Source organism: Lontra canadensis, unplaced genomic scaffold (genome assembly GCF_010015895.1).
Source record: "Lontra canadensis isolate GAN:19392208 unplaced genomic scaffold, GSC_riverotter_1.0 scaffold25, whole genome shotgun sequence".
Lineage (NCBI taxonomy): Eukaryota > Metazoa > Chordata > Mammalia > Carnivora > Mustelidae > Lontra > Lontra canadensis.
In genome coordinates, this window is record NW_022631019.1 from 16,412,704 (window position 1) to 16,690,834 (window position 278,131).

The window sequence follows — 278,131 nt, forward strand, 5'->3', positions numbered from 1 at the left end:
CCCCTCCTGGGCCCCCGTGTCTTCAGCTGTTGGAGCAGGATGGACTATTTGTAAAGAGTTAACATTTCCATCTGGAAATTTCATTCAATTTCCATCTCTAGAATTTGGGGTTCCCACTAAAGCCATTCTTCATTCGTAATTTCCAAAGATTGGAAACAACCCAAATGTCCCTGAACTGGTGAATGGATAGACAAACTCTGTTACATCTTTGCAATGGAACACTTAGCAGCAGTGTCAAGGAACAAGCTACTGATACACCCAGTAACGTGAATGAATCTCAAATGCATTCTGATAAGTGAAATAAGCCAGACTCAAAAAGCCACAGTCTGTATAATTCCATTTTCATAACATTCTGTAAAAGGCAGAACTGTAGGGACAGAAAACCACTCGGTGGCCATCTGGGCATAGGAATGGGGTAGATTACAGAGGAGCAGAAAGGACTGTGGGAGGTGACCGAACCATCCTATATCCAGATCGTGGTCACAGGATTAGGTGCATTTGTCAAAACTCATAGAACTGTACCCCAGAAGAGTGACTCTTGAATGCACATAAACTATACCTCCATTTTTTTAAATGAACCCACTAAAGAGCCCAAGAGCGTTAGGATGTCTCCCCACCTAGGTGTCAGAGGGGTGACATCAGATGCAAGACGGGGCTTCAGGCACGAGGAGTGGATGGCAGTGTTCTCCGACATTGTTTGTGTGGGAGGGAAGTTGGAAGGGGCTTCCCTTTGAGTATGAGCACAAGACCCCTGGGGCAGGGCCAGGGAGGGACCCCTGGAGGGAACCCCAACAGGCCTCTGTCACAGGGGCCAGAAGATGGGCGTTTCATTTCCAAGTGCAGAACAAAATTCAGAGACTTTAAATCACTCACTGAAGTCATGGACAGCACATGACCTAGTGAGACTCAAGCTCCGTGCTCTGCAGCACCCCACCCTACCTCATCATGTGACCGGGCTCACTGCACTCCTGATCCACAGCCCTCCTCTGGGGCCCAATCTCATCTCATGCCTGTCTCCAGCCTCAGGATTTATTCCAAGGGACCCAAAGGCGGAGTCAGTATTTCACCTCTAAGCTGCTCACCAGCTGCTCACATGCTGACTTGCAGTAGCCACTAGGAATCTCTCCCCTCTCTCTTCCCGGCTGGAACATCCTGGCAAGGGGAGGGTTCAGGAAGAGTCTGACTTCCCCCAAATCCCACCCCTTGCCAGCTCCTTCCCAAGGCAGTCTACAGTCCCAAGACACTCACCTCCGTTCTCCTTCTCACTGCCCACTCTGGTATAACCCTCCTTGTCCAGTCATTCATCCAGAATACAGTCCCCAGGGGTCAGCTGTGTGTTGGGCACAGTGCTACAGAGCGTTTGGCCAACATCTGTTCCCCATGGAGCCAGCAGGATAGGGGAGTGGCCACACAGAAAGGCTTTGGGGTCAGGTGAAGCAAGACTCGACACTGGCTCTGCCCTTACTGGCCTTGGACTTTACCTCTCTGAGTCTCCGTTTGTTTGTGTGCTGGGAATGACCATCATTCCTACACCTCATAGAAGTTAGATGTGGGCAAATGACATAATGCATGCAAAGCCCCTAGAAAGCTGTCCGCTAATTGGTGCTAGTGCAGAAATTTCTCTGGGAGGGAGATGTAAACAGAACATGAGCAGACAGCTCTTGGGCCTCCGAGGAACCCATGAACTCAGCCTCTGGGTGGGAGGGGGAGGAAATCTTCACTGAGCAGGTAGTGGGGATGAATCGGGGGCACTCCTGCCAGGGGCCTGGGGATATGAGAAGGAAGGGCAGTGATTTCTGGTTGGTTTTGAGAATTCAGTGGGTGGGTACATGTAAACTACTTGAAACCGTTCCTGGCCTACGGCGCAAACCATGGGAGAAATGTTAGTGAGGACAATGAAGGTGATGTGGAGTGATTTACGCACTGTTTGAAGCAAGCCTTGGTGGGGCTCTCTCTCACCTGGGTCTTCATTCTCTCCACAGCGTGAAAGACTCCAGCTCCTTGAGGATTCTGGTCTACAGCCCCAGAGACCCTGTGAGTGGAAAACTGAGAGGAATAAAGGCCAAGAGAGGTCCTGGAGTCTGGGAAAGAGAGGAGGGGACAGAAATGTGAGAAGGAGATGGGAGGGGGGGTGGGGTGTGATGAGGATGGGATGGGATGGGATGGGATGGGATGGGCGAAGCACCCGCCCCCCCCCCATGAAGCTCCACTTCCAAGGCAAGGGGAACCACCTCAGAAAACCTGCGAGCTTGACCAGCTGTGCAGGTCTGCCCAGCTCTGTCATGATTTTAGCACTGAAAGTTCCAGATCCCTCCGTCCTGGGAAAATCAAGTCAGCTGGTTATCCTCCTGGCCCTGCCTCCCCTTCCAGCCTCAGAAACAACCCTATCTGACCCCCAGGTCCTTAGCCCCAACTCACCCTTTTCTGGAAGGCTCAGGAAGGACAGGGCAACTCTGGCCCGGCCATGGCTGGCCAGGGCCTCCATGAGTCCCCATGGTCCAGGGGACAGGAATGGCGTCCTGGGCTCCGAGATGCAGACTTCACCCAGGCTCCACAGGAGCTGGCAGATGTAGTGTGGATTACCCCAGCATTAATCCCTCCACGTGCCCCCCACCATTAGGATTAGTTCCAGGGGTCCGTGAGCAGCAGGAAGGGGGGCACATCTGTCAGGGAGCCTGGGCAGCACCACGTGATCCAAGATGCTCCAGGCTGGCGGGCAAGGGAATGCTCTCTCCGGAAGGAGTGTCTGCCAAGCCCAGTGTGCCAGAGAGATGATCCACAGGCCACCCAGACCCATCTGTGCCCCCACACCAGCTCCTCAGCTGCCTCTGAGGCACCTGGGGTTCCAATGAACATAGTTTGAAGACCACCAGGGGTCAACCCAATTGTTAAATATTCAGATAACCTGTTCTGTCACTGCTCCTATAGACCTTTTTATTTCTTCATCTATAAAATGGGGATAATCCTATCTTGGTAACCGGGAGGATTAAATGGCAGCATGCTGTTGAAGCAGGTAGCCTAGGACCTGCCACTGAGTAAAGACCCCATAAAGGCCAGCTTCTCGGGACCACATAGCTTTGTGGTGCAATTCTACCCAGCCCCCGTGTCAGACATCAGATGCTTCTCGGTGAACACTCTAGAAAGTTACTATCCCGTTGGGTTTCCTTGACACAAAAAGTGTAAATATATTTGCTTTCCTGCCCCTAGACATGGCTTCACATTGGAATCACCTGGAGAGCTTCGAACCCACTGGTATCTGGGTTCTACACCTAGAGATGCTCTGGGATGTGGCCCCAGTGATGCCACTATGTGGTCAAGGTTAGGAAGCACTGCCCTAGAGCAGTATGTCTCCAATTCACTTTAAATGTCTGTAGGAACAGACTGGGGTCAAGTCAAACTGCTGGCTCTGAGTCAGGGGGTCGGAGCAGGACACAAGATTTTGCACCTCTAAGCAGCTCCCAGGTGAGGTCGAGGCTGGGCCGTGGACCACATTTTGAAGAGCATGTCTCCTCTACAGTTCGTGGACCACACCAGCTTCCATACCCTTATCTCACTAGGGTCCCAAAGTTGTCTCCCAGCCACCCCGTGGTTGACAGGACTGGAACGATTCTCCCCACTTTGTTGATGCTTAGGGTCCCCTTTGTGAAGGGGTGGAGGCAGGCCTTCTGGATCTCAGTCTGCATCCCCTGTGGCCAAAAATCCGGGCTGGCCCAGAATAAAGACTTACTAAATTAGAACAAGAAGAGGGCTCAGTGGTTTTGCCCCAACTCCAAGTTGTAGGGCTGGTGAAACCAGCTCTGAGAGAGGAGGTGATTTCCCAGAGTCACATAGCAAGCTTAGGGACAGCGGCGGGGCGGGAACCCATGTCTTCTGTACCCGGCCACTTGGTCAGTTTTTGCCGGGCAGCCTGCTGCTGGGTCACAGATTGTGTGCCGACACTGTTTCCTGAATATTGGGGCGACTCCCATGTTGTCTCCCATGTTGTCTCCTCAAGGGTGAGGGCCACATCTCACTCTGGTTTGTCTCCATACCGGGGCCGAACACTCACATCAGTCCATATCAGGGTTCCACACCTCTACTGACAAAGACCCTCACCCCCAGGACACCAGCTGCTTCCAGAGCTTCACCCTCCCCAAAGCATCCTCCTGTCATCAACCCAGCCCAGTTTTGCCCCTTCTGAAGTTAAGCCAGGGAGAATCCGCAGCATATCATACAGCAAAGCGGCCACATGGTGGCAGCAGAGGCCCGTATGTAGAACCCTTGGGCCCAGGAGCGCTTCCCTTCCTCTAGGCGTTTGTCCAGGGCTTTCTAAAAGTGCTTGAGCAAAGATAATCCCCACAGCAGCCCCCGGAGGGAGGAGTCGTTGTCCTCTTTATACAGAAGACATCATATCCGTCCTTTACTTAAATAACCTTCCATGCCTGCCTACTGCTTTTTGAAAGAATCAAAATTCAACCCTTGAGTCAGACTGAGGGGGTTCGAATCCTAGCTCCACCACCGACTACGAGCCCTTGGTTGGATTTCTTGGTCTTCTGTTGGACCCCCGTGTGTTGATCGGTAAAGAGAACAATAAAATAGAGCCTGCCCCCTTAGGGTGAGCGTGTGAATTGCACTAGCTAAGCACATGCGAGCCCCTGTGATGACCAATGTCCCATTAAGTCTCCTCCCAGTGCTCCCCACTCATGCCCCTGGCCACTGGTCTCTTCCCCTTTCTTCATCCCTGTTCTGCCCACCTTCCCCTTCTCCCCCTCCTCCCCTTCCCATCCTTTCCACCCTCTTCTCTCCATCATTCTCCCTCTAGTTTCAGAACTCGCTCCAGTTGTCCCAACACTTCCTGGAGGTGTTTCCTCATGTCTCTTCTCTGAAGACCATGCTCGGGTTTTTAGAACTAGGAGCAGGACTTGTAACACAGAGGGGGAGAAGGGGCTCCCGAGTTCAAGTGGACTGTGGGCTTGAGGGACTCTTGCTAGCTTCCTCTGTCTGTCCCCGTCCTGAAACTCTCTCCGGAGGTCCCCGTGGCTTGCTGCCCAGATTGTTTTGAGGTTGCTCTCTTGTCCCAAATCCCAAATCCACTCCAGAACATTCCCAGAGAGAGAAAATGACTGTACCTACCCTCAGCATCAGGATTGTTTGGAATGGAGAAAGGGGCTGAAAAGATGTCAAGGACAAACTAAACTTGAAAAAGGAAAGTATCTTTCCCAGAGGATCTGGGAAGATACTTAGCATTTTTCCCTGGTCAGGCTCATATTGATTAATTGATCCATCTGTCCGCTCACTTTTCTTTCTTTTTTTTTTTTTTTAAAGATTTTATTTATTTATTTGACAGAGATCACAAGTAGGCAGAGAGGCAGGCAGAGATAGAGGAAGGAAAGCAGGCTCCCTGCTGAGCAGAGAGCCTGATGCAGGGCTTGATCCCAGGACCCTGAGATCATGACCTGAGCCAAAGGCAGAGGCTTTAACCCACTGAGCCATCCAGGCACCCCTGTCCACTCACTTTTCCACTGAGTCACCCAACAAACACTTACCAAGGATCTACCATTTGCCAGATCTTACGCTTGGATCTAGGGGTGGACATAGGGCAAGGCAGAGGTAGCAACAAGCACTCATTGTCAACACATGTGTATTTTTAAAAATTTATATATGTAAGTAATCTATACACCCCACATGGGGCTTGAACTCATGACCCAAGACCAAGCGTTACAGGCTCTTCTGACTGAGCAAGCCAGGCACCCCAGCATGTAGTTGTTCAGCACCTACTAAGTGCTGGACCCTGTTCCAGGTGCTTGAACTATCTCCGTGAACAAGACAGGTCCCTGATCTTGTAGAACTTCCATTCTAGCAGAAGCAGCCGAGCAAGTAAGTAGCACATTAGACCGTGTTGCAGACTATGCAAAGTAAGCAGAGCTGGAGGTGGGGGTTCTAGGGTTACAGTGGGAGGTCAGGATGGCCTCCCTGAGAAAGAAACATCCAGCAAACCACCCAAAGGAGGTAAGGGAGTTGGGTATATGGCCAGGAGAGGAGGAGTCCCTGGTCGGGGGAACATCCAATGCAAAGGCTTCTTGGAGGGTGAGAATGTGCCCAGTGTGCCAAAGGAAGAAGGAAGGAGATGGGAGTCTGGAGTAGCCTGGGGGCGGGGCAGTCAGCCAGGTGGGGAAGGTAATGGGCGACCGGGTCATGGGAAACCTCGTGGGCTGTGGGAAGGGTGTTGGTTGTCACTCTGAGTGATATGGGAGCCCTTGCAGGGTGCGGAGCAGAGGAGTGGCAGGACTTAACTCACATTTTTAAAGGACCACTCAGGCTTGTGTGTGGAGGGCCAGGGTAGGGGCGTGGAGGCCAGGGCTCTGTTCAGAAGCAGCCATGGAGGCTCCTAGAGTCCCAGACTCTTGATATGCTTCAAAGTTGGACCCCATAGGACTCGCTGGTGAATTAAAGCCAAACAGGAGAGAAGAAGACTCAGGAAGGGCCCCAGAGGTTTTGGCCTAAGCCAGCAGAAGGGGGAAGCCTGTGTGTGGGAGGGGTTTGGGGCAAAGGGACAGTGTTCAGGACTGTCATTAATTCTGAGCCGAGTGAAAGCACAGAAGTAGGCGATGGGCCATTTGAATCTGGAACTTAGAGGTCTGTATCAAAGATATAATTTAGAAAATCACTGACATTAGAAAATAGAGAATATTTAAAGCTATCACCAGGGAGTGAAATGAAGTGAAGGAGGGTCTGAGCCCTGAGCCCTGAGGTCGAGGAGCTGTGAGTGTGGGATGGAGGCAAAGACCACGAAGTCATGCATCGTGGGTGCGAATTGGGCTTTACCAGGGGACCCAGATGCGGCGGGTCAGCAGTTAATGAGGTGCTGGTGCATTATGCAGTCTCTCATCATCTTATGGAGAGAGGTTCAAGGGTCAGGGCATAGACGGAAACATCCTGGCATATGCTCCAGAAGATTCCACCACCCCACCCCAAAACCCCCCCACCCCCCCACCCCTGCCACACTACTCTACTGTATAGACCGAGTGAGGTCAACCTTGCAAGTAAAAGAAAAGCTGGTCTGAACTCAGGCACCAGGGAAATTGCTTACTTGGCTGAGGTCCCTGAAGGCCCTGAGGGAAAGGGAGACCTTGTGCAGTGGTTTCTGCTTTGGGGAAGGGAGCCCCCGCCTGGAGCCCACCTGCTGTCATCTCATTGCTGGAACCTGGAGTGAGCCCCCAGGGTCTTCCCATACAATCCAGATTTTTCCAAGGTCTATCCCCTGACCTAGGGCTCATCAGCATCAGCCTGTCCACTAGGGATGGAGCTCAGTAAGAGTGTAACAAACAACGGGGGTAGAAATCAGCTGGGCTCCTAAGAGGATTTCCAGCTGTTGTTGGCCATGGGGGGTGGGGAGACACCGGAGGGGGAAGGAAGAGCCTGGAGTGATGGTACAAAGTCCACGATGGCCATGCAGTCCACACCAGATACAAGGAACTATCCATCCCTCTGAGCGAGGGATGGAAACATGGTTGTGGAGGCCCAAGACACAGCTGTTGGTGGCTGTGGCCAGCGAGGAACAATGTCCTTGCCATTGTCAGAGAGTGAGTTGCTGGTAAGTCTCCTATAGCTCGGGATGGTGCGGGGGGGGGGTGGTTGGTCAGTGTGGTGGTATGTTCAACACTGTGATAGGTCCACGCCGTGGGTTCTGGCCTGAGCAGCTGCTAGAGGCCCTTCAGTGTTGCCTGGCCCACTCTGGAAAAGAAGGCAAGTTTATTTAGCCCTCCACCCTGGTCTGTTTCCTCAGATCTCTGGCGTATGTTTCTGACGGATCATCACCTGTGGGCTGTCATGAGCCTGGGATGAGCCAGATCATTTGTCCTTTCCAGAGCCTTGCTCTCCACAGAAACCCAGAAGTCAGCATTCTGCCTGACACATCAGGTGTACCCTTCCCTTTCTTAGCTGCCCACAGAAGATGAGGGAGTGCTGATCTAATGGCACCTTGAACAAGCCATACCAAATCTCCCTTGTACCCACCATCTGCAGGGGGCAAGTGTGGAAGAGCAAGAGAATTCCGTATTGACGGGCCCACAACTGGGCGGCAGCGGCTATAAACAGAGTTCCATTGTTAGATTGTGTCATATCGGGAAATCTTAGTGTTGGGTCCACTGAGGAACAATAGAAATGACCACCTGGCCAGCCATCTTCCAAGCCCCCTCCCCGCCCTTTCCTTAACCCTTGACTCTCCTGCCAAAAGGATGTATGCCCAGGTCACATCACCATAGGTAAGCCGATACCTATGCAGGGAACAGAAGTAACAGGACCCCCCACCCCATACCCTCCGATCACCAAATACACTACCATATATGGATGTGAGCCCATGCCCTGCCTTGGCCCGATAAAAGACCCCCCACCAACTCCCTCCCAGTGCGACTATCCCCCACCTCCCTTTCCAGAGTTGAGGAACCTCTCCCGAGGAACCTCGCCTGAGGGTGCCCACCTCCTCCCTGCACAACTTTCCTGGCTCCCCTTCTCCTGAGCCCTTGAAACTTTGCTGGAGAGCACCTTTAATAAATCTTGCCTTGTGCCTACCTCGCCTGGTGTTGTATTTATCTCGCCTATAAAACCTTACACTTAGCATATGACAAAGGTGCTCATCAGAACCTTAGGAATCCATCTGGTTGAAGAGAATAGCTACCCCATATCCTAAATCAGGTCTATGGCAGTCAGAATCCACTGCCACCAATTTGGCTATTATGAACTGGTCAGATGCCCAAGTTCTTGAGATAGACCTTGAGCCACAGGTCAGCATTTCTTGCAAGTGAGTCATACTGTGTGAGTACGAGTGCTTCATGGGTCAAGTGGACCTTCACTGGGCCACCTCGGACCTCCATGATGGTTTTGTTATTGGTAGGTCCAGGGAAGGATTTAGTGTCCAGTGTTTTACTGTGAGCTCGTTCACCTATCACCTACCTCTGGACTTTGTGGCCAAATTGCTTTATCTGTTTCCACAACAGAGATGCTCCTGATGGTCCAGTTCTAGGTGGTCCAATGACCTGGCCATACAACAAGACCTTAGCAATGGCCCACGAAGCTATGTGAAAGGGACTGTTGACAAAGGTGTGAGAAGCATCTAAAGAAGAGTGCAGTCCCCCTGGACTGGAAAACTCGGGGGAATGCACCTCTCCCCAGCTCCAAAGGGAACCTGGAAGAAGAAGGTCCTGTTGAGAGAGCCTCCCTGAGAGGAGTGACCCTCTGTGAAGGAACCCAGCCAGCCCTAAAGCAGCCTGATGCAACCCCAGAGTGGAGAGTGGACTTGGAGAGAGACAAGGAGAAGGTAACTGACCCACAAGGGAGGCTTGTGGTTTTAGGTAGGGAGGTCATGGGAAGACAGGCCTGAGGGCGTGTGGTAACTCACCAAATCCTCACAACACACAAGGAGGGTGATAGTGCTACTCTCCCCATTTGACAGTTGAGCAAACTGAGGTACAGCGAGAACGAACAATTAGAATTGTCTGAGAGCACACAGCCGGGAGTGGATAGAGGTGGGACTTAAAGCCAGGCTGTGAGGCTCCAGAGATCCTGCTCTTAAAAAAAAAATAGGTTATAGGAGAGTCATCATAAAAGGAGGGCGCAGAAAACCCATAAGACTGTGATCAACCATCAGAGATGCTATTTAGGAAGCACTGACTGTATACCAGTACCAGTGTTGGGTCCTGTGGGGGGCCAGTAGACAGAGGAACAAGATGCCGTCCTTACCCCCAGAGAGTTTATAATCTAGTTGGAGGATGGGGAGGGAATCCAGAAATGTGCGCAAATCAAATCCCAGCAGATCGTGATACTTTCTACTGCCAAACTGAAGATAAGATGCTGGGAGCTCACCAAGGACAGACACTATTCCCAGCTGGGTTAGGGAAGCTCTCCAGAGGTGTAGTTTAGGAACTACTAAAGAAGTTTAATAGTTGAAAGAGGAAGATAGGGGTGCCTGGGGGGCTCAGTTGGTTGGGTGTCTGCCTTTGGCTCAGGTCATGGTCTCGGGGTTTTCAGGATCCTGGGATCGAGCCCCACATCAAGCTCCCTGCTCAGCGGGAAGCCTGCTTCTCCGTCTCCCACTCCCCCTGCTTGTGTTCCCTCTCTTGCTGTGTCTCTCTGTCAAATAAATAAAATCTTTTTTAAAAAAGGGGGAAAGATAAGGAATTCCAGGGGAAGAAATCATGCAAGCAAAGATGTGGATGCATTTGGGGGATGACCAGCCATCTGGTTTGATTAGAGATGCTTTTACGTGGGGCCCCAACAAGGCACTAAGCCACACCAGATCCCATGGTGAGGTAGTGATTTCCTTCTAGTTCTCCTTATGGAGAAAAGTCTTAGCTTGGTGCTAACATATCTCTCCAACACTAATAGTTACTAATCTCTCTCTGTCTCTCTCTCTGTCTCTCTTTAAACTAATTTCTCTTTTTAACCCCAACTTCCCAGGCTCAGACTTTTCCAGTGGGCAACCAAGCTCTGGTTGGAACTTTAGTAACATGGTTCTGTCTTCACTGTCTGCTGCTTCTTTTTTTTTTTTTTTGACAGTTATGTTCTATTTTAGCCAAACAACACAGCTTTTTAATGTATAGTTAGTTATGTTTATTAGGACTTTTCTTTCACAGGTGCATTTATTTAAGGAAACGAGTCCATTTAAAGGGACGATATTGAGTTAAACATTCAGGTGGTTCGTGGCTCTGGCAAAAATCACAAAGGGGGTACCCAATGACTGAAGTTTAGGATATTCCAGCACAAGGTATAAAGCACATGACAGAGAGTAAGGGGATGGGGGGCAAGCCTGGAAAAGGGGTCAGATCATGGAGGGTCTGAACACCACGGTAAGGAGTGTGGCCTTTCTTCTGTCAACCACAGCAGGTGTAGGCTCAAGAACAGGCAGTGAACTTGCCCACTTGGCAGAGCTTGGCTCTGGCCTCTGAGCAGAGGGGAAGGGAAAGGGGAAGACTGGGAGCTGCAGCAGCCCAGGAGAGGCCATTATAAGACTCAAGGTGAACAGGGACAGGGCCCTGGACTAGGTTAATGGGGTCAGCCAAAAGAGAGGAGGAGCCGGGTTCTGGAGCCCCCTCAGGCTGTTCTTAGAGCGTAACACAGCTGACCGAGTGAGGATGGCTTTCTCTCCCAAAGGCGATTGGACTTTCAGCCTCCAATCCTGCGCTCCAGTGTGATTTACTAAGAAAATTCAATAGTCTCTGACTGGGTTTTACTGAGTAAAGGTAACATCCGAAGAGGCCAGCCCACCCCAGTCTGTCTGACCTCTTTAGGGGGAATTTGAAGTGCAGTCAGAGATGATGGAGAAAACTGAGTCATGTCTCCTTACTCTGTGTTTCCTCATGGGGAAAGTCCGCTGCCGGCTCGACCTCTTGTGATGACTCATTCTATTCCATACGATGAACATCTGATTTTCTAAGACCTTCAGCTTCATTTCACTGAACATAAGCCGTTCAAGGACCTTGTCCTGGAGGGCAAAGCAGGCGTGCAATCTCTCGACTTCTTTCGTGTTCAAGACGTGGCTGTTGGGTTTGACTTCAGGAGGCTTTGGTTTCTCTGCCTCTTCCTAGACTCCCCACACCCCAAAAAAGGAAACGTTGGTTAATAGTGATTTACAAACAGCCCGTTAATCAGTCCACACAAGCAGCCTTCAAGGAGAGCTTCTTTGCCACATCTTGTGGGTGAGAGAGTTGGGGTCCAGTGAGGAAAGGTCCTCTTCTCAGTTTGGGAGCCCCTGAACTCCTAGGACCCATACTTGCCTTTGGTTCCTAGGAATAAATGAAATGGTCTGCTCATCTGTACCCACAGGGGACAGAAAGCACTTAACCAAGATATAGCTGTCTCCTGGAGAGTGTGTTTCTCCCAGTGTGCCTGAGACTGTTGTCAGGCCTCATAAAAATCACCACCTGCCAACTTTTCCTGTGGTCTCAGGACACTCTCTGATCTCTGTAATCCTCATCTTTCTCTATGCCATTAATAATACTTTTTTTTTTTCCGTTTTGGAATCAGCTACAAGTTCCTCATCGTTAAAACCATTTTAAATATTTCAGGCATGCAGGGGCACTTGGGTGGCTCAGTTAGTTAAGCATCTGCCTTCAGCTCAGGTCGTCCTGGGATCGAGTCCCGCATCAGGCTCCCTGCTCGGCGGGGAGCCTGCTTCTCCCTCCCCCTCTGCCTGCCGCTACCCCTGCTTGTGTGCAGTCTCTCTCTGTGTGTGTCAAATAAATAAATAAAAATCTTAAAAAAATTAATTTCAGGGGCACCTGGGTGGCTCAGTGGGTGAAGCCTCTGCCTTCAGCTCTGGTCATGGTCTCGGGGTCCTGGGATCAAGTCCCGAGTGGGGCTCTCTGCTCAGCGGGGAGCCTGCTTCCCCCACCCTCTCTGCCTGCCTCTCTGCCTACTTGTGATCTCTCTCTCTCTGTCAAATAAATAAAAATTAAAAATCTTTAAATAAATTAATTTCAGACATGCAAAAAAAGGTGACTATTACAGCAAATACCCACATTCCCATACCAGTATGAGAAATAAAATATGACAAATGTAACTGGAGTCCCCTGTGGGTCCTTCTCATAGAGTTCCCTCTCTCTCTGAACCTCATCTCAACGGCAATCCCGAACTCAGAAGTTATTTTTCCCATATATTTCTTTACAATAGTTGTTCTCAGTAGGAGGCTCTTTTGCCTCCCCCACTGGACATTTGGCAATGTCTGACATTGTTGGTTGTCACAATAGGGGGGCCGGGAGGTGCTCTTAGCATCTGTGGGTAGAAGCTAAGGATGTCACTAAACATGGTATAATCCACAGGACAGGCCCTCACAATCAAGAATTATCTCACTCAAAATATCAAACGCCTAGAGGTGGAGAAATCCAACCTTTATCTATTTTCCCTATGCACAGGCATCCACAGACAAGGCGGTGTATGGTCTCATGTGCTTTTTTAACTTTCCATAAAAGGTGTACCAATCTGCGTACATTTCCATGGTCTTCCTTAAGCCATTCTAGAGATGCATCTATGTTCCGCAGGTATCTTTAGTTCATCCATTTAAAATTTTTCCACTTTAAAGTAATGGTTACTGTTGCCAAACCATGTTGACGTCAGACATGAAGTAGGAGAGTCTGGGATGGTCCCCCATTTTTTTAACAAGTTTTTTTCTCTTTGTTTTCTTTCTATTGAAGTATGACTAGTATACAGTGTATACTAATTGTTGTATACTCGGGTATACAACATGGTGATTCTATGACTGTATAAATACATTTTTCAGTGCTCATCAAGATAAGTGTACTCTTAACCCCCTTTACATATTTCATTCATTTCCCACCTACCTCCCCCCTGGCAACCACCAGTTCTTTGTTTTGTTTTGCTTTTCATCTAGGGATGGTCTCTGTTTCACAGCCCAGGCAACTGACGCCTTGTAAAAAAAAAAGTGATTTGTCCTCCATCCCCCAAGTGGGAGTTGTAGAACAGGGGCTTAGACCCAGAGCTGTGGATATTTCAGTCCTGCCCCCATTATCCTGACATCTTCCCTGTCCCCCATCCCCCCAGTCTAGCTGTAAATATCCCATCATCCTTAGCTGAAGCTAAGGCCCCTTTTGCTCACCTTCGGGGGCTCTGGGGGAGTGGGCTTGAGTTCATGCTTGACCATCCAGTTGCTAAGCAACAGCAGAAGGAATAGGAAGCCAAACAAGGCTGGCTTATAGCCTATCAGCCAAGCCACCAGTGCTCCTACGGTGCCTGAGGAAGCAAGTATCCCATGGAGATACCTAAAAAGAGACATTATTTCCCCCAGCATTATGGTTTGGAGGCACCCAGGCCCCAAGACCCTGCCTTGGTGACCCCTCTAGGACAGTTGCCCTCCATGACAGGAGCTGTGGCTGCTCCCTCCTCTGAGTCATAACCAGCCGCCCTGCTGCCGCGTAATAATAATATTAACTACTCCTTTGTCTTAAGCAGCCACTATGTGCCAGACTTTGACAGGCAGTTTGTAAGCAACATCTCATGATGTCCTCATAACAGCCAGGTGATGTCGGCTAGAGTGATACCTCATTTATTCAACAGTACTTCTGGGCCTCGCCCCTGGGAATAAAATGGTCAGCAGCCCAGAGCCTTTACCCTCATTGTGAGGGAGACTATGAAGAAAAACTACCCAAGATCTGGAAATAAGACGAAGAGATTACTCCAAGCCTGTCTATGCAGTCATATTAGAATATTGTCCAGTTGGTCCTCTGATGCTTTAGGGGAAGGTAACTTTGACAGTACTGTTTAATATTGGATAGAGTCCTGACTCTGTGAAGTCAGATGTTACCTTTGTAAAAGTTGGATAAGTCGCTCTAGCAATTACACTTCGGGATATAGATCTAAAATAATTGAAAGCTGGATCTTTTTATTTTCTTTTCTTTTTTTTAAGATTTTACATTTTATTTGACAGAGAGTGAGCACAAGTGGGGGTGGGGGTGGTGAGGAAGAGGGAGATGTGGTCTCTCTGCTGAACAGAGAATCCAATATGGGGCTTAATCCCAAGACCCTGGGATCATGACCTGAGCCAAAGGCAGAGGCCTAACCCACTGAGCCACCCAGGCACCCCAAAAGCTGGATCTTAAAGAGCTATTTGCACACCCATGTTCATAACAGCATTGTTCACAATAGCTAGAAGGTAGAAGCAACCCCAAAATCCAACAACAGATGAATGGATAAACAAAATGTGTGTGCACAGACGATGAAATTGTTCATCCTTAAAAAGGAAGGAAATTCAGAAAACCCTGAGGATGTTGCCATGTTCTCTTCTCCCATCCACCGTCCAACGTAGAACTGCTGCCTAGATGCAGATTTTCATGAAAACCCTTATGGGAAAGACCATCACTCTCGAGGCTGAACCCTCAAATACAATAGAAAATACAAAGGCCGGGGGGCACCTGGGTGGTTCAGTGGTTAAAGCCTCTGCCTTCGGCTCAGGTCATGATCTCAGGATCCTGGGATCGAGTCCCACATCGGGCTCTCTGCTCAGCAGGGAGCCTGCTTCCCTCTCCCTCTCTCTCTGCCTGCCTCTCTGCCTACTTGTGATCTGTCAAATTAAAAAAAAAAAAAAAGAAAGAAAGAAAGAAAATACAAAGGCCGAGAACCAGGTGAAGGAAGGAATTCTTCCCGATCCGCAGAGGCTGGTTCTCACTGGGAAGCACCTGGAAGGTGGACATACTATGTCTGACTACGATGTTCGAAAGGAGTCCACTCTTCATCTTGTGTTGAGACTTTGTGGTGGGACAAAGAAAACACAGAAGTCTTAGACCACGCCCAAGAAGAATAAGCATAAGAGAAAGAAGATTAAGCCAGCCATCCTGAAATACTATCTCTGAGGTAAATGAGAAGGGCTACATCCGTCACCTTTGCTGGGTGTGCCCTTCAAATGAATGGGACGCTGGTGTTCTTATGGCTAGCACTTTAACAGATGTTATTGTAGCAAATGTCTGACCTACCGCTTCGACAGACCAGAGTACACGTAATTGTGTACGGGTTGAAAAAAAGACATGAACTAACATTAAAAAAAAAAAAAAAAGAGGAAGATCGCCTGGGTGGCTCAGTGGGTGAAGCCTCTGCCTTCGGCTCAGGTCGTGATCCCAGAGTCTTGGGATCAAGCCCCGCATAGGGCTCTCCGCTCAGCGGGGAGCTTGCTTCCCCTTCTCTCTCTGCCTGCCTCTCTGCCTACTTGTGATCTCTCCCTCTCTGTCAAATAAATACATAAAATCTTTAAAAAAAAAAAAAAAGAAGGAAAGTCTGACACATGCTACAACATGGGTTAACTTTGAGGCGATTATGCTCAGTGAAAGCAGCCAGTCACAAAAACACAAAAGTCATCTGACTCCGCTTAAGTGAGATACCCAGAGTAGTTAAAGTTATAGAGACAGAAAGTAGCATGGTGTTTGCCAGGAGCTAGGAGGCAGGGAGAAATGATGAGTCATGGTTTAATGGGCACAGACTTTTATTATAAGATGAGAGTTCTGGAGATTGTACAACCATGAGAATGTAATTAACTGCAGTGAACTATACACTTAAAAATGGTTAAGGTGATAAATTTTATATTATATTTCTTTTACCACAAAAATTTTAAAATGGGTTAAGTTGCAAATGATTTGTTGTTGTTGTTGTTGTTGTTTTTGGAAATAGAGGCAAATGAGTTGTGTCTGATAGAAAGATAACCTCAAACTCTACAGTTTTATGTCCTTGGAAGACATTGAAACCATTTGTTTCTTATTTAACTTTGCAATTTTATTCCAGCATTGTTTTCCACTGACTAGTGACTATATATCAGATTTTCATGTTTTCCTTTGAACCAGAATTGTCATCTTTCTGATTTTCTCAATAATGAGTTAAATAAATCTTTGACATATGCTCACTATTTTGTATGAGAGTTCTTCATGTTGAAGTGTCAATTTTAATGGCTATGATATTCTAATATATTCAATTAGTGGCCATTGTTGGGCCTTTAAGTTAATTCTTCTTTATTGCTATTATATATAATTTGAGGTAAACAGTACTAAAGTTAAATCTTTGTACACATACTTAAATAGTTTCCTAGAATATCCTCTGGAAAGTGGAATTGCTGGATTAAAAGATGTACATATTTTAAAAATCTAATCTTAAGTTTTATCAAATTTTTAAATGCACAATCAGATCTACAGGGTTTGAAACAAACAATCTTTGCTCTCTATCTGTCCCTTTCCATCCTCAAGTTATATGACCCAGACAACTCATTCCAGCTTTTTAATTGTTTCTTCTGGTATTTATCTTGATATATCTAAATTGTATGCTTGTACTGTTAGCTCTTGATTTTTCAATTTTGATGTTATATATTATCTTTTTATGATGGAAGATGAGAATTTAGCTCCCATGCAGAATCTCCCCCATTCCCATTTCGTCTCTGATTCTGTAAACCCCTCTCATTCCTCTCCTCCACACACCTTCTCTTTCCCCCATCCTCTCAGTATAATTCTATCGATTTGGTTAAAACAATATTAATCTTTATGTTATTATGGCTATGTCAGTGTAGTTCATAGTGAGCCATATGTTGACTATGATTACATTTTTTTTCTTGCACAGCTTCTAGATTTCCTGGACTTAATTGTCTCCTTTTTCCTTTTTGCCTAGTATAAAAAAAAATCAACTTAATTGACATAAAATTGGCATAAAGTAAAAATATGAAAATATTTTACGTGTACAGTACAGTGAATTTTGACTAACATGTACACCACCTAATCAAGATTTAAAAAAAAAAATTTCCATCAACCCCAGCAAATTCCCTCCTGTTTTGCAGTCAGCCCTCACTCTCATCCCAAGTGATCACTGATTGGGGATTCTATCACTAGAGATTAGTTTTACCAGTTCTTGAAGTTCATGTAAATGGGATAATTTTTTGCAAAATTACAGTTTGAAGGGGTGCCTGGGTGGTTCAGCCAGGAAAGCATGTGACTCTTGAGTTCGACCCCACGTTGGGTGTAGAGATTACTTAAAAAAAAAAACAACAACCCTTTTTTAAAAAAGAGAATTATAGCTTGAAGAGAGAGATATATACAAAAGCAATTATAGTTGTGTGTAATAAGTAGAAACAAGCTTGAAGAACACAAGTTGTTCCAGTGTTGGGTCACTAAAGGAGTCTTGGAGGAATTAAAAAAACAAACCACCATCACCATCTGCAGCACTAGGAAGAATTAACCTGGAATAGAAAGACGTGTTATGTATGGAAGACAGGGAGTGCTAATGGGAAGGAGGTCCAGACAGAAAGAAGCGCAGGAACACGGCCCCGGAGGCAACAGCAATCCAGTTCGGACTCAAGCGTGGATTCCTAACTTCTGTCCATTTTATTACCACGAAATGCATTTGCTCTCCAAGATTTCCCCAGTGCAAGCAGGACAATTATGAAACAATAAGATGACGTCCCAGTTACGGTTCAATGTTTTCCACTCACTAAACTGTAAACTCTTTGAAAGAAAAACTTCATAATTAAACCCTTGTCACTTAGTAAGCATTAATATTGGTCGAACTGACGAATGAATGAAAGAACGAACGAACGAATTCACGGGTGTATGCAAGTCCCTGGAAGAAATGGTCGCCTTCGGAGGTACAATATGGCCCAGAAGCCCCAGGACCGGGAAGGTGCTGCGGCCGACTCCAAAGGCCAAGGCGACGCTCTAGGAGAGCATTGTGCTCCGTGCGGTGGTGTCGCTCTAGCCGCGAGGGCGCCGCTCTATGGCAGCCGGGGAAGGCGGGGCGGTGGGCGTCCCGGGCCTTTTTGTCCCGACGCGGCTGGAGCGCGCTCAGCGCGTGCGTACACGGCGGCGGTTGGCAGCGAGCTCCCGTGTGAAGTGAGGCAAGGCGAGGCGCCTCCGGACCCACGGACCGACAGACCGAGCGGCCCCTCCGGCCGTCGGCGGCCAGGCGGCCAGAGATGTTGTCTGGGAAGAAGGCCGCGGCGGCGGCGGCGGCGGCGGCAGCCGCGGCGGCGGCCGGGACTGAGGCCGGCCCCGGGGCAGCGGGCGGCGCGGAGAACGGCTCCGAGGTGGCCGCGCCGCCCGCGGGCCTGTCGGGCCCTGCCGAGGCCGGCCCGGGGGTGGCCGGGGAGCGCACTCCCCGCAAGAAAGAGCCTCCGCGGGCCTCGCCCCCCGGGGGCCTGGCGGAGCCGCCGGGGTCCGCCGGGCCTCAAGCCGGGCCTACCGTCGTGCCTGGATCTGCGACCCCCATGGAAACGGGAATCGCGGAGACTCCGGAGGGGCGACGGACCAGCCGGCGCAAGCGAGCGAAGGTGAGCGGCGACCCCGTACCGCGCGCCTTAGCCCCGGGTGCCCGGCTCCCTCGAGGTTGCCAGCCCCGGCCACCCACACCTCCCCAGCCCGTCGGGTCTCCACCGCACCTCCGCACCAGCTGGGTGGGTGGGTGTGTGGGGTGAGGGAGGCGGAGGGCTCGCGCCGGCTGAATGCGCTCTTTGTGCGGGGACCCGGGCGTCTCGGGAAAGGGGCGCCGATGGGAGGGGTGGGAGACTCCTTACATCTGTACACCTTTTCTTCTCTGGGCTGGGAAACATGGCTCCCTGACGTGGAGTTCTGGCTGGCGTCGCTGGAGACAGGCACGGCTTGTTTGTCCGCAGATGTGTCTGGAGGCCCCCGGGCAGTGTTTAAGGAGTTTTCGGCTGGGCGCGCGTTGAGGCTGTGGGGTAATGCTAAAGAGATGACTTTAGCTATGGAGACGGAAAATATTTTTTTTTTTTTAAAGGCCTGCTGTGCGCTAGTTTTCCTCTTTTTATTCTCTCAACGATCTTTTGACATAGAATATTTACAGATTGAGGAAGCTGATGAAGAGAGCTAATGCCCGCTAGTGAAGGTGCAAAAAGATATGGAAAGAAAAAGACTTGTCACTCGAACAGCGTATACAGACAACAGCTGCCTCACATCTCCCGGCGCCAGATGCTGTGTTCAGGGCGTCACTAACATTTTATTTTTGCCAAACACCAGTGGGCAGGTATTGTTAGCCCCGCTTTAGGAAGTGAGGAAGCAGAGGCACACGGTGGAAGCAACTTGCCCAAAGTCGCAGAACGAAGTCAGTGGTGGAACTGGAATCTAGGCTTAAGTTGTGAGAAGGTAGCCTCGGCCTCAGACAAAGGACCACATGGAACACCAGCTGTGCAGGGCCCTAAGGCAGAACTAGGGCATGGACTTTTTAGACTTGGGTGTTTTCTGGAGATTTATACTTTTAAAATAAATACTGAACATCATGCAATTCATATCGCTTATGCATATAACAAGCTTTCTGTCTGTATGTAATTTTTAAATGGATATGTCAAGTCTGTGTGCGAAGCACTTCGTGAGAAGAGCATTAGCCAGACTGAGCCCTCAGATTCAACTGCCCACTGGAGACATCTCTCCAGGAATAAAAACCCTTTGCTAAAAAAAGGAAAGGCTCTGGGGGGCTTTTATCAACGCATGGGTTAGAAAAGACAGGTTGGAGACTCCCAACTCTCAGAAATGAAATAGAGGGCAGAAACCCAAGGGTTTTCTTTTCCATTCTTTTTTTTTTCTTTTTTCTTTTTTTTAAGATTTTATTTATTTATTTGACAAAGAGAGAGAGATCACAAGTACACAGAGAGGGAGGGGGAAGGAGGCTCCCTGCTGAGCAGAGAGCCAATGCTTGATCCCAGGACCCTGAGATCACGACAGGAGCCAAAGACAGAGGTTTAACCCACTGAGCCACCCATGAAAAGGGTTTTCATTTTACTATTTTTTTAAAGATTTTATTTATTTATTTGACAGACAGAGATCACAAGTAGGCAGAGAGGCAGGCAGAAAGAGAGGAAGCAGGCTCCCTGCCAAGCAGAGAGCCCAATGTGGGGCTCGAACCCAGGACCCTGGGATCATGACCTGAGCCGAAGGCAGAGGCTTTAACCCACTGAGCCACCCAGGCACCCTCATTTTATATTTTAATAGGAAATATGGCCAGAAACCATGTGATAAGATTTTTCTTTTTCTTTTTCTTTTTTTTTTTTTTTTTGTGAATGATTTTTTTAAAGATTTTATTTATTTACAAGGAGGCAGAGGGAGGGGAAGGGAAGCAGACTCCCTGCTGAGCAGACAGGATGTGGGGCTCGATCCCAGGACCCCGGGACCATGCCTGAGCCCAGGGCAGAGGCTTTAACCCACTGAGCCACCCAGGCACCCCTTTTTTGTTGTTTTTTGTTTATTTATTTGACAGAGATCACAAGTAGGCAGAGAGAGAAGGGGAAGCAGGCTCCCCGCCAAGCAGAGAGCCTGATGCGGGGCTCCATCCCAGGACCCCGGGACCATGACCTGAGCTGAAGGCAGAGGCTTTAACCCACTGAGCCGCCCAGGCGCCCCTATCATGTGCCCTCTTTAATGCCCGTCACCCAGTTATCCTGTCCCCCACCCTTTTTAAAAAAAGATTTTATTTGTTTGAGAGAGAGAGAAAGAGCATGGGAGGGCCCTAGGGAGAGGGATAAGTAGCCTCCCTGCTGAGCAGGGATCCTGGTGGAGGGTTGGATCCCAGAACCCCAGGATTATGACCTGAGCTGAAAGCAGATGCTTAACGACTGAGCCACCCAGGCGCCCTGATACTTTTTTATTATAGCCATTCTAGTGGATATGAAGTGGTATCTCATGATGGTTTTGATATGCATTTCCCTAATGACTGATGATACTGAACATCTTTTCTTATGCTTATTGGTCATTAGTTGTATATCTGTGATGAAATGTCTGTTCAGATCCTTGGCTTGTTTTTAAATTGGGTTGTATTTTTATATGGTGATTATGAAAGCTTTTTATTTTGATGTCCAGTTTATTTATTTTTCTTTTGTTCCTTTTGCTTCCGGGGTTATATCCAAGAAACCATTGTTTAATCTCATGTCATGAAGATCTGCTTCCATGTTTTCTCCTAAGAGTTTAGGTTTATGGATCTATGATCATTTTGGAATTAATTTTTGTATATGGTATGAAGTAGGAGTTCAACTGCATTCTTTTTCATGTGGATATCCCCTTGTCCCAGCACATTTTATTGAAGACTTTTCTCTCCCCCTTTGAATGGTTGGCACCCTCATTGGTTGGCCATAAATGTAAAGGTTTATTTCTGGACCATCATTGCTGTCCCATTGATCTGTATTTTTGTTCTTATGCCAGTACCACATTGTCCTGATTACTGTGACTTTGTGTAATAAGTTTTTTGTGTGTGTGTGTGAAATAGTAAGTTTTTTCTTTGTGAAATCAGGAAGTTTGATTTCTTCAACTTTGCTCTTTTTTCAAGATTATTTTTTATATTCTGTGACCCTTATATTTCCACATGTATTTTAGAATCCGTTTATCAGTTTCTGAAAAAAAGGCAACTGATACTCTGATTGGGATTGCCTTGAATCTGTAGATCAATTTGGGACATAGCATAAGATTTCTGTCTTTATAATTTTCCTGTGTTTAATTCCTGTTACACTGTTTTTCCATTGTGATTAGCTCTGAAACTCTAAAGAGAAAAGTGGGTTACCTGTTTATTTGGGGGAGCAACTAGGAAGTTAGGTACTAGGGAAACTGATCTATTCCTGGCCTCTCTTGGGAGCCAGAGGAAACAGACCTCAAGGAATAGAGTATGCATTAAAAGAGGAAAAAGCAAGCTGAGTCCAGTATAGACTGGCCTTGCCTCAAGAGTTCTGAGGTATATGCAGGGGGGGTTTATCTGTACGTAGAAATGTAGATTCAATAGGGGACATAGATACAGATGTTATATATATAGTTTTGTAACTAAAACAAGGTTCAGGGTATTGGAAGGGGTCCATGCAGTTGGGAGGTCCCTAAAGGTTAAGTTTCATTAGTCCAGCATATAGTCATCTCTGACTGTGTATGCTAGTATTATGGCAAATATTTAAGGTTTGGATTTGTTAAGTTGGGTTGGGATTTTAGTTAGGAACTTTAGGGTTGGGACTTCAGGAATGGTGGCCTTCAACTGGGCCTTGAAAAAGCACAGAGTTTAGAAAAATATTCGGAAAAGGAGTTAATTTTTCTCCTTATGATTCATTTTCCTCAGGGAAGTAAACTGTACCTTGTAAGGTTTTTAGGTTTAGATATAATGTAAACAAAGCACTTATTATGGTGTCTGGCTTAGAGTAAGATGCCCAGTAATTAAGTACTACCAGTGGAGAAAGGTCGTGAAACATGCTTAATATATTCTGTGGTTTGAGAAGCAGCAGGGAGTCCAGAATGGACAGTTGAACATTGGGAACAAGGGGCAAATGAATTTAATTGAAAATGACATTTTTCTAGGAGCAAGATAAACTGGAGGGATCAGTAGTATTAGGTTGTAGAGTCATGTCCAGGTTATAGAGAGAGCCAATCACTAAACCTGTGCTAGTCAATTTGGTAACCAGTAGCCCATGTTACTAGTATGACTGAGGAAACGGAGTTTTTCTTTTAAACTTGAATCACATGGCTAAGTGCTCAATAGCCACATGTGGCTGCTGCTGCCATATTGGAGGCACAGATCCAAACGTTGCCATTATCACAGAAAATGGTATCAGACAGCACCGTGCTAGGCTGAGAAGCGCAGACCTTAAGTGCTGTGACAGTTCAGAGAAAGAAAAGATAGTATTTGCAAGTTTGGAATAGTTAGGAAATAATTTGCAGAGGGGATGAGCTTTGAATTCTGGCATTGGATTAACAGAAGCAGGTGGGAATCCATAGAACAACATTGAGGACTTTTTGACTAGTGTGTTAGAAAATGGCTAAAAGTAAGTTCATCTGGTTAGAGCCAGAAAGTTTCTATGCTGGTTCGAAAAATTTGGCATTCACCTTTAAACTATCTAAAAATATCACATGTTTGGGAAATCAGTATGGCAGTTGTGCCCTAGGTGACTTAAAAGGAAGAAAGATTAAAAAGACTGGAGCCTTAAGATGATTGGAAAGTGAATGAAGCATTGTGGCAAGGGTGAGGAAGAGAAGGGAGAGACTAGAAGTGTAAATTTCAGAGTCCTCTGACTTACATCTGCCTGTCGGACATCTTTATGTCCTTGGTTGTAAGTAGTTGTAGAACCTCCAAAGTCTTCGAGGATTTTACTTAGGGATGAGAGGGCCTCAGTACTTTGTGAGTATTGCTTTTCTCAGGGGAATAGTTTTTAATTTTTTAGAGTTTGTAAGATTCTTTCAGATGGTTTTTTATTAAGTAGAGAAACTCTTTTTTTTTTTTTTTTTACAAAATAAAACTTTATCCAAAATCAAGTAGTATTTGCCTGTTTTATATTAAGAAGTTTTTTAAAATTTAATTTAATTTTTATTTATTTTTTTTAAAGATTTTATTTATTTGACAGAGAGAGTGAGAGAGCACAAGCAGGGTGAGCAGCAGCAGGAGAAGGAGAAGCAGACTCCCTGCTTGGTGGGGAGTCTGATGCAGGGCTCCATCCCAGGACCCTGGGATTATAACCTGAGTCGAAGGCAGATGCTTAATCAACTGGGCCACCCAGACACCCCTATATTAAGAAGTTTAATTTTATAACCTTTATTTTAGTTGTCAGTCTTTGAGAAAATGAGGCTTTTCTTATATATAGAGAGATCCCCAAATTTGACAATGGAGATTAAGCATTATTGTTGCCGTCTTATTTTGGTCTCAGAATCCAGTTTTATTATTTCAGTTGTTTATGAAGTATTGTGAAGACCCAGTGCTTGATAAGATCCCATGATTGATAAGTAGTGCAAATGGTTGTTTTTTTAGCTTGTCTTGTCATCTCCGGACACTGTCTTGGTCGAACAGATTTGCAGAAGAAATTTCACTGTTAGGTCTACCCCAGATTTGTTACCCAGGCATTACGAGTTCCTGTGTTTATTGTTGGTCCCCAAAGGATTATGGTTTGGTGTAACACATATGAATGTGTATTTAAATGAAATCCTGAAGAGTCCGAGGGTTCTGTGAAACACAGATTTTTTTTCCTTGTTACTGCTGTTTTTAAATACTACTATAGATATTTTTGCTCCTACTTCCCTACTTCTAGGTGTTTTTCTGATCTCTTTCTTTGCCTGAAAACTAAGAACTCTGTATTCCTTCTTAGCAGCTACTACTTCACGAAAAGGTTGGGGTAAACAATGTTAAAAAGAGTGTTTTTGCTGCACAACTTTAATAGCTTTAATAGCTTTTTCAGTAGCTTTAATGGGCATTGTGATTGTCCGAGAGGGGTCCTGCAGTGTTTCCCAGACTTGATCGTGGGTTTTCCTTCAAAGGGTATACAGTCCTGTGGAACCTCCTTTGGAAAGAGCTGAACTACTGCAGTAGAAAGGATCTTACATTATTTCAGAATTTGCACATTGCCCAGTTCCACGATAGGCATTTGTTAAGTGATTATTGATTAAATGGATGAGATTGATGAACAGAGGCTTAAAGGGCCAAATCTTTGGGGGTAGGGAAGGGGTCAAGCACTGTTGAGGGCTAAAAGAAGGGAAACTGCATACTCATGTAACATGTATTACATTTTCTGACCCCTCTCCCTCTTTGAAACTTTTCCCTCCTTGCAGCTTTTTTGCCTGTTGTCCTGAGGTGTGTTCTTACAGTGTATCTCAGTCAAGTAGGGTGAAGTTTAGTATCGAATTTCTAGAGGTTTTATTGTAAAGTCTCTCGATTTACCTGATAAGGACCAATAGTTTTTAACTAGAATTTCAGCTTATTAAGGGCACGGAGACTTTCATTCATAATTGTTTTCTCTGTTATGGCCATGTACTCAGTGTTCTGTATTTGATAGATGAAACTATTATTCATGTGTTATAAATAAGAATCTTAGAGAATGGATCAGAACTGTTTAACTGTTTAATTTATCCTTAATTTTTTGTTTCCATTTCTGACACAATCCGTGTTACCACCCCTAGCCACCCACTCCCCTGCCTGACTGTATTCATGTCATTGAAAGAAAGAAAGTAAGGAGGGAGGGAGGGAAGAAAGAAAGAAAAGAAAAGAAAGAGGCAAATATAAAAGCCGGCCATATGGAGCTATTTCAAAGATATTTCAAAAATTAAAGTAGATTACACTTGTAATCTGCGGGACTATTAATTTCAGAAACCAAGTAAATTAGGTACATTACATGTGGAAACCATAATGTCTTTGCTCTGTCTCCAGATCGAATGAACTTTTATTTCATTCATTTTATTGTTTCATTGAATCTGAAATAGAGAGTGGTTGTTGCTCTGGCTTCCTGGAATCTTTCTAGGGTAGGAGTTACAGTGACAGTTAGTGTTCTAAGGTTGATGACTATTTGTCATACCATATTATACATTCAGGTCCATTATAATCTTCCCTATCTTAAGTTGCTTTATCCCCAATAAGACAATCGCCAAGATTGTTTCCTCTTTATACTTATTACCTAGTTCTCTCCTTTTATAATCAGAGTGTGAATTAGTAGTAAGACCTGTGGTCTCCATTTCTGCTTCACTTAATTTGTTGTAGTAAAGATTCTTTGCTTTCATCATTCAACTCTCTTAGGTCACCAGTTATTTTTTAAGCAAATGTACTTTTTCGTAGTTTTAATTTGGCTGCTGCCATTTGCAGTTTTTATTAACTGCCATTTCTCCCCATTTGGTTTCAGGGATTTTGCTGTTCTACCATTCAGTAGTAGAAGTACAGGCCTGGCCTGCCTGACAGTCTTTTGTTATTTTGGTTAACTGTTTTTTTTTTGTTTTTTTTTTTTAAGATTTTATTTATTTATTTGACAGAGATCACAAGTAGGCAGGGGGAACCAGGCTTCCTGCTGAGCAGAGAGCCTGATGCAGGGCTCGATCCCAGGACCCTGAGATCATGACCTCAGCTGAAGGCAGAGGCTTTAACCCACTGAGCCACCCAGGCACCCCTAGTTAACTGTATTTTTATCTCAGGGTTATTTTAGTCTTTGTAGAAACTTCAGTATGTGAATATGATGTATACATACATGCGAATACATAAGCACATACAAACATACCTGTATATACACACACATATTTTAAAGAGTTCTCAGGAGTTGTAGAGAGCCTCAGATTCATCTAAATGTCAGTACTGTGATGTAAAATTGATAGATTAAGCTAAATCTGAACTAACACGAGATTGTTTCATGAGAGATTTTAGGGATTTGGCTTTGTTTTGTTAGGTTTGTTTATTTATTTATTTATGTAATCTCTACACCCAGCATGGGCTACTCACGAACTCATGACCCTAAGATCAGGAGTCATGTGCTCTTGCGACTGAGCCAGCCAGGTACTCCCGAGATTCTGTTTTAATAGCTACCTATTATGAACTAGCTTGTTCCTTGTTATATGCTTATTTCCCTTAAAATTTGAAGTTAAAAGGCAGTTCACATTCACTGATGGCTCCAAATTGAGTCCCTGGGTTTAGATCTTCACTGTATTTAGCTTTCCCTGGTGTAATCTCCATATAGGTAGAGTACAGAGAGATGGATGAAAGCTTGGCCAACCTCTCAGAAGATGAGTATTATTCAGAAGAAGAGAGAAATGCTAAAGCAGAGAAAGAAAAGAAGCTTCCCCCACCACCCCCTCAAGCCCCACCTGAGGAAGAAAACGAAAGTGAGCCTGAAGAACCATCTGGTGAGTTACAGTAACCAACTAGTTTTGTTTTATCTTGGAAATAAGAATAAACGGATTAATTCCTATTCTGCAGCGTTGTTTATGTCTTTATCTTCGGTTTATAGTCTGTTGACCGTGTGTGTCTGTAGTGTATGTATGTGTGTATTTTTACACCTACAGTTGCATACATATACAGTGGTACTGACATTTTGTGTGTGTGTACACATGTAGAAGGAAAGTAAAAGATGGGGATGGAAGGATAGTGACAGTATAAGGCACTTGGAAGTTGGAGAAATAAACAATTCGAGAAAACATACAGAAAGCCAATCTAAAGACCAAACCCCTCAGATTTATCTCTGATTCAGAATTTGTAGATTATTCTGGTCAAGTTATGCATTTACCACATAGTTAGATACTTTCTGATAAAACCTTCAGAGTGGGGATCAGTTTTGAGAACAATTTCCTGGTGAACAAATGTTAAAATACATTATAAAAAAATAAAATACATTATAAAGTCGAGAAGAAAAGGACTAAGTGGCTTTTCAAGTGGCCATTCAAAGGAAAGGTAGAAGAAAAAGTTATGAAGAGATTCTAAACTGAGTCTTCCTATGACAGTGGAAGGATTCTTGGAGACTGTGGTACTGGTTTTAGAGCTTCAAACATCTTCGAAGAATTCTCACTAACATCCCCCGAGACTGAGTCCTACTGAGGATACCCAGACCAAGTAGGGGTGGTACCCTTCTGGTTTGGAGAGACCAAGCAAAAGCAGAATCTTTTTTTTTTTTTTTTTTAAATAAACATATAATATATTTTTATCCCCAGGGGTACAGGTCTGTGAATCGCCAGGTTTACACACTTCACAGCACTCACCATAGCACATACCCTCCCCAATGTCCATAACCCCACCCCCCTTCTCCCAACCACAAAAGCAGAATCTTAATTAATTTTTCATATCTTCTGTCCTTAATGGCATTTCATTAACTTCTTGATTTTGAATTTTTACTGAGTTCTTCTCCTTAACATTCTTTTTGTATTTCTAATAGCTCCAGGCTCATTTATCTCTCTAATTCTTCTAGTCCTGCATCTTTTAAAAACAAAATGTTTGTTTCAGATCCTGTCTGCTGTGTCTTGCATGACTTTCATAGGTACCCAAATAGAGACATATTTAATTTGAGAAATTTTATCTTTTGTTTTAGTTTTTGGGGGGGCAGTTCTCCCCTGTGATGTCATATAAATCACCAGATGTTATTATTTTTTAAAAAAAAGGATTCTTACTGATGTATCACTTGAGAGAATTGCAGGTCAGGTGTTAATTTATATTCAGATTTACAACTTACCAAACAGATTCTGGCCGAAACTCTCAAAAATTAAAATTTATAATTTCAGTAATTATTGTAAAATGTAATAAAAACATGGTTTGAAAACATTTAAACAAGATGATTAGATTCTGCGTTCAATTTATCTCAGGAATCAAGGGTTTTCTAAGAATAGTTTCCCTAAAACTTTGTTAAAACGACTTCTTGGGGAATTACTGGCAGTGATCTGTTACCTCTGGGACAAATGTCCCTGAGGCAAATGTAGTCTTCACACTGCAAAACACCACCTCTCTTTTTGTTGATTTTTTTTTTCTTTCTAGTCTTATATTTAGCTCTCATCCCTTCTTTCTGTCCTTGCCTTCAACTTCTCCCTTGATTCTCTATTCCTCTTTCTTCTGTATTCTGTGATTCTTGCCTTTCTCTTCTTCTTCTTTGCTGTGGACTTACTGATGAATAAGGTATATGGGGATAAGCCTTGATATCTGTCATAGTTCAAGAGGCTTCTGATTTCTTGGCTCTGAGTGTTCTTCAGTATGTGATCGGATAGTTTAGATGCTGCTCACCTTCTTGGTGTGTGGGTAGTTGTCAGTGTCCAGTGAACAACTAACTGACTTACACTTTCTTGTTCCTCTCAACTTTTTAAACCTGGTGTTGATACTTTCTTTTCCATGAAAAAGAAAAAGGTTTTTTATATATTTTTTTATATGTTTGTTTTTCTATTAATGTGGAATGTAGCGCTGTTGCTACAAGAAGTATCTTATTAAAGAGATTTAGGATTTGGGGAACCATCTTTATGCTATTATGTTGTTAAATTTTCATCCAGTGGTTTAAATAAGTTATCTTAGTATTTTGGGGGAAAGTTGAAGTTTAGACTATTTTCAGTGCTCAGAGATGTGTTGATAACAGCCAGAACTTGCAATATATTATTCGTGATTATGAAAATAAAGTTATTTTTCCTTTAAAACAATTTGAAATTTAAAAAAAGATTTCCAGGGTGAATTAGGGAAGTATTTTCCTCAGATAAGTCGTGGCAACCTACTGGCCTATTTAATTTAGAAATAAATTGGGCCCTATTAGTGAATCATAAAATACTGTCAAGTAAGTTCAGGTGTTTAAAAGCTGTCCAGGGTTTCTAAATCTCTTGTCTTATCAGAACCAGCTCTTTCACTTGAGCTTTCATTCAAAGATTGAATAGAACCATTGTCATATGGGTATCTTAAAATCTTTGAGAGAAGAGGTGGGTCTCATTCTTTTCCAAATATTTTTATCTTAATCATTTTAGGTAATAACGAGAAAGTTACTTTTTATATAAGTATAAAGATATAAAACCTTATGTAAGTAAGGTTTGAATACATTGCATTTTTACCAGTTTTTAAGTTTGCTTAGAAAATTTTGCTTGGCTTTCCACAATGTTATTCCTAAGAATAAAATTTTTTTTTTAGCGCTAGGTATTCTAAAGTCTGTTGGGTTAGACAGTATTATTACTGGGGAAGATTCCTTTAGGAGAATTCTGAGAGGAGGCCAGAAAGGAAGGTTGGAGCCTTTGTTACCAGGCTAAGGAATTTGAACTGTGTGTCCTTTAAACACTGGGAGGATCTGCTGGGGTAGCACTGAGGTATTTTGAGTGAGAGGCATTGTACCAAAATACTTTTTTGGAAAAAATGAATCTGATGTGGTCCCTAAGAGTGAACTAAAGGAGTAAAGAGACTGGCTTGGAGAGATGATTTAGGTTGTTTTGATAATCAAGTTTAGTGAATTCTGGTCAATGGAAAAATGTTCTCAGTATGAAAGTTGAATTTTTATGGTAACAAGATGTTTGGGTTTTTTGTTTGTTTGGATTTATGTAATTGGGAAGAAGTTTTGTTGTGGCTTAAAAATTATTTTTAGATTTATCTGTTTTTGATGATAACTGGATGTGGCCTGTAGTCTGTGGTAGTTATATGAGTAAATAATGTATTTTTCATACTAAGTATTGCTGCTTATATTTAAAATTAAAATGATTTGTTTTCCTTAACATTTCTGTGTATTTTTACATTTACTGTACACATCCAAATGTATTTGTTTTAACAAATGATGCATTTATTTGGTTTCCTAGTACTTCTTCTATTAAGATAAAAAGATAAAATTTTCTTAAAGTCATGCCAACTAAACCTGAAAAGTTTTTGGAATTGAGTGGTTATTAGTAGTGTCACAGAGTAGTGGGGCATATATAAAACAGAGTAAAAATCTCTGTTGGGTTTTACTGGTTTAGAATAATACCCCTGTTACAGTAACCTTCTGTTAGGGAATTGCTTTTTTTCCTTTCTTGGTTCAGTTGGTACCCTGTGTGCCATTGAGTCTTCAAAGAGGTTTTACATGTTAATGGTTTGCTAGCACTTAGCTTTTTTATTTTCATACAAAAACATTTTTTTTTCCCCACTCCGTTGCCTTACAATAGTTGAACATTTTCAGAAAAGTCTTAGTAGTTTCTGAATTTAAATTTTGTGTAGGATAGCTGTTTAGGAACTCTGGTTTGGAAAGATATCTGGGGTTAGAAGTAGCTTAATTGTGTAAAGCTTAAGACTTATGGAAACTTAGGGACGCCTGGGTGGCTCAATGGGTTAAGCCTCTGCCTTCCTCTCAGGTCATGATCTCAGGGTCCTGGGATTAAGCATGCAGAGCTCCCATTGGGCTCTCTGCTCAGCAGGGAGCTTGCTTCCCTCTCTCTTTCTGCCTGCCTCTCTATCTACTTGTGATCTCTTTCTGTCAGATAAATAAAATACTTAAAAAAAAAAAGACTTATGGAAACTTGCTTTAAAATAATAAAATGAAATTTGAAATGGGCTATTCAGATTCTTTTCTCAAGATTTCTTCAAGTTAATGAATTTCAGAGATATTTCAATTCAAGTTAATGAATTTCAGAGATATCAGAAGTATGTTTAAAAATACATACGTAAAAGCAGGTGCATGTGTCTCATGTACCATTTTTCTTTTTCTTTTTTTTTTTTAAGATTTTTATTTATTTATTTGACAGAGATCACAAGTAGGCAGAGAGGCAGGCAGAGAGAGAGGAGGAAGCAGGCTCCCTGTGAGCAGATCCCAGGATCCTGGGATCATGATCTGAGCCGAAGGCAGAGGCTTTAACCCACTGAGCCACTCAGGCGCCGCTCATGTACCATTTTTCTAAATCGGTGATGTGCTCTTTACTGTAATGATGCTCCATCAAATCATTGGTTAATTTTGTTAGATATGGTTATAGCTGATTGATGACAGCTCTGTATAATAATCTATTTTATTGATTCTATTGAATGATTGTAGGAAGAATCACTTCATCTCCTTGTTTATATTCTTTTAAGAATATATAAGAATTTTTTTTTTTTTTAAGATCTTATTTATTTATTTGACAGACAGGCAGGCGGGGGGGGGGGGGAAGCAGACTCCCTGCTGAGCAGATCCCAGGACCCTGAGATCATGACCTGAGTTGAAGGCAGAGGCTTAATCCACTGAGCCTGACCCCAAGAATATATAGGAATTCTTATAAGAATGTAAACAAAGGAAAGTACCTGGTCTCTGTTATGCATGGTAATTATGGATGTGTGTATGTGGTATGTGTGTTTGAAAGAGATGTAGACTGTTAGATTATAAAAATCGTTGATGTGAGAGATTGGCATGACCAAAAAAAATGGTGGTTTTTAATAATTTTGGGACCCTGTTCATGTAATACTTATACTGTAGGTTGAAAGAATATTTAAAAGCACATGAAAGGAGATGCAACATGAATTAGTAAAAGTCCAAATAACAGAAAATATACAAAATACGTGTGTATGGATAGAAGAATTTAGTTTAAAATGCAATTGAATTTGATCACAAATACTATTATAGTGAAAATACTTATGACAAAAGATTGATGACTAAATACTTTATGAATTGATTATTCAGTATAGCAAAAATCTAAAAGGCAGAATCTTTTGGACTAGTCTTTAGAACTTAGTATAATAGAATTTGACCAGAGAAGAGTTGAAGATGAATTTCCTTACTTTAAAAGAAAAGAAAATCAGTGGTCCTAATATTTGTGTAATGGCCCTTATATTTTTATATATTTTTTTTTGTTTTTTGTTCTTAGGATCCTGTTTGAGGCAGTTGTACTGATAATAATAGAAGTCCTGGGTTTGATTGGCAGCATGGATAGTTATGGTCAGTGTTCAGTGAATAATTTAATTTATCGTGCCATAACTATTTTCAGGTGGCTTCTCCCAGGCTTTCTCTTGGTTTCCTTTGCCATGCCTTCAAGTACAGTCAGATAGCAGGAATAGCTTTCAGATTTCATGAGAATGGATTCAGATGACCTCCACGGAGAGGATTATAGAGTTCTGTTATATCCCTATACCCAGCAGGAGACCCTCTTTTGTAGATTTACTAGAAGTTGGTAGAAATTCATTCCTAACAGAGTTGTTTATGTTGCCATTTTGTCCTGCTTGTGTCAAGTAAGTGCCTGAAAATCATGTGAGTTCTCATTGCATGAAGTATGGTGCATACATTTAGAAAGCAGACCTAGGAGTGATTTTCTTGCATAGCATCATTTCAGTGTTCTGATTTGGAACTATGCCCCAGAATAATTTACTGGAGAGCTAAGTATAAAAGTCACAGGCTGAAAAGGTGTAATCTAGGTTAATTCAAAATTTTTATATTTTGAGAGGTAACTAAAAATGGGTCAAGATAGGGGCGCCTGGGTGGCTCAGTGGGTTAAAGCCTCTGCCTTCAGCTGAGGTCATGATCTCAGGGTCCTGGGATCGAGCCCCGCATCGGGCTCTCTGCTCAGCAGGGAGCCTGCTTCCCCTTCTCTCTTTGCCTGCCTCTCTGCCTACTTGTGATCTCTCTCTGTCAAATAAATAAATAAAAATCTTAAAAAAAAATGGGTCAAGATATATATCACTGTGCAACACATGGTCCCCACTCACAGATAATTTATGGCCTAGTATGAGTTATAAATGCATACATAAATCCAATAGAAGGTGAAATAACTCTTAAATATCACATTTTAGTATAAACATTTGGAGGGACTTACAGGCAGAAAGAGTGGAAGGGAAGTAAGTCTTCCTAAATCCATGGCTTAATGGAAGAATTTTTTAAGAAGTAGTGTGGAAGGAATTTTTTTTTTTTAAAGATTTTATTTTTAAGTAATCTGTACACCCAGCGCGGGGCTTGAACTCAGAGCCTCCAGATTGAGAGTCAGGAAATGGAAAAAAAAAAGAGAGAGAGAGACATTTTCTACACAAAGTAAAATTGCCCCAAATTTGGCAGTTCCTCATTTACTTTATTCTACACATTAATTGTAAAACTACAGTGCTTTGTTCCAGGTGTGGTGCTGGGTTCTGAGAGTTCAGAGCTGAAGACTGGGTCTTCCTGCAAAGAATTCATCATAGTCCACTTTAGGTTTACGGGTTTAATATTTGGCTACAATGAAGAAAGATCTGTACAGTAAACGTGTATTCAAAGTATGGTGACAATCCAGAAGTAGTTTTTAAATGTTTGTCCTAAAATTGGATTTTGGAAGTTTTATATTAAACATGAAAGAATTCAATTAGGCCCTTATGAAGCAGTTACTATCCTTGATTTTTAACTGTTTACTGCTTTTGGATGATAACCATTGAATCAGATGCTACCAGTTTTATGTTCTGTCTTTAACAGATTGAGCTGCTTTTCTTAATGATTCCATTTCACTCATTGTTTTGTTTTTTATTAAGACAAAATGGTAGTTTGGTTAGCTGACAACTTTGTATAATTTCCTTGAGTTCTTTTTGCTACCATCCTTTATTTGGTATGGTCGTGGTGTACTAGAAGAATAGGGTACTTGGTCTGTGAGGACTTGCTCATCTCCAAAATGGGGCTTGTTATGGGGGTCAGAAGAGAATTCCACCTTTGTGTACTTATTAAACAGAGTTGAACTAGGAATAGCCTGGATTGATGTCTTATTCAGGAAAAAATGAGGGTTGGTTGACACCTTATCGCTTTTGGAACCTGCAAAGTTTTTGTGGTAACCCATTTTCAGTAACGTGTCACTTGCAAAATCATTTAAGCTTTTGTATGTTAAATCATAGGAAGAATAGCAAATCTTGGTACTTTCCTAATATAAATTTTCTCTCCTCAGAGTAACCTAATCAAAATCCATATATCAAATATTGAGATAAGCTAATGTTAACATTTTTGCATTATTTCCTAATCACAGAGGTCTTAAACATTTGAAGATAAGAGTGTTTTTCCTTTTGTTTTTGTTTTTGTTTTTTTTGCATCTTCTGATATGTGAAAGTAGAAGAACATATGTGATTAATAAATGCCTAAGAAGTTGTATCTTCCTCGTAGCAGTGTAGACTCAAATCATATTGAGGATGGGAAGAGCCCCTAATCATGATCTGAGAAGATGTAGAGATAGCTAGCATTCTGAAAAACTTACTTGAGCAGGAAAAGGGATTCTTTTGTTGGAATTCTTTCGTGGTTATCATCAGTTATGAAAAGTTACTATGGTTCTTTTAATAGGTCCAGGGTAAACTTCAGTATTGACCTTTTTAGAAACAGGTGAAGACTGCCTGGCTGGCTCAGTCAGAAGAGTGTGCGACTCTTGATCTCTGAGTTGTGAATTTGAGCCCCTTGTGGGTGTAGAGATTACATACGATATGTAAACAAACTTTAAAAAAAAGGAAGCTTTGTTCTTAATTACTCAAACTCACTTTAAGCTTGGTAGTTAAGCATGTAAATTGTAGACTTTGGAACATTTTGAAAAGTGAACTACAAACCAAGATTTGACAACAAAATAGGTGAGGAAAATCCTGCTACGGAATGTGGAAGGAAACAGTATGTTAAAAAAGTTAATTTTTCCCATTGGCTTCTAAAATCTTTGTTTTCCTCTTTGGCTTATAGGGCTTTTACTTTGTATAGGGTTTCTGCTACTGAGTTTCTCGCTTATGCCCCATTGTTGTCTTTTGGTGCAAATCAGCAGAACTACTGCTCCTCTTGGGGGCAAAATGAGAAAATTTTAGGCCTGCTTCTCCCTCAAGCAACACCCATTTTCTTGCATTCTAGACCTTATTGACAGTGTAACCTTAAGATTGCTGTTTTAGTTGGAATCCTTAGATTCCATTCATTCTGGATATTTTGTTGGAAAGTATTGATCAGTGTTAGCTGTGTTAAAATCCCTAAAACATGAAGGAACGCCTGAGGCTTTTCCTTCAGGCTAGTTTTATCTATTTCTGTGAGCCCAGTACATTTCCCTTTGCATTTCTGAACTGCTGTAGATCATTTATTCTGTCCAGATTCATAGTCAAAAAGTTAGGAAGGAGATACATTAAGAGCAGTATACTTGAGGATGTTTTTATTTTATTTTATTTTATTTTATTTTATTTTATTTTAAAAGATTTTATTTATTTGACAGACAGTGATCCCAAGTAGGCGGGGGGGGGTGGTGGTGAGGAGGTGGGTAAGCAGGCTCCCTGCTGAGTAGAGAGCCCGGAATAGAGAGCCCATAGAGAGCCCGATATATGATGCGGGCCTGGATCCCAGGACTCTGGGATCATGACCTGAGCCAAAGGCAGAGGCTTAACCCACTGAGCCACCCAGGCACCTTGAGGAGTTTTTAAAGCCACCTTTCACTACACAGAGGGCTAGAAGGCAGCCTGAAGTGGAGACAGTCACCAATAACTCACTACCTTTCAATTATTTTAACTTTTTCTTATTATTTGTCTATGTTGACCAGTTCCTCTTTGAAGCTGTGACTTTCCTTTTGAGATTAGTCCTACATTTACAACTGATTCAAACTCTCTGAGCCTATTACTATTTTTTATTTTTATTTTTGTTTGTCAGAAAGAGAGCATGAGAACACAAGCAGGGGGAGCAGCAGGCAGAGGGAGAAGCAGGGTCCCTGCTAAGCAAGGAGCCTGATGTGGGACTCCATCCCAGGACCCTGGGATCATGACCTGAGCCGAAGGCAGACAATTGACTGAGCCACCCAGGCATCCTTCTCTGACCGTATTATTATCTCCATGTTATTTTAAAGTTTTGACCCCATCCTAACTTTGGAGTTCTAGTCTTTTTTTTTTTTTTTTAAGATTTATTTTATTTATTTGGCGGGGTGGGGGGAGGAGAAGAGAGAGAGAAACCTCTGAGCCTGACATAGGACTTGATCTCAGAACCCTGAGATCATAACCTGAGCCAAAATCAAGAGTCAGCTGCTTAACCCAACTGTGCCACCCAGGTGCCCCTGGAGTCTAGTCTTCAATTACTTTAAAGACTAAGTAATTAAGTAAAGAGTATTTCTTTTTAATTTAGTTTGCCTAAATTTTTCCTAAATTTCCCGTTTTGTCCATTGTATTGCCATTCTTGAACTTTTAAAACCTTGGAGTCATCTTGATTGTCCCTTACAAGTGTGTTTTAAAGTCCTGTATGTCCCCGTGAACAGCTTCTTTGACTTGCTATGCCTTATCCATTTTCATTGTTAGCTTTTTATTCTGGTGAATTTCACTTCATATCTAAATTATTTAAACAGCCTTTCAGTTGGCTCTCCTTTATCCAGGTCACCTTTTCCCTGTGGCCCATCTGGTACAAAGTGACCACAGTAGATTCATTAAAATATCGCTTGTTTTGCTGCTTTTTCCTGTGACAGATCATACAGTTCTGCCCCTTTACTGTTAAGATCAAGTTTAGGTTTTGGCACTGAAAATGGGCCATTTTGCCTGTCCTGCTCTTCCACATCTGCAAGTACTGTGCGCCTCTCTATACGTTCCCTGTCTGTGCTTATCTCCTTGCTTTTGTAAGTGTTCCGGGCCGTGCTGGTGGTTTTTGCCAAATCTCTGGATTTGTTCAGAAAAGCTTTCTTGATTCCTCAAGTCTGTGTTTGCTTCTTGGTTCCCTAAAACATGAAGTTTCTTTCTGGATATTTTTCATCTTCCCCCAATTAGATTTATAAGCCCTTTGAAAATAGGTGCTTAATGTGTTCAACTTTCTACTTGTGCTCAACTGTTTTGGACTAGGTATTTGGTGAGCACTGAATTAGTGAGATTATTTAAAATATAAACTAAACTGAAGTGTTTATAGAGTGGAAACTTATGTGTTCACAGATGATTTAAACTTTCAAGGTTTTGTTTTTTTTTTTTTTCTCTCTGCTAATTTGTCAGGTTTAATTGAAACCATTAGCTTGGCAGTCACTTTTAGTCTATAAATTTGTACAATTTTGATTAAATTTTGATAAGTTGATTTTCTGTTTAAAAATCATTGCTTCCCAGAAGACTTAGAAGTTTCTCAGATTGTCTACAAAAGTTACTGATTTGAGTGTGATTTCAACAAACTGAAGTCAAAATGTGAATCTGTCGGTCAGTGTGTTCCTGGGAACAGCACATCAGTGGTCCTGTCCTTCATGATTGTCGGATGAAAAGATGTGAAAGACATCATAGATTTCATTTTAAGATATTGGAAGAGTGATCTGCTAGGGATTTGAATCAAGATGAGAAAGCATCCAGTAGTGTGACTGTAACTAAAATATTTCACTATTCTTCAATAATGATCTACCAGGTCTGTGGGAGGTTTATTAGAGAGCAGCTGAAAGGCTGCTATGTAAGCTAAACCAAAGATTTTATTTTCAACTTGTAGAAGATATGCGCAAATACAGGTGTTAAGGGTCTGTACTTCAAACTTGAGGAGTGTGTGTGTATGTGGTGGGAATGAAAACAAAAGTTCTCCTGCGCAGTACCAAAATCAAGGTGATATGAAAGAGTTGCTTTTGTATATTTTCATTTTCTATCTTGAATTTGAACTCATGTAGGATAATAACTATACTTGCCTGCTGTTCCTTGTCCTTGTGCCACTGTCAGAAGCAGAGTCCCAGGCCAGAAGGACCCAAAGAACAAGTGAATATGGCATTTTATATGTTCTAATCAGAGGCAATCCTGGATGGAAAGTTAGCTGCAAACATTTATTTGTATGTGTGTTGTTTTTAAGAACATGATGGAAGAATTGGTCTGGAATACCACTAATAAAGATGATGCTATTATCGGTCTTTGGAGAAGTAGGTACTCTCCAAATACTGGAGTATTATGATTAGAAAGTAGTGATCTTATCTCTAAACGTTCATCAAGTTAAGAGACACGTTGTTTCTACTTAATTATAAGCACTTTTTGTTTTGTTTCTCATCATTTCTTGCATGTTTATATCACCTATTTGGTTTTCTCCTATTTCTCTGTTTATGCAGTACTTTGGAGTTTCATTTCTATTTTGACTTTCTGCTGTTAAAAGGGATCCCTTTAAAAAAAACCATTGCAGGGTATTGAATATTTTTCATATTATTCTTACATATTTTTATCGAAGAACAGTATCTGAGTTTTGTTCCTTTTTTCAAAAGCAGAAGTCAAAAAAGACCTCCCTATCTTGTAAAAGAGCAACGTTGTTAAGTTTTTAAGCACAGAAGTCAGGCTTAAGAAATCTACATTTGTATGGAATTTTTGTCTAAAGGCTGTGACAGTAAACAGTCAGCCAAGGGCTACCTGTAGGTTAAAATAAATTATTTTAGCATATTCTATGACATATAGTGGGGGAAGAAAGCAAATGAGAGAAATAAGAAGGATAAAATAATTCAGGACTTAATGACTAGCTTGAAAGTGGTGTTTGTTTTTATTTTTAGAAATGGTGAGATGCCTTCCTGACAGGAGACTGTAGCTTTCATTCTTTGCCAGCTGGGCTACATAATTTGAGAGAGTCAGGAGCTATATTGTTCATAGTGCTTAAATGTTATTCTTGGAAACTGTATTTATTTCATTGTTCTGAGCCTCTCTCTCCCTGCCCGCATAAAGATTTTATTTGAGAATGAGGGAGCAAGAGAGAGCACAAGCAGCGGGGAAGGGCAGAGGGGAGGGAGGAGACTCCCCATGAGCAGGAAGCTGGGTGTGGGACTTGATCCCAGGACTCTTAACCGACTGAGCCACCCAGGCGCCCACCTCTCCCCCTTTTTAAAATACGATTCAACTTTTGGTCTAGGGTGGTTCTGTTTGGAATCAAACAGAACAGTGACAGCTTCTAAAAAAATAAAAATCTGTAAGATTTTTTTTTATGAATAAATCTAGAAGTTAAGAAGGAATATTTTTATTTAAACTTTAAAAAAAAATTTCTTTATTTGAGAGAGATTGATCGAGAGAACAGAGGCAGAGGGAAAGCAGACTTCCCACTGAGCAGAGAGCCCAATGTGGGTCTCCATCCCAGGACCCTGGGATCATTACCTGAGCTGAAGGCAGATGCTCAATTGACTGAGCCACTCAGGCATCCCTTATTTAAATTTTAAAAGTAAAATTTAAAATGGAGGGCCTGCATTTTCAAGATGTTTGCAGACTGGATTTTGTAAGGGGTCATCTCCTTATAATTATATGCCCTTTTCCAAAGACCGTAAACAAATCCTGTATCTTGAGCCATTTCTGAGAGCCATACCCTTCTAAAACCTCAAAGGTCATTAAGACAGGAGCACAGTGAAATAATTTTAGAATGAGATTCTGTCCTATCCTCAGAACATATACCTTCTAGTAACACATTCTAATGTCAGAAATCATTTCTATCTAAATACCTTCAAATATGTGAGGATAGAGTGTCATTTTTACTTTCTTGCTCCCTTTTAATTCAAATAGTGGTTAATCAGTCTGCTTTCTCATTGAGATTCTTCTAAAATAAACTTTTTAGTGATGCTTGTCTAGTTTTAGATCATTGGAGAATATTTTCCTATCTTTCAAAGATGATGCTGTAGTTTTCTCATAGTGTACTAGGTATCTAGAACCTTAAGAAGATCATAGCATCTGTCTTGGTGATAGATTTTGAAAGAGTCTGGAAGATGATCTATTTGGACTTCGTCAGATTGAACTTTCAAGCTGTGATACCTTTCTTGAAGTTATTTCTACATATTAGTCAATGAGGACAATCTCTTAGCTGGCTTATTACGTAGCTTGAGGTAGAAGCTCCCCCATATCTTGCCTTCCCCCAGCCCCTCCTGTGTGTGTCTCTCTACATTACTTGGCATATGACTGCAGGGTGTCTTGTGGTGTGTTCGAAAGTTTTACTAAGGAAACACTGGCGTATTCAGATCTGGTGCTGTCTGGCATGCATAGTAAATGAAATTTGTTTTGGAGCTGAATCTTTACAGTCCCTGCTTTGAAGTCAAAGGGAGAATTTTCCATTAAAACTATGTCTTTTGCCTGCTACTTAAGTATATTCTCTGTGGATAGAAAGGTAAAGATAAAGGGAGATTGAGCAGATGCTGAATTGTTGCAGCTCTAGACCCTAGAGCCCATGTGACACCTAACTCAGTCTAGCAACAAGTAGTAAAAGACGTTTGGAATTCGTTTCTTCCCCCCATCCAACCTTGATTAAATAAGAACGACAGCAAGGGTTTAGTGATTAGAAATATTGTGTACTTTGTTCTGCTATCTTTCAACAAGAATCAGTGTGTAAAGTTGAAATTTTCTGACCAGAATTTGGAAGACTATGATGTGATTCCCTGGGCCTGATTCGAGAAGAAGGAGCTCTCTCAATACGGTTTTACTAGTTGGTGGTGAATTTGTGAGTCGCCAACTATTAGGCCTTTATGTCCAGATATTATCTTAATTTATGGAGTAAGGTCCCTGAGTTCTCCTCTTTCCTTCCACAGGGCAAGCAGGAGGACTTCAAGACGACAGTTCTGGAGGGTATGGAGACGGCCAAGCATCAGGTGAGGGTGGCATTAGATGCTTGCCACTTAGGAGCAAGAGCCGCCAAGTCAGGGATTGATGCTTGCAAGTGTTTTTGGCTGTGGTTTCCACATTTTAGCCAGAAGCGCAGGGCAAATAGAACCTTCAGGACAGAGGAGTAGAGTAGGGGAGCTTGTAGCCAGAGCAAAGGCAAGCAAAACCTTTTGAAGTCCTCAGGCCGATCTCAGCCCTCCACTCTTCATGTGTTTGAGGAGATGGCGGGTCCTTTTCTTCCTGGCAGCTTTTACAGTACTAGGAAACATGATATAGAACATAGGTTTAGGAATCATGGGACCTTTAAAAAGAAATACAGCTATATACACAGAGAGGAGAAGCCATAGGCTGAAAGCCTTCAAAAAAAAAAAAAAAAAAAGGAAGGACAGAAAGTCATTCCAGGACTAGTCAGAGGAATTATTCAGGCAAGGGACTCTTCAGAGGTGGTTGTTAGATAGTGTTGGATACAGTTTTTCAATTAACATTATATAGTTAATTATTTTGTAGTTTAAACATTTGTCATGTGAAAATTGTTTGCTTTTTTTTTTAAGTTGAAATGCTGTTTCTTTTCAGATCGAACTATGATATTTTTACTTCTAGGAAGAAGTAAAGGGTTAAATGAGTGATAGGGCCCATCTAGAGCTATTAAAGCTTGTTCCAGGAATCCAAAGCGATACGGCTGGATTTCATCCTTTGCCCTGGATGTTTTTCTGTGGTTCAGTGCTCAAAGCTGACTGATACATACATTTTGAAAGAACTGGAATAGGTATTACTTCACTTTTGGAGTTTGTCACTTTTCAACTGTTATGTCTACTTCAAAATTGTTTGTCTTTTGCAGTTGTGTACAGCGGGTCTGGGAAATATTTGTATTTTACTCTTGGGTCAAAGTTCACTGTTAGTGCAGAAATTAGTATATAGGGGATCCAGAATGTTAGAAGTAAACTTGTTTAAATGCTGTCCCAAGGATTGGAGGTTGACAATCAGTACATGGTTCTCTTAGAGGAGTTAAAATCCTCGTTCAGAGTCTCTGTGGCAGATAAACGTTCAAGAATGCTACTCATCACATGATGCACGATTGGCTCTTCCAGGAACTGTTGGGGATCAAGGGATAGCCTTTAGAGCTTGAATCTTGAAGAAATAAACTGAGTTTTCTTACTGCTTTTTGTTTTAACGTGATTAAATTTTACTCTTTTGCTTTAGTAAACAATGTGTTGTATTGCTGAAAGTAAAAACAGGCTTCCATATAGAACTGTGGTGCTTCTGACTTACTGTTCAGTAGAACATGAGGTGTTTTGTTTTGTTTTGTTTTGTTTTTTTAAGTGTTTCCAGGAATGGTGGGGACTATTCTTAACCCTTCAGGATTTCTCTTCAGATCTTTGCCATGTTCAGAAGCATTTGTGAGATGATTAGTTAGAAGGATGTGCTTATAAGCAATCAACATTCTGTTTTTAATAAACCAAATGACCGTCATGAGTATCTTGGGACCAGGATCATATCTTAACTTCTATAAATCCACATCAAGCTGGTGTATTCATCCTACATCTTAAAAGTTAGAAGGGAACTTAAGGTCATTTTCTCTAGCTTCCTGCTGTCAAACAGATAATATTGCATCCATCCCTGTTTTATGTATTAGGACCCAAAATACAATTAAAATGATATGACGGAGGATACACCCAACAATTTGGAGGAGTGAGAACCCAGGGGTCTTCTCTTATGCATAGACTAGTCCTTATACCCTCCCTCAGAATCATTTAAAGTGTATGTTTACCCTAGAAATAAAAGATGTAAAGCATAAGAAATTACATGATTCTCTTTTTTTTTCTCTTTTTCTCTCTTTTCCCTCTGTTCTTTATTCTGTTTGTCTTTTTAAACTATTATAGGACTGGATATGGTGTATCTGTAGGTACTAATTTGAAGTCATCTTATACGTAGATTCTTGTCAAGCTTTTATTTTTACTCATCAACTAGAAATCTAGTTTTTCTAGTTAATTTATTTACTTCATGAAAAAAAAAAAAGGCAAGTAAGTTTCATGGAGGCCTTCTTTCCTGTTGATTTTTATATCTCTGTTCCTCACTCTACTCAAGATGCTACCTATATCATCAGAATCAGGGAGGAAGTGGTTTCATGGAATAGAGGAGTTCTGTCCTTCCCATCCCCTGCTCCTTATCTGCGTCTCTAATCTATCAAAAAAGGTCTTTGTGGTCCCTTAAATATTTTATAACTTTTACTGTGTTTTCAGAGAAAGTGTGAGCTGGTCAGACCATTAGAAAGGGCATTTCTGGTTTAGCATGACTGCATTTTGAAGGATGATGCTGGAATTTCCTATGTGAAGTGTAGGGAAAAAGGAATTGAACAGAGGGGGCAAGAGAGATATATAGGCAGCCTTGGGGCTTTGAAAAAATTAAGGTTACCTCTTTGAAACATTATCAATTTCCAGAATACCAGACTGTGTTAAATCCACACAAACAGCAAGTATAAATTATTTTTGAATGAAATGTACTACTAGTACTTCCCTTGTAATAAGGATATTATTAAAGTTAATTGTATTCTTTAAGGTTTTTCCCTCTAAAGGAGATACTTATGAGTTCTGTTGTCCAAGAATGGCCTATTAGTTCATTTTGGAAATATCCTATTAAGAGAGTGCATTGATTGAGCTTCTGAATAGCTTGGGTTCCAAGTTAACATATTTTGTTCCTTTGATAAAGGTTAGACCTTTTCTTACAGTTTTCACCTTTATATTGATAATGGTCTTCCTTCCTTGAAATAATAGTCTTCAAACCTAAAAACCAAAAGGGAAAAAATAATAATTGAGTTTTTAGAAACTTTTTCATTCTTAAAAATTGACAAGTATTTAAGAATAGGTGTTTTTGGATATTATCTGGAAGATAGAGATGGATAAGATTATTATTCTGCACATACATTAGTGTCACAATATTTGGCTTCTTTAATTCCTTTTGGTAATCTTTTGTTATTTGATTTAAAGATCCTCTTAAAACTGCCACATGACTTATGTAGATCACATTTCTTAATTGTTACATAGTCTCAAGATTCCAAAAGTTAGCCAACTAATTTAGAGTGATTTTTGGAGCACTTGGAATGAGGAGCCAAATATAATTCAAAATTTAGTGTCTTTCCCTACATGTTTGTTTTTTTTTTACTGTCATTGGCAGTATTTTGCAGTAGGATTGATGACTTAATAAGCATGTAGAAGGTATAGCTAAGAAAACTACCCCTGTTTGGGGGAGGGAGGAGTCCAGTTTATAAAGTAAATTGATTTTCATGTTAATAGTATACACTTACAAAGGTAACCTATTTTAAGAAATCTGTTCTGAGTACTTGGGATATGTAGATAATTGTTCTTGTGATGTGACATGATTTTGTTCTTGGTTTTATTTTTTGTTTGTTTATTTGATTGGGGGTAGGGGACTAGGGACATCAAAGCTATGTGCACTTTTAGAAAATTTCACATTACTGAAATAACCTACCCCTGTTGCCAGCATTTCTTCTCTCCTTGCCTTAATTTCATGTTCCACTCCCAATAATATGGCTCTTACTGACTTTGTTTTTTCTTAGGGAATAATTAATTGTCCTGACAGTCTTTAATTTTAGGTTGAGATTCACTGAATGAGAGAATTGCTGATTTGATTTTGTAATGTGAATAGAGTACATGTGCCTTCATTATCTACTGTGAGTGGATAGATTTTTTCCCTTCTCTCTCAAAAATATTGTTTCTTAATGTGCCACCCATATTAGCATTAGGTATTTTTGCTTGACCTCTTGTTAACCACTTTTGTCTGAGTTATTGCTTATAAATGTCTTTGTGGAGACAGCTCCTTAATAACTTAGCTATCATTTTCTAAGTTATATCTTTACCTGCCTTGTTCTTTTTATTTTCTTAATCTTACTTTGCCTTTCCTTTAATTTTGTTTCCATTATCAGTGTTTCTAACTTCTTGTTTTATGTGCTTTAAATGATTAAATATGGATATCTGGTGCCTATTTCGTTACTTATATATAACTATTTCAGTGATACTGAATTTTGAAACTTTGTCTTGATATTTTCATAAGCTAGTGGTTAAATATGTCTTTTATAAAGTGATCTTAGAAATACAGGTAGAATACATGTAAATGTGTTTCTAAGGACATCTTATGAAGATGTACTTAACTATCAGCTTATAAAAAAGAACAGATTTAATACCCAATTTTAAAAGTTTCAAAAAATATATATTTTACTTGCATAGAGAATATTTATACATTGTATGTATATGTAGTGTAGAGTAAATACAGTGACATACTTGTGTAGTATAGTAAAGGGTTGCTAATGTTTTTGCTGGGAAAGGTAAATTCCTTGCTTTCTTCTGTGTCCTCATTGTAGTCTGCCTAACTTATCTCACTGTTTGCCAGCATTGCGTTGTGGGAACTAATGGATGGTACCACTGACCAGATAATCATGCGTTTCTTACTGTTAGTGATTAAATCTTAAAGTCTCTCCATGTTCCCTGCTGTAATCTTGAAAGAAGGCATGTGGTTGTGTTTTTCATTCTGTAGTCTCTTTTGCTTTCCTTTTAGTATGTTTTCCTTTATTCTGGTTCCCTAGTTTTCAGATTTTGGGAACACCGTCAGTGATGCTAATTTTAATTAGATTATCTTCCAGTATTATAAAGCTCTTTTGTGGATGAAGAAAATATGCTGCATGCTCTGTTCTGTTTTCAGAGCTACATTGTTCTGGTCATTGGTAGACTGTAATTTTGGGGAACATTATGCTCAAGAGTAAAGTAAATTCTAAAGATGTTTCGGCTTTTGAGCAAAATAAAAGATTTTTAAAGGAGGTGAGATTGCTCTGTGAATGAGGCAGAGCTTTACAGAGGTTCTTCAGGCTAAAAAGGAGTTTCATTATCCCTGGTTTTGTATTCACTTGCACTTTTCCCAGAAGTCCTTTGCTTTCTTTGCTAGGTGTGGAGGGTGCAGCTTTCCAGAGTAGACTTCCTCATGACCGGATGACTTCTCAAGAAGCAGCCTGTTTTCCAGATATCATCAGTGGACCGCAGCAGACTCAGAAGGTTTTTCTGTTCATTCGAAACCGCACAGTAAGTTTCCATGTCAGCCTTTTTTCTGTTTGGATTATTAAAAAGCGCATATTACTTTTATGGACAAAAATGGCAAAAAAAGAAAGGGAAGAATTACAAAATTAGCTATAACATGTACCATTACCCAGAGATAACCATTGTTAAAAAAATTATTTTTTCCCTTCAGTTATTATTATTACTATTTTTTAAGATTTTATTTATTTTGACAGACAGAGATCACAAGTAGGCAGAGAGGCAGGCAGAGAGAGAGGAAGGGAAGCAGGCTCCCTGCTGAGCAGAGAGCCCGATGCAGGGCTCGATCCCAGGACCCTGGGATCATGACCTGAGCCGAAGGCAGAGGCTTTAACCCATTGAGCCACCCAGGCGCCGCCAGTTATTTTTTTAAATATGTATTTAATTTTTGTTTTTAAAAATTGAAATGCTGTTTCCATAAATCCTTTGGATCCTTTTCGTTTTTCATAACCTCATAAACCCAAAGAATCTTCATTTAAACTTTTAATTTTTTAAGTAAACCAGGCCACACGTGGGGCTCAAACTCACAACCCTGAGATCAAGAGTTTCGTGCTCTACTGACTGAGCCAGCCAGGTGCCCTGAAACCTTTTTTTTTTTTTTTTTTTTTTAGAAAGCAGCGGAAGGGCAGAGGGAGGAGGAGAGAAAGAATCTTAAGCAGGCTCCACACCCAGCACAGAGCCAGATGCAGGGCTCAGTCTCACAACCCTGAGAGCCTGACCTGAGCTGAAATCAAGAGTCAGATGCTTAATTGACGGAGCCACCCAGGTGACTCCCCACACCCTGCCTTCCCCCCCCCCTTACAATTTCATTATTCTAGAGAGAGCATGAATTGGGGGAGGAGCAGAGGAGAGAGGGGAGGAAAAGAATGTCAAGCAGACTCTGCACTGAGCCCATTGTGGGACTTAATCCATGACCCTGAGATCAGATCCTGAGCTAAAACCAAGAGTTGAGTGCTCAGTGACTGAACTGGTCAGGTGCCACCCCCTCCCCCCATGTTTTTCAAATTTTTAATAATCATTTTGTCTGTCTTTCCCAGGATAAGTCAAACTCTTATTCTGTTCTGCTCCTCTGCTTCAACCTCCTCCTCTGGCTAAGTGCTTGATTTTAATGTCTGCATTATATTTTGTCTGACAGTTGGGTCATACTATACGTTAGGCATTTATATGTCCATTTGTGCTTTATTAAGCTCTGAATAGCTTTATACATTCTTGACTATCTCTAGTTATTATTTCCTTATGACACACACACACACACACACGTATATATGTACATATATGTATAAAAACCCGAATACAATATATACATATATATCAATTGATATAGATAAATGATAGATAGATGATAGATGGTTATGGTCACATTGCTTCCCAAAGAGACTGAATTAGTCAGTATCCCTGTTGCTCTGCCCGTACTTTGGTTGTTAAAACAATGATAATTTGTGCTGCTGTAATAGACTAAAAGTTTTTCATTTCTTTTCCATTTCCAAAAGACTGATTTTTTTTCCACATTTATTAGTCATTTTTTATTTCTTTGAGTTTTTCTTTCATGGCCTTTATTCATCAGAAATTTTTAAGCCACAGAGTAGAGGAGGGCAAGATAGTATTCAGAACATACTCAGTGTATGATGCACAGTAAAAGAAATTTATGTTGTAATTTCAGCTACTTTGAGTATAGCTCAGAGATGTCATTTTAGCATGTGTGCTTTTAGCTACCACTAACTTTTTTACTGTGGCTATTAGTTTGCAAAACCCCTGCTGAATTTAGATTATTAGCTAGAGTGGGTTGTGGGTTATACTGGGTTTTCATAGTACAGAATAAAGGGATTTTTGAATGAAGAAAAAACAGGGTGATTTTTAAAAAAGTAAATGGAAAATTTTTAATGTATATTTCTGACGCTTACTTGTCTTAGAATCAGCTTCTGTGTATAACATCAATATTTGTTTGATCTGAATGGATTTTTTAGGGGCAGCTGGCTGGCTCAGTCAGTAGAGCATGCAACTCTTGATCTCAGGATTATGAGTTCAAGTCCCATGTTAGTATAGCGCTTACTTAAAATTGATTAATTAAATTCTTTTAGAAGTGTACTTGTTTAGATAAGGTCATTTTTTGTTTCATCTGAGGAAAGTTTTCATTCTTTACTTGAATTTGAGTGGTGGATTTACAGTGATGTCTGTTTTCTCTGATTTACATTCTGTGACCAAAATCTAGATTGGGAGAAGGAAGGACTTGCCCAGGTTAGAGTTGTGGGCCTCTGGCTGTAAAACTGAACATAAATCATTCTCTTACAAGAATTGTGTCCGTTCTTTTGCTTCCAGATTTTGAAACCACAACTTTAGGATTATTGAGCTAAAAACTATGACCTGAGCTTTATTGTTTTTATTATTTTTTTATAGAGCAGAGGAAGAAGGCTTGTATTGAGGGGTGAGGAGCTTGGGCCTGGTGTGTACTTGAGGAATTCCATTTTGCCCTGACGGTGGCCATGGAGAAAAGTAGAGGGTGCTTGTGAATTTGGTCATGTCTTTTTGTAATTGGGTTTATTTACACACAGCCACATGTCTTTGTTGACACTTGTCTATGGAGCAGTTAATTTTTAGCTAGGACTTAAATATAGTGGCATTCAGTTAGTCTGGCCTATTCCGTTTGAAGAGCATTTGTGTTAGAGCCTGTTGATTGTACCATAATATTTTTCATTCCTTATCTTAATGCTTTCTCAGCAGTATTTGAAATAACTGACTACTTCTTTCTTCTTAAACTCTTAACTACCCTTCCCTTAGCTTAAGATGGTATTCTTATTCTTCTGCCTCCCTGGTTGTTGTCTTCTCTGAAAGCTTTGTAGGCTTATCTCTATTTTTTTTTAAGATTTTATTTATTTGACAGAAAGTGAGGGAGCATAAGCAGGGGGAGTGGCAGGCAGAGAGAACGGGAGAAGCAGGCTCCCTGCAGGGAGCCCAATGTGGAGCTCGATCCCAGGACCCTGAGATCATGACCTAAGCCGAAGGCAAACGCTTACCCAGCTGAGCCACCCAGGCGCCCCGGGCATTATGTGAACTGATTGGAGTTCCTTAAGGCTCCTTATGGTCTTTTCCTCCCTCTGCTGTGTATTCTCCCAAGGAGGCCTCTTCTGCACTTTGGCTTCAGTTATCACCCATAAGCAAATGGCTCCAGACTTTTTTTTTTCCCCTCAGAACCCTAGCTCTGTATCCAGATGCCAATCTTGTATCTCTTGGTTTTCTTGAAACTAAACCTACCTCTTCTTTCAGTGACCCTCATTTAGTGAATAGCATACCAACTCATTTAGTTGTGTAGGCTAGAAACTGGAGTTATCCTTGGTACCTCTTACCTCCCTTCCATCTTCGCGTATCTAACTGATCATTTGATTTCGTGGATTGTTATCTACTCAGTATCTCTGGAGTCAAGTAACCCAGTTTAAATCCTAGTTGGTCCCTACCAGCTGTATGATACTGGCAAGTTACTAGGGTTTTTTGGGTTTTGTTTTAGGCTGAGTATCTTCCAGCTTCTTCAGTTATTTACTCATTTGACATGGTTTTGTGTTTCATCAGTTTGTCAGGAGTATAACCCTGTGTTTCAATGAAAGGAAAACCTGTAGTTGAGGCCTTAAAGTTGAAAAGATATTTTAAAGTGGTCATGTGGTCTACATCTACTTGTGTAAAAAAAATTTATCATTTAAATACAGTTGCAGTTGTGGTTGGATAATCCAAAGATTCAGCTGACCTTTGAGGCTACTCTTCAGCAATTAGAAGCGCCTTACAACAGTAAGTAGTGTTTTCCGTGGGACTGGTTTTGGCTCATGGTTCATTGATAATGAATTTTTTCAGTTCATATTATCATCTTACTTTACCTTGTGCTATCCAGAAATAAGCCTTGTAAAAAACTGTTATGTGTCTTTGTAATTATTTTCTTGGTTTTTAAATTGTGAGTTCAGGAGATTGCTAATAATTTTACCAGGACTGTGTTCCAGCTTTAATCCCCGGAGTACTTTGTTGACATTTAGCTGGCTGGCTGGCTTTCTCATTTTCCACTTAACCACCCACAAAGTCTTGAAAAGTTTTTGCCAAAGTAACGATTATAATACTACTTTAAAAAGTGTTGGTTTTATCCTTTATTTCATCTGTAATGGAATGTCATTCTTTAAAACTCCAATTGGCATTTGGGACTACATCACGGACTAAAAGTTTTAGGAATCACCTTTCTAAAGGAGTCACATGATCTGAAGCTTATGGAAAATATGTATAGAATAATTTCATGATGGCAAAACAGAGTTAAGGAGCTTTCTGTTTAAATTGCTAGAAATATGAACATGTTTTAAAATTCATCTGTTCTGTAGGTGATACTGTGCTTGTCCACCGAGTTCACAGTTACCTAGAGCGTCACGGTCTGATCAACTTCGGCATCTATAAGAGGATAAAACCCCTACCAAGTAAGGACCTGGCAGATGGACTTCACAGTTTTTAACTTAGAGTTCTAGCACTCTCTTTTATTTTAAGGAGGCTCGTAGCATTTTATTTTGATTTCTAAGTCTAAATTTGGAGTCTGATACTCGCAAGCTTATCTCATATGTCAGATTTAAAGTAAAATCTCTTCGTAAATATGCATTGCCTGTAATTTCTGGTTTGATAAGTGTACTTTAGTAAAAGATACTGAATTTCCAATATAAGAAAAATTAGTCAGAAGACAAAATTTGTTAAAAACGAGAGAAGTCTGTTATGAAAGCAGAGATTTGAAGTTTTCTTTCATTGACCAGTTCTTTATCCTGCGAGGAATCCAGGAGTTAGGGGTATTTTGAGAAGTAGCACTTATATTTGTTTTTAATTTATTTTTGATGCTTTAATAATTTTAATAGTTCTTCAGAAAGGGATAGTAAGGACAGCAGAAGTAGAGCTTAAAGAAAATGGCTTTAAGAATAATATGGCTGTCAGGTTGTCCTAGTATAACTATGAGATAAATGAAGCAGACTGTTCATAATAAACTAACCAGTCACAGATACCAAAGCACATGACCGCAGTGTAATGAGAAAGTAAATCTTTAAAGATAAAGGATTTCATTTATAGGTTTTTAACATTGAATTAAATTTTGTAAGTTTCAGTTACATGCTAATTTGTATTTAGTAGTTTCTCTATTTGGAAAATAAGTGAGCTGTTTACTTTGTAAGACATCATGACACATTGAGAACCTAGAGGTTTCCATGATGTAAAAAATGGTAAAACAAACTCTTAAAACCTACAACAAAATACTGTAATTTTTGTTCATTTTTTACTTTTAGCTAAAAAGACAGGAAAGGTAATTATCATAGGCTCTGGGGTCTCAGGCCTGGCGGCAGCTCGTCAACTACAAAGTTTCGGAATGGATGTCACACTTCTGGAAGCCAGGGTAAGAAGTTTATATTGTATTTAGAAGCCAGACCTAGTGGAAATAGGTATTTATCAATGCAATAAGAAATTCTCTATTGCAAATTAATGAATCCTACGGCTTGAAATAAACCAAACTGATTTGTATACTACTCAGAGTATTTTAGATAATGTTACTTATATTGGATAAAGCATTTTTGACAGTGAAACTTTGGAAGGTGCTCAGTGAGTATTAAGAGTTTGTAAATGATCCATATAGCCCTTTGATGGATATTTTCAGGTTACTGCTTCTTGCAGTTAACTTTCAAATTTGGGGCCTTCACTGACATGCCCTTTGTAGGTGGCACTTATTTTTAGTGGTGGAAGAGTGGATTGTATTCTCCTTTTGATAGTGAAAGAAAAGGAGTGGTCTCAGGCAGCCGCTGGTTTTTTGTTTTTTTTTTTTTAAAGATTTTATTTATTTATTTGACAGAGAAAGAGATCACAAGTAGGCAGAGAGGAAGGCAGAGAGAGAGGGGGAAGCAGGCTCCCCGCTGAGCAGAGAGCCCGATTCGGGGCTCGATCCCAGGACCCTGAGACCATGACCTGAGCCGAAGGCAGAGGCTTAACCCACTGAGCCACCCAGGCGCCCCTAGCCATTTCTTAGTGCCTGATGCAGCCAAGATATGTTGGTTCCGTTATCATCAGTCCTTGAAAGAGAAAGGGAAATTAAAGGAGGAAAAGGATGATGGCACAGAGTGGGAAAAAAAGAACATCATGTTAAGTTGGTACTATTCAAATTATTTTCATGAGTGATTTTTGACATTTTGTATTCTTCCAGTGACTTATAGGCTTCCGTGGACTTAACAATATTTAAAAAACAACACTTCTCAGATGACCTAAACAATCTAAAAATTTTAGAGGCTTTCAGAATGTTTTGTGCAGTACTTCTAAGTTGCTTTTTTATAAATTGTAAATTTTTAAAATATTTTTTCAAATAAAGTATGGGAAATCAAAATAATTTTTAATATAATCTTGCTAAAAATATTTCATAGGTAATTTAGGAAACATGTGTGTTCTCTTACTCTGTGTACTAGCAATACAGTAATGAATAATGGGACCATTATGATTCCTACCCATGCGACTCAATCTAGCTTCCAGGTTTTTAGTTTTGTTTTGCTTCATTTATTTGGAGGTTAGAGTAGTCTCAAAATATTCATGACTGAAGTGTCACTACAGCTCAGTAATTTTTCCCCATATTTGAAAATCCCTAGTCAGCACAGATAAACTTGGGCCTGTTGAGGAATGAGAGATATTGTCAAAAGTTTATGCTCCGTACACACTCTGCTCCTGGGCATGGAGCTGCACTAGAGGACCATTTGTCAAGAAATCATCTGTCATTCACAGGTGACTTTGGGGACTGGGGGCAAAAGTCAGAACATGGTGATAGAAAGATGGCACTAAGTATTGCAATTTGTGAGCTGATATTTTCTGTATGAGTGGCCCTTGCTCAAGCCTGTACAGTAAATGGTATTAGAGACAGCTGAGTAGAGAGATAATAGTACCTGTGGCTAAATATGTCTGGTTGCCAAATTGTTTCCTATCTCCTGTCACTTAATTCTGTGTCATTCATTACGCTACCACTCTCTCAAATAGTTAAACTTCGCTGGCTCCTTGTTCCCACACTGCACACCATATATACTCTAAGCTATACTTTTCTTTTTAAATTATAAGAGACAGAGGCCTGGGGTGGTACCATATCAGGTTCTTATGGTTGAAATAGAATTGATGATTTTAGCCATTTAATTTTTAAAAAACAGGATCGAGTGGGTGGACGAGTTGCTACATTTCGCAAAGGAAACTATGTAGCTGATCTTGGAGCTATGGTAGTGACAGGTCTTGGTAAGTAGTCCTTAGTTTTGTGCCATTATATAAGATCATGATTAAGCTAATGTTTTAAAGCCATCAATGTGGTTTTAAAATATTTTGGTTTAAGATACTGTTCTTAGTAAGAGGTGAATTGACAAATACTGTCTTCCTGAAAAGATATATCAATATGTGCAAAATTTAAATTGTACATATGTTTTTGACTTCTAGGAAATTATCCTTAGAAAATAGACAAGGTGGACCATGTTGTATGGAGCTTTTAATTTTTTTAATTTTATTTATTTTTTGTTAAAAGATTTTATTTGAGAGAGCACATGCAGGGATGCCTACATGTGCACAAATGGGGAGGGGCAGAGGGGAGAGAGAATCTTAGGCAGACTCCGAGTTGAGCACAAAGTTCATCTCCAGGCTTGATCTCTTAACCTGGAGATCACTACCTGAGCCGAAACCAAGAGCCTGACGCTTACCAACTGAGCCACCCAGGTGCCCTTGGAGCTTTTTAACTGTGGCATGTAGCGAAACATTAGAACCCATGGTTCCAGTGATTATATTGTTATACAAAGGGAACCATACAGCCACTAAAAATTATGTAGCTTTATATTAACATGAAATGATGGCCACAGTTTATTGCTAAGTTGAAAAAAGATGACAAGACAATACATGCATTATGATCCTTTTGTGTGTGTGTGTCTGTCTATAATTTTATGCCTGTAAAATCTAGAAGGATCTATGATAAAATGTTTTGTTTTTTAAGATTGATTTGAGAGCGAGCGAGATAACAAGAAAAGCATGAGCAGAGTAGAGAGATAATAGTACCAATAGTACCAATAGTACCAATAGTACCTGCATTGAGCAGGGAGGAGGAGAAGCAGGCTCCCCACTGAGCAGGAATCCCAACATGGGGGTCAGTCCCAGGACCCCTGGGATCATGACCTAGCCAAAGGCAGATGCCCAACTGACTGAGTCACCCATGTTCCCCTAGAATCTATAATAAAATGTTAACATGTGGGGTTATAGGTAATTTTTTGCTTCTTTATGCTTGTCTTACATATTTCATATATTACATATTATTTTACTAAGCATTTTTTTTACCTATAATTCACATACCCTAAGCTTTGAGTATTTTAAATTTTGAGTAAAAATATTTTTGCATTGATGTGTTCTCTTTTCATAGATATGTTGAATTTAATAGTTTGAGTTTTTTTTAGGAGGGAATCCCATGGCTGTGGTCAGCAAACAAGTAAATATGGAATTGGCCAAGATCAAGCAAAAATGCCCACTTTATGAAGCCAATGGACAAGCTGTAAGTTGAGGACAAACAGAACTTTTCAAAATTTATTTGGTTCAGTTGAAACAGCAATTTGGGGAAAATGTGTGGATGAATATATATACATATCAGTAAGAACTGAGGGTAGAAATTATGTGAAGAGATTATTATTGCATATATGCAAATTTACATGCCTGTTTAGGCATTTATCTTCAGACACTTAATGAAGGCTAGCTAGACGGTTGATTTTTTTTTTTTTTTAATGTGGCTGTGGCCGCCTACTCGAAGAGACCTGTGGAATTGACACCTGATTCTTCATTTCTTTGTATTGTGCTTCCCATCCTGTGCTTTAGCTCTGTGTGCTCTTTATGACTTCAGTTTTGTGTGTGTAGGTTCAAGATTTTGATGAGCCAATAGCCAGATGATAATACTGAACTCAGATGCTTAGGTAGATGAAAGTATTTGTTGACCAGAGGCAGAGAAGTTTCCCATACTTAGTAGGCAGTAGCATGGCAGTGATGTTTGCTGTGGGAGAGTAAGAGTAGTTTAACAACAGCTATGTTGAGAGGCTTAGACTATGCAAGTCAGTCCTAATTTTGGGGGGGTGGGTGCAATTCAAAAGGGCATATTCAGAATTTTACCAGCCTCCCCCTATCAGCAAGTTTACCATTCTCAGGATATAGGCATGTTACCATCTTTAATTTTGAGGAAGGAAAGATTCAAGATGCATATGACAGTTTAGCTATTATTGCTAAAAGTGGTAAGATCCCAGCTCTTGAATTTAGTCTGCTCTGTCCGATGGACATCCTCACTAAAGCCCTTAGGCTTTGTGGGGTTCATACCAGAGGAGGACAGACCTATGGGAATGCTTTGGCTCTTATCCTCCCCATTCTGGATTCAGATTCCTCTCAGGGCTTGCTTTGGGGGTGGGACATCCTTCTGTCAGAGTAAACAAAATAGAATGAACAAGAGAAAAAGGAGGAAGTAGAGCTTAACTCAACAATTCAATAAACTTTTGTTACTCTGCAAAGATCTGTAAAGGCCATAGAGATGAGTAAGACAGTCCTTGCCATAGGAGACCCCAGTCTAGTGGGACTCGTACATAGATAATTGTTTCCCAACTTTTTGTTACTGAAATTTTTAAATCTATACAAAAGTAGAAAGAATAGTATAATAATGGACTTTGATTTATTCTAGTCTTGTTGCATCTATTCAGTCCCTTTGGGGTGTTTTTGGTCTGGAGTATTTTAAAGCAAATCACAGTCAACCAGCAAGTATTTATTAAATATGTGCCAAAATATAGGCCTTGTTCTCAGCAGTAACTATGTACTCCCTGCTCTCAAGGGTCTTAAATTCTAGTGACTCTAGATAGCTTATGAACCCAAGAAGGTCAGGAATTACAGGATCATTAAATTCTGTGGTACACCCCCTACCCTAAGAAAACACACCCCAACCAGAAACCTACTACTCATCCATATACCAGAACACAAGGCAGATTTGCTGAGGGTTAGATAAAAGGATAAATTGCATTGGAAGAACCAGCGGGCCGGGGAGAGACAAAGAGTCAAGGTCTCTGAAAGTGGGAGGGGCAAGAGCAAGGAGAGATTTGGAGGGAAAGAGCATTTGTGAAGGTGGCTTAGGACTTAATGTGGTTGTGGAGGAAGGTTTAAGACTTGAGAGAAGTCTGTGAAGGAGGGTGGGGTGAGAGTGGTGGGACTGAGATGCAAACTGCAGTGGAGGGTGAAGGATGTTGCTCACTGCGCTGACGCGTAGGCTGGGACCTCAGAGGGCTGAGAGCAAGAGAAGTAACTTGACCAGATGGGTGTTTCAGGTAGGCAGGCGGTACTGTACAGAACTGCACTGGCACAAGGCCTCTGAAGTGGGTATCACGGTAGTCCTCAAGAAGTAACGGAATCTAAGCCAAAGGGTATCACTGATCATTGAGACACTGTCTTTTTCTTCAGACTTTCCTGAATACAGAACAGCTTTATTTAGTCTAACAGTAAAAAGTTCTTTTCTAATAGAAATATCCAGAGAAATGGTCTCTTCCTTTCTTGGTATTAGAGGAACTTTTAACACATTTTTAAAACGTTCATTTCTAAATAATATACCAGTATTCTCCTCAAGTCTAGCCTGCAACCAGCTGCTAATTCATGAACTAACTGCTGGTTACCAGTACGGGATGAGATAAATACCTAGTTTGTGCCAGAAGGTAAAATTAACTACATCATTAATCACTGCTAGTTCAAATGATGACTTGGGGAAGTGGGGATGCGTAGCACGACTTGAGTAAAAGAAGTGATCCTCCAGTTATGATCTGGCATAAGCTCCTCTCACCAGGACCAGCCCTTTGAGTGGCACTGTAGGAAACCTCTGTTGAGGTGGTGTGTGGTTTTCAGCATTTTATATACACAGGAGTGTTTTTCCAGGTGAAATTTGCAGTTGTCCCTCAACTCTGATCTTTATAAGAGGAGGTCTCTAAGTCAGTTTGTTTGTATTTGGTGCCGTAGACAAGTGGTGAGGAGGATTCTTCAAGCACTCTCAAATTTAGGAGAAGATTTGTCGCAGCTTTGAGTTCTTTTTACCTTAAGTTAATCAAACAGAAGAAGTCATGTTAATGTTTCTGTAGTCTAGTTCAGAGTAGAAATGGACAACTCTTAACCAGTAGATTGGGTTTTGGCTTATAGGACAAGAACTAAAAGCTTGCAGTTCCATTAATTTTGTTTATAATTACAAATATGTCTCTTGACTTTGGAAACCTAAGGAGTAAGTACATAGGTCAGTTGTTTCATTCTCTCATTTCGCAGGGGAAGCATCTAGAGCTCAGACATGGTCACTCTAGTCAGTAATTTGTAGAGCCCGGAATACATTGCCTGCTAGCCCAGATCGGGTTTCCTGACAGACCCATGTTTTATTGTGCTTTGCTTTATTGCATTTTGCAGAAATTGGTCCCTGCCTTTTTATACAAATGGAAGATCTATGGCAGCCCTGCATAGAGCCAAGTTTCTCGGCACCATTTTTCCAAGAGTATTTGCTCACTTAGTGTCTCTGTGTCACATTTTGGTAATTGTCACAATATTTCAGATTTTTTCATTATTACTTACTATGGTGATAGGTCATCAGTGATTACAACTTACTGCGAGCTTGGCTGATGGTCAGCGTTTTTTACTTTACTTCAGGCTTGTACATTGTTTTTTAGACATGGTCCTGTTGCACACTTAGACTACAGTACAGTGTAAACATAACTTCTGTATGCACCGGAAAACCAGAAAATTCATTTGACTGACTTTATTACGGTGTTCTGGAACCAGACCTGCAGTATCTCTGAGGTGTGCCTGCCCTTGTGCTGCTTGTCTGGCTGACATTTCAGAGAAGATGGGGACTGGACTCCGCGCATTTAGTCCGGCTGCCCCACCCCCGCCCTGTCCCCCCAGAGTGGACGTTCACTCAGTCAACTGTTGAATGAAATGGGATTATCTTCCTCCATTCTTCGTGCACGGCCTCGGTGCAGAAGAGGGTGATTCGATGGTTCTGTTGTTAGTACACAGAAATCAGTTCCCTCATCCTGCACAAAGTCAGCCGTTAAACCAGGGTGACAAATGTCATTTGTAATATTGTCTTTAGGACCTGTCACCAAACCTAGTCATTCGGCTGGTACACACACAAAAATGGCACAGCAAGTGGTTTTTGTTCTGTTACCTTGTTACTGTTTTAAACACAATCACAAGAATCCCTGGAAGAGTTCCCTTCCTTACTCTCTCCAGCCCTGCGCTGGCAGGTAGAATGTTGAGCTTCTGTGTTTGTTTTTGACAGAAGCTGCTTTTATGGCTCCAGATGACTAGAACAAGGGCTTTCTTATTTGGTTCTAATATAGGACGTCCCTGTAAATAGAAGTTATCTTCTAAACCTGTAAAATCAGAGCTAATACGGCAGCTGCCCTCAGACTGACTAATGCTGGAGTTATACTCTGAACTCTGCAGCGATCAGCTTTAACTGGAAATGGAGATAGTTGGGAAATAGGCTAATTCATATTTCAGGAATATTTTGGGAGTCATCAGTGAGGAGACTGAAACATGGATTGGCGGGGAGATGGGGTAAATGTTTTCAGCGTATCTCCTAGACAACTAGTAACTCAGGGGTTTTATTTTTTTATTTTTTATTATTATTATTTTTTAAGACTTTATTTATTTGCCAGAGAGAGAGAGAGAGCAAGCTAGTACACACAAGCAGGCAGAGAGGCAGGCAGAAGCAGCGAGAGAAGCAGGTTCCCTGCCGAGCAAGGAGCCCGATGCGGGACTCGATCCCAGGACCCTGGGATCATGACCTGAGCCGAAGGCAGCGGCTTAACCCACTGAGCCACCCAGGCGTCCCTAACTCAGGGGTTTTAAATCCTAGTTTTGTTTTGGCTTTTTTGAGTAATGAAATAGCATCTTAATCAAATTACTTCAGTCCTATAGTATTTTGCATTATAAAATCTCTGGTCTCCATTGAGGGGAGGGAGTTGGGTTTTTTGTTTTTTGGGGGTTTTTTGTAGTCTTTGTTTTGTTTTGTTTTGTTTTACCAAATGAGGCCCAAAGACTCAGTAACAACTTGGAGAAAACAGATCTTGATTTTCTTCTTGGGAATAGCTCATCTGTTATGAGGAAGAAAGAACATTTGAAAGGTAAAGAGTGCCTTTCAATTAATCGGCCTTTTACGAAGGCCATTAATTGGGTATACGCCATACCTACCTCAATTCAACAAGTTGTCATTTGCACTTATATGGAGCGATGGTTAGGTTAGTTATACTTTTGACACAGGCCTGCTGGCCTTTTCAGTTTTTCTGTTCCTTTGTGGAAACAGTTTTGGTGTTTTTTTTTTTTTTAAGATTTTATTTATTTATTTGAGTGCTAGAGTGTATGAGCTGTGGTGGGGGGAGGGAGAGGGAGAAGCAGACGCCCCGCTGAGTAGGGACCCCCCCCCCCCATGTGAGGCTTCATCCCAGGACCCTGAGATCATGACCTGAATCAAAGGCAGAAGCTTAACCTACTGAGCCACCCACGCACCCTGAGTTTTGGTATTTTAAAGGTGGTTTTTCTCTACCTTTTAAAATCTTCCAATCCCTGCTCTTTATAAACGTAAAAATACTGCGCCTTCAGTGTTCCTGAAGTTGCAAAATAGTTACTTTCCTCTCAAATATATTTATAATACTGACTTTGCTTTCTGGGCACCTTTGGGTGCCCAGAACCTAGCTGCACCTAACTCCCTAATTTATTCATTCATAAGAATTTACAGAGCACCTCTGCCGTGAGCTAGAAACTGCTAGAGTGAACTCCTTGCACATGCGTGTGCCGTCTCCACGCAGCGTAGTTAGTGCTTTAGAGAACTCTGTTATTTATATCCCCTAAAAGATTCTAATGAAATGAGAAAGTGGGGGTGGACAACTGTCTCCATTTATAAAATCACAATGAATTTTATTTGGATTAAGGATATACCTGTTGTCCTTTTTCTGCCTTTAAGGATAATCGCCTATCTCATTTCCTTTATTTGGGAATCTGAATTAGAGACTTCAGATGTAAATTTTTCTTCCAGGTTTTACCAAAGGAACTAATTTTTTTTTTTTTTTTTAAGATTTTACTTATTTATTTGACAGAGATAGAAAGCACACAAGCAGGGGGAGTGGCAGGCAGAGAGAGGGAGAAGGAGAAGCAGACTTCCCACTGAGTAGGGAGTCTGATGTGGGGCTTGATCGCAGGACCCTGGGATTGTGACCTGAGCTGAAGGCAGATGCTTAACAACTGAGCTACCCAGGCGCCCCCTCAAAGGAACTAATCTTAATCTTTTGTTTTATCATAATTCTAGAAGTGCATGGGAGTGGGAGAGAGAGATTTATTATAGCTTCTGGTGGCCACATTTGGCCAGTACAGCTATTTTTCATTGTGTAACTCTTCCTGAGGCTTTCTGGCTAAATCTCCAACCTTCGGGTGCCCAGAACCTAGCTGCACCTAACTCCCTTTTGCTGTGCTGCTGGAGAGCTTATGCACACAGGAAGCAAGAGAAATGGACAGGGTTTTGAAAACTTAAAGGGTTTGTGATGATAGAATGTAACCAGAGGTAGAACTGAGGAGAGCTGTCCTTTCTCTGAGATGACTTCCTGCAGGATTAGGACCCTGTCCAGAAAATCACTTGGCTCTCCCTAAATTTATTCTGCATGGGCTACATACCCAGGCTGCTGTTCCCCGCCCATGCTCAGGGATGCTCCATGTCATCTCTAGAGGACCAGAGCACTTAGCCTTGTACCTGTTTAGAGCAGTGGGACACGCCAGATTCTTAGTTTGAAGGAACTGTTCGGAGTCTTTCATAGAGATATAAGTGGCTCTGAAAAGTCATAATCAAAATTTATTTCAAAAAAGGTCTGTTTCAGTGATATCCTTTTTGTGAGTCTTTGCTAGAGAACAACATTAAAGATACTTTCCCTTCTTAGTTTGCTGTTCTGTTCTCAGGGTGCAGTTTGAGAAGCTAGCATAGAATAGTCAGGTAAAAGTGAAAATTTGCGACTTGTGTTTAAAGATTGCCAATATTTCGGCTCCTTCCCATAATTATTTATGGAACTAACAGTTCAGGGGTTCTCACCAAGGGGAGGGCAGTGACCTGAAACAGGTACTTAAGAAGTGCTCAGGGGCTAGTCAGTTGCTAAACTTGTTTTCATTGTGTGAGTATGTCAAATAGAGCATACCTGACTAGCTTGATTTTAGAAACAGATTCAAGATTTAAATATACCAAAAATACATTTTGGTTTTTTCCCCAGTGTTGGTTTCCTAATGGACAACTATTTGCTATTTTCCAAATATTTTAATTTCAAGGTGGGATTCTAAAGTTAGTGGGATTAAAATCCAGGTTTGAAAGCTATCCCTGGTCTCTTTGGCAACAGTCCTAAAATTTGCTTAACTAGGTGGAAAATGGGTGTGGCCTCAGTACTCTTCTCTCATATTCTGGAGAGTGGAGTCTCCAGTTAGAGCAGGGGACCCGGTCAGCCGGCCAGAGATGCAGCCTGCCGTCCTGGTGTCAGTCAGATGAGGCAGTCATCTTTTAGTTTGGTTTTTGTTTGTTTTTGTTGTTGTTCCTGTTACTGTTCTGTGTTTTTCCTTTTCTCTTTTCTTGAGTTTTGCTTTATTCCTCACTGCTTTCTGACACCATCTCCCTTTACCACCCTCACACCCCACCCTGCAAACTGCCTTTCTTTTGCCCATTTCTGTGCCTTGACTTTCCCATTTCGGTTTCTATACAGTTTGTTCTTGTTTCTCTGGTGGTTGCAGCTTCCGAGCTAACAGAATGCTTCTGTCATGCTGTGTGTTTAAAGCCTTGATTTTACTGCTGTCATACGAAACTAAATTTGACGTGGCTGTTGGGCTGTTATTTACAGTTTATTTCTCTCTCTGCTGCACTGGTTAAAAGGACACTGTCAAGGTATTTTTTTTTTTATAATTTTTCAAATCATTTTCTTCACTGTTTACAATAACCCATTAAAAGCTCGAAACTTAGATCTTTCCCTTCCAAAGATCCTCTCCATCATACATTCACACTGGTTTGTTGTTGTAGAGTTGCGCCTATATGTTGGGCTGGTGCCATTTGAGTTTTTGTCATTGAAAGCGCATGTAAAAAGGTTTTTTGTGGGGTGGGGTGTGGGTGGACTAAAGGGGAAAGTGTTATGAATCAAGTGGGCTGCTCAGCAAACAGAGGGAAGAAACAAAAGGTCAAATTTGGTCCCTCTAACCTTGACAGTGTCCCTTTAAATGTTTCTCTACCACACACCCTGGACCCCAGTTACTGAGCCTGAGTGCTGTGTACTTTTTCAGTATGAACTTCCCTATGTGACTGTCAGCCTAGCTACAAAGATTAAAGCTTATCTGAAGCAAGCCATCCATTTGACACTGGGAGAGCTTTAATCTGTACCATTTGCACCCTGTGTATTGGCACATTCTGCCTTATTGCAGAGGCGCATGTGATCTGGTCCCTCTTGCTTCTGTAGCATCCTCTTGCTAGGCTTTTTTGAAGCCACACATAGAAATAGCGCTATTTTGTACTCTAGGAAAAGCAGTCATGCACACTGCATCTGGGATCAGTTCAGATCTCATAACTATATAGCTCTCATGTTAAAAATGTAATTGTTTCCTTTTTAAAAGAAACACCAAATTTAGAGTTTCTGGAACCGTCTTTGGTAACATCATTGCAGGAATCACACTGAGCAAAATTTCAGCATTGCTGTGAGCTGCTCTGTATATGACCCATCACATCAGTGAGGAAAAGCAGCTGACAAGAATGTAAATGAAATTCCTGACAGGAGGGTCTCTTCCATCAGCTGTGATAGCTGTGTAATCAGAACAATTAGGGATGTCACCAGGAGCTCCTTCCTTTGGCCATGGAGCTGAATGGATCGGTCGGATGTGTTTGATTCACCAAGTGTCAGGTACTGCTCGTATAGAAAGTGCACCATGCATCCCAAGTCCGATTCTCTGCCTTATTTCTCAACCAGAAGATTCTGAGGGATTTATATTTCTTAGGCCAAGGGGGATTCTCTAATTCATAAAGATTTCCTAATCACTCCCATCTTTGGCCTTTTAGAATTTGATGCTTTAGAATGTGATTCTAATTGGGTCAGTTATGGTGTTGTATACAGCTCCAAAAGAGAGTTGCAGTTCTTTTCCCTTTCTTTTTTTGGGTGCAGATTATACTTCTTATCATATTCTTTTGCCACATCATGGCTCATCATGTAGAGATACTCGTGTGACCACCCCTCAGTGAAGGGGCAGAGACTAGGTCCTTAAAAGTCGTCTGTTTAATTAGAAAGGGCAAAAACGCAGGCATTTCAAAGGAGAGGTAGATACGTCTTACTGTGGTGATCTTATCCACAAGTTACCCCTGATTGTAAAACATCACTCCTCCTTGGCCTTAGTGTTTATTAGAATGTTCTTTAATGCTGTCTTATTACCAATTTTGGGTTGGCTGTAAAGTGAAATTCCATATTTTGAATCCCATTTCCCAGTTGATGCCCAGTTTATTCTAGCAAGAGATGCTTGCTTTAGACATACTTGCTTTGGATATGCTTTTTCCTTCTTGCTACTGCTGTGAATTCCGCAGTAAAATTGCAGATGCAGTTTCCTTTAGGACTGAATTAAGCAGTAGCAGCGGGATTTGTGTCAACCAGCTGGTGGTATCAACAGGCACGGGCAACAGAAGGGACTAGGAATGTGGTCTTGCAGCTTAATGATCTGCTTTGCAGTCTGCTCTCTTCCTGCACAGTAATGAGCCAGACCTGGTACCTCAGTCACGCATAGTCTCAGCACTTTGAACATTCAGCTCTGAACTTAATTGGTGCCATAAAACACGCTGTTACTCTGCAAAAGCATGAAGGTGCTATTGTGTTCTTACTCATCGTCGTGAGTTTCACTTCTCTCTTCCTACTCCCACCCGAAATTCATCTTGAGGGAAAGGCAATACCTTGGGCTTCTTATTTTTCCATCCTGCCCTTTTTCTGGAAGGTCCTCAGGTGTGTTGACATGGTTTTTGTTCTTTGAGACTTTTCCAGTGTGTCGTTTGCATGTCGGCCCAGCTTCTCTCAGTGCATGTCAGCGCTAGGACTCCTTGTGCCCCATGTGACTTCAGTTAGCACCAGCCAGCACCAGTGTGAGTCCTGTGGCCATTAATGGAGGTGGAGTCCCAGCTCGGAGGCCAAAATTGGGAGCATAGAAAATATCAGGACCAAACATTTCATACCTCATTTAATGGAGTTGACCACTTCATAGAAAAGAAAGTTGGCATCATTGTCCTCAAAGGTTCCCCCTTTGAGGTGCATATTTTGACCTTTGAAACTGTGGAACATTTGTGTTTTCATGGATGATTATGTTCAGTCTTATTATAAGGACCAACTCTGCTATACTTCGGATTTTCAGGTTCCTAAAGAAAAAGATGAAATGGTAGAGCAAGAGTTTAACCGGTTGCTAGAAGCTACGTCTTACCTTAGTCATCAGCTAGACTTCAATGTCCTCAATAATAAGCCTGTGTCCCTTGGCCAGGCACTGGAAGTCGTCATTCAGTAAGTACTTTGATACTGCTTATTGTATAACGAATTCCACTTAGAGATTTGCTGTTTATGCTTTGATGTTTTCAGCAAGCCTTATTTGAGCTAGTTTTCACGTATTTTCATGTGAATTAATGAAGTCTCGAAGTAAAACCATTTTTTAAAATGATCCTTAAGACCCCTCTCAGTTCTAAAATTCACAGCTTTTATGGTATTGAACTATATAGCCTAGAAAATAATTTGCCACCTGCCAACTTTCTTGTTCCAGAGTATTAGAAATTTCAGTGGGCTTTGATGTCCTTGAATGTTTTTGATGCATTCCTGTCTTGGGCTGCAAAGCCGGCTGTGTGCCCAGGCCGTATGTATTGTCTCTTTTAGGTTACAAGAAAAGCATGTCAAAGATGAACAAATTGAGCATTGGAAGAAGATAGTGAAGACTCAAGAGGAGTTGAAAGAACTTCTTAATAAGGTGAGATTTTATATGTTCTTCATAGCTGAAGATCTATTAGTGCGGGTTGGGGGGGGCTTGAGAAATTTTCCAGTTTTGTTTTTTTTCCTCTGCAGGGAGAGAAGGTCCACGCAGCTGGGACTCATTATTCTTAAAAAAAAAAAAAAAAAAAGTGACTAACAAAAGACATGGTTTTATCGGTCTTTCAGTATGGTATTATTGGCAAGTTGTTGCCAGGGGAAGTAGATCTTTCCTGTGTCAGGTTCCCTTTGGCAAAGCTAACCCAGTGCCCTCTGCTGGCTTCTGTGATGAGAGGGAGATCAGCTGTGCAGGGGTCGAATTCCCACTGAGGATGACGACAAGTCTGCATCCGGGACCATAATTCATTGCCATAATTATTTCGCTGGAGGTGCCAGTTATGGGGATAGTCCTCAGTGGTGTGTCTGCTGAGGGCTCTTCTTTCCCACCACTTCGCAGAGGCCTGGTTCCAGCCTGGGAAACCACTTGGTTCTTTCCTGATCCTGCCAGCTGAGAATGTAGTATCAGCTTGGGAGAAAACATTAAGTGGGATGGACCTTGGGGGGAGCTTTTTAATGCAAAATCTGGGTGCATCTTGTGACCATACTCTTGCCTCACTCTCTCACTGTGCTTTGTTTCTTCCTTCCTCCTGTCCAGTGAGAAGAGGTCTGTGCCCACCTTCTTCATGGATTGTGTGTGGCACATGTGAATTGAACATAGGCTGGAGGACAACCAGCTGGCAGGATAGCTGTGGGGCCCAGTACCATCAGAAAACTGAGAGGCTAACATTAGGAATGGCTCTGGAAGGTTCTGTGTGGTGGTATAGCCTTTACATAATTTAGAAAACAAATCATGACAATTTGTTCCCCAAAACAATAAGTTTAAGTGGTGCTTTGTCCTGGAATTTGATTTATATATATATATATATATATATATTTTCTTAAATTAATGGAACACTCCTGGTTCTCTGTTTGTTTTAGAAGGCAGAGATGATCTTGCTTCTCTGATAATGGTGTGATTCCTGTGTGTTGAACTGTATAGGACTTTTTTCCTGTTCTAAAATGTCATGATGTAGAAGAGGTATTGAAGAGTTTCAAGACCTTGCGTTGTAACCTGTTTTCGTATACTAGCAGTTTAGGGGGGACCGACACATGTGATTTGGAGATGGATTACATCACTATCCGAAATGGTAAATATGTGTTTTTCCCTCTTAGATGGTAAATTTGAAAGAGAAAATTAAAGAACTCCATCAGCAGTACAAAGAAGCATCTGAGGTCAAGCCACCCAGAGACATCACTGCTGAGTTCTTAGTGAAAAGCAAACACAGAGATCTGACTGCTCTGTGCAAGGTGCGGTATTCATACATGCCTGGACGGTTTTCCTTGGAATCCTAAGAAAGAGTATAGATCTGGGAAACTTTGGAAAAGGGAGAGCCACTGACCAATCACGGGTGCCTGTGGTAGGAAGAAGAGGATTTAATACATAGGAACCAAGGGGACTGAATGGGTTAGTGTGGCTTGAGATATGCTTTTTCTGCAGAATTTCTACTTCGTTTTCACAGTCTTGTGCTTTAACTTACATCTCAGTGTAGCTCCCTGTCATAGTTTGTCCCTGTCAGCTTAGAATAGCACCATAGACTGCACTCATTTGATATCGGAACTCTCTGGTCGAAATCCCTTAGTATCTCTCAGCCGTGGGATCTTAGATTCCGTAATCACCTCATCTGGGACACAGTGTTAATACTTCTCCTTTGTAAGAGATCTAAAATGCTTTATCCTGTGCTAGGGACATGGGAAATGCACAGGAAGTTGTAGTTGCTGGTCTTTTTCACTCTTTCTTTGTAGCGCACTAGTGTGCTAGTCTTCCTTTGTCTCCTCCTCCTGCATGCCTTCTCCCTCCTCTGCGTCCTGCCTTCATTCCAGGCTCACATTGTAACTGGTCTCCAAGAACAACCATCCCTGAGCCCTGATCCAGCTTTAAGCCGAGGCACACTCGCAGATGTGACCTGGACAGGGAGGTGGTCCAGGCCTTACACTTTGAGGTATAAATGAGATTGGTCTCTGACCCATTAAGATCAACCCAGTTCTCTTAATTTTACCAGGAATATGATGAATTAGCTGAAACACAAGGAAAGCTAGAAGAAAAACTTCAAGAATTGGAAGCCAATCCCCCAAGGTGAGGAAAACACACAAATGTTTGGAAGAATAGCTTTTGCTGTTCTCCTCTGTCATATTTAGAGGGAAAGTTACAAAGCACTGTGGGCTTTTATTTACATCCAACGAATGGATTGTGATTTTAATGGGTAGGAGTGTCTTATTTAAATACATTTGTTTTTTAAAAGATAAGCTTTCTCCATAAGATATGGTATTTGAGTGAAATATACCGTCTTCCTGTGAGTGGAATAGAAGGTGGTATTGCTTTAAATTCCCCTAATTCTGAGGGCTAGGAAAGTATTCTACTTTGTTTCCATTGGATTTTTGATTGTGAGAACTTATATGCTGGCACTGTCTGTGCTCCATGGTGCATCTGGCCTCCAGTATTTCTGCTCTCTTCTGGAGCTGGGGATGCTAGCCACTCTTGCTCTGAAAAGAAAAAAAAATTTTTTTTTTTTTGCTTTATTTATAAAACAAATAAGCTTTTATAATGCCAGGTACTGATAGGAAGAAGTTTTTTCTTTTTAAGATTTTTAATTATTTATTTAACAGAGTGAGAGAGCGAGCAAGCACAAGCAGGGGGAGAGGGAGAAGGAGAGGCAGACTGTCCACCAAGCAGGGAGCCCGACATGGGACTCAGTCCCAGGACCTGGGATCAGGACGGAGCCAAAGGCAGATGCTTAATTGACTGAGCCCCTCAGACGCCCTGTCTCCACCACCGCCGCACCCCCAGGCAAATGAAGCCTGATAGTAATTTGCTTTATGTAGTGCACTTGGCACTGCTCTCGGCACCAGTAATAAAGGAGTTTATGAGACAGATAAGGTCCTACTTTTTGACTTGTAATTTCTTTGTATAAGCACGCAGTACCAGGCTTAGGTTTCCTGTTACTGAGATGGTCCCCATCCGCCCACTGAGGATAGTAGTCCTTTAGTGACCTGTGCCTCTCTGTTTTCATGTTGCAGTGATGTGTATCTCTCCTCAAGAGACCGACAGATACTTGATTGGCATTTTGCAAATCTTGAATTTGCTAATGCTACGCCTCTCTCTACACTCTCCCTTAAACACTGGGATCAGGTAAAATTCCTTTATCATTTATTTTGTTGCACATGTCTTTGAGAGGAGTCTTACGAGATACTTAATTTGTATGTGTGTGTGTTTAAACAACTTAGTTAAGAGAGGATTTACATTACATACAGTTTACCTATTTTAAGCAAACAAGTTCAAGTTTTGCCAAATGTACATAGTCTTAAATCACCACCATAATCAAGATACAGAACATTTCCATCCTGGAAGGTTCTCCCTTGCCTCTTTGCAGTCAGTCCCCAGCCCTCCCACTCCTGGCCCAAGATGGCCCCTGATTTCCTTTCTGTCACTGTAGTTTTAATTTTCCTTGAATTGCCTATACGTTGAACCATATGGCATATGACCATAGAGAATGTAGCCTTGTGTGTCTGAGTTCTTTCACTTAGCAGAGTTGCCGAGATTCACGTGTGTTGTTGGCGTATCAGTGGTTGGTTCCTTTTCATCATTTCATCACAGATCTGTCGTGTGGTGCGCCGGAGATGGCTTGTCCGTACGCTGGTGCGCTGGTGGGCACTCGGATTGCTTCCAGGCTTTTTGGGTATAAGTGACTGGAGCTGCTGTGAACAGTCACATCTTTCTTTTGGGTATATGTCTAGGAGTGAGACTGCTGGGTCTTAAATGTAGATTTTTAACTTTATAAGAAACTCCAAACTATTCCGAATTGCATTCCCACCAGCAGTGTAGGAAAGTTCTAGTTGTTCCACATCCACATGGACACTGGTACTGGCAGTTTTTAAAAAATTCAGCCATTCTAATGGGTGTATATATATAGTACCTTTCATTGTGGTGGTAATTTGCATTTCCCGAATGATGGGTGATGTGAAACACCTTTTCTTGTACTTACTGGCCATTTGTGTGTCAGTTCTTTGATGAAGAGTCTGTTTAGATCTTTTGCCCATTATTTTATTTTATTTTATTTTTTAAAAGATAGATTTGTTTATTTATTTATTTGACAGAGATCACAAGTAGGCAGAGAAGCAGGTGGAGAGAGAGGAAGGGAAGCAGGCTCCCCATTGAGCAGAGAGCCCGATGCGGGGCTCAATCTCAGGACCCAGAGGCCCTACCCCCTGAGCTACCCAGGCACCCCTGATCTTTTGCCCATTATTTTAAAATCTAGTTGTCTTCTCATTAAATTGTGTAAGAGTTCATTATGTTCCTTTGATCCTTGATATAATTCCTTTGTCAGATTTTTGTTTTGTAAATATTTTCTTCTGGTCCTCCCCGCCCCCATTTTCTAAATGGTATCTTTCACAGAGCGAAACTTTTTAATTTTAGGAACTTCGTATTTCCTCAGCTCTCTTTTATAAGCTTTGTGCTTTTTGTATCCTGAAAAATCTTAGTCTAAACCTTAGATCACTATATTTTCTCTTGTATTCTTCCTGAAGTTTTATGGACTTAGCCCTAATGTTAGGTCTGTGATTCATTTTGAGTTAATTTTTGTGTACAATGAGATATGAGAGTAGGGTTCATATTTTTCCATATGGTTTTCTAATTATTCTAGCACCATCCTTTCTCTTCACTTGTCTTGGCACCTTTTTTGAAAATCGGTGACCATGTGTGAGACTGTTCATGGTGACTCCTATTCACTCATTTGTCCACATGCCGCTGTCATATGGTCTTAATTACTGTTCCTTTATGGTATGTCTTGAAATTAGGTAGTGTAAGTTCTCCAGCTTTTTTTTTTTTTAATCTTTTTTCTACTTTAGGTCTCCTCTATTTCCATAAAAATTTTAGAATCAGCTTATCAGTTTCTATTAAAAAATGCCTTCTGGGATTTTGATTGGTATTGGTATATCTCCATTTATTTAGGTTTTCTTTAATATTTTTCAGCCATGTTTTACAGTTCTCAGTGTACAGGTTTTACACTAGTCTTTCGTCAAATTACTGTAAAGTATTGCAAGTGTGAGTTACTCTTGAACTGGTGAGAAGTCATAGGGCTTCTTAGAAATTATATGGCTCAATCTCTAAATCTGAGACTTTGACCAGACCTAAGACTACAGAAGTAAATATTAGACTTTTACTCACGTATTTTCATTTCCATTGTACATTTTGCTCATAAAATTGGTTCGAATTCTTAATCTCTAGGTTATACTTCCGTATTCTTTAGTGTTTGACTTAGAGTGAGCATTGGACCTATTAGTGGTAAAAATCTTACAGAATTCCAGTTACAGAATAGACAATTACAGTTGTTGCTGTTGTTTTTCCATGTATTACTAAATTAGACCCTCATCACTGATTTATCATTTGAAGTTTCAATATATATCCATTCGTCATCTTATTAAAGTCCGTGTGTTGGTGAATTGAACTGATCAGTATGGGAAGCAGATGAATCAGTCACTAAGTAGTGAGAGTTCTGCCAACCCAAAATTTTTATCTAATTCAAAAGAATCATGCTTGTTTTCTCCCAGAAATTTCATGAGATTAGAAAATACTGACTAGCCTTCAAAATTTTCTCTATAGAGAAAATTTTTCAGTAACTTCAAAGAAGTAAGATCATTTTGGGACTCCTTCCAGGCCAAATGCTGACTTCTTTACTATAGGGAGCCTCTTGGGCCAGTCTTTATAATCCCAGATCGTTTTTATCTAGTTTGACCAACTTTAGTTTTGGAAGCCTTCCTCATCCTTCACGTCTGTAAGTTTAAGAAATAAAAACTGATTTTGCTCTCAGGTAAAAGAAAACGTAATTAGGGTGGTGAATCTGATATTCTGCCAAATCTGTAGTGCATTCAAAAGCCAAACATCTGAATTTATTGAATCCTCTTTCTCTGAGAGATCCCACCCCCCCACCCCAGGTAGTCCGGACTGAGGGGTTGGGTGTGAGACTGTGAGGAGAAAACTCAGTCTAGGGAAGAGCAAACTGCCCTAATGTTACTGCCCAGAGATGGCCATTAGGGACACGTAAGCATTTTGTCTTCTCCCTCTAGTTTCCTGGGACAGCTGTCACCGAATACTGAATGGTGGTTCTTTGATTTCTGCCTTAGAATACTGTTTTCCACAAACAGTTGTTTTTCAGTGTTAATCTTACAGAATTCAGCAGGATGTATGGCATAAATTAAGGAAATATGGATGGACTTTTCTGTCCTCTTTAGGATGATGACTTTGAGTTTACTGGCAGCCACCTGACAGTGAGGAATGGCTACTCGTGTGTCCCTGTGGCTTTAGCGGAAGGCCTAGACATTAAACTGAACACAGCGGTGCGGCAGGTTCGCTACACGGCTTCGGGTATGTCCCTGCTTCACTGGGGTGATAAGTCTCTTACTCTGAAACATGGTACCAATCTTTTGTTGAGTTTGACCTACAGAAAAAAACATTAGGTACATTTCCTGATAAAATGTCATATCATATAAACTATGACTCGTAATTTTAAAAATTTGTAATGACAAAAGGATTGAGCCTGTAGAGCCTTTGGGCAGTTTGATCCATCGTTACGTATATCAAAAAATTGAGGCAAGTTTCCAATTTGTGTGTGAATTACTTTGATATCATAACAACTTGCATTGAGTTTGGATTTTTTTTTTTTTAAGATTCATTTATTCGTGAGAGAGAGCAAGCACAAGGCAGGGGTGTTGGGGAGAGGGAGAAGCAGACTCTGCTGAGCAGGACCCCCACATGGGCTCGATTCCAGGACCCCGGGATCACAGCCTGAGCCAAAGGCGGATGCTTAACTGACTGAGCCACCCAGGTGCCCCACAAAGTGTATTCTCGAAGACTGGGATTGGGGCCTCTGGGCACAGTGGGACCCACTCCTTGTATTTTACCGTCTGGGTCTTCCTCTTTGGATCCATTCTAGCCTTTCCCGTTCAGAGGGGCTAACCGCTCAGGTTGGTTTCTGATACTGGGATCATCACACTTCAGAGATGGCGTTACCCTGATCCCCACAGGCAGAAGGCTCAGTGCTCACTGTTGCTGGTTTCAGGGCACATTTAATGCGGAGCACAGAGAACCTGCTGTCCACCCACCTCTGGAATCCGTAGTCGAGAATCTTGATGAAAGCAGATCACCACACTCCCCTGCCCCCAGGGCCCTCATGGCAAGTGGCGGTGTGGCCATCAACCTTGCTTGCCCTTCATGGCCGCTCTTCTAGAATTGCAGAGATGACCACAGATGTTCTTATTTTTACAGCCCCCGAGACCTTTTTCCATTTGATTCCCCTCATTTGAAGCTTCGAGCTGATGTTGAGGCCTATAGCCTTTAAATAGCCTTTTGCAGGCAGGTGAGGAATAGTGGGAAAGGGAACATGAACTGAGCTTTTCTACCAGTTTTGAGCTGTTTATGTATTTTTGAAATCTTCTGAAGTAAATGGGTGCTTACTGAAGAAGAAAACACAAATGAGGAAAAGGCACTCTTTTCAGTGCCTTTGCTGTGGTCCACTCTGAGCTTTCTGCAGACTCTGGCAAGCGAGGCCTCCCGGTGTCATCTCCGGAAGAGCACGCCCTGCGCGCCGGTGGCGTCCGTCGGTCTGCACCGCGGTCTTCTGGGGTCGTTCCTCTCGGTCCTTAGCAAGCACCTAGCCACCGTGGGGCGGCACTGCTTTCACGGTTACAGACCTTTATTCTTCACTTTGGTCACAATGTACTTAACCCTTGGTAACTAATAAGGCTGTTAGCCTGGAAGATGACCAGTGTATGAGGAAGGGCAGACAAGTTACGGGGGTGGGGAGCCGGGACTCCGGAGCTGACTGTTAGCGTTTGAGTCCTGGCGGTTCGTGCCCGCAGGGCCCTGTCTAGTCACTTCGCCGCCACCTTGGTTTTCTTGTATTAAAAAGTGAAGAGAACAGGATATTAATGGGATCGTATGTAGATGCTCCCACGCTTGGAATGTTCTGTACCATCCTTATCGCCAGTAAAGTCTTTTCCCTCCAACGTCTCTAGGGTGTGAGGTGATAGCTGTGAACACCCGCTCCACGAGCCAGACGTTCATCTACAAGTGCGACGCCGTTCTGTGCACGCTGCCCCTGGGGGTGCTGAAGCAGCAGCCCCCCGCCGTCCAGTTTGTGCCGCCCCTTCCCGAGTGGAAGACGTCCGCCGTCCAGAGGATGGGATTCGGCAACCTGAACAAGGTACAGGCCCTGGGCACTCTCCACGTGCCCATGGTGCGGTCAGCGAGGATCATCGAGGTTTGCATTTCTGCATATTTTGCTGTGCTCTCGGCTCTGAGAGATGAGGGTGAGAGGCCTGTCAGTTCGCTCATTTCCGTTCATTTCAGTGCCTGATTTTTTTTAAATAAATACACACACACACAGATAGAGAGATAGATGAGGACTGAGTCTTCTGGGATCATTTTGCAGACCTAAGCCCACAAAAACAGCTCTAAATGTTGTCTTCAGGAATACATTCATGACAGGGATTTCTGGGCTTATGCGGAGAGTAGATGAGAGGAAACTTTGGTAAGGTCTGAGAAGCGGTAGTTCCTGTCGAGGCACAGCTCTGCTCCAAGCCATGCTCTCTGAGCCCTGTCATCCGTTCACGGGCTCCTTTTTTACAACAGGTGGTGCTGTGTTTTGACCGTGTGTTCTGGGATCCAAGTGTCAATTTGTTCGGGCACGTTGGCAGCACAACAGCTAGCAGGGGTGAGCTCTTCCTCTTCTGGAACCTCTATAAAGGTAACTGCTTCCTGGTTTTAATTTTTTTCATATTCTTATAGGAATAGAGAATTAGGAATATTCTGGGTTTTCTCAAATACATATTGTATTGCTTTTTTTCACTGATTCAACCAGCAATCCCAAAAACCAAAATCAAAGAGCTCACATCCTAGTGGGAAGTACACTAAGGAGGTGAGCCTTCTAGGAACAGGGCTGTAAGTAGAGGCCCAGGGCACTGCATAAGGAACATAAAAAGAAGAAGAAAACCCAGCCAGGAGGCACAGAAACAGGGAAGCTTCCATAGGGGAAACTTTATTCCTAATTCTCAGACTTTTGTATCTGACTGGCCCCTGAATCTTTTGACTACTTCCTTTAGAACGTATGTATCAAACCCCTGCCTCCTATTTTAATTTCTAATATAACTGGATTGCTCTTCTCTGTGGGTGCTTAAAAACATTTGTGTGTGTATACACAAGTGGATCTCCTGTTTTCTACCTCAGGGCGTCTGCGTGTACTGTGTGGTCTAGGCCTGCGGAGATTTTTTTTTTCCTTCTCTTTCTCCCCAGCTTGGCATACTCTGCCCAGCCTTTCTGGCCTTGACCTGCCGCGCTTTCAGAGAGGCCTTCCAGGACACATACTTCTGCTGCCTCAAACTAAATTAAGTCCCTGTATTCTTTTCTCTGTATATTTTGTTTTTCTACATTTGCTTTTATCAGTTCATAATTACAGCTGTGTGATAGATCTCTATTGATCCGTGGGGTTGTTCAGTCCAGTTCCTAGCTTTTGTGTCCCAGCATCTCGTCCTGTGCCTGTTACACAAGTCTGTTGCCTAAATAGTCTCTGAATGAGTGGGTGAAGGTGGTGATGGGCTTAGAGGGGTTTGGAGTAGTTAAAAGGATGTAGCTCTTGTCATGGAGCGAACTAAGAGTGGTCAGGGTGAAGGACTCTATGCCTAAAATACAGGATTACCTTTTGGGGTTTTTTTAGCAGAGTCTGAAGTTATGTCTTCAAGATTTCTGTGTTCTGCAAAATTATAAGCGGTTCAGTACATGAGCTACACTCCACTGACTAGAGTTTGCCAGCTGCCTTCTAAGGGATAGATTTTGAGTTGCAATTTCAGAAACCTAACTTGTCTCTTGCAAGAGTGTTGCGTGTCTGTGGGTCCTCCTGTTTCCGGGTGCCCAGAATAATGTAGGGCCGGATAAAGAAGTTCTTGAGAAAAGTCTGTAGGAAAACCCTGGAATTGTTCTTTCTGTTTCTCTAGCTCCAATACTACTGGCGCTGGTGGCCGGAGAAGCTGCCGGCATCATGGAAAACATAAGCGATGACGTGATTGTTGGCCGGTGCCTGGCCATCCTCAAAGGCATTTTCGGCAGCAGCGCGGTGCCGCAGGTGAGTGCGTGCGAAGGGCCACGTGGGGATCGAGGTTCACACTAGAGCAGGGTTTGACACAGCAGTTTCAGGGCAGTTTCCACCGGAATTGAGGGGTGCACTGGGTTTCCATGAATGCGAGTGTTGGGAGTCTGTGTGTAAATGTGGGATTCAGGAAAGCCCCCCGCCCGGTCCCTGGGCTGGGGACTGAGAAGGGTTTGCTGCATATCCCTGCTGGCCCCATCCGTCGCACCTGCTTGTGGAGTCCTGCCACCCCTGCCGCCCCTGCCGCCCCTGCCACTCCTGCCTTTGAGTCAGAAGGGCCAGACTCCCTCATGGAGGAGTAGCCTGGTACTTTGTTGTGTTCTGTTCTTTAGGCGCAACGAAAGAAGGCGCATTGATGCTTCATGGGGATTAATGAGAAAATAAAGGTCAAGTCCCGGGTAGATGTATAGACTTCCTAGGCAGGGGAACGCGGATGCTTAGTTGGAAGCCATTTGTGTGTTTGAAAGCGGAAGCCTCAAGCCCTCGGCTAACTCATGTCTCCTGCCTCTTTGCCTTTGCTGCTCTGTCGTATCCCCCCCCCCCCACCCCAGCTTTCCCACCTTTCAGAGAGGACTGGTTTGTCCTCTGCCCTGTAGTAACTTCTGCTCCTGCTTTTTTCTTCAGCCCAAGGAAACTGTGGTATCTCGCTGGCGTGCTGATCCCTGGGCCCGGGGCTCCTATTCATATGTAGCTGCAGGATCTTCTGGAAATGACTATGATTTAATGGCTCAGCCAATCACTCCTGGCCCCTCAATTCCAGGTGCTCCACAGGTAAGAAACTGGCAAACTACCTGGGCTTATTTGGGAAAAGGCCAGTATCCCAGGATTTCAGGGTAAACAACATGCCACAGGGGTTTTTTTTTGCCGGCAGGGGTTGGGGAGGCAGGGGGAGGTTCTGGTGCCGGTGGTTAGATTTTAGTTGTTCTCTCCTTGGACCCTTTCAAATAACCAAGAGCAACATCAAAGGGAGGACCAATATTCTTGTGTCTGATTCCTCACATTCAGGCTCTGTAATCTGGGCAGTCCATATTCAGAATGGAAGAATCCATAGGATAAGCCAATTACTTTTCCCTTATTCAAACTTTTTCCCCTTAAAAAAAAAAACATTTTTAGTTGCCCCCCGTTTTGTAATGGCTCACAGGATTGTTGCAGGGTGTCCGTCACTAGGGACATGTCAGTCTCTAGGACATGCCCCTGAGGGGTCCTTGTTTCAGTGCCAGACCCAGCTCCAGAGCTCAGGACCCTGTGAGCCCGCTCCAGAGCTGAGAAGCAGGGGTGTTCCTGAGTTAGACGCTGGGTTCTGTGGCAGAGTAATCAGGAACCCCTGTGCCCCAGGAGGTACTGTAGGAGGCAAAGGAAGCTCTGGAACTGGGTGTCCCCCAGCATCCAGTGATAAGTAAGAACAGGTCCAGTCCTGCTTTACCCTAGGACTAAGGCTGGCTTGGCTGAGTTTTACTGTTGCATTTCTACTTTGGTCATTTCTAGAATACTCGCTGATGAGGGAGATCCTTTTTGGTAGAATGATGGTCTGTGACTGACAGGGCAGCCTTCGAAGGCCGATAGGAATTTGGCAGTTCAAACACAACAAAAAAGGTCCTGTTCGCAACCGGCTGATCCTTCTCTCCATTTGTTTTCCTGCAATAGCCAATTCCACGACTTTTCTTTGCCGGAGAGCATACGATCCGGAATTACCCAGCCACCGTCCACGGCGCTCTGCTGAGTGGGCTGCGAGAAGCAGGAAGGATTGCAGACCAGTTCCTGGGGGCCATGTACACTTTGCCTCGCCAGGCCACACCGGGCGTCCCCGCACAGCAGTCCCCGAGCATGTGAGACTGATGGGTTCTGAGGGAAGCAGACACTGTGAGTCTTCTGCCGTGTGAGCAGAGCTCTTGGAGCAATACTGGATCCCACTGAGGAACTCATGATGCCAGGTGGCCAAGGTGGTGGCCTCCTTTGAGTGACTTAGAGCTAGAGGGGCAGTTGTCCGTTAGTGTGGAAGTCGGTGTTCTTCCTCGAGACTGAGGTAAGCAAGCGTCGTGAGAGGACATCGTAGTCTATTGGTGTGTGGTGGTTTTTTATATTTTAAAAATAAAGCTTCATATAAAATTCTTTCTCGTTGTTTCCCCTTTAGATTTGTATAACGGGTGCTGTGCCTTTAGAAATGCCCGTTTTCTCCATGTTTAAATACGGAGCATGTTTTATATAAAGGCAACAGATGGTTTGGCCTGGTCTGAAGGCAGGGTTGAGGGGAGCCCCGCAGGAGCAAAGGGCTTTGTGACCCTTGGAACTAGGGCGTTCCGCATTGGGGCTGTGGGGGTCACTGTGCCAAGAGCGTGAAGCTACAGGTCAAGCCTAAGGAATCAGAGGAGACTCTGAATTTTTAAAATAAAACAGGGCACAGAGTTTGGATCTTTGAGAGACCATTCCGGCTTTACTCCCCAGGTTCCCTCCACGGGTCTGTGCTAACTTTCCACTCTCGTCCAACACACTGGCATAGAAGTTTTAGGACGTGTTACGCAAGGAGATCCAGGGTTTAGGTGACTTAGCTATCATTGTCCGTCCCCTGTCGCTGCTGTTAGCAGAGACCACAGCAGGCGCTGAGGAAAGATTCCATTTCCTTGCCTTTTTAGCTTCTTTGCGGCCCCTTCCTCCCTCCTTCAGAGCACATCACTGCAGCTCTGCTTCGCTTGTTCCACAGTCCTGTCTCCCTCGTACAAGGATACCTGATTTCACTTAAGGCCCACCCAGATCATCTCCGCATTGCAAAATCCTTACTCATGTCTGCGAAGTCCCTTTTGTCCTACAAGGGAACAGTAACTGTTCCTTCTCGAGGGCTCCTAACACTGTTACTACAAACGCGCGTACGTTATCCGTTTGCTTTTACTTGTGTCCGTCAGTTCTTCCTTATACTTAGCCTAAATGAGGTTTATTCTTAGTAGGATTTGAGGGTGGTTACACGGGTGGGTTAACGATAGGATAAAGATGGGGCTAAAGGGGGCTTCCCCTCGTCTTCGAGTGACAGCGGCAGAGGAATCTGTACTCCAGGACCGGGGCGAGTGGTGGAAAGTGTACGGACTTGGACCTACGACCTGTGTTTAAAACAAGGCACAGCTCTGCCACTCATACTGTTACCTCAGGTGGGTGGTCCAGTGTTAGGTGCTTTAAAACCTTTGTTTTTTAAATAAATGGCATAGGCACCTTGAGACAGAGGACCGTCAAGCCTAAAACTAAGAATCCCAGCAGCTGTTGGCTATGTGTCAGGCCATTACGTGGGTGCTAGGCGCGTCCTCTTCCAAGCCCCAGCATGTCGCCTGTCCTTGCAGCATCACTGATTAGTTTTATCAAATACAGTGAGCTACACCAGCTGTGCCAATGCCCAGACAACAGCTGCACTCAGGTGACGACAAAAATGGCACCAGGGACTCACACACGAGCACATGGAAACTAGGGAGCTTTATTGGTTACATATTGTGCCGCAGAGCCAACAGCAGAGCCAGCAGCCAGCATTCGAGCCCGAGGATACGTGCAGACAGGCAGCTTCCACTATACACATGCACCCAAGGCGCCCTGAGTCCCTGCTCATGGCTTCGTCCTGGTTTCCAGCAACAGGGTCCGGCCTCCTTGGTCCCAGGCTTGGAGCAGGAATGTAGAAGCTGGTGCATCTAGACTCCAAGGGGCAGGGCTGAGGCCAGAGCGCCTGCCGGAACGAGCAGAGGGACTCGTGGACTGAGAGACGGGGCCCCCCCCCCCCCCGCAGAGGGGTCTCTGATGCATCGACAGTTTTGTGAGGGCTACTCGCCCAGCCCTCCCAATCTTTAAAATACAAAAAAATAGACTTTATTCTCTTAAAAATACATTCCTTTCAGTACATGTTCTGAGCTGTGAAGCAGCAGGAAAATAGGGCCCCTTTCCTATGATCTTGGCTGTGAGGCTTCGAGGAGAACCCTGGGCCCCACCGGGGGTTGTCAAAAGATAATCCCTAAAAGCAGCTCTTCCCAAGCACTCCTGTCAGAGTAACAACAAATCCCACATCCACAGAGGCTCTGGGTCCCTGTTCCTTACGGGGCAGGGGTAGCACTTGCCACTGACCCACCACACGTAGAGCACTAATGCTGCCCCAGGATCCCAGGTCCTAGACAACAGAGGAGGGGGAGGATTTATGCGCGGACTTGCCGGTGACGGAGGCCGGAGTGGCGGGCCCCGCTGCAGATCCCCTTTAGCCCGCGCTGGCTCACGGTCAGGCTAAAGCAGAAACAGCCATGGCTTCCTCACCTGCCACCCCTACAGCTTCCTCAGGTGGTGTTAGTGCCAGAGTGGTGAGAGCTCGGCCTCCGGCGTCCAGCCACCTCGCATACTTTCTCTAACCGCACAGCTCTGAGCACAGGCGCCCCGGGACCCCTCCCGCAGCCAGCCGCCGGCCGGCGAGAGCTGCAGTTAGAGGCGCGCTGCGGCGGCGGCTTGTCCTGCAAGTGGGCCTGTCGGCCGGGACAGCAGGGATGTTCGGTTGACCGGACAGCTATTTAATTACTGGGTCTCCCCTATTTGGTGAAAGTTTCCTCCAGGACCCCTGACCGTGAGGTCCAGATGGTCACACACAGGTTGGTTTTCCGAAAGGGGCCTTCGAACTTTGGAATTTGAGAGCCAGCCTTGCCAGCCACTTGAAACCCAGAGGAACCGAGCCTCCAGCCTTCGTTTGCTATTATAAATGGTATCGTCTGCAATGCTGAGGACACTTAAAAATAAAATCTATTTCATAACGGTTCTAGAAAGTATGCAGAGTAAGGAAACACAATATTTATCCTGAAATAATCGTTACAATCAAACCCTATTGCACTCAGATTTTTAAGACAGCAGCCCCCAGCAAGAGGGCAGCACGGCTGTCCCTCTTCCACAGAGCACTCTGGGGAGTGGCCGGTGCTGATGCTGCTGCAATGTGGAAAGATCCAGACTTTGGCACCAGGAGCTACAGCACCAGAATCCAGGGCTCCAACGCCCAAAGACGAGAATTATTGGCGACATCTCTGTAGGCATGGCTTGGCACCCTTTTGTTTCCACCAGCAGAGAAAGGCCGCAGAATTCGTTTCCTGTAACCTCCGCTGACCACCGCAGAGGCCCGTCTCCTTTGGACTCTCAAGGTTGCCAGCCAGTGAAGAGAATAACGGCAGGGAGGCTGCAGGTGAGAGGTTGCAACCTCGGGTAAGCTAGTTTCTAGCCAGTGACCCAGGAGCAGCAGCAGGAAGAGGTTCTAAAAAGAGCATCTTGAACTGAGCGTGTGAGGCAGCACAGTGGAGGGAGAAGCTACACGGCAGTGCCCTTCGGCTGGCAACTCCAGAAAACGGAAGTCGGCACACAACTTTCCTGCCTCCGAAAGGAAGCTAGGTGTGCCCCGCGCCGTCGCCAGGGTCACCAGGGTTGCCAGGTCTGATGGCAGACACGGGCGTGATGAGCGCTGGTTCCCACCGAGTACAGGCTGGGAAGACGCTCGCAAAGCCAGCAACACGAGATGGCCGACGGGGGTCCCGAAAGCCAGGGAGCGCTGGGAGCCGCGTAGGCACAGAAGCCATCTGATCCCATCTGATCCAGACCTCCGCTCACAGACCAGAAGAACGAGGCCAGCGGAGCTTCGCGGAGTCCATCCGCATGATGCTAAAACGCGGAATAAAACGCGGAAAGAACAAGGCCCACGAAAACGTGGCAGGAGAGAAGACACCTTCCCTGAACCCATCTGGATCTACCTTCCAGAAGCAGAGTGAGCCCCACGGGACAGTGTAAACAGAATCATCTCAGAATGCCAGACTTAGGACCCTTAGAGACCATTTCAGAGATTTCATTTTACAGATAAGGAAACTGAGGCCCCAAGAGGACAGTGACTTGCCCAAAATCACACAGCAACACAGTACAAAGCCATGAAGAAAACTCAGCTTTCCTGACTCCTAGCTATGCTCTTTCCCTAGGAACAGTGTCTGCATCATTACAAGCAGCCTTCGAAAAGGGATCCCTTCGAACTGAGCGTTACACAAAAAGCCGTGCCAAGAATATATGGTTCTTTGTAACTGCCGCCCCCCCCCACGCCCCCGTGACTGGTATAAGAAAACTAGTCAATTGTTCATTTGTGTGGCCTCCTCAAAGCTTTGCTGCATTTTGCACTGCACAAACCTGGGGCCCTCGATAGGCATTAGTATGACCTGTCCTCCAGTGAAGTCCTAATGAGTTTGCAGAAGCCAAGGGCCCGCGCTTCTGCAGGAATGCCTCGGCCTGGTAAAGTGCAACACCTCCTCCCCGGGGCGCGAAGGAAGAGGAACGAGTCCATGCCGCTCATGGAAATATTGCTTTGTGGAGTGACGGGAGACGCTTCTCCCTGCCCACGTTCCCCCTTGCTGGGCACATCTAGAAGGCAGAGTACGCTGGGTCAGGCCCAGTTTAGTTCCGGAATATTCTGAAGGGTGGAAATGACGGAGTTGGCCTGAAGTCTCCAGCCGCGGGAGAGGGGCGGGCAGTGCCAGCAGCATTATTGGTGCCCAGGAAAGGAGATGCGTGAGGCTCGTGCGCTTCCAGGTGCCTTTGGAAGGGGAGCAGAGAGCCGGGGGAGGGGGAGGGATGACATCATTCCGATAGGTGGGTACCCGTGTGTTCCACCCCGGGGGGGCCGAGTCCGAGAAGCGTCAGCCTGAAGGTTGCTCCCACAGTCCCTTAGAGGCAGCACAGGCCTCTTCTGCCGTCCAAGTCTGAGGAACGCCGAAGGGGAGAGGAGCGGGTGTCCCCCCGCCCATGGAGCCGACGGCTGCGGAGTCTCAGCGGGTACTCGGGCCCCGAGAGCAGACAAGGAGTGAACGGGGTGCGGTGAGGAGACTGAGAAACTAGCCGCGCTGAAGGGGCGCCCTCTGCCCCACGGAGGAGCGGGGAAGGGCCTTCGGCCGCTGTTGCGTGGTGAGGATACGAGGGCTTTCTATAGCTTTCCCCATCTGGGGGCCAGCGGGGCCTACGCGACCTGGGGACAGGGACGAGGAGAGAGGACTCATGCATCGGGGAAGGCTGGGCCTGCGCGACACAGGTCCGGCTTGTAGTTTCGGAGCCCCTCCGGCCAGCTAGCAGAACGACCTGAGCCACAGCCGGGCCTGGCGTCCCTCGGAGGGCAGGAAGGCAGGAGGGTGGAGAAGCGGGAGCCCAGGGGACAGCAGACCTCACCCAGCCGGCTCAGTTGTCCTCGGCGCAGGGCCGGGCTGGCCGTAAGCGCTCCTCGGCCCGGGCTCGCCCCGACTCTGACGGCCCCGGCTTCGCAGGCAGCTCACACCGCTCCAGGGGGTTGTGCGGTCGCCTGTGGACACCGGGTGTGCAGCCGTCTCCGTCCTCCTGTGCCAAAAAGGACAGAAGTGAGCTGTGGAGGACAACAGCAAGTGACAAGACACGCTCATTCCCTACCCCAGGGGTCCTCTCCAGCCCGGCAGAGTGTAGACAGGCCACAGTTGCTTGGAAACGAGGAGAGACCACCCCCAGGCTGCTGGGGCTTGTCGGGTAGGACAGGGCCTGGGATCGGGGCACGGGGCCAGCCCCAGAAGCAGGGGCCCGGCACTCCTTGCGTTCTGCATGTGCAGGCTGCGTGCTTCTGGGGGTGAGCCATTTCCCTGCTTGGGGAGCAAGGAAGTACACTGGAAAGGAAGCCAGGCCAGGCTCCTCCTACTTCCCACCTATAAACTACCAAAAAGCCAGGGCCCTTCCCTTTCAGGTCCTGTACATATCCCTCATCCTCGCTCAGACAGCCAAAGCTTCGGGGACCTAAACACACCGCCCCCGCCTCCCCTTCACTCCTCTTGTACCAAAATTCTGCCTTTTCAATGTTCTCATTGGTCCTTCGAGCAAATGCAGATCGAAGAACTCAAGTATGAGTGAGCAAGTTTCAAGCTGGCGGGGTAGAAAGTGCGTGATTCAGAAACAGGAATCTTCGAGTCACATCTTAGCTCTTCCAGTAGTTCACTCAGGCGGCCTTAGGCGAGGCACTTTGGGTCTCTGACCCTCCATTTCTAGATCTAAAAAACGGGGCTAATACCTGCCCACAGAGCTCCTGGAGAGACGGAGACGGTGGGGAAGTGCGCCGGCAGACGCCGAGTGCCCTGTGAGGACTCACGGGGCATTTCGAGTTAACGCGCCATCACGTGCCTTCTAAAAAGGAAACAACATCTGCGTCCAAAACGTCCTGCATCCTCGCAGGCTCCGCATCAAGACACTCGCAGAGGCCGCCCCTGTGCTGCCCTGGCGCTCCGACCTCGCATGAGGAGGCGGTTGTGATTTCTCGCTCCTGGAATGAGCCTACTCTATCAGCCCTGCCCTCAAGACGAGGATACGATGACTTAGACGAGTGTCTGGGGCAAAAGAGAGCGACCCGTGGGCACAAGGCGTGTCAGCGGGGCCCGGGAAAAGCCCTCGCTCTCGTGCCCCGCGTGCCAGCAGCCGGCCGAGCTCTGCTGGGGAGACCCTCTCCCCGGCTCTCCTCTCGGGCTGCGGCTTCCTGGGCTTCTAGGTGCTGCTCTGTGGGGCTTTAAGGGGAGTTCCTTTGGCTACTCTGGCAAACCCAGGGGATGGAGGCCAGATCTCTTCCTTTTGTGTGGCCTTCATATACAGAAGAGACAAACTGGGAAAGGGGTTTGGGAAACTCAAGCTGCTCCCTGCCGAAATACCACCTTCAACGTACTTCCTCCTCCTTCAAGGCCAGACCCACCCGATTCTCAGCAGTTCTCTGAGCAACCCAGCTCTCCCCGGTACTTCCCAGCCCCATAATCCTGAGTCACACTGGCCAGAGAAAAGGAAAGTGCAAGGAGGGGAGGGAGGGGGAAGGCGGGGGGCTCACCGCGCCTGCCGCGTGGTTCCAGGCTGCCCCGGCGGCGGCATCTCCCACCCGATTCCGACGACTGAGCACCTCGGACACGGTGAGGCTACTCTGGGTCCTTCTGGAGGCGAGCTCGGGGGCGTCCCCTGAATTTCCTGCCCTTTGAGTGCCCTGCTCCCAGACGTACGACCTGGGCTGTCCGAGGTCCGAGCAGTCCGTGGCGGCCCTCTGGGTGTAGGCATTGGCAGCTTCCGCGTTTCTCCCTACTCGGGCTGGGGAGTCCTCTGAGGAGTTCAAGTCCCGCCTGCTCTTCCAGGCGTTGCGCAGCGTGACGTGTCTGGCGTCCGCAGAGCCCACTTCGGAAGGGGCGCTATGGCTTTTCCACCTGATCGTCTCCGCTGGGGGTGCGTGGCTGTTTCTCTCCGAGGGATCCGACGGCCTGATTATAATGCTGCTCCGAGACACCACGGTTTCCAGCCTGTTCTTCGGGGGCCCATCTGCCGTCCCTTCAGCTTCCGTGAACTGCAGGGCGATGTCATGTTTGTGAATGGAGAGCTCGAAGGGGGAGCTGACGTGGTTGCTGACCGCCGTGAGCTCTGCCGGCCCAACCTGGATGTTGCTGGTGGACGTGTGCCTCTCCCGGGGGGGCCTCGCCCGGGCTGGATCGAGGGCTGCTGCCGTCAGAGGGGTAAATAGTGATGCTGCTCGTCACCTTGTTGGGGCCTGGTTTGGAGGTGGATTTCTGCTTCTCCGTGGCGGCCTCGGTTCCAGATCCTCCCATAATTTTTTTCACATCCTTATCAATGATGACGGGTTTGATGATGGCTCTGGACCGCAAGGCCTCTCTGGGGCTGAAGGGCCGTTGGCTTTTGACCCCAGCACCATTGGCATCTGGGAACTCGACGGCATTGCTGGAGGCTCTGACAGCCTTCCCAGATTCATTTTCTGTCCCGACATCTTTATCATTCTCAAACAGGGAGGTTCTAAGTCCTCCTCGCGATTTGGCTTTTTCCCTCGAGCTGGGCTGGTGTTTGGGCTCCGGCTCCGGAGTGATGGTTGTGTTTACCAACTTGGCAGTAACCAGAGAGGCCGCATCCCCATCATCATCGGAGTCCGCCTTCTCTCGGCCACCGGATTTGAGGACTCGGCACCTCAGGGCCTCGTGCTGACTGCTGTCTTCCATCGCAACGGCTACGGGTTGATCGATGCCTTCTTTATTTGGGGTTGAAAAGCTCTGAAGGATGCTCTCTTGGCTTCTGGAGCTATAGGGATATTTTGATAAGAGTGGAGGCTTAGAATGTGGGAAACTGCTATCAGCCTCTGGGCCACCGGCAGCCTTTTTGCCCTTGCAGAGCCCTTCTGAGGAAGATCTCCGAGACGAGGCCAGGGATCCAATCCCCTTAGGACTGCCGCAGTCTGCAGCCTGATTTAACGGACTTCCGTTGCCGGGTACATGCCCCCTCTTGCCAAAGGGGGCCTCCGCGGAGGTGTCAGAAGCCTTGTCACCTCGACCCGGTACGTCACTGGGAACAGACCCATGGGTGGGATGGTCACTAAACGTTCGTGTTGTCTTCTCCACTTTTCCCTTCGACCCACTCTCCGCTGCTGGCTTGGGAGCGCCCTTCCAAACCTTGCTGTGCTCCTGCGCCGCGGGCGGGTAGCGGCTCAGCACCGACGGCTGCTCCCTGGCCTTCCTGCCTTCACTCTGAGAAGAGCCTGACGCGTATCGCTCTTCTGTCCTCCTCGTTTCCTGAGCCCCACAGTCCGCAGCCGCCCCCGCGCCGGAAGCTTTGGCGGCCCTCCTGTTGGCGAAACTAGGAGAGGAGACCTGCCTGTTGCCCAGAGAATAGTTGTCGCTGTTGAGAGCAAACTCCCTGTTGCGATGCCTCTCCCGCTTGTGCTGAGGGGACAGTTCCCGGGCCGTGTGCTTGGACACAGGTGCCTCAGTCCCGTGGCCTCTCAACTTAGTCCTCTCGCGCCTGCCTTTGCCAGACAGGAAAGCCTCGTCCCCTTCCACCTCCCCGTTCTCTACCTCTTTCTGTTTCTTGATTTGTAGCTTTATCTCCTCCAGCTGGCTGGCCAAGAGTTTGTTCTTATTTTGTTCACTTAGGTAATTATCCTGAAGATCATTATTTCTGGCCCTCATTTTCTTAAGCTCTTCTTCCAAAAATTCAAAATGTTTGATCTGTGTCTTAAGTTTCTCAATCTCTTGGTTAAGGTCTTTCACTTTGTTGTCTTCCTGATTTCGGTTCTTCTCGTTTTCGGATTTGTTTCTGGTTTCGTTCTCTACCTGCTTCAGATAGTCCAGAGCGCCCTTCCTCCTTGATTCTTTGCACGGCAGCGTGGAGCAGATCCCGTCCTCAATCCGCAGGTCGTTCCTTTCCAGAAGATTAGAAGCGTTCCTGGTATAATCTCGGTTCATTTTTTTGTTCTGCTCCAGTTTCTGCGTGAGCTCTCTGATCAGCTTCTCGTTTTCCTTCTCCTTTTCATTCAAGTATTTTCTCTCACTCACAAAGCTCAGAGTCAACGACTTCAGCTTTTCTAACTCTGACACTAAACTCTGCTCCGTTTTATCCAGGCGGTCCTCGGAACATTCCAGTTCTTTCACTTTGACCCTGAGCATTTCCAGCTCGGAGGAGATCTTCTTGGTCACGTTCCTCTCCTCATTCAGACTCAGACAGAGCTGGGTGCAGTCGTTCTTGCTCCTGCCGAAGGCCTCCTCCAGCTTCTCCAGCTCGGCCATTCGTTTCTGAAGCCGCTCGATCTCAGACTTCAGCTCCCGGGTGAGGTTTTCTTCCTCTTCCAGCTTCTCCTTCATCAGCCGACACAGGTCCTCCGCTCTCTTGATTTCCTCATCTTTGCCCTCGATTCTCAGCACTCGCTGGCGCAGCACTTCGATCTCCGCCAGCATGCTGGAGTTGCTGCCTTCCGCCTGAATCACCTTGTCCTGGAGGTCCAGGAGCTCATCCTCTGCTTTCTGGAGGTTTTTTGTGGCTTCCTCCAGCTCATCGAGACGGCGGCCTAGACTCTGTAGCTTAAACCGCAGGTGGCGGCTGGAGGCGGTGTCCTTGCAGCTTGTAAGTTCCGCCATGCCTGCCGCCAGGGGCTGCGCGCTCCGAGAGGCATCCAGTTCCACTCGAGGGGACGAGAAATGGTTACCTTTCTCTCGGTGTCCACAGCCTTCTTTGGCAGCTGAAGACCATTATCAGTCTACAGAAGGAAAAGCAGAAAGCATGTCAGGCAGCAGATCGAACATCTGTACTTCAGCCCCCCGTTGTTTTAATTCTTGTACCTAGAACATAGCAGGTGCTCAAATGTGCTGAATGAATTTTAATAATCCTGCAGGAATGACTACTACTGAGTGATTATCTAGTTTAATCCTAATGAAGAATGTTACCCGTGGCCGCATGGCAAAAATACAGAGGGATGCCTTATTTCTCATCTTTACCGTGTGCCACCTACATAATCCCAGGACTGTCCTTACGTTTCTGCAAATCACTAAGTAAACAGCTTCAGTTTTACTGAGTTGTAAAATGGGCATAATGATCCTTACCATATCTCTCCCCATTACTGTTCCGAGATAATGTGTAGAAACCTCTTGGTAATAAAGCAGTAAATAATCGTAAGATTATCAAGAACTATGACAGCTTCAGGGAACAAATAGATTAGTGAATGGGGCGCCTGGGAGGCTCAGTGGGTTAAGCCTCTGCCTTTGGCTCGGGTCATGATCTCAGAGATCAAGCCCCGCATCGGGGTCTCTGCTCTGCAGGGAGCCTGCTTCCCCCTCTCTCTCTGCCTGCCTCTCTGCCTACTTGTGATCTCTCTGTCAAATAAATAAAATCTTAAAAAAGAAAAAATAGATTAGTGAAAAAGAAAATCACTTCACTGACATTAGGGAGATAATAGGACCTAGGCTCTGGGAGGGGGAGAAAGAAAGGGTTGTATCCCTAGAGAATTTATAATTTGGGGCGTGCCTTCACTTGAGTTCTGAGTTCAAATTTAGACTGCCTTGAGTGGTCTGGTGTCAACTTGTCCTTGCTGACAATCTAACCTAAAATGCTCTCAGCCTGGTAAAATCCCTGGGAAACCTACCAGAGGTAAAAAGAAATACTCTGGAGAGATACACTCTCTACCCAGGTCACACAAGAGTTCCACAGATAAAGTCCTGCTGAACCCTGGGTTTACAAGTCTAAATTACAAAGACGGGCACCTGGGTGGCTCAGTCAGTTAATCATCTGCCTTTGGCTCAGGTCATGATCCCAGGGACTCTGGGTCCTGGGATCAAGCCTAGCATCACATTCCCTGCTCAGTGAGGAGCCTGCTTCTCCCTCTCTCTCTGCACCCCACTTATGCTCTCGCTCTCTCTCTCTCTAGTGCTTTCTCTCAAATAAACATCTTTTAAAAACCCACAAAAAAACATAAGGACCGCTCTTCTACTATGACTGAACATTGTTGGTATATATTTATACCAATAAGAACAAAAGTTCGTAAGATAGAGACCCTAAATTAAGTATATTCCAGTGTTTACAGTAAAAAGAAAAAAAAAATAGAAGGAATCCAAACCAGATTAGAAAGAGATGGCATTAACTAAGATCAGAAGATTTTAAAATTAACCAAAAAGAATCACTAGAAATGGAAAGAAAAATGGCAAATTCAATGCAAATCAAGAGAGTACAGTGGTTGAGAAGAGATACAAGATTACAAAGGGCAGCATAAACTTAAAAAGATTTTGTGAAAGAAAGTCTCATGTGGAACCTGGGTGGCTCAGTTGGTTAAGCACCTGACTCTTGATTTCAGCTCAGGTCTTGATCTCAGCTTCATGAGTTCAAGCCCCCTATTCGGCTCCATGCTGGGCATTAAGCCTACTTGAAGAAGAAAGGAAGGAAAGACAAGAAAGGAAGGTTAATAGGTGGGGAATAAAATAAAGATGTCTAAAAATGAGGAAGTTTTTAATGTGCGACCCAAAAGGAAGGAATAGAGAGAATTAAGGTGATGTAATATTTGAAGAACTACCAGTATTTTCAAGAGTTGATGAAAGATAGGAAGCCGGGGCGCCTGGGTGGCTCAGTGGGTTAAAGCCTCTGCCTTCAGCTCGGGTCATGGTCTCAGGGTCCTGGGATCGAGCCCCGCGTCGGGTTCTCTGTTCAGCGGGGAGCCTGCCTCTCTGCCTACTTGTGCTTTGTCTGTCAAATAAATAAATAAAATCTTTAAAATAAAAAAAAAAAAAAGAAGGAAGCCTTACATTTAAGAAGTAAAGTCCCAACCAAGCAGGGTAGTAAAGTTAAATCTGCACCTAGACACGTAAGTAAGGATACAGCAGGATACCACCAAGAGAAGAGAAGTAACAAAAAGGAAAATAATCGTAACCTAGAAGAAAATACCCAGGGAAAGTATGAAAGAAGATACAATTAGAAACCCTTTCAGAACCAAAAAAAAAAAAAAAAAAAAAGGGAAAATAAAAACCTAAGTGTTTATTATTAATAGACCTTCACTGAAAAAGCTATTTATGGATGTACTTCAGAGTATAAAAACTGGGGCACCTGGGCGGCTCAGTCAATTAAGTGTCATGTCGGACTCTTTATTTTGGCTCAGGTCGTGGGATCAAGCCCCACTTTGGGTGCCATGCTCCAACGGGGAGTCTGCTTCTCCCTCTCTCTCAGCCCCTCCCCCTGCTCTTGGACATGTCCTCTCAAAAAAAAATCTAAAAAAAAAAAGTGAATATAGAAATTGATCACTTAAGGCAGGCATGATATGCAAGAAGGAATGGAAAGCCAAGAGTTTTTTTAAGATTTTATTTGAGAGAGACAGCACATGAGAGTGAGCGGTGGGGGGTGGGGGGAGTCAGAGGGGAAGAAGCAGACATCCATGCTGAGCAAGGAGTCCGACCCAGGGCTGGATCCCAGGACCCTGAGATCGTGACCTGGGCTGAAGACAGACACTTAACCAAATGAGCCACCCAGGCGCTCCAGGAAAGCAAAGAAATTAACCCACACAAGCACTGGTTCAGTTAAACAGTAAACAAAAATAAACTGGGGATAGGAGGGGGTAGGGCAGGATAAAACCAAAGTGGAACTGAACTAAAATGCCGGGTAATAACATGTAATTCATAAAGAAAGAAATCAGGATTCAAGCGTTCTTAAAAAGTTGTAGTTCGAGGGAAGAGGACAGAGTAATTATAACTAAATTTAGAACTTGTTAAGAGTAACTATTAATCAGATGCCTGATAAGGCATTAGTAAGCAGAATATATATAAAGAACTCCTACAACTTAACAAAAAACAAGTAACGTGATTTAAAGATGGGCAAAGGACTTGAAAAGACATTGCTCCAGAGATAATATGGCCTACAAGCATATGAAAAATTACTCAACCTCACTGACATGAGGGAAATGCAAATCAAAATCACAATGGGAGATCACTTCATACCCATCAGGACAGCTACTACCCAAAAAACCAGTGTTGGTGAGAATATGAAGAAACTGGAATCCTTGTACACTGTTGGTGCAAAAATAAAATGGTAAAACTTCTTGGAAAACAGCATGGCAGCTCCTCAAAAGATTAAAAAAAGAATTACCATATGACCCAGCAATTTCACTTCTGGGTAGAAGTACAAAACAATTTCAAAACAGGATCTTCAAGAGATATCTGAATGCCTGTGTTCATGAAAGCACTATTTACAATGGCGAAGAAGTGGAAGCAACCCAAAGTGTCCATCAGAGGATGGATGGAAACACAAAATGTAGCATATGCTACAGTGAAATAATTCGTCTTAAAAAAGGCGTTTCTGTCACCTGGTACAACCTGGATCAAGCTTGAGGACACTGTGCTAAGTGAAACAATTCAATCACAAAAGACAAATACTGTATGATTTCACTCATGATGTACCTAGAATATTCCAGTTCACATAAACGCAGCAGAATGGTAATTGCCATAGGCTGGGGGAGGTGAAAATGGGACTGTTACTTAACGAGTATGGAATTTCAGTCATGCAAAATAAAAAATGTTCCGGAGATTGGTCTGTACAACAATGTGAATACATACTTAACACTACTGAACTATAAATGGTGAATATGATAGATTTTATGTTATGCATTTTTGCCACAATTAAAAAAAAAAAAACATCTTAAGGCAGTAAAAAGCATAGAGAAGGTAGGGCAGACCTCCAGTTTCTAGCCCAGCATGTAAGGAAGTCATCACTGCGTCTTAACATATAAAAAGTGGAACAGACTGAAAATTCACAACTCTTCTTAGATCCATGAGAGAAATGAGGTCACAAAAACCACTGGTCCAAAACTTAGACAAGCAGACGCAGGGAGTCATAATTTAACACAAGAGAAATTCACGAGTGCCCACGGGAACTGGCACAAGAGCTGGCAAACCTAAACTACAACTGACAACTTGCTGGAAGCTCAGTGAGGACAGCTCCGCAAGCTAAGAGCAAGACGGAGTCTCAGTCTTGAGGGGAATGCAGCACAGCCCACGTTATGAGCTTTACCTCCAGAAGCCGTACAAGGCTCTCACAGTGAGGATGAGAGAAAACTCCCTTGTGCACCCAGCAGGGGAGGATTAAAACAAATATTTTGAAACTAGAGCCTGGGCAAAAGGAAATACCCAACTCCAGAAATACCCAACTCCGGCTCCCTCTAGCCATCCTGTACCACCTACGGGGCATAAGAGTTTGAGGGGAGAAGGGGAGAGGACCATCAGTAAAGGCCTACTTACCTCAGTCATTTTTATCCAGGACCTCATGTCCTGCTTTCATCAAAAAATTACAAGGCATACTAAAAGGCAAAAAACAGGGTTTGAAGAAACACAGCAAGCATGAGAACCAGACTCAGATATGGCAGAGATTTTGGAATTACCAAAAATTTAAAACAATGATTAATACACCAAGGGCTCTAATGGAAAAAGTAGACCTCATACAAGAACAGAAATGGAAATTCTAGGAATCAAAAAAATATATTAGAAATAAAAAACACTGTAACAAATGCAGAATGCCTTTGATTATCTCATTAGTACAATAACAGAGCTGGGTAAAGAACCTCTGGGCTTGAGGGTATGTCAATAGAAACTTCCAAACCTGTAAAGTAAAGAGAAAAATTACTTAAAAAAAAAAACAAAAACCAGGGGCGCCTGAGTGGCTCAGTGGGTTAAAGCCTCTGCCTTCGGCTCAGGTCATGATCCCAGGGTCCTGGGATCGAGCCCCGCATTGGGCTCTCTGCTCAGTGGGGAGCCTGCTTCCTCCCTCTCTCTCTGCCTGCTTCTCTGCCTACTTGTGATCTCTGTCTGTCAAATAAATTAAAAAAAAAAAATTAAGTAAAAACAAAAAAACAAAAACAAAAAACAACAAAAACCAGAACATCCAATAAGTGTAGGACAACTACAAAATTTATAACATTTAATGGGAAGAAGAAAAAATTTGAGGCAGTAATGACTGAGAATTTCCAAATAACACCAAGCAGGATAAATGTCAAAAAGAAAAACAAAAATCAACACCTAGACATAGCAAATTCACAATGCATAATATCAAAGACAAAGGAAAAATCTTGAAATAAGCCAAGGGGGAAAAACCACCTTATCTATAGAGGAACAAAGACTAGCATTACATCTGACTTCTCAGAAGTCATGGAAGCCAGAAGAGAGTGGAGTGAAATACAATGTTGAGAGAGGAAAAGAACACCACCAATCTACAATTCTGTACCCTACAAATGTGGGAAAAAAATCTGTATACCACTTCAAAGATGAAGAAAAAAATAAAGACCTCACACAAATAAAAATTGAGATCTGCTGCCTGTAGACCTGCCTTGCCAGAAATGTTAAAAGCGTTCTTCAGTTAAATTAAAATTTTAGATCACATAAAGAAAGGAAGAACATTAAAGTGAAAGTAAAATAGCACTTTTAATTTTTCTTACTCTTAATTGATCTAACAGGTAACAGTTTGTAGAAAATAAGAGCAACCATGAGGGCACCTGGTTTGCTCAGTCGGTTAAGCATCTGCCTTCAGCTTAGGTCATGATCCCAGGGTCCTGGGATCAAGCCCCACATGGGGCTCCCTGCTTCTCCCTCTACCTCTGCTGTTCCCCCTGCTTGTGTGCTCTTTTTCTGTCTCTCTCATAAATAAATAAAATCTTAAAAAAAAAAAAATAACAGCAACAATGTATTCAATGGTTACAGCTTATGTATAAATAAAATTTATAAAGCAGTGAAAGGGACCCAAGATGAAGTAGAAATAATTATAAGATATTTGTACTACTTATAAATGCACATTGCAAACTGAAGGTCAAACACTAAAAAAAATGTTTAATTGATATGCTAAGGACAGAAACTGGATCCATAAAAATGCTCAACTAAAGCCACAAAAGGCAGGAAAAAAGACAAAAAGGAACAAAAACAAAGAGCATATAATCACTTTAAACATCAACAGTCGAAATATACCAATTATAAAAGGGTCCTGGGATCGAGCCCCACGTCGGGCTCTCTGCTTGCCAGGGAACCTGTTTCCTTCTCTCCCTCTGCCTACCTCTCTGCCTACTTGTGATCTCTGTCAAACAAATAAAAAAATCTTAAGAAAAAAAAAAAAATTGGTCAGAGTAGATAAAAAAAATCAGGACCCAACTATACATTTACAAAAACCTACTTTAAATTTTTTTAAAAGATTTTATCTCCAAGTAATCTCAGCACCTAAGGTGGGACTCTAACTCACAACCCCAAGATAAACAATAGTCATGCATTCCACCAACTGAGCCACCCAGGTGCCCCAATAATTTCTTTTAATTCCAGTATAATTAGTGTACAGCATTATATTAGTTTCAAATGTATGATACAGTGATTTGACAATACTCTGCCCTACTCAGTGCTTATCCACTTAAAATTTTAATAAAGATACATAATGACTAGGGGCTGCTGGGTTGCTCAGTAGGTTAAGCATGTATGTGACTCTTGATTTCAGCTCAGTTCATAATCTCAGGGTCTCTAAAATAAACTAATCTTTTTTAAAAAATCATGCTTAAAGTATTGATTGTAATTGATTAATTGAACTTACAGAATTGCAAAGAGAAACAGATGAATCCACAACAGATGAATGAAACAAAGGAGAGCCTTTGGCACTCCCCTGTCAGAAATGGACAGACCCGGCAGGCAGAAGATCAGCAGGGACAGAGCTGAAGTCAACACCACCATCAATCAACTGGATATGATACACGTGTGTAGACTATTTCCTCCAACAACAGCAGAGTACACATTCTCAAGTTCAGATGGAACATTCACCAAGAGAGACCACATTCTGGGCCATTTTAACACAATTAACAACTTGAACAGAACAGAAATGATATCCTGTGTACTATCAGACCACAGTGGAATTAAACTAGAAATCAGTACCAGAAAGACAGCTGAAAAATACCCAAATATTTGCAGATTAAACAATACATTTCTAAATAATACATGGGTCAAAGAAGAAATCTTGAGAAATTTTAAATATTTTGAACCGAACGAAAATACAACTTTTATCAAGATTTGTGCGGTATACCGAAAGCAATGCTTAGAGCCATGCATATATCAGGAAAGAAAAAAGATCTACAAGCAATAAGTTAAGCTTCCATCCTCAGCAAACAGAAAAAGAAAAGCAAATTAAAACCAAAGTAAATGGAAGAGTGGGGTGCGTGGGTGGCTCAGTCAGTTAAGCACCTGCCTTTGGCTCAGATCATGATTCTGGGGTCCTGGAATCAAGCCCCACGTTGGGCTCCTTGCTCAGTGAGGAGTCTGCTTCTCCTTTTCCTATTCCCCATGCTTGTATTCCCTCTCTCACTGTCTCTGTCAAATAAATAAAATCTATTAAAAAAAAAAAAAAAAGTAGGAACGCCTGGGTGGCTCAGTCTGTTGAGTGTCTGCCTTCAGCTCAGGTCATGATCCCAGGATCCTGGGATCAAGTCCCACATCGGGCTCCTTGCTCAGCCGGGAGCCTGCTTCTCCCTCTGCCTGCTCTGCCTGCCACTTCCCCTGCTTGTGCATGCCGCTTTCTCTCTGACAAGTAAATAAATAAGATCTTTAAAAAAAGAAAAAAAAAGTAAACTAAAGAAAAGTCAAATTGAAGCAGTAATCAAATGATTCTTTGAAGAGATCAACAAAATCAGTAAGCCTCTAGCCAAGTTAATGAAGGAAAAAAAAGAAAACACCAGAAATTATTAATACCAGCAGTTAAAGAGGGGACAGCACTACAGATCCCATGGATAGTAAAAGGATAATAAAGGATTATGAACGACTGTATACCCACAAATGTTATAACCTAGATGAAATGGACCAATTGCTTGAAAGATATAATATCCCAGAATTCACACGAGAAGGAAACAGATGATCTGAATACGACCATATACCTTGTAGGCCCCAGGGAGGACTCTGATTTCTCATCTATGATATGGAGACCCGTCCATCTTCTGAGCAGAAGAGTAACATATTCTGACGCGGCTTTAAAGTGATTAATCTGGACTATATCGTTTCACTTACACGTAGTTGAAAAACAGGCAAAAACGAATCCATGGTGATTGTGGCTACCTCTGGAGACCATGACTAGAAGGGTCATTAGGGATGGCAGGTTCCTGTCATTGAGCTATATAACTGAAGGTCTGTAGATCCTATGTTACACCTCAATAACAAAAAACAGAGATAGATGACCTGTGAAACAAGATACAGATCGACATGACTGCTGTGCTCAAAACAGATCACAGCGGTTAAGGTGAGAACAGTAATCTAGGCAAAAGGCAGCTGTGGCCTGGCCCAGGACGGAGCAGCCACATGGTAAGAAGTGGTCCAACTCCGGTCAGTTTAAAGGAAAGGAGAATCACAGCACCTGCTCCTAGGCTGCACGTGAGGTGTGAGACAAGGGGATTAAGAATGACTCGGAGGGCCCGTGCCTGGGGCGGGGTGGGGAGAGCGTGCGGTCAGTTGAGCACCCAACTCCAGGTTTCAGTCAGTTCGGGTCATGACCTCAAGGTTGTGAGCTCGAGCCTCGAGCCAGGCTCCGCGCTCCGCCCCTCCTGCTCACGCTCTCTCTAAATAAATAATTAAGTCTTAAAAATAGAATAAAAGCTCTTAAAAAAAAAAAAAAAGAATGAGACTCCGAGGGTTTTAGTCTGATTTTGTAGGGCTGAGTCGTTAGCAATTCAAGCAGGGATGACTGGATGGAGCAGTCTGAGAAGGAAGATGAGGAACTTGGTTTGGGACGTATTATTTCTGAAATATGAATTAGTCATCCAAATGGAGACATTCAGAGGCTGCTGGGATATACAGGGCTGGATTTCAGGAGAGAACGGGGTGACTGTATCAATCTGTGAGCCAAGAATGCATGGATGGCTGAGAAAGCCGTGATCTGGTGGACAGTCAAGGAATGAGTGAACACAGAGAAATCAAGACGTCAGAAGTCTTAGCCCCAAGGTGGCCAGTATTTTTTACGGGTGGAAATGTAGAGAAAGCAGCAAAGACCCAGGACAAAGCTGTGAGGTGAAGGAACACAGGGAGAGAGTACAGGACCACGGAGGCCCAGCAAAGGAAGCCTTTCGAGGAAGAAGCGTGCTCAGTTCTGTCGAGTGAAGCTAAGGCTCAAGTGAAAAGAAGCCACGACCAGACCAGAATTTCCCAACTTGGAAGTCCCCCTGCCAAGAGCAGCACTGTGAAGCGATGAAAGCGAAAGTTCTATCAGAACGAGCGTAAGAGACACAATAAGGTGATGAATTAGAGAAAACAAGTATTAGATGATTTCTGAATTCTGTTAAAAGCAGAGCAAGTAAAAATAAAAATGAATACGTAAATAAATAAGCAGAGCAAATAGGCAGGGAGGCCGCTGACAGAAAAAGTGGTATTTAGGTTTTTTTTTTTTTTTTTTTTTAAAGATGGAACAAAAAGTATGTTGGCATATTGATAAAGAGTATGATCCAGGAAAAAAGAGAAAGTTGGACAAGTTCTGAAAGACAGGGGAAACATTCTAGAGCAACGTTCTTGGGTAGGACAGAGCAAACGGGGCCGCGGCATTAGGTACCAGCAGCAGCGCGGGAGAACAGCGCATGCGCGCTGACAGGCAGGAAGGCCAAGGACGCGCGCGTGTGCTCGTGGGCAGGTGGGAAGGCGGGTGTGGTGGCAGGAGTCCAGCCAGGTTCTCTGCAGGTGGTTGTGTGTCTTCACTGATGAAGAAAGCAAGGTCATCACCTCAAAGTGGCAGTGGGAGAAGAAGCATCACCAGTTTCAGATCTGGTCAGCCAGGTGAGCGGGAAACAGTGCATGACGGCCAGGCAGCCTTACGGGCCCACTTAAATTCACGGTTAGGATTTAAAGTGAATCCCATCGGCAAGGCTGTATTTCCGTATCTTACTCAGCCGACCAGAGGAAGGCACAGAGGAGACCGAGCTGGACGGACCCTGCCGGAGCTCCATGAAGATAACAAAGCAAGAGAAGGCTACAGAATTGCAGGCACGGGCAAGAGAACGCATGCTCATTCAGTAGAGAGGGACGAGAACACATGAACAGTGAAAATGCCATCGGACCAGATGAACTAAACGTACCAACAAAGGGCGGAAGGACCACTGGAGTCGGGGTACTAGCAGCAGTGACCTTGAAAGACAGGAGACGGTCGTCAGAGAGGGAGCTACCTCTAGGAGCTGAAATTACCAAGGGGTTGCAGTAATGGAGAATGCCAAAAACCAAGGCAGGAATAGGTGGCAAGGGATGTTTAGGGCAGTGACACGGTAATGGTGGACACATATTATGCATGTGTCCGAACCCACTGGATGTGCTCCAGCAAGAGCGACCTGTAACACAACTAGACTCGGGGGGGGTTACAGCGTGTGAGTGTAGGTTTGTCGGTCGTAACATACACTGCTCTGGTGAGGAATACTGGTAACGGGGAAGGCAGACGGGCAGAAGCATATGGGAAATCTCATTCCATCAATTCTTCTGTGAACCAAAAAATACTCTAAAATAGCCTTTTTCCTTTTTAAAAATATTGTTTTTGTAAGTAATCTCTATGCCCACATGGGGCTCCATCTTGCAACCTCAAGAGTTGCATGCTTCACCAACTAAGCCATCCAGGTGCCCCCCAAGATAGCCTTTTCTTTTTTAAGATTTATTTGAGAAAAAGCATGCACAAGCAAGGGGAAGTGGCAGGCAGGGGGAAAGGGAGAAGCACCTGACAGGGGGCTTGATCCCGGACTGGGCTGAAAGCAGATGCTTAACCAACTGAGCCACCCAGGCACCAGCCAAAAGAGTTTTAATAAAAAACCAATAATTAAAATCCTACAGTTTTTGGTCATAGATGACCATGATCATGGGACTGCTGGGAACAGGGATGGGCTAGGAAGATCCCTGGAAGAGAGAAATAACCGAGAGGCAAAGGCACTGCAAAGACAACAGAACTGTACCACAAATTAACAGGACCAGAGCTAGAAAGAGTGACATTAAATAAAAAGCTAAAGTCACTGAGAATTCAGAGGCACTTCACGGGCTGGGGCGTCAGAAGGCGAGAGCAGCACTAAGGGTGTGTGTGGGGTGATGGTCTGATGAGATTAGATTTAAAACTAGGCAGAAGGCGAGAGGGAACACGGCCTGAGCTGTAACAGAAAAGCAGCTACCACACAGAAGTTTTCTTGTGATCCCACAAGAAAACCCAGGACCAAAGAGAAAGACTTGAGGGAATGCCAAAAGCCACTTGTATCCCACCCCAAGATCCTGCTCCCTGGCCGCACAGTAAGCTACCAGCCACCAGATGGAGCCCATGCACAGTCCTTAAAAAACCTGGCAAGGCAGGGAAGGTGCTAGAGGTACAGGGCCTCCCTGCCTCTGTCCCCCGGCTCCGCCTCAGGGACCCTGCCATCCCCCTGGCTGGTTCTCCCTCTCCACCACTCTGCTTCCTGGGTCCATATTTCCTTGCTCCTTCTTCTCTCTGCTTCTTTTGGTCTCCTTTCTCTTTCTAGTTTATATGCTTCCTCACTCTCAAAAATGGAACTTTTAAAAAAATTTATATATTTTTATATTTATACATATTTTTCTAAGAATTATTTTTTAATATTTTTTAATTTTTAATATATTTTTATATTTTTATTTATATATTTTTATAAGAAAAAAAAAATTCTTCCCTTCTTCCCATCTACTTTTCCTACTTCAAGCGCCACTTGTTTTTGGCCTTTTGCCTAGAAGTCCAGTAAAAACACAAAACAAAACACCTGACCAGTGTACACACAAGGTGAAGGAAATGGGAGCTGAATAAATAAGGGCCATACTGATTTTTAAAAGGTTCTGTACTGGCATAACTTACTAGAAAACAAATGATACATGATGTTTCTACTAAGTACGTTGAATCAGCTCATCCTCATAAATATGCTAGAAAGCCATTAAATTGTACACTTTAAAGAGATGAACTTTGATATGTAAATTAGATCTCAATAAAGCTGTTTAAAAAACAAAACAGGGGCACCTGGGTGGCTCAGTGGGTTAAAGCCTCTGCCTTCGGCTCAGGTCATGATCCCAGGGTTCTGGGATCAAGCCTCGCATGGGACTCTCTGCTCAGGAGGGACCCTGCTTCCCCCTCTCTCTCTGCCAGCCTCTCTGCCTACTTGTGATCTCTGTCAAATGAATAAATAAAATCTTTTTAAAAAATAAAATAATTTTAAAAATAAATAACAAAACAAAAAAACAGCTTACCCCAAACTAAAACATCTCCCTCAGCAACTCTCACTTACACTATAAGTTTTCATAAACAAATTTTCTTTTCCAGAAGAGAGAAATGTTACTTTTAGTGCAGCCCGTCTACAAATTCTAATTATGAATTAGCAGAATCCAGGAATACTATTGCTTGTTTATTCATTTCGCTTTTGTTCCAGTTTTACATGTTCTGGTCAAAACTCGGACAGACACCAGCCAGCACAGCACAAGAACTGAAAACAATAAGCCCAATAACTATCGAGAAAATACTTACTGGCAATGCGAAAAGGAGCTCTTACACATCGTGACTCAAAACCCTTTCAAGGTCCTTGCTGCTCTCGGGATAAAGACCAAAGTCCCCAAGGAAGCCTGGGAAGCCCCGAAGGCTCTGGCCCTGCGCCTCCTCTCCTTCCTCTCCAAAGGTCCTGCGGCTCCTGCAGCTCACAAACCTCGCCCTCCCTCCCTTTCAGTCCTTTACTAGCTTGACTGGCCATCTCTCTCATGTCTCCAAATCCCACCTCAGACAATTACCTCCTCCTGGAAGCTCCTGGAGCACCTCCCTCCCCAAATCACAGGCTTGATCGGGCCTCTCAGGCCTCTCCTCCTCGCTCTTCCAGTGAGTGCCTTGTACTGGTCCCATCACAGCACACAATGCGGTATTCAAGTGGTATCGACCCTTCTGTCTCTCCAACTTGTTCCTTATTCAAATGGTATCCTGAGTACCCAGCAGGAAGCCTAGCACATAATTAATGCCTAAAATTTGATGAATGAATGGCTGAAGGAGCCCCCCCCCAATTATTAAATGACAGCCCTTTGCCACTAACCATTAACACAAAATAATAAAAATGATGTCAACAGGCTACTCATGGATTACAAAGGCAAAAACAATTGCCAAGAGCAGATACAGCCGCAGGGGTATCAGGTCCTGCGGTGATGCTCTGAATGACCTCATCCCAAGCCCGGGGCCACCTGCCGTGTCTCCCTCCGGGGGGCTTTTCCCTGCTCGAACTCTGCCCCTTCTGGCTTTCAGGTCTATGCATGGAAATGGGGCCTAAATACCAAAAAACCCACATCATTCATAGGCTTTCTAGCTCTAGTTATTGGACCACATGTTAGAAAGAAGGGGAAAAAGAAAATCTGGATCTTCTTCCACTCCTTTGAAGGGGATTTCAGAGCCAAAATATAGTTCAAAGATCATTTAGTCCACTGGTTTTCCAACGAGACTCCGCGAATCCCCTCAGAGGTCATCCAGGGCAAAGACAACAGGGAGATGATCTGAGCGGCCAAGCTTCAGGCTCGAAGCTTCATTCACTTCCTCAACCAAAGCAACTCCTATTCGTTTCTTAACGCACTGGGTTCCCCCATATGACAATAAAGAGTTCCACTGCTTGGATTTATAATAAAACCACCCATTTGGCCCAATCCCCTTATTTTAAAAATGAGCAAACTGAGACTCAGAGGTAAATACTGTGGTTTCTCTAGCAACTCAGTAAAGGTAAGGACTTGATTCTCCGGACTGTCTCTTCAGGATTCTTCCCATTGTGTAGAATCACCTTCCCGAAAACGCTTAAGCATTTTTACAAAGTGAGGAGTTCTGATTATACACAGACCAGTAACAAAAAGATGCAGAGGACAACCCCAGTGGAGCATTACTGTACTACAGACAATATATTAAATAATAATGTATATAACATACATGCTTTCTCTAAGAATCCCAGATCTACCACTTACTTTTTCTTTTTTTTTTTTTTTAAGATTTATTTATTTATTTGACAGAGCGATCACAAGCAGGCAGAGAGGCAGGCAGAGAGAGAGGAGGAAGCAGGCTCCCCGCAGAGCAGAGAGCCCGATGCAGGGCTCGATCCCAGGACCCTGAGATCATGACCAGAGCCTAAGGCAGCGGCTTAAGCCACTGAGCCACCCAGGAGCCCCACCACTTACTTTTTCTTAAAACAAATCACCTCTCTGAGACTTTCTCTTCCATAAACTATGGTAATCCCAGGAGATATAAGGGGCTTAGCAGAATGCCCTGTGCATAAGTCACAACTAACAGTAGCTATCACTACTATTCTACTCAGCCCTCACAATAACATTATGGGATTGGGACCTCTGACCTCTGAAGGTCACACGGCTAGCAAGGAGGACAGCCAGATGTTGAACCCAAGTCTACTTCCATAATCCGTATTCTTTTAAGAATGTTACCCTGTTGGCCAAATCAGTGATCTCTGTGCTCCAACCTTCCTCTGAGCAAATAAAATTCCAACCTGACCTACCTCACAGCAAAAAACAAAAAACAGTCAGCTAAAGAATTCTGAAAAGTCCTGTGCAGACCTAAGGTTAAGTTTCATCTGGAAAATCCTCCTAGAAATAGCCTCTCACCAAAATCAGCCCTTCTTCACCCAGGGAAAACAAGAATATTGACTGAAAATGGGGTCAGAATGTCACTTTTCTCTGATCTTTTGGCCCTAAGCATAACCGGAGTTAGAAATGCTTTGCTACCTCCAACACCATCCAAAAAGGAAGCGGTAGATGCCTCTCTTCCCAGTGCCTCCCATATGCCCTAGTTCATCCAGGTAAAATTCATTTATTTAAGTAGACATCCATGGAACATCTGTGATGCACCTAGTATTTTGCCAAGTGCTAGACAGATTATCATGACCTGACCCTTGCCTGGACCTTGGACAAAAGAGAACCAATCATAAAACAAGAACAAAGCAGCCTCCTGGACAGTCCTAGACCAACCACACAGTGCCGATCCTCCTGCTTCCTGTCCTCCTACTGTGCACAGTCTACCACTTGATACATGCTGCACTGGAAGCCGGAAGAACTGACTGATTGTGCCCAAGGGTGGTTTCTGGGAAGGAAATGATTGACAGTAAACCTCAGGAATCATAGGAAAGTGAAGAGAGGGAAGGGTAGACCCATCCTTTAATGCCAACATGCCGCCCACCAGCGTCTAACTCAGTTCCAATTCACACTAGAAGGATCCAGCGCCAATTCCCGCTCACTCAGGGTTCCTTTCTGCCAAAGCTCTTGAACCCGGTTTCCAATGGCTCTATCCAGCACCTCGGAGGCTGGCTCTTCTTCTGACCAGCAAAGTCTGAAATAGAACATAATCAAACCTGCCCTGCCCTTTCCCCCAACACAGCTACCATGATTCACACTTCCTCTTCCCAACAGTCCCTGAAAGGAAGGGGTCAGCAAGCTCCGTCTTCAGAGTCTGCCAGGACCGACCGTGGGGAGCACGGAGTAGAAGGGCGGAGCCGATACGCTGTACACCTGAAACTAACACTGTGCTGCGTGTTAACTATACTTCAACTTTGGAAAGTATGATAGTATCCACAGAAGTAGACAACTTAGTTTAATAGTAAATAGTTTAGGTTTTGTAAGACCTAAGTTAGGGTCTGTCCCGACTACTCAATTCTGCCACTATAGCATGAAGCAGCCGTACCCAATGTGTAAGTGCCCGACATCGCTGTTTTCAACGATGTAAATCGTTGTAAATTTCTAATCGTTGTAAATTTGTAATCAATTTGATTTACAACAACAGGCAGTGGGCCTGTGGACTACCGTTTGCCAACCCCTGATCGAAAGGAAAATGGGAAGACTATGTTTAAGCAGCTTCCTCCCAACCACTTCTGGTCACCTGTCTTAGGCCCTTGGGCTGTCCACATCTCCACTTCTTCCTCAGGGCTTCTATGTCATGACTGGGCTTCGATTATTTTTCCCAGAAGCACAAATTCGTGTCTTTTCAATATGCAAACCTCAAGCGTTAGGAGCCGACCTAGCACAGAAAGATTCTCCAGGTGGGAAAGGACTGAGAGAACCTGTGATCCAACCTCCCGCTCTCTGCAGAAAGTACCTTCCGAGTAGCCACTCCACTCCTGTTCAAACACTTGTAACAACAGGCAGGACACGTCTTTCTTCCCCAGGCAATCATTCCATCTTTGGACAGCTCCTTTTCTTTCTTTCTTTCTTTCTAAGCACACTTAACCACTTGGTTACTGCCTGACCCTTTCTACTAGAATGTAGACTCCAGGACGCCAGAAACCCAGGTTTTCATTTGCAGATGCTTTTTACTGCTGTCTCTTCAAACTCTGAACGGTGTCTGGAGGCGTAAAGGGTATAAAATAACGGTTTTTGGAAGGAAAGAAAGAAGGAGGGAGGGAGGGGAGAAGGAGAGAGGGACAACACATTGCTGCATCTGGGAAGCTTCCCCCACAGGACGGAGTGGAGAGGCATGAGGAGGAGAAGAGAGTGGTAACTGGTGAGGCTGGAGGGCGGACGGCGCAACGCAGGGACCCTCGCGACCCGCCAGCAGGCACAGAGGCTCAGATGGCCGTGTCTGAGGAACAAGTCTATGAGTACGCTCTCAGCTTCTCCCCTTCCTTCAAGTGGCCTCCACCTCGCCCCCGTGAAACCATCACTCACGGTCCTCTCACACCTCTTCAGACAGCGCCCCCCCCTCCCCCCGTAACACAGTGCGGCGCCCTAAGCCGCGTGGGAGCTCCTGCCGTCGTGCCCACCGCGCTCCCTTGCTCGATGCTTGTACTCCTCTCCTGGGCTCGGGGCTCCGAGACCACTGACTGTGTCATCCTTATTTTCCCTTCATGGGCACGCAACACTGATGGAGCAGGCAAGGAACCTTATGAATGTTTGGAAAAATCAATGAAGCTACTGGTCCGACTGTGTCCTGTACTGACCAAACTACAACTAAGGAATTGTCTCCAGATCTGGCAACCGCATTCAAGGAAAGAAACCCAGACTTTATGCCAGAGGTTACAAATGCAAATGTCAAAGAGATCAGGCCAGTAATGTCAATGAGTGACGGGGCCTGGCAGGATACTGGCTAAAAGGGGAGATCATGCTCTACTTATATCTCAATCTCTTAAATGGGGCCAACTAATTCAAAAAGGAAATAAAAAGTCCACCACTGTACAGACTCGCCTCAACACATCCTACATGTCTACAAATGGCCATGGGAAGCAACATGCTCGGGACAAAAGGACTCCAGCAAGGGAGCCAAACAATGAAAGCTGCATTTGTGGGGAACCTGGGGGGAGGTCCCTTAAGCATCCAACTCTTGGTTTTGGCTCAGGTCGTGATCTCACCGTCATGAGACGGAGCCCCACACTGGACTCCATGCAGTTTCTCTCTCCCTCTGCCCCTGCTCCTCCCCACACCACGAGCTCACTCTCTCTCTCTCTCTCTAATAAATAAATAAATCTAAAACAAAACAAACCAAAAAAGAGCTGCATTTGTGAAAGATCAGTCTGACAAGATAAACTAGGTAGCTATTGTAATAGTCAAGGCAAGAGACAGAATAAGGCCTGAACTAAGGCAGTACCAGTGGAGTAAAGGGGTGGGGGAGGATTTGAAAGATGACCTGGTTAATCCAGTTTTAATAATGAACCTAAGACTGCATGAGCTAATCTGGCAGCCACACTACCAGTTTGTAGGTTCATACTGAATTTTTTTTTAAATATGTTATTTATTTATTTGACAGAGATCACAAGTAGGCAGAGGGGCAGGCAGAGGGAGAGAGAGAAGCAGGCTCCCCACTGAGCAGAGAGCCTGATGCGGGGCTCGATCCCAGTACCCTGGGATCATGACCCGAGCCAAAGGCAAAGGCTTTAACCCACTGAGCCACCCAGGTGCCCCTATGCTGAATTTTAAAAAAAAAATAAACTGCTATTAAGTCTAATTAATTTTAATAACCTAAATATAGGACTTATTTCTTATATCTTTTATAGGCAGTATGGTACAAGGATTAAAGATTACAGACACTGGAGCTAGACAGCCTAAATTCAAACTCTTATTTTGCCGCTTACTAGCTGTGTGATCTCAGATAAGTTACTTGACTTCTCTGTGCTTCAATACCTACCTTTGAGGGTTACTGAAAGTGCAAATGAGTTAATACATGACGTGCTTAGACTAGTACCCCATCCATCTTAAGTGCCATATCAGTTATAGCTTAATTTATTAACCATTTTTCACATTTCAACCACTTGAAAGATAGCGTCAATCAATAGTTTCAATTCTCTAAATACTTCTACACATTCCGGCTTGCAAATATTCACTGCAAATATGACAGGCATATCTTTTCTGTATCTGATGCTTATGTCCAAACTGTTAAAATGTAACGAAGAACAGCTGTCCAGAACGCCACTGAAAACAGCCCCTCTTGGTAAACATTGATCCATTATTAATACTTATATAATACCTACTAGGTAAGCCAGCCCAAATTTCTGTCTTGGGATCACATGAGAAAGTGTTAAATACCTAACTGTAGTACTAACACCACAGTATCTCCGTAGCATATTCCGGACCATCTAGCCTAGATTCCTTGCAAAAATGAATTGTCCTGATATACATCAAAACGTTATATGTAGTAATCATCTATGGATGGTTTGGTTTTTTTCCTATTATTTATCTTTATTTTCTATATTTCTACAACTTGTACTGATGCTATAGCTTAAATAAAAACAAGGCACAGCATGGGCGTCAGGGTGGCTCAGTTGGTTAAACAACTGTCTTCAGCTCAGGTAATGATCCCAGTGTCCTAGGATCAAGTCCCATGTTGGGTTCCCTGCTCTGAGGGGCGTCTGCTTCTCCCTCTGCCCCTCCCCAGCTCATTCTCTCAATCTCTCTCTCCCAAATAAATAAATAAAACCTTAAAAAAAAAAAAAAAAAAAGACAAGGCAGAACTTAAAGAAAACGAACTGTTAGCAGTTAGCATGATTTACTTAGGGAACACAAGTGGCTTCTAGGGGACACTGTGTTCTCATCCTCTGCTCAGTCAGTTTTAGAATTTCACCAGGGATTACTGTCAAGTGTCCGCTGATGCCCTCAAACTCATGCGACCTAAAGGTTAAGTCCAAAGAAATCAAACATTTCGACAGGGAGAATCAGAATTTGACTCTACCTTCAAAATACGTCCAGAATCCATTGCTTTCTGGCTATACACCCTAGGACCCTAATCCAAGCCATCATCCCTCTCCTAGACTGTACTGATCAGGGCAAGACCTTCCTAACCGGTCTGTCTTCACACCGCCTGCCTTGCCCTCCCCTTCCCTCCGACGCCCCCACCCCAGCCCCGCCAGTCTATTCTCCCACAGCCATCAGACAAAGCCTTTCAAAAGAGAAGTCAGCTCATTCACCCCCTCGCTCTGACCCTCCAGTGCGTCCCCCATCTCACTTAGAATAAAACACGCTCCAGGGGTCCTACCTGGGCTCTGAGAGTCTCCCTGACCTGGGCCCCACTGCTTCCCTGCTCTTCCTCCGACTACTCTTTCCCTCCCAATCCACTCCAGCCACACAGGCCTCCTTGTCAAGGCCAAGTTACACTCATACCTTGGGGCTCTTAAACCTGCTGTTCCTCTGCCTAGGATGCTTTTCTCCCAGATAGCCCTGGCTAGATCCCTCACCTCTTTCAGACCCTGGCTGAAACTATCACCTCATCAGAGGCCATCCCTGATCTCCTTGCGTCAAGGAGCAGCCCCCAGGCTCCCTTATCCCTTGGCCACCTTATCCCGCTTTTGTCCTTCTGAGCACATATCACCTAGCGGACACTATTTCTCTACTCACCTGTTTGTTTCTATCTAGTTATTTATTTTCTTTTTTCATGTTTCTACCCTTCAGTATAGAATCCTTGAGAGCAAGGACTTTTCCTGGTTTGTTTAGTGCTACATTATTGTTTTGTTTAGAGCTGTTTAGCTCTAAGAATTGTGCTAGGCATGGAGTAAGTGGTCATTGTGTATCACTAGAACATAAGCCCAGGCCATAACAAAGTACTCTATGAACAATAGGAAGGTGGATTAAGTTTTGTAAAAGAAAATGATTACCTGCCTTGTCAAATTCAGCAAGTATATTAAAAACCACAGGTGCTTTTTTTTTTTAAGATTTTATTTATTTGACAGAGAGAGATCATAAGTAGACAGAGTGGCAGGCAGAGAGAGAGAGAGAAGGAAGCAGTCTCCCCGCTGAGCAGAGAGCCTGATGCGGGGCTCGAACCCAGGACCCTGAGATCATGACCCGAGTCGAAGACAGCTGCTTAACCCACTGAGCCACCCAGGCGCCCCCACCACTGGTGCTTCTTAACTACAGAGAACAAACTGCTGCTGGAGGGGAGGTGGGCGGGGGATGGGCAGTAAGGAGGGCACTTGTGGTGAGCACTGGGTGTTGTATGTAAGTGATGAATCACTAAATTCTACCCCTGAAACTAATATTATACTATATATTAACAAAGTAGAATCTACCTAAAAACTTGAAACATAAAAACACACGTACAAACAAAACCACAAGACACTGATGCTCCAATAAAAAGAGACTAGGATACCATCAGAAAGATCAACGAACAATGAATGCCGGCCACCACACCACCCAACCAGAATGAGTTTCCTAACCCAGTCCCTTGAGGTAGGAAAAATGCTCTAGGGAAACGAATAGAACAGGAATCCTGCCTGAACCAATTTTTTTAAACATTTTTATTTATTTATTTGGGAGAGAGCACAAGCAGAGGGGAGAGTCAGAGCGAGAGGGAGAAGCAGGCTCCCCACTGAGCATGTTGCCTGACACGGGACTTAATCCCAGGACCCAGAGATCATGACCTGAGCCAAAGGCAGACACTTGCTTAACCGAGCCACCCAGGCACGCCAAGAATCGTGAGCCAAGTAACAGGACAAGAGTTTGCCTCAAAGTTTCCCACCCCCTTAATAAGAGCCTGAGCTATGTGTGATGTACCCCCTTTCCTGGGAGGGGTCACCCTGGGAGTGAGAGGTCTTGCTGAGATTCCTTTCCTACATCCTGTCCTGTCACTGCTCTGTCTAGAACCAGGTCCCAGACTCAGTCTGTGGCCTCCCCATGGCTTTCCCTTTCCAGAGAACCTTCTTCTAGCCATTCTCCAGCTACCACTGACGACCTAGACCCCTCCTTTGGCCACGCAAGTGGGAACTCCTTCTACTTCCACACTGCACTCCACCTTGGGCAGCACAAACCAATAAAATAAAAATAAATAAATAAATAACCAATTAAATAACTAGCGTGCAGAACCCAGAAGGGCCAGGAAAAGGAGCTAGCTGTCAACCAAAAGGGGTGTTTGTTTATTTTGCTTTGCTTTTTATTTTTTTTTTAAGATTTTATTTATTTATTTGACAGAGAGAGATCACAAGTAGGCAGAGAGAGAGAGAACGGGGAGGAAGCAACTCCCTGCCGAGCAGAGAGCACGATGCGGGACTGGATCCCAGGACCCTGAGATCGTGACCTAAGCCGAAGGCAGAGGCTTTAACCCACTGAGCCACCCAGGCGCCCTTTGCTTTGCTTTTTAAAGATTAAGTCAGTCACTGTCTCAACCAAAAAAAAGTAACTTTCTCAAAAAAGAAACATTCCAGTACAATGAGAAGAACCCAGGGTGAAATCCAGTCCTCTCCTTCACTCCCTGTGTGAAATTTAAAGAAAAGCTCTTACCTGTAGCATCAGTGTAGATACTAAGGTAGATAATGCAAGTCAAACAGGATTGTGCCTGGCGTACAGTAAGTATTCAGAAAGTGCTAGCCAGGCCTATTTCTGAAAGTTGTTGACTAACTGCAAGGATTTTTTTACCTTGGGTAGCTTGGCTGGTTGGCTGATTACATTAGAAAACACATGAAGGGGGCCGTCTGGGTGGCAGAGTCAGCTAAAGTGTCTGCCTCCAGCTCAGGTCATGATCTCAGGGTCCTGGGATGGAGCCCCATGTCAGGCTCCCTGCTCAGCACAGAGTCTGCTTGTCCCTCTCCCTCTGCACCTCCCCCCAACTTGGGCTCTCTCTCCCTCAAATGAGCAAATAAAATCTAAAAAAAAAAAAAAAAAAAAAAAAAAAATTAAGTACTTAGCACAGTGTTTAGTTCATCAACAAGTATTAACTTTCCTCCGTCTCCTGCAGCAGTGCAGGAATTACGGAGACTTCGGACACCATGCGATTCCATTGGGATGGCCAGGCTTCGCTGTACCATATACTTACCATTTAGGTAATTTAAGCTTTTCTGTTAATGCCTCTGGTGGCTCCCCTGGTGCTTGCTGTCTTGGAAACAGGCACTCGCTATCTTTCAATGGCAGCTGCCTCTTGACCTGGGCAGAATATAAACAGAAAGCAAGACAACGGTAAAGCGGGAACTGTACCAAGACCGAGCAGAAGGGAGGGGTGATTTCCCTTTTCCTTTCAGATGGTCTCAAGGCAGGCCGCACTTTCTTAAGTAACTTAAGTGGGCTGCCTCCACAGTCCCCAAAAGTCTAAAACTCATGACATCTTACAGCTTGGGAGGGATCTCAGAAATCAACTAGTTAAATACCCTCAATTTAAGGAAAAAAACTGAAATTTGGAAAGGGTGAGTCACACAACTGCTTAGAGCTAAAGCCAGGATTCCACTAAAAATACGATGTTCTAGAAGATGGGTAAGGAAAAAAACCCAAACATCTGTAGAGTACCTACCACACCCTAAGCAATATGTTTTATATTTTATACAAGACAATAATACAATAATATCACCCCCCAAGAAAGAATCTAAATTTCAAGAAGTCAGTGATTTGTCCAAGGTCTTACAGCTTGCTAATAAATGGCCATCAGGATTTAAACTGACACCTGTCTGACAAAAAAGCCCCTTCACCAGGCTGACTCTCGTCGGGCTGCCTTCTAGACGTGGTCCTTCAAGAGGCCCTTGAACCACCCAGTATCAATTAGAACCAAGTAGAGCTTCTCTGTCCGCAAATTACCCTCTGGTTTTAAAACGAGCGTACTGCCAGAGACCCGAAAGATCTATTAACCCACTGAGTATTACCCCTAAAGTTTCAGAAGAATTTCTGGAGGTAGAAGATCTGGGGCAAACTTCTGTCTGTCCTTATCTTGCCAAAGAAAGGAAAGATACCTTCTACACTGGAAGTAAAGCTTTTATACTTGGATCTTAAACACAAACTAGGTCTGCACATCCCACAGACTACCTTGTGACCTCTTTCCAAGGCTGCTGGTTCCTTTAGTCTGACTCCCACACCTCCACTACCAACCCCATAACACACGGCAAGAATCCATCCCTGCCTCTGTGCTCCTAGAGAGTGAGAAGGCTGAAAATAGATAACTGAGTGATAGCTTTTTCAAATGGCTTTAAAAGAAACATGAGGGGGCCACCTGCGTGGCTCAGTCGATTGAGCATCCAAGTCTTGGTTTCGGCTTAGATCATAATCTCAGGGTTGTGAGATCGAGTCCCCCATCAGGCTCCTCATTGATCCTTTCTCTCCCTCTGCCCCTCCCCACCCTTCCACATGCTCGCTCTCTCAAATAAATAAAAAAGTAAATCTTTAAAAGAAAGATGAGAGCCTGAAGCCTCAAGCCAGTAAGACCATAACAAAAAAGAATGAGTGACACGCAACAAAAATAGAAAAGCAGGAAAAAGGATCTACACCAGGGTCAGCACCCAAGGGATGGCCTGAGTGGATGTGGGATAAGTTTTAGCCTCCTCCCCCCACATTTTTTAAAAAGTCAGTCTAAGTACACCATGTATAATTGCTATTTCAATCTGCTTCGTCTCCACGCGGCCCAACAATGACAGCAGCACCACTGCTGAGAGCTGCTGTCCCCACCGCCTCCTGCCACATTTCCCGGCAAGCTACTAAGGCCCAGGGGGCTATTCCTTTCAAAACAGGATAGAATGCACTGCCCAGAATCAAACAAACAGGAACTCCCGATGATATGGATTTATTTTCAACTGTCTACATTCTCTCCTTATTTCTAAGGGATGAAAGCAAGCAGCAAACAAGTTCTTTCCTTTGCTTCTGAATGTCACTTATTTCTTGCATCCTTGGCGTACTGGCCTTCTGTCCCCAGAACAAGACGATGACTGTAGACTCCTCAGACTCTGCGGTGGTACAAATTCAGAGCTCTTCCCACCACGCGAGACCCGCCCATACCACTTCCCTCTGGTACCCCTTCTGCTGTTTCTTGTCGTTCACTCTTGCTAAAGACAGTGGTGGCAGTCTGTGTGTGTGGGTAGTGTCTGTCTGTGTCTTGTCTGTCTAGAAGCAGAGATGAAGGGACCCTTACAGTTCATGGGGAGTCCAGCTGCCTCATGTGCCAGAGGAGAAAGTGAGTCCCGCTTCTCTAAGTGAGAAGAGACTTGGCCAAAGTTGCGAAGCAAGTAAAAATGAATACGGCTGGGCACCTGGGTGGCTCAGTGGGTTAAGCCTCTGCCTTCAGCTCAGGTCATGAGCTCAGTGTCCTGGGATCGAGCCCCACATGGGGCTCTCTGCTCAGCGGGGAGCCTGCTTCCTCCTCTCTCTCTGCCTGCCTCTCTGCCTACTTGTGATCTCTGTCTGTCAAATAAATAAATAAATAAATAAAAACCTTAAAAAAAAAAAAAAAAAAACCGGCTGAGTTCACCTGAGCTCATATGCTGCACTGAACAAAATGCGACCAATCACCCTTATCTGACTGCTGCAGACTGAAAGTCTCTTAAATATGTATCGCATTTGTTCCCCAAACACTTTGATAATGGATAAAAATGCTATTAGATAATTCTGGCTCCAGTATGATCCTCCAACAGATAACAACGATAAACTCTGGATAAAATGTAAAAAACTATGTGAAGTGAACAAAGGCTGGCAGATCGAGGAGAGGAGTCAAAAACTGGGAGAAGGGGCTGGGATGGGACAGTTCCCTGGGTTCGGAGCTTTCATCAGAGGGCTGACCGGCGGCAGAGCTAATCAAAAAACAAACCCCAGGCTTTCTCTCTGGAGGAACCACAGACAGAGTCCAGAGCAGCCACAGGTAAGAGGAAATAAGAAAGAAGAGGGCCAGAGAAGCAAAGTCCCAGGCGCTCTGTGTGAACCCCATCCAAACCTCTAGCTGAGCCTGGAACCGTGCACACGCAGGGCAGAACCCCAGCACCTCAGCCAAGGACAGAAGCACTGGACTAAGGTTTGAGCGCACACCTCCCTCCCCACAGGGGAGACAGACCCTGCAGACGTAACTGTCTGCTAAAACAAAAACATCACCAGAAATCAGGGTCTCCCCAGCATAACATCCACATGCATTCCTGTTCGGGCTACAGACCCAGATCACATGAAGAACTAGAGAAACTACATCCATTGCAAGGAAAAAGATCATTAGCAGAGGGCAACTCCAAGATGATCCAAATACGGGAATTACCAGACAAGGATATTAAAGCAGCAATTACAGCTAAGCAGAGGAAGTGAAAACATTTTTATTTGAAATGTGGCGATTTCAGGGGCGCCTGAGTGGCTCAGTGGGTTAAGCCTCTGCCTTTAGCTCGGGACATGATCTCAGGGTCCTGGGATCGAGTCCCACGTCGGGCTCTCTGCTCAGCGGGGAGCCTGCTTCCCCCCCCTCTCTCTGCCTGCCTGTCTACTTGTGATCTCCTTCTCTCTGTCAAAAAAATTAAAAAAAAAAAAAAAAGAAAGAAAGAAATGTGGCAATTTCAGAACAGAAATGTAGTACCTGAAACAGCCACACAAAATCCTTGAATGGGCTTAAGAACGGGTTGGTGATGGCAGAGAAAAGAGTCCATGATATTTGCAGATCAAGAGAAATTATCCAAACTGAAAAACTCTGGGTTATCCACAGTCTCTAGAAGAAACACCCCTCAGCCCTTCACCAGAGTGTACACAGTGACACCTTGACTTTCTGTCACCAGAGAGAACCAGACTAAGGATCACGCAGACACTATGACCCAGCAATTCTGCTGCAGCAGGTCACCCTCTTACCAACACAATAACTTTTTGAGGTCTTCCGAATGTGAGCCAGGAACCAAGCTGAAGGTGGAAAATGAGAGGGCGGGATAAAAATTTAAACCACAGAGCGCCATACTATCCCAAGTCCTAGGAGTCCAATCTGGTGACCCGTTGTGCCTGCTGAGAAGCAGAAAGCAAGGAGACAATCATTTTTTCCGCTAGAATTGTTGAGGGAGCATTCTCAGGAGTGTTCGGGAAAAAAGCGAGGAGGGATTTTATGTTTTTTCTGCCCTTTGCAATCTCTTCATCAAAGAGCCAACCCGTAAACAGGCTGACGGCAGGACGGAGTGAGCTCTGTCACTGGGTCTGGGGCTGAAAAGTGGCAGCAGCTTGGGGAGAGCCAACCTAGTGCCACCCACGTTGGTAGAAGCTGCTCAACCTGAACGCCATCCCTGACCAGCATCCCACACTCAAGTCACTTCATGCTGGAGTTCAAGACTAGGGGAAAAACACAGGCTGCAGAAGACAGGTCTGAAAGCCCTGCTTTTTTCTCAATGCCCCCTCTGCCCCATCCCACCTGCCCACGAGGGGGCAGGGGGCAGAATCCGGAGCAAGTGGGAAACTGGGGAAAGGGTGAGGAGCCTGGAATAGGGAGTTCACAGCCACCTGACACACTGTCAAGTTCACCCAAGTCTTTTATACTCATCTGGGTCTCCGTTTCATCAGCCGAACAAAACACTCGAGACAAAATGATATTTAAGGGCCTTTCCAATAACAACATGTATGAATCTTTAACATGCTATCTTCATGTGTCCTTGAAGAAATTATAAATAGGTCCCAAAGGCAAAAGTGGTGACATTCCAAGTCACATGACTTATTAGAATACCTCAGGGTTATACGATTTTTCATTTTTAAAGAATAAATTAACAGTCTTGTTATTAATTCTTAAATTTCACATTAATAACAGAGATCAATACCTACCTATGATGGAGGTCTGCTAAAATAATGTTCAATTTGGGCCCCCTGGGTGGTGCAGTCGGTCAAGCGTCTGACTCTTGGTTTCGGCTCAGGTACATGATCTCAGGGTCATGAGATCGAGCCCTGTGTCAGGCTCCACGCTCAGCACAGAGCCTGCTCGACTTTCTCTCTCCATCTCCCTCTGCCCCTCTCCACCACTCACATATTCTTTCTCAAATAAATAAATAAATAAACATTTGAAATAATAATAATAATGTCTGACTCTCCCAGGATAACTCTTTTATCCATGTAACTCTTGGGACGAGAAAGCAGATACTCTTATCCTGCACATGACAGATGAGCAAACAGATTAAGACCTGGGACTCTTTGATCATAACAGAGGACTAGAATCCAGTAATCCCATTTCCAAGCTTCACCAAAGAAACCAAAGCAAGCTTACCAGAGAAACTTCACCTAACAAAGAACCAAGAGTATAAACGAGATTAAAATTAGAAAGAAAGGATTTAAGAACTTCCAAACACTTTGGAACCACTTATTAATAAACAATTGATAAGACCAGCTTGTGATTAGGACATCAATTTAGAAGCGGGCCTTCAAGGACCGCCACCTGCCCGCCGTTTCCTTTTCCAACAAGTAGGCTATAATTGAGACCAGGCTTTCTTGCAATTAGCCCGTGTCTGTGGGGCTTAGCAATAGAACCACATGTCTAAAATTGTTGGGTTTAGACCTGCTTTAGAAAGCTGGATGAATCAGAAGAGCACGCTGGCTCCTTTTCACTCCTAGGAGTCTTTAATTAGGCTATCAAGGGGCCACAAGGATTAGGGCAGGTAATCGCAAATGTAAACAGAGTCACAACCCCAGCCTAAGGAGTAAGAAACCAAGAAAGTGCTTTTATTACCCAATTTAATCTTCACAGGAGCCCCCTCAGGTGAATACCACCATGATTATTTTATAAATGAGGAAGAAATAAAGAGTCGAAGTCACGTAGCTGGTATGTGGACTCTCAGCTAGGTATTTCTGACCCACAATTTGCTTTCTTCTCTGCATTAAACCACCTCCCCAAGGACTCTCTGAGCTCTGACCCTCAAGGAAGCCAGTCCTGATCCACATCCCAAATATCACAAACGGAAAAGAGGCCGACGGGTAGCTTGTGCATTTGTACTCACACAGATGCTGACTGGCTACGGGGCTACGGGGCATCAAGCTCTGAGGTGAGCACCGGGGATAAAACGGGGAGGGGGAGTAGGCGGGCTCTCTGCTCAGCAGGGAGCCTGCTTCCCCCTCTCTCTCTGCCTGCCTCTCTGCCTACTTGTGATCTCTGTCTGTCAAATAAATAAAATCTTAAAAAAAAAAAAAAACGGGGAGTAGGAACAGAACTGTCTTCACGCCGTTTACTGGACAGTGCAGCGGGGAAACGCTGATTAAAGAATCACACGAGTAAATTAACAGAAGGTGACCCATTCACAGAGAGGTCTGAGAGGCTGCCACGAGTTGTCAGGACATTTCTAAGTAGAAGAGGGAGCACAGGGAACCCCAGGAGCTAACTGGATGACGACGAAGGGGGGACAAGCACACGCATGACCGGAGACGAGGATGGGGAGACACATGGAGAGCCACACAAGGCATTTGGAGACCAAATCACGGATTTGGGTCCTGATCCAGAGCTACAGAAAGTCATTTAAGTGCTAAGTAGGGGTAAAGTGTGTACATTCCAAAAAGGTCATTTCAGCTTCAGTATGGACCACAGATGGAAGGAGAGAAGAATGGTGCCAAGATGCAGAGGGAGGCCAGCTCCCAGGCCAGGAGGCACAGTGGCGGTAAGAGCTAACCACACTCGGGGGTACACAGCACCTACTATGCCCCAGGCCCCATTCTGGGCACTTTGCAGGAACTCACTAAATCCTTACAACAGCTCTATGAAACATACTATTATCCCCATCTTATAAAAGAGAAGTTAAGTAATTTAATGGTATTACTTACCCCCGTCATGTGCTCACTTCCCTCATAATCAGTCCCTTGCAAACATCTTTCATTCACTTGCCCGCACCGTAGTATTCAACTAATTAAACTTCTTCTCACTAAACCAAACTAACCACTTCTCCAGGCCCACACCAAAGCAGCTAAGTTACCAACTAAGCTGTGTCTCTAGAGAAAATGCCAACTACTGACTGGCATCAACTTAAAAAAAAAATTTAAATAGGCTCCATGCCCATCGTGGGGCTTGAACCCATGACCCTAAGATCAAGAGTTGCATTCTCTACCAACCGAGCCAGCCAGGTGCCCGCCTTTTAAATTTATCACCACAAATCTCAAACAAAACCCTCCACACTGCCAGCAATCCTACGACATTTCCCTTGCTAGGTTCACTCTGCGACTCCCCCAAAATAACTCTTGCACATCTTTTTCTTTCTCAATAAACCTCCAGCCCCTATCAGCTAAATAATTTTGTCCCCAAGAGGCAACAAAACTCAGACCAGTCATCTCCTAACTCCAAGTCTAACTATACACCAGCATTCTGCTTTCCCTATTGTTACAATGAAAAGGCTTTGCTGATACAGGACATACAACTTTTCATGCGTACGATGGATCAGATTCCCTCTTATCTTCAGAAGCAATGTCCTCCGCTAGCTTAGTTCATTTTTCTCCCGTGCAGACTCTCAAATGCCCCTACCCAACAAGCACGCGGTACACAGGCCAGCCCTGGCCCGCAGAGTCCTACCAGTGGGAATACGGAACTGAGACAGGCACCTGGCATCTGGGAAGCAAGCTGACCTGGCAGTGACACCCAAGCACAGGCGCCCAGGACCTCTCCGACGGGGTCTGGACCAGTGAGGGTCTGATCAACTCACACAGTGCATCGCACGGGGAGCGAGTTACAGACAAAATGCACACAGTAGCCCCACATGTAGGTCCCAGATTGGAAAAAATTAACTGGCCCTGCAGCACCTATGGCTTGAGAAGCCACACTCTAGAACAGTGCTTCTCAAACTTGAAAGTGCACCCAAATCAGCTGGGGGTCGCCCTGAAGTGCAGACGTGGACTCTGTAGGTCTGGGGTGGGGCCCGAGGGTCCGTATTTCTAACAGGTTCCCAGATTAATCCAGAGGCCACATTTGGAAAGCGAGATTCTAGAATTTCTCATCTTAAATGAAACAAGATGGGATCGGGAGGGAGAAAAACCATAAGACACTCTTAATCTCACAAAACAAACTGAGAGTTGCTGGGGGGAGGGAGGGTGTCGAGAAGGTGGCTGGGTGATGATGGACACTGGGGAGGGTATGTGCTATGGTGAGTGCTGGGAAGTATGTAAACCTGATGATTCACAGACCTGTATCCCGGGGCAACTAATACATTATATGTTAATAAAAATAATTAAAAAAAACAGAAACTGGGGCACCTGGGTGGCTCAGTGGGTTAAAGCCTCTGCCTTCGGGTCCTGGGATCGAGCCCGGCATAGGGCTCTCTGCTCAGCAGCGAGCCTGCTTCCCCCTCGTATCTGCCTGCCTCTCTGCCTACTTGTGATTTCTGTCAAATAAATAAATAAAATATTTTTTAAAAAAAAGAAAAAAACAGAAACAATAAACTCTCCCTTGATCTCACACCTCCTTCCAGCTGGGATAGCTCCAGTGTCTCTGCTTCTTCTCACAGCAAAATCAAGTGGTCTCTGCTCTCCACTTCCACACCCCTTATTCTCAGTTCACGCCAATCAGCCTCCTGTCCTCAACGCTCCTCAAAAAATGCTCATTAGGGCCAAAGCCCTCAACACTGCCAAATTCTATGTGGTCTCTTCCTTACCCACCAAATGGCATTTAACACAAATAACCACTCTTTCTCCATCGAAACCCTTCCTTCCTTCCTTGGTACCAGAATATCACACTTTCTTGATCTTCCTAGTCCACAGGTCAGCCTCAGTCCACCCTGCCTTCTCTTCTACTTGGCCAGAGATAGTCCCGGGGCCTCTCTTCTTTACCTGTACCCTCCCTTCTTTGGGCAATCTCCTCCAATCCCATGATTTTTAATATCAATGACCTCCAAATTTTTATCTCCAGCAATGACCTCCCTGAATTCCAGAAGCATATCGGACAGCTTTCCTGAATTGTCTACCTGGATGTGTAAACGATATCCCATGTCCATATCTTCTCAGACTCTGGATGTTATTTACCCCTCACCCTCCTTTCCCCAAACTCATTCCTCTTTACATCTTCCCCCAATTCACAATACCGCCATTCACCCAACTGCCCAGGCCAAACACCCCATCATGCCAGGTGTCTCTTTCCCTAACATCCCACCTGCAAACCATCAGCAGGTCCTATCAAGTCCACTTCCAAATTTTCTTGAACCTATCCCCCTGCTTTCTACATCCCCTATTAGGCACCCTGGTCCAAGCTACTGGACTTGCACCCTACCTACTGCAACAGCTTCGTTAAGTCTCCCTGCTACCAACTCTCCCCTATATATACGGCACTCTCCAGATAGCGGCAAATTAAATTTATAAACATTTAATCAGAGTCTTGATCTGATATACACTATATCTGATATAGTCAAGACTCTATTCTGCTTAAAAACAACATAACAAAACACCTCTCACAGCTTTCCCTTTCACATAGAATAATCTAAAATCCTCACCAGAGTCTACTAGGTCCTGTGGGACATGGCCCTTACCCACCTCTCTGACCTCATCTCCTACCAGGTCCCCTCCCCACTTCCCACTTCTCGCACCCAGTGTTCATTCCAGCCTTGGGGACTTTGCATGAGCTGTTCCCTCTTCCCTCTGTAGAGCTGGCTCCTTTTGGTCACTGAAGGGTCAGCTTAAATTCTGCCACCTCTGTGAAGACTTGACCAGACAATGTAAGGTAGCTCTCCACCTGTAACATATCACACGGGTTCATGTGCACCTGTAGCACTTAAATTTATCTGGTATTTTGTTTACTCTCTTATTGTTCCTCTCTTTCTCCCTGCCCCTACCCTCACCTTCTATCTCATCACTATATCCCCCGGAGTTTTCCATCCTAGAACCCGGCCTGGCTGACAATAACTAGATGGGTCTGGAGCTCAGGGGAGCAATCCAGGCTCCAATACATAAACTTATGAGTCACGTCCAGAGGTGTGGTTACTAAAGCCGATGGGACGGATGAGATCACCGAGGCAGAGTGTCTACTATGAGCAGAGAGCCTGGGACAGTAGAATACTTCATAGCTGTAGAATGGATGAGCCTACAAACACAGCCCAGAAGTAGGAGGAAGAATAGGACAGTGTTACGTCACCGGAGCCAAGACAAGAGAGTGTTTCTGGAAGGAAGGCGTGGTCAACAGCATCAACTTCACTGAGAAAATGACCAAAAAAAAAACAAAAAAAATCTTTTGAATTCGGCCTCACAGAGGTCATGAGTGACCTTACTGAGAGGTGTACAATGAAGTGACAGAAAGCTCCCTGGGACGGGCTAGGTGGAGGGCGGCAGTGAATCAGACCGCTGTTCAGAGAACTTCCGCTATTTCAAGTGAAGATGACGGATTCAAGAGAATGCGGGGTGGAGGACACCTGGTTTCATCTGTTTCTGCTTAAAGGGGGCTCTTGCCTCATGTACGAGAGGCAAGTAAGTCCTGGTGGCTGCAAGTCACCCAAAGGCTTCGAGCCTTTTTCCTCAGCTTAGAATTCCACTCGCCTTGGACTGGTTCCCAAATGTGCAGAGTAACAATCTGGAAGCCCTTTTTCTCACGTATATCTCATCTTCCTCACTACACCAGGAGATAAAAATGCCCTTCTCTACACTTTCCCTTGGTGTATCAGGAACAGAACACGTGGCTGCTTATTACTGGAGGGTCTGGGTTTAGGTTTGCTCTGCCCTTTTAATGTCAAGGTACAATTTGGGGGAGTCATCATTATTTCTACCCCCAGCAAGAAATTTCTTTCCATATATATAGATAGATAGATAGATAGATAGATAGATAGATATAGTCTCTGGAGAGCTTCCCTTTGTCTCTATTGCACACTCCTCCTCTGCCTTACCTGCCGCCCAGGCAACACACTATAATGGAAAGAGTCCACATGGTCTCGGAAGCCAGGCCACCTCGGTCCCCCTACAATCCAGTCACACAGCACTTGAGGTGATTCCACTTCCCGATCTCAGGTTCCTCGAGTGTACACAGAAATTATAATATCTAAACTTCACGGGGCTGATGTCGGGATTTTAGGAAAATACACCTTGACTGTACACACATGAGGCCTGGCAGAAAGTGTATTCTACAAATGTGAATCCGATTTTCTTCTCATCACATTCTGATAAAGCATTACATCCCCTGCACATTTTTATTTAGTTTCTCTTTCCCTCCAAGTGTACCACGAAGCCCTAAGGAAAGGAACCTTGAGAAATTCATTAGCCCAGTTCCAGCAGAAATAATTTTAAAGAAGTATTAAGAGAGGCGGGCAGGGCCAGAGGCGTCACCGGGCAGCATCTGAAAGGGCAGCGAGGACGCCCCTGTCAAAAGACCTCAGCCACCCTCCTGCCCGGTTCTCTGTGTCTCCCCACAACCCCTGGTCCAAGTTTCCATCTTGTAGCCCTGCATGTGTCTCTTTATCTTGTCCTCTTCGTAAGTCCTCCCTGCCAGCAAGTCTCAAGTCAGCATCTTCAGTATTACACCCTGAACAAAGCGTGCACACCGAGAGCACACGTGTACTGAGCGGTATGCTGGGCAATGAAATCCTGAAAACCATCCGTTCCATGTACTGGCTCTGTGACCCTTGTGGGTTATTATAATTCTCTTTCCTCATTTGTAAAACAGAAATGACCAATATATCTGGACTACATAAAATTGTAAGGATGAAATGAAATAACATATGTCGAAGTACTTTGGTCCGTATAAAACATGGTTATTGTTATATTACAGGTACACAAGACAGCTGCACAGTCTACCTTTGGCCAGTTTAGGTGTGTTACTAAGAAAGTCCTCAGTCCTGGGACGCCTGGGTGGCTCAGTCCGTTAAGTGCCTGTCTTCAGCTTGGGTCAGGATCCCAGAGTCCTGGGATCAAGTCCCACATCGGGATCCTTGCTCAGCAGGGAGCCTACTTCTCCCTCTGGCTGCCCCTCCCCCTGCTTGTACCCTTTCTGACAAATAAATAAATGTTTAAAAAAAAATTAAAGAAAAGAAAGAAAGAAAAAGAAAGAAGTAAGGGAAGTCCTCAGTTCTGGAGTAGTCTGTTTCCTGATCTATGGCTACCTGTTTCTACTTCAAGTTTTCCTATCCCTGGCAGCTGAAAAATTCAAATTCTTTCTAATTTCACTTGATTCTCTTTTCTTAGCAAAGATTCTTTAACTTCTCTGACTAAATGGCTCCATGTCCCCAGAATGGTAAAGACCACTGGCCTTGATGCTCTCTAAGGGCCCTTTGTGGCTCTAACATTCTAAGCCTCTCTATCCTTTGCTCCCAGAGTACTTTGGCCATCTTACTTGCACAATTTCCAGTCTACTTTGCATTATAGATTTATTTTATACCATCTCCTAAGGAGAGAGCAGAAGGTTGTCTGAGTTTTATGTTCCCCATAGCACTTAACATGGAACTTTGTACACAGAGCTCTGAGCTCCAAAAATATTGGCTGATTGACTCAATGCTAATTTCTAATTTTTTGTGCTTATTGTCCATACCAAACAATAATTATAGACTACCCTCTTATTCTTTTATGCTTTTTTGGTACCTCTACAGGCCTGGCACAGTGTGAAACACATTGTCAATATTTTTTTTAAAGACTGGTGACTGGTTTATTTCTTGGCCAAGGTGAAAAAGCCCTATCAACCTATCCTACCTACGATTTTTAACAGCTTGCTCTGGTTACTGACAAATATAAACATGACATTTATCACTGTCACAGAAGGAAACTGAATAACAGAGTTATGCACAGAGTTATTACACAGATAGAAGCAAATGAAATCCACAGGTTGAGGGGTCTTGTTGTCCCCAGTGGCATCAAAAATATGGTAAAGGGGCACCTAAGTGGCTCAGTGGGTTAAGCCTCTGCCTTCAGCTCAGGTCATGATCCCAGGGCCGTGGGATCAAGCCCCACACTGGGCTCTCTGCTCAGCGGGGAGCCTGCTTCCCCTTCCTCTCCCTCTCCCTGCCCCTCTGCCTACTTGTGATCTCTGTCAAATAAATAAAATCTTTTTAAAAAATGGTAAAAAGGCAAATATATCGATAGTCAGCAGACCTGGACTCCAGAGTTTATCTCTAGAAGATGGGCAGTCTCTCTCTTTTTTTTTTTTTTTTAAGACTTTATCTATTTGACAGACAGAGATCACAAGTAGGCAGAGAGGCAGGCAGAGGGAAAGAGGGAAGCAGGCTCCCTGACCAGCAGAGAGCCCGATGTGGGGCTCGATCCCAGGACCTTGGGATCATGACCTGAGCTGAAGGCAGAGGATTAACCCACTAAGCCACCCAGGCGCCGCCCCCCACCCCACTTTTTAAAGTTGGCTTTTATTTATTTATTTATTTATTTGAGAGCAAGAGAGAGCATGAGAAGGGACAGGTTCAGAGGGAGAAGCAGACTCCTGGCAGAGCAGGGAGCCTGATTCGGGGCTTGATCCTGGGACTCCAGGATCATGACCTGAGACAAAGGCAGTCGCTTAACCACCTGAGCCACCAGGTGCCCAGATGGGCAGTCTCCTAAAATGGCTCCCAATGATCTCCACCTGCTAGTGTCCATGTTCTATGTGGGCCCCTCCCCCTTGAGATTGGTCTAGGCCTCATGACTGACTTCTAACGACAAGAACGTGGCAAGAATTATGAGATGTCATTTCCAAGACTAGGTTATAAAAGACTGAATTCCTTCTTGCTGGCACTTTCTCTCTTTCACCATCTCTTGCTTCGATGAAACTAGCTGCTATGGAGAGGCCCTGATGGCAAGGAACTGAAGATGGCCTCCATCTATCAAGCAGCAAGAGTTTGAGGCCCTCAATCCAACCACAAGGACCCGAATCCTGCCAACCACCTCTGAGTGAACTTGAAGCTGGCCCTTCCTCAGTCACACCTTGATGGCTGACGTCTTGATCATAGCCTGTGCGAGACCTTAAAGCAGGCGATCCAGCTAAAACCATGCCTGCCTTCCTAACCTACAGAAACTAATAAATGTGTATTGTTTTATGCTGTAACATATAACTAACATACCCTGTATATTAAGGGGGGGGCACCTGGGAGTATATTAAGATCCAACTCTTGGTTTCACCTTGGGTCATGGTCTCCAGGTTACAGGATCTAGCCCTGCATCAAGCTCTGCGCTGGGCATGGAGTGTGCTTGAAATTCTTTTCCTCTCTCTCCGCCCCTCCTCTAGCTAGCACTTTTTTTTTTTCAAAGATTTTATTTATTTATTTGAGAGGACTTGAGAGGAAGATAATGAGAGAGAGAGAGCACAAAGGGGAAAAGTCAGAGGGAGAAGCAGACTCATTGTCGAGCAGGGAGCCTAATGCAGGACTGGATCCTAGGACTCCAGAATCATGACCTGAGCTGAAGGCAGTCGCTTAACCAACTGAGCCACCCAGGCACCCCAGCTAGCACTTTCTCTCTTTAAAATAAATAACTAAAATCTTTAAAAAGAATTTTTTTTTTTAATAAAAAAGGGAGGGGATGTGGAGAGAGAACATATGGATTAAAAGATTCTTTAAAAAGACATACAGACCTGGGGCACCTGGGTGGCTCAGTGGGTTAAAGCCTCTGCCTTTGGCTCAGGTCATGATCCCAGGGTCCTGGGGTCGAGCCCCGCATCAGGCTCTCTGCTCAGCAGGGAGCCTGCTTCCCCCTCTCATTCTCTCTGCCTACCTCTCTGCCTGCTTGTGATCTCTGTCACATGAATAAATTAAAAAAAAAAATCTAAAAAAAAAAAAAGAAAAAAGACATACAGACCAATCACAATGCACGGATCTTAACTGGGTCCTGATTCAGACCAAACCATAAAAAACAAATGAGAATCATTGATGAGAAAACAAAAATCTGAGTGACTGGGTATTTGATGATATTAAAGAATTCTTAAGTTTTTTTATGTGATTATTAAAATTGTAGGGGTTTTTTTAAATTATTTTAAGAAGCCCTTAACTTCTAAAGATATGTAATGAAACGCTTACAGATAAAATGATACAATGTCTGGAATTTGCTTCAGAACAATACAGAATGGGGTTAAGTGGATAAGGATATGGATGAAACAAGATTGGGCATGAGCTCCTAACTGTTGAAACTGGGGGGCTGGTCCATGGAAGTCCCATTATGAAGTCTCCTTTTGTATAAATTTGAAATTTTCTCTAACAGAAAAACCTAAGAAAGGGGAGGGGTTGGGCAGAATCCAAGAGCCCAAGGAAGGGCCTTCTAGTTATGACAATCTAGGATTAGGTACTAATCCCAAAGTACCTCAAAGCCTTCGATACAGCCACTCTGACGTTCCGCAGGTTTCCTACACTGGATATGCCAGTCCATGCCAGTGACCAGCATTAACAACTTTCCCACAAAAACCGTGTTGAGCACTTAGAGCTGATGAATTACTTAAGATTATTAGCACAATTTGGCCCAGATAGGTAAAGAGGATGGAGTGATACAGTGGCTAATTGCTAGAAGATGCCTGGCACAAACTAGAAGGAATCACCCTACGTCTTCCTGGTATGGGAAACCATCCCTGCTGTGATTCATTGTGGCCTGCCTTGGGACACTCAAGCCTCCCACCTACGCGGGTGTTTTAACATTTCCTCCACGTGCTATGTATAGACTTAATTTCTTTCCCTTAAAGTTTTCTTTCAATTGCCATGAATGACCTATTTTCCAACTTCCAATTGTGTTCAGCTAATTAAAAAAGAGCAACAGGGCGCCTGGGTGGCTCAGTGGGTTAAGCCGCTGCCTTCGGCTCAGGTCATGATCTCAGGTTCCTGGGATCGAGTCCCGCATCGGGCTCTCTGCTCAGCAGGGAGCCTGCTTCCCTCTCTCTCTCTCTCTCTGCCTGCCTCTCTACTTGTGATCTCTCTCTGTCAAATAAATAAATAAAATCTTTAAAAAAAAAAAAAAAAAGAGCAACAAAAAAAAACCCCTCATGATCAACAGTTCTACAAGAAAAGAACTTCAACAGGGAAGACATAATTTCTTCTTTTTCATGTCAGAGTCTCTGATTCTTAGGTTAGAGAATCAACCTTTGAAATTTCTACTAAAGAAGAAGATTCATAGCACAAAGTAAAATCAGGACAGAGAAATGAGAACTTCATGACTATATTCTAGCCCCTAAGCCTTCACTTCTCCCTAAAAGAACAGTCCTGAGATTTATACTCTGACAGGTTTTCAACCTTGGCTAATTATTAGAAAAACCTAGGAGCTTTTAAAAATATCATTACTGTCTGGCAACCGACTCAATTTCTACAATGAGTCAATGATATTAAAAAGGGGGATCAGAAGAAGAAGGAATCTACAAACAAAGAAACTTAGGAAACATAATACTGTGTGGCTGATCAGAGCCTTACCCTAACTGCAAAGACGTTTTTCAAGACTATCAAGGAAATCTGATTATGATCTTATCTAGATATTATTAAGCACCTGTTAATTTCATTAAATGTGATAATGGCATTATGGTTATGTAAGAAAATGTCCATATTTAAAGATGTACATAGGGACACCTGGGTGGCTCAGTGGGTTAAAGCCTCTGCCTTCGGCTCAGGTCATGATCCCAGGGTCCTGGGATCCAGCCCTGCATCAGGCTCTCTGCTCAGCAGGGAACCTGCTTAGCCCTCTCTTTCTCCGCCTACCTCTCTGCATACTTGTGATTTCTGTCTGTCAAATAAATAAATAAAAATCTTTAAAGATGTATATAAAAGTGTGTAGGGGTGAGGCACCTGGGTGGCTCAGCTGGTTAAGTGTCCAACTCTTCTGCTCAAATCACGATATCAGGGTTGTGAGATCAAGCCCTGTGTCCACGCAGTCTGCTTGTCCCTCTCCCTCCCTCTTCTGCCCCTCCCCAAACATGCGTTCTCTCTAATAAATAAAATAAATAAAATCTTTTTTTTTTTTAAAGTGTGTAGGGGTAAAATGACATGATTTCTGGGATTTGCTTTAAAATTCTTTAACACATTAAAAAGAACAAATGAAACAAATGTAACAAAATCTTGAAAATTACTGAATATAGATTTATGTAGGTTCACTATATTAGCCTCCCTCCTTTTATGAATGTTTGAAATTTCTCATAATAAAAAAAAATTGGGGGGTCCTGGGTGGCTCAGTCATTAAGCATCTGCCTTTGGCTCAGGTCATGATCCCAGTGTCCTGGGATGGAGCCCAACATCAGGCTCCCTGCTCCGAGGGAAGCCTGCTTCTCCCTCTCCTGCTTCCCCTGCTTGTATTCCCTCTCGCACTCTCTGTGTCAAATAAATAAATAAAAATTTTTAAAAAGTTTTAATTAATTAATTAGTTTATTAAATCGAGGTGCACCTGGGTGGCTCAGTCTGTTAACCATTTGACTCTTGATCTCAGCTCAAGTCTGGATCTTGGCTAGGGGCTTGATCTCAGGGTTATGAGTTCAAGTTCTACACTGAGTTCCATACTGGGCATGGAGCCTACTTTAAAAAAAAAAAAAAAATTGAATGCTAACATCTAGTACAATCAAACTCTTTAACAATATCTACCAGAGCTGACATATGACCCAGAATTTTATTCCTAGGTATACACCCAAGAGAGATGAGTGCATACATCCACCAAAAGACTTCCAGTATCCATGGCAACTTTGTCATAGAGCCCAAACTGTTAAGATCCCAAACGTCTGGGGCGCCTGGATGGCTCAGTCAGTTAAGCATCTGCTTTCAGCTCAGATGTGATCCCCGGGTCCTGGGACTGAACTCCAGGTTGAGCTCAGCAGGGAGCCTGCTTCTCCTTCTCCCTCTACCCCTCCCCTCAGCTCCTGTTCGCTCTCGCTCACTCTCGCTCTATCTCAAATAAATAAATAAAATCTTAAAAAAGAAAAAATCCCAAATGCCCATCAACAGTAGAATAATCATTGTGGCACATCCAAACAATAAAACATTACATACTCCCACATACAACATGGATGGATATCCAACACCCAGACACAATGTTGAGCAAAAAAACCCCAAAGAGTGCATACTGATTCTATTTATATTCTATTACGTGAAACTCAAGAATACACAGAACTAATCAATGGAGATAGAAGTCACAATAAGTGGTTACTTGGGCAGCCAGTACCCATGAGGAAGAAACACAAGGAAAGTTTCTGAAGTTCTGAAAATATTCTCTATCTTGACCTGATGCATATCTTGACATGAGCAGCCTTTCCATGACAGTATCCTTATATAAAAATCCACTGAGTATTGGGACACCTGGGTGGTTCAGTCAGTGAAGCATCTGACTCCTGATTTTGGCCCAGGTCATGATCTCGGGATTGTGAGACTGAGCTGCTGGGCATGGAGCCTGCTTAAGATTCTCTCTCTCCCTCTCTCCCTCGCCCCACTCATGCATACACTCTCTCTTTAAATAAATAAAATCTTTAAAAAAAAATTTTTTTTTAAAGATTTTATTTATGTATTTGACAGAGAGAGATCACAAGCAGACAGAGAGGCAGGCAGAGAGAGAGGAGGAAGCAGGCTCCCCGCTGAGCAGAGAGCCCGATGCGGGGCTCGATCCCAGGACCCCGAGATCATGACCTGAGCCTAAGGCAGTGGCTTAACCCACTGAGCCACCCAGGCGCCCCTAAAAAATTTTTTTTAAATGAGTCTGCTTCTAGAAGCTTGGCAACAACAGAGGTTTCAAACTTTCTTGAGCTACTGCAGACTGGGACAAGTTCAGTGACCTGAGAAATTATGAGAAAAAAAAAAAAAAGTAATCTTATGTCTTCTGAGAAAGAGATAATTTCTAACTCGTGTATTTATTCCCTTTATGGAACATTAAGCTAAAATAATCTCAATGATGAGCAAACAAATCTGGGAGTAAAAATCAGAATCCTAGGTATCAGTATTTTATAAAAGCTCTGTAACCAATTCTAATGTGCCGCCCAAGTAAGGACCATTCTTCTACCTCAGCTAGCTCAAACTTAAGACTCCCAAGGCTTCCTCTTTTCATTTCAGTAGAACTGTGAGACAAGGTAGTAAGAACAGAAGCTTGAAAAGATAGTGGAGCAGAGAGGACATACAGAGTTACCTCTTTGAGAAGAGGAGGGATCTAGGGCAAGGAAGGAAAAATGGAGGTCAGTGTGAATGGAACTAAGAACAAAGCTGTTGGAGAATGAATTTCACAATTCCTATTTCAGTTCTAGCTTCACTACCAGCTGGCTATGGGTATGACCTTAGGCAAACTGCTTCATCTCTCCAGGCCTCCCTATGATTTCGTACAGCTTTTAAACAAAGTCTGGAGAGGAGGGTGAGAGGAATCAAGTAAGAACAGGCCCCTTTGGAAGACGGTAGGATTGCCTCCTACGTAGATAGCACTTACCATCCTATATTGTAATTATCTATTTGTTTATCTTCCCCCACCAAACTGTGAGCTCTTAAAAAGCCAAGATTATAGTATTTCATCTCCAAATCCAAGCACATGCATAGAACTTGGCACATAGGAATAGTTCAGGAACTGCTCAATGGCTAAATAGTTGAACACTACGAGAAATGCCTATATTTATTTTCTTACAAGCACAGGTGTATTTACATAAGGAAGAACAATTCATCTCCCACATGTAACACTGAGTAATAACATTGAATATTATTTTCTTTATTAACACCAACTAAAGGAAGTCCAGATTCTAGGATGCCCAGAATCATCAGAAAGGCTCCCTGAGATGTCCTGCCAGAGGCCTCAAAAGCCCATGCTTCTTCCTCCCTAAAAAATAATGTCTACTAACACTAATACCTAATGCTTATACCTTATTTCGTAGTTCAAAGCACTTTCATTCCCATATACCCAAATAATTCTCACAACTCTATGAGGCGGTATTATCAAACCCATTTTATGCGTGAGGAAACAGGTTCATAATTTAAATAATTTGCTAACCTAAAGCAAGCTGAAAGCTTCTAAAGGAAGGCTTTCATAGGCAGCCCCTGTCTTCAGTGCCCAGAATGAGAAACAGGAACATCATCAATTCCACTTCTCCAGTCTCCCCAATAGATCAGTCTACTATCAGCTTTGCTTTATTAAGCTAAAATATAGTTATCTCTTAAGTCTTCCTTATCCCCATGAGAATCAGTTATACAGATTTTTTTTTTAATTTTTTTTGGGGGGGGGATAGGAGGAGGGACAGTGGGAGAAAATCTTAAGCGGTCTCCACCACCAGTAGGGAGCCCCACAAGGAATTTGATCCTGATGTCATGACCTGAACAGAAACCAAGAATTAGACACTTCATCAACTGAGTAACCCAGGGGCCCCTACAGATTCCTTATATCATGTTTTAAGCAAAAAAATAAGGCCAGCCCAGGGAGAAAAATCCCAAGACTACAAACAGCCACACTTTCTTGTCAAAGCTGCTGGCTAACCTCCCTGTGTATAAAGCTAAAGAAATCAGAGCAAAATTTGCTCCAATGGAAGCTCTAAACCCTGCTGACCCGAGAGCCCTGCCGCGTATCCGCCAGCCATGCACTCCTGATTCAGTCTGTACTTGCTCCAGTATTTTCTCACTAACTCGGACTGTTACGTTTTCTCCACACCACTGAGAATTCTCACAGAGCAAAGGTCATGTCTTCCAGTTAGGAAGGTCCCGCTTCTCTAAATGAGCACATAGTACCCAAAATCAGACCACTAAACATGTTTTTGTGTCCCAGTAATTGACATAAACTGCCTTTCCCAAAATTAAAAATTAAACTACTTTAAGTAATGAACAGGCTGACCTTTTTCAACAGAACACATATAGAATCTAGATTCTCGAAGAAGCAAAGATCAAAGGACACTCAGCACTACAATAATGCCAGGCACACATTTTAGAGGTGCTGAATAAAAGTATGCTAAATAAATGATAACTTAAAGCCCATTACAAAATCACTTAAGACAGAATAAAATAACTAAGGACCAAGAAAGATGGGCACAGAACGCCAAGTTAACTGGAAAAAAAGCAAATCAGATTCTAAGGCAGTTCCACCCAAGGTCATGCTTGGGGTCCCACAAGGGATTGCTCTAAATTTAAGCACCACATTACATCTTCACAGAGACCTACAGCCCCAGTTCGTGCGGGGGAGGGGGGGGGGGGGGGGCAGCGGCTAGCATATAGGTTCTCTCGCCTAGAGCAGCATCTCAATCAGCAACAGCTCTCCCCCTCCCTCCAGTTACTCCCTACTCACATGCCCTGAGGTCCAGCCACAGGACTAGAGAGTTAATAAGCCAGGCAGAGCTAAACACAGGAGGAAATTAGCATGCCACCTGACACTTCTCTGGCACAGCCTAAACTGATTAATTTAAGTTACAAACATGACCAAAGATTCTACTATGCTGGTGAAACTACTCTTATTCTGCAAACTAAAAATAGCTTATGTATCAAACAGGAGCATTCCTCAAGTGCTTTTGCCCTGTCACCCACGCAAAGTTCCATTTCCTCAAATCCCTCACCTAAAGTGTTTTCTCGGAGCCCCATCTGCCCACCTCTCCATCTGCCCCACTCCTCACCCTAATCCCCTGCACAGAGCAAGAGACCTAAACTCCTTCACCTGAACTCAAGCTTTTAAAGTTTGTTTCCAGTTCCAAGCATGTACAAAGCTTGGAGGCTACTGCCTTGTGTTAAGCCCCAACCGATGGGCTCCGCTGCAGCAAATAATGAAAAGCAAAGAAAAAAATGAAGGACAAGACAAGGCATGAGCAGGAAGTCAGCTAAACGCTTTTCATTCAAGCAGGACTGGAGGGAAACCCACCCACTGGGAAGGAGAAAGCACGAGGTGAATGGTTTCCAGTATAGAGTCAGACTGTATCTGGCTTGAGGTCCTTACAACACAACCATCAAGCCTGCTCTGGGGACAGACTCATCCCCAAGGAGCTCTGAGTACTCTACAAGAATCATCAAGCTGTCCTCGGGTTGACGTGACATATTTAAGGGGAACAAACTCTATAATTTAAGCTGAACAAGCCAAGCTTAAGCCACAGATTTTCTAGAGCTGAGGGAGGGGCTCAAATCATTTCACTAGGAAGTGGGAGCTCAGACAGAAGCTAAAAATCCTGTCCACGGTAGCTCTCCTTCCCGCTGCGCCCTGAGGTAAGCTGGCACGCCTCTTCCAAAGGTGGAAACTAACTGTGGACTTTGAACTTCCTTATAGCCCCTTGTTCTCTGCAATAGCATCAGAAGAATGCCACAGTACTATGCCACCCTGCATGGTCTGAACAAAGCATTGGCTAGTCAAGAACAGTTACTTGGGATAAACATTAATATACTCCCCACAGATCCAACTTCGAAGTCTTGTTTCACTCCTGGTTTAACCTTTTACATTCTCTCTAAAAACAAAAAACAAAAACAAAACTGGCTTATCTAGAAAACCCACACTCTCAGAAACATTCCTACTGGGGGGGGGGATTTAGCTTGAGACACCCCCCGCATACACTATGGTAAAGTTCCTATACAGAATCTATGCCCTGTGTCAAAGCAAACTGTAAGTTGTGGCCCTTCATAGACCAGCGTCAGAACCTTCCAGGATTCATGAAATCAAAGAATAGCAGTGCTAAAAAGATCTTTGAGGATCAATTACCCAGCCTTCCATTTTAAGGACAGGGGAAATAAGGTGCAAAGAGGAAAATGGAGGCTTGGAGCAAAACCGGACCTAAAAGCTAGGTGTCCAGCATCCCAACTTAAACCCCTTAAGCCACCCCCATACCTCTTCCTAAGACTGAGTTTATGGGAGTCAAGTGGCTAAGGAAAGAGAGGGCAAAGCAAGCAAATCTATGGCTCTAATCAAAGAGAACAGCTCCGTGAACTCTCCTCTCTTCTGCTGCTTTGTGGTGAGATTCAGGGCCAGTTTCTCCACACGCCTTAATTTCAAGAGCTTGTCTCTTAAACATGACATAATTTTTACTAAGAAGCAAGATATAAATTCCCACATACACCTTCCCTGGGCCTCCCAATCACTGGCCAGGCAAAGTCAAAAACAACCAACCGCTACAATGGAAGGGCTACAAGAACCCCGAAGCAGAACGGGAACAGCCCTCGAAGGAAGGGACACATTTAAAAAGATGACTCAACTGGGTGGCCCTACTGAAGGGAACTACATTACCAGACTTCATATTCTAGTACCCAGTCTCTAGGCCTTGGAGAAATTTTGATTCTCTGAATCTTGGTTTAACAGGAAGATAAAAAAAATACAGACTTTCATTCATTCGAAGTCCCTTTCAAGCTCTAGAAGGCTCCACCTCTGTACAAGAGGCCCCTGCCACAGAAAGACTGTAACCACTATAGTACCCAAGAAGCAAGGTACAAAAGTCTTAAGCTGGGCCACCAGCCTGGAGATGGGCCCTGCAGAGGCTTGAAGCTAGCCTTCCCACAACCTGACAGTAAACACCAAGGGCGCCACTAAAATTCAACATGGTGGAACAGTGCATACTTTCTTCAACAGTGTGCCCACTAGAATGTTGGCTGTGATGCCTTCAAGGATCTGGTTTGACCATCTTCAGATGGTTTAAATTTGCCCCTGCTGATTGCTTCCAGCCCCTCCAGTAAAATGAAACTGAGTATTTATTGAGTGTCTACCACTAAATATATTAAATACTTTCCCAATATCCTCATTCTCTATGTTCCCTTTGATGGAGCAGTTACATGTTAAAGACCTATGAAAAAATGTAAAACGCTTAATCACAAGTAAATAACTAGAAATTTCAATTAACAGAAAACAAAACAAGACAAAACGTCTGCGCATCAGCAGGCTTTTTCCTACAGCATCTCCGTCACACAGCCACGCCAGCACTCCCCTTTCAGAGACCTCGCCTTCCCAGGGGTAAGGCTGGTGCTGAAAACGCCAAATAATGTAAGCAAAGAGGACCAGGTCGGTTTTCTGCTGGCTCATCAACAAGACTTCTTAATACAGAGGCTACAGTGTATCAGAGATTAAAGCCAACAACTGAATCAATGTGAAAGGAAATGCAAGCTCAATGTAAATTATGAAAAGTAAAGAATCTTAAATAAACAAGTACTTGCCTGCCCACCCACTTAGCCTTGGATAAAGACGATTTCTATCAACAAGATTACACAGTAATTTTCAAACCTCAGTATGGATATGGACTTACTTGTTAAAAATGCAGATTCCCTGGGACCATTCTCCAATATTCTCACTAATTGGATCTGTTGTAAAGCCCATAGATTAGCATTTGTATTTTGAGACAGAAGGTCCAAAGACTATGCTTTTTCAAATACTGTGAGGAAGAATGACATTGTTAGCTCTCCTGGACACCTAAATGTACATTTTCTGGGAGGTGTAACCTACATTGTGTGTTCCGAGGACACCCAAGTGATTTTCAACAGTACCAGACCTACTCCCTCCCCTACTGAGAATCAATATGGGCTGATTTTAAGCACTTTAATAAGGTAATCCCCCTTCCACCTCCTAAAGCAACTTCCAAAGCCAGTGCCACCTCCACTCCTCATACCAAAGACCCTTCTAAAGGATTACTGAGACACACCATTAGGGCTCCTTTTCTTGGGTCACTCACTGGCTTCATTCTCGACTGTGTTACTTCTCAGAAAAGTCTTCCATTCCATCCTATCTAAAGTGAGATCCTCTCTAAAAATCAGCATCCCGTCTCTAACTTGGTCCTTGCTTCTTCTGTTCTATTTCTCTTCATGGTACTTAGCATTACCAGAGATTCATTGTATTTTACATTTTATTTACACTCTCCCTTACTAAATCATAAGCTCTACTAGAAAAAGGGCATTCCCCACGACCACCACTGTATTCCCAGCACCCAGAATAGTACCTGACATAGAGTAGGTGCTCAATAAATGTTTACAAATGAATAAAACACCATTTCAGAAATCAAAATAAGTTACTGGTCTTTCAAACCATTCAGTTTGCCTTCCATAAGCACTGCCAGCAGTGTCACCCTTGAGATGGATACCTCGCTCAGGAAGCTGAATCTGGTGACAGCCCAGAAGGGCAGCCTGCCACACGACTTTCACCGCCCTATGGTAATGTGAGATTCCCCCCCGCCCGCCCCCCGCCAACTGAACAGCAACAGAGGTTTAAAGGTCCAGCCTACAGATGTTTCCAAATGACTTATATTCCATAGGAATGACTTGGCTTTTACTATGTAAGAAGTCAAATGCAATGTTGGCAAACACCAGTGTGAGAGATGCATGTTTCAACAAAAGAAGAACATGGTATGTTGGCAGCCAAACATACTTTACCCGATTCTGCATTAGGTCAGCCAAACACTTGCTGTCAAGACGCAGCTATCTCTCACCACACACATTTGCCTCTTCTTTTGTTTAAAGGCCATAATGACTTATTAAAGACAGACTATACCAAGTGGTTCATATACATTACCGTAATCCTCAGAACAATCCTACAAAAAAGGTATTATTATCCCCATTTTATACATTAGCAACTTGAAGTTCCAAGGAGTTAAACAATTTAAAAGTAATGAAAAAGTAGCCGGGGGGGCCTGCGTGGCTCAGTGGATTAAGTGTCTTGTCTTTGGCTCAGGTCATGAGTCCAGGGTCCTGGGATCAAGCCCTGGGTCAAGCTTAGCAGAGAGTCCGCTTCTCCCTCTCTCTCTGGCCCCCATTCATGCTCTCTTGCTTGCTCACTCACTGTCTCCCACCACCAAATAAATAAAGTATTTAAAATAATAAAATAGTAGCAGGTTAGGTTCTGAATTCAAGTCTACTTGACTTTAAATTCTTGCTTTTTTCCTTTTAACACTTTCATCCCTCAGGCTCCCCGCATCATCTCCCACCCCCCTGCACTAAGCCTGGCATATAGAATACATTTGATAAAAGTTTGCTGAATTCTGCCTAAGATCAAATTCTTCAGTCCAACTTTGGTTAAAAAAAAAAAAAAGAATCATGTTCATTCAACTCCCTTTGAATAAGTAATGGAAAACATAGTTTTTTCAGTTATTCCAAAATGGAACCTATCAAAACATAATTCATTACTATGGAAATCTGGATATAAAGCAAGTGAAATCATAAAAGCGATGTCGTTTAGTACATTCCGAGCAGACATGAAGTAAAATAGGAGTTCAAGTTTCAGCTGTTTCAGCTATAAAATAGTGATAAATCCTCTTGTCTCCCCACCCAACAGTAGTGCCCTAAAATCTAAGTGTGATAATGTTTATAAAAACACTTCATAAACTGTAAGGCGTTACACAGAGATAACTATTACTGTGATCTGAACCTTGACAGCAGAATAAAAATCTGATATGACTCAACCTATAAGGCTAGCGTTAAAGTTCTACCACGTGTGGAAGCAATGTAAGAGGTAAATGTCCTAAACTCCAACTAGTCCTAAACTTTCCTAAAGAAAGGATGTGACCTAAAGAGTACTATGTTAAGTAAAATAAGTCAGATAAAGACAAATACCATGTGATTTCACTTACACATGGAATCTAAAAAACAAATGAACAAACAACAAAAAGAGAGTATTGTTGTAAATACTAACAATTAAACTAGTGATTGCCAGAGGGGACGGGGTGGAGAAATAGGTGAATTTATAAAATAAGTAAATTTCCAGTTATAAAATAAATCATGGGGATAAAAAGTACAACATAGGGACTATAATAAAAAAGAAAAAAAAGGAAAGGATGTGAAGTCCTACTTTTCCAGCTGTACCATTAAGTCTCTCAACGGCAAAGAACTGGGACATAAACATCAATATATTGTTTTGTTTTGTGTAGAAGGACCATGAATGATCTCACCACAATGTACAGAGGGGAGAGGGATGGGGAGCCTGGGTTCCTCTGTATCCAAATAATTCCTTCCTTTCATGCTAAGGCACTTATCTATTCAGATAAATCATATCTATAAACCAGAGTAATTAAAACAAGAGTCTAGATGATTTCTTCTAGCTTATAAAAGCGATGACTCTTAGGGACAGCCAATAAACACTATCACAGCATAAGTCTATATACTGGCTTAGTCCTCCATTATCTAAAGAGAAAATAAGCAGAATACAGAAAAAGATTTCAATAATCTTAAATATCTTAATCTTAAATAAAAGACTATATAGTTTTAGTCCTAGTTAATGTCATAAAGTACATTTATCAGTGACATGGCTGAAATTGGTAAGAAATGATAAAATCCTTCTTAAACCAGTGGGGTTTGGTAGGTGAGACAGAGAGTGAGTTAGTTAATTAGTTAAGGAGCTATCTGGATTGTATGTGGTTGTATTTTTTTTTAAGATTTATTTCTTGTAGAGGTGGGGGAGGGGCAAAGGGAGAAAGAGTGTCTCAAGCAGATGCACAGCCCAAAGGGGGCTCAGTATCAAGACCCTGAGATCAGGACCTGAGCCAGGACCAAGAGTCAGAAGCTTAACCAACTGTGCCCCCAAGAGACCCCCAGACGGCTGTATTTTTAAATAATGATCAAGATAAGAAAATCTCACCCTTGGGCTCACATTCTCTTATTTTTGGCCCTCAAACATAAAAGTAACCACTGCCTTATCAAAATCTAAATTATAAAGATGACAATGAGATTTGGAATCTTGCAAACTTGGAATTTTAACATCGGCATAGCCTTTCTTACAGTTTCAACACTTCCCCCAATCCATCTCTCAGCAACAAAATCCTCCAACTACTCAGCACCTACTAGGGATACAAATCCCACCCCACCAAACTGTCCCAAGGAAGTAAGACCACTTAAAAGAATTTTATTCCCTAGCTCATTGATTTTCTGCATCTGTTTCTGTATCTACATACAAACCATGTGCCAGAATCACAATTTTACATCTGCAAGTGATCAAGGCTGTTAGAATTTCAAAGAATACAACGCACATCATAGCAATAAGTATTAGTTGATTAACAGATTCAGAGTACAGGGCACTAATGCACAAATAAGATTTCCGAGGAGCACCCATTACAGCTGAAAAATGAAGCCTAAATTCCTACCTGTCACTTGAGGCCCTGGCACGCCAGTCATTCTCTTTTCCTTTTCCCTGCACAGACTGATCTACTCATAATTTCCTGAGGACAAATTCCTTCATGTTATACCTTTGCCTGGACATCTCCCCTGCCCAGAATGGCCACCATCTCCTCTTCCATCTCATTAAATCTGTTCAAGAAACAATTCAATGCCATGTCCTCTTCGGTGGAACTCTCCCATATGCTACTCATTAATTCTTCCCTTTCTGAGCACCTACTGTTGTCTAGCATATAAGCATATAGTACCATGATAGAGGTATCATTCTCTTATAATACACTTATGTGTGGTGTGTGTGTGTGTGTGTGTGTGCGCGCGCATGCGCACGCACATAAAGATTTTACTTATTTGAGAGAAAGAGGGAGCATGAGTGGGGGCGGGCAGAGGGAGAAGGAGAAGCAGACTCCCCACTGAGCAGGGTGCTCCACGCGGGGCTCAATCCCAAGACCCTAGGATCACAGACTGAGCTGAAAGCAGACGCTTAACCATCTGGGCCACCCGGGTGCCCCTTTCTGTGTGTTTATACCACATCACTCCCAACTATTATGCAAAAGTCCTCCAGGTTAGTATACACTTGTCATTCCTTTATACTCCCACCAGTACGATGTTACAAATGTAACAGTCATTCAGTAAAGATCCCTTTAAGGAAAAAGAGTATTTCCTCTCATCTAATACTGTGAAGTTCCCCACAAGAGCATGAATATCATTTTTCTACTTCTTTATCTCCTGCAAACACCTAACGGACACTAAATGCACTGAAATAAATGCTCAATTATAGTCTTCTGGCACATGCTTCCAATTACATCTTCAATTAAGTCAACAAACACTCGTTAAGTACCTACTATGAGCCACGCACTAGGCTAGACATCATTCTCATTTTCAATTTGTAATGTTCACGGACATGCTGGAAGGTCCAACACTTGACCATAATAAGCTAAAGAAGCCCTGAACCTCCTCCCCTGCAATCAGATGACCTCATTTTATTGACCAATGAAATCCAACTTTTGCAGCTACCTGCAGGGCACCACACAAACTTGTGGTCATTTTTCTGTCAGAGACTACATAGAGCACTTCACTGCTCAATTATAGGTCAATCTCCCATCAATTACTGTTCTTCAAGAGAATATTTCTCAAACAACAGCTATGAAAGACAACCTTGAGATATCTGGAAACATCAGAATATGAACTGATGTTATATATTAGAAACATACTTTTGTCAGGTGTGATGGCAGCATAGTGGTTATGTAATAGAGTATCCTTATTCTAGGGAGTTAAACATCTGCAGTTATCAAATAGTTATCAAATACAGTTATCAGTTATCAAATACAAAAAATATCTGTATATACAAACATGTATTACATAAGTACGATAAGGCAAACAGTTAACAATTATTGAATCCAGCTAAAAAGTATAAGTATTTTTTAGATTATCAGCTTTCTCTATAAATTCAAAATTTTTCATAAGAAGGTAGTGAGGAGGGGCGCCTGGGTGGCTCAGTGGGTTAAAGCCTCTGCTTTCGGCTCAGGTCATGATCCCAGGGTCCTGGGATCAAGCCCCACATCGGGCTCTCTGCTCAGCGGGGGAGCCTGCTTCCTCCTCTCTCTCTGTCTGCTTCTCTGCCTACTTGTGATCTCCCTCTGTCAAATAAATAAATAAAATCTTAAAAAAAAAAAAAAAGGTAGTGAGGAAAAATGTTCCTCTTAAAAAATTTTTTTTCTAAGTTGTAACTACTTGGGTTTTGGCACAAGCTTTAACGTATAACTAGACAAAAATTGATCAAGACAGTACTATAGGATCCACAAATGGAACTACTAAACACGTGAAATACTGACAAGAGGTAAGGAAGCGGAAAAACTAGCCATGGCAGAGACAATTTTCAGTGAAGACTAGACCAGGTCCTTCCTTAAGCAGCCTTGGGCTCAGAAGAAGATACTATATTTTAGAACCCTGCTTCTAGAAAGCAGCTATTCAGTACAACATGTGCAGACCCAATCCTTCAGCCTCACCCTCCTGGGGAGACAGTCTGTGATGGGAAACGAAACCACAGAATCACAGTAACAATATACATATATTAATAGGGCTTTCTAAATAAGCTCACGAGTACTATTCTGAAAATACAATTTGTTTTTTATTGCTATTGTTACTTAAGCAGATGTTAAGAACTATAATCACAACCACCAATGTAATAACCGACTCAGAAAAGGACCATTAGTGAAAGCTAAAACCATTGGGTAGGAGAAAAAGATATTCACAATGTCTCAAAGTCACCCCCCTGATTACTTACAAAAGGGAGGTAAGTACCTTTTAATGAAGAGGTCAAATTTACCATCAACTATAACGAAGCAGAGTAACATTATGTGCCTCCCAATATGATATAAAGGGAACCTCACAACATCGTCTATGTACTATTTCTTACCAAAATGTGCACCCTGCATCTCAGCATGAGAAAACAATCAGACAAATCCAACTTATGGGATATTTTAACTGGCCTGGACTCTTCAAAAGAGAAAGTGTTATTAAAGACACACACCAAAGTTAAGAGTGGAGATTTTCTAGATCAGGGTCTTCAAACTAAACTTTTACCAGAGTACAGCCATGCCTATTCATTTACATATTATCTATGGGTGCTTTTCTCTTCAAGAGATAGTATGGCCCACAAAGCCAAAAAGTTTTACTATCTGGTCCTTCATAGAAAAAGTTTGCCAACCCCCACTTCAGATTAAAATGGACATGAGGACCAAATGTAACAAGAAATCCTTGAAGTGGAGGAGCAGGGGCCAAGAGGGCAGAGAAGTAGCAGACTGAAATGACGTCAGGTCCCAGGAGTTCAGCTAGATAGTTATCAAACCATTCCGAACACCTACAAACTCAACAGGAGATAGAAGAGAAGAACAGCAATTGTAGGAACAGAAAATTGACCACTTTCTGAAAGTTAGGACGTGTGGAAAAGTAAATCCGAAGTGACGGGAAGATAGACCACGGTGGGAGTGGGGGGGTGGGAGGCCTGTCTCCCAGCAAGCAGTAGAGCAGCAGAGCACAAAATCAGAACTTTTAGAAGTCTGCTCCACTGAGGGACATCGCTCCAGATGCTAAATGGGGGTGGAGCCTTCAAGGGGACAGTGTGGTCTCAGGTCCTGCAGGGTCACAGAAAGATCAGGGGTGTCTGAGGGTGACAGAGCTGCCAGGTACTGGAGCGGGGAAGCCAGCGGCAGAGACAGAGCCGAGGAGTGAGCTTTCAGATCGGGTTTACCTTAAACCGTGATCCAAGGCACAGTCATACCACTGCTCTTTGAGCAGGGACCCCACAAGTGGCAGATCCTGAGAGGCCCCCTCCTTCCTCGTCCAGGAGGAAGGGCACAGGAACGTGCAGCAGGAATCTGCTGGGCTTGGAGACTTTCAATGGGGCTGTGCACCAGAGACAGAAATGCTTGCTCACAGTCCAGGTGAGCACAGAGTGCGGCCAGAGGCCAGAGAGATGGGAGGGATTGACTGCTTTTTTCTGAAGGTGCACTGAGGAGCGGGGCCCTGAGCTCTCGGCTCCTCCAGGCTGGAGCTCCTCCAGGCCACCATCTTCATTTCCATCCTCCAAAGCTCTATGGAAAGTGTTCAGGGAACAAAAGCTGCCTAGAGAGAACCCAAGCAGATTACTTGGCCTGGCCCCTGGCAAGGGTGGTGCAATTCCACCTCAGACAAAGACACCTGAGAATCACTGCCACAGGCCCCTCCCCGAGAAGATCAGCAAGAACATCCAGCCAAGATCAAGATCACCAATCAAGGAGAACAGCTGAACTCCAGAGTTAGGATAAAATGACAAGGCGGAAAAACTCACCACACACACACACACAAAAAAAAAGGAACAAAAGGCAGTACCAATGGCTAGGGACCTAATCAATATTGACATTGGTAATATGTCAGATCTAGAGTTTAGAACGATTCTCAAGGTGCTAGCTAGGCTCAAAAAAGGTATGGAAGATATTAGAGAAACGCTTGTCTGGAGAAATAAAAGCCCTTTCTGGAGAAATAAAAGAATTAAAATCTAACGAAGTTGAAATAAAGCTATAATGAGGTGCAATAAAAAATGGAGGCTCTTACTGCTAGAATAAATGAGGCAGAAGAGAAAATGAGTGATATAGAAGACCAAATGACGGAGAATAAAGAAGCTGAGCAAAAGACAGACAAACAGCTACTGGACCATGAGGGGAGAATGAGAGATAAGTGATACCAAAAGATGAAACAATATTAGAATAATCAGGATTCCAGAAAGAAGGGGGGGGGCGAAAAAGGTATATTGGAGCAAATTATAGTAGAGAATTTCCCTAATATGGCAAAGGGAACAAGCATCAAAATGCACCAGGCACAGAGAACTCCCCTCAAAATCAATAAAAATAGGTCTACACCCCATCATCTAATAGTAAAACTTACAAGTCTTAATGACAAAGAGAAAATCATGAAAGTAGCCAGGACAAGAAGTCTGTAACATACAATGGTAGAAATATTAGACTGGCAGCAGACTTATTCACAGAGACCTGGCAGGGCAGAAAGAACTGGCATGATATATTCAGAACACTAAATGGAAAAATATGTAGTCAAGAATACTATATCCAGGGGCGCCTGGGTGGCTCAGTGGGTTAAGCCGCTGCCTTCGGCTCAGGTCATGATCTCAGAGTCCTGGGATCGAGCCCCGCATCGGGCTCTCTGCTCAGCAGGGAGCCTGCTTCCTCCTCTCTCTCTGCCTGCCTCTCTGCCTGCTTGTGATCTCTCTCTGTCAAATAAATAAATAAAATCTTTAAAAAAAAAAAAAAAGAATACTATATCCAGCTAGGCTATCATTGAAAATGGAAGGAGAGATAAAAAGCTTCCAGGACAAACAAAAATTAAAAGAATTTGCAAACACCAAACCACCCCTACAGGAAATATTGAGAGGGGTCCTCTAAGCAAAGAGAGAGTCTAAAAGTAGTAGACCAGGAAGGTACAGAGACATTATACAGTAACAGCCACCTTACAGGCAATACAATGACACTAAATTCCTATCTTTCAATAGTCAGCCTGAATATAAATGGGCTAAATGCACCAATCAAAAGACAAAGAATGGAAAAAAAGCAAGACCCATCTATATGCTGTCTATATGAAACTCATTTTAGACCCAAAGACACCTCCAGATTTAAAGTGAGGGGGTGGAAAACAATTTACCATGCTAATGGACATCAAAAGAGAGCTGGGGTGACAATCCTTGTATCAGATAAATTAGATTTTTAAGCCAAAGACTATAATAAGAAATGAGGAAGGACACTATATCATACTTAAAGGGTCTGGCCAACAAGAAGATCTAACAATTTTAAGTATCTCTTCCCCTAACACGGGAACAGCCAACTCTATAAACCAATTAATAATAAAATCAAAGAAAGACATCAACAATAATACAATAATAGTAGGGGATTTTAACACCTCCCTCACTAAAATAGATCATCCAAGCAAAAGATCAACAAGGAAATAAAGGCCTTAAATGACACACTGGACCAGATGGACATCACAGATATATTCAGAACATTCCATCCCAAAGCAACAGAATACACATTCTTCTCTAGTGCACATGGAACATTCTCCAGAATAGATCATCCTGAGTCACAAATCAGATCTCAACCCATACCAAAAGACTGAGATCACTCCCTGCGTATTTTCAGACCACAATGCTCTGAAGCTAGAACTCAATCACAAGAGGAAAGTTGGAAAGAACCCAAATACATGGAGGCTAAAGACCATTCTACTACAGAATGAATGGGTCAACCAGGAAATTAAAGAATTTTTAAAATTCATGAAAACAAATGAAAATGAAAACACAACTGTTCAAAATCTGTGGGACACAGCAAAGGCGGTCCTGAGAGGAAAGTACACAGCGATACAAGCCTTTCTCAAGAAACAAGAAAGGTCTCAAGTACACAACCTAACCCTACACCTAAAGGAGCTGGAGAAAGAACAGCAAAGAAAGCCTAAACCCAGCAGAAGAAGAGAAATAATAAAGATCAGAGCAGCAACCAATGAAACAGAAACCAAAAGAACGGTAGAACAAATCAGCAAAAGAGATGGCTCTTTGAAAGAATAAATAAAATTGATAAACCCCTCGCCAGACTTATCAAAAAGAAAAGAGAAAGGACCCAAATAAATAAAATCATGGAGGAAAGAGATCACAACCAACACCAAAGAAATACAAACAATTATAAGAACACATTATGAGCAACTATACGCCAGCAAATTTGACAATCTGGAAGAAATGGATGCATTCCTAGAGACGTATAAACTATGAAAACTGAACCAAGAAGAAATAGAAAACCTGAACAGACCCATAACCAGTAAGGAGATTGAAACAGTCATCAAAAATCTCCCAACAAACAAGAGCCCAGGGCCAGACAGCTTCCCAGGGTAATTCTACCAAATGTTTAAAAGAGAATTAATACCCAGTCTCCTGAAACTGTTACAAAAAATAGAAATGGAAGGAAAACATCCAAACTCATTTCATGAGGCCAGCATTACCTTGATCCCAAAACCTGACAAAGACCCCATCAAAAAGGAGAATTACAGACCAATAACCTTGATGAACACAGACTCGAAAATTCTCACCAAAATACTAGCCAACAGGATCCAAGAGTACATTAAAAGGATTATTCACCATGACCAAGTGGGATTTATTCCTGGGCTGCAAGGCTGGTTTAACATCTGCAAATCAATCAATGTGATACAATACATTAATAAAAGAAAGAACAAAAAAAGAAAAGAAAGAACAAGAGCTGTATGATACTCTCAGTAGATGCTGAAAAAGCATTTGACAAAGTATAGCATCCTTTCTTGATCAAAACTCTTCAAAGTGTAGGGATAGAGGGTACATACCTCAATACCATCAAAGTCATCTATGAAAAACCCACAGTGAGTATCATTCTCAATAGGGAAAACCTGAGAGCTTTACCCCTAAGGTCAGGAACATGGCAGGGATGCCCACTATCACCACTGCTATTCAACATAGTACTAGAAGTCCCAGCCTCAGCAATCAAACAACAAAAAGAAATAAAAGGCATACAAATCAGCAAAGAAGAAGTCAAACTCTCACTCTTTGCAGATGATACAATACTTTATGTAGAAAACCCAAAAGACTCCACTCCAATACTGCTAGAACTCCTACAGGAATTCAATAAAGTGTCAGGATATAAAATCAATGCACAGAAATCAGTTGCATTTCTGTACACCAACAGCAAAGCAGAAGAAAGAGAAATTAAGGAGTCAATCCTATTTACAATTGCACCCAAAACCGTAAGATACCTAGGAATAAACCCAACCAAAGAGGCAAAGAATCTGTACTCAGAAAACTATAAAGTACTCACGAAAGAAATTGAGGAAGACACAAAGAAATGGAAAAACGTTCCATGCTCATGGATTGGAAGAACAAATATTGTGAAAATGTCTACGATACTGAAAGCAATCTACACATTTAATGCAATCCCCATCAAAATACCATCCATTTTTTTCAAAGAAATGGAACAAATAATCCTAAAATTTATATGGAACAGAAAAGACCCCGAATAGTCAGAGGAATGTTGAAAACTGTAAGCCAAAAGTTGGTGGGATCACAATTTCAGACTTCAAGCTCTATCACAAAGCTGTAATCATCAAGACAGTATGGTACTGGCACAAAAACAGACACTAGATCAATGGAACAGAATAGAGAGCCCAGAAATAGACCCTCAACTCTATGGTCAACTAATCTTCAACAAAGCAGGAAAGAATGTCCAATGGTAAAAAGACAGTCTCTTCAACAAATGGTGTTGGGAAAATTGGACAGCCACATGCAGAAGAATGAAACTGGACCATTGCTTCATACCACACACAGAAATAGACTGAAAATGGATGAAAGACCTCAATGTGAGACAAGAATCCATTAAAATCCCTGAGAACACAGGCAGCAGCCTCTTCCACCTCAGCCGCAGCAACTTCTTCCTAGAAACATCACCAAAGGCAGGGGAAGCAAGGGCAAAAATGAACTGTTGGGACTTCATCAAGATCAAAAGCTTCTGCACAGCAAAGGAACAGTCAACAAAACCAAAAGACAACTGACAGAATGGGAGAAGATATTTGCAAATAATACATCAGATAAAGGGCTAGTATCCAAAATCTATAAAGAACTTATCAAACAACACCCAAAGAACAAATAATCCAATCAAGAAATGGGCAGAGGACAGGAACAGACATTTCTGCAAAGAAGACATCCAGATGGCCAACAGACACATGAAAAAGTGCTCCACATCACTCGGCATCAGGGAAATACAAATCAAAACCACAATGAGATAACATCTCACACCAGTCAGAATGGCTAAAATTAACAAGTCAGGAAACGACAGATGTTGGCAAGGATGCAGAGAAAGGGGAACCCTCCTACACTGTTGGTGGGAATGCAAGCTGGTGCAGCCACTCTGGAAAACAGCATGGAGGTTCCTCAAAAAGTTGAAAATAGAGCTACCCTACGACCCAGGAATCACACTACTGGGTATTTACCCTAAAGATACAAATGTAGTGATCCGAAGGGGCACGTGTACCCGAATGTTTATAGCAGCAATGTCCACAATAGCCAAACTATGGGAAGAACCTAGATGTCCATCAGCAGATGAATGGATAAAGAAGATGTGGTATATATACACAATAGAATACTATGCAACCATCAAAAGAAATGAAATCTTGCTATTTCCAATGACATGGATGGAACTAGAGGGTATTATGCTGAGCGAAATAAGTCAATCAGAGAAAGACAATTATCATATGATCTCTCTGATATGAGGAATTTTAGAAGCAAGGTGGGTAGAGAAGGAAAAAATAAAACAAGATGGGATCAGGAGGGAGACAAACCATAAGAGACTCTTAATCTCACTAAACAGACTGAGGGCTGCTGGGGGGTAGAGGGGTATAGAGACGGTGGCTGGGTTATGGACATTGGGGAGGGTATGTGATATGGTGAGTGCTGTGAAATGTGTAAGCCTTAAAAGTCACAAACCTGTGCCCCTGGGGCAAATAAATATTATATGTTAATAAAAATAATTTTTTAAAAAAAGAAAAAAACAGAAATCCTTGGAGTCTAAAGGGGAGGGGAAGCAATAAAGAATATTTATCGAACAACTGGGATATCTGAATATGAACATTAGACAATATTGTATCAAAACTGAATGCAGAATTATTTAGTGGTTACAGGCTATGATGTATGCAACTTGCTTTCAAATGTTTCAGAAAAAGACAAACAGAAAAAAGCAATTATGACTAAAAAGTAACAATCATGAATCTAGATTAGCAGTTCTCAAAGTTTTGATCTCAGGACTCCTTTGCTCTCTTAAAAATTCCTGAAGACCCCAAAGGGCTTTTGTTTATATGAATCTAGATTTGCCATATAAAAAATTAAAACTGAGAAAATTTTAAAACAGGTATTAATTTTCAAATTACAATAAACTCATTATATATTACCATAAGTAACATTTTTATGAAAAGTAATTTTCCAAAATCAAAAAAATTAGTGAGAAGAGTGGCATTGGTTTTGCACTTCTGCAAATCTCTTTAACCTCTGTTGCAATATCACACCTATTTCTACATCATGCTTATAATATGGCATTTGGTTGTATGAGAAGAAAATAATAACTTCACATACTATGTACTTGAAAAAAGAGTGCCTTGACAGCCTTTTGAGATGATGAGAGAGACATTCTTCTATAATACTACACCATAACTTGACAAGCAGTAGTTTCTCGCAGGTTAGTTGTAATATGGAATCTGAAGCATATCCATAGGAACTTTTCATATGTTGTTACATTAAAATCCATTGGTCTTTCTTGCACTTCGAATGTATCTTTTAATAAAATCATACCTTGGGGTGCCTGGGTGGCTCAGTGGGTTAAAGCCTCTGCCTTCAGCTCAGGTCATGATCCCAGGGTCCTGGGATTCAGCCCCACATCGGGCTCTCTACTCAGTGGGGAGCCTGCTTCCTCCTCTCTCTCTCTGCCTGCCTCTCTGCCTACTTGTGATCTGTCTGTCAAATAAATAAATAAAATCTTTAAAAAAAAATCATACCTTGATCATTTCGAGCGTTCTACTCGAAATCGATATCGATTTGGGCAGAACACTCATGAGAATTGGCCGGAAAACCCCCGGCAAACTCGCTTCCTGCGACACACGTCTGCAGGGTCTCCTCCTGGGCCTGGCCTGGGATCCGGAGTTGTCCCGGCTCCAACCCTGCCAGAAAGCCCTCAGTGAGTCAGGCGCATTCGAGGTCAACACCTCCTGCTACTCAGCCTCCTGGGGTAGCCTCCCTGGCGCTAGCAGATGGGGCCTGCTGTGCCCCTAAGCCCGGGCCCTAACCCTTGCTTGGTTTTTCAGTCTTCCTTTCCCAGGGCCCTGTCCCTCAAGCCCTCAACTGGGGGAACCCTGAAACATGCCCCATGAGTCCTCCTGCCACCTAAGTGGAAACCGTGCCTTTTGGAGCTGCAGAAAACCCTCAGCGCGGGAGAAACCTGCATGCCCCCGCCACGAGGCCATCCCCCACCATCAGTGCCACACTGGGCTGAAACCTTGGAGGCTGACGCCCAGCCACAACCCCTCCCTCAAATCTCCCAAATCGGTATCGATTTGGGCAGAACGCTCGTGAGAATTGGCCGGCGCTGGGCGGCGATTCAGAAAGCACTGCCCCCGTGGGCTAGAGCGATTTCTCGCTCGGTGCTGGTCGCAGCCATCAGGAAAACCGGCCAAGACTACGCTGCCCATCCGAGGGCCCCTGCACAGGGGAGCTTTCCCAGAGCAGTTGAGGGAGGGGTTGTGGCTGGGCGTCAGCCTCCGACTTTTCCGCCGCTGTGGCACGGAATTTGGGGATGGCCTCAGTGGGGGCATGAAGGTTTCTCTTGCTCTGAGGGTTTTCCGCAGCTCCAAAAGGCACGGTTTCCTCCTGGGTGGACTCATGGTGTGTGACTCAGGCTTCCCCAGTTGGAGGGCTTGAGGGACAGGCCCCGGGGGAAGGAACACTGAAAACACAACCGAGGGTTAGGTGTGACCAGTGAATACTGGTTCACTAAGTTGAGATATGCAGATCTTAAAATGTTGACACATTTCATTGTACAGTGTCGAAAAATCACTATTGTTAATAAACTACCAATTCCATCAAAAAAGACTAAGTATTAGGAAGCTGAAAAGCTCACAGTGACAGATATAGGTTACAAAATTCTAATTTTTGCTTGAAATCTAAAATTTTATCATTGGCCACAGGTACTTTTGGTTGTCTTCCTTGAAGTGGCAAACTTCATCTCACTCATTTCCAAAAATCACCCAAATACCCAAATTTGAGTAACTTTCAGTTTGTCACTCATTCTTTCAAGTAAAAATGTTTCATGAAAGAAGAGGTTTAGCTTGCAACTCAAACAACCAACTCTTCAAATAAACACTATATCCTGATATGCAGAAGTATTTCACCCCATTTCAACACATGGAATAAATAAAAAGATGTGTACTCAGAAGTCAAACTTGAATAAAATTAGTAATTTTTACTGCTTCATCAAGAACATTTTTTGAAAGATTTTATTTATTTGACAGAGACAGAGAAAGAGAGAGAGAGAGAGAGCACAAGCAGGGGGAGCGGCAGGCAGAGGGAGAGGGAGATACAGGCTCCCGACTGAGCAGGAAGCCTGATGGATGGCTCCCAGGACCCTGGGATCATGACCTGAGCTGAAGGCAGAAGCTTAATTGACTGAGCCACCCAAGCACCCCAAGAACATTCTTAAATCAAACGGATATTTGTTATTTTACTCCAAGTGTGTCACAAGCGTAATTATTACTAATACAATTTGATACCACTACCTTGATTTGTGCTAAGGCACCAACAGTTTTATCCACCATTGATTGCTTTGGCATCATCAGTACAAGTATCACCACAGTGAAAAAGGCAAATGATGTCTTAGTATTATTATGAAAACAGTTCTGACCTTGCAGATCCCCTTAAGCGGTCTTGGGGACCCCCAGGGATCTGTAAATCACAATTTGAGAACCACTGATATAGGTGAAAGTTCATAATACTATCCACTCTATTGTTCAGTAAGTTTAGAAATTTTCAAAAAAAAATTGGAGGAAAAAAAAAAACATAAAACTTTTATTTATTTATTTTATATATTTATATTTTTTAAGATTTTATTTATTTATTTGACAGGCAGAGATCACAAGTAAGCAGAAAGGCAGGCAGAGAGAGGGGGGTAAACAGGCTCGCTGCTAAGCAGAGAGCCCGAAGCAGGGCTTAATCCCAGCACCCTGGGATCAGGGCCTGAGCCAAGGCAGAGGCTTTAACCCACTGAGCCACACAGGCGCTCTGAAACCATAAAACTTTTAAAGAGTAAGAGAAAACTCCTTCAGCAATACTAATGAATAGGAGGCACAGCAATGTCCTTTTGAAAAACAAAGAAAAGTAGTGGAAATTAACTGCCCAATAAAGGCCCAGTTCAAAAATTCACCCCCCTTGGGGTTTATTTCAAGAAGAATCCACATGGGGCACCTGGGTGGCTCAGTGGGTTAAAGCCTCTGCCTTCAGCTCAGGTCATGATCCCAGGGTCGTAGGATCGAGCCCCGCACCAGGCTCTCCACTCAGTGGGAAGCCTGCTTCTCTTCCTCTCTCTCTCTGCCCACTTGTGATCTCTGTCAAATAAATAAATAAAGTCTTAAAAAAAAAAAAAAGAAGAAGCATCCACATAACAAGGAACTACCAACAACAAAACAAATACAGATCTACAGTCCCTTGTTTAGGGCTAAATATATTTTGGAATTCAGGATTTTTTAGATTTTGGAAAGATAATGTAATAGGGATCAGGGCAATATGCTATAGGCAAACACATCAGTATTTCCACAGCTTAAATATATGAATAATCCTCGGGCACCTGGCTGGCTCAGTCAGTAGAGCATGCCTCTCTTGATCTCGGGGTTGTGAGGCTGAGATCCCACACTGGGGGTAGAGTTTATTTAAAAAAAAACTGTGTGTGTGTGTGTGTGTGTGTGTGTGTGTGTGTGTGTTCGTATATATATATGAATACTCATACACTAAGTGGGATAAATAAACATCATAAATAGCCTCACTTTAGGGGCACCTGGGTGTGGCTCAGTCATTAAGTCTCTGCCTTCAGCTCAGGTCATGAACCCAGGGTCCTGGGATCAAGCCCCACATCGGGCTCCCTGCTCAGCCAGGAAGCATGCTCCTCCCTCTCCCACTTACCCTGCTTATGTTCCCTTTCTCATTGTGTCTCTGTCAAATAAATAAAATCTTAAAAAAAAAAAAAAGCCTCACTTTAGTTTAGGTCAGATTTTGCTATCAACTGAATCAGGTTTTTCATTTAAGTGCTTTCTGAGTTTTGACACTGCACATAGGTAACTGCAGGCTCCTTGGGAATACGCTATGCTCCCACTCAAATAATTCCACCAGCCCACACTAGTACCTATTTATGGGGCAAGGTTAGTTAGGTAGAGGCTTGAGATTTTTCAAGAGAACTGTATTTGTGATTCCAGTGACGTTGCATATTCCACTGAAGAACTGGAAAGCCCACATTAACAGGAACAGGTGGTTAGGACCAGGCACAATTCCAATATAAATCCTTTCCATCAGGGGCGCCTGGGTGGCTCAGTTGGTTAAGCGACTGCCTTTCGGCTCAGGTCATGTCCAAGATCGAGTACCGCATCAGGCTCCCTGCTCATCTGCTTCTCCCTCTGACCCTTCCCCCATCTCATGCTCTCTCGCTCTCTCTCTCAAATAAATAAATAAATAATCTTAAAAACCAATCGATCAATCAATCATTTTCATCAAGAGTCAGTGACCAGAGACACCATGGGCAGGGACAGTATAACACCAACAGTGTTGGACTGGAATTGTTATAATAAAATCACAGGCAGCCAACGGGGGACCTTAGAGCTACATATAATTCTCTAAGGCTGAAAATAGGTCCTTGAACAAAAAAATAATTAAAAATTAAAACTATCCATCAACTTATACCTAAAATATGTAAAAAATATATGTCAATCCCACTTAATGCCACAAATTAATTAAAGATCAGAATTTGGAGGCAAGTTATTATAACCCTTAGCTAAAACACTGGCAAATTCCTGATACTACTCTTAACCAGACTGTAATTTAGTAATCCATGGCAAAGTGGTGTACTAGAAATACCAAACAGAGTCCAGAAGATCTCTGTTCTCATCTCAATTCTGCCACCAACTAGTTATACAGCCTGAACCAGGTTCGTAGCACACACTCAGCAAATGTGATATTAAATCAACAGCCCTAACTATTCTATGCCTCTAATTCATCACTTGTAATAAAGAATACTGGGTTTAAAAGAATTTTAAGGGTCTCTTTTAGCTATAAATTCTTTAATAAAAATCCAAGTTTATTTATATGACTGGAGCTGGTCAGAATTTACTATAAGTTTTAAAGAAAGACAGGGTTGTTTTTTCTTTTAAACCTCTAAAATCGGAGATTTTATTTATTTGATAGAGAGAGATCACAAGAAGGCAGAGAGGCAGGCAGAGAGAGAGGAGGGGAAGCAGGCTCCCTGTGAGCTGAGAGCCTGATGCGGGGTTCAATCCCAGGACACTGGGATCGTGACCTGAGTCAAAGGCAGAGGCCCAACCCACTGAGCCACCCAGGTGCCCCAAAAGACAGGGTTCTTGATTGAAGAGAAGAAAATAAATTTTCTAGCAAAAGTAACAGCATGCATGAGAGTTCTGTATTAAGAACAAATGAGACAGTCTAATTTGACCTATAACACATGTCCCCAAGGACCTTATCAACTCAAACAACTTTAGTGATGACTTTAAGACTACCTAGTCCAAATCGTTCACTTTACAGGTAAGGAAACTGAGAAATACAATATATGCCCAAGGTCAAACTATCTGGCTATAGCAACACTAGGACTAAAACCCAAATTTTCCTAATTCCCAGTCAAATGCTATCTTTCTTACACCCAAGGCCTCTACAATGCAGAAATCCAGTGCTACCTGTAGTACAGCAATTCCTTTACTCAACATATGCTTTTTTAGGAACTCTAGTTCTCTTATATCATGTAGACATAGGAGGTAGGCAATGAATTTTAGGCAAATAGATCCAAAAATTCAGGGGTGCCTGAGTGGCTCAGTCAGTTAAGCATCACCTTTGGCTCAAGGTCATGATCCAAGGGTCCTGGGATCAAGCCTGGAATCAGGCTCTCTGCTCAGCGGGGAGCCTGCTACTCCCTCTCGTTCTGCCTGCCACTCAGCCTACTTGTGCACTCTCTCTCTCTCTCTGTCAAATAAATAAATAATCTTTAAAAAAAAAAAAAAAAGAGGGGCATCTGGGTGGCTCAGTGGGTTAAGTGTCTGCCTTCGGCTCGGGCCCTGGAATCGAGCCCCTCATTGGGCTCCCTGCTCAGCCGGGAGCTTAGTTCTCTCTTCTGCCCCTCTCCCCAACTCATGCTCGCTTGCTCTCTCTCTCTCTCTGTGTCTCTCTGAAATAAATAAATAAAATCTTAAAAAAAAAAAAAAAAAGAATTTATTTTAAAAAAAGATCCAAAAACTCAGAGAAAAATCTGCAAATCACTTATGTGATGAGACTAGTATCCAAAATATACAGAAACTCTCATAATTCAACAATAAAAAGACAATTTTTAAAATGGCAAAGGATTTGCATAGGCATTTCTCCAAAGAAATATATACCAATGGCCTTATAATAAGCACATGAAAAGCACATGAAATCTTTTTTTTTTTAGATTTTGTTTATTTATTTGACACAGAGAGAGAGATCACAAGTAGGCAGAGAGGCAGGCAGAGAGGGGGAAGCAGGCTCCCCGCCGAGCAGAGAGTCTGATGTGGCACTCGATTCCAGGACCCTGAGATCATGACCCAAGCCGAAGGTAGAGGCTTAACCCACTGAGTCACCCAGGCACCCCAAAATCTTTTTTTTTTAACAAAAAAATTCTAAAGATCTATTTTTTAGAACACAAGCAGGGGGAAAAAAAGATTTATCCATAAGTAAATTTTATCCATAAATAAATTATTTTATTTATCCATAAATAAATTTTATCCATAAAATAAATATTTATTTATTTTAGCGAGAGACTGCGCACAAGCTGGGGCAGAGGAGGGGCAAAGGGAGAGGGAGAGAATCTCAAGCAGACTCCTCCTGAGCACAGAGCCCCATACGGGGCTTGATCTCAAAACCCTGAGATCGTGACCTGAGCTGAAATCAAGAGTCAGTCGCTTAATGAACTAAGCTACCCACGCACCCCTGTTGGTTTTATTTTAAAATACACAGAGACACGAAAGTGAACGTCTCACTCATGCCCTTCTGTGTTGGAAAAAGAAAATACCAACACAAGATTAATGCATCAAAGTCTCAATTCATTACTTACTGAACCAGGCATGTGCTGTAAAATGGGAATACAGAGAAAATACTCTGTTCTTATGATATTCATAGTTCATTATAAGCAGACAAAAGCAAATAATTGTAACAACGTGGTAAAGGCAGCGTTTCACAAGATGTACAACAACAAAAATACAGAAGGAATGGACTGATAGAGTTAGGAAAGGTTTCACAGAAGAGACCCAAATGAGACTTTAAGAAGGAATAGAATCTCTCCAGGCAGATCAGGAGAGCAAAACCACTATGAATCAGTCCATGCTAAGCATCACAATGGCATTTAGAAGTAGGACAAATCATTTCTCTGAACTGATCTACAAGAGCTTCATGGTAAAATTCAAGCTAATCTTTGAGAATGAGTAGAACACGATTATGTGTAAAAAAGAAGGGATTGAATCACGGGCAAAATACAATTGGAAATGCACATATTTAGCTCAGCACAGCAAGAGTAACACAGATTGCTGAAATTCACAGGTTGCCGGTGCTGGTACGACTCAGGTACTACTTTCACTTGTCTCTTCCAAAGAAATATTGCCTCTAGCATTTCAGTTGCTCCGGTTCTTTTCTGCACATGTAAAATCTGCATGCCGGCTAGCTAGCGAACTCGCTCCATTCTCATTTCATCTTTACAACAAACCTGAGCTAAGTACTAAAATCCCAATTTTAACAAGGAACTCAATCAACTGCAGAAAGGTTAGTAACATTTCACAGTTCTGTTTCTTGCATTCTGTTTGGTGTCATCAATTTATTCTCTCAATTAATCCTTAAAACAATCCTAAAAATTAGTTATTATTAGTACTTCTAGTCTATAGATGAGAAAACTGAGATTCAGGAAAGTTAAACAAATTTGCCCAGACTCACACTGGGAATAAAAGGCAGAACTGGGAATTCAGTCCAAGTCTCCATGACGTCTTCTCCTGGATATATCATTTTATCTATCCTTAATCATTATTCAGTCTAATTCAACTTGCTTCGGTTTTTATATTCTGCATTCCCAGTGACTAGCAGGAGTAGTCTCTTGCATGGCAGCTCCGATATACTTTTGCTGAAGACGTTGTTCCTGTGTGTCAGAGCTAAGGGAAAGCTAACAGCCATTAGCTGGAGTAATCCTGGCAAAAAGAAACCCAAAACAAGGTCACTTCTCAAAAACTCTTTTTCATTTTTTCCAAAGAGTAGGGGAGAGCCTCCAATGCTACAGCAGACTAGCCGGAGGGAGAGATGCAAAGAAATCTTTTCATCAAAGAGATGGAAAGGCAAGTCTTCCCAGGATCTGGTTACAGCAATGCAGAGACCATGCAGTTCACACTGCAGCAAAATCCCGTGCTGACAGCTAAGCTAGATCAGGCCACATGAAGCTGTTTAAAAAAAAAAAACAAACAACAACAAAAAAAACCCAGAAGCACTTAAATCCTAAACATGCCTCTAAACAACCACAGGAAACTGACACAGGACAAAAGAGTGGGATTCAGTTAAAGCAGTTTAAGAGTTAAATCCATAGAACAACTCACAAGACAGCACAGCTCATACGGGCAGCTCACGCCTCCCACTCGGTTTACCTTTTTTCCACATAGAAAAGGTAAGCTGTTTTCTCAGTTCCCAGAGAATCGGATACCCTTCAAATGTTGTTTCTCAGCCTGCTAGATGGCTACACCAGGACATAAGAATGACGCAGCAACAACCCCCTCTAACAGCAGGAAGGGAATCAGGGACTAGAAAAAGAAATGAGTAGCTGGGAATGATCTTCCTTCCCGGTCCGAACACCACAGGCTTGTCCTACTTATACAAGCAAGAGAAGTGACTATGCCATGACACTCATCCCAAACCTTTTTTTCCTCTTTCAGACCAGGGTTAACTAAGCTTTTAAATTTAATTCCATTTAATTTTGCTCTTGTGTCCTTCAGACAAGTTGCTTCATGGATTTCTCATTTGTAAAATGGGACTAAATATGCAAAATTCTAGACTCTACCTCTCACACAGGAATGTTATTTGAAGGAAATGGTATTGAAGGTACTTGCAAAAGTTAAAAACATAACAATAGGGGCGCCTAGGTGGCTCAGTGGTAAAAGCCTTTGCCTTTGGCTCAGGTCATGGTCTCAGGGTCCTGGGATCGAGTCCCACATCGGGCTCTCTGCTCAGCGGGGAGCCTGCCTCCTCCTCCTCTCTCTCTCTGCCTCTCTGCCTACTTGTGATCTGTCTGTCAAATAAATAAAAAAAAAAATCTTAAAAAAAAAATAAAATAACAATAGCCAACATTTATTGTATGTTTACTTCATGTCATTCTAAGCCCTCTGCATCAACTCCCTTACTTCTCACAACACTAGGAGGCAGATACTATTAACCCCATTTTTCAGATGAGTAAACTGAGGCACAAAGAGGTAGAGTTTCCTGAGTTTACACAAAAATCACATGGTAGAGCTGGAATTCAAACCCAGGTCACATTAGTCAGTAAATGTGAGTGGTATTACTAAACTAAAAAAACTGTAATGTATAATGAAAATTATGTTAGAACAGGATAGCACATAGCTTAAAGAAGCAAACACAATAACCTAGTCAAACATCGATATCCAAATTCTACTTTGTTCTCAGCACCATATACCTTCATTTGTACACACTCTGAACTCAGCATGTAACAGATACATGTATGTGGCACAGAGGCTCTGGAGTCAAACAGACCTAGTCACATATGTGACAGCATGTCGCTAGCAGTATGGGCAAATTACTCAACTGTGTTTCAGTGTCCTCACTGGTAAAACAGGGATAATAGGTACCACGTAGAATTATTTAAAGAAGGACTAAATGCATTATAAAATCATCTGAGGATAGCAGCTGGCAAGATAAGAAGTGCTAACCAAATGTCATTAGCTACTATTGTTAATACCATTTCACTCTTCCATTTTACCTATTTTTCATATAAATAAACACTTAAAAATATGTGCTTCAAAGCCGTCACATCATTTTGAAATAGGCGATCTGTACTGGCTTTCACATTTCAGTATCTCCATAGTACAATAATATTTTCTAGTACATTTATAATCCAGGGAACATGCTAGTGATGTAGCTTCTACCATTTTGAAGACATAGCTGCAGTATCTTACATGTCAAACGACATACCGCAAACTCTTCTCTCTTAACAAAAATTGTCAGACTTATCTCAATACGAATTATCACATTTCTGACTAATCTATAAACTGACTTTGAGACTCACTGTGAATGGCTTTTTATCAAGACACCTCAAATTAAAATAGTAGTATCTTTTCTGAAGTAAGTTACTTCACCTCATTTGACAAATCTGAAGCCCAAAGCATAAAGTGACTCGCTCAAGTCTATGTAGCTAAATATGACAAAAACTGAACCAGAACCTCCAAACTCACTTAGTCCAGAACTCTTTATCATCTCTCTGGGCTGAGTAATTCCATTTCCTGTACAGGAAGGTGATAAACATCTGAGAACAGAGAATGACTCAAATCTCTAAGGCCAAAAAAATGTTCGGGATACAAGGCTTCCATGACCATTTAACAGAGCAAAACAGCAACAAAAAGCGGCATTACTCAATACTGTTTACTTCTCAAAAAATCATGTCATCTCAAACCTTCGCTCTCCTACATCTGTGTTATCCTACCCCACATTTGCTAACGCCACTACTTCCCAGCTCTCTCTGCAACTTTCTGAAACTGTCATGGCAAATTCAAGTCAAAATCCTAGTAACAAATTTCAGGGAACTGTCACCGTCCCGTGTTATTATAGCAAATACTCCTGAAAATAAGTGGGGCTTAGAAATTCTATTATTCTGAGATTCTCAGTGTAATTATTTTTTGCTGTGATAGAATCTGATGTGGGGTTTTTTTTTTCCAGAAATAACCTTCCATAAAAATACTAAAATAAGAGAGAAGACATCAAAGTTTTCTTATGAAGACCACTTACCTGATATTCATTAAACTTTCCCATATTTTCTGGAGTATTTCAAATCTCACATGAGTTTACCAAAGAACTTAATTCATAACACTCTTTCCAAAAGTCTGCTCTAAAAAAGAAATGTCTGCCTTTATGTACTACAGTGTTTAAGCAGAGTCAGGAGCAGAAGTGGGCAATCCATTTTACAAACAAGCCACAGCAGGATTAGGGAGAGAGGAAGAGAAAGAACAGGAAGACTAGCAAGTCAAATCAATTATTTACTTAAAAGTCCACAGGGTACAGAGCACTATGAGATGCACAGTGCCAACCTGCTCCACCCCTTCTCTGCTAGTCAGTACAGGCCCCGAGATGAACACCAGAGTCCAACACCCAGCCAAGTTGCAGGTAAAATGGCCTTACCAGGCTCAATGGGGCCAAACACGCATATTTTTAACTCCAAGTCAAAGAACAGCGGTTCAAGGAAGAAGATGATCAATACCTTAAATATTGACAAGAGATTATGGAAGACAAAGGCTATGAAAATGACTGAATATACGGACACTGGGACTTTTGAAAGGGCATTTACAGTAAAGTGTTGGAGACAGAAACCAGACAGGAAGGGTGTTAAAGAACAAGGAATACGAAAGAAAAGGCTGCAGAGAGAATGCTCTGGTTTTAGATGTTTGAGAGTAAAAGGAAAAAAATATGGCAATAACTCTAGGAGCCAGAAGGGCAGGGGCATTTTACTTACTTAGGATAGAGAAGACCTCAGTGTATTCCTAATCTGAAAGGAAGGACTCAATAAAGAGTGCAAGGAAAGCAATCGACAGATGGAAGACAGACAGGAATCAGTAAGAGTGAGGCTGCAGACAAAGTGCATACTAGGGAACGGGATGGTGAAGAAAAGTGATCCTTGTGGATCCTCAAAGTCACCAAACACAATGAGAACAGAGGACAGCAAATGGTAGGGACTTTGAAAAATCAGAAGCCATGCAAAAATGGCAAAAAATGGTCTAGAAGCAACAGTGAAGGGCCAGAAGTATATTAATTGCTCCCCAGCTCAAGGAATGACAAAATATTCAATTAGCAAAAATACGAATAGCAGCATTCATTAGAGGAAAAAAAAACTTGTTTCACTTGTGTGTTAGGAGATGGAGGAGATGGAGGAAATGCTGGGAGAAAAGGTTAAGAACTAGGACTTTCATCACATTTGTGCACAGGTTCTACTAGACCAAATACAAGCCTCTGATAAAGAAACAGCAGGAATGAGGTGGAGAGGGGTGGGGCTGAGCTTTAGAATACGGAGAAGAGAGAACATTGAAGAAATAAATTATCAACAGGGTACATGAATAAAAGCTAAAAACTTTCATGGCTGTGGATAATGAGGAGAATTAAGAAAGGCAGATACCCCCCCCCCAAAAAAAGTGCTAGGTATCAATGACCACTAGTTTTCAGCACTAACTACGCTTTCAAGCAGACTGACCTTCAAATCCCACTTTCCCAGAAGCTGGACCCTGAAACTTCCTTAGATGCCATTTGCCAGACTAGCACTTTGCCGAATTGTATCAGCAGGCTGTTTGTTTTCTGAATTGGACATTTATTTTTATGAAGGATTTGTTGAAAGCTCTACGAAAGGATATGAGAGACATTATCCAAGATAAGTGACTGTCCTTGACTAAAACTAGGGCTAGATGGTATTTGGTCTTCGTTTTTTGTTTTTTTTTTTTAAAGATGTATGTAAGTATGTATGTATGTATGTATTTGTTTGACAAAGAGAGACACAGCAAGAGAGGGAACACAAGCAGGGGGTGTGGGAGAGGGAGAAACAGGTTTCCCACCGAGCAGGGAGCCTGACACGGGGCTGAATCCCAGGACCTCAGGATCATGACCTGAGCTGAAGGCAGACAATGACTGAGCCCCACATTTGGCCTTCGAAGCCCTCCTCCCACTACTCTTGCACACACAGGATGGAAAAGGCTAGATAACACCAGTTAATATGTGGATAGCACATCACTGATTTGAATCACCACCTAATCAATTATTTCTTTCCCTCTCCTTATTCCTATTCTTATGACCTCTAATCCAAGAACAGAGTAGAAGAAAGAACATGGACTTTATGTCACATTAACGGAGAATCCTAATTCTACTGCTCCCTGAGGAACACTTCTTAAACCCTATGAGCTTCAGTTTCCTCATCTGTAAAGTAGGAGTAACAATACCTATTTCATAAGGCAGTTTGAAACCCTGAAGCGTTCGCAGACATCAGGTGTAGATGCTAACAAAATGACAGATAATATACTCTAACATCCTGCAATGACAAAAACTGAAAGACTATTTTAACTATATCATGATAAATTAAACCATCCAAGGTGAACCAGTGTATTGCCACACTGTGTTGTCAGTGTATGCAGGACAAATTCCCCTGAATGAAAACATTCTAAAGCCACCCAATGCATTCCCAATGCATTCCAATGCATCCCAAAAATTCCTCCATACTTGACAGCTCATCGAACTAACATTATTATTTATTAGGATACAATTTCTGTAACTAATAACTTATGCAAAACATTTAATGGTTTGAAATGTACCATATACATACATTATATGTGTGTGTGTGTGTGTGTGTGTGTGTATGTGTATATATCCCCCCAGATGAATGTTTCCAAAATAAAAGAAACCTTTTAACTCCCACTTCAATCCCAAGTCAATTTTAGAGACTCTCAACATATCTCAAATAAATGGTGTCATGGGGTCCTTGGGTGGCTCAGTCGGTTAAGCACCGGATTCTTGGTTTTGGCTCAGATCACAATCTCAGGGTCATGAGAAGGAGCCCATGTCTGGCTCAGGGCTCAGCAGGGAGTCTGCTTGAGATTCTCACCCTCTCCCTCTGCCCCTCCCCTGTTCACACCCTCTAAAATAAATAAAATCTTTAATAAACAAATGGTATCATAAAAGCATGTGGATACAGAGTAATATTTAGTAGAGAATTTGAGGCAGAAAGGCTGCCCCCTTTGTCCCCTTCTCCAACTTCAGTTAACTAGTTATCACAAATGCCCCCCCGTTTTACCAAACTCATAATCTGACAGTTATCTTTCTTTATCCCACAACATTAACTCGTATCTCTTCCTTCTTCAAAACTTTTAATATACTCCTTTTTTTTTTTTTAAGTGCCTAAATTCAGGTCCTGATAGTACACACATCTGAATTTCTACAAAAATCCTTAACTGGCCTCCTTTCCAATAACACCTCCTGATTAATCAGTCTATAATTCTGTATTGATCAGTGCCTTACCTTTATAAACCTTCAGTGGTTCCTAAATGGTAGAAAGATCAAGTCCAAATCCCCTAGTATAGTCTTCAAGACTGTTCATAATTCAAGCTTTACCTCACTAATCTCATCTCCTCCTTGTCCATAATCTAAACTCTATTACTGGAGCAGACAAGTATCCTTTTGCTTTTTTCACAGTTCCACAGAAAGTGGTTTATTGTTTTTTCTAAAAATACAAAATACAATGCTTTCACAACTCTCATTAGTGAAAAACTGTCAGAACTTTTAGAACAAAAAGGCTGAAAACTTTTCTAAAGCATTATGTCAGCTGATGAAGCAGGCACTCAGCACAGAAAGCTTCCCACCTGCAAGCTTGTGGAGCCAGAGGAGTCGGATTAGATCCAGCTAAGGGCTTAGAAGCGGGGCTTGTGCTCACACCCAATGTACTGAGTGTGAGGTCTGACCTGGCCCTGAGGCCCTCGATGCTCCCCATTCACTGCCCACTCACGGCTCCTTACCACCCCTCGCCTCACAATTCTGTGTGGGACCCTATGCAGGAGACACAGCTCTCAGAGGATGGATGGAGCGGCCTGGCTGACACCCAAGCCAATCCAGGCAGGGAAAAATGGTGACCCTCCTCAAGTGGCCTCAGATGCCCCTTCCACAACAGAAGTCCCCACTTTTGGACACCCTCCCCTCCCCCAGTGATCTCGCCTGGGGCCAAAATAGTTGTTTAGTAGGAGAGGAGGAGGTGAGAAGCTCCATTCCCTCACAGGCATCTCTCTAGTATATGACCTGTACAGGTGTGTTTACTTGTTAGGTGTTACAGGCAGGGCCCCAAGCTACTTTGGGGGCAACACTGGCCAGCAGAGAGACTGGCACTATCCAAGGAGAGCCAGAGGCCCCATGCCCAGTGCCACTACTTCAGATTCTAGTCTGGCTGTGGGGTCGGCATGTCTGGTAGAGACCAAGTGGGGGGCTACCAGCAACTACAGATGTCTGAGGCAGGGAAACAAAGTTGCCAGTTCGTGGCAGCCCCAACAATGATCCTCAAGGGTAGAGTAGACAAGTATTCTTAGGTCTGATCAATAACCCACATTTATCCCAATCTCAGTATCTTCGTTGTTTTGTTGCTCTGGCCTGGAAAACCATTCCCTCCTTTCTGTCTCTCCACGTTGTATCTACCCATCATCGTCAAACTCTAGTCTAACTGCCTCCATGGAGACCTCACAGACCTCTTCAGCCCAGACTAATCTCAGTAAATTCTTCCCTGTAGCTTAAAAGACCTCCTAGAGCAGTTACCACTCACTGTACCATAGATTTGGTGGCATTTTCACCAAAGAATACAAAATTTTCCATAAGGCTAAATTATTCAATACAAAGACTTTCATCTGAAAGGATGCCCTTTCCCTTCTGTTTTAAAATGTTCCATCTTGGGGCACCTGGGTGGCTCAGTTAGTTGAGTGACTGCCTTCGGCTCAGGTCATGATCCTGGAGGCCCAGGATGGAGTCCCACACGGGGTTCCCTGCTCAACAGGGAGTCTGCTTCTCCCGCTGATCTTTCTCCACTCATCCTCTCTGTCTCATTCTCTCGCTCTCTCTCTCAAATAAATAAAATCTTTAAAAAAAATTAAAAAAATAAATAAATAAAATGTTCCATCTTTTCTGATACAATTGTATCGGATGAACAGGTGGTTTTTCTTTTTTGTGCCCTTAATTGGAAAACAAAAAGTTCTTCTGAAATATGAACGGCATATCAAATGAAAACTCCAGAATCACCAGCCAGTATCACCCCTTTTGGCATTAACATATAATCCAATATTGTCATGGAACCATTGCAAAAACCAGGTACTGTCTCCCCAGTTAGAATGTTAAATTCCTTAGAACAAGGGCTATATATGGCACTTCTTTTGTCTTGTTTTGTCCACATTAATTAGCCCTGGTACACAACAGGTACTATAAATTAAATGGAATTGACTAAATTACTGGCCTTTTTTTTTTTTTTTTAAAGATTTTGTTTATTTATTTGACAGAGATCAGAAGTAGGCAGAGAGGCAGGCAGAGAGAGAGGGGGAAGCAGGCTCCTTGCTGAGCGGAGAGCCCAATACAGGGCTCGATCCCACGACCCTGGATCACGACCTGAGCCAAAGGCAGAGGCTTTAACCCACTGCTACCCAGGCGCCCCAATTACTGGCCTTTAAATTTGATGTGAAACTGACCAAATACGTAAATGAAGCCAGTGTTCCTTGTCTCCTACCTTTTTTCCCTCGATTCTCTGCACTCCTCTCAACTTACCCACTTAACAGCCATCTACTTCTCCTATTTCTGCCCTAATCCACTCCTCTTGCCTTTTATGATCGGAAATTTTATCCCCACCCCTTACCTTATTATTTTCCTCCCTCCTCCATTAACCACCTCACTACTAAGCCATCTCTTTTTTCATCATACTGCTTTATGATCCTGATAATCTCTTTCAAGTCATGATGGAATTCAGTTTTAAAACGAATCTAACATAATCATCAGTCTTCAAGTTCCCTGCAAAAAAAAAAAAAAAAAAAATTTCAGCATATGCTGGAAAGTATCTAATTTTATCAAATTATATTAAGAATATCTCACATCATACTCCAGTACAGCTGTGGCAGAAGTATAAAAACTGGTATTCCTGAGTGCCTGAGCAGCTCAGTTGGTTAAGGGCCCCACTCCTGGTTTTTGTTTTTTTTGGGTTTTGTTTTTTTTTGTTTTTTTTTTTAAGATTTTATTTATTTATTTGACAGAGATCACAGTAGGCAGAGAGGCAGGCAAAGAGAGAGAGAGAGAGAGAGAGGAGGAAGCAGGCTCCCCGCCGAGCAGAGAGCCCAATGCAGGACTCGATCCCAGGACCCTGAGATCATGACCTGAGCCGAAGGCAGAGGCTTAACCCACTGAGCCACCCAGGCGCCCCTTGGGTTTTTTTTTTTTTAAAGATTTTATTAATTTATTTGACACAGAGAGAGAGATCACAAGTAGGCAGAGAGGCAGGCAGAGAGAGAGGGGGAAGCAGGCTGCCTGCTGAGCAGAGAGCCCAATGTGAGCCTCGCTCCCAGAGCCAGAGGCACAGGCTTAACCCACTGAGCCACGCAGGTGCCCCCCACTCTTGGTTTTGGCTCAGGTCAAGGTATCAGGGGTCCTGGGACAGAGCCCCACCTCAGGTTCCGAACACTCCACGAGGAGTCTGCTTTAAGATTCCCTCTCTCTCCCCTCTCCCCCTCCCCTTTGCTGTCTCTCTCTCCCAAGTAAACCTTTAAAATACAACTACTGGTATTCCCAATACAAACCTACCAGCAACTACTACTTTGTTACACAAACTGCCTAAACTACCTCCACAGAATCTTACCTATTCAGTCAGCTTTTGTATACTCTGGAACAGTCTTCCTTTTTTTTTTTTTTTTTTTAAGATTTATTTATTTATGTATTTATTTGACAGGCAGAGATCACAAGTAGGCAGAGAGGCAGGCAGAGAGAAAGAGAGGAGGAATCCGACGGAGGATCCGATGTGGATCTCGATTCCAGGACCCTGGGATCATGACCTGGCCAAAGGCAGAGGCTTTAGCCCACTGAGCTACCCAGGTACCCCCAGTCTTCCATTTTAAAGACATTTAATACATCTTTAGGTTAATCAAGATCTAAAAATGATATTCTTCCTCTCCTAGGAAACATAAGCCAACACTGACCTCATTTACTTAGGGAAGAATGATCTGAAATGCACATAGTTCATAAAAGCTTGTGCTCATTGTAACGTTCAGTTGCAAGCTCAGGCATCAAATTCCACCTTGGCATTCATCAGCTGTGTTGACTTTAGGCATCCTGATCTCCTTTCTTAAGGAATTTTTATCTATTAAATGGGGATAATAATAGTATCTACCCCAAGGAACTGTTGAGAGGAAGATTAAATAAAGATATAAAACGCACTTGAATACAGCAGCTGGCATATAGTTAATAATGTTAGGTTTTATTACTTATTATTCATCCTCAATGACACAGAATCCGGAGAAAATTTTCAACTCTAATTCTGCTTATTCACTGATTCTAGATACAAATCACCAACATGAACTAAATAAGATAAACACCCCCAGGTAATCAGGAGGACATACATTTGTGATAAAGCTGTTCCAGGGTTTTAAAGAGCCAAAAATTAACAACATTTATCTTACTCAGCATTTAACTTACACAGTTAACTTGAAACTGGATAAAACCAGATATTTCTTTACTTTTAGAAACAGGATATGGGGGCGCCTGGGTGGCTCAGTGAGTTAAAGCCTCTGCCTTTGGCTCAGCTCATGGTCCCAGGATCCTGCTTCCCTCTCTCTCTCTCTCTCTGCCTGCTTGTGATCTCTTTCTTTGTCAAATAAATAAAATCTTAAAAAAAAAAAAGAACAGGATATGTTGTCAGACCCAGATGGATGGTACCAATTTTCTATCTGAACTCTTCTGCCTCCACAGAAAGGCCACACACATAATGCCTGGGTAAGTGGGTCAGCAAAATAGATTTCACCTTTTAATTATAATGAGTTCAAATCTGTTCCTATATATATATTTGCCTCTCAGCAGACTAAAAATATTCTTTCCCTTTCAAAAAAAACCTGTCTTTTAGACAGAAAAAAAGAGACTATTAAAATTTACAAATAAGATACTGTTATTAATACAAGATAATGTTCTCATTAGACTTTCAACTCAATCAAGAGTACAAGTTAAACAAGTTATATTCAAGCAATGATTTTTATTTACAGGTTCAAAATAAGTGCTGTTAACTCAAGTCATGTTGGGAAGCAAAAATCTCTTCCAGGAATGCCACCAAGGCTCAAAACCTTTTTGAAATTCTATTTGCAGATTCTCAAAAGATGAACCTCACACACAAGATTCCTAGTCTCCACCTCTTAGAATTACATCTCATTTATGACCAAAAACCATACAGATTACTCACTTCATTCACCAGACTTGCTTATCTCCAAAAGTTAAATATAACTCCCCTGAAATGAAGACTTATCAGGATTAAGAATGTGCAATATGCTCTAAAAGCAAATTCAAAAGAAGTATAGCACAGCTTGGAAATCTCATTAAAATAAATATATATTTATTTCCCATTTTGGAAATGTCTGGTATTTGTTTCTATTTTTATTTTTTAAGATTTTATTTATTTGACAGAGAGAGAGATCACAAGTAGGCAGAAAGGCAGAAGCAGGCTCTCCACTGAGCAGGGAGCCCAATGTGGGGCTTGATCCCAGGACCCTGGGACCATGACCTGAGCTGAAGGCAGCCGCTTAACCAGTTGAACCCCCAGGCACCCCTGGTATTTGTTTTTTAAAAAAAGCAGTCATGGGGCGCCTGTGTGGCTCAGTGGGTTAAAGCCTCTGCCTTCAGCTCGGGTCATGATCCCAGGGTCCTGGGATTGAGCCCCGCATCGGACTCTCTCCTTGGCAGGGAGCCTGCTTCCCCTCCTCTCTCTCTCTCTGCCTGCCTCTCTGCCTACTTGTGATCTCTGTCTGTCAAATAATTTAAAAAAAAAAAAAAAAAAAAAAGGCAGTCATATTACCCTATAGATACCCCTCAGAGATGACCATAAAACCAGAGTTAATGAAAATGGAAGTCTGAAATATCATACCAGATCTACGCAAAAGCAACAAAATGACACTGTGGATAACCACTGAAGTTGTTTAATTGAAACAATTGAACTATGCTGCTTCGTAACACTGGCTCCCAAAGTGCCTCTGAAGGAAGAGTGTTTAATATGATTATTTATATCCATCCTTCTTGAAAATTTACATTTGGTTCACGCTGGTTTGGGTAAACTAGAATTCTCCAAAAGAAGGAACTTCCAAGTTGTCTTTTGGAAAAACAAACAAACAAACAAAAACCAAACTTGTCTTTTGTTCTTTTTTTCATTGTTTAAAGGGATGGATTTGGGGGCGCCTGGATGGCTCAGTGGGTTAAGCCTCTGCCTTCAGCTCAGGTCATGATCTCAGGGTCCTGGAATTGAGCCCTGCATGGGGCTCTATGCTGGGCAGGGAGCCTGCTTCCCCCTCTCTCTCTCTGCCTGCCTCTTTGCCTACTTGTGATCACTCTGTCAAACAAATAAATCTTTTTTAAAAAGAGAGAGCTGGATTTGGAGTAAGAGAGGAAATTATCCCAGCTTAGTTCACCTAAACCTGACACATCCTGCTCCAAGTACCTGGACTGTAATCTACTTAGCACACACTTCAATTTTTTTTTTTCTCCTAAAGAAAAAAAAATCTGGCACAGAGGTAATTTATGCCAATATTTCAGCAACTGTCAATCAAAATTTTCTAAAAATCCCAAATTTGACCTTCGACAGCTTTGTGACACTGGGTAAGATACACAGTTTCTCTGTGTCCCAGTTCCTAATCTGTGAAATGGGGCTAAAATAATAAACAATATATCTATTTCATGGGTGTGGTGAGGATTAAATGAGATTATGTGCCTGACACATGGCAGGTACTCCATAAATATTTGTTAAACGAACAAGTAAATGAAAGAATGCACATAAAATGCTTAAGATAGTACCTAACAAATATAACTAATGTTGTAAAATCACTTGAGATCTTTACCTAGAAAAAGCAAAAGTAAAAGGCTAACAATATTAGTATCACCTGCCCAAAATTCTATAGCCAGACTCAATATTTTTCAGTGATTTTCAAGTAGGCAAATAATTTTCAAGTATTACAATGGTTTGAAATAGTCTCATGTATTATCTTACAAACAGTAATCTCAATTTCCAGTTGCAGGGTCTCTCTTTAAGTGATGAAGAGCTGGGGCGCCTGGGTGGCTCAGTGGGTTAAGCCGCTGCCTTCGGCTCAGGTCATGATCTCGGGGTCCTGGGATCGAGTCCCGCATCGGGCTCTCTGCTCGGCAGGGAGTCTGCTTCCCTCTCTCTCTCTCTCTCTCTGCCTGCCTCTCCGTCTACTTGTGATCTCTCTCTGTCAAATAAATAAATAAAATCTTAAAAAAAAAAAATTAAAAAAAAAAAAGTGATGAAGAGCTGGCTAGAACATCCAGAAATTACCTCTCACTTATACCAATTCCAACCACATAGCCAACACTTGGGGCTAAGGATGAGCCATTCAAGGAAAACAGATTAGTAAATGAAATTAAGCTAGTCACCGAGAAAGCCCCTAGCTTCATTAGAAATTAGTAAAGTTAAAATTAAGCTTTAGAAAATTCTTGGGCCAGGGGCGCCTGGGTGGCTCAGTGGGTTCAGCCTCTGTCTTTCGCTCGGTCATGATCCAGGGGTGAGCGACACTGGGCTCTCTGCTCAGCGGGGAGCTTGCTTCTCCCTCTCCCTGTCGCTCTGCCTACTTGAGCTCTCTCTCTCAAATAAATAAATAAAGTAATACATACATACATACATACATACATATTCTTGAGTTTTTTCTAGTCTGCCCAATATACAAAGATGTTATCTGACTTTAGACTAAATCATACTAATTTTAAAACTAATAAGAACAGACAATTTTTCTTCTATTCTTTGGGTAAACAAATATGTAAAACTGAAATAATGCTCAATATTTGCTATGTACCAGGTATTATGAACTAAATGCTTCTGTACATTAAATTATTTAATCCTCACAACCACTCTTCCCATCGGAAAGACGGAAAAATGGAGGCTATCTGAGGCTACGGAAGAGAGAGCAGAAGCAGGAAGATCAGCAGGCAGTTTAAACTGTATAGTTTTAAATGACCTTATAAGGTAAAGTGCTATTTAACCAAAATGGTCAAAGAATGAGAATAAGACACAAGTAGATAACCAAATGCCAAAGAATCAGAATATAATAAATCACACTTAATAAAAGTTTACTTGAATAAAACTAAATGACTCAGGAACACACTCCAAGATCTCCCGATGCCTAGAAGCCAATGTTATGAACAACTGTGAATATGAAAAGTGCAGGAGACTGGGTTGAGTACATACTAACTTTGTAATCCATTCTGAAAGTTACTTTTTAGAAGATCTTATTTATTTATTTGTCAGAGAGAGAGAGAAAGAGAGCGTGCAAGCGCACAAGCAGGGGGAGCAGCGGGCAGTAAGAGCAGACTCCCTGCTGAGCAAGGAGCCTGATGTGGGACTAGATCTCATGACCTGAGCCAAAAGCAGATGCTTAGAGTCGCTTTTTATAACGAATTCCCCATAGTTTATCATTTGTCTCCTCACATTTCAAAAGAAAAGTTCAGTTATTACAGTCCAGTGGTAGTATTTAGTATGGGTATATATAAATGCATTCTACTTATTATACTTTTTTATTTTGACCTAGTTGGGGTAAAAAGTGAAGAGGCTGGTTTCATAAGATATTTCTAAGTTGTTAATGGGAAAAAATAACAGTGAGAGATTAGGAACGATTGTGAACAAAATTATTCCAACAACTTCTCTCAGAAACTTCCTTAAGTATCTCTGCTCCAATGTTTCCACAAAAACAACTACTAAATCACCCCACAATCTTCTGATATAATTCCATCAGAAAAGTCAAAATGGGGTACCTGGCTGGCTCAGTCAGAGTGTGCAACTCTTGATCCCCACGTCATGAGTTTGAGCCCCATGTTGAGTGCAGAGGTTACTTAAAATTTTAATTAAAAAAAAAAAAGTCACAATTATCATTGCTTTAAAATACGTATTAGGCTCCTCTTTTTTTTTTTAATTGGGCTCCTCTTAAAAAGATTTTACATGTATCACCCCATTTTGCCACATGTATATTAAGTTAAATCATCCCAGTTACAAGGAATTTAAATTTGCATTTAAATCGCCTTAAAGTATGCACAATATTAGTACCTATGTCCCTCTGCCTTTAATAAAAGAAGAGGAATTACTACTGAGAGCTCACTGACAAGTCAGAGAAGGTACTGTTAAATGTCTCGGAGTCTTCACCCTTGACATCAAAATAAAATGTTATTCAACAAAATAGTTCAAATGAGGTATTACCCTGTCTCTCGTTTCAGTTAATAACTCCAATCTGAGAGCATTAGACAAGCACTGATTAAGCATCTAAGAAAAAACTGTGCATAACTGGTTCTTTGTCGGTGACAGATTCCAAAGGAGTATCTGCTTTGTGGTACCAGGACTGGATTTCTGTACTTTTACACTCTGATAACTGCCAACCACCGTGAAGCAGCTGGAGCTCCCAGTTAGAGAAAACACTAAGAATTCTAATAAGGAGTCCATGGTTGTTTTGTTGTTTTAAGATTTTATTTATTTGACAGAGAGCACAAGCAGGGGAAACAGGCAGAGGAAGAGGGAGAAGCAAAAAAGAGTCGACGTTAATAAGCCTAAGAAATTAAAATTGCTACCTATACATAAGCATCATTATGATCAATCATCAAAAATTCTGCTGAGGGCCTACCATGTGCAAAGCCCAGTTAAAAGAAATGAGGGGAGTTACCAGCTAAAACAACTTAGCTTCTGGTCAAATTAGGTAAAGATACAAACTAGTGAAATTGACCAAGAATATAAGGGGTACTGGCATTACAAGCTACAAGATTTGGAGGAGGGGAGCCTTGGATCCAATTAGGTAGATAAGATACATGCTAGTATGACTTACCAAGAATATGAGGGGTATCAACAATAAATGTCAAAATTTGAGAGAAGAAAGATTTACTATGACAAAGTCAGCACAGACTTCACAGAAGGGAACTGAGCTGAGCCTTGAAGGATGGAAAAGTTTAAATAGTTAAACAGCATAAGAGAAGAAAAGGACAAAAGATAATGGAAACAAAGATGCTGAATTGGGAAAGTGGTCATTAAATATTAAATACCGACTACACGTCAGTCACTGTGTCAGGTACTAGGGATACACTGATGAACAAAACAGAGGAGTTCCCTGCTCTTGTGAAGTCTAGTGGGGAAGGCAGATAATAATCATGCAAGCAGATATATCATTATAAACTGTAATAGGTGCTATGAAGGGAGGCAACAGACTCCAGTAACAGGGAATAACGGAACAGGACTAGGCAAGATAAAATGATGAGGGAGGGTATCTCTGATACATATGCTGAGGCGTGAAAGATACAGCCAGGCAAAGAACAGGGGAAAGGGTGTTCAAGAAAGAGAGAGCCACAGCTTATACATATAAAGGCCCTGTGGTAGGAAAAAGCTTGTTAAGGGTAAGTAAAAAGCTGCTGTGACTGAAGCATAATGGCCAACAAGATTGGTATAAGGTGAAGTTGGAAAGGTAGGCAGGACCAGGTTATATAAGACATCATAAGCCAAAATAAAGAGTTTGAATTTCGATTTTATTCCAAGCCCTAAAGAAAACCCTTAAAAGTTTTTGCATACTCACAAACATACTGTTGAATAAAAGGAATCAGACCCAAAAGAATATCTACTATGTGATTCCATTTTTACAAAAGTACAAAACAGGCAGAATTAATATAGGCTGTTAGAAGTCATGCAGGGAGATGGACGGGAGACAGGAACTGGAAAGGACCTTGGTGGGGGCTTCTGGGTACAAGTAATACTGTTTCTTGATCTAGGTGCTGGTTCCACAGATAGATCCAATTTGTAAAAAAAAAAAAAAGAAAGAAGAAGAAAAAATCAAATTGTTCTCTCTCTATATATATACATATGCACACACATGTGTTCTCTCAAATAAATAAATAAAATCTTCTTGTTGTTGTTGTTTAAAGATTTTATTTGTCAGAGAGAGAGACAGCACAAGCAGGAGGAGCAGCAGGCAAAGGGAGAAGCAGGCTCCTGCTGAGCAAGGAGCCTGATGTGGGACTCCATCCCAGGACCCTGGGATCATGACCTGAGCCAACGGCAGACACTTAATGGACTGAGGCACCCAGGCATCCCAATAAAATCTTTATTTTAAAAAAATGGGAGGGGTGCCTAGGTGGCTTGGCGGGTTGGGCCTCTGCCCTCAGCTGAGGTGGTGATCTCAGGATGCTGGGGTCAAGCCTCAAGTCTAGCTCCCTGCTCTGCAGAGTCTGCTTCTCCCTCTCCCTCTGACCCTCTTCCTGGCTTGTGCTGTTTCTCAAATAAATGAATAAAATCTTCAAAACAAAACAAAACCAAAAATCCCACAGCGATGCCTGAAAGATCTGCAATGCTTGCTATGCTTTGCCTTATATTTCAATATGCTATTTCCAAGTTCTTCCCTTGCTCCCTCAACCCTAATACACAGAGTGTAACAAAACGGATCCCAAACTTGAGTACCAGTCACTCTGAGCTCAAATCATTGGTCTCTTCCCCTCACTAGCTCTGCCAGTAACTGCTCTGAGCTCAGCTTCCTCATGTACAAAGAAGATAATAACTACCGCACAGAGTTATTATTTTCTCCCTACCATCACCCAAAATATTGAGTTGGTAGACTGGTATTTTAATTTAATTATTATTTCCTAATGTTATACGGAGGGCCTATGGCTGATGAGTTTCCATTCTCAAGACTGACAGATAGGAGAGAAGGGTTGTAAAGTAGTCAACATGTAGAAACAGAATGGATAAAGAGAAACAAGTAATAAGAGATAAAAATGGGGCTGCTTCTAGGGGCACTTAGATAGCTCAGTAGGTTAAGCATTGGACTCTTGATTTCAGCTCAGGTCATAACCTCAGGGTCAAGCCCCTCAACCAGTACGGAATCTGCCGGAGACTTCTTTTCCTCCCTCTCCCCCTCCCACCTCCACTCACACTCGCTCATGCCTGTTCTCTAGATAAATAAAAAAAATTTTTAATGGGACTGCTTCTAGAAGCTTGGAAACAGAGGCTTCAAACTTTTTCCAAGAAAGACTTGGGCTTTAGCAGATTGGGACAGGTTCAGTAAGCTAAGAAATTATGAGGAGGAGGAGTGCCCAGGTAGCTCAGTGAGTTAAGCATCTGACTCTTGATTTCCACTCAGGTCCACGTTCTCTTGATGGTGAGATCAAGCCCCAAGTCGCGTTCAGCACAGAGTCTGCTTCTCTCCCTCTTCCTCTCCCCTTTACTCCCCATCTGACCCCCGTTTTCTGTCTCCCCCCCTTAAATAATCTTAAAAAAAAATTATGACAAGGAAAAAATAATCTTAAGTCTTCCAAGAAAGACAATTTCTACCTGATGTATTCCCTTTGCAGAATATTAGCTAAAATAAGTTAAACAGTAAGGATATTCTGCTATAGGTGGAAGGGCAAGGCTTTCAATTATTTTATAGCATCCCCACCCTTAAGAATTATTTGAACTATAAGGTGTAAGTATACTTCCTATACACTTCCTAAGAACAGGCAAAGATGTTGAATTTTTATACTGCAGAAGGTACCATATCAAAAAGGAAACAAAAATACAAGTTCGACTCCTGAATAAATCTTTGAGTAATGTTCCCCCACAATGTGTATCCTTGTCCTAAAATGAAAACCTGATTCCTCGTGAATTTCTCTCCCCTGATCTGCCAAGTATCCCTATCTCTACCTGTCTTATTCTTCGCATGCACCTCACCAATAAATATCTATGATTTCCCTATTTCCTACAAAGTTGGCATACTGACTCTCTAGTACTCACTCTGATCTCACCAGTTCGAATCTAGGAACACAGAAACTTGACAACATTCCCAGGGATCACTTAGCGAACCAATACCTTAAAAACAACACACAGTTTAAACAAATGATGGCAGTCGTGGGAATTACAGAACTGCATACATTTGTCAAAGCTCATCAAACTGCACACTTAAAATTGATGAATTCTACTGTATGTAAATTACACCTTGATAAAGCTGACTTTTTTTAAAAAGAATGCATGTATTTCCTCAGCAAATTTTTACTGAGCATCTATTATGTGCTTCAAAGTTTATACCAAATCTTTCAGCTTGACTATCTGGGTCTTACCTGTAAGTAATGAAGTTTTCAGAAGCTGACTCTGTCCCAAAAAGCTGTATTACATGAAAAATGGTTCTGCTTCTGATCATGAATGTCACCCAAATGATGGCCTCTACAGTAGAAGGGCCACTAGCTATCCGTCATCTTCCATTTCTATAAATGAAATCTATGATCACCCAGGTGTCTGCATTTCCATACAAATGCCTCCATCATAAAAAAATAGATATATATATTAGGCACCTACTGCATATAGGACAAACCACTAGCACAACTTCTTTGAAAGCCAAAAATATCTCAAAAGCATACTGACAACTTTGATGGAAGAAAAAGCAAGCAACACTACTGGGGAATAAACATAATGGACTTATTCTACAGTCCAAGGTGACCCAGTGGCTGAGTCTGAGGCCTAGGAACTAATGCATTGTGCTTAATGGAGATAACCATGGACCTCAGAAACAGACTTGGGTTTGAATTCCAGCTCCACTTCTTACCAACTCTATGTGCAAACCTGGGGAAGTCATTTTAACTTCCGACCTTCAGTTTGTCCATCTGTGAAGCAGGGTAGCCAAATACCACCTCACAGCACTGCTGTGAAAATTGTATGAGATCTATACCACCTAGTACAATTCCTGGGCACAAGGAGGCAACTCAAAAAATAAGCTCCCTCTCTTGCTCTTAAATTATTTAGGAGTAATAAAATACCTGTTAATCAAGGCTAATTCACAATCCTTGTTAGTAATCACAGAACAACAATGAACCTGTACATGCTACCTTGTTCATATTCTAATCAACTCCCTCCCCATCCCACTATTTCCAGTTTTTCAAACTTTAGTTACTATGTTTAGAAAAGTGATTTAATTTTAGAAACCTGGAAAATTCTTCTGAGTAAATCGAGCAAAACCTTAATCTGCCCCAAGGGGAATCCTGAGCAAAATAATTATTTCTGACAGAAGAACTATCTATGGGAGTTACCTAATTTAACCACACGAATGTCGCCAAAGCTGCACACAACGTGACAGAATCCAATCTGGAACATACTGTACAGGTTCTCCAAAGGGAACTATCCTCCTAAAATCCAAGCTGTCCCTCCCTACCTACCTAATCTGAGCCAATAAAATCTTACCAGGGGATCTGAATTTCCCCCAACTCTTGACTCTAGTCCAGCTCCATAGGCCAGAACTGCAGCAGTCCATAAAATGCCCTGAACTAACCCCACCTCTGAAAATATCCCCAAAAGGCAGGGATGTCCAGAGGGTATTTTCTCCTCCATCAAAAGATAAGGCACCAGAAGCTCAGAAGCACAATCCCCTTCCCAAGGTCATTCAAGTCCTTGAAGGTGTGACGGGAGAATCCGCAAGCTATCTCTGGCTTTCTGGAGATTACACTGAAGGGCTGGTTTTTTGTTGGTTTGGGGGGGGGGGGGGGGCGCTAGTCTCTCTCCTTCTCCCACCCTTAAGTGTGAGCACTGGTCTCGGCATTTCCGAAACAAGCCACAACAAGCTCTGCAGTGTTAGGAAAGGGGCTGACGCGACGAAGAAACAGATGCTCCAAAGCAAGATGGTCTTTCTCGACTCGCAGAGCCTCCTCCAAGGTTATTAAGAGAAACCGCAGGCACCTCTGAGAGCTCTCACGCGGGCTGCGAACCCCTAGCCGGGCCGCTCCGGGACGCCGGCTTCCCCGCAGGCAGCCTCCGCAGCCAGAGGCCACGGGCCCCAGAAACCGCACTTCATTCCTGCGCTTCGGGAAGCCATGGCTCCTTCCCGGCCGGGGCAGGGGCGGGGGTGCGCAGGGAGGCGGGCCGCGCGCGCTGCGGAAAGTTCACCGCGGCGGCCGCGGCGGGCGGGGGGCGGCCCCGGCCCGGCTCGCCCGCGTCCCCCTGCAGATTCCACCATTAATTAGTCCTAAGGACTGTCTACTGGCAACTTAAACAAAGCGAATGCCTCGAATTCCTTCCCGGCCCAGCGGTCTGGCTGCGAGGCCAGCATCGGCCGGGACGCTGGCCGGCGCGGCGGGCCGACAGCTGCGGCGGCGGCGGCGGCGGGACCCCTCCCCAGCAGCCCAGCCCCGTCCAGCAGCCCAGCCCGAGCGCTCGTCCAGCAGCCCAGCCCGAGCGCTCCCAAACCTCCCTCCTCCTCCTCCTCGTCCTCCTCCTCCACCTCGGGAGCTCCCGGGCTCTTCCTGTAAGATCACTTCCTTCCTCCCGGGTGCCCGCGGGCCCCGCGCAGCCCCCTCCCCGGCGGTCCCGGCCCCCCGCCTGGCCAGCCGCTCCCCGCCCCCACCGCGCCCCGCGCTCCCTCCCGCTGAAGCCCAAACTCGACCCGAAACTCTCCTCCGCCCCCCGAAAATGTCCCCTCGGCTCTCTGACCCAAACACTTCTCCTCAGATTCTCGCTCCCACCAAAAGTCTCTCAGAACCTTCCCTCCCCCTCCAACAGAAAAATTTCCAACTCCAAAAAATTTCTCAAGGTCTCGCCCCCCCAAAAAATCTCCCCTTCCGAGTTCTTTCTCCAAAATTCCGCTCCAACCGCCCCCCGCCCCAACTCCGTACCCCCCAGCCTTCCCCCGGGTGCGCCCACCGGTTCTGCCCTGTCGCTCCTGGGTGCCCCGACCCCTTGCCCGGGCAAGCCGCCCCCTCCGGCCGCCCTCCTCCGGCCCTGGCCGCCTGCCCCAGCCTCCCGCGCCGCGCGCTTGCCGTCTCCCCGCGAACCCCTCACCTTGGCGACTCCGGCCCGCGCTCCCGCCCGCCGAGTGGTCCGGCGCTCCGCTCCCGGCAGCCGGCGCCTCCTCCGGCTCCCCGGGACTGACAATGAGGGGCGGGGCCTGTGTGGCGTCAGAGCCCTGGGAGGCGGGGCCTCTCGTGAGGGGCGGGGCTGATAGGAAGTCCCGCCCCCTCCGTTCTTCAACCCCCTTCTCCTCGGACTTGGACTTTGCCAAGTTTTTATAGCTTGACCAGCTAGGTGTCCCGGGCCTGTGATAGGCGCGGTGCGAAATCAAAATGGCAGACGAGGAAGATGTCCTGCTTTCAAGAGGGGCAGTCCCAGGAGGGTTGTGAGGATTAAATGAGATAATCCATGTAAAGGTGTTTAGCCCAGGGCCTGGTATGGAGTAATCACTCAAAGAATACTATTCCCATTACTCAACACACGTGGAAAAGGCACTCAGCGTGGAGGCATGGGTTCCAGTCCCCAGCTCTGCTATTAATTCATTGTGTGGCCCTAGACAAATCTTTTTCCATCTATGTTCCTGACTTTTACCTTCTTTAAGATGGGAAGGAGTGATGACCAGATCATCTCAAAAGTCCCTCCGATAGTTCTATGACACATTTCCAGGGAAGCTACTACGTGCAAGGGACCTAGGGCTCAGAGAAGTGGGGAGGGGGCCTTTGAAGGGAGCTCAAATCCCACACCCAGCCACAGACACACTCTCCCCATAGATGCCCTCCCACGTGCTGGCACAGAGCTGCGTTCACAAGCCAGGACACAGATGCACTGAGAGCTGCTACTTCTCTGACTGCAGCAGCATAGCTGGTCTCTTGAGACATCTCTTGTGTAAGCTCCTTATTGCCTTCGGAATAAGGGCCAAAACCCTGGCCTGGTCTGGTCTCTTCCTACCTTTATACACACACACAGACATACACACACCGTAAAGTTTATCCAAACTTCCACTCGCACACCCACTGCTTTCCCACATCTGCCCCATGGCTCATGCTCTTCCCCTGCTGTCTCATCTCAACTTACAACTCCTCCTACTTTCCCCCAACCAGTAGCCCACTCTCCCAGCTCTCCATACCCGAATACCTGTGCGCGGTATTTAACTCTCATGTGGGCATGAACACATTGTAACTTGTGTCAAACTGACCTTCTGTTTGTTTCTTAGCACTTCCTCACCTCCTTGAGGTCAGAAACCACACATGGTGTCAGAAAACCCTGGAATTATACACCCTTGTTCTGGCCCATGCTATCTGTCTTTGAGCTTCATTCTTCTCATGTGTAAAATGGGGCTATGAATATAGTCCTTGCAGTGTTTGTTCTGAAATTACATAAAATACTGTGTGGAAAGCACCGGGCACAGTGTTCCAGAAATGATGTGGTTGTCATTCTTATTTTCATCATTATCACCAATATTATTTCCAGCTCCTAATAGCACATAGCACCCCTAGTGATACTCCTCCCAGTCATTTCATAAGGTTAGACTTGGAGGTCCCGAGAGAAGAGGCTCAGAACAGAAACCAACGCTCCAGTTTCTAGACCACAGGGGGATTCTGCCGAGTCACATCTGACACCCCAGGGCATCTGTGTCACTCAGCAACCCCCTAAGTGGGGGACAGCTCCGAGTTCTCTCTGCAAGTGATTTGCAGCAAAGCTGACCCATTTCTCCCTCGTGCCTTTCCGCTCTAGCTTCCCTGACAAAGAGATAGATCTGTGTTCAACAGCGCTTGGCATCTCTGCAGTCCTCGAGGAGAGCTGCAGTAAGGCACTGGGCGTTTCCAGAGTGCTGGCCTGTGGGAAGAGGGAAAAGGCTTTGGGGTTCTGATTAATTTCCTGAGCTGCAGACAGGCAAATGGCTGTCCTGAAATGCCTGGGCTGGTTCTTAAGGGCCCTTAACAAAGTGCAGCTTATTTTTAGAAGAAGAGATTCAAAAATGCCACTTCCCATGAAAAGTAGGCATGGCCACAGGATTGCTGCAGGCAAAGAAAAGGCCTTTACTGAGTTCCTCCTGTGTGGGGATGCCGATTTCCAGGCATTGCAAACCCCTGGCAGAGAGAACCCTACAGGGGAGGTTCTGAAGACAGAACCTTCTCTCCAAGACCCACGAGCCCATCAATCATGTATTCATTCATTCATTCACAAGAAAGGTTTTGCCACAGAAAAGCTCAGGATGCAAATCTCAAGACCTTGGGCTTTCAAGTCTCTGCACCTCAGTCTGTCATCTGAAAAATGGGAATAATAATAGTACCTATCTCATACAGTGGCTTTACAGAGGATTAAATGAAATAACATGTGGAAGAGCTTAGTTCGGAGCCTAGCCTAACCTGGTTCATGCCCCAGTATGGTGGCTGCTGTTCTATTCCAACACATCCTCCCAGTAAGGCCTGTCCTGTGCTGGCCTCCAGGCTGGATGTAGGGGGAACAAGGAGTCTTGGCCTCTAGAATCTCACTCAGTAAAAGGAGTGGGGTAGATTTTTGGTTCTAGGCACTTCGGCTGAGAAGAAATTCTGCTGCAAATGTTTTCACCACATAATCCATTGTCCCTCGGACAGTTTTGCCATAAAAGATCAAAATAACTGGTTGGTAGTTTGGTTTGATCGTTTGGTTTCATCAAACTGGTAGATAAGTTGGTTTCATTTCTCCATTGACCCAGTACTCCTATTTTTATATTATATAAATTGTAGCCCTCAGAATGGTCAGTACAGTGGTACAGAGCTTTGAATCCACACTTCCCAGAACACTTTGGAACGGCGAGCAAGGGACATGGGACAAAATGCCCAAACCAGACAACAATGTAGAAGGCTTCCACAACACAATAGAAAGCTCAGTTACAAATACGCAATCTACTGTTTGGAGACTGATACCTCTCTTAAGGAAGGAAGAAATTTTAGTGGAAAAAGGAAAAGTCTGGGGCGTCTGGCTGGCTCAGTAGGAGAGGCACGTGACTCTTGAGTTTAAGCCCCACATTGGGTGTAGAGATTACTTAGATAAATAAACTTTATAAAAAAGGAAAAAGAGTAAGAGTAGGGTTCAGAATTATAGGTGTAGTGGGATCTCATGGCATTAAGGTATGCACTAGCACATGCATAAAAGTGAAGAATATAGGGATGCCTGGGTGGCTCAGTTGGTTAAGCAGCTGCCTTCGGCTCAGGTCGTGATCCCAGCTTCCTGGGATCGAGTCCCGCATCAGGCTCCTTGCTCTGCAGGGAGCCTGCTTCTCCCTCTGCCTCTGCCTGCCATTCTGTCTGCCTGTGCTCGCTCTCTCTCCCTCTCTCTCTGACAAATAAATAAAATCTTAAAAAAAAAAAAAGTGAAGAATATAGAGAATGAAATAGACCTTTTTTCCATTCTGATTTGCTTTTCTCTGTGGCGTGTGTATATAGCAGGAACTTTCAAAAAGACTCTGCTAAATTCTAAGAGAGGAGACGGGATGAAAACAGCTACAAGGCAATCAGCAGTGGGCATCTGAACCATCTGTGCACACACCCATAGAAAGTTCCACAGTTTCCATTTCATTCCAAGGAAAGCCCCTACCCAGACAATTCTCCCTCATCCCACTCTCTAGCCCTTAACTACACTTGAACTTTCAATGCTACAGCCAAAGGCAAGACTCCTAACATAATTTCCAGAAGCCATGGCAAGGCCAGTAGGAAAAGACTTTAAAGTAAGAAGAATTTTTTTGCTGCCTGCCCTGTGCCGCTCCCAAAGAATAACAATATGTCAGCATCTTTTGTCTACTGTGCCTAAACTTGCACTTTCATTTTTCCCCATATCTCTCCTGCAAATTAAATTTTTTACAAGGAGCTTACATTATGTGGTCATCAGAAAAAATGCAGTAAAAATAGGTATAAAAGGAAAGCTAACCAAGCTCGTGTTGGTCCACTTTTGCTGGTTGCAAACAATAAATTATAACAATGTGGTTGAGGCCAGTGCTAAGTTTCATAGGAATCATAGAAAGCGAGAGTGGGAAGGAATAAAAATCGCCCTCAATTTCTCCTACTGTCCCCCTCAGTGGCATGATTTCCAGTCCCTTCAAATAGCAGGCCACCCACCAAGACCTGTATTTCATTCATTCACTCAACAAACACTTATGGATCCTTTACTGTAAACCAAGCATCATACTGGGCACTTTACAGATACTATCTCATACAGGTTATGGAGGTCATTATTCCCACCTTGCAGATTAGGAAAACAAGGCTCAAGGGAAGTAAAGCAACTTGCCCAAAGTCTCACATCTAGTGGGATCCAAACCAAGACCTTCACAACATCAAAGCCCATTTCCTAAAGGATGTGGGCTGAATTCCAAAGCAATTGACTTATGTCCTTGGGCAGCCATTATTGCGTGGGTGGCCTTGGCCAAGTCACTGAATTCTTCTCAGCAGCAGTGTCCCCATCCCTGCAAGATAAGGGTTTACCCAGATATTTCATGTAAGTTATGCTCTTTTTAAGTCATGACACATAACACAAAAGGAAGGGGTTCCACCAGCTCTTGAGGGACGCTCACTCATCTTAAGATCTCTTGGTGCCTTCCCTATTAACATTTACCCCATTAACACATTTATGGTTCCTTACCGAACTCTATCATTACTCCCACCAGCCTGGAACAACCTCCAGGACAGAAACGACACTTAGTCATTTCTGATCCCTTTCTGCCCCCAATGCAGCATCTGGCATGCAGCCCTCCTCTCCCTCCCTCTTTTATTTATTTCATAATAAATGGCTAAGGGCCTAAGATGCCCCAGCCACTGCACAGACGAGAAGACAGCAAAGGGCCCTGCCTTCTTGGAGCATGGCTATTGGGGTAGAGAGACAAAATAACATTAAACACAACTTGTTACTTAAAAACAATTGTATTAAGCACCAGGGAGCATCAGGTTTGGGGCATGTGGAGTGGGAACCTAATTGAATCCAGGAGGCAGGGAAGACTTCCTGGAGGAGGTGGGTTTGAGGCTCAGAAAGACTAAAGAATTTGTTCAAGGGCACACAGCGGCTAAGCACAGAAGCTGGGATTTTAACCTAGGAAAACCTGACTCCAAAGTCCATGCTGTACCTTCTAGAGAATTCTGCTTTCCATCTCCTCCATCTTACTCTTCCCAGGCTTTTATTAGTGAAAGAGGAATCGGGTCTGTTTAACACTGGGTGCTCTGAAGCAAGATTCTTCCCAGCTTTGGGGATCAGACACCCCATTGAGAATCTGGTGACATCTGTGAAACCTCTCCCAGGAATTACATGTATACGACACACCCACCATATCTTGCCTACAATTTCAGGGCATCCTGAGGCCCAGGTTTAGAACTCACACCACGGAGGACCATAGGACCTTAGAGATTCTAGAACCTCTGAAAAGAGACTCCAGGATTCCATAGGCACCTCAAATCCCCAAACATACCCCAGAAACTCTATGGAAAGATTCTGAAGATCCAGCCGGAAGATCCTGGGATCCTATAGAGAACCCCAGTCCCACCGGAGTAGGACTAGGGCCCTGCAGTGAGATTTTTAAGGTGCTATAGGCAGCTGAGGTCTCATGAAACTGGGGTCCCCACCGAGGAACCCGTGACCTTGGAAAGCCACGGTGCTTAACCCTTTTTGGATACTGACGCCTTAAAACTGAGCAAAAATGCAGCATACAACATGTTACACGCAAAATCAAGAAGTTCACAGACCTCCGGGAGCCCCGGGATTCAGACCTCCTGTTCTTGAGCTTCCACTCGAGCCTAACCCCCCCGGAACCCCTCAAGAACCTGAACCAGGACCGCCTACTGAAGGCGCAGCCTTCAGGGTCCCGCAGACCGCGGGTCGAATCCCGGCCTCGCTGTTTGCCAGCCGTGACCTTGGACCACTCACCGACAAACCCTCAGGCCTCAGCGACCTCTCCCTCCGCAGCCCAGCCCCCGCGTGGGCGCCGAGCCGAGCCGGGCGCGGCGGCGGCGCCTGGGGGACTCAGCCTCGGTGAATGGGGACCTGCGGGCACACCGCGCAGGGAGTGCGGGCGGCGGGGGAGGCAGCGCGCCTGCCGCAGTGACAGCTCCGCGCCGCGGCGGGTCTGGGAAGCCGGCAGTGCGGGGCGCGCTCGCGGCCTTTCCCACCCACCGGGCAGGGCGTGCCCGCCAGCCGGCTTCCTGCAGTCGAGGGCCAGGGAGGAGGGAAGGCGCTGAGGGGCCCGGGGCCTGGCAGGCCTGGTTCCTGGCTTTCTCTCCCCGTTTCCTGAGCGGGACCGCCGGGGGATGGGACCCAGCACAGACCTCCTTCCCGGGGAGCGCGGCCAGGAAATCGCGTCCTTGTTAACTCAGGTTCCTCCTCTCCGCCGGAAGGTGCCGACTGCCATCCACAAGCTTTCAGTCCTTAGGAACTGGGTGTGATGTGACCCACTTACCCCGGGAGGAAGCCGAGAGATGAAACGGCAGACCGCAGACCCCGCAACACAGCAAGATTCCAGCCCTACGGTGGGAGCGCGTTAACTCCATCCGACGGTTGGGAAAGCCAGGGCTTACCAAATTGAAATGACCTACGCAAGGTCGTCATTAACATACTGCTTGGAATAAAATGAAGTGCTTATTGCATTTCACTGGGCTATAAATGCTCTAAATATAAGTGTGCCGGGGCGCCTGGGGGGCTCAGTCGTAAGCGTCTGCCTTTGGCTCAGGGCTGGATCCCAGGACTCTCCCAGCATGGGGCTCCCTGCTCCGCTGGGAGCCTGCTTCTCCCTCTCCTACTCCCTTTGCTGTGTTCCCTCTCTCGCTATGTCTCTGTCAAATAAATAAATAAAATCTTTAAAAATAAATAAATAATATGTGCCATTTAAGTCCTCAGAAGCTACAAAGAAAACACTGTCCCTATTTTAGAAATGAGAAAACTGAGAACCAGAGAGGCCAAGTGGCTTCTCCAATATCACACAGCTAAAATCAACAGAGTTAGAAATTAAACTCCAGGGGCACCCCGGGGGGCTCAGTCCCTTAAGCGGCTGCTTTCAGCTCAGGTCATGATCCCAGGGTCCTGGGATGGAGTCCCATGTTGGGCTCCCTGCTCAGCAGGGAGCCTGCTTCTCCTTCTCCTCCCTGCTCATGCCCTCTTTCACTATCTCTCTCGCGCGCAAGTGAATAAATAAAATCTTAGGGAGAAAAAAGAAAGAAAGAGATTAAACTCCAGCCTCCGTTTTCCAAAGCTCAGACCATTCCTCTATCCTTCTTCCCAGATATCCTGCTTTAACACATTACAGCCAAGTAACCTGGGGGCCAGAATCTTGTCTCATTTGTTTTAGGCTCCCCAAAACCCCACCTAGAGCTTGGCAAAATTAAAAAAAAAAAAAAATAGGTGCTTAGAGATGACTATGGAGCCCAGCATGGAAGCTTGAAGTTGGAAGGACTGGTAGGAGGCATCTAGCTTGACTCCTTCTGAGAAGAAACTTCAGCCAAGAGAAAATTCTGCCTCTGTTTGCATACTTTCATCATGATGAATTCTCTCTCTCCCATAGTAGTCCTTTCTCCTGTTGGACAAATATGTTTGGTCCAAAATGTAAATACTGCATTTTGCTCCTGGCTCCCTCTAAGTAATGGAAGATCATTTCCCTCCTCGTGCCTGCAATATACATTACGTGGTATTCTTGGCCATTTTATAAGGACTGATGGTTCAAAAATGTTCAGTTCCTTGTGAACTGGAACAACGTCAGCTGTTCACCAAAGATGGGCGCCTCCCATGGGTAGAGTTGTTTCAGAGAAAAGCAGCCCAGACTACATTTTCTAGTACTGCTTGTAATTAAGTATGTGACTAGTGTTCCCCATGGGATGTGGCAGAAACAATGTGGGCCGTACCCAGGCCAAATCCAAGTTAAGAAGTATGTATGTTTTCTCAGAGCTTTACCTTTTCTCTATTACCTGCCAACTGGATGCCTACACTAGGGTAGCCTCAGAAGACACATACAGAATGTGCCAGAGCCTTGGTCAGCCTGGGTCTCCCTCAATCACTTGACTGAATGGGGCACACAGTGAAATAACTTCCACTGTATTAAAGCATTGAAATTTCAGGATTTCTCTATGAGAGCAGTTAGCATAATTTAACACTGGGACTAACTTGGATTCATTGTTATATATGCCACATCATGGGGCATGGCGTTGTTCACACAGAAGATGTTCAAAAGACAACCACCTAGTACAGACTGTGTCTGGTAGGCTCAGCTGATCAGAAATTGTCTCTGTTCATGTAATTGATTTATTCTGTCCTGCCTATTCCCCAAAGCGTTTTGAGGTAGTTTCCACTGCAGCCTCAAGCCTATCTGATGGACAATTAAAGAGCAAGAATCAATGAGTAATGAAGGTCTAGACCAAAGGCCAGTGGGGAAGGAGGGAAGAAAGATGAAAAATGGACTTTTCTAAGGATAGCATCGTGATACACCAAAACAAAAACCAAAACAGGGATGCCTGGGTGGCTCAGTCAGTTAAGTGTTTGTCTTTGGCTCAGGTCATGATCCCAGAGTCCTGGGATCCAGTCCCATATTGGGCTTCTTGCTCAGTGGGGAGCCTGCTTCTCCCTCTGCCTGCTGCTCCCCCAGCTTGTGTGCTCTCTCTCTCTCTCACACACACACAAGTAAATAAATAAAATCTTAAAAACAAACAAACAAACAAACAAACAAACAAACAAAAAACCATGGCTGAGTTTCCTGGGGGTGGGGGTGGGGGGAAACGTGGCTGAGTTTCCTGGCAGTCAAGGCAAAAAGGGAAACAAGATGAGTTACAGATTACATGGGAAGTAGCAGACACATAGTCAAGCACACAAAACCTGGGGCCAGACTGACTGTTGTTTTGAAGTGCAAGTCTACCACATACTAGTCATGTGACCTTAGGCAGTTGTTTAATTTCTCTGTGCTTCTGTTTCTTCATCTGAAAAATGGGAATAATAGAATAACCCCTCTCTTTGGGTCATTGGGAGGATTAAATGAGCCAAAGCATATTCAGTTCTTATAACAGACCTGTCGTGTAGTAATTTCTGTGTACAAATTAGCTAATACTATAGTCTGATGGGACTTGACTTGAGAGATAACTTTTTTTCTACACTAAACTCTCAGAGGAATGTATTGTACAAGAGACACCCTCAACTAAACTAATAAGGTGAGCTGTTTTATGACATCTGCTGGGCCATGAGTCACATGGTTATCTCTCTTACTGGCTTTTGGACCAGACAAGCTTTGACATCCTACTCACGGGAGATATCTGGGGCAGGTTGCTTGAAGGTAACCTGGTTTCTTTCTACTGACCTGTCTACAGGATAGGTAAGTGATGGAGTCAGACACAAGGAGCAAAGGAGCTGGTGTTAAACAGATCCAGGTACCTTGGTTAACTTTTTAAGCCAGTTCCTTCATTTGCACAGTGGACACAATAGCCAACAGGACCTACCTAAGAGAGTTGCCATACAGATTACATGAAAGAATTCTACAAAGCACTTGCTGTAATACCTGGTACAAAAAGAAGACTGTAGTGCATGAGTACCCACAAAATAAGGAAGAACCTCAGAAAATAAAACAAGCAATGTTGCCTGAGACCCTAGAGTAAGGAGAATAACTTCAGTGCTTCAAAAAGTAGAACAGAAATGGTACATTTCCCCAGAATGTAGCCCCAGGCTGATCAAATCATCATTGCTCTATGCTCTTGGCTTAATTCAGTGTGGTGTGTGCAGCCCAGGCTGGCCCATTTTTGGAGCCATCCTGGCCTGGAAAGGTGCCACAGAGCCAGAATGACGCCCATGTCACAGCAATAGACTCTGTTTTCTTTTTTTTAAAGATTTTATTTATTTATTTGACAGAGATTGCAAGTAGACAGAGAGGCAGGCAGAGAGAGAGGAGGAAGCAGGCTCCCTGCTGAGCAGAGAGCCCGACGTGGGGCTCGGTCCTAGGACCCTGGGATCATGACCTCAGCCGAAGGCAGAGGCTTAACCCACTGAGCCACCCAGGTGCCCCCAGACTCTGTTTTCAAGTGTGACTGAGGACCTGAAGCTCCCTCTTTAGGCTTCCACGTGATGGATAGCAAGCACTGTGCCAAGCCTTACTAAACACATTACTCTGTCCAGCCCCCTCCCCCAAACAGCTTCACGGAGGGAGCCCTATTCAGAATCACACTTTACAGATAAGGAAACTGAGGATCAGAGAAGCAAAACGACCTGTCTCTGGTCACACAGCTAAGAACTGGCAGAGCTGGGATATAAAAGAGATGTGTCTGACTCCATCATGTGTTCCTAACCATTAGTCTACACTGCCTGTCCCCTCCACCCGGACCCAGGACCTTGTCTCTCTTTTCAGCCAACCTCTCTCTTGCCAGGATGTTTTCATCAAGGATCTAGGAGACACCGCTGCTGGGACTCCCTCTTCCTCCTGCCTGGCATCAGGGCAGCCGCTTACCCTGAGGGAACTAGCTCATGGGCAAGACAGACAAGTTTCCCTGGGGTGTTTCGAGTTGATCAGAAGCTCTGAGTGGGTGAAATATCGGCCACCATCATTGTCACCTGAGTTCAGCCTGCAGCTCTTTTTTTAAAAAAATGATTGTATTTATTTATTTGACACACAAAGAGAGATCACAAGTAGGCATAGAGAGAAGGGGGGAAGCAGGCTCCCAGCTGAGCAGAGAGCCCGATGCTCAGGACCCTGAGATCATGACCTGAGCCGAAGGCAGAGGCTTTAACCCACTGAGCCACCCAGGCACCCCTGAGCCTGAAGTTCTTATTTGCTCAGCTTCGTGGTTGGTCTCTCTGCCTCCAGGCTCTCCCACTTCCATTCCTCCCTTCATATACAGCCGGAGTGATTGCTCTCCACACTTATCCACCCAAGTCATACCCCGATGAATAATCTTCAAAAGTTCCTGTTGTTCCCAGTTTAAATTTCAAAGTCAATAGTTTGGTTTAGTTCCCATGGCCCAGCCTACTCCTCCAACTCTCTCTTTCCTCTCCGGCATCCTTGGCCCCCCATGGCCCCGAACATTCCTGGTTGCCAGCCTCAGAGCCTTCTCGTAGCTTCCGGTGTGATACGAGATGGACCAATGAGTGGATGAGCAGCCAGGCCTAAGCTGAGCTGTGAGGCTGTCAGGTGACATTAGCCTCACCTTCACCTTCTTCTCCAGGTGGCAGCAAAGACTTCCTGCCATTTGACAAAGGCTTCCCTGCTGGGGAGGGGGGAATTGCCCACCATCCACCTGGGAAAGGGACCAGTCAGGAAGAGACTACTCTATGTGTCAGAGGCCAGATGTCAGGGAGGTGACTGGTCAAGCGGCAAAGAGGAGCTAGGTTTCCTACAAGTCTGTGGGATAACGATGTCCAAGTTTTTAACAACTGCCCTAAGCTTGAGGCAGAATTCACTGCTGCATACGGTTTTTTTTTATTTATTTTTTTTAAGATTTTTCTTTATTTATTCGACAGACAGAGATCACAAGTAGGCAGAGAGTCAGGCAGAGAGAGAGGGCGAAGCAGGCTCCCCGCAGAGCAGAGAGCCCGATGCGGGACTCGATTCCAAGACCCTGAGATCATGACCTGAGCCGAAGGCAGAGGGTCAACCCACTGAGCCACCCAGGCGCCCCCCGCTGCATGTTTTTAATGTATACCATTGCCGGAGTGCTCGCCCAGAGCTTTTCTCACCTCACCACTCCCACAAGCAAAGGAAAATTGCTCTGAATGAGAGGTACCCACCCACCTTTGATTCTCCCGCCCCTCTCTGGTGCCCCTCCGCCACCTGGTGGTCATACCTGGAATAGACCAGGATTTTTTTTTTTTTTTTTTAAGATTTTATTTATTTATGAGAGAGAGATGAGAGAGCCCTAGTAGTCAGAGCAGCAGGCAGAGAGAGAGGGAGAAGTAGGCTCTTCGCTGAGCAGGGAGCCTGATGCGGGGCTCCATCTCAGGACCCTGGGATCATGACCTGAGCCGAAGGTAGCCACTTAACTGACTGAGCCATCCAGGTGCCCCTAAACCAGGATTTCTGACCAAAGCTCTGAAGAAAGAGGCCTTGTGCGGGTCCACTTAACAGCAATATTCCAAAGGGTGGTATTTTCATCCCAATCTACATCAAGCCTCTCCCCAGGGCTCACCTGCACCTGAGGTTCTGAGAAAGGCAGAAATTGATTCTGTCTCACTGTGGAATCTTGGGTTTGTCCACTGCCCCTCTCTGGGCTGTTTCCTCATCAGTAAAAATAAGAGCAGGAGGGGACTGGGCCCTACCAGCTCTAGTGTTTTAGGATCTATATCTAAAGTTCACCAAGTTGGGGTTCCTGGGGGGCCCAGCTGGTTCAGTGTCTGACTCTTGGTTTCGGCTCAGGTCCTGATCTCAGGGTCGTGAGACTGAGCCCCACATCAGGCTACACACCTAGGACGGAATCTGCTTGTCTCTCTTCCTCCCCTTCTGCCCCTCCCCGCCCTCTAAAATTTATAAATAAAATCTTTATGAAGTTCATCAAGTGACCAGCGACTGTGCCTCCTTCCATTGCTCAGTGGGTAGATGTAAATTCCCAGAGGGCTGGGAAGTTGCTGACTTTTTCACTCTCTATACCAAGTGCTTTATACATGGAAGATATTTCATGGGGTTTGGAGCTGCATTAATGGAAGCACTATATGTTTCATGAGGGAGGTAATAGTCCTTCTGCCCATGTTGGGAGTCCTGTGTTCCATTTGGGATTAGAACTTTGAATGGGACATGGGGAAATTGTCATTTATCCATAGAAGAATGAACAAAATAATGGCTGAGGGAGGACCACAAAACCACATTTTATGGGGAGCAGTGGAAGGATCCAGAACACTGACTCCATTATACAAAAAGACTCAAAGGGTACAAATGTCTACCCTCAAAAGTCTGAAGAGAACATCTGGGGAAGAGGGCTGGGAGAATTATGGGCTACTATTTCAAGGGCCAGAATTTTCTCCCCCCCAAATCAAGAGAGACTTTCAGTCTGAGGGAAAGAATAGAGCTGCATTTGAATCTCAGTCTGTCCCTAATTTTGTAACCCTGGACAAGTTCCTTCATCACATTAAAACTTGGTTTTCTCATATGTAAAATGGGTATACTATGGAGCATGCAGGACCAATGAGGATGGAATGATATATTTTTTTAAATGCCTAGTGCAGAGAAACCTGGGTGGCTCAGTTGGTTGAAATTTTTGGTTTCGGCCCAGGTCCTGATCTCAAGGTCCTGAGACTGAGCCCCAAGTCTTTGAGTAGAAGGCTCTGCACTCAACAGGGGGTCTGCTTCAGATTCTCTTCCTCTCCCTCTGCCCCTCCCCCACTCGCTCACTCTCTCTCTCACAAATAAATAAACAACCCCCCCAAAAAAAATCATAAAAAAATGCCTAGTGCAAGGCCTAGCACCTGGTTAGTGTTGGGTGAGTGTAGCAATGATTAATAAAATAGAAAGGTAATGAGCCCCGACACTGGATATGTGAGCTGAGACTTGAGGATACTCGGTAGGAGTGGCAAGGAATCAAGCAAGCAGTGGAGTGTGGCTCAGGATGGCAGTGTGGGCTGATACCTAGTGGTACTGGCTCTTGGGTGGGTCACACTGACTAGATGTGAGTCTTGGCTTTGCTCTTTATTTGCTGTGATACCTCGGGACAATTACTTAACCCTCCCAAGCCTCAGTCTCCCCATCTGAAAAATGGGGATAATAGCGGCTCCCATTTAACCTGCTTGTTGGGGGAAATCAAAGAAGTAAAGTAATCAAAATGTGTGAGCTACTGCTCTGACACTAGTGATCTGATTGGCGTTGTCCTGGGTGATCTTGAATGTCCTCTTCCCTCTGATAGCCTCCTGGTCCAGAATCCCTGGGGGGCCCTTGTAAAACAGGTAACTCCACTGTTCGAAGACTCCCAGATGCAGAGGACTGTGAGCCTCTGCTCCCTGTGGGTTGCAGTGTGACCCGGGGGCATTGTCCCTCCCCTTCCCCCCATGCTAGTCATCCCCGTGACAGGGAGATGCCTGGAATGGTAGCTGTGGGGGCGGGGCACAGGACAGGGTGCAGGATAGGTGCACTGGAGGATGGACTGTCTGGCTTTCTAATCTGATCGTGCACTTTGGTCTCCCGATAAACGGTGAGCTCTTCAAGGGAACCAACCGCCATACAGGGCACAAAAATGAGCCAGCAGTGTGGGGAGGATCAGAGGTTGCCAACTGGTGGCCCAGGGGCCAAATCTGGCTCACAAGTTTGTTTTGTGGTTGGCATAGTAGCACAGTGGTTTGTCTGTTCTTTAATTAGTTGTCAACATTCAAAGTAAGAGGACTGGGTAAAAAAATCCAAATTCCTCACTCTGTTAAAAAATCCACAGCACTAGCACATATCTGAACAACATGAGTCCATGGGAGATGAGTAGTGACCACCACCTTCAGATAAGGCATGTGAGCTCCAGGTCACCAGAGTCCCCATATCTCTCCCTTGCGTCACAGCCGGTCTGCTTGTGAATGGCCCCCACACCCACTGAGCTGATGATTCCTGGGATAGAGGCTAGAGCACCAGCTTTGCAATGTGTCGGGACAGTGGGCTGTACCAGCCTAGTTAGGGGACTTGTAAGTGCTCCAAACTTCCTTTGCCCATCTGTGAAAAGGGGATCAGGACTCAGACTCCTCCCAGGGCTGATCTGAAGATTAAATTGAAGAAAATGTCTGTAAAGTATTAGGACATCATCGATGCTCAGCAAAATTCCTCCTGTGTGAGCTGTGGCTGGGTGTCATTCAAGAATATCCCCTGGGGGCGCCTGGGTGGCTCCGTGGGTTAAGCCTCTGCCTTTGGCTCAGATCATGATCTCAGGGTCCTGGGAACGAGCCCCACATCGGGCTCTCTGCTCGGCGGGGAGCCTGCTTCCCCCTCTCTCTCTCTGCCTCCCTTTCTGCCTACTTACGATCTCTATCAAATACATTTTTAAAAAATCTTTAAAAAAAAGAATATCTCCTGGTTTTTGGACGCTACAGTGCTGGGCACAGTGCCAAGTGCAACCACCCTAGGAAGCTGATATTACTGTTACCACGTGGTAACAGTAAGAGCACGGTGAGGCACAGAGACAGAAAGCAAATAAATGGAAGAGCTGAAATAGGTAGCCCCATCCGTCTGATTCCTAAATCTGTGTTTTTTTCATTGCTTTATGCTGCCCCTCTCAGCCCATGCTGTTTTGACCCTGGCCTCATCCCCTTGGGTTAACATGGTGGATTCTAGGCTATAACTATATGGCTTGAATTTTGGCTCTGCTGCTTACCAGAAGCATGACGTTGGGCACATTATTTAATTTCTTGGGACTTCCAGTCCTTTATCTGGAGGATAATAAAAGGACCAATTTTATGTGGGTTAAATGAGTTAATGTTCATAAAAGGCTTAGGGCGGTACCTGGGTACACAGTAGGAACTTGATAAATGCTATTATTATTAATTGAGCACTGGCTGTGTGCCAGGTACTAAGAATACAGAGATCAAGGAGAGTCCCTGTGGAGCTCCTGGTCTGATGAGAGATCACAGGTCAGAGTGACATGTGCTCTAAGAAGTCTGGCTGTGAGAACAGGAAGGCGGGTGATGATTAATTGTATGTGTCAACTTAGTCTGGGCCACAATGCCCAGATATTTGGTCAAACAGGATTCTGGGTGTTTCTTCGAGGGTGTTTTTGGATGAATGTACCTTTAAGTTGATGGACTTTGAATAGACCAGATTGCCCTCCACAATGTGGGCGGGCCTCATCCAATCAGGTGAAAGCTTGAATAGAACAAAAGACTGACTTCCCCTGAACAAGAGTGTATTCTCCAGAAGATGGCCTTGGGACTTCATCTGCAACACTGGCTCTTTCCGGTTCTATAGCAGCTTGCCTTCGACTCAGAGGGTAACTTATTTTCTGAACCTCCCGCCCATCAGCTTCATCAAGCCTCTGCAATTATGTGAGCCAATTCCTTGAAATAAATCTCTTCCTGTATGTATGCACATCATATTTTGTCGCTCCAAAGAACTTTAACACAGGGTGAGGAGGGTAGTATCAGTACCTCTGGTAGAACAGACCTCCTTATCATGTTTGGTGATGCTGGCTTGGAAGAAGTGGTCCAAGGGCTCTGCCCAGTCCTCAGTGGATGTAACAGTTCTTCAGAGACTGGGATGCATTTTCTACGAGGATCCTACAAAGTTGGGAGATAGCACGTATAGAGACTGACGGAATCAGGATTCAAAAACTGCTTAATCTGGGGCATCTGGGTGGCTCAGCCAGTTAAGTGTCTGCCTTCAGCTCAGGTCATGATCTTGGACTCCTGAGATCCAGCCCTGCATGGCGGTGGCGGGGGGGGCACCCCCCCACCCCTCCGCAGCCTGCTCAGCAGGGAGTCTGCTTCTCCCTCTGCCCCTCCTTTCACTTGCTTGCTTCTCTCTCCTTCTCTCTCTCTGTTGAATAAATAAATAAAATCTTTTTAAAAAACTGCTTAGTCTGTAAAATAATATGTAGGAACCTGCAAGGAGAAATGCAGTGTGGATCACCGAAAAAAATCCTGCTCTTGGGTTCAATTACACAGGTGTAGAACTAGGGGCCGGGGACGGAAGAGTGAAGCAATCTTAAAAGCACTAAGTGGATACAAGATTTATGCTTTTAGGGGTGTCTGGCTGACTCAGTCGGTAGAGAATGAGATTCGTGATCTCAGGATCATGAGTTCAAGCCCCAAACTGGGCATGGAGCCTACTTAAAAAAAAAAAAAAAAGATTTAGTGCTTTTAGTTTGACTACAAGTGCACTATGGACCAATTCCTTCTTCAGTTACGTTAAGAGAAGGAAGGCTGAGATGAGGCTGATCGGGTTGGGGAGGCATAGTCCTGGCCTCCAGGTTTCAGAAGATCAGGATTAAGCCATGTATGTAGAAGTCACTAGAAATCAGATATTTGGGTGGGTGGGGGGCGCCTGAGTGGCTCAGTCATTAAGCGTCTGCCTTTCTCAGGTCATGATCCCAGGGTCCTGGGATAGAGCCCCACATCGGGCTCCCTACTCGGCTGGGAGTCCGCTTCTCTCCTACTCCCCCCAGCTTGTTTTCTCTCTCTCTTGCTGCCTCTCTGTCAAATAAATAAATAAAATACTTTAAAAAAGAAAAAAAAAGAAATCAGATTTGGGGGGCACCTGGGTAACTCAGTCAGTTAAGTGTGGGACTCATGATTTTGGCTCAGGTCATGATCTCAAGGTCCCGTGTTGAGCTCTACACTCAGTGAGGAGTCTGCTTGAGGTTTTCTCTCTCCCTCTCCCTCTGCTCCCCACCCCCCCCACACACACACTCTCTCTCTCTCTCTCTCCAAAATAAATAAATCTTTAAAAAAATCAGATTTGGGCCCATTGGGAAGAACAGTCAGTGCTGACCCATGATGGGCTGGGTGTTTCATGGAAAATGATCTCTCCAACACCAGGAATGTTCCAGTAAGTATCCCCTTTTTTCTTTTTTTAAGATTTTATTTATTTATTAGAGAGACAGAGATCACAAGTAGGCAGAGAGGCAGGCAGAGAGAGAGAGAGAGGGAGGAAGGGAAACAGGCTCCCCACCAAGCAAAGAGCCCAATGCGGGGCTGGATCCCAGAACCCTGAGATCATGACCTGAGCTGAAGGCAGAGGCTTTAACCCACTGAGCCACCCAGGCGCCCCGTAAGTATCCCTTCTTGGTGGTGTAACCAAGACAGTGCCGTGGAAAGAAAGAGCATGCACTTTGGATGGGACAGAGGGAGGTTCAAACTGACTGGTGCCGCCTCAGATGAGTCACCCTCTCTGAGCCTTCATTTCCTCTGCTGCCACATGGTCCTGGGGACCTCATGGAGCGCTTGCACCACACTGGAAATCCCAGGCTCCCTGGGTCACCTCTCAAAGCAGCCCTTGCGCATAAGCTGCTTACTACACTTGCAGGCACACCCCGAACATCCTCTGGCTGTCTCTACTTCCCCGCCCAAGGCGTCAAGCTTGTGCCAACCCAAGAGTGCCTCATGGCGCCCAGCCTCGCTGCCCTCCCCCCTACGGAAGGACGAGGTAGCAAGAGAGAGGAGGGCCCTTCCCTATCTGTCGGGATGTGTTCGGGAACAAGTAACAGAGAAATCCAGCTAACAGGGTTTCAACCATGAGGGTTGTTACTGCTCAGTTAGCAAGAACTCTGAGACAGGTAGCTCCCGGGAGGCAGCAATGCCTCGGTGATGTGGTCAAGGACCTGGGGCTTGTTCTTTGCCCTTCGCCATTCTCAGGGCATCCGTGATGTTTTCCTACAGAATCCCAGCACGGCTACCCAAGCTTCCCCTCCTCACGGGACTTCTCTTAAGCGGGAAGAACTTTTTTCCCCTTTCCTGTCGCACTTTTCCTGCAAGAAGTATCTTTCCCAAAGCCCCCCTGCCTGCTCCCCCTTATATGCTGCGTGGCCAACCTGTTCTGGTTTGCCTGGTACTTTCCTGGCTTGTACTGGAATTTGCAGGTCCTGGGAACCCCCTTGGTCCTAGGCAAATCTGGCGGGTGGGTCTCCCTACTTGCATCCCATTGGCCAGGGCTGACTCACGTGTCTATCCCTTGACCAATCCCTGGCAAAGGGTGTGGAAACCCGGTTTAAACCAATGAGAATTCACCTCCTGGTGGGGGGGGGGGGTTGGCCACATTGCCATTGGAGCTGATCTGGGGTTCTGTGGGCAAGGAAGCGGGAGTAGGTGTTAGGTGGGCACCCTGCCCTGTCCGCCAGGGTGCCCAGGTTGCTCCAATCAGAAATGAGCAGAGTCCCCTCCTGGCCAAGGCTCCACTCTCCCCCACCATCACCAGTATCATGCTGTGTGTTTGTGACTAAGTGGGAAAGAATCAGGAGCATGACAAGGATGTTGGGGGAGTGGGGCGTGGAGGAGAAAAGCCTCAAATACAGGCTTCCTCTGTGGTCATGGGAAACAAGTTTATTTTTAATTTGACCTTCATGTGGCCTAATTACTGCGCAGTAATGATACCCCAGAGGGCCGCTTTCAGGTAATAACAAAGATCAGAAAACAGCTGATCTCTCTCCTAAGCTGTCTTTGACTGTCAGTGTGTGGAGACTAGGGAGGAGGGGGTCATCTGAACAAAAGGACTGAAGGGCGGGGCTGAGTGCAGGCTAAGAGGTCAGCCCCAGCCCTGGCTCCTTGGAGACACAGAGGTCACCCAGCCTCTTCACTCACTTTTGCATCAGCTACACTCTGACCTAGATCTAGTCTGACAACAGATCTCATGATCTGAGAGGTTCCAGCTCCAGGGCCCGTCAACTTGTCTTAAAATTTTAAAGGTGAAGTTATTGAGAAATCATTTGTAAACCTGGAAATGGTGTTCCATTAATTCATACCTTCATTCGTTCAAATATTATGTATTATGTACTATAATACATAATACAGGTGTACTGGGTATTGAACAGTGAACAGGACAAGTAAGATCTCTGCCCTGAACAAGCTGACACTCTAGAGGTGGCAGACAGATAAGAAGCAAAACTAACACATACACATCATCATCAGTAATAAGTACAGTAAAATAAATAAATAAAGAAAGAAAGAAAGAAAGAAAGCAAGCCAGAAAAGGGGATAGAGAATGACTAGGTAGATACGGGGAGAGGTATTTGCTTTTTTTTTTTTTTTTTAATTATTATTTTTTGAAGATTTTTATTTTTTATTTGACAGAGGAGAGACAACAGAGAGAGAGCACAGGCAGAGGAAGCAGCAGAGGGAGAGGGAGAAGCGGGCTCTCCACCAAGCAGAGAGCCCCCCATGGGGGCTTGATCCCAGAACCCTGGCATAATGACCCGAGCAGAAGGCAGATGCCCAATCGACTGAGCCACCCAAGCTGGCACCTATTCTAGTAAATAAAATTTTATTGGAATAGAGCCAAGCTCATTTATTTACATATTGTCTATGGTTGCTTTTGTGCCACAATGGCAGAGATGAATAATCATAACAGAAATGATAGAATCTACAAAGATGAAAATACTATCCAGCCCTTAAAAAACAGTCTGCCTTCCCAATGAGATACCACTTCACACCCACTAGAATGGCTATAATCAAAAACAAATGAGGAACATCATCAAAAACCAATGAGGATGTAGACCCATTGGAGCCCTCATGCACTGCTAATTGGAACGTAAAATGGAGCAGCCGTTTTGGAGAACAATCTGGCAGTTCCACAGAGGGTAAACATAGAGTTACTGTATGACCCAGCAATCCCATCCCTGGGTGTGTGCCCAACAGAAATAAAAACATGTGTCCATACAGAAGTTTGTACAATGTTCACAGCAGCATTATTTATAATGGGGGAAAAGTGGACTATGTCCATCGATGGATGAGTGAATAAGTAAAATGGGGCCTAGACATACAACCGAATATTAGCAGGCAATAGAAAGAAATGTAATAGTGTACATTCTCTAATACGGTTGAGCTGTGGGGGCACCTGGGCAGCTCAGTCAGCTAAGTGTCTGCCTGCAGCTCAGGTCATGATCCCAGGGTCCTGGGATTGAGCCCTGCATCAGCCTCCCCGATCAGTGGGGAGTCTGCTTCTCTCTCTGCTTGACTACCTCCCTGGCTAGTGCTCTCTCTCTCTCTCTCAAATAAATAAATACAATCTAAAATAAATCATATGGATGAGCTGTGAAAACATTATGCTAAATGAAAGAAGCCAGCCACAAAAGAGTAGATTGTTTGATTCCGTTTGTGTGACATGTCCGCAATAGGCAGTCTATAGAGACAGACAATAGATCTGTGATGCCTAGGGTCAGCGAGGCTGGTGAGTGTTGGCTAAGGGTGTAGTGTTTCTTTTGGGGTGATGAATTCATTGTGGTGATGGTTATACAACTCTGTGGTGATGGTTATACTAAAAGGCACTGAATTGTATACTTTCAGTGGGTGAATTATTTGGTGTATGACTTATGTCCCAATAAAGCCATGTTTTCTTTTTAAAGATTTTATTTATTTATTTGTCAGAGAGAGAGAGAGAGAGCGCAAACAGGGGGAGCAGCAGGCAGAGGGAAAAGCAGGCTCCCTGCTGAGCAAGGAGCCTGATGCAGGGCTCAATCCCAGAACTGTGGGATCACGACTTGAGGTGAAGGCAGAGGCTGTACTGACTGAGCCACTCAGGCATCCCTATAAAGCCATCTTTTAGAAGGTTTATCGACTTTTGTTCTAGATGGTCAAGGAAGGCCTCTGAGGAGGTGACTTCTGAGCTCCCTTTGTAATTGGCTCAAAGCTCTCAAACAGTAACAGATGACATTTTACTGAGCACTTATGTGGCAGACACTGCGAAAAGCATTTTATAATTACCACCTCGTTAAATCCCCATAAAACCCTATGGCTTAGATACTGACAACCCCATTTAACAGATAAAGAAATTGCACAAAGAGGACAGGGGACTTGCCCTACGTCACACAGCTGATAAATGGCAGAACTAGGATTCAATTCTGGCTATTTCTGACTTCAGCGTCTGTGTTCCCTGAGCTAATCACTGAGCAACACTTTCCTGTCCTGTCTCTGAATTCCTAATGTTTTCCAGATCAGGAAGATGGCCCAAATTAAGATGGAGGAGATGGAAAAGAGAGCACAAGTAGGAAGGTAGGAAAGGGCATGCCAGGTGGAGGGGAGAGCAATGAGCATGCTGAGAGGTGTCTCTGGGCTCAGGGAAGGACCTCACAGGGGGAGCAAGACACTAACATGGAGCTTCCCAAACTTTAGAGAGATAGAAATAATCTACTGCAAGAAGTCAGAGGGAGGCTTATTTAAAATGCAGATTCCATGGGGCACCTGGGTGGCTCAGTGGGTTAAAGCCTCTGCCTTCGGCTCAGGTCATGATCTCAGGGTCCTGGGATCAAGCTCCGCATCAGGCTCTCTGCTCAGCAGGGAGCCTGCTTCCCTCCCCATCCCGCCCCCCGCCTGCCTCCCTGCCTACTTGGGATCTCTGCCTGTCAAATAAATAAATAAAATCTTTTTAAAAATGCAGATTCCTGGGCCTCACTGTCGGAGATCTGATTTAATGGATCTGAGGCGGGGACCAGAAAGCCAATGTTAACAAGCTTGCTGGATCTAAAGCAGATGGTCCCGAGAGCATTCTGTGAAATGTCCAGCAGGAACCTCAAGGTCAACACAAGACCTCTCTGTGGGCCCCTGCCCACTCCCCATTTTGGTATCCCGCTTTTCCCTCCCTTCCTGATATCCCATATTCTGGGCTCTCATTCTTCTCTCTGTGCCCAGAGACCCCCCACTGAGCATTACAGACCTCCCCGTCTCTGTGCCTGCTTTCTTCCACCTCGTGTGACCTTGCCTACCTTCCTCGGCTCTGCTCCATCTCCCCCAAGAGAACGCATCCCATCTCATCTCCCCTTCCTCAGCTCCCCATGCCACAAAGGCTCAGCTCTTGGGAGTCTGTCCCCTCTTTATGAAATCTTCCCTAACAATAGGAACATTTCTCTACTGCATCTGTAAATTGGGGATAAAGAGCCAACAACAAAATGTGCACAAGGAACATTGTAGGCACCCCACAAACATTGCGGGGCAATACAAAGCATTGTATTGCTTTTATACAATAACATACCTATTATTATCCCCATTTTACAGCTGAAGAGGGTGAGGCAAGGAGGTCTTCAAAAACTTGCCCCAGGCCACCCAGCTAGAATTTGGTAGTAATTGAATTTGAACTTAGGCATCAGGTGCTCAGCTTTAACCATCATGAGACTGGCTTTCATTGTTATGATGAGGCTCCAGTGAGAGAGGAGATGCCAGTACACTGCTACAGGGCCAGGCTTCTGGTGGGTGCACAGTAAATGGCAGAGACTGAAGTGGATTGAAAGTTTCATCCGGGGATGAGGGGTGGAAATTACCCAAAGACCTCACTGACCAAGACATCTCATGCTTTTTATTTGACAAGACTCAACATCTTAAGATCTCTGATGAGAACAGGATATAAAAAAATAATTCAAAAAAAATTCATGAAACAAAATTCAGAATGGTGTCCCACTCAAAGTTTGGTGGGTCCAAAGCCTGTCAATCTACGTCTTTGAGGGTGATTGTGGGTTTTAACTTTAGAACATTAAGGCGGTGCAACTCCTGGGGAAGGAGGAAGGGGAGAGGGTAGCTGATCTGCCTGTTCTTTTTTTTTTTTTTTTAAGATTTTATTTATTTATTTGACAGACAGAGATCACAAGTAGACAGAGAGACAGGCAGAGAGAGAGGAAGAGGCAGGCTCCCTGCTGAGCAGAGAGCCCAATGTGGGGCTGGATCCCAGGACCCTGGGATCATGACCTGAGCCGAAGGCAGAGGTTTTAACCCACTGAGCCACCCAGGTGCCCCTGCCTGTTATTTTCTAATCAAGGTGCCTCGTTGTATGGAGAACTCTCCACCCTGACTCCAATTCTCTTTCAGCTCAGGTCATAACCTCACATACTCTCCTCCTCTGAGCTCCATACAAAACTTAGGTAGACCAGAAAGCCTCCCATTTGAACCTAGGGTCTCTCTGTAGAGTCAGACAGCTTCTCATCTGAATTCAATCAACGGGGAATCCTAGGGATCCCATTTCTCCCAACATGGATGAGCCGTGAAAATATGCTAAGTGGAAACTTCAGTCTTGTCACCCTTCACCAAACAGCCCCACTTTGGGTGGCACAGAAGTCAAGAAGACAACAGGAAGAAGAACGCTGAACAATTCTATTGGTCGAACCCAAACCCAACATATCAGGATGGACCCAAATCTCAGGAAAAATAAACAAGACAATTCCAGTGGGTTACAGGACGCAACAGATCACAAGAGTCACCTGCAAATAAGACTAGGTTTTCCGGAAATGGACAACTTTCTGAAAGGCTTGCCGGAACTCCTCGTTAAACACAGTGTATATTATGGGATTGATGAGGGAGTTGAGATAGCCAAGCCAGGTGAAGAAGTCAAAGACGGCGGGGTGGAGCCAGCAGGAGTCCCGGCAGATGGGGAGGACCAGAGATGCGACAAAGAAGGGTAGCCAGCAGATGATAAAGGCCCCCAGGATGATCCCCAGCGTCTTCGTGGCTTTCCTTTCTCGAGCTGCGGAGATCCTCTTGCGCTCCAGGACACTATCGGCCAGCTTGATTTTCACGTGGTTGAAGAAGAGAGCGGAGCCGGCTGTGTGGGTGTGCCCCTCGTGGAGGCTGGGGCTGAGGGAGCAGAGCGAGGACCCCGCAGAGCCGGCGATGAGTTGGGCGGTGGTGAAGCGCTTCCCGTAGAGCGAAGGCGGGTTCAGGATGCGGTTCCGGGCGGCCACGTAGATGCGGCCGTAGAGGATGATGAGCAGCACAGACGGGATGTAGAAGGCCCCGCAGGTGGAGTAGATGGTGTAGGAGATCTGAGACGTGTTCACCAGGCAGTCCGACATCTCTTCGTGAGCTTTGGCCTGCCGCCAGAAGAGTGGCGGGATGGAGATGCAGATGGAGATGACCCAGACGGTGGTGATCATGGCGGCCGCCCGGCCGGCTGTGCGCCGTTTACTGTACTCCAGGGCATCCGTGATGGCCCAGTACCTGTCCAGAGCAATGACACAGAGATGCAGGATGGAGGCCGTGCAGCACGTGATGTCGGAAGACAGCCAGATGTCACACAGGATTTGGCCAAAACTCCAGGTACGAGTGGTGGTATAGGCGATGCTGATGGGCATGACCAAGATGGACACTAAGAGGTCAGTCATGGCCAGGGAGCCGATGAGATAGTTGGCTGGGGTATGGAGCTTCCTGGTGAGGAAGATGGTGGTGAGAACAAAGGCGTTGGAGAGGGCTGTGGCCACTGTGATGACAGAAAGGAGCAGGGCAAGGGAGATCTTGAGGGCCCGGAGTGTCCCTGGACCCCAAGCCTCTGGGGTTTCTGTAGCATTCAGGGATCTATTGGAGGCCTCCTGGAGAAGGCCTTCCAGGGACTGGTTTGGCGGGGACATTCTAGGTGGCTCTCTCTTCCTGCAGACTTGGACACACACAGCTCCCTTCACAGTTGTCTTGCCTATGGGACAAGGTCATCCTTCTGCTTCACACTGGTGGGGGCCCTCCATCAGTTTGGCCCACAGTGAAAAGACCTCAAGACTTGACTATTTGAAGAACAGTGAGGTGACAGCTGGTAATTAAAGGTCTTTCTTAAACTGGGTAAATCCCAAGACGTCTCACTATTCTGGAACTTTGCCCAGCAACTCTTCAAGCCCAGAGGACACATGCTGAATTTGTTAGACATTTATCAGGAGCTCACACTAATGTGGACAGTGCTTTGGGATTCTCACTTTTGGCATTTGGGCTCCTTCCAAACCTTGAGGGATAAATGTGTTTAATGAGAACTTTGGAATTTCCCCCATCCTATTCTGAGAAGAAAGAGTCTGGGTTTCAGGTTGCCTCTGGGGAGCTTTTAAAACTAGAGATGAAAAGAAGTACCAGCAGATTCTCAGAAGTAGTCTGGTCAACAGCTCACCATTTTCCTAAGTTCATCTTGACACATCATGAGGCACTTAACTTTGGTTCCTGCCCCACTGATCACTTTGAGCCTGAACAGACAAAACATTCTGGTTCCCAAGACTTGAAGTATGCATGAGCTTAGAGAAGGCAAAACAAACCGATCACTGAGAATTCATCGAGAAGGGCACACGTCCAGAGCTCTAGGACTTAAAAAAGAAAAGAAGGCAAGAGTTAGGTTCTAAAAGGACAATTGAGATACTCGAGATGAACTCTAAGTTTAAAAGCATACTGCTTAGTGCTAGCAGTGACAGTGAAATTAGCGTTGTCAAAAGTGTCAGGAGAACACAGGGGAGAGCAACAAGTCCCACCCCCACAATTCCCAGAGGGGGCAGAGCCTCTGGAAGCATCACAGGCTTGTTATAAATACATGAAATCAGCTTTGTAAATTATGAATCAGAAACCATCATTCCATTTGCTCAGCAACAATGAAAACTAAACAAAATAATTCTGTGCACAGAAAAAGAAAAAAAAAAAGGTCACCAGAAAAGATACCAAATTTTTACAGTGTATTTCTCCCTAGAGACCTTTCTTCGATTATTTTTTTTTTAGATTTTATTTATTTATTTGAGATAGAGCGAGAGTGAGAGAGAGAGAGCACGCACAAGCAGGGGGAGAAGCAGGCAGAGGGAGAAGGAGGTTCTCCACTGAGCAGGGAGCCTGATGTGGGGCTCGATCCCAGGACTCTGAGATCATGACCTGAGCTGAAAGCAGATGCTCACCCACACTGAGCCACAGAAGTGGCCCCCTTTCTTCTATTCCTAAAAAATTTTTCAAATTTCCTAGAGTGGGCATGCATGATTCTTAAACACAAAGACAAAAAACAAAAACACCTTTTGGTTAGCAGAGAAATTAATTGCAGAAATTAAAACAATGAGCATTTTTCATGGTGAAAGTTCAACTCCAGAAAATATATTCAGCTTTCTTTTTTTTAAACTAATCTTTTTTTTTTTTTAAGATTCCATTTATTTGTTTGAGAGAGAGAGACACAGAGAGAGAGGGAACACAAGCAGGGGGAGTGGGAAAGGGAGAAGCAGGCTTCCCACAGAGCAGGAAGTCCGATGCTGGGGCTCGATCCCAGGACCCTGGAACCAGGACCCATGCCAAAGGCAGATGCCCAATGACTGAGCCACCCAGGTGCCCCTATATTCAGCTTTCTAAATGGAAACTGGCAATGTTGTCACAAAAAATTCTTAAAGACTCGTTTTCTCTTCTGTGTGCTTGAATCTGGGTTTCAGTATTTGGGACATGGGCAAGCCAAAGGTTTCTTGGAGCTTGGAGCCTCTGGTACAGATGATTGGGGTAAGATAAAGCAGATGGCACTCTGTGTAAGGCCCATCTCTGGCACAACCCCAGCTGAAGACTGTGGGGCCTACCAGTAGCCCCCTGGGATGGAGCTGGCCAGGCAGATTTATATATACACACTTTAAAAATGTGATTATAGGGACGCCTAGGTGGCTCAGTGGGTTAAAGCCTCTGCCTTCGGCTCGGGTCGTGATCCCGGGGTCCTGGGATCGAGCCCCGCATCCGGCTCTCTGCTCCGCAGGGAGCCTGCTTCCTCTCTCTCTCTGCCTGCCTCTCTGCCTACTTGTGACCTCTGTCTGTCAAATAAATAAATAAAATCTTTTAAAAAAATAAAAATGTGATTATAATTATATATGAATTTGTTTCATAGTTTGTTTTGCAACTTAATATATTTTGAACTTTGTTCCATCAGTCATTCCCATAACATCATTCTTAAGGGCTGTATATAGCTCCAATGGGTAGCTACATTAAGATTTCAATAGTCAAGGTCAGGAAGGATGGCATTCCTGGTGGCTGGAAAGGCAAGAGCAAAGGGCCAGAGGTCAGAAAGTGCAAGGCCTGGGAAAGAGCCCAGCTGGCTAGAGCACAGAGAACAGAGGTGGGGTAGCAGAGAAGGCTCAGGAGGGGGCTGGCACCAGAGGTGGGAGGAGCTGGGTGCAGGGGGGAGCTTGGCTTGGGCAGGACAATCTGGGCTCCAATCCCTCCTCTCTCCCCACCCTCCTGTATGACCTTGGGCAAGTCCCTTACCCCTTTCTGAGTCTCAGATTTTGTCTTCGAAACAGCCACCCTACCTGCCTCAATAGCTTCCATCGCTCCTAGCAAGGCCGGCCTGTGAAACCCAGTAAACACTGAGTGATCTCAAGTCTCAAGTCTCATTACCATCTGACTCAGCAGAGGCTCAGGGACTTGTTGGGAAAGTTCAGTCTGTATCCATTGATTGACTGATTTTTAAACCATTAAGAAACTAAACTACAGCAATGCAATAGTTTCTCTTCCAGTCCTCAAACTGTGGGAACTTCACCTTAAAAAAAATGTATCTTCCCAGGGCACCTGGGTGGCTCAGTCAGTTAGGCATCTGCCTTCAGCTCAGGTCATGATCCAAGAGTCTTGGGATAGAGCTCCACCTCGGCTCCCTGCTCAGTGGGGAGCCCCGCCTCCTCCTCTTCCCTTCCTCCTGCTCATGCTCTTTCTCTGTCTCCCTCTCTCTCAAATAAATAAAATCTTTAAAAACATATATCTTCCTAGAGGAGGGGAAACATTCTCAATTTAAGAAAACAAATCTGGGGCACTTGGGTGGCTCAGTGGGTTAAGCCTCTGCCTTCAGCTCAGGTCATGATCTCAGGGTCCTGGGATCCAGCCCCACACTGGGCTCTCTGCTCAGCAGGGAGCCTGCTTCCCCCTCTCTCTCTGCCTGCCTCTGCCTACTTGTGATCTCCCGGTCAAATAAATAAATAAAATCTTTAAAAAGAAAAAAAGAAAACAAATCTGTTGGTTTTTTGTTTTTTGTTTTAAATGTAGACTTGAGCCCAGCATGGGGCCCAATGCAGGTCTTGAGCTCATAACCCTGAGACTGAGACCTGAGTTGAGATCAAGAGTCAGACACCTAAGTGACTGAGCCACCCATGCACCCCAAGAAAACCAATCTTAATCTTAGCCTGCTCAAGAACATTCCCAAAGTTGAAAAGATATTATTATTATTATTATTATTATTATTATGTCTTTCATAAAGCTCCTGCTATGTTGCAGGCACTGAGCTAGCCCTGGGGCCAAGAGTCACCCACTGTGACATGGGCATTATGGCCCCACCTTATAAGTGAGCAGAGAGGTGATGTCATCTGCCCAAGGTCACCCAGCTGGAAGTAGAAAAACTGGGTCTGGAGTAATTCTTGAGATTTCCATTCTTCTCCACACTGCCTGGAAGAAAAGCCTTAAGGCACATGTGCTTCCAGGAGTGAAACTGGTTTGGGGCCTCATAAGGATAGGTGAAAATGATGCCCTCTCTGACCCTCTCACTCCATGCTCCACCTCTGGCTGAAGTTTTCCTCCCACTTTGGTTCACATGCAAAATGTGAAGTTGGGTTGGACTGTTTGGAATGTTCTCCCTTCCAGACAGACCAGGTGCAGTCATTTCTTATGGAGGGCTGTGCGCTTGCCTCACAAACCCATCCATGTGGCTGTCCCTTGGGTTCCAGGCATTCCAATGACCTCACTCAGTGAAAGGCGTGGGCTCGGAGAGGCCTGGGAGGCTGGTGGGTGACATCTTGGGAAGGACAGGGTAGCTTGCCTTGGTCAGGAATGCTGGGCTGGAATTTTGAGGGAAGCCACATGATTCTGAAGCTCTCTCCTTCCTCTCCTGCCTGCTGTCCTTCCCCACCCTCAACAAGGTTGGGGAAATTTCCCACAATCCTGCTACCTTTGGCGATAAAGACTGCAGCTCTATAAGCAGCTGCCTCTCCTATCACACTTCAGATAATAAAACAAAAAAAATACAAATGAAAGCAACAGTGAGATAGTACATTCAACCAGCAGACAAGGAAGATGTTTTAAATCTGATCCTGCCACGTCACCCCATAAGGGTGTGGACCAACGGGAATTGTCACCTACCACTAGCAGAGTGGAAAGAGGAGGAATCTTGTTAGCGAACACTCTGATATTATCTCATAAAGCTGAAGATGCGATGATTACCTCATGGCCTAGTAATTTTGCTCCCAGGTGTGGATCACAGGGAGGTTCTTCTCTGTGTTCATCAGCAGAGAGGAACAAGAATGGTCACTGTGGCATGGACTAGAAACAACTAGAAACCACCCAAACGTCCATCCACAGGAGAGTGGTAGAATGTGGCGTATCCCTGTGCCAGGGCCCCGCGGAGAAAGCCAACCTCAATAAGCCAAAGCTGTACTCAAGTGGGTCCTTTTCCCAAGCAACACTGAGTGCCAAAGTCGCAAACACAGAGGGAGAAACAAAGTGTTTAGAGACATAAATATATGTTGGTGAAGCCATAAGGAAAAGCAAGGAAACGTTAAATATAAAATTCAGGATTGTGGTCACCCCTGGAGGGGAAAAAAGGCAGGAATGAGATTGTGCAGGAGTTTTTTAAGGTGGTGGTAGGTAGTACATGAATGTTGATGATTAGTCTTTGAACTGAATGTATATTATAATACATAATTTTTATAGGGAATGATATATTTGTAATTATTTCTCTTAGACAATCAATTTTGAACATTTGAGAAAAAAAAAAAGAACCATACTACCAGCAATGACCCGGACACATTTTGATGCAGTAATACCTGTTGATACAGTTGAATCCAGAAGATCTGGTTTCTGGTCCCAGCTCTGCCACGGACCATCAGGTAACTAAGGATAAGTCATGACTTCTCTTGGACTCTTAGTTTTTTCCTTGGTAAAATGGAAATATAAGCATGGGTATGCTGCCCCAAAGGATGTTTCATACTTCCAGTAAGATCATGTATGCGATGTGTACTAACTATAGAGACTTTGACAAGTGTAACGAGGGTACAAAGATGGCAGGCAGTGGCTAAAAGCATACATCTTTAAAAAATATATATATATATATGTTTTTAAATTTTATTTATTTATTTGACAGAGAGAGATCACAAGTAGGCAGAGAGGCAGGCAGAGAGAGAGAGAGGAGGAAGCAGGCTCCCAGCTGAGCAGAGAGTCCGATGTGGGACTCGATCCCAGGACCCTGAGATCATAACCTGAGCCGAAGGCAGAGGCTTAACCCACTGAGCCACCCAGGTGCCCCTAAAATATATATATTTACTTGTGAGAGAGAAAGAGCATGAGCAGGGGAAGGGGAAGAGGGAAAGGGAGACAGAATACTCAAGCAGACTCCCTGCTGAGCAGGGAGCCCAATGCCAAGACGCTGAGATCATGACCTTAGCCAAAATCAAGAGCCAGACACTTAACCGACTGAGCCAGCCAGGTGCCCCTCAAAGCATACATTTTAAGTCAGGTAGGATCAGGTTCCAATTCCTGTTGCTCCACTTTCTTGCTATGGCCGTTGGGCAAGTCATGCAAGCTCTCTGGGTGTGCACTGCCTCCACGATCGGACCTGATAATCCGGACCTCACAGAAGCTTGGGGAGAACCGGTAAGACCATGGATCCAAACGCCTGACAGAGTGAGTGATGACTTCTCTGGTTTCTCTATGATATGTCCAACCAAATTCAGGTCTGCAGGCAATGAGGTCTCCTCTGTCTACTGTCCAACAAGCCATCACTGTGCATTTTAGTGAGTCATGTCTGCCACTGTCAGAACTACCATCCATACCAGGGAGCTTCTCCCTTGTCGAACGCAACCCCATAAACTACCGCAGCTGCAGCAGCAAGGACTCCCCTCAGCCCAGTGGTGTCTCCCTGCAGAGTCTAGACTGCACAGACCCTAGCCACACCATATACTCTCAGCTCTAGTATCTCTCCAGCAAGAGGGAGGGAAAAAGCAGGGTGTCAATCTCAGCTTGTTGCGCAGACCACTTCCAAGCATCAGTGATTGGACCAGCGGACACATGACCCCAAATGAGCCAACCAGATTCTCTCCTGGGAAATTAGCAAGGAGACTGCGAGCAGTTGGGAAGATTGACGAGTGCAAACTGCAAGTTAAGGACTCAGAGGCTGAAATCTGGCCATGACCAAGACCAAGGCCAGGGCAGGTTTGGGGACAGCAGAAAAACCATAGGTAAATAAGAAAACAGGTCTGCAGAGAAAGGTGGGAGAAGGGAAAAGAGCAGAGAGACAGGGGAACCCCCTGTCCCAAGAGAGGAAGAGGAAGGAACCTTCCAGATCCATTGGCACTCCTTCCTATTCCTGGATGTCCATGAGCAACCTCTGTACCCAGGAATCCTCACTGGTACTGGCTCCTGCTTTTCCCGGTGGAGTCAGTTTAAATGGACTGAGAAACAGTCCAATGGACCCTGGGAAGTGGTAATAAGACTGAGTTCCTTTTCCCCCAAACAGTCCCAACTGTGGGGAAGAGGCAAGTCATTTCACCTCCTGGGCTTTTCTTCTATCTGTAAATTAGGGTAATAGCACCTTTCTCCCAGAACTGCTCTGTGGGTTCAGTGGGAAGGATGAGAGCCTGGTCCACAGCAGGGGCTCTTTGTAGCCTTTTTAACAAGGGCTTCCTACCCAGGGCTCATTCAGTTTATAGAAAGATCAGTCACCTTCCCTTTCTGAAGGATCTTTATTTTAACAGAGTCATAAAACCTTGCCAGAAACCAAGAGGATATATGGGTTTAATGTATCCTCAGAAGCCAGTCTCATCCTTTTGGAAGAAAAAAACCCTGGGCTTTGTGATAAAGATTTGTTACGATAGGATAAATCCCCACCCCACCCAGAGAAATCCGTGTCTGTGCTTTCTCTAGAAACCGTGTGGTATGGCTGAGTAAGCCCTGGATGGGGAAATCACTCTCCACAAATCTGAGGAATGCTTTATATTTTACAAAGTGCATCCACAGCTATGGTCCTCTCCTCTCCAGGGCATGGCACCTCCCTCAGCCTCAGTTTCCTCCTCTGTAAAATCAGGGCATCAAGTTTACCTCTCTGGGGGTGTTGTGAGTGTGAAGTAATATACATGGAGAAAACTGGAAAAGAGTTAACATGGGTGGGTCTGTCTGTCTGTATCTGAGCCCAAGAGCTGACTTCTAATTAGTTTCGCAAGCAAGTCTATCCTTCGCCTGTTTCTCTAATTATAAAATCTGGAAAATGTAGAAAATTTAAAAAAGCCAAACCTCTTACCAAAACCACCTACTAGCAGCCATATAACCAACAAAAACCTGCACGTATATCTGCCAAACCACTTGTGCAAGCATCGTTCAGGTTCATCGTTCAGGCACGGTTTAACAGCCACAGACTGAAAACTATCTCAACAGACATCTGTCGTAGAACAGAGAAATGAGCTGCTGCAGACTCATGCAGTAGAATACTGCACACCAGCGAGAAGGAACTCCAGCTCCTTGCTACGCACAACCACATAGAAAGAACAGGTATCATGTTGAGCCCAAGAAGCTGCACATTATTACACAGCACATGTGATTCAAACATCATGAATTTCAGGAACAGGCAAAACTGACCTACACTGATGGAAGACCCAGGGCTTGACATTTCACCTCTTTGCGCTGCTTCTTTATATGGAAAATGGGGATGAGGGGTGCTTGGCTGAGTCACTCAGTGGAATGTGCAACTCTTGATCTCAGGGTTGTGAGTTCAAGCCCCACACTGGGTATAGAGACTGCCTAAAAATAAAATCTGGAGGGCACCTGGGTGGCTCAGTGGGTTAAAACCTCTGCCTTCGGCTCAGGTCATGATCTCAGGGTCCTAGGATTGAGCCCCATGTCGGGCTCTCTGCTCAGCAGGGAGCCTGCTTCCCTTCCTCTCTCTCTCTGCCTGCCTCTCTGCCTACTTGTGATCCCTGTCTGTCAAATAAATAAATAAAATCTTAAAAAAAAAATAAAATCTGGGGTGCCTGGATGGCTGAGGCGGTTAAGCAGCTGATTTTGGCTCAGGTCCTGATCTCAGGGTCCTGAGATCAAGCCTCCTGTTGGACTCCCCGCTCAGTGGGGAGTCTGCTTGTCCCTCTGCCCCTTCCCCTGTTCGTACACTCTCTCTCTCAAATAAATAAAACCTCTAAAAAGAAAAGTAAAATACAATACAATCTTTCAAAAAAGAAAGAAAGCGTGGACAGTAACAATACCAACCTCAAAGTGCTGTTATGTTTGAGTGAGCTGAACAAAAAGCCCAGCCATATAGTAAACGCTCCATGGTTAGTTATAATGAACAGCCCCTCCCTGGCAAACTTGATTTAGAAGGAACATGTTAAATGATGTAATCCAACCCGATCGGCTGGGATTGCTGATGCCCAGAGAGGTAGATATCTTGTCTAAGATCACACAGTGCCGTTTCCCACCCTTCTCAGCTCAGCTCCGTGCTTCTATCTCATGCTGCCTCCACCAGCACCCGTCAAAAGGAGGGGGAGATTTCCTTGTCCCTCAAGTCTGGGTTCAGTGTGAACTAGCTGTGGTCAACAGAGTAAGGCAGAAGGGACAGTGAGCCAGTTCCAAATTTAGTCCTCAAGAGGCTGTGCATGTTTCTGCTTACACTCTGCCACTGCCATGAGCACATGTGGGGGTGAGCCTACCGGTCCCTAGAGGAGGCAAAGACACATGGAGCAGAGAGCCACTCCAGCCAACTGCCCCCAGGCAAAGCCAGCCTAGGACAGAGGCTCTTAGCAGACCAGCAGATGCCTGTGTGAACCCTGCTAAACCAGCAGAAATGTCCAGCCAATTTCAGATTAAATCAGCCAGTATCCAGATGCAGGACTCATAGGAATAAATGTCTTCTTAATCCACTGAGTTTGGGGATGGTTTGTTACATGGCAATAGCTGATATAGTCCCCTTGTTTGCTGAATTACTAAATTCTGTCAGTTCTACTGCATAAATCTAACTGTGCCTTGACTCTTCTCTCCCCTCCCTTCTAGCCCTGTTTCAGGCTGCATCTTCTCTGGCTTAAATGGGCTCTCTGCTGCCACTCCTACCCCCTCTTCATTCTCTCACCACATCACACCCAGAATTTTCCTTTACTTTTTATTTTTAATATTTTATTTATTTATTTGAGAGAGATTGAGAAGAGAGTGAGACAGCATGAGCAGTGGGGAGGGGAAGAGGGAGAGGGAGAAGCAGACTCCCCACTGAGCAGGGAGCCCGACTCAGGACTCCATTCCAGCACCCTAGGATCATGACTTGAGCCCAAGGCAGACGTTTAACGGACTGAGACACCAAGGTACACCAGGAATCTTCCTTTTAACTAAAAGTCTGGCCATCTCAGTTCTTTACAGTCCTCCAGGGGCTCCCAAGGCACATGGGATTCAGCCCCAGCTTGGTCTAAGAGACCCTTCACGACCTGGTCTTTATTTACATCTCCAGCATCATTTCCTGACCCGGCAGATCTGCTAGCCTTCCTGCCAGCACCCTGCTGCCTTGAGCCCCAGTGCTGCTTTCTGCTCCAAACCTCCATCCCTGTTGGGTCCTCTGCCTGGAAGGTATCCCCTGCTCAGTTCTCTGGTCGCCTAATCCATCACACTTTAGGACTAAGCTCTGGCATCGCCCCAGGAAGCCTTTCCTAACTTTCTCCCCCCAGCCCAGCTTGGGTAGATACCCTGCTTCTGGACTCCTACCACCACAGCTCTTACCACGCTGGACTGTCTCCGTCACTGGACCTTGAGTGCAGTGACCATGGCTTACTTAACCCCTAGAGCCCAGACACCTGGTCCAGAGCAAGAGGAAGGGGTGCTGAGAACAGAGCTTGGCCTGAGAGTGGGAAGCCCTGATCTTTGCTTCGTTCTGCCATAAACTCTTTGGCCTCAGATAAGTCAGTTCCTGCTCTGTGCCTCAGTGTCTCCATCTTGAAAATGCAAGGGTTTGGGGCGCCTGGGTGGCTCAGTTGGTTAAGCACCTGCCTTCAGCTCTGGTCATAATCCTGAGATCGAGCCCTGACTGGGGCTCCCTGCTCAGCTGGGGAGCCTGCCTCTCCCTCTCCCCTTGCCCTTCCCCTCTGCTTATGCTCTAATAATTAAAATGTTAAAAAAAAATAAAAATAAAAAATCCAAGACAGGTGAAGCCTGTTTTCCAGACCTTTGCAACAGCTAGGGAAGTCTGAGAAGGCAACACCTTCCTACTTACAGCTTTGCACTGAGTTATGATCAGTGTTCAGTAGGGAAGGGACCACCTTGAACGACTAAGCCTTACACAAAGGCTTTGCAGTTGACAACTCACCGGATTTCCTCCCATGCTTGTGGGAAAGCGGGCAAAGGGGTTTTAAACTCTTGCCATCTGCCTCTCATACTACAGCTTGGAGACAGACTTAGTACCCTCATTTTACAGATGGAAAAACTGAGGTCCAGAGAGGTGAAATGACTAGCCCAAGGCCATGTGGGTAATACCTGACACAGCTGGGAATGAGAGCCAGTGCTAAAAAATTCTCGGATAGCTATCACTATCACTGCTGGCCACACATGGCCGTTGAGGGCTTGAGACGTGGCCACTGAGATGGGCTGGAGTGTAAAACGCACTGAGTTTCAAAGAGTTTCAAAAAGAATGTAAAATATCTCACTAATAATTTTTTCTATCAGTTAGTTGATCATATTTCGGACATACTGAGTAAATAAAACATACGTGAAATTCATTTCACTTTCTTCTTTCTTCTTCTTTCTCCTCCTCCTCCTCCCCCTCTCCACTTCTTCTTCTTCTTTCTTTCTTCTCCTTCTCCCTTTAACACAGCTACCTCTATATTTTCTAAATCTAAAATTACCTTTGTGGCTTGATTCCTGTTTATATCGCATAGTGGTGCTCTCCAGCCAGGGTTTCTCGACGGGGGTGATATCGCCCCCTAGGGGTCATTTTGGGACTCTGTCCTCAGGGAACTCCCGCAATCCAGGGGCGGGGCTGGGACCGTCCGCAGCGCAGCGGGCGCGGGGGCTGCAACAGCAGTAGCAGCAAAGTAACGGCAGGCGCTATTACGAGCTCCCCGTGCGCCAGGCACTGTTCTCAGCACGTCTCCTTTATCCACTCATTTAAGGCTGATCCCACCCTCTGAAGTCAGTCTTAACTGGTGTTATTCCCATTGCCCAGGGCAGCTCGGAGAAATGGCTTGCTGAGGCCCCGCAGATCTAGGATAGGAACCCAGCTTGCTCGCCTCCCTGCTCCACCGCTCAGGAAAGGTGAGTGTGTTCCACTCCACCCTCCACTGCACAAATAGCCCGCGCAAGCCTGCACACACTCACAGACTCTTTGCTGGGGACCTGTTCGATGCCAAGCTCCACCACTCGCACCTGAATGGGCCCCGACCCCGGGGAAGCATGCACGCCATCCCTCCACCTGCCTTTTCAGCACAGCCCAGAGCGAGGACAGAAACAGCCGCTCACTGCAGCCCATCTCACACTGGAATGAACCCACGGGCTACCTAGGGATCTTAGGAAACGCGCAGGTGCTGATTCCGTGGGACGGAATGCGGCTGCTCCATGCACCGCAATGAACCGTGCGGAAGATAACAACAAAGTCAGCGCCAGGACTTAAGAATATCTGAGTGTCAGAGCAGGAAGGACTCAGGAATCCTTTACTCCAACTCCCTCGTGGTGCTGACAGGGAGAGAGGCCCAGAGAGGGCAGGACACTTACCCAAGGGCGCACAGCGAGTTATAGGCAGAGACCAAGTCTTCAGATTACCATCAGTGCTCCTTCTACTGCCTCCCATTTGCAGCAGGAACTTGAGACTAAGGACAGAAGTATCCAGAGGCTCATTGTGCCCAACTCACACCATACATTTTTGACATTTTCCAATCTCCCAGTCACCTCCATCTGGGTTTCCATACTAGGGGAGTGATTCTTGGAGCAGACTGGAGGGGCAGACTGCACTTTCCAGAAGCCTCTAGGGCTGCATCCCCAGGTCCTGGAGCTCACCCCGCTGCTACCACCCCCCTACCTCCCCCGCCAGGCTGCACTTCTGGATCCCCAGACAGCACTTGAGCTGATGGAGTGAATAAACCACTTTCAGGACAAGCGAGATGCTGTCTTCTCCAGACTGGATAAACAAGGTTTGAACAATAGGAATTCATTTCCTAGAAATGAAACACTGGATTTGTTAGTACTTATGGTATCCAAACCTGTTCTTCACCATCTGCTCGCCCTGCTGGGAGCCATAATCCAGCTGTGTTACAAACACAAGCTTTAGAGTCAGGTAGACTGAATTTACTTCCCTGCTCTGCCACTTACTAGCTCTGTGACTCTGGGCAAGTTTCTTGACCTCTGAGCCTGTTTCCTCATCCATTCCACAGCTGTTCGCTTAAAGCCTTACCATGTGCAACGCACACGTGGACCTTTTCCCGGAAGACTTCCGGCGGCCCCGGGGAAAAGCTCCCGGAACCTGGGTCCACAGACATCACTGAGGATGACATTGGAGCATGAAGGGAGCCCTGGGAATGTATGAGAGACCTGCTGTGACTCTGAGACCCCTTCGGAAAGTAGCCCTGAAATGGAGTGCTAGAGGACAAAGGCAGTCAGCCAGCGGAGAGAAGTTGGGGCTGATGACAGCTATTCCACAGACGGAAGAATCCTTGGAGAACTTTTCCCTTCATGCGCCCTGAATCCTTTTTCACTTCCCGTTGCTAACCTGTCCAGAGGCCGCACAGTCCAGTCCTTCCCACTCCTCTTCATGTGCACTCAGCAGAAGACCCCACCTCCAGCATGTCTGAGGCCTCCTTCTGCAAAAACACTGTGGTTCTCTCACTCCTCTGAGCTTTTGCACAGGCTATTCCCTCTACCTGAAATACCCTTCCTCTCATCTCCAGATCCACCTTCTCTGGAGGTTTCTCTGGACCCAAGAGATGGAACTGGTTACTCCCCCCTCCCCACCACAGTGGGCTCATTTGCTGATTGCCTGTCTCCCTGTTGGACTTGATTTCTGCAAGGGGAGGGGGGAGTGGTATACATGTTTCGTGAAGCCCAGCACCCTCATCCACCCGCCCAAAGGCAACTTCACTCCCAGGATTGAATTCAACTGTCACCTCTTTGCTGAAACTTGTCCATTCGTTCCACCATTTATGGGAGTTTGGGAGGTCCCAAACTCGATACAGCCATCATCTTCCTCAACCACACCAGCCTCTCCTGTTTGCTCCTTGGCAGGCACAATCCCGTTCCCATTCACCTATCCGCAGCACTCAGCATCCTCCCCCGCCCCTCTCTTCCCCAGCAATTACCCAGTTATTTCCCTTTCATGTCTGAGCAGGCTGAGGCTCAGAAAGGTCATGCAATCTGCTCAAGGTCACACAGCAAATACATGGGCAGACCCAGGGTCTTGCTCTGAATAGCTCAGACTTCCTCCCTAGCCTGACCTCTAATTCCCTACAAGTCTCGTCTCCTCTCCCCTGACTTCCCCACACACATCTGGGGCATTCACGTCCTGGTTCAGGCTGATTCCCCTCTGCCTGGAAAAACAAGCTTTCCCACTCCCCTTCATGCATACCTGATGTCATCTGCCTTCTGCTCTGAAGTCCTTATTGAAAGCCACTTACTCCTGGGGCACCTGGGTGGCTCAGTGGGTTAAGCCTCTGCCTTCAGCTCAGGTCATGATCTCAGGGTCCTGGAATTGAGCCCCAAATCAGGCTCTCTGCTCAGCGGGGAGCCTGCTTCCCCCTCTCTCTCTGCCTGCCTCTCTGCTTACTTGTGATCTCTCTGTCAAATAAATAAATGAAATTAAAAAAAAAAAAAGCTACTTACTCCAGGAAGCCTTTTCTGGTGAACCAGATGTGAAACCTTCCTCCTTGAAATCCTCTCCGGACTCCAGGTCTGTTTGTGCCTCTCCCTGCCCATGCCTGGAAGCTCTTTGAAGAGCTAGCTACCTATTCCCACGGCCCACCAGTGACCACGACACAGTAGGATGGCAATCAGTATAGGAGAACTCCTTTGTAAGGCTCCAGTGAGCCCAGAAGAAATAATAGCATTTGCACTCTCCAGTCTGAAACTCTCCAGTGGCTCCCGTGTTAGAACAAAATTCGAAATCCTCACCACGGCCCACAAGGCCCTACACTGTCTGCTGCACAAGACACCTACCTCTCTGACTTCGTCTCTTACCAGCTGCCCACCCCACACTTAAATATCACCTCCTTGGGCCACTTGGGTGGCTCAGTGGGTTAAAGCCTCTGCCTTCGGCTCAGGTCATGATCTCAGGGTCCTGGAATCGAGCCCCGCATCGGGCTCTCTGCTCAGTAGGGAGCCTGCTTCCCTTCCTCTCTCTCTGCCTGCCTCTCTGCCTACTTGTGATCTCTGTCAAATGAATAAATAAAATCTTTAAAAAAAAAATCACCTCCTTGGCAAAGCTCTGACCAACCAATATAATCAAGTATCTCTCATTCTCTAGGCTATCATCCTGTTCGATGCTCCTTTTAGCACCTCACCCAATCTGGTATTTTCTGCTCCTCTCTGCTTGTCTCACCCCTACCCCTCCCAAAACTTGCCTTCTGACGAGACCATCGCTATATCCCCAGCATCTAGAACAATGCGGGGCTGACAATACCTAGATAGGTCTGCAGCCTGAGGAGAGATCTGTGCTGGGGACAAATCTGTATGAGTCACATGCACAGAGGTGGTAACTAAAGCCAGCGGGGGTGGGTGAGACACCCAGGGAGAGTGTCTAGTATGAGCAGAGCAGAGGGCCTGGGGGAGTAGATCAGCTAATGGCTGTAGAAAGAAGGATAAACCTGCAAAAAGAAGAGATGAAGAAGGGAAAATATGACAGTGCCACATCGCAGGAGCCAGAAGTGTGTCCAGAGGAAAGGAGGGGTCAGCCGTGTCATCTGCTACTCAGAGAGAAAGTTCAAGACTGAACGATGTCTGTAGAATTCGGCTTGCTGGAGGACACCGGTGACCTTGGCAGACCCCTGCCCTTCTGCGCGCGCCCCAGACCCCTAACCATCCACAATGAGAGGGATCTCTCAGGTCCCGGGAACTCCCAGCTCTGAGAATGTATTTTCGCGCAGAGTCACACCACTTAACCAAGAACGGTCATGCATCTGCAGCCTAGGAGAGAAGAGATGACCCTGTCCGTTCACCCTCATTATCCGCCATGCATCTGACAAACTCTGAGAAGCACCCTTGTATTTCTGGGCCTGTTACTAGGCACCATGGGGGAGGAGAGGAAGCCCTAAGCCCTAGCAGTCAGGTCCAGCTGGCCAGCCCCTCCCTTCCAGGCGGTGGCTAGATCCTGGCTTCTGGGACGCCTCCAGAGTAAAGACCACCCATTTCTCCCCACCTGCTGGACAGGACCAAAGGCTGGAGAAGGTTCAGCTGTCCAAGCCGCCTTGCTTGCTGCTGTCGGTAAAGAGTCCCTCCAGGTCTCTGTGAGGAAGGCTAAGCCCCTGACCAGTGGCTGTGCAGTCCAGAGGAGAGACGTGTACTCAATCAGAAAACACTGGAGGCTAATTCCAAGGAATAGATTGAGAGATGACTCCCACTAATCAGAGCAATGATTTCCGCTAACGGCTGAGTTGTTGAGTGCCCAGGCGCTGTGCTGAGCAATGACCACATTGGATTTGCACAAGCAAGCCTGCAAGGCAGCATTCTTAACCCATTTCACATGGGAGAAAACCATGGCTCAGAGAGGTAAAGGGCTTTCCCAAGGTCAGGCAGCTAGTAAATAGCCAAGCCCGGTTTGCTAATGCAGTCAGTCTGATGGAGAGCACCTGCACTGAACTCTTGAACTTCAACAGTGAGGCAGGGGGCTAAGTCTTAGATCCTCTTACAAGTAATGCGACCTTGGGCGAGATCGAATCTCCACTCTCCCCGTCTGCAGCAAAGCAGATTTCTTAGTGCCCTTCCAGTTCTGACATTCCGTGATTTGCTAGGATTTATACAGAACTTTACAGTCTAAAAAAAGGCATCCTTACAGCAGTTCCTTTATTCCCACGGATCGTGCAGGGTGGGAGAAGTATCCCCTCCATTTGATAGACGAGCAGTCTGAAGTTCGAAAAGATGCAGTGACCTGCCCAAGGTCACAAAGCAAGTCCGGGCCCGCCGGGCTTCGGGTCTGGAAACCGAGGCTCCACACTGGACGCTCTTTCAACTCCCTTCAGCAAAGGGACGGCCCCTGCGCTGCGCCGTACCCCGACCTGGCCGGCAGGGGGCAGCGCCCCGCTTCCCTCAGCCGCCCCGGGCCACGTGGGGGCGTCACAGCCCCCGACCCAGGGGTGCGCCCCCCGCCCGGCCAGATGTCGCCCCCGCGCGGGGTGCCCCGAATGCGCTCCTGGGATCCCGCAGCCGTCTCCGGGCGCTGCCTCGGCCCCCACTCCGCCCCGGGGCTCCGAGACGGCGCCCCCCACGGACGCTCCCCGCGGGTCGGACTGGTCCTCCGGGACCCTCTGTCCTGCGCGCGCGCGCGCTTCCCGTCCGAAGGCGCCGAGAAGGGGGCCGCGCGGGTCACCGAGGCCCCAAGCCGTGGCGCCCCCTCCCCGCCCCAGCGCCCTCGGGACGGCCGCCGCGGCCGGACTCCCAGCCGCCAGGGCCCCTGCGCGCCCACCCCGGGCGGCACTCGGCTCTGAGAGCTTACCCGCTCCGGGCCACGCAGGTGCGGACCCCGCGCTCGCCCGCCCGGGTCCTGCTTCTTCGCGCAGCGCCGCGTCTCTCCGCCGGCGGCCGCCGCATCTCCGCCGCGACCCCAGCCGAGCTCCGGGCGCCGCCCGCCCCGCCGCCCCGGGGGGTCTGCCCAGCCCGCGCCCTCGCGATCCCCGCCTCCCTCCGCCCCGGCGGGCGCCCTGCGGCTCCCGCTCCGCGCTCCCCTTCCCGCGCGCGCCGCTCCTCCTCGCTCCCCTCCCCCAGCTCCTCCCCCGCGAGCCTCGCTCCCCCCTCGGCCCCCCGCCCGCGGTCCGCAGGCTCGGCCCCCTACGGCCCCGGCCCCGCGGGGAGCTCGGAGCCCCCGCCGCCGCCCCAGCCCGGCCCCCGGCTCCCCGCGCCGCACGTGTAGGAGAGCCGGGGTCGGGGGGACTGCTGGGTCCGCAGCGGGGGCGGGGGGGGGGCGGGGGGCGAGGCCGGCCACGCCCAGAGCCCCGGGCTGAGAGCGGAGCCTCCGGTTTCGTCCTTCCGCGCCCGTCTCGGGTGTTCATCCCTAGTTGGTTTTTTTTTTTGTTTTGTTTTGTTTTCGTTTATCAAATAACTGTTGCTCTGTGTATCGGGCATGTTCTAGCCACTGGGGACATGGTGCACTAAACAGATGTGGACCCAGGGGAGCTTATATGAACGTGATAAGTAAAACATATAAAATGTTTGTAGAGGTAAATGGTATGGAAGAAAATGAAGTAGGGAAAGGAAAGAGACAGGAGGTGGCCTCACGAGCGGAAGCGGGAGGTGGGGACTGGGCGCTGCCCCAGCGTGGGGAACCGGGATTCCCAGAGAGGGACCCCCCCCACACACACACACACGACGCTGTCGGTCGGGGTCCGTCGGGGTCGGTGGGGGGACTAAGGGAATGGCGGGAGCTGAGTTCAGGGAGGCAGGGGCCCCGTCCCAGACAACCAGGGCTGAGAGAGAGCTTGAGCACAAAGCGGACATGGAGAAGCGATCGTGGCCGAGACACAGCGCTGGGCGCGTCGCGTGTCCACTCCACGCGGCTCGGGCGGAGCTGGCCTTCCATGTCTGTACCGGCTTTCTGTCTCCTCGGTTCTTCATGCATTTGGACGCCTTGTTATTAGGTCCATCCAGCATTAAGACTGTTACGTCTTCTTGATGAATTGATCCTTTTATCCTTGTGAAGTGACTCTCCCTGCCAACAGTTTCAGTCGTGAAGTGTCCTTAGTTGGGGGGAGGAAGAGACCAGCCGTAGGGTGGCCGGTTCCACAGCCCGCAGGACGGTTCGACAGCTGGCCCACCCACCCTCAGCACCTCCTCCAGACTGACTTCTTGGTGTCCTTCTGTGTCCTTCTGTCTCCACAAATTCCCTTCCCACCTGGCCCTCCCCTCCTTTCTCCACACCTCACCCTCCTGGTTTACTGTTGGGCCATTGGCCAGGGGCCTCTATCTCTCTCAATCTCTCTCTCTTTTTTGGAAGGCTGTGATCAATGATCATCAATAATGCAAAAGTTCTTTTTGTCTTAGTGCAAATCCCAGGCAAGTAAATCACTGGCAAATAGACAGAAGTTATGGGCAGCCACACCTCAGCCTCCTTCGCTCTACTCAGGTCCTGGGCTCTTTTCCCAAATAGGAAATAGGAAGATGGAATGCTGCCATATGTAGGCATTTCCCAAAATAGGTGTTGCTGCTACTGCTGCCCCAAGTGGTACAGTCCTAGAGGAGGAAGGGGACCTGTCTACACAGCAGAAGTGACTGTACTACCACCGGGGGCCCGGCCTGAGGTCCTTGATTTGGGAAACCCACATAGAGTAGCTACAGCTGGGGGATGTCCTCAATGAAAAGACCCAGACAAGGGGGCGCCTGGGTGGCTCAGTCGTTAAGCGCCTGCCTTCGGCTCCGGTCATGATCTCAGGGTCCTGGGATCAAGCCCCGCATTGGGCTCTCTGCTCAGCAGGGAGCCTGCTTCTCCCTCTCCCACTCCCCTGCTTGTGTTCCCTCTCTCGCTCTGTGTCTCTCTCTGTCAAATAAATAAAATCTTAAAAGAAAAGACCCAGACAGCCCCAGAAGCTGTCCTGACCAGGGCGAAGAGAGAGGGGCACACTTTGTGTCACATCTCGGTGTGCTCTAACCAGCTGACAGCATTTAACACCAAAAGCAGCCCACGATGGTAAATCTTGCCTTTGGAAAGTTGGTCTAAGGCAAAGGCTGAAGGTCACTGCAGACTCTCAGCCTGCACCCTCTGTGTCAAGTATGCTTAATACTTCTGTGTTGAGAATAAATAAAACCATGTGTTAAGTAAGCCCATTCTCCACTCGCAGGAAGCTTACAGTCCAGGAGAGAAAACGCACATGCAAGTAAGCACCACATGGTGTCTGGGAAGGGAGAGAGGTTGAAGGGGGAAGGGCACCCTGCGTTGAACCCTAAAGGGCGAGTAGCAGGCCTTTGAGCAAAGAGGGAGGGAGAACAAAGGTGTTTCCCGGTAGAAAGAACAGCATGTGCAAAGGCATAGACATTAAGAAAAGAATTCGGTTGTGGGGGGTTGCCTGGGTGGCTCCGATGGTTAAGTGGTTGCCTTCCGCTCAGGTCATGGTCTCCATGTCCTGGGATGGATCCCCACGTTGGGCTCCCGGCTCATCAGGGAGCCTGCTTCTCCCTCTCTGCCTCTCCCCCTGTTCATACACATACTCTCTCTGTCTGTATCACTCTGTCTCAAATGAATAAATAAAACCATTTTAAAAATTAAAAAAAAAATTTGGTTAGGGCAACTGCGTGTTGGTATATATCGCTAGAGTAGGGAGAAGAGGTCAGGATGCAGCTGGAGGGGCAGGAAGGGCCAGCTCATAAAGAACCTTGAATGGCAGGTGGAGGACACCAGGATTTATCCTGAGAGCCATGGGAGCCAGAGAAGGGCTCTGAGTAAGGAAGTGGTGTGATTGGACAGTGGCAGGTGGACAGTCTTTGTACTCTGAACCCTGACCCCTAGATGGGCATCATCGACAACTCTATCATAGTCCCGGTCACTGTTCCTACACTGAGGAAAGCACACGGCAATTCCCTGACAGCTTCCTGCCCCCCTCCAAACCATCCTCCACGTTTCCTTAAGACAGGCTTCCTGAAATACGTGGATTCCTGGCTGGGACATCTCCAGCACCTGCCACCGCTCCTGAAGAGGTCCCAGCTTCCCCCCACACTCCCCAGCCCCCCTGCCCCAGGGCATTCCAAGCTCTTCCCGGTCAGCTCCCCTTCTGTATGTCCTGCCTTCTGTAACGGGCTCATGCTTTTCCTTCCATTTCCAAAGTTTTCATCCCCATTTCCGTGAGTCAGAATCCCTCTTGTTTCCAGAATATTTCATACCTCCTTAGTTACCATGACTTATCCCCTCCAGGCCTGGCTCTGAGATACACTTCTTTGCGGGGGCCATCCCATTCCTCCTGAATGGAAATGGTGGTTCCTTCCTTGCAGGTCTGATGGCAGAGTGGGGGTTAAAAGGGTCAGCTCAGTGATCAGACTGAGTTTTAACTCCCTGATTTCACCACTCAGTAGCCGTGCAACCCCGGACAAGTGGCTTCAATTGCAAGAGCCTCAACGGACTTTGTGTGTAAAATGATCACAATAGTAGTACTCACTTCATGGGGTCATGATGAGGACGGTTGAAACCATGTACCAAAAGTACATAGTGTAGCTCCTGGAAAATAGTAAGCCCTCCACGAGTGTTCCCTATCACCGTAATCATAGTTGGGATGCCATACCTTTCAGAATTACTTTGAGTCCATCTCCCCCGATAATGAGTTTTGGAAGGGGAGGGGTTATTCAGCTCAGTATGTCCCATGCTAGCATTGGGTCTGAAACACTGTAGGCATTCAGCCAAAGACTGATGAATGGATGGATGGATGGATGGACAAACTGATGAAAGAAGACACCCAGCTTTAGGAGAGGTGGGAGCCAGGTTTGCCCTTTTCTGAACAGGGTTGAATGAATCCTGTGTCAGTGGACCGGTGTCCAGGGCAAGCTTTGTCATCAGACAATCTGTGGTTTGCGATTTCTCAGGAGAGATCTGTCTAGACAGAGGGGACATCAGGGAGGATCGAGGACTGCATGGGAATCAGAATCCAGGCAAGGGCTTTTCAGGGAACGAGAAGCCCAGCCTTCTCCCTCCTTTCTTCCTTTCTCGCTGCTCCCAAGTTTGCTGAGCAAGTTTGCTGCCTGCTCCCAGCGTGGAAATGAGTTCACAGGACAACAGAGAGGGCCCTTCACCAGGTAGTAACAAGGGCAAAGGGAAGGATGGAGAATCCACCAATGAAAGGAACCAATATTTACTGAGTAGTTTTTACATGCCAAGTACTATTTTGCTTAACTTACGTTGTCATCTCCATAATCCTAAGAGGAAAGGACTGCTGCACTGCCTCTAGATAAAGAAACAGACACAGAAGTTAGGTGACTTTCTCTTGCAAGCGTTGGGACAGAGTGGGACTTCAGTTATATCTAATTCCGCAAGCCCAGGCTTCTCACCGTGAATCAGGCATCTAGTGAATGAATATTTTGATCACCTGCTCTTTGCACAGGGCCGTGGTAAGTGGCTAGGGGACAGCAAGGATGATTCAGATGTGATTTCTACTCTCAAGGAGTTTATAACCTGAGGACAGAGGTGAAGCCTTATTTATCTTTGTATTCCCAGCCCAGTGCCTGCAATATAATGAATGTTGAATGCAGCATGCATTGTCAGAGCTGGAAGGGCCTTTGAAGTTCAAGTTTATTGATCTTGTGAATTTACAGATGAGACTGACAAGGAGGAACTAACTGGAGAGTGTGGTCGGGAGCTTTGGGCTCTGGAGGCAGACCACTGGGTTTGAATCTCAGCTCTACTCCTTATCAGCTGTGTGACTTTGGGTTGGTCGCTTAACCTCTCTGGGCTTCAGTTTCTTTGAGGAAGGGGGATCAAATTGCAAGAATTAAGTGAGATCATTCATGAGTGGGGTTTAGCATAACACTAAACATGTAACCCCACGACACATTTTTGCTGTGATTATGATTAACTCATCACACACTGAGTTAGTAACAGATCTCCAGTAAACCTTGTACTTCCTGACTCACAGTTCAGTGCTCTTTCCAGAGCCCCATTATTCCTTGTGTCCATCAGAGTGTGGTTAGGGGAAAACGGGAGTCACCTAGGAAGGGAGGTACATGTGATCAGGTGTCTGCTGTCCTTGGGGACAAGTGTCCAGATGTCCGTGAGCCCATATCTCAGTGCCTCCCACCACTCTTCCTCCCTGTCTCTGCCGCCTTCCCACCCCCACCATTCCCCCTCACTCCTAACTGGAACACAGCACCCAGACTCCTGATAACATCCCCGTACCTCCCATTGCAATTTCCTCTGGAATCAGCCAACAGGAAATTCCCCGGAGCAGTGAGGAATGGATGTCCCAGGGGCAGCCGTGATACCATCTCCAGCATCAAACCTCCGAGCAGGGAGAAGACAGGTCCCACAGGAGAGGTTTCTCTGTTTATTTTCCTTGGGCTTGACTTCTAACCAGAGAATTTAATTAAGAGCTCGATGGCTTCACCCAGGGAATAGAAATCCAAGGGGACAGCAGGGCTGAGGCTGGTGGCCACCAGGAAAGGAGGGAGGTGCCTCCCTTGACTCAGCTCTGTGAAGGGTTTAAGCTGCCACAGAGAAGTTCAGCTCACAGGGGACATCTGGTCTGACCCCGAGGCAAGAACCTTTCCCTCTCGGAACTGGAGAAATTTTAGATTCTGCGGTACAAATAGAAAAAAGTTGAAATCAGCCAAGGAAATAGGCAAAGTGTGGTATTCTGGATGGCTCCCACTTGTAACCACTCCCCCTGTCTTCCTGGCCCTGCTGGGGATTTGTGGCGAGCCCATGGGCCTGAGTTCAAACTCAGACCTTTTACCTCCCTGAGCCTCAGAAGCCTCATCTGTAGAATCGGGACAACTCCACGGACTCTCACACAGTCTGCCTGTAAAATGAGAATAATATCTTTCCTGCAGAGTTGACTAAAAGAGACAGGATGTGGAAAATAGAAGGGAAGACAATGCGTCAGGAGAAGAGGGCATGGGCTTGGGGTTAGGCGCTGGGGTTAGTAGAACATTCTAGCTCTACTGCTCCTTGGCTGGTGAACCTGGGCAGGTGGGGCTCTTCTCGGAGCCACAGTTTTCTTGTCTCTGAAGTGGGGATGTTAGTCCCTACATGGCATCATAGTGAGGACGGAATGAATTAAGAGATGGAAAGGCCTCACACCGTCCCTGGTGTTCTTCGAATGTTCACTGAATGTGACCCACGCCCCCTCCACCACCACCAGATCCCTGGGATCTTCCATGGGGAGAAGGAGTTTCTGAGGAGGGATTGTCCGTGGTCTGGGATAACTTCCTACCCCTCTACTCTCTGAGACACAGAGGGGCTGGGCAGGAGACGTAGTCATTTGCGAAGAGGAGGACACATTTTCCTCCGTGGGGCCAACCTAGACTGGGGCTGGCACCAGATTAGTCACCCTCGAAAAATCCACTCATCATTTCTGTTTTTTGTTTTTTTTTTTAAAGGAGGTACAGTGGGGATGTGGAGTGGGGCGCCTGGCAGCTTAATCAGTGGAGGGTGCGACTCTTGATCTCTGGGTCCTGAGTTTGAGCCCCATGTTGGATGTAGAGATGACTTAAAAATAAAATTAAAAAAAAAAAAAAGCAATATTCAGCTTAACCAGCACTGATCGGTCATTTCAGCCAAAAGGATTTGTGATTTGTGAATGGGGTTAGGCACCCCGTCCTAGAGGGGTTGAATTTCTGGGATCTCGGCTTAACTCAAAGCCATCTGAGAAGAGTCTTGATGTTTCTGCCGCCCATAGCCAGGAGGAAGCCTCTAGCCGCTAGGGCAGACTTAGGAATCTCCTAGGGCCAATGGAGGCAGGAGAAAACACCGAGAACACCATGAAGCTGGCTTTGAGCTCTGTGCACCCAGCCTTTAGTTCTTGCCAGGTGATGGGAGCCAGGACCCCATCATCTCTCTGTTTATTTCCTGTCCCCATTAGGTCACTCAGCTCTCCTCTGGCCACCTCCTCCTCCAGGCAGCCTTCCCCAGCACCCTCTCCTGCTCACACTCCAGCCCTGTTGTACTCGATCCACCATTGTCTACCCTGCTTGCCACTCTACCCCGGGACTTAATGGATGCCATCCATGCTCGACGCACGGTAGGTATTTCTTGAATGAATAAAATGATGTACAACGAGGCTATGATTTGCCCTCAAGGACTGTGGTGAGTATTTCCGTGTGTCTACATTCCACTCGTCCGCTTTGCAGCTCTGTGACCTTGCTCATCTGTAAAATGGGCACAGTAGAAGTGTCTGCCTGTGTTGTGAGGAGTACCTGAGGGGAGGACTATGTTTAGCGTAGTGCGGGGTGCCTAGTACGTGCTCAGTAGAAATCAAGTATTTGAACAGACAGTAGTTGATTGAAAGGTTTACTCCATATTTTAGTTTGTATGTGGAGAAAACTCCAGAACCAGCATATAAGAGGGATCAAGATGAAGGAGACCAGGCGGGAGGCTGTGGCAAGACGTGTGGGACCTGACTTCAGGCAGGAGGTTCGGGGTAGATGAGGGGAGGGAAATTAGGACTGTTTCTGAGAGACACATTAGATACTCAGTGGAGATACTCCCTGACTCAGGGAGAGACACAGAGAGCATCGTCAGCCAATCCCGCCACCCTCCACAAGCTCGTAATTCCTGTCCTCTTCGGAGCTAACAGAGCATTTCAGGACAGTCCTCCTCGGAACATTTCAATCAATCAGAGAAGGGGCTGAAGCCAGAGAAGGAGATGAGGCCAGGCCAGTCAGAGGGACCAGGCACAGTGCTTAAATAACTCGTTAACTTTCACAAGAGCCTTTGGAGGGAATTAGCAAACCCATTTTGTGGATGGACAATATGAGGCTCAGAGGGCTGAGATAACTCCCCAGGCCCCCCTTGAGGGGGAGGGGAAGCCGTCTGCTAACCGCTCAGGCACCGTGAAGAGCACTTTCCATACATGATTCCCAAGGGAATCATGAGGTCTTTACTTATTCGTCCCATTTTTCAGACAAAGAGACAGCACAGAGAAAGTAGTGATTTGCCCAAGGTCTCACAGCTAATGCGTGACAGGAGGTCAGTGGTGCAGGGCCCACCCGCTTGACTCAGCCTGTGTATTTGTCCAGCTATGAAGTAGGACTCAGAACTCAGATGAGGGGGGATGAGTGAGGTCCTAATTCCCAGGGAAGCATGACAAAAGGTATGGAGTAGGGAGTGGGGGATTGCTACAGCAGAACGGAGATGAAAGATGAGAGGGAGAGGCCAGGAGAGGGCCAGCCCGCTGTCAGCTGGCTCCCTCCATAGAGTTGTTTCCCTTCTCCCCAGTGCGTCCCTAAAGCCCACGAGCCCCTTGGTTCTCCAGTGTTTTTCCTCTGTGTGTGAGTGTGTTTATTTCTTGTTACAGAGAGGAAACTTTTAAGTAGGGCTTCTTTCTCCATGTGAACTGAACAGAGAGAAGTTGGGCTGATGCCATAATCCTACTCATATACCTGTCTGTCCCCTCGTACCACGCCTGCTGGGACCCAGCAAAGCCGAAAGGCAGGATTTAATTCTAAAACGTGGTTTCCTAATAATAATAATAATAATAATAATAATAATAAAATAAAAAATAGGTGCTGCTTCCAAATTCAGTCTTCAGGGACTGTGGAAAGAACAGCTTTCCTCTCTCCAAAGACAAGACAGTTTGACAGTCTCTGAAATTTAAGGGAACTTTCTGGCATGGATAATTAATTGACAGACACATCTGAGGTTCCTAAGCATCCTTTTAAAACCTCAGGTGTTCCTTGGGGCACCTGGCTGGCTCAGTCCATGGAGCATGCGACTCTTGATCTCAGGGTGGTGAGTTCGAGCCCCATGTTGGGCACAGAGATGACTTAAAAATAGAAATCTCAGGTGTTCCCTTCAAAACAGAACCTCCAAATTCCATGTAGACATGAGAGTTCATTCCCGAAAGACAATTTCGGGGAGTTGGAGCTGGTTTTCATCCATCTGACTGGAGAAATTGGAACCTATTGGTCACATCCAGCATCAGCGAGGGTGTGGAGAAATGGGGTCTTTGGGAGAAGAGTTACGGGGACAGTCTTTTTTGGAACTTACTTGGGACAACTTGCCAGCAACTCTCCAAAGGTTAAGCGAGGATGCCTTTTAACAGCGTCATTGTTAATGATCAGCTTAACAAAGTACTCTCCCCCATGCACACGGATGTGTGTTTATCACAGCAGGGAAGAAAATGAAGATGACCCAAATGCCTTTCCATTCCATTTGGTTCAATCGATGATATTATATCTACATTATGAGCTCCTATAGAGCAGCTAAAAATAACTTGGTAGATTTCTGTGTATCAATATGATAAACTCTCTGGGCAGAAAAAGATGTGACAAAAGCAAGTTCTAGAAGAGTCTGTGTGGTGTGATCCCATTCATGTATTCAATTCATGCATTCATTCAAACTACATTTGTGTACACTTACAACTATAAAAATGTACATAAAGGCTAGAAAAATAGCTGGGAGGGAACCAAGCTGTTCACAGTGGTCAGCTGGGGACAGAGGAGGGTGGCATGGTGGCGAACGACTTCCAACTTTTACTCTCTTACATATACTGTTGGCATGTGTAACTATGGGATTTTATTTATATAAAATATATTTACATGAATATATGTGAATAAAAGAAAAAAAATTAATTGTTAGGCTTTTAAGCAAGCTGCTTTATTACATCAGCAAACTTCACCCTCCACATTATATAAGAGAGGTTACTAAGGTAACTTCTGGCTCTAAAATTCTACCCCCCAAAAAAAGCATTTTCAGTAAAAGAGAGAATACTTCTAATCAAAAGGTTTTCCAGCCTGCCTGGAGTGGGGATCATCTGTGAGTCTTGTCAAACATCTCCAGGGTTTCTGAATCTAAAAGGCTTCTCTCAAGCTACTGCTGAGTTATTTTATTTATACTTTTTTTTTTTTTTTTTTTTTTTTTTTTAACAAACGTGGTACCTAAAGGATCAGGAAGGGAAAGAGACCTCAAAGTCACAAAGAAGGTCTCCCCCGACTCCTGGCGTTTCCTCTCCTCCCGCCCCAGGCAAAAGAAAGCTTTCTCTTTCTCCCCGCCTCAGCACCTCCTCCACCCCCACCCCCTCCACCCCACCCCCTCCACACCCCACCCCACCCCCGCTCCACACCCCCAACCCCCGCATCGGATCAGCAGCGAGCGCCCGCAGATTTCAACCTCAGACATTCTAAAGCAACGCTCCAAAGACATTTCCTCCATGTGGAGGAAGAGTGTCCTTTGAGGAAGATGCTAAATTGCCTTAATTATGGTTCTTTCGAAAGCACAACGCGCCCATCTGTTTTCGTGGTGGGGGGTGTGGGTGCATGCTGAGCACTGATACAAATCAGCCCAAATGCAAACACAATTAGCAGGTCCGCGCAGCCCTGCCGGCCAGAGGAAGAGGGGGAGCAGGCCCCTCGGGTGGGCAGCAGATTGGCTCCGCTCCAGGGCTCCTCAGAGCAGGGGTTCCAGGCGGAGCGTGGGGCGCTGCCGTGCGGGGTGGGGGTGCAGGGCCCAGTGCACTTCTAGGGAGAGGCGGCAGGTGGGGGGGCCGCTGCCTGGTTGGTGTGGACCCGGTGCAACCCAATACACATGAGAAGCAGAAGGGACTCTGGGATATCATCACGGCAAGAGCACACGTGCTGGGGCCGGCAGCTCTGGATTCAAAGCCTGGTCTTGCCACTTACAGGCTATGTGACCTTGGACAAGACATAGAGCCCTCCCCGGGGCTTCCCCTTCTGTAAGATGAGGACAGTAATACCTCCTTCATAGGTTGAAGTGAGGAGGAGTGGGGTGATCCGTATAACCCACAACAGGAGGCCAGGCTGGGTTAAGTGCTGGAGAGTTCGGGCTCCTCTTGTTTCTTTTCCCATTATTGTTCACGCACCCTCTCCGGAAAGGCTGACCCCCTCGTTCTTTCTCCGGCAGGAAGGATGCAGAGAGGAAGTGAAACAGTGTCTAGAAAGGACAGCAACTTAATCTGTGTCACTGAAGGAAATCGGCTTGATCATGGAGGGAGTCCCTTCTCCTGCTAGGACCCAGCATTCCCAGTTAGAACACCAGGTTTTTTTGTTTTTGTTTTTGTTTTTTTAAGTGAACCCTACTCCCAATGTGGGGCTCGAACTCACGACCCCCAGACCAAGAGTTACATGTTCTACCGACTAAGCCAGGCAGGTGCCCGTATAACACAAGGTCTTACGGACATTTTCCCCCCTGGCCAGCTAGTATCTGATGCAGGATGACACCACCAGGCTGTCTCCAGAGCTCTTCCTGATGGGATGACTGCAGGGGAGTAGAAATCTCCAGACACTTGCTCATCACAGGAAGAGTGACTGGGACTATTAAGGAGTGGGCTGAGAATGAGGATAGTTCTCTGGCAAAGAAAGGACAACTTGTCCAGCTTTTTTTTATACAGAAATTGATGGGACTGTTGATGAAATAGCAGCTTCTGTCCTTTTTTTTTCCTTCAAGATTTTTAAAAAGATTTTATTTATTTATTTGAGAAAAAGAGCCACCGGGAGCATGATCGGGGAGGAGAGGGAGAAGCAGGCTTCCCACTGAGCAGGGAGCCCAACTCTGATCAAGAGCCCAACTCTTGATTCTTGGGATCGTGTCCTGACCTGAAGGCAGACGCTTAACCTACTGAGCCATCCAGGTGCCCCTAAAGATTTTATTTATTCATTTGTGAGAGAGAGAGAGAGCACAAGTGGGTGGCAGGGGCAGAGGGAAAGGGAGAAGCAGACTTCCTGCTGAGAATGGAGCCCACGACCCACCCGGGATCAATCCCAGGACACTGAGATCATGACTCGAGCTGAAGACAGACGTTTAGCTGAATGAGTCACCCAGGCACTCAGTAGCTTCTGTTTTTTTGACTATTCTGGGCCAGGGACTATGTGGGGGATTTTGCATACATACAATCTTTCACTCTTGTAACGCTGCTGGAAAGGAATGACCCCATTTCAAAGATGAGGAAACAGAGGCATCTGGGTGGCTCAGTCGGTTAAGCAACTGACTTTGGTTCAGGTCTTGATCCCAGGGCCCCGTGTCATGTTCTCTGCTCAGGGGAGAGCCTGCTTTTCCCTCTGCCTGCTGCTCCCCCTTCTTGTGCTCTCATTTTCTCTGTCAAATAAATAAATAAAATCTTAACTTAAAAAAAAAAAAGATGAAAAAACAGATTTAGAGAGCTGAAATCAAGGCAGCGATGGGATTTGAACCCAGGAAGCTTTGGCATGAGATCTCTGGGCTTCATGCTGCACTACCAGTTGGGAACTGCTTGAAATGTGGAAAAAAAAAAAAAACACGCAGATTTCCTCCTATGTGTTAAGCAACAGGGATGAGACACTGTGGTTATTTCATTTAAACATTACAATAGTCTTGTAACATAGCCATTAATGGTCTGTTTTATAGACAGGCAGACTGAGGTTCATCGAGGCTAAGAAATGGATTCAGGGTGTAACAACACAGAAGGGCTAGCCTAGGGAGTCTGAACCAGTTTTTGGGCTGTGGCAATCTGGTGATACCTACAGACTCCTCCTCAGAACATGATTTTAATGCAAAAAAATAAAATATATAGGAATGCAAAGGAAACAAGTTATAATGAAATACAGTTGTCACAATGTATTTTTTTTTAATCCATGATGTAATAAAAGTACTTCTTTATGAGCACATTAAATAACAAGATCTGGCATCTGGTCTAAGAACCATCCTGATTTCAGAGTCGTGATGATCATAAACAATATTTCAAGTTCTCTGCAATAACCATAATGTGATACCAAAATATCTATGATTTTTATTGGAAACAAAGCCACAGGAATTGCCTCTAATATGTAGTTTATTGCCTTCATTCATAACTGACTTGATTCTAACTTTCCCATAGAAGATAATGAAAACATAGATGTAATTTTCCTCTATTTGAGTCTGTGTCCTGCTTGAATTCTGTCCATGGAGCTCTTGGGGGGGAGGGGGGTCCTGAAGTTAACACACCCTGCCTAAACTAAGTATGGTCACTAGATTGAGCTGTATTAGAAATCAGACACTGTCGTGCTTTGGTAACTTACCAATGGCTTATTTCACTGGAGACCAAATGTTCAACCAAGTGTGTGATGCTCTCCAATTCCATTATGCACACCTGAGGGAAAATACCTTTTATTTGAATGACCCATCCAAGGGAACAGGACCACTAAGAGACACGTGATACTGATGCATGTAGGTCCCACCTGGATAGTCCTGTCTTTTCTGGTTCTTGGTGGCTTCGGTGTGTGGCTTGAGTGCATGAAAACATGCAACCCACAATTTTTCAGACCATCTTCATTTTTTTTTTAAATCTTTGTCCTGGCTCTGTTTTCAATAGATAAGATTTCTTCTCTCTTAAATGGAAGACTTCATTTAGTAAAGATTAAGACCTACCAAGAAGTGTAGCAAGCCCTACAATATAAATTTTCTTTCAACATAAATTGAAATCATTCAATTTATATTTATTGAGTGTATTGTCAGTCTAGACTCTTTTGAGCTAAGCAAAAAAAAAAAAAAAAAAAAAAAACCAAAACAAAGCAAAACCAAACCAAAAAACAAATGGAGGGCGAGGAGGGTACTATTGGCTCACATAACTGGAAAAGTCTAAGAGTAGCACCACTTCAGGTAAAGCTGGATCCAGGCTCTATTTTCTGTTCTATCAGGTTCATCTCAGACAGGCTCTCCCTAAAGCAACACTAGCAACTTCAGATGACTGTCTCACCTGCTTAGCTACCTCAGCAGGAAAAAAAAAAAAAAGTGCCTCTTTCTCAATAGTTTCAGAAAAAAATCCTGAAAGTAGCCCTCTGTGGATCAAGCTAGGTCATGTATTTGTCTCTGAACCAGTTACTGAGGCAAAATGCATGAAATAGGCTTGAGTTATAGCTGGAGCCAGTCCTATCTAAACCACAAGGCTTGGGGAGGGGGATTTTTCCCTTGCCCCAAGGGAAAATCAGGTCACTGACATGGATGCTGGGAGGGGGCAGCAGCTGATCTCTGTTTCGATTGCCTCCTATTCACCTGCTCAGTGAAGGAGGGTCCCCACCCTAACTAGTACGAGAAGGCTGAGCCCATGACCCTGACACCAGATAGATGAACTCAAACAGGAAGTTATTAATCAAACATACTTCCAGAGCCCTAGAGGAAGACACAGCCTGCCATCCAGGGCCACCCAGGGCCACCCAGGGCTTGCACTCAGGAACAGACTGAACGAGCAGGGGCGGTGGAAGGTGGGCTTTGTAGTAAACCCGAGGGTGGGGTGACCCCTGGTTTCCTCAGGAGGTTGTGATTGGTTTGTTTGAATAATTTCTCAGGCTGGCAGGGAGTTGAAATCAATTAGGCTGAGGACAGTGGGGGCAGCTGGCCCTGCTGATGGGGGAACTAGCAGGGTGGGGAGCCTTTCCTGCTGGGTAGGGGGCATATCTGGAGCAGGGGAGCGGGCCTCTGAGGCCCTGTGAGCTCAAAGATGCCAGGGTGGCACAGAATACTTTAGACCTTGTAATGCACTCTATAAAGGGCTACCATATGCCTCAGCACTAGAGCTGCTGGGATGGGAGGGGTCTCAGACATTTGCTGCTCCTGACTTTGAACTGGAATCTGACTCCACTAGGTCTTTCCTGGATCCGACTCTTTAAAACTGTTCCTAGGCCGCCTGGGTGGCTCAGTCAGTTAAACATTTGCCTCCGTGTCCTGGCATTGAGCCCCGCATGGGGCTCTCTGCTTAGCGGGAGTCCACTTCTCCCTCTCATTTTCCCTCTGTGTTCTCTCTCTCTCTCTGTCAAATAAATAAAAAATCCTTAAAAGATTTTATTTGTTTATTTGACAGAGAGAGAGAGAGACCACAAGCAGGGGTAGCAGCAGGCAGAGGGAGAAGCAGACTCCCTGCTGGGCAATGAGTCAGATCCCAGGACCTTGGGATCATGACCTGAGCCAAAGGCAAATGCTTAATCAACTGAGCCACCCAGCCACCCCCCCGACAATGAAAACAAAATGAAACTGTTTCTACTTGCCTGCCCTCTACGTGAATACCTCCGCAAAACCTTCACCCACAACCAGACATTTAGAAACTTCTTCCTCATATGGAGTTATCCTTGTTTTGCTCTAAACTCAGTTCAAAAATGCTTACCCATTGAGTGACTCACAAACTCTAAAATATTTACTATCTGGCTCTTAACAGAAAAAGTTTGCCAATTTCTGGTCTAGCATCGTGGATCTCAGTCAAGAGGAGGCCAGCACCGGTGATAGGGCTGAGTTCAAATTCAGGCCTGATTACATCACCTCCCTGAGTCTGTTCCCTCATCTGTAAAATGGGGATGAGAACAGTATCTACCAGAAGGTTGCTTTTTGGGGTTAAAAATATTCTGGGGGTGCCTGGGTGGCTCAGTGGGTCAAGCCTCTGCCTTTGGCTCAGGTCATGATCTTGGGGTCCTGGGATCAAGCCCCACATCGGGCTCTCTGCTCAGCGGGGAGCCTGCTTCCCCTTCTCTCTCTGCTGCCTCTCTGCCTACTTGTGATCTCTGTCTGTCAAACGAATAAATAAAATCTTAAAAAAAAAATTCTGGATTTAGGGGTGCCTGGGTGGCTCAGTCAGTTAAGCATTTGACTTTGGATTTTGGTCCAGGTCATGATCTCAGGCTGGTGAGATTGAGCCCTGCATTGGGTTCCACGCTCAGCAGGGAGTCTGCTTGAGATTCTCTCTCTCCCTCTGCCTCTGCCCCTCCCTTCCATTTCCCTCTCTTTAAAAAAAAAAAGCTATTGGGGCGCCTGGGTGGTTCAGTGGGTTAAAGCCTCTGACTTTGGCTCAGGTCATGATCCCAGGGTCCTGGGATCCAGCCCCACATTGGACTTTCTGCTCAGTGGGGAGCCTGCTTCCCACCCCCCACCCCCACCTCTTTGCCTACTTGTGATCTCTGTCTGTCAAATAAATAAATAAAATCTTTAAAAAAAAAGTTCTTGGGGCGCCTGGGTGGCTCAGTGGGTTAAAGCCTCTGTCTTCGGCTCAGGTCATGATCCCAGGGTCCTGGGATCCAGCCCCGCATCGGGTTCTCTGCTCGGCAGGGAGCCTGCTTCCCCCTCTCTCTCTGCCTGCCAGGAACAAAAAAAAAGTTCTTGATTTAGATAGTGGGGATGGTTACCCACCTTTGTGAACATATTAAGAAGCACTGAATTGCAGGGTGCCTGGGTGGTTCAGTGGGTTAAGCGTCTGCCTTTGGCTCAGGTCATGATCCCAGGATCCTGGGAGCATTGGGCTCCCTGCTGGGCAGGAACCCTGCTTCTCCCTCTCCCTTTCTCGCTGTCTCTCTCTACCAAATAAATAAGTAAATAAAATCTTTTTAAAAAAAGCACTGACTGGGGAGCCTGGGTGGCTCTGTGGATTAAAGCCTCTGCTTTCGGCTCAGGTCATGATCCCAGGGTACTGGGATCGAGCCCCACATCAGGCTCTCTGCTCTGCAGAGAGCCTGCTTCCTCCTCTCTCTCCCCGCCTGCCTCTCTTGCCTACTTGTAATCTCTGTCTGTCAAATAAATAAACAAAATCTTAAAAAAAATAAAAATAAAAAAAAGCTCTGAGTTGTACACTTAAAAAAAGTAAATTTTATGACCTGTGAATTATATTTGAATAAAAAAAGGAAAAAAAAAGCTGACTTCCAAAAGCTGTCATAAGGATCACATGAGATAATGTAGAGTATAGCATAACTAAGAGGAGAGCATAGCCCTAACCCAGAACAGGTGAACTTCCCACCAGAACCAGCACCAACAGCACCAGCACCAACACCAGCACTGGGAGGTGGGGAACATTTGAAACAAAACAGTATCAAAAGATTTCACGTATCAATTGACCTCTGCTATTTTCTCTTTCACGATACCTAGAATAGTAAAGCATCTGGCAGGCAAGCAAAATCAGCATTCACACTGAAATTATACTGTCCAAATTTAAAATGTTTATCTTTTAAGATAAAAATAAATTTCTTTTCCTTAAAATATGATCATGCTTGGCAGATTTGACTACACAAAAAATAAACTGTTCTCCATGGCGCATGACACTATACACAAAGTCAAAATAACAAATTAGGGGAAAATATTTCTACATAAAACAAAGGAAGGATACCCAAGAAGTAGCTAGGAGGAGGACAAATAACTCACTGGAAAAACAGGCTCAGGGCACAGACAAGTCATAGAAGGTGATGCAAATGGCCAGAGTGCTTGAGAAAAGATACTCAGCCTCGCAGAGAAGTCAGGGAAATACACATTCAGAACTAGAAGTGCTATTTTCTCTCATCAGATTGCCAAAAATGTTAGCAACTAATAAGATAATAAATAAATAAAAATAAGTGTGAACCCACAAATTGCTACAACCTTTGGAAAATTAATCTGGTGCTATTTATTACAATTTAAAGCGGGTGCCCCTGGTCTGTTGAGCGTCTGCCTTAGGCTCAGGTCGTGGGATCGAGCCCCACATGGGGCTCCCTGCTCAGCAGGGAGCCTCCTTCTCCTTCTCCCTCTGTACCCTCTCCCTCTGTCTCTCAATAAATAAATAAAATCTTTCAAAAAAAATGAAATTTAAAGTATACCCATCTTTTGACCCAGTAATTGGAGACCCAAGGAGATGGGTATACAGAAGATTTGTGGAAACACTCTTTTTATAACAGAAGAACCAAAAAACTAGAAGCAAACTAAAGGTCCATCAGTGAGAGAAGGGCTGACTATATTAGTCCACATTCCATAGGATGTTATTAACCATAGGTTGTTATTAACCACTACAAAGAAAGAAAGTGTTGCATATGGGTAGGACTGACCTCTAGACATGGTATTAAGTAAAAGAGGCAAGAGGCAGAACAGATATACTGTATGTTTCATACATATGATAATATCTTGTTACGGAAAATGGGAGGGACAATATTGCATACATTTTCTTATCCATGCTTCATGTAGCTCCAGGGGGTCCATGAGAAAGGCAACGCTAGCTGCTTCTGGAGACCCAACCGGGTGCCTGGAGGAGAGGAGTGGGAGGGAAATCCATCTTTGAATGCTCTCGTGTATCTTTGGCATTTTGACCCATGCGAAGGTATTACTTATTAACATTTTAGATTAATTTGAAAGGATATGCAGTTCCAAATATATTGGAGAGGTGTCCACAATATATTGTTGAATGAAAAAAATATGTTCCAAAAGAATAAAGAATGATTTTTTTTTTTTTTTGTAGAAAAGGAAGAAGAAAGGGAGGGAGGGAGGGAAGAAGGGAGGGAAGGAAAGAGGGGTCCCTAATACTATGCACACATACACTCACATGTATTTATGTGAGACACAAGCAGGGTGAGGAGCAGAGGCTTCTGGGACCTGTGCCAGGTTCTGAGCTGCACAGAGGCCTTTCCAGCTGCCTAGGGCTGTGCACGAGTACGGTCCCTGGAGAGCTGCTCCGTCTTCCTGAGAGTTCCATCTTCATGAACTCCGGAGGAGTTCCTTGGTGACTTTCTTCTCCAGTGACCTCCCTTTGACACTTTGCTTTCATAGTGTGAAGGACAGGGCTGAATCTCAAATGGTTCATCCCAGTGGGATTTCTGGGTGGCCTCGTTTCCACCCACCTGCAAGCTCTCTGAGATTAACTTACTGGGTAAGAGCTCCGGGGTCCAACAGTTCCAGTCTTCAAGTTCACTTCTGCCGCACGCTACCTATGGGATTCTGGGCCAGTGATTCTCTAAGCCTCAGTGTCCCCATCTGCAAAATGGGAATGAGGGTGATAAAGCTTCACTCCAGGAAGATGCTGTGAGAGGAAATGATGCTATTGGCCTGGCATGTGGTAGATGTGACAGCCAAGTCGCTGGCCTTAGGCACAGTGGGATTACAGCAGGGGAGGGGGAGTGAGGCCGTGGGGTTACAGCAAGGAGGGTGACGCTGTGGGGTTGTGGCAAGGGGGTGAGACTGTAGAATGGGATACACATGCCTCCGGCTTTAATTATACTATGACCAGTGGTGTGACCTCATGGGTGTGGCTGGTCAGGGATAGTGCACAGGTGCTTTTGTGGGGGAATTTGTGGGCCTGAGCACAAGGGAAAGAGTGTCTAGAGCCATCTCTTGGGAGGGAATAACACCACAGGCGGGTTCAGCCAGACTGGCAGGCAGCCTGTCCGCCATCTTGTAGCGCGCACAGGTGGAAGGGAGGGGCTGTCTCCACAAAGGCTCCCAGGCTCAGTTTATAAAAATAACCCTCCCAGTCCCTCATGGGGCAGAGGCAGCACCCGCACCCACAGCTTGCTCCTCCTCACACCTCAAGTGAGATTAGACAAGCACAGTCATTAATTATTTCAGAAATAACCAAGGCAGCACTTGTCACCCCAGCAGCTGAGGCAGCAAGTGCCCAGTTGGCTTTAATTATTTTTCAGATAAATAGTTGCCTCCATCAGTCACAGACCCACTCGGCTGAGGGCTCAGTGGTGGGGTGGGCTGGGAGGGGACGATGCCTGGTTCTGGCCTCTGCTCCGGGGGCACCGGCTCAGTATGGGGGCCTTTGAGGTCCAGAAGGGCAGTGACAGCCAGGCTGGGAGGGGGGTGGCGAGACAGAATTTGTGGCCAGGCCCCTCACATCTTGGCCGTGTGACCTTCGACAAGGTCATACATCTTGACTCTTATCTCCTCACCGTAGGCTGTTGGTGAGGAACTTGGAAACATCATTCTGTGGAAAACAGTGGAAACCTCCGGAAGAAGGCCCAGGGGAGGACCGTGGTCACTGGCGAACAGGACTCTCAAGGGTCCCAACCCAGGTTTGTCACCTCCGTGCCCTCCTTCCCAGAGCCTCCTATGGTTCTCTCCTTTCTCCAGGCCCACTTCCAGCGGCCACGGGGGCTTGGTGGCTGCGGTCTTGCTGCGAACATGGAAACTGGCCCCTGCACAGCTGACCGGGCGTCCCCGTGAGCCTTTTCCCCTCCAGCGCTTTAGGCTGCGTAAATAACCTTCCCTCCGCCTGTCAGCCCTGTCAGAGCAGGCCTGATGGTGCCGCTGAGCAAGAGCAGGCGGACTAGAGGCACCCAACACTGCGAAGGATTCTCTTCTTACGCCAGAGCCCCTCTGAGTTCTGGGAATTTCTGCTCCAAATTCTGGCCATTCCCAACCCTTCCTAGTATGACGTTTCCAAATTCCTGACCCATATTCGTGTCTAAAGTAGGTTTGAACAGGGGCACCTGGGTGCCTCAGTCAGTTAAGCATCTGCCTGTTTCTCTGGTTGTGATCCTGGGGTCCTGGGATCGAATCCCATGAGGGGCTCCCTGCTCAGTGCGGAGTCTGCTTCTCCCTCTGCCTGCTGCTCAAGAAGTGCGCTCACTCTCTCTCTCTGTCAAATAAATACAATCTTAAAAAAAAAAAAAAAGGGATTTAAAGTAGGTTCACATAGAGGCCCCCACATCCTGATTGACAGCTGACCGTGGCCTGGTAACTAGGTTCTAGAACCTCACTGCCTGGGTTCAAATCCCCACTCTAAACTTACAAGTTGTGTGACCTTGAGTAAGGTGCTTCAGCAACCCGTGACTCAGTTTCTCTGTATGAAAAATGGGGATAATGATACACCAATATAGGGGTTATTGTGAAGTTTAACTGAGATAATGTGTGTCAGTGCTTAGCATCATGCCAGGCCCATAATAATGGCTCAAGATCTGTCAGCTAAGAACAGAACCAGATAGGTCATTACCACATATCTGTCCCTTCACTTACAGTGCGAGCTTGTTATGGGCAAAGATCGCAATTGTTGGATACCTTGTCTGTGAAGGATACTAAAAACAATTAAAAATAAAAATAATTAAATTTGCTGAATTCAGAAATGTGAGTAGGAGTATAATTCTTTTTTTTTAAAATAATTTTTTTTAAATTTTGGGGTGCCTGGGTGGCTCAGTCAGTTGGGCTTCCTACTCTTGGTTTTGGCTCAGGTCATGATCTTGGGGTCATGGGGTTGAGCCCCGAGTTGGGCTCCATGCTTAATAGAACCTACTTCTCTCCCTTTCCCTCTGCCCCTCCCCACATGAACACTCTCTCCCAAATGAATAAATAGATCTTAAAAAAAAAAATTCTTTTACTTTCCTAAGTCATCTCTAAGACCAGCGTGGAGCTCAGACTCACGACCCTGAGATCGAGAGTAATATGATCTACTGACTGAACCAGCCAGGCGCGCCAGGATTCTGATTTTTTTTTTTTTAAGATTTATTTGTGTATTTGAGAGAGAAAGCATGTGTGCACATGCACATATAAGGAGGGGATGGGGCGGTGGGTGGGTTGGGGAGAGGCAGAGGGAGAAGGAGAGAATCTCAAGCAGATTCCCGACTGTCTGCAGAGCCCAAGACGGGGCTCTCCCCTAGGACCCCGAGATTCTGCCCTGAGCCAAAATAAAGAGCCGGTCACTTCACCGACTGAGTCACACAGGTGCCCGCCCCCACCCCCCGAGTTCTAATTCTTGATGTTCACGCCTTGGAGTTTTGGGATTCATGTTCTGAATGAGTGATATTTTAGTTCTTGATTATTTTTATTATTTATTATTTAATTTATTTATTTACTTATTATTTTATTATTTAGTACTTCTCTTATTCTGCTCACACAGAGTTGCACATTGCTGAACTTGTCCTTTTTAGCACTTCATTGTGTGTTTTCACTGCATATTTGTCTCCCTCACTAGGCTATAAAACTCATGAGGGAAGAGATCCTGTTTTCTTTGATTATCTCTAGCTACCCATTGGCCGAGCATGGGGCCTAGTGCCCATTAGACACTCGGTGGCTCTCTGTCAACTGACAGATAATTTGAAAGCTCGCCAGAAGCTATGGTCAGTGACTAGAGAAGCCTTGCTTTTTACTTTTTTTTTTTTAAGATTTATTTTTAAGTAATCTCCACATCAAATGTGGGGCTTGAACTCACAACCCTGAGACCAAGAGTCCCATGCTCCACCAACTGAGCCAACCAGGTACCCCGAGAAGCAATTTTTAAAAAATATTTTATTTTATTTTTCCGAGAAGCAATTTTTAAAAAAGATTTTATTTATTTATTTGACAGACAGAGATCACAAGTAGGCAGAGAGAGAGAGGAAGAGAAGCAGGATCCCTCCTGAGCAGAGATCCCAATACGGGGCTTGATCCCAGGACCCTGGGATCATGACCTGAGCCAAAGGCAGAGGCTTTAACCCACTGAGCCACCCAGGCGCCCCCAAGAAGCAATTTTTTAAAAAGACCAATGAAACATTAGCAAAATGTTAATGTTCTATATAATAATATCTTAAAATACATGCAATTAGAGGAAGAATTAGTTTAACACAAGTAGCCAGGTATCACTAATCCTTCACTGTTATCTATTACCAAAAGGCTTAACCTTGGCTTAGGGCTCTAGTTACAAGAGAAATATCTTCAACTCATTCTTCATTTCTTAACCATCTAAAACTTCCTGGGGGTGTACATCTACATACTTCTGTGGGACTTTCAAACACCCTACTAAGTAGCCCTGACATGTTTTTTTTCCCTACTGGCCAGTGGTGTCCTTACTGCCATAAACACCTCCTACTTTAAGTTGGGAGTGCTAATTACCTTTACTATTTTCAAGTCCCTCTTTTTTCCAACCCCCCCCACCCTCACTCCCACCATCTCAATCCATACACAGAAGAAAAAAAAAGAGAAGAGAAAGCTCCAAGTTATGCAGTCTCTGTCCTCTCCAGTGGTATGACCCTTCTAGCTTTTCTTTTTTCCTGAGCAGAAAAAGACTTCTCTTCATTCTGTTAGCCTTTCTTTAGTTATTTCAACTCTTCTTTTTTGGAGGAAATGGCTTCTAGTGTCTCCCCTTCCCTCCTGATCAATTACTTAGCTGGGCATACCATAAAAGAAAGCTTACATTAAACCGTTTCCATGGCAACCTCACACACAGGCTCTCTGGTTCCAAAGCAATCGTATCCCTTTTCCAGTTACAAATTCAGGCTTGCCAGAAAAGTAACTTGTTCTGTAAAGGACACAGAACTTAACACGGTTTGTGAGGAGAGATAAAATGATTATACAAGGTAGAGGTCCCTGGATAGAGAGCATGAGATGACTCCTGAAAAAATCCGTGGTAAATCATGGTTATGTATATTGCGCTAAAGCCGTTTTAAGTCTGCACAAGGAAGATTGTTGAATTATAAATATCAGGGAGAGCTCTCGTGTTCGGAGCATCACCCCCTACGTGCCAGACATCAGGCTAAGTGCTCTGCATACATGAATCGCCTCCTTCAATTTCATCCTCGTTACATCCTGCAGAGATTTTTGCCCACAGATTGTCATTAGCACCATCGGGCATCTGCTCCCATGGAAAATGTTTCGGCCCCCAAATTAACCAGTTGAAATTGAAGCTTTCATACACGTACTTCCTAATAAGAGTAACAGCTGCCACTTACTGTACCATGCCCACCGCCAGGAGATTTGGCCACATCCTCTCAATTAATCATTAGAACAAGCTTAGCACATGGTGTTATCCCGCTATGATAGATGGGGAAACTGAGGCTCAGGAAGGGAAAGCAATTTGCCCACACAGCTAGGACATGACAAAGTTGGGATCTGAACCCAGGTGGGTTTAGTTCCCAGGCATGTGCTCTTGTCAGTCTCCCAGAAATGCTTCCAGCCAGAGAGAATAACATTACTCTTGAGAAGACATGGGCTTCCTGGTTGGTATGAATATCCCCGATAGATTCCTTACCAGGGGTAGGGAATCCCAGGGCGTGGGCTTTGGGAGGGAGGAAGGAGAAGCAGTCACCCCCCACCATTCCTTAAAAGTGCTGAGCTTTAGTTGGTTCCTACCAACTGAAATGCCATCTTTTCCCCCTACCCCCGCAGCCTTTCCCCCTGGCCATCTCCTGACTCACCCTCAATGTAAAAGCTGCCTCTTCTGTGAAGCCTCCCTGATTTCTCAGGCAGATTTCAGTCTGACAGATCTGGCTCAGAGCTGTGGAACCTGGCAGATTGCTTCACCTCTCTGAGCCTCAATTTGCTCATCTGTAAAAGGGGACCTCACAGGGTCCTTGTGAGGTTTTGAGGCGCTAATTAATGTATAATAAAGCACACAGCAGAGCTCCTGACCATAATAAGTGCTCAGCAGCACTTATATGGGCATATAAGTATAAAAGCTTATATGACCATAATAGGAGCTCAGCAGCTCCTATTATTGGCTTCCTATAGTATTTTGTTCCCATTTCCAATGCTGCAATGATGTTATTTGTAATTTGCCTATCTCCCCAAAGTTGGTTAGGTCTTGAAGGCATGACTCTCATTTCCTCCTCTGTATCCTGACCTCGGCACTAGTGAATATTTGTTGACTGAATGTGTGAAAGGTTATCTGGGACCATCTTCCAGAACACTGGGCTCCTGGGAACCACAGCCTACAAGAACTAGGGTGCTGGGGCTTCCTTGCACTTGCTTTTAAAATGTAAACCCCTCCGAGAAAGGTCATGACTGGTCAAACCTCAGCAGGGCTGAGATGACCTACAGCAGAGAAGGGCACAATCCAGGGGTCTAGGGCAGCGACATATATGTGCTGGGGGCAGGAAGATGGAAACACAGATTTGCCAAGTGCCAGCCTAGACTAGGTCACTCTGAACAAACTCATGGCACTTCAAATCTATTTTTGGAAGAAAGAAGAGTATATAAAAATAAATAAAATAACAGAAGCCTTCTTTTTTTTTTTTAAATGTCCTTGAATGTATCAATCTTTTTTTTTTTTAGATTTTATTTATTTATTTGACAGAGAGATCACAAGCAGGCAGAGGCAGGCAGAGATAGAGAGAAAAGGAAACAGGCTCCCTGCTGAGCCGAGAGCCTGACACAGGACTTGATCCCAGGACCCTGAGATCATGACCTGAGCCAAAGGCAGAGGCTTTAACCCACTGAGCCACCCAGGCGCCCAAAATAACAGAAACCTTCTTATAGGTCATTCAAGTCATGTGTGTTTCTGGCTCTCCATCCACTGATATAATTTCCAAGACTGGTCATTAGAGCAGAAATTAAAAAAGAACTTCAGCCTGTGGCAAATGTGTGTGTAGGGGGGAGGCGGGTGGGGACGTGGGAAGGCAGGGAACTGCCTTCCATGACAGCAGACCCGAGGCCGCCCTGCAGGGCTGCAGGCCCCTTTGGCCCAGCCTCCCTCCTCCTGTATTACTCACCACTGTGGCCTCCCAAGGAAACCGAGCGGACAGCCTCAGACCTGCCCAGGCTCATGACAGCTTTCAGACTGTGGCTCTTCAGAGGGCATCCAAAGGGGTGGCTGAGTCTGAAACAAGAAACAGAGGAAGCAGAATCATTTCTGGGCAGACCTGGGATCACAGATGATGTGCTCGGCTGTGCTCCCTGCCAGACTCTGAGTGTGGACACGCTCCAATCACTCTCTGTCACTGTAGCTCCTGCCTGGCTTCTCCTGCTCCAAGTGGTCATTGACACAAAACGGAAAATATGGAGAACCGGGAAGAATGTGAGAATCACCTGGTTCTGATTGACATTTCCAGAAGCGCCCACTGTGTTCCTGACCCCAAGGAGCAAAGGATACTGATCATCATCGGTACCAAATGTGTGCTTGCCTTACATCCGGTGCTGTTCTCAGAACATTATGGATAAAATAGTTCAGTTAACCGTCACAGTCATGCTAGGTGACGATGTTATTATTACTGCATTTTACAGATAATGGAACTGAGGCATGCAAGTAATGATCAGTAACTTGCCCGAGGCCATGGAGATAGCAAATGGCAGAGCCTGGACTGGATACCACCATGTTGGTCGCATGGCTGTCCTTGGAGCGGCCACAGTCTGGTGTGTTTGCGCAGATGACAGACAAGGAAACGGGCCATTTCAAGGATGTGGAAGAGGCCGCTAGCCTCACCCTGAGAGCTAGGAAAAGGCTTTTGGGAAGAGATATGTAAGCTGAGATTTGAGAGGAGAGAGGGTGGAAAGGAGATCCAAGGAGAGGGAACAGCGGGTAGGGGGAGTGAAGCTCAGAGAAGACCGGTATCTCGCTCAAGGTCCTGCAGAAAGCCAGGAACACAGGCAGGCCTAGAACCCAGGTCCCAGGCCCTATGTATACGCCACCCGGTCCATCATGATGCTCAACGGCAGAAAGCCCAACCCGAGGGAACTGTGGCATTTCTGCCACGTGCCATGGACCTTGAAAGGACAGAATGCGGACACTTCACTGGGAGTGTCATGAGATTTGCACAGACTCACCACGGAAGCAGACACGGTGGTAGAGCAGAGTTATTAGGCATGCATGAATGAGGGCCCTGCAATCCGCACCCATCACACCACACCCCCCACCCTTCATCGACTCCTCTTTTCTCACTTGTCTTACCCTGTGGCAGGCCGCAAAGTACTCCCAGAGGTATGTCCCTATCCTAATCCCCAAAACCTCTGCAGGTAACCTTGCTCTGAAAAAGGGTATTTGCAGATGTAATTCAGTTTAGGATTTGGGGATTGATGCGATTATCCTGGATTATCCCAGGGCCCTAAATGCAATCACAAGTGACCTTCTAAGAGACAGAGGCAGAATCGCGGTGTAATATCCGGTAACAAAAACACGGAAGCAGCCCCAGCTGTCCACAGATGGAGGAACAGATAAGCAGATGTGGTGTATACATACAGTGGAATGTTACTCAGCCTTAAAATGCTAAGAAATTCTGACACTTGTTACAACGTGGAAGAAACTGGAAGACGTTATGCTAAGTGAAATAAGCCAGCCACTGAAAGATGAGCACCGTTTGACTAGCTACCCCCCCCCCTTTTTAAAAGATTTTATTTATTTGACATAGAGAGAGAGAGATCACAAGTAGGCAGAGGCAGGCAGAGAGACGGGGGGGGAAGCAGGCTCCCTGCCGAGAAGAGAACATGATGTGGGGCTCAATCCCAGGACCCTGAGATCATGACCTGAGGCGAAGGCAGCGGCTTTAACCCACTGAGCCACCCAGGAGCCCCAACTGGCTCCCCTTCTGTGAGGGACTTGAGCCATCAGCATCAGAGAGACGGAAAGCAGAATGGGGTTGCCAGAGGTGAACGGGAGTTATTATCTAACACGTACAGTTTCAGTTGTAGAAGACGAGGGGTTAATGGAGATGGCTGGTGGGGTTGGCTGCACAGTATGAGAGCCGTTTGTATCACTGAACCACACACTTACACATGGTTAAAGTTTATGTTACACATATTTTTCAACAATTAAAAAATTGGGGGGAAAAGATCCATAAGCAAAAAATACAGCAGTGGAATTAACAATAAAGTCATAGGAGGCTCCTGGCTGGCTCAGTCTGTAGAGCGTGTGAGTGGTGATCTCACGGTCATGAATTTGAGCCCCATGTGGGGCATAAAGCCTACTTTAAAAAATGAACAAACATAAAACTAACCAAGTCACAAATCAGCTGTAAAAACATAAGAAGAAAGGCAGAGGGAGACTAGGCAGACACACAGATGTGAAATGGAGCAGAGAACAGCCACCAGCAGGGGAATGGCCACGGCCGCCGGAAGCTGGAGGTTGGGAGCCTTCTCCCTGGGGCCTCCTGAGGGCCCACTGCCCTGCTGGCACCTCTGGCCCCAGGAACTGTGAGAGGTTGAGCTCGGCTGTGGCACCCCATCAGGTCAATGGCACTCTGTGTGACAGCGGTCACAGGACATGAACCTGTCATCCCTTTTCCTCGTCCTTCTCCTCCGGGAAGGGATGGATTGGGATCAGGGGCTTCCCTGATTGAAGCAAGGGGACGTCCTTCACCCTGGGGGTCCTCTGTCCTCCTGCGGTGTCAGCAGCAGCTGGGTCATGGAAAGCTTCCTCTCCTGCTCTGTGCCAGACCCTCACCTCCTCAGCCACATCCCCGGACATGTCCCAGCCACAACCTGAGACAACAGTCAACCTTTCATTTATAGACGGCACTCGGCCCAGAGAGGGGCCGTGACCTGCCTGCGGGCACACAGGCGAGCACCTCACCTCAGTGAGCCTCGGTTTCATCTTCCATAAAGTGAAAATAATAATAGCACTTCCTCCAGAAAGACAGGAGTCCAGGAGTGAGGAGCATGGGCGATGAGCAGGTTCGAATCCCAGCTGCACTGAGCCTGAACTGGCAGAGCCTGGCAGCTGTGCCTCCATTTCTCCATCTGTGAGATGGGGATAACAGAGTGCCTGGTGCATAGAGTCGTAAGGATTGAAAGAGGTATTTTACATCGAATGCTTAGGGTCAGTGCTGACACACATGAAGTTCTCAGTGAATGATATTCATCATTGGGGATCGCCATGGTGTCGTCGGAGCACGGCACAAAAACAGTCAGGGTCCTGCTGGGGGGCACCAAGTGTCCTATAAATGGCACGTGTTGGGGCATCTAGCTGGCTCAGTTGGTGAAGCATCTGCCTTTGGCTGTGATCCTGGGGTCCTCGGATCAAGTCCTGCGTCGGGCTCCCTGCCTCTGCCTCTCCCTCTGCCCTTCCTCCCCCTGTGTGGGCTCTCTCTCAAATAAATAGAAATCTTTAAAATAAATAAATGGGGGCACCTGGGTGGCTCAGTCCGTTAAGTGTCTGCCTTCGGCTCAGGTCCTGATCCCACGGTCCTGGGATCAAGCTCTGCACTGGGCTCCCTGCTCAGTGGGAAGCCTGCTTGTCCCTCTCCCACTCCCCCTGCTTGTCCCTCTCCCACTCCCCCTGCTTGTGTTCTCTCTCTCTGCTGTCTCTCTCTCGGTCAAATAAAGAACATCTTTAAAAAATAACATAACATAACATAACATAACATAACATAACATAACATAACATAACGTAACTAAATGGCACATGTTGTCTCTGCTGTCCCGTCTTGCTGAGGGGCAGGGGAGGACCGGGCTGCTGTTTTCCCACCACTTTCAGGCACCTCATCTCACTCCCCGAGAGCCCTACTTTCATGAGCAGTGCCGGGTGCCGGTTCCAGACGGGGTTCTCCCGAGCCTCCCAAACAGTTGCCAGTTGTCAGCCACTTATCAGAGATGAAGCCTCCGTTTTAGATGTCAAGACAGAAATACACTTTGCTGCTAAGTGGAGAGGCGTTCAGACGGGCTGTCAGGTTCAAGTTCTTAATGTTCTTTCCAGTTTGGTGAAGACTTTCATAGGCTTTTAGACACTTAAAACCAGGGGGACCGTAGAGAGGTCCATTTTATGTCGTGGAAACTGAGGCCCAGGAGATTATGGTGAACCAAGGACAGAGACAAGGGAGAACTATGCTGCATATATATATTATATATATATGGTATATATATATTTAAGATTTGCTTATGTATTTTAGAGAGAGAGAGGTTGAGTGCAAGTCGGCAGGGGGGAGCAGAGGGAAAGAATCCTCCAGCAGACTCCCCGCTGAGCAGGGAGCACCAACACCAACACGGGTCTCAAGCAACTTGATCCCAGGACCCTGAGATCATTTCCTGAGCCGAAATCAGGAGTGGGACACTTTACTGACAGCCACCCAGGCACCCCTGCATATTTGTTTTTCAAGCTTAAAAAGGAGCAAAATACACCATACACACAAAGGAAGTGTATATAATATATCTTACTGTTTATTCTTTTTTTAAAAGATTTTAAGTAATTCCCACACCCTACATGGGGTTCGAACTCACAACTCTGAGATCAAGAGTCACTGCCTCTACCCACTAAGCCAGCTGAATGTCCCTATCTCTTACTATTTGAAGAATCATATTGAAATCCCCGGACCCGCCATCTGGTTTCAGAAGTAGAATTAATACCAATACCCGTGAAGCCCCTACTGCTGCCTCTATTTAAATGGGGGTCTGCCAGGGGCACCTGGGTGGCTCAGTCAGTCGAGCATCCAACTTAATGATTTGGGCTCAGGTCGTGAATGCAGGGTCCTGGGATCGAGCCCCACATCCAGCTCCCTGCTTGTCTCCCTCTCCTTCGACACCCTCCCCACCTCACTCTCTCTAAAATATGTAAATAACTCAATGGGGGTTTGCAGAGGAATCAACTGCCTATGGAACACAGAGGAGATCCATCAAAAGAGTGTTCTTCCTGGTAAGACACTCATGAAGGTCTTCTGGGTTCTCTGTTCTTTGTGGTTCTCCAGGTGGAGCCAAGACACTAAGTTTGAACATGCCATCATCATCTTCAGAAAAAGACATTTTCCTTGGTGGCACTTTTAGCAAATGTTTGAGCTCCTCCACTGTGGGGAAGCTGCTAGTGCTTCCCCTGACTCAAGCGGTCACCACATTTGATTCCCACCAAGAGGAAGAGTGAACATGACTGCCTCCTATCCGTTATGGTTTGCTGGTTGTTCTGTTGTTCTGGGAAAGAGGTTAAGAGGCTCACATGTATTTTCCCAGTGTTTACAGGAATTTTTTTTTTTAAGAGTTTGTTTATTTGACAAAGAGAGAGATCACAAGTAGGGGGAGAGGCAGAGGGAGAGGGAAAAGCAGGCTCCCCGCAGAGTATGAGAAGCCCGATATGGGACTCGATCCCAGGACTCTGGGGTCATGACCTAAGCTGAAGGCAGAGGCTTTAACCCACTGAGCCACCCAGGCGCCCCTGTTCACAGGAATTTTAAGAGGAATCACCATTAATGAGTTTTTCAAATGACGAAACTGAGTCTCAAAGAGATGATAAAGTCCTGAATGAATTAGGACGGGACTGGAGTCAGGACTTGAACCCAGGGTTGGCCAACTCCAGGGTCAGAGCTGAGTCTTGTGGAGCCTGAAGATTGGGTTATTTGGTGGGTGAAGGAAGGAAAAAGTTTTCCTCAATCGTCTTAGAGTCCCTGGCGGGGTCTGACAAAGATTAACAGAAGAGCGTGCACGTTTTTTTAAGACAAGTCTTGGAGGTCATGGGAGCCTTCACAGGGAGAGAGCGCGACCTGCAGAAAACAGTCAGTCGTGACTGGAGAGCGGGCAGTCGTGCAGAACTGCAAGTTCAGGAGCGTGAGTTGAGTCTGGTAGAACCACGGGGCCAGACGCCAGGATTCTCCTCAGTATCCCTTTGTCTTGGGGGAATCAGGGCGCCCCTTTCCTCTGGGTCTGGGGAGGGCACCTCTCACCCACGGTGGGCTCAATGACCTGTTTCAGAGAAGAAGCGAGAGGAGAAGGTCAGAGTGACCTTCCCGCTCTGCCACTTTCCAAACTCCTTCAGCTGAAAATAATCAATAGGTCCAAATGCTATATTTGGGGGTAGCCTGTCCTGAACCCCATCAGGGGACCACCTTTAAGAAAAGGATAAAAAGTGATGCCTGAGTGGCTCAGTCAGTTAAGTGGCTGCTTTTGGCTCAGGTCACGATCTCAGGGTGCTGGGTTCGAGCCCTGCATCTGGCTCGAGCCCTGCATCTGGCTCGAGCCCTGCATCTGGCTCTCTGCTCAGTGGGCACCCTGCTTCTGCCTCTCCCTCTGCCTGCAGCTCTGCCTACTTGTGCTCTCTCTGTCAAATAAATAAATAAAATCTCTAGAAAAAAAGGATAAAAAATTCAAAACAAATTTGAGGAGGAAAGCGTTAGAGGAAAAGGAGACAGGAAGCATTCTGAACTAACCGCAGTTAAAGTATCTCATTTCTGCAAATTTTACAAGATACTTACTCTGTGGACACCTTTTGAGGGCCTCTCCCGGGCCTTTGGAAGGAGCTGATGCAAGCCAGGGGCTCTGAGGCCACGGTGTCACTAGCCACGGGGTAAATGCAACCGCGCCTTCGAGAGAGCCAGGTTCTCAAGGAGGATTTATCTCGCTCAACGTGTCGATAGTGCCCCAGCTGAGAGAAATTGTACCAGAGCTCGGGAACCTGTAGAGTTAACACCGTTCTCCTGGGCCAGGTGGTCTCTGACCCTGGGGATGCGGGGCTTGGGGAAGCAGGGAATGGGGCGCCCAGCTCTTGGATTACAAATGTGACCCGAGTGGCAAGAGAGGGTGTCCCACACTGACACTCCCGTGCTCCCCAACTCCATCCCTGCTCTCTTCTCCAGGCCTCAGCCCTCTTTGGGCCATCCCTGTGCAGGGCAGAGGCTGGGCCCCCGCTCCACGGGTGGGGAAAGGGCCACGGGGGCTTCTGCTGCAGCCGCAGGACTAGTGTGGGAGACGTTCAGCTTCTCCAAAAGCAAGCCCCCCTCCACCATGGAGCTGGGATCCTCCTGCAGATCCTCCCTCTCTCATCTCGTGAGAAACTGGCATTCTCCAGACCCCTGGGTGTTCTTCCCATTCACGAGGAAACAAGAACCGCGCCTTTGCTCTTACTAAGCCCATGGTGCCTTTTCCTCTCCTTGCCTTTTCCCCTCCTTGCCTCAAGCAAGGAGGCACATTACACTGTGCCCTCAAACCCGAAAGGGTGGCTGCCCCAGCACCTCCCCTCACCTGGAGTGGGGAGAGGACGACGTTTCGGTTTGCTTCGCTCAGGTGCCCTCCTCCGTGCATCGTCTCCCACGCACCACGCCACGATGAAGCTTTGCATTCACTTTGCCGCACTTGGGATGAATGAGGCGTGGAACCCTCAGACACTCTCCCCACCTCCACCGCGCCTGTGTCCTTCCGGGGCAGGTGGCCGAGGGACATCAAAAACATTGGAAGCCACAGCCCATCTCTCTTGAGGGAAGCTTGCAGTGAGTTAGGGAAGGAGAACATGGGAAAGATTTGGTACATCCACCTCTCTCTGCCTTCTGTCGACGGGTGCAAATTAACCTAACTCCCGAGTCACGGCCAAAGCCACAGTCAAGACGGAAATGAGGTTCTTGGCATGGTTAAGTGGGAATGGTGGTACCTCCTTGACCTGCATGTTCGGAGTTGCCCAGATGGGGAATGATTCAGATAACTCAGTCTTTCTTTTTTTTCCTCCAATTTAAAAAATTGTAGTGAAATACACCTAACACGAAATGTGTCATCTTAATCATTTTTGAATGTAGAGTTCAGAGGAATTCAGTACGTTTATAATGTGGTGCAACCATTCCTCACCGTCCCACTCCATAACTTTTCATCTTATAAAAACTGAAACTCTGCCCCAGTAAACAAGAATCCCCTGATCTCCCCCGCCCTCCAGCCCCCGGCAACCCCCTTCTACTCTCCGTCTTTACAAATCCAACCACTCTGCCTCATAGCGGCAAATCATACAATATTTCTCTTCGGGCTTGGCTTATCTCACTTAGTGTCATGTGCCCAGCTTCCCACTGCGGTGGCACAGGGGTCAGAATTTCCTGCCCTTTTAACTGAATAAAATAAAGCTGTATGGACACACCCCATTTTGCTTATCCATTCACCCACTGAGGGACACTCGACTTGCTTCCATACGGATGACTTTAAATTCTTTACAGTTTCCATTTCATTGTTATTATAATTTTTTAGAAAATTTTATTTGTGTGAGGGCGTGAGTGGTGGGGAGGGGCACAGAGAGAGAGAGAAGCAGCCTCTTTGCTGAGCAGGAAGCCTAACTCGGGGCTCGATCCCAGGACCCCGGGATCATGCCCTGAGCTGAAGGCAGAGGCTTAACTGACTGATCTACCCAAGTGCCTCTATTATAATTTTTTTGAGTTTTTATTTTGTAAGTGAACTCTAAGGCCAACGTGGGACTTGAGCTCTTGACCCCAAGGTCAAGCGTGGAGGAGGGAAGAGCAGATCAGCCACGGCGCTTTGGGAGAACAGAACCGTAATGCACGTTAGACTTCAGATACATCAATGCCTGTTGTTCATCTGGTTGGCGTGCCAAAGGGTAAGCTCGCGGAGGAGAATTCTTGATTGGAGGTAACCCAAAGAAGCTGGAGCTCCAAACGGAGATGCTGGGGTCCCTTGACCCAGCTATGGGAAGGACAGGGCTAAGTGGGCTGGCTCTGAGCCTCCACTGCCAGCACGGATCTTGCATTTCTGCCTTTTTTTGTTGCCGACATTCCTGCTATATTCTATCCCACCCCATCACGACTCTGCGCATGTTAGGGACGCTGGGCACAAGGAACTCAGCTCTTCCCTTCTAGTTTAGTCCCCGGGGAGAAAGAAAACCTCTCTTCCAAACTCCAACTTAAAAAAAGTCTGGGGAGGGCTACTGATGGACCCAGCCTGTCGCCGCATCATGAGTGGCGCTGCTGGGGTCAACCCCACCCCGCCGTGATGGTGCAAGGGAGGAGACCTGTTCTGGAAAAAAGGGGGTGTCGCAGGCAAGGCTGCCAGGGACGCATGAAGCGGGGTGCCTGTGCTCCAGTTTGCGGCCACTGTAAGAAACCACAGAATGAACATGACATTGGGATACTTTCTAAAGACCACACGGAATAGAAGCTTCTGGTGGTACAGAAGGCTCAGGGTATAGCACGAGGCACAGGGGCCGAGGGGATCAGTGACAAGGTGGGAAAGAAAGTGATCTAGAATTTGAATGGAAAGGGGTCTTGGAGGTCAGGTAGCCCAAACTCCAAGCCTTGTAGAGAACATGTAAACCTCATCTTCAGGGTTCTCCGGAGCTTGTACGGTCCGTGCTTGATTATGGCGTGTGATGGGGAGCTCACGACCCCACATCCGTTCCCGCTGTTGCGCAACAGCGTTGAGGTGACAGCATTTCCCGGAACCTCCCCCTTGTCTTCGTGAACTCCCACCGGCTGAGGTTCATGAGGGCCTTTGGAGGCACTCGGAGAAGGCCAGTCTGTTTCTCCCCGGGGCCGTGCTTGAACCAACGATGTTCTAGAGCAGCTGGGCCTGTTTCTAGGGACGCCACGGTGAGGACTGAGTGACCACCTACCTTGTAGGGAGGACTTGGGAGCTGTCACCGACGATTCCTGCCGTCGGAAAACAGCACTCCTGCGTCCCATCCTCATCAGCTGCTTGTTAGCCCCACGGGTGGTAACATTTATCGATCGGTATTTATTGTTTGCCGTGAGAGAGCCTTGGGACTAGGTGCAGTGTCCTCTCTGGGGTTCTCAGAACAGCTCTGCGAGTCACATGTGTCATGCCCACCTTCCAGACGGAATGGGGTCGGGGATGTTAACGCCTCTTGTCTAAGATCACAGGATGACAGAATTAGGACAGGCACCAGGCTGCTGGACTCTGGAGGCCATCTGCTTTGCTACCGTGCGAAATGCTTCCTTACGCAGCCTCGTCTGTTGTGTCCTTGGGTCTGTAGGCTACTGGTCCCCTCTGGATGGGTTCTGGTCTGCACGTGGTTCTCTGGGACACCCTGGTGCAGGTATTAGCTACACCACTCCTTTGATAAACCCCAAAGCAGAATGGTTTCGATAGGATCTCTGGAAACTGGGAGGGGCTGAGCCCGGGGCCTCTTTCATCTTTGCATCCCTCCCCGAAGAGCCCATGTTAAAGGAGCATTTTCCAAAAATGCGTAAAATCATGATCTGCACGCGGGGATAAAATGAACACACGTTAAAGATTTTATTGAACTCATTATTCATGAGGGAACGGGTAGGATATTAAAATCTGTTCAAAGGGGAACCCAAAGAATAGACATAGCTATTGATCAGAAATATCGATGAGTGGGGCGCCGCGGTGGCTCAGTGGTTGGGCCTCTGCCTTCGGCCCAGATCATGATCCCAGGGTCCTGGGATCCAGCCCCACATCGGGCTCGCTGCTCAGTGGGGAGCCTGCTTCCCCTTCTCTGTCTGCCTGCCTCTCTGACTACTTGTGATCTCTGTCAAATAAATAAAAATCTTAAAAAAAAAAAAAAGAAATATCGATGAGCGTGCAAAAGCAAAGCAAAACGGCTTCTCCGCCGTTGGCAAGTAAAGTCAATGGACCTCTGCCGGGCAGAATTTGTGTGTCGACAGACAAGCGGTGTTTTACTTTTCTATCAGTTCTCTACAATTTACAGAGTTGTAAAATAGCTCAAAGCAAGGAACAGCTAGATTCGGACACCCTGGAAGAGTGTGTGCAAGACCAGGGCTCAGCAAACTGACCCTGAAGGGCCAGGCTGTGGGCTCTGTTGTCTCTGTTCTGACTGTTCAACTCTGTCGTTTGGGTATGAGAGTAGCCTCAGGCAATAGGTAAATGAGCATGGCAACGTTCAAAAAAATTTTTATTTATTGGCATAAAAATGTGAATTTTAGGCACGCCTGGGTGGCTCAGTTGGTTAAGCGGCTGCCTTGGGCTCAGGTCTTGATCCCTGGGTCCTGGGATAGAGTCCCACATTAGGCTCCTTGCTTGGCGGGGAGCCTGCTTCTCCCTCTGCCTCTGCCTGCCACTCTGCCTGCCTGTGCTCGCTCTCTCTGACAAATAAATAAATATATTTTTTAAATGTGAATTTTATGTAATTTTCATATCACAAGATAGTCTCCTTCTTTTAATTTTTGTCAACCCTTTGAAAATGTAAAATTCACTCCGAGGGCGGCAAAACCAGGTGGCAGCTGGGCTTCCTCTGGAGGGAGGAGCGCTCGGACTCCTGCTCCAGGCGGTGCCCTTTCCTACCGCAGCACCAAGTCTCCTACGGCCTCGCCCTGGGGTAGGCAGAAGAATGACCTCCTCCCCCCAATATGGCCATGTTCTAATCCCTGGACCCTGCGAATAAATGCATCATGTTACATGGGGGTGGGGGGATTAAGGTTGCTCATCAGATGACCTTGAGATGGAAAATCTTTCTGGGTTTTGTGGGGGGACCTCATGGGATCCCAAGAGTTTTTTTTTTTTAAGATTTTTATTTATTTATTTGGCAGACAGAGATCACAAGCAGGCAGAGAGGCAGGCAGAGGGAGGAGGAGGGGAAGCAGGCTCCCCGCCGAGCAGAGAGCCCCATGCGGGGCTCGATCCCAGGACCCTGGGATCATGATCTGAGCCGAAGGCAGAGGCTTTAATCCATTGAACCACCCAAGAGTTCTTTTTTTTTTTTTTTTAAAGATTTTATTTATTTATTTGACAGACAGAGATCACAAGTAGGCAGAGAGGCAGGCAGACAGAGAGGAGGAAGCAGACTCCCTGCATAGCAGAGAGGCCAATGCGGGGCTCGATCCCAGGACCCTGGGACCATGACCTGAGCCGAAGGCAGAAGCTTTAACCCACTGAGCCACCCAGGCGCCCCCACCCAAGAGTTCTTAAATGGGGAAGAGCTAGACAAGAGTCAGAACAGAGAGGGGGCATCATCGGAAAGACTCAACAGCCATTTTTGGCTTTGAAGTTGGAGAAGGGCCATGAGCCAAGGAATGTAGGCAGCCTCTAGAAGCTGGTAAAGGCAAGGAAATGCCTTCTTCTTCCCTGGAGTCTCTAGAAGGAACAGAGCCCTGCTGACACCTTGATTTTAGCCCAGTGAGACACAGTTTAGACTTCTCTCCAGAACTGTAAGATAATACATTTATGTTGTTTTAGGCTGTCAAGTTTGTAATCATCTGTTACAGCGGCAATATGTCATCGAGATCTTGGGTTAGCCATCTCATGAAGCTGTCTCCTTCTTATCTAAAGTGTTCTGGAAATCCTAACGTGGCCCCCTGGTACAGTGTGAAAGCTGTTTAAGTGGGGACACCGGAAGCCTGTACCAAAGAGGCTGTTCTCCAAAGTGTCAGCAGTTTGAAGGGCCCTAGTACGGTTCTTTCCCACAGGGTGGAAAGAGGAGACTCTGAAGACATAAACTCTTGGCTGGTACCTGATTGTTGAGCCTTCAGAGAAGCATCAGAGTAAAATAAAATCTAGATGACCTCATGGTGAAACAGACCATACTCCTGTTTATTCTAAGAATGTGAAAATCACACTCTTCTTTGATTATAAGGTTATGGGAGGGGGAAACGAAGTTAATTGAGTAGACTCAGATCCCTGGATAAATTTCTGGCCCCTTCAAATTTGTACCTGTTACTGTGGTGCATTTTGCAGAGTAATGGTTCAGTTTTCATCAGACGCTCAGAGGAGTCTGGGTGCTTCCTCAAAGAGGTTAAGGATGGCTGAACCGGACGGGTTTTTAGATTCTCGCCAGCACTGACATTCTGATTTTTGGAGTGGCCATGACTCCTCCTGCAGCTTCCGTGCCCCCCCCCCCCCCCCCCCCCCCCCACGGCTCCAGGGCTGAAGCCACCCACTCAAGCAGCACTTTTGTCTGTCTTCTAATAGGGACACACCCATCCTCACCCCCTAGACTACCACTGCTTTGAACAGTGTGGGGTGGCTACATTATTTTTCTTTAACACACTCCAGCGTATAGGGCCTTTTGTGGCTGTGCATTGCCCAAGGCGATATTTCCTTACGCAATTATTTCTACCTTCCGGTAACCTAAATTCTACCTTTTCTGTCTGGACTACCATTTCCTCTTTAAAAACCCTTAACTAGGGACTATAGTTTATGTAAAACTGCTTTCAAGGCAAAGGGCTGGCCAGAAACCTGGGACCATTTGAGCAATAAAATAATGAATAATGGATTATAAACCATCAGATAAAGCAAGAATCCGTGAGTCCACACTAACTAAATGAATAGAGGAGGAGGGAAATTTCTTCCTTAATTCCATCCTTCCTTTTTAAAAAGGTTTTGTTTATTTATTTGACAGAGAGAGAGAAATCACAAGTAGGCAGAGGCAGGCAGAGAGAGGGAGAAGCGGACTCCCCGCTGAGCAGAGAGCCAGACGAGGGGCTCGATCCCAGGACCCTGGGATCATGACCTGAGCCGAAGGCAGAGGCTTAACCCACTGAGCCACTTAGGCGCCCCTTCCTTATAGTAGATTAATAAGTAATAAACACAAAAGGAATATGCTAAAACCAGTGATGAAAATTTGATGAGGAACATAGTCTCAAAGGATAGCCCCACAAATTACTTATTAATTTCAAAGGGAGAAATAGTAACTCCACAACGGACAAATCTGCAGACACCATCTTAACCAAATGAGTAAAGCTAACATCAGCAATATTGGGACAAACCAACAAATGTCCTTCCTGGTACGATGCACTAGGATATGAGATCACTTCTGTGGTATTTCTTTTCTTTTCTTTTTTTTTTAAAGATTTTATTTATTTGACAGAGAGATCACAAGTGGGCAGAGAGGCAGGCAGAGAGAGAGGAGGAAGCAGGCTCCCTGCTGAGCAGAGCCTGATGCGGGGCTTGATCCCAGGACCCTGAGATCTCGACCCGAGCCAAGGGCAGAGGCTTAACTCACTGAGCCACCCAGGTGCCCTGCTCCTGGGGTATTTCTGCTAAATATGTATGAATAACCTAAATCTAAGGAAACATCAAGATCATCCCAAATTGAGGGATAATCCACAAGATAACTAGCTTTGGGGTGCCCGGGTGATGGGGTCAGTTAAGCATCTGACTCTTGGTTTCAGCTCAGGTCCTGCGTGATCTCAGGGTCGTGAGCTCGAGCCCCGGGTCAGGCTCCCCGCCCTGCAAGAAGTCTGCTTAAGACTCTCCCGTTCCAGGAGCACCTGGCTGGCTCAGTGGGTTAAAGCCTCTGCCTTCCGCTCAGGTCATGATCCCAGGGTCCTGGGATCGAGCCCCGAATCCGGGCTCTCTGCTCAGCGGGGAGCCTGTTTCCCTTCCTCTCTCTCTCTCTCTGCCTGCCTCTCTACTTGTGATCTCTGTCAAATAAATAAATAAAATGTAAAAAAAAAAACCAAAAAAAAAAGACTCTCCCACTCCCTTTGCCTCTCTGCTCCCCGTGCATTCTCTCTTCCTAAGAAATAAAAATCTTAAAAATCCCAACCAAACAAAAAACGAAATAACTCTCTTGGACCCTTCAAAAACACCACACAAAAAAGGCTAAAGGACATTTTCAAATTAGAGGAGACTAATGACTAAAGGTAATGTGTGATCCTGGCTCCGATCCAAGACTGGGAGGGAAGATAGCCATAATGGGCATTTTTGGGAGTGTTGATGAAATTTGAAAATGAGCTTTGGTTAGACAATAGTATTCTATCAATGTTCAATTTCCTGATTTCAGTAACTGTGCTGTGGTTAAGCAAGAAAATGCCTTTGCTCTTGAAAGATACACATGAAATATTTATGGGTGTAGGGACACCGTGTCTCCAATTAACTCTCAGGTGGCAGGAACACAGACACAGAGGGAATGGTAGAGCAAACAGGGCAAAAGCAATTGAGGAACGTGGATGGATGTTATAGGGAGTTCCTTGTACTATTTTTGCAACTTTTCGGTAAGTTAGAAATTATATAAAAATTAATAATAAGGGCGCCTGGGTGGCTCAGTCAGTTAAATGTCTGCTTTTGGCTCAGGTCATGATCCTGGGGTCCTGGGATCGAGTCCCACATCAGGCTCTCTGCTCAGCAGGAAGCCTGCTTCTCCCTCTCCCTCTGCCTACTGCTCCCCCTGCTTGTACTCTCTCTGCCAAATAAATAAAATCTTAAAAAAAAATTAAGTAACAGGGGCACCTGGGTGGCTCAGTCAGTTAAGCATCTGCCTTCAGCTCAGGTCATGATCCCAGCAGGGTCCTAGGATCAAGCCCCGTGTCCGGGCTCCCTGCTCAGCAGGAAGCTTGCTTCTCCCTCTCCCTCTGCCACTCCCCCTGCCTGTGATCTCTCTCTTTCTCTGTCAAATAAATACAATCTTAAAAAAAAAAAAGTAAATAATCAAGGTAGCTGGCCCCACGTCTTTTATCTCACCTGCAGCACTAAAAATATCCCTAGAACAGGAGTGTACCTTCTTGGTGCGGCAAACAACTCTGAAGAACATAACTGAGTCTCTGAAATAATTAAGAGGTTCTTCACTATCCTGAGTGTTCAATCACCATCTAGCCATTGTTGATGAGAAAAAAAAATTAAATAAATTTAGCTAAATTTCCCACATAATCAAAACTTACTCCTTTAAGCCATTCTTTCAGTAAACAAATGGGACCCTCCTACGTGCCAGACACTTTCTGGGTGTTTGGTGAACCAGAGACAAAGCTCCCTGCCCCAGCGGAGGGACACAGACAATGAACAGTGGACATAACTATTAAACTATTAAATCATGTGTTATGGGTTAAAATCATGTATTATGGGAGTGCTGGAGCAAGAGTAGGGGAGGATAAGAGATATGCGGGTGAAGGGGACGGCAGGCCAGCCTGCCAACTTAAAAACAGCCGTGAGGAAAGGCTTATCGTAGAGAAGCAGAGACTTGAAAGAGGTGAGTGAGCTTTCCAGACATCCGTGGAGGGGGGCGGTCCAGCCAGAAGGAAGGGCCATGCTGCCCAGTTTCAAGGAGCAACAAGGAAGCCACTGCAGCTGCCCTGAACTGAGGAACTCTGATTTCTGCCCCAAATCCTCTCCTGGCTTCCCATTTCTCTCAAAAATCCTCGCAGCAGCCTCGACGGTCCTAGAGACCTTACCCTTGTTAGCTACCTGATTTCATCTCCTACGGGTACCTTTAAGTTCATGAAGATTTTTAACTACACTGGAACAAAATTACCTGCTAATAAAGGCATTCTTATCTTCTCAAATGCAAGCATCACATTTTTTGGACTGCAGGTTAATAATGAACACCATAGTGTAATGGCACTTGTCACAGGCTGTCCTGAGGACTGCACAGAGAGGAAAATGTTAAGGGCCGCTGAAGCGTAGCTTGCGAATGTGTGTGTTGTGTGAAAGGCACAGTAAAGTCCAGAATTATGTGTACAGACTTTCTCCTTATTGCTGAGTTCTCATTTATAGGGTTTTCCCACCAAAATGCGCAGGCATCGTCTGTTTCAGTGAATCACACATCAGATTATCTCCCAGGTCCCTTTCGGCTCTAAGACTGACATCCCATATTCCAGAACAGACCACTGCTGCTCAGTAAGCATAAATGACTTGTCTAAGGGACACAATCCAGGGACAACGAGGTATCTGTCTTAGCCACCAGAAACCACCTTCTCCCAACCCCCATCTTTCTCACTCAGCAGCTCATCACTGTCTCCCAGGAGCTCTACAGAGGACAAAAGCACAGAAGTTCCCTCATCTAAGAATAAAACATTTTACCCTATTATTCTCCAGGGACAATTACGGAGTGTTTCAGGTAGTGTCACTGATTACTTGCTACCGTTTTGCAACTTCAAATAACTTTAGGTTCCCATAGCAACACTCTCTGTTCTGGAAACCGACATTGTTCCATAATCCATGTGGGAAGGAATATGAACTTCTCCCAGAAAACTCACAGCAGGTGGGAGAAGACACGTTCTGGAGTGTAAAGGGTCGGGATGGTTATGAAGGACTTTGGCCTGACAAAGACAATGAACCTAACGCGGTCACCACTGAATGACTTGAATAGGCTCCAAGGAGAGATCTCTGCCAAGAAAGAGTCTTCACGTTGCAAGAAGCATTATGATGGCTGGTCAAACCAAGGCAAGAAATGAAGACCTTAAACTCCATCAAATTTAAGGAACTTCCATTAAACTTCACTAAAAGTACACAGCACATTGCAAACCCATAAAATTTATGTTGGCAGATAGACCGGAAGGCCTATCCTATTCTGAATTATTTGTGTACGGACGTCTGCGACTTACTTTGGGCTCACAGAAATAAGATTAGCTAATTTAAGGATGCATAGACATGTATAAAGCAGGAATAGTCAAATAATTGTAGAATCCAGGTGGTTGGAATGCGGTAGTCACTGTAAATTCTTTCCACTTTTCTCAGAGCTTGAGCTTTTCATAAGTTGATATTGGGAGTAAAGTTGTAGGCATCTCTATCACATTATGAGAGAACAGGGAAGAAAAGGAAACATTGAGAAACAAGGTGGTAGGAAAAGAGAGGAAAAGGGAGATGAAAGAAGAGAGACAGGAGAGATCTTTAGTGTTGTCCCGAAGTTGATTCCTTTTCTTTCTCACCTTTGGCCCTGAGAGCTGCTTAAAGCAGATGATTTTGATTGAACTCCATTAAAATTATCGAAATATATCTTGGGGTCAAAAGGAACCCAAAGGAACTTTTTAAAAGTTACTGATGCCACTTGATGTTCTGGAATTGGCTATGGTTGTCCTAACAGTTGCTTAGTTAAATTAGCATCTATAAAGGGCAGGGTAGAATTAAACAAGGATCTTTTCACTAGGAAGTCCAAAACGGAGAAATTTTTGAATGTTAGTGTCTCTCATTCCAGACTTGGGACTAGTGGAATACATAGTCGGAAAACTTCGAGGCTCATGCTCATTCTTTTACAAAGTTCAAAACGGTGAGTCTCAGGGTAAAAACAAAATAACAGGGGCGCCTGGGTGGCTCAGCGGGTTAAAGCCCCTGCCTTTGGCTCAGGTCATGATCCCAGGGTCCTGGGATCAAGCCCCGACCTTCGGGGCTCTCTGCTCAGCAGGGAGCCTTCTTCCCCTCTCTCTCTCTCTCTCTCTGCCTGCCTCTCCGCCTACTTGTGATCTCTGTCAAATAAAGAAATAAAATCTTTAAAAATAAAATAAAATAATAAAAAAATAGAAAACAAAATAACACAAATCTTTGAAATCTGAAGACAAGAATTTTCTGTGAGCTACCAAAACATGCCATACAAGCACGGGGAAATAGCGCTCATCTAGAAAGCAACTGGTAGCTGTGACAATAGTGCCACCTGGTGGCCAGATCTGGGAATAGACTGGCAATGCTGTCTTTGTCGACTAGGCCTTTATTTTTCCACTCCTTTTAAGTTATCAGACAAAAATGTATAAGGAACCTCTGGAATACTAGAAAGAAAGCAGAACTTGCAGACAAAAGAACTTGTTGCCATACTACTGTTTTATAGCCCTGGTGTTCCTAGTAGTATTTTTTTTTTAAGATTTTATTTATTTATTTAACGGAGAGAGAGATCACATGTTGGCAGATAGGCAGAGAGAGAGAGGGGGAAGCAGGCTCCCTGCTGAGCAGATAGCCCGATGCGGGGCTCGATCCCAGGAACCTGAGATCATGACCTGAGCTGAAGGCAGAGGCTTTAACCCACTGAGCCACCCAGGCGCCCCTCTAGTAGTATTTTTGAACTAAGTTCTCGCTGGGACGTGCTCATTATCAGAAGGCCCATGGAATGTCAGTCATGTGCTGCAATTGAGGGGTTAGCTGACCCTATGATGGTAACCATTTTGCAAAATATATGCGTATCAAATCAACACATTGTATACCTTAAACCTACACAATGTTATATGTTAATTATATCTCAATAAAGCCAGTGGTTGGGGTTGGGGATGACAGAGAGGCCCAGAGACCCAACTACCTTCCATTTATGCCTTCATGTGAGAGGATTGTAGTTGACCCTCGAGCAACATGGGTTTGAACTGCATGGGTTCACTTCTATATGGATTTCCTCTGATAAATTCAGTATAGGGCTGCCTGGCTGGCTCCGTCAGTAGAACATACAACTCAATATCAGGGTTGTGAGTTCAAACCCCCGTGTTGGGTGTATAGCTTACATACACACACATAAAGGTACTTTTTTTCCATAAAGATTTTTTTTTAAAGATTTTATTTAGTTATTTGACAGAGAGAGATCACATGTTGGCAGATAGGCAAAGAGAGAGAGGGGGAAGCAGGCTCCCTGCTGAGCAGAGAGCCTGATGCGGGGCTCGATCCCAGGACCCTGAGATCATGACCTGAGCTGAAGGCAGAGGCTTTAACCCACTGAGCCACCCAGGCGCCCCAGATATTTTTTTTTTAATAAAGTACTGTATATGTATTTTCCTGTCCTTATGATTTTAATAACATTTTTTCTCTAGCTTACTTCATGGTAAAAAGGTCATATGTATGTATTTCAGTAAGGCTTCTGGTCAACAGGATGGTATTAGTAATTAAGTTTTGGGAGAGTCAAAAATTATACATTTTTACAGATTTTCAACTGTGCCAGAGTTAGCACCCCTAACTCCCTATGCTTTTCAAGGGTCAACCGTAGTCCTCTTGGTTAGGACATGTGAAATCCCACCTTTAAACGGTTCCTCTCTTAGGGTAAGGTTCTGCATTCTCACAGTTTTCTGATTAAAACAGGAATGCCCAGAGAGGAGTGGTACCTGAAAGGACAAGACCTGGGTTCGGAAACCTGTCAGTTCACTATGTAGGTGATTGGGAAATCACTCCCCTTGAGTCAGCTTTGTTTAGAGGTCACCTGCCCATCCTACTTCACAAAGTTGTTGATCCTAAATCTTTTATGTCTTCTAGTTAACACCTTGGCCTAGCTTGACTCTCCTCCCTTCTTCCCCAGGGCAGAGGGCTGCTTCAGTTACTTTCGGGGTACAGCAGCAGGCAGAACAGCAGGGAGTTAGGGAAGAAACACATGGAAGATGCCTTCAAAAGCTGACTGAAGATAAAAATGAAGGCAGGTCAAAGGGGCACCTGGGTGGCTCAGTGAGTTAAGCCTCTGCCTTCAGCTCAGGTCATGATCTCAGGGTCCTGGGATCAAGCCCCATGTCAGGCTCTCTGCTCAGCAGGGAGCCTGCTTCTGCCTCTCTCTCTGCTGCCTCTCTGCCTACTTGTGATCTCTGTCTCTGTCAAATAAATAAAATAAATCTTTTAAAAAAAAGAACAAAACAAAATGAAGGCAGGTCAAGTAAAACTGGTCAAAGTTATTAAAACTGTTGAACTCAAGTGAGTTATTATAAATTTTATAATGAAAGTTTGGAGGAAAAAAGTAATTTGGGGGTCTCAAGGGAGCTTGGGTGGCTCAGTGGGTTAAAGCCTCTGCCTTTGGCTCAGGTCATGATCCCAGTGTCCTGGGATTGAGGCCCACATCAGGCTCTCTGCTCAGCAGGAAGCCTGTTTCCCCCTCTCTCTGCCTGCCTCTCTGCCTACTTGTGATCTCTGTCAAATAAATAAAATAAAATAAATCTTTAAAACAAAAAAGAAAAAAAGCAAAGACCTCTTAGAAAAAAAAAAAAAAGTAATTTTGGTGAGCTGGCCAGTAAGTGAATAGGCCAGTTTGCTGAAAACCTCTCTGAGCCTTTGATTTTTTAATTAAAAAAGTAAATAAATAAATAGCATTAATCCCACAGGGATTTTTTTTTTAAGATTTTATTTATCCATTTGACAGACAGAGATCAAAAGTAGGCAGAGAGGCAAGCAGAGAGAGAGGAGGAAGCAGGCTCCCTGCCGAGCAGAGAGCCCAATGCGGGGCTCGATCCCCAGACCCTGGGATCATGACCCGAGCCGAAGGCAGAGGCCTTAACCCACTGAGCCATCCAGGCGCCCCCCACAGGGATGTTTTAAGGATTAAGTTAGATTATTCATTTAAAGTGCTTAGCACAACGCCTGGTACATGAAAAGATGCCGCTATCCTACCACTAGTAGCACCATTAGGCACTAGGATAGGTTGGCTCCATCATGACGGTCCTGCAAGGACATTAAGTAGCTTGCTCAAGATCACATAGTAAGTTTAGACAGAGATCTGGCTCCAAAACCCATATATATATTTTTAAATCCATACATTTTTCAAAAATACCTTCATGAAATAGAACACCAGTACAAACAAGTGCATTAAAAATAGATTAATGAATTATAAAGCAAACCACCATGAAAGCACCACAGATCAAGAACTAGAATCTTCTGTGTGTTCTGTAACCTGTCATACATGTATTCTGACACACATGTGCAGAAGCTTCTCTGGGCTGTAACTTTAAGGAGCGGCAATACTGGAAAACAGGGCATATCCATACGTGTCTTCAAATTCACAGTAAGGACAAACCTTTTTTAAAAATTCAGTTAACATATAGTGTATGACTAGTTTCACAGGTACAGGTCAGTGACTCATCAGTTGCACAGAAGAGCCAGTGCTCATTCCATCACGTGCCGTCCCTCATGCCCATCCCCCAGTTACCCCACATCCCCCAACTCCCTGCAGCCACCCTGTTTGTTCCCTAGTTTAGAGTCTCTTATGGTTTGTCTCCCTCTGATTTCAAAAGACAAACTGTTTTATAACGTGGTTTTTCTAATTAGCTCTGCCACCAGCCGGTGTGAAGTCTCATGGCTCCATCACCAACACTTGCCACCGTCAGACTTCTCTGCACCCGTCAGGGGGCATGTCATGGTGGTTTTGATAGTATTTCCCTGATTACAAACGAAGTTGAGCACTTTCCTATGTTCGGTAATCACTGGGACAGCTGCTTCCATGATGTGCTGATTCAGGATTCCAGTCTTTTTCCCAGTTTTTTTTTTTTTTTAAGATTTTGTTCATTTATTTGATAGAGATCACATGTAGGCAGGGAGGCAGGCAGAGAGAGAGAGAAGGAAGCAGGCTCTCTGCGGAGCAGCAAGCCTGATGTGGGGCTCGATCCCAGGACTCTGGGATCATGACCTGAGCCGAAGGCAGAGGCTTTAACCCACTGAGCCACCCAGGTGCCCCTTTTTCCCAGTTTTCTGCTGAGTTAACCCTGTTCTTTGTATGCTGCGCCTCACGAAGGGCTCGAGATACGCTCCAAGTAGCACAAAGGGAGGACGGGTACTGAGGGTTATTCTCTGTAATACTCATAGCACTAGACAAAGCTGGCCACAGAGTGGGGCCTAACCTGACGTGGGATTGGCACAGGTCCGTAATCCTTATTGCCAATCCCAAACCCAAAATGTTAGGAAAACCAAGAAAACTTTTTTTCAGTCTGGTATACAAGTTACTTGGAGGCAAAACCTGAACTCACATGAGGTTAGTCATAGTTTTTATTGTATTTCCCCGCAGAAATATTCATGTGTTCGACTATGGGATGCTGTGATTTAGGACTACGGCCTGGGATGCTGCCCAGACCCAAATGGGAGGTAACATAATACAAGATACCTATGCCCCAGGGTAGCTCCCTAAAATGAGAACATTTCTGAATTGTTGAACACATCTGGCCACAGGGATACTGAATATGGGATTCTGGATCTATTGTTTATTGAATTCTCGCAGTGTTTCTAGCGCTAGGACTGTTTTACATTTACAGCAGACCTGTGGTCAAAATTAAATAAGGCAGGCATCAGCATTTTCACATTTTACACAAGGCACACCAGAGGCTCAGACAAGTTCAATAACTTGCCCAGTCACACTGCACGACTGAGATTCGTGTTTCTGGGAATGAGTCTGTCTTGCAAATCGCACACATGGCACTTTAGAGCCAGTGCGACCCCAAAGAGTTATCTAGAGGTATCACCGAAACGTACTTAAGAGCAGTTAGTGAGCCAAGCTGGGTGTCTGCTGCATATTCAGAGAAAGGGGACGAAGCTGGGCTAGTCCCACACAGGACAAGGAGCACATAGTGCATTTCTGTTTCTGGGGACGACAGCACGGTGGTTCAGAGGGCAAGGGGCATGCCCCAGGCCTCATAGCTCGTTAGTCTGAGAAGCCTGCAGACATTAATTTTAACTGTAACAGGGTTTTCTGACACAAGATGCCAACAGTCAATGGTGCACTCCTCCTTCTGGGGACTTGTAAAACAAGGTAGAATCATTATTTCTGAAAATGGCATTCTTTAAAGCAAGTAAGTTGCAAACATGGCAACCTCTCGAACCTCTCCTTGTTACTTTGCACTTAACACATTCTTATCTCCAGTGTCAGAGGATGTGATGTCTTTTTGTCCAAGGCCCGCTGCTTTACCAGGGCCTCCCACCCCATGCACTCCTGTCTTCTCTGGGGCCTTGGTGCAGTAGTCATGAGCCCCTCCCACTTTTAACCCTTCCTGTTCTCAACAGGCCCTTCCAAACTTAAAAACAAAAAACGAAACCCACACAACAAAACTCCATCATCCCTCCATCCCTTTCTAGCTACATTTCCTCTCTCCTTTCCTTTTTCAATAAGCCTGAGTACTCCTCACTACTCCCGTCCCTCACCTCCCACTTATTTCTCAGTCGGTCACTTGTCTTTCCCCCGCTGTTCAGACACCATGTTGCCAACTTCCGTGGATGCATCTCGTCCGTCCTTCCCACCCTCCGCGCTGTATTTGGCCCCGTCAGCCTTCCTCTCCATGAAACTCCTCTTCATCAGCTGAGTGTTGCTCCTGTTTCCTAATTCTCTTGGAGGTTTATTTACAGCCTTCAACTCTCACAAGCTTCAGACTACCTGTAGATAGATTTCCGGATTCGTTTCTGGTATCTCCACACACCCATCAAATGAACTGTGATCAAATTCCCGTCACTCCCTCTCGAGCCCAGGCATGTTCCTGCATCCCTAAATCAGCAGAACTATGACCTAGTAGATAATCCCACTAGAAACCCCGTAGTCACACCTGAGTCACAGCCCTCCCCAAATTCCTGTTTTTACCTAATCAAATAAGTCCAAGGGGAAAGGAAAATTCTTACTCCTCCTGTCAGCTCTGATGAGCAAACTTAGAGGGCCTTATGCACACTTAGAATGTGTAGATATTAAACAGCCTATAGATCTTAGAAAAATGTCTGCCAACCCAGTTGGTCAAAAATGCTATACACCTACTAAACATTGACCTTTAGATCAAAACACTTTTGGAGAACTCACTGTAAGAGTATTAAGATGTACTAGGAGTCATTAACAGACATTTCTAAGTTTGCATGTCAAGGGCCAGCTTTATAAACTTGCTTTAGTAGAAGAGCAAATATACTCAAATGCGTCTCAAGCTGTGGCAACCAGCCCCCAAAATGGCCCCAGTGATTCTCACCTCCTGGAAGTCTTGCCTTTCTGTAGGCCCTTCCCACACTGAATGGGGCTGACCTGGGTGATCAACGGAATATTGTGAAAGCGAAGGAGGTGGGGGGCGGGGGGCTAGCTCTGCCCGTCCTGAGAACACTCGAATGAGTCCAGTGAAGAGGTCCACTTGGGTCGGAACTGAGTGACATCTTCTGCCAACAACCAGCACTAACTGCCAGGCACGGGAAGCAGAATCTGCAGCCCATCGAGTCTTCAGCTGATGGCAACCCCCGGGGACCCAGAGCCTGATCACTCAGCTAAGCCACTCTTGTGTTCTTGGCCCAGTGTAACCGTATGAGATAATAAGGTTTGTTTTGAACAGGCCTGGCACTTCTGTAAGGAATGAAGAAAGCCCTACAGCACAAGGATTCTCCTGACTTGAGCAAATGATGGTAAAATACTCTGAAAGTAGTGACTGTGGGCAAGCCTTGAGTGTGTTCTCAATTTTTAAGGAACGTTGAGAATTTGTTCGGAGAGCCAATCCCATGAAATGTCATCAGTATCACAAAGTCTTCCGTTTTCCTACATTCCTTAGGAAACTTGTGAGAACTCCTGAGGCAAGTTAACTTATGAGTATCAAGAATGAGCGAAAGCTTTTCATGGTGTCCCTTATGTTAGGAAAATTCTGCCTGGATGCAAAACCAATGAGGATATTAATTCTGAAAAATCTGTCAGTGGTTCCTGTCTTTACAGACATGCAAGAATTCACACTGGAGGGAAGTCCTAGGAGTGTGATAAACAGGAGGGTGCCTCAGCCTCGGCTCTGTGCTGTGTGGCCACCAGATCATGTATACTGGCATTAAAAAGTATGCATGTTAGGAGTATGAGATTACTTTTGTCAATATCTCTTCCTTAGATTGGGCCACTAGGTTGGTAATTTTTAGGTTTCTTGAAGTATAAACATGGATGTCTATAGCTATCCCCTAAAATTGACCTTAAATTACATTTTAATAAACAAACAAGCTGCTAAGTTCTGGGGGTAGTCTGCAATGCAGCTATGCACAAAGAACCCCCAAGACACAAGAAAATCCTATTCAATACAGCTCATGATCCACTGGAATGGAGAGAGCAATCAGACTCTTGAGGCTGAAATATCTGTCAAAGGAAGTTATTTTGAAAAGTACCCCATCGAACAATCTTTGTGGGAGAGCTGACAATCTCCAACTATGGGGTGTCGAAGTTGGGCCCTAGAGTATATTAGATAATTCACTTAAAAAAAAAAAAAAAAACTGAGGACCAGACCAAGTACCCTGTGTCTCCACTAAAGCCCTAATTTTCATTTATGATCACAGTGGAGAGCCACACAGGCACTAAAGGAAGAGAGCCCAGAGCCAGACTGCTGCTGTCTCCCCTTACTACTAGCCTCCTGCTCAGACTTTTAGGCCACTTCTTCAAAGCAGAAGGCAATAAATAACATGCTCATTATTATTATTTTTTACATCTGTATTTCTCACTGCTTTCATTTCAGGCGCCACCACCTACAGCTAAACAGAACTAGTGGCCAATCCGAAGAATTACATCTTTCTGAAGTCTGAAATCTTAATATGCTATTTTTAAACAGATCACGTTGTATTACATCTGAAATCTACTTGGTCAATAATGATGAGAGCAGAGGCTTTGCTCTGTTCCTTTATTGTACACCCAAGGCTCAGCACGGCGTGTGGCTGGGCACACGGCAGATACTCAGTAAGAGCTGGTACACAGGCTACCGCTGACGACCTCAGTAGTTTGGTGCCTTCTCCTACAGCATCTTAGGATGCACCTTTCTCATACACCGCTCTTTCTAAAATCCTGACTTACTTCAACTGTCATCTCCAAGAAATGTTTTCTAATTTCTATCACCTCCTATCTCCAGCATCACCCTACCTCATCTGAACTCCCACAGATCTTTAAACTATCCTTGGCTCCCTTTCTGGCATCGTACTTGCTTTTTTTTTTTTTTGCTCATCTAGTCTTACCTATCAAATTGCAAACCAAAGCCCAGAATCCAAATCTCTCACCATACGCCAAATCTTAGCTGTGCGAACGAAGGACCAGCATTTAGGGCGCTCAGCTGGAAGGGCATGTACGCACCCACGCATTCTGTCTGTCTCTGTTCCCCGAAATGAAGATCCACCCAGAAATTTTGTAGAACACCATCCAAGAGCTTTATAAATATTCTGCCAAATTCTATGGACATTCTCAACTTAGAGCTGCCTTTAAACTAAAAATGCATATTCTCTTCCCTTTTAGAGATCAGATGTACCAGTTTATATGAAGAGTTCAAAGGCTAGAGGAGTAAGCCCGAGTGCGGTGACAGGACGTCTGAAGGAACAAGACAGCGAGGCACCAAGGCCTCGTGAGAGCCCAAACACCTTCTGTGCTGCTGGCCAGACACTGCCGGTAGAACTAAGCTCATGTCCCTGTTTCCTCAATAGTGCCCAGATGTAACCTAGAGCCTGCAATTCAGCATCAGCTGGAAGCTCCCCAGGAATGCAGACTCCCCAATGGTACCTCCCCTTTAGGCGTTTAGCACATCCTCAAAATTAGCAAGTTAACATATGACCAATCTGCTGCACAACATTGTGCTGAAGTTAACAATACTGAAGCGTGCACTTAAAAAGGAAGAGAGTTAGGAGTGCCCGGGTGGCTCAGTGGGTTGAGCCTCTGCCTTCGGCTCAGGTCATGATCCAAGGGTCCTGGGATCGAGCCCTCCATCGGGCTCTCTGCTCGGCGGGGAGCCTGCTTCCTCCTCTCTCTCTTTGCCTGCCTCTCTGCCTACTTGTGATCTCTGTCAAATAAATAAATAAATAAAATCTTAAAAAAAAAAAAAAAAAGAAGGGAGCTGGAGCACCTGGCTGGCTGGGTCAGTAATGTATGCGACTCTTGATCTCAGGGTTGTGAGTTCAAGCCCCACACTGGGTGTAGAGATTACTTAAAAAAAAAAAAAAAAAAAAAAAAAGTCAAAAAAATTCCAGAGAGTGAATCTCATAAATGTCCTTACCACAATTCTTTTTTAAGTTACCATATGACCCAATAATTCCACTCCTAAAGGTCTAGTCCTTATAGAAACAAAAACACATGTCCACACAAAATCTTGTACACAAATGTTCACAGCAGCAGGGTTCGTGGTAGCCAAAAGGAACAACCCAAATGTCCATCCGCTGATGAATACACAAGATGTGGTGCGGTATGTCCATGCAATGGAAAATTATTCGGCCGTAAAAAGAACGAAGGACCTGATATACCTTTCCAGGAGGAACCCTGAACACATAATGAAAGAAGCCGGTTACAGAAGTCCATGCAACATATGATTCTGGTTATGTGAAATGTAAACAGAGACAAAAAGTAGATCAGTGGTTGCCAGAAATTTCGCAGCAGATGTGGTAAATGGGGACAGCAGCTAATGGGTACAGGACCTCTATTCTGGCAGGAAGAAATGTCCTGAAATTAAGACAGTGGTGATGGCTCGCATAATTACATGCTTTAAAAAAAAACAAAAACCAAAAACAAAACCAAAAACCCTCCAAATTGTACATTTTTAAGGAGTGAATTTTATATGAATTTTATTTCAATAAAACTTAACTTTTGTTGAGAAAAGAAATGCAGATTCTCAGGCTGACCCCAGACCTAGCGAATCAAAATCTGTATTTTAACAACCTATGGGTGATTCACACACACGCTGGTTTGAGAAACACTGATCTAGAATAAGATCAAATTCGTTTCTCTGGTTAATCAATCATGGAATAGTTAACTTGATTTCACCAGGCCAGATGTTCCTTGACAAAATTGCTTCAGATACTCAATCACTGTTCACATTCATTTTATAACATCTGGTTTCTCTATAAATCTGCCCGTTTTAGTACTGGGTGGCACTTGCACTGAGCTAAGAGCAAAACCTTGGCATACAGATTTCTTAACTCTCGACAGTACTGAGTATACAGCAGCTCTGCCTAATGAAATCCCCGATTTTGAAACGGGGGGTAGTAACATACAGCAGGTGACCAAAGGAGATACAAAGCCAAATGGGAAATGAGACCAAAAAAGCACTCACTTCAGAAAACACTTTATTAAAGGTCAAATCAGATTTACAGGAGTATAAAAACAACAAGGGGTAGAGGTGCAGAAGCTTCAGATAAACTGTGCAAACAACAGGACGTAAATTACCTACCTGGGGTTCTCAGAGCAGTTTTCTACTTTTGCACTGGAGCCTAATCTACTTTTTAAAGAAACCTAGGAAAAGTCTCGGCAGTTGTATTTTCTCATGATTTAGCAGCTAGAGAAAACGTCCACGTTCCAAAAAGAAAGGAGTAAACTCGAGGGACAATAGGTATCGGACATAAAATAAAACTGAGGCAAGCTCTGCTTCTCGGTTTCAGGTCTTTCAATTTTGTGCGTGCACGTACCGTTGGGGGAGGGAGAATTGCTATTAGAACTTTTCTTTTCAAAAATTTTGTGAAGAATTTGGGATATTTTTGGGGTACCGGGCTGGCTCAGTTGGTACAGCATTGACTTCTCATCTCAGGGTCATTAGCCTGAGGCCCAAGTTGGGTGTAGAGATTAAATAAAAACAAAAACAAAAACAAAATAACTGGAATGTTCCATGGGTACTCACAGCCAGGTACGGCAATCTGCAGAGCGCGAGTTCTGCAATCTGCCTGCCTGTTTGGGTTCAAATACTGGATCCTAGATCACAGTTGTGCCAACTTAGGCAAGTTAATTAACTTCTCTGCCTTAATGATTTAGAAAATGGGCTTTAGTAGCATTTATCTCATAGTAGAGTTGTGAGAATTTAAAAAAATATATGTGAAGAGCTTAGAGGAGTACTTAACACATATGAAGTGTTTTTGCAAATCTCTCTCACACACACACACACTCTCTCTCTCTCTCTCAAGTGCACATAGGCACGGGATCTTTCAAATATAATCTGTCATATCCAGACTCACAAGCTAGAGTGGACTGTTGATGGAGAAATGTTAATTAGCCTCAGTATGTTAGATTTTTATTTCCTAAACTAGAATTCCATCTCTATCATTATCAGTAAAAAATGAGCTTCTAAAGACAGGAACTGTGTGCTAGTCCATTTTGTATTCCAGGGTCTGGCACAATGCCAGACACATAGGTGTGTAATGAATGTGAAACAATTTAACCCTAGCAATTTAAAAAATCATCTACAAAACCAATAGAGGTGGAGGTGAATGGAGACCTATAAAAACCCGTAATTTCACTCTTACTTCACTGCATACAATGCAAATGTAGTTCTCATAGTAACTCTGAAGCACTTAAAAAGTTTTCTATTAAAAAAAATAGTTTTCTATAGATACAGTGAGGGATAAAATTAAAACGATACAGTTCAATAAAGAATGTGAGCACAAAATAACAAAAATCAGCACTCTGTACATTTCAATGCAAGTTCCAGCTTCACTGCTGAGAAGCAGAGGAAAAGCTCCATGTTGGCTGAACCCCTCCTTCTCCACAATACTGGGAACCAAACCAAATGGGAGCAAGACTTTCTGAAGCTGGGAATTAAGCAGCTGTCTGTCTTTACTAATATGAAACAATTAGTTTAAAAATACCTAATAGAGTCTTTCTTCAAAACAGATATTTCACTTACCTTTGCAGAGTATTTCCTAAAAACATTAAAGAAGATGTAAGGCTTAGCTGGTAATTTCCATGAACTCAGTTCTTTTCCTCTGACTGCAGTGGCGTTGACATGACAAAGCAGGTTTGGGAATGCTAGAAATGAATTCCTACTTCCCTTTGCATTCTTCAGGTTCATTTTCCCCCAAATTTCTGCACTGGTTGGCTTCCATTTCAGCAGCAGCCACGAAATCTTGAAGGTCAGACACAGTAAACAGGGAAGGACATAAAATTAAGTGATTCGGGCGTAGTTTTGAGTCTCACAACTTCAACAGGGATGAGTCATACCTTAAAGTGTGTGGAAATGAAATACATGTTCTACCCCTTGATGAAAATCAGCTTAGTCAAGCTAAAGGGAATTAGTTCACAACAGCCTAAAGTTTTGTTTGCTCCTTTAATAAATGTTGAGTGAAAAAAGACGACTCCCGAGAAGGGGCACCTGGCTGGCTCAGTCAGTAGAGCATGCAAGAGTCTTGATCTCGGGGTCATGGGTCCAAGCTCCACACTGGGCACAAAGCTTACTTGAAAAACAAACAAAAAAGACCTAATTCCTACAAAGACCAAATACAACCTGATCATTTTAGCATGAGTGCACGTCCTTGATTTATTTTGCAGTATAAATGTAAAGGAGAAACAGTTCTAACAATCATAATAAAAAAATGCCAAATTGTTCTAAGTGATTTTCTAATTTGCCAGTCAAATTTGAAACTGATATTTACATACCACTTAAATCAGGAAAAAAGGTGAACTTTCTCCATCATTAGTACAAGCTTTAAATTAAAAGGCTATTCAACTGCTTTCTTAGTTATAGGGAATTAGCATTAAAATTAACTAGGTAAGAGGAGAAAAGTATTGAATAATTCATTTAGAATTAACAACCAAGAAATGTCTTTATGCTTTGCAAAATCATAAAGTGAAAATTAAAACTTTCTACGCTTAGTAGTTCACAATTTTTTTTTCTGCTTTCTATAAATCATTAAATATGTTTGCTTTACTCACACACGGACACTTCAACCTCAAAATGACAGAACTAGGTCACTACTCTGGAAATGGAAATGAGGATAGCTAGATTAGGGGAACTCAGGCCAAGAAAACTTGCTTTTAGGGGAATGGAAGAGAAAGCCATTGATATGCCATAAGAGTTTGAGCATTCTGACCATATATCAATTATTCCTGCTGAATGGTCCTGGATTCCAAATGACACATTCTTCCTCAATGTACTCGTTCCATCACTGGCTCAGCAGTCGACACTGGAGACCATTTAAAAACGTGCACTTTGCAATAACCATTATCTATCTTAGCAGCTAGAAAGGCAAAACAAAAGTTAGCAGAAAAAACTACCTTTAGGGACAAGGGCAGAATACTAATTCACAAATGATAAACATAATAAGCAATTAAAAAAAAACTATAATGAACACATCTGGTCCTGAAGGGTTAGGTTTTTAAGGAAAACCAACCAACCAACCTCAAAATGTCTGTTTATTGGACATGATCAAAGTGCCCTCCTTTCCTGCCCACAACTTCTACCTTTGGACTGGCATTCCAGAAGTGTAGGGAATATAAAATGGTTAGGTATTCGCTAACAGCAAGGAAAGCCAGTGAATTTGTTCAAGCTGTCCTATTAAACACTGATTTGATAGGCTTCCCAACCCAGAAAAACCCATGCATGAAAATCAGACATGGCAACAGCTGCTCCTGATGTCAGATTCTGGTAGCAAAGCACAGAAGGGACTCATGTTTTCACTTATAAAGAGAGACAAAAAAGCAAAATTCAGTTTCGGGGTTGGGGCGGGGGGGAGAAAAAGAAAAAAAGAATCCTCATTTCAAGTGACCTGAGAAATTAAGTAAAAACTGTTTGAGAACAAGTTACATGAATGCTGGGCCATTTTTAATGTTTCTTAGTCTGCAGTTAAAAAAACATTCAAAGGGAAGACAAATCCACAGGTTAATCGTTCTGAAGCAAGACACTGTTCAAAGCTGTTTAACAGTGGCAAAAGCACCAGGTTAAACTCCTATCTGGAAATAAGGCAAAAATAAAACACTGCCGTCTGCCATAGGGCTAAAGCAGCATCCAGATTACATCTGCTAAAGTTACCAGCAGACGGGAGTCAGCAATAGACCTTTGCTCTTGGATACCCTGGTCTCTTAATGTTTTGTTATTGTTGTAATAGCCAACAATTCTTAAATTTCAAGGTCTGTATTTTGAAACTGATCATTTGCCCATCTTTCATTATGAATCTTCATGGTAAACCTTACCTTCAAGGTCAGTCGTAAACCCTGTCCTCCTAAATACTTCCGTACTCAAAATCCTCGACTACAACCTAATACATTTATTCAGAGCCTGACCGACCTCTCAACTGTCCCTGTAGACTCAAAAGGTGGTTGGGGGGTGAGGAGGGAAGACTCTAAGGAATGTTAATTATACCTGTTCCATTCTACTGGTTTTACAGAATAAATCTCGTGATCTGCGAAATTATTTTTTGTTTCTCTTCATGCCTGCTTTATAGAAGTGGACACTGGAGATGAGAAAAAAATTTAAGTCCTTGTGCCACGTTTTCACAGGTACTACCAGTCATGCATTCGAAGTAAAGTCCAAGGGTATCAGCTAGCCCACATAAAAAAGCGTCCTTCAAATTACCTTGAGCTGTATTTGTATTTGTGCTGTCCTCTATGGTGTAAGTAATCAAGAATCACATGATAATAGCCTTATTTCTCTGGCCTGCAACAAATCTAGCCACATTTTTAAGTGTTTGCTTAGTTCTTTAAAATACTACTTTCAAAATGTAAAATGAGTAACATTATTTATTTAAACCCAAAATTCAGTGTCCCTAACTGAGGTGGGCTCAATAACCTGTCTCTAAAAACAAACAAACAAACAAAACAACAACAACAAAAAAACCCCACAACATTTGACTTAAACGTATCGTAAGTATAGCTGCTGGCTTTGTCTCAACACTTCCACTCATTTCTCTTGACTTGGTTCTCAATTCAGGCTCATGGCCAAAGAGAAAAATCGAACGCTGTGCAGGCTAGGTTTTGTCGACACTGAGGCAAAACAGTCACCAAGTCTAAAAGAGCCATCGTCTCCAAGGTTGGGGATGCTCTGTCCTGAGAGTAAACAAGTGTCACATGTAAGTTGTGCCCACATCAGCTCATGAAAATGCATTTTAAGAAATTATACTCAAGTGTTAAGATTATTTTAGTTGTGAAATGCTAACTACTATCAGGAGAATAGGGAGCCAGAAAAAAAAAGTCTTGAGCACATTTTCTGTACATACTTTCCTGACAATCTAAAAACCATCAGAATATCCTTCGTGAAGCCTTATCTGATCTGTTAGCAGATGATGGTGAAGGTGATCAGACTTGTGATTACTTATAGATTTTTTCCTTTAGAGAGGCTGTTGCTCTTGGACTGAATGCCATTAGAAGCATTTCCGCCACGTGGATACAGATTATCTGCTGCACATGTGTGCCTCCAGGCTGGCTTCCCATTCTTCCCCAACTGCACACTTAGGGAAGGAAATACTCATTTCATGTTAGTTATAAGTAAACCATACAGAAAGCAAAATCAGACTACAAATTACTTAATACTGATTTTTATCACCTCCTACCTTCCCAATGCTGACCTTACTCCATTCCCTGCAACCTCTTTATTATTTTTTTGAGAAAAACATTTTTCTTGTATAATTCTCCTCTAACATTTGTGGCCCTTCCCCCTCCACTTTCTTTAAGACACTGAACTAAGTTCCTGGAAATTTCAGGGGGGAAAAAAAATCAGTGCTGAAACTAGAGGCAGATCTATAGTCAAAGCAAACAGTTTTCATATATATCACCCAAAGGGTTAAATTAGAGGCTACAAACAGTTTATAGGATTAGCACTCTCTTCCCTTTCTTCTTGCCTTTGGTTCTGAGAACCTTAGAGAATCAAGGTCACAGGCAGATTGTAAGGGACAAGGTGAATGGAGGCTACTTTCGGGACTGACTCTTCCCCCTTAGGTGAAGATACAGGAGCAGGGACAGAAGCTGCTGCAGTTTCATGAGCCAAAGGCTACTGACGTCTAGCCCAAACTTCAAAGGAAAAGAAATCCTAAATGTATGGTTATCTTTTAATAACTGGCAAGGCATAACTGCACTGTCTTTTTCATGAAAACACTAACATACTAAACACATAGCTCCATTTCTCAAGCCCTCGTTTTCCAACTAAACTGAATGTTCAGGTAACTTTAAAGAACTGCGCTAAAGCAAAGAAGCAAAGTTGGAATATCTGAATTTAAATGAATTTTGCCAGCAACTGTTACATGACCTGGAATGTCACCTTCGGAAATAAATGGACATAGTACTTCCGAGTGTCAGCAGCCATACTTGCATTATTAACACTGTTCCTCCTTGCT

The 278,131-nt window shown here is 44.8% G+C and overlaps 4 protein-coding genes, 1 non-coding gene and 1 pseudogene across 8 annotated transcripts; 2 read left to right on the forward strand and 4 right to left on the reverse strand.

The window, feature by feature from the left end:
- Positions 1–8,711: 8,711 nt before the first annotated feature.
- On the forward strand, positions 8,712–15,485 carry LOC116871347 (annotated as a pseudogene).
- On the reverse strand, positions 10,945–13,902 carry TEX46 (testis expressed 46). The gene is made up of 2 exons (XM_032863709.1): positions 13,589–13,902; positions 10,945–11,557 (listed from the first exon to the last, which is right to left on the reverse strand). The coding sequence occupies exons 1-2, from the start codon at positions 13,778–13,780 to the stop codon at positions 11,261–11,263; spliced, it is 489 nt and encodes a 162-aa protein (XP_032719600.1). The 5' UTR covers positions 13,781–13,902; the 3' UTR covers positions 10,945–11,260.
- Positions 15,486–18,289: 2,804 nt separating the features above from the next.
- Positions 18,290–77,547, forward strand: KDM1A (lysine demethylase 1A). 4 transcript variants are annotated; one of them, XM_032863704.1, is made up of 21 exons: positions 18,290–18,778; positions 26,903–27,068; positions 41,010–41,069; positions 46,036–46,169; positions 49,877–49,955; positions 50,528–50,620; positions 51,464–51,570; positions 53,348–53,429; positions 54,623–54,717; positions 62,116–62,127; positions 64,611–64,753; positions 65,117–65,207; positions 66,419–66,553; positions 67,306–67,379; positions 68,321–68,432; positions 71,531–71,663; positions 73,313–73,500; positions 73,929–74,043; positions 75,287–75,414; positions 76,063–76,209; positions 77,083–77,547. In XM_032863704.1, the coding sequence occupies exons 1-21, from the start codon at positions 18,425–18,427 to the stop codon at positions 77,266–77,268; spliced, it is 2,634 nt and encodes an 877-aa protein (XP_032719595.1). In that variant the 5' UTR covers positions 18,290–18,424; the 3' UTR covers positions 77,269–77,547. The 4 variants fall into 4 exon arrangements, with proteins under 4 accessions (XP_032719595.1, XP_032719598.1, XP_032719597.1 ...); XM_032863707.1 differs by lacking the exon at positions 41,010–41,069; XM_032863706.1 differs by lacking the exon at positions 62,116–62,127 and having other exon boundaries at positions 18,291–18,778.
- A 5,022-nt stretch (positions 77,548–82,569) lies between these two features.
- Positions 82,570–131,982, reverse strand: LUZP1 (leucine zipper protein 1). The gene is given in 5 exon segments (XM_032863710.1): positions 82,570–82,788; positions 84,281–84,904; positions 84,906–87,469; positions 109,936–110,042; positions 131,962–131,982. Coding segments are annotated over 3 exon segments (3,225 nt in total). The 5' UTR covers positions 87,351–87,469; positions 109,936–110,042; positions 131,962–131,982; the 3' UTR covers positions 82,570–82,632.
- Positions 131,983–162,251: 30,269 nt separating this feature from the next.
- LOC116871431 lies at positions 162,252–162,340 on the reverse strand. The gene has a single exon (XR_004383401.1).
- Positions 162,341–199,990: 37,650 nt separating this feature from the next.
- HTR1D (5-hydroxytryptamine receptor 1D) lies at positions 199,991–218,727 on the reverse strand. The gene is made up of 2 exons (XM_032863711.1): positions 218,621–218,727; positions 199,991–202,355 (listed from the first exon to the last, which is right to left on the reverse strand). The coding sequence occupies exon 2, from the start codon at positions 201,645–201,647 to the stop codon at positions 200,517–200,519; it is 1,131 nt and encodes a 376-aa protein (XP_032719602.1). The 5' UTR covers positions 201,648–202,355; positions 218,621–218,727; the 3' UTR covers positions 199,991–200,516.
- Between the last annotated feature and the right edge of the window lie 59,404 nt (positions 218,728–278,131).

What these genes read in the sequence shown, in the direction of transcription:
- TEX46 (XM_032863709.1), bottom strand. Translation starts at nt 13,780, where the DNA reads ATGCTGGGGGAAATAATGTCTCTTTTTAGGTATCTCCATGGGATACTT. An exon ending in CTCCCCCAGAGCCCCCGAAG is followed by an intron (nt 11,558 to 13,588) that starts GTGAGCAAAAGG and finishes TGGGGAGTCTAG; the next exon opens with GAAGAGGCAGAGAAACCAAA.
- KDM1A (XM_032863704.1), top strand. Translation starts at nt 18,425, where the DNA reads ATGTTGTCTGGGAAGAAGGCCGCGGCGGCGGCGGCGGCGGCGGCAGCC. An exon ending in GCACTGGAAGTCGTCATTCA is followed by an intron (nt 64,754 to 65,116) that starts GTAAGTACTTTG and finishes TGTCTCTTTTAG; the next exon opens with GTTACAAGAAAAGCATGTCA. An exon ending in GCAGCAGCGCGGTGCCGCAG is followed by an intron (nt 75,415 to 76,062) that starts GTGAGTGCGTGC and finishes TTTTTTCTTCAG; the next exon opens with CCCAAGGAAACTGTGGTATC.
- HTR1D (XM_032863711.1), bottom strand. Translation starts at nt 201,647, where the DNA reads ATGTCCCCGCCAAACCAGTCCCTGGAAGGCCTTCTCCAGGAGGCCTCC.